We start from the raw sequence: 288,358 nt of genomic DNA, 5'->3' as shown, positions 1-288,358 counted from the left end.
ACCTAGAAGTTTCCCCAAATTATTGACCTATCAACTGATAGAGGATGTAAGATGAATATCTCAAAGGGTCAGTTTAGAAATTTTATATAGTTCTCTCTGCATATCTCAAATATCACCTCTGTGAAGGTTTTGCAAATTTCAAAGCATCCTCAGCACATGGAGAGAGCTCTCTCCCCAGAGCCTCAGTGGAGGCATCTAAACCAATGTTGGTGCATTTAGTTTATAGAATGACAAGTTTAGGATCCACGTCAGTAGCAAACACTGGAAGCCTAAATCCTGGAGGGTAAAAGTTGTGCCGGACCTAACACTTTACAGGCACTAATATAGAAACTGGAAAATGGTAGGTGCTCGAAATACTTTTAAATAAATCAAAGTGTATTAAATTCGTGACTCAGCATTAGATACAATTGCTTACTTTTTTCGTGACACCTGCTAATGATGAAGTTGAAGTTTCAAAATCTTAAACCTAGAAAATTATTCTAATTCATCATTTATTGAATACAATATGGAGAATTTTATAGAGTTTTTTATCAGTGTTCAAGCAGAGGAAAGGTCACATGCCTGAGGAAAATGCCGTTGAGAAGCTTCTCAAAAGCTCTGGATTCCTGAACAACCTCTCCCTTAGACTTCTCAGAATCCTCATGACAACAAAGGCACCCTCCACTAGTATCGTTAGAGTTAATAGAACATTGTGCTGGAATTGATTTGACAAGTACATTCTAAACCCTATGTTTCATTTACATTAGACAAAAAAGTGACTTCACAGAACATTCTGGACTATGGTGTAAAATTCAAAAGATTACTTCACTGAACGAAATGGAAATTACATTGTTGTCACTTTCCCTGAGCTGACCCTCGCTTAGGACACGTTATATATTCATGATGTTGGTATTCATAAGACTGTCAGCTGGTCACTCTTGCATGAGTTGTTTGCGCCAAGTACAATGACAAAAGCATTTTCACTGTCTTTTTGTTAAAAAGCCGATGCCGGGGCGGGCCCGGTGGCGCAAGCAGTTAAGTACACGCGCTCCGCAGCGGCAGCCCGAGGTTCGCTGGTTCGGATCCCGGGCGCACACCGACACACCACTTGTCAGGCCATGCTGTGGTGGTGTCCCATATAAAGTGGAGGAAGATGGGCATGGATGTTAGCCCAGGGCCAGTCTTCCTCAGCAAAAAAGAGAAGGACTGGCAGATGTTAGCTCAGGGCCGATTTTCCTCACAAAAAAAAAAAAAGGCTGGTGCCAAGGCAATAAATCAAGCAAATCACTGCGTCATTACCGTCCGTCCAAATCGTTCATATGTGGATGGAATAAATTCTGTCATTATTCCAAATATTTTACAAATATTTAATTCGGGATGGTTAAAAAAATTGAATATGTTCAAGTTATTCTTATATTCTTATTCTTTCATTCCTACCAGGTTTAGGAAAACAGAAAAACAATTTTCTTATCCTACTTCAAATAATCCCCCAGGGCTTGTTTCTCTAACAAAAACTCCCAAATCACCATTAAACCCATATCTAACGGAAACAAAGACAAAACTAGTCAGAGAAACAATAGCCAAACCTAAGATATAACAAAATTTTCTTTATTCTTAGATACCTCTTTCTTAAGTTAATTGTTCTGTTTGTTAAGTATTGGTCTAGACTCAATCTATTTAGAAACAAGCTTGGGATTTTACCCCAGTGAATGGACCAATTAAATGTTAAGTAATACAATGAAAATTATTATAAGCAGAGCCTCTGGAGACAATAAATATACCTTTGTAAGGATTTCCTACTTTGTAATGGATGCAGGGATGCCAAAGTTGTGAGAAGGAAAAAATTACACTCCATTCTCCGAGCTCCTTTTACCAGCTAAAAATATATACAGGGAGGAATAATAGTGAATAAAAGGAAGGGAGGGCTAAATGAAGGAAGGATTCCTTCACCGTAAAGGATTTGCATAGTCTTCATACAGGGTTAAAACTGTTAAATACGTTGCTTGTTAAGAAAGTAATGTGTAGGGGCCAGCCCAGTGGTGCAGCGGTTAAGTGCCTGCACTCCTCTTGGGTGGCCCGGGGTTTGCAGGTTCGGATCCTGGGCGCGCACCGATGCACTGCTTGTCAAGCCATGCTGTGACAGCATTCCATATAAAGTGGAGGAAGACGAGCATGGATATTAGCCCAGGGCCAATCTTCCTCAGCAAAAAAGAGGAGGATTGGCATTGGATGTTAGCTCAGGGCTAGTCCTCCTCACAAAAGAAAAAAAAAAGTAATGATTAGAATGGAAAAACTTGGGGCCGGCCCGGTGGCACGAGCAGTTAAGTGTGCACACCCCACTGCGGCGGCCCGGGGTTCGCAGGTTCGGATCCCAGGCGCGCACTGACGCACCGCTTGGCAAGCCATGCTGTGGCGGCGTCCCATATAAAGTGGAGGAAGATGGGCATGGATGTTAGCCCAGGGCCAGTCTTCCTCAGCAAAAAGAGGAGGATTGGCAGATGTTAGCTCAGGGCTGATCCTCCTCACACACAAAAAAAAAAGAATGGAAAAACTTGTTCAATTTTAGACTTTTCTATGTATTATTTTAACACATCTAAGAAAAGGTGACTATAAATCCTAATTCAACTGTTAATAAACATGAAATTTACAAGTCACCACTGTGGGAAACATGAGTAGTCACGTCTCCATTAAAGCTCTCTTTGTTTCTTTTATTGCCAAATGGAAGGACAGAATACATGCCAAGACAATCTAGGACAAAAACAAGTTCTCTCTAGGAAACAAAGCTGAAGAGAGAATGGTTTCCAAAGGGGCATCTGATTAAACGAAAGAAGCTAGGGCAGACAGAAGCACAGAGGATAACATAATGGTTATTTTGATCCAGTGAGTTTTGACCACAGGGAGAAAAGGGATTTACATTGTCACACTTACTCCTATCTGACAAAGTCTAAAGTTTTCTAGGTCACCACATACCCAGTTTTATTAAAGCGGCTTTCAGATGTCACATAACTATATAATTTATCTTTTGGCTGAAGTTAATCAAATAGGTCTTTGAGGACCAGGTTGACCGTGACCTGAGTGTATTCATTCTCTATAGCTCGTTCTATGAGGAAACTATTTCAGCCTTAGGCAGTCTTAAAAATAACAGAAGGAACATTTTTACAAGAATCTATACATTAGGTGGAGGGGAAATAATAACCATTTTCAGATGGCTTTTCTTTCCAACACTTGATTACACTCATTATGTCTTGACGTTAGATTTTCAAGCTGGCCAACATTTATAGGGACAAGAAAAGAAGGGCGACAGTGACTGGTCACAAACACTACTGATTGGGAGAGAAGAATAGTATATAAAAATATGGTGAGATCAACACATCTAGATTGGGTATTGAAGATTTCCAACTCCGACCTGGAGGATCACAAGAAAAATTGTCCTGAGTGTCAAGATGTACAGAGAAGCACCTCACCAGACTATAGCAAATGACGACATGCAGGAATGAAAAATCATTCCCTGCATAATCTGACCAAAAAAACAAAATATGGATGACTTAAAAAACAAGTTCTTCCTTTTTCAATGTCATCCATACATTATTAATGATTCACTCAAACTACTGAGTTTAAAATAAACGACACTATAAATCACATGAACTATAATGTATTCGATTTACAATTATCCACTCATTTATCATGGTTTGTGGTTAACCTCCTAAAACCTCACTTAGGTATGATCAGAAATGTTTAATCATTCAGGAATAAATTGTGTATTTTTAATTTTTTTAACTTTTTTTTTTTTTTTTTTTTTTTTTTTTATTAAATTCTTTTCTTTTTTTTTTTTTTTAAAGATTTTTATTTATTTATTTTTTCCCCCCAAAGCCCCAGTAGATAGTTGTATGTCATAGCTGCACATCCTTCTAGTTGCTGTATGTGGGACGCGGCCTCAGCATGGCCGGAGAAGCGGTGCGTCGGTGCGCGCCCAGGATCCGAACCCGGGCCGCCAGCAGCGGAGCGCGCGCACTTAACCACTAAGCCACGGGGCCGGCCCTAATTTTTTTAACTTTTGTCAAAGCTATACATGCACAGGTGTAGTCAAAGAGTTCTACAAAGTTATTCAAACACATATTTTAAGGAGTCAAATATTTCTACATTCTTACCAAGGAAAACATGGCTTCATTATGCCCCTCACCTCCATCTCACCCTCAAGGCATAATTTTAATTTTTTTGGTTGCTTATCTCTGTATAACCTACTTAGACTGCCACTCCCTGAGTTTTCAGTTTTAGGCATAATCTATGGATTTAGCACTGTGGAAGCTAAGGACTTCATTATCTCCACCACTACCTACCCTGTAGACACACTTCTTATTTCGCCATTCACCCAATATTGTACATCACCATTGTGGTTGGTAAAATATTTAGCACCAAGCCGTGTAGTATGCTATGGTGACTTGTGCAACTTATTTTTTTTATAGATGTCATAAAAGTTTATAATATTGTGAGATTCCAGTTGTACATTATTATTTGTCAGTCACCATATAAATGTGCCCCTTCACCCCTTGTGCCCATCCCCCAACTCCCTTCCCCCTGGTAACCACCAAACTGTTCTCTCTGTCCGTGTGTTAGTTTATATTCCACATATGAGAGAGGTCATACAGTGTTTGTCTTTCTCTGCCTGGCTTATTTCACTTAACATAATACCCTCCAGGTCAATCTATGTTGTTGCAAATGGGACAATTTTGTCATTTTTTACAGCTGAGTAGTATTTCACTGAATATATATACCACATCTTCTTTATCCAATCATCTGTTGATGGACACTTGAGTTGCTTCCACGTCTTGGCTATAGTGAATAATGCTGCAATGAACACAGGGGTGCATAAGCCTCTTTGGATTGCAGATTTCAAGTTCTTTGGATAAATACCCAGAAGTGGGATAGCTGAATCATAAGTTATTTCTATTTTTAATTTTTTGAGGAATCTCCATACTGTTTTCCATAGAGGCTGCACCAGTTTGCATTCCCACCAGCAGTGAATGAGGGTTCCCTTTTCTCCATATCCTCTCCAACAATTGTTATTTTTTGTCTTGGTGATTATAACCATTCTCATGGGTGTAAGGTGATATCTTAGTATAGTTTTGATTTGCACTTCCCTGATGATTAGTGATGTTGAATACCTTTTCATATGCCTATTGGCGGTCTGTATATCTTCCTTGGAAAAATGTCTGTTCACATCCTCTGCCCATTTTTTGACCGGGTTATTTGTTTTTTTGTTGTTCAGATGTGTGAGTTCTTTATATATTTGGGAGATTAACCCCTTGTCAGATATAAGGTTTGCAAATATTTTCTCCCAGCTAGTGGGTTGTCTTTTCATTTTGATCCCGGTTTCATTTGCCTTACAGAAGCTCTTTAGTCTGATGAAGTCCCACTTGTTGATTTTTTCTTTTGTTTCTCTTGTCCAAGCAGACATGGAATTTGAGAAGATGCCTTTATGACCAATGACAAATAGTGTACTGCCTACATTTTCTTCCAGGATTTTTGTAGTTTCAGGTCTCACCTTCAGGTCTTTGATCCATTTTGAGTTAGTTTTTGTGTATGGCGAAAGCAGATGTCTACTTTCATTATTTTGCAAGTGGCTGTCCAGTTTTCCCAGCACCATTTATTGAAGAGACTTTCCATTTTCCATTGTATGTTGTTTGCTCTTTTGCCAAAGATTAGCTGCCTGTAGATGTGAGGTTTTATTTCTGCGGTTTCAATTCTGTTCCATTGATCTGTGTGTCTGTTTTTGTACCAGTACCATATTGTTTTGATTACTATCCCTTTGTAGTATGTTTTGAAGTCAGGGATTGTGATGCCTCCAGCTTTGTTCTTTGTTCTTAGAATTGCTTTAGCTATTCAGGGTCTTTTGTTGCCCCATATGAATTTTAGGGTTCTTTGTTCTATTTCCATGAAGAATGTCATTGGGATTCTGATTGGGATTGCATTGAATCTGTAGATTGCTTTAGGTAGTATGGACATTTTAACTATGTTTATTCTTCCAATCTATGTACATGGGATATCTTTCCATTTCTTTATGTCATCATCGATTTCTTTCAATAATGTCTTATAGTTTTCATTCCATAGGTCTTTCATCTCCTTGGTTAAATTTATTCCTAGATATTTTATTCTTTTTGTTGCAATTGTAAATGGGATTGTATTCTTGAGTTCTCTTTCTGTTAGTTCATCATTAGAGTATAGAAATGCAACTGATTTTTGTAAGTTGATTTTGTACCTTGCAACTTTGCTGTAGTTGTTGATTATTTGTAATAGTTTTCTGATGGATTATTTAGGGTTTTCCATATATAAAATCATGTCTTCTGAAAACAGTGAGAGTTTCACTTCTTCATTGCCTATTTGGGTTCCTTTTATTCCTTTTTCTTGCCTAATTGCTCTGGCTAGAACTTCCAACACCATGTTGAATAACAGTGGCAAGAGTGGGCACCCTTGTCTTGTTCCTGTTCTCAGAGGGATGGCTTTCAGTTTTTCCTCATTAAATATGACATTGGCTGTGGGTTTGTCATATATGGCCTTTATTATCTTGAGCTACTTTCCTTCTATACCCATTTTGTTGAGAGTTTTTATCATAAATGGATGTTGGATCTTGTCAACTTCTTTCTCTGCATCTATTGAGATGATCCTGTAGTTTTTATTCCTCATTTTGTTAATGTGGTGTCTCACACTGATTGATTCGTGAATGTTGAACCATCCCTGTGTCCCTGGTATAAATCCCACTTGATCGTGGTGTATGATCTTTCTAATGTATTGCTGAATTCGCTTTGGCAATATTTTGTTGAGGATTTTTGCATCTATGTTCATCAGCGCTGTTGGCCTGTAATTTTCTTTCTTTGTATTGTCCATGTCTGGCTTTGGTATCAGGGTGGTGTTGGCCTTGTAGAATGTGTTAGGATGTGTTCCATCTTTCTCTATTTTTTGGAATAGTTTGAGAAGGATAGGTATTAAATCTTCTTTGAATGTTTGGCACAATTCTCCAGAGAAGCCATCTGGTTCTGGACTTTTATTTTTTGGGTGGGTTTTGATTACAGTTTCAATCTCTTTACTTGTGATTGGTCTATTCAGGTTCTCTATTTCTTCTTGATTCAGTTTTGGGAGGTTGCATGACTCTAAGAATTTATCCATTTCTTCTAGATTGTCCAATTTGTTGGAATATAGTTTTTCATAGTATTCTTTTATAGTCCTTTGTATTTCTGTGGTATCCATTGTGATTTCTCCTCTTTCATTTCTAATTTTATTTATTTGAGCCTTCTCTCTTTTTTTCTTGGTGAGTCTGGCTAAGGGTTTGTCAATTTTGTTTATCTTCTCAAAGAACCAGATTTTGTTTCACTGATCCTTTCTACTGTTTTTTTTTTGTTGTTGTTTTGTTTCAATTTCATTTATTTCTGCTCTAATTTTTATTATTTCCCTCCTTCTGCTGACTCTGGGCTTTGTTTTTTCTTCTTTTTCTAATTCTGTCAGGTGTAGTTTAAGATTGCTTATTTGGGATTTTTCTTATTTGTTAAGGTGGGCCTGTATGGCTATGAATTTCCCTCTCAGGACTGCTTTTGCTAAATCCCATATGAGTTGGTATGGTGTATTTTCATTTTCATTTGTTGCCAAATATTCTTTGATTTCTCCTTTTTAATTTCTTCGATGATCCATTGGTTGTTCGGTAGCATGTTGTTTAGTCGCCACATCTTTGTCAATTTCCCAACTTTTCTTGTAGTTGATTTCTAGTTTCATAGCATTATGAAACTAGAAAAGATCTTCAGAAAAGATGCTTGTTATGATTTCAATCTTCTTAAATTTATAGAGGTTTGCCTTGTTTCCCAACATATGGTCTATCCTTAAGAATGTTCCATGTGTGCTTAAGAAGAATGTGTAATCTGTTCTTTTTGGATGGAGTGCTCTATGTATATCTATTAAGTCCATCTAGTCTAGTTTTTCATTTAATTCCACTATTTCCTTATTGACTTTCTGTCTGGATGATCTATCCATTGATGTAAGTGGGGTGTTAAGGGCTCCTACTATTATTGTGTTGTTGTTGATGTCTCCTTTTAGGTTTGTTAATAGTTGCTTTATGTACTTTGGTGCTCCTGTGTTGGGTGCATATATATTTATAAGTGTTATGTCTTCTTGATGGAGTGTCCCTTTTATCATTACATATTGCCCCTCTTTGTTTCTCATTACCTTTTTAATCTTGAAATCTACTTTGTCTGATATAAGTATGGCAACACCTGCTTCCTTTATTTGCCATTAGCTTGGAGTATTGTCTTCCATCCTTTCACTCTGAGCCTGTGTTTGTCTTGAGAGCTGAGATATGTTTCCTGGAGGCAGCAAATTGTTGGGTCTTGTTTTTTAATTCATCCAGCCACTCTGTGTCTTTTGATTGGGGAATTCAATCCATTTACATTTAGAGTGGTTATTGATTTATGAGGGCTTAATGTTGCCATTTTATCTCTTGTTTTTCAGTTGTTATGTATTTCCCTTGTTTCTCGTCCCAGGTATTTTGGACTGCTAATTCAGTTTGGTGGCTCTTTATGGTGGTTTTCTCAGTTTTCTCTTTATTTATCATTTGTGTCTTTGTTCTGATTTTTTGTTTAGTGGTTACCATGCGGTTTGTGTAAAAGATCTCATAGATGAGACAGTCCATTCCCTGATAGCCTCTTGTTCCCTTAGTCCAAGAAGGTTTGACCCCTGTCCTCTTCCCCTTCTAAATTGTTGTTGTCACAACTTATTCCATTATGTGTTGTGAATTTGTTGTTAAAATGAAGTGATAATATTTATTTTTGATGTTTTCTTTTCCTTTATCTTTAGAGTTATAGTCAAGTGTTTGCTAATGTCTTCTGATAGAGAGTTGCAATTTCTGATTTTGTCTGCCTGTTTTTCTGCTTGCTCAAGGCTTTGTAAACCCTTTCTTTCTTTCTTTTTTCAGGTCTGAGGCCTTACTTGATCAAATCTTGTAGGGAGGGTCTTGTGGCAATGAAATCCCTCAGCTTTTGGTTATCTGGGAAAGTTTTTATTTCTCCATCATATCTGAAGGATATTTTTGCTGGATATAGTATTCTTGGCTGAAACTTTTTGTCTTTCAAAATTTTGAATGTATCATTCCACTCTCTCCTAGCCTGTAAGTTTTCTGCTGGAAAATCCACTGAAAGCCTGATAGGGCTTCCTTTATAGGTTATTCTCTTCTGCCTTGCTGCCCTTAATATTTTTTCTTTATTATTGACTTTTGCCAGCTTTACTAATACATGCCTTAGAGAAGGTCTTTTTACATTGAGGTAATTAGGAGTCCTGTTGGCTTCTTTTACATGTAATTCCAGCTCTGTCTCCAGGTTTGGGAAGTTCTCAGTTATTATTTCTTTGAACAAGCTCTCTGCTCCTTTTTCCCTCTCTTCTCCCTCTGGAATACCTATAAAACTTATGGTTGCATTTCCTAATTGAGTCAGATATTTCTCAGAGAATTTCTTCATTTCTTTTTAGTCTAAATTCTCTCTCCTCCTCCATCTGAAATATTTCTGTATTCCTATCCTCCAGATTGCTAATTCTGTCCCTCATATTATCAGCTCTGTTGTTTAAGGACTCCATACTTTTCTTTATCTCATCCATTGTGTTTTTCATCTCTAACAATTCTGTTTGGTTTTTCTTTATAGTTTCGATCTCTTTCGTGAAGAATTCCCTCTGTTCAGTAATTTGGTTCCTGATTTTATTGAACTGTCTTTCAGAATTCTCTTGTAGCTCATTGAGTTTTCTTATGATGGCTGTCTTGAATACTTTGTCATGTAGATCGTAGATTTCCATGCCTTCAGGATTGGTTTCTGGGTGTTTGTCTTTTTCCTTCTGGTCTGGAGTATTAATAAATTTCTTTATGCCATTTGATGGAGTGGATTTGTGCTGGCGCATAGTGATAGTTTCTGGATGCAGGTTCCACCTGCTGCCACTTGGGGGGGGCAGGAGCTGTGTAATCTGAGCCCACTGCCGTGATCTCTGTCAGCTGTGCCTGTCCAAGCCTGAGTCACTCCTTGGGATTGCAGTGGCCCTACGGGGTCTCCCATCAAATGTGAAAGTAGTCACAGGGGGCTCAGGGCCATTGCCACCTGCTCCCATAGACCCCGGGGTTGTGCTCCCTGCTTCTGGGCCACAGCAGTACTATGGGTGGTCACAGCAGCCGGGAGCTTGTTTGCCTGGACTGGGATCTCAGCTGCCCTCTGCTCCTAGGTCACACCAGCAGTTGTGCTTGGTGGGCGGGAGCTCCCCTCTGGAGCCGAGCCAGCCACTCCCTGGGACCAGGTGGGAGTGTGGATTCTCCCACCAGATGAGAGTGTGGTCACATGGGGGTTCAGGGCTACTGCCACAAGCTCCCACAGTCCCTCCAAGACATGCTTCCCCATTCGGGGCCACAGCAGTACTATGGGTGTTCAAGGCAGCCAGGAGCTTGTTCACCTGAGCAGCAGCTCAGCTGACCTCTGCTCCTAGGTAGCACTGGCCTTTGTGCTTGGTGGGTTGGGCTTCCCCACTGGGTCCAAGCCTGTGCTGCTCTCTGTGGGCTGTGTGGCCCTGAGGGTTCCCCCACTAGATGTGGAAGTGATCACACAGGGGGCTCAGGGCTGCTGTCACGTGTTTCCACAGCCGCGCTAAGGTACACTCCCACCCTTGGGGCCACAGTGGTGCTATGATTGCTCCAGCTGGGAAAGTAGTTGCACACATGTTCTGGGCTACCTGGGGTCCAGAGGGTGCTCAGCTATCTCCACCACCTCCTTGGGGGCGTAGTCTATCCACCTTCAGATATACAACTGCTCGAGTCTCTCAGGCATCCTGGTGTGCTGTGTGGGTATCCTCTGCTGATCAATGAATGTCCTTTTAGTTGTAATTCGAAGGGGGAGAGACACAGGGAGCAGCTCACTCCACCATGTTGCTGATATCACTCTCCCTTGTACAACTTTTTCTGCCCTGGAGTCTTCTATTATTTGTTTGCTTAGTTTACTATGTACTTATAGTTAATTCATCTCCCATATGTCCTTTCTTTGTGTGACTCCTGTCTCATTAAGTTGAAACACAGATATATTATATTAATTTTATCTTTTGGAGACAACTCTCCTGAAGCCTCCTGACCCAGTCCCATATGAACTGCTTGCCCTCTGGGTCTGCTGCTCAGGTCATCATCCTGAGAGTTTTTGGACCATAATCCTGGGGACTCCCTGAATGTCTCCTGTGTATTTCATGTCTCTTTTTCCTCCCCTTTGGATGTCCTCTCATTTTAGTAGAACACATCTTCCAGTAGCTTCCAGAGAAAGCACGCATGGACCTTGATTCATTGTTGTCTTGCTTCAAGGGTTTCTAATGAGAAATTCAGTTTCTTTTTGTCTCTTGATCCTTCTAAGCTAAGTTTTTCTTCTTGGAATTAGTTGGAATCTTCTTATTTGAAACGTTCGGAAATTCCACGATGATATACTTGTGTGGGTCTGTTTCATTTATGTTACAGGGCATCTGTGTGGACATTTTCAATACGGAAACTTAGGTCATTCAGCTCTGGAAAATTTCTTGAACTATTTTTGACAATTTCTCCCTCTTGTTTTCTCTATTCTCTCTTCCTAGTCTTATACTATGTGGATGTTGGTCCTCTGGGACTAATCCTTTAGTTTTCATATCCTTTTGCTCCTAGTTTATATATATGTCTTTTTATCTGACTTGTGGGATATTACCTTATCTTTCAAAATATCTTACTGTTTTTCATTTCTGCTATTATATATTTAATTCCCATGAGCTCATTCTTATTCTCTGACTCCTCTTTGTATAGTACTCCATTCTTGTTTCATGGATACTTTGTCTTTCTTTTTGTTTTTCCAGCATCTTCCATCATTTGTTTTTTTCAAATTGTTTTAGTTTATGTTTTATTTTTGTTGTTGATGTTGGTTTTTGGTCGGTGGTTTTATTTTTGTTTATTTGGTTTTGTCTTTCATATAGGGTTTCTTAAGATGTCTGGTGAGCCTCGGTTATCAGGTCATATATAAAAGTAGAAGAAAAAGAGCTGATTGGGAGTTTTGCACAAGAATGGAGCCTTCACTTGTGGGCTTCACTCTGAGATCTGTGCTGTGGTGGAGGTAAGTCTTGAGGGGAATCAAAAGTCCCTGCAAGACAACAACCTATAGGAAACCATGACAGTCTCTACAGGCAAGGAGACACTAACTTTCTAAGACAGGAGAGAAAGAGATGCTTCTACTGGCAAAAGAAGCTTGGCAGAATTTAGTGTTTGATTTTCTCAGCTTCATCAGAATCTGCTCACATTTTACAATCCCCAAATTTTTTAGGATTCCAATCTTTTACAATCTACTTTAACCAGAGAGGCCCAGTGAGAGTGGGCATTCATTTTGCGTTATTATTCAGCCAAGTGCAGGATTATAGTTTGAGTTTGGCTTCCAGAAATCTTGATCCTCCAGCTGCAAGAGCCAGGGATTTCTTTTAGGGCAGTCATAGAAGCTCTGTCGTTTACTAAGACCTTGATCCTGAACTCAAATTTTCTTTCTTCAAGTTGGTTCCTCTTAGAAACAACCAATAAACCACTGTATCTCTTATGTTCACTAAGATGTTCTATGGCAATAACTACACAGTCAATAAAAACCTTACTTTCTATAAGCATGTGATTATAGATGACTCAAGGTGATAATTGAAGTAACTTTTTTACCACCAAATGACACAAAACCTTGAAAGAAGGATACAAATAGGTTTGGGGGGGAGATGAACTCAATTAATTAGATCTTCTTTCAAGGGTATACTTTAGAAGATAATAGAGAAAGTGGATGGATGGGTCAATATAAGGAGATACCAAAGATTACAGGGCTTTTGGTCCTGGTTAAAATACATATCACATTTATTTTAAAACTCTTAAAAGCATTCATATTTATATGAATATACATGTGAATCTTGCAGTTTTTATATAACTGATAAGGACAATGCTTGAGTTAGCATAAGAAGTGCATTTAAATTCTGAACAAATTTTGTCAAATTTTGATTAACTGCTATGTAGCTTACTCTTTATTTCAAAATACGATTTAAATTTCTTCTAACTAATAATTCAATAACATTATTCTTCTGAAAACCTTCTTTATGCTTGATTTAAACTCTGATTCTTTCCCATTTGCTTCATTATTTCATAATATGTTTTACCTATCATAATCCTGGGATGGACAAATTGGCCTAAAAGTTCTTTCTCTACTACCCATCCCCCTACAGTGTCTCCCAAAAAAGGTTTTGAGGATGGTTAAACTATTTAGTTAAATGCAACTGTAATAAAGCCATTGAGATCTTGTTATGAGTTTGAATCAAATGCTGAAGTTTTGTTTTCTGGCCAAACAAGTATTTGGTGAGATGGAGAAAAGATCTGCATTTATGATCCTTAAATAGTTCAATATTAACATTTTTAATTTTCGTTATTAATTAATTAGTACTAATTAATGTTGTTTAATTTCTTCTTTGAGGAAGTAAAATACAAAATTATCAGACACCAGAACCGTGATACAATTCATTCAGCATCTATTACTATGCGCCCCAAGTTTCCGCTTGAAAGATCATTTAGAAGTCATGATAGATTGCCTTTTTTTTGATAAATTTCTTTTTAACCCATCTGTGATAAAATTAAAACTCAATTAGTTTTCAAGTTACAAGTGACCATTAAACTATTAGTTTACCTCTAGAGAGATTTATTTTGGTTTATTACTATGTACGGCTTCTGTTGTGGTTATTATCCTTGGGAACAGAGACTTCGTTGAACTTGTTTGCTATTGTATACTAAGTGCCTATAGCCATGTCTTCCCCAGATTCATCACTCAGTGACTACTTGTGACAGGAAGGAAGGTATTTCTCTTTAATGCAGATTTTTCTCAGACTATGGTGAGCTCTTGCCAACATTATATTGTGCATTCATAAAGTGCTTTTAAGTTTATCAATGTATTTCTATGTGCACTTTTCAAATATAATTTTTACAATAACTTTTTTTTACAAAATAGAATACTGATTTATTAATTTAGTCCTAAAATATAAGTGTTACATGAGCTGCAATCCTTAGATTCAGTCAGTGCACTCTCCTCTCTATAGGAAAGTTTACATGGGAAAGGGGATTTTAATCAGAAAGTGATTAAATAAACCTGGAAATGTAGCAAAGGGCATGAACTGGATGGTTTTCATTCCTACCGTCAACCAGCTGTGGTAGTAATGCCCCCATCTGCGCTGGAGGGCCTTCCTGGTGGGACTCGTCAAATGGATGCTGATGACTCTTCCTCTTCTGGTCAAGATGGTAAACACTGTCTAATACCAACTTACAGGGCACTGAAGATCTCACACTGTCATTAAAGATATGCTTGAGACAGGAGTCATTAAGCCCACAATCCCCTCTTTCAATAACCCCATTTGTCTGGTACCTAAGCCAGGCACTAAAGAGTGGCACCTAACCATTATCTGTAGAAACCTCAATGCTCAGTTTCCCCTGATTAAGGCTCCAATTCCTAATATTATAGAATTGATTGAGAACATACAACGGGCCCAAGGAGCATCCTTCGTGGTCATCGACCTAGCTAACATGTTCTATTCTGTTCCCATCGCAGAGGAATCCCAGGCCCAATTTGGTTTCCCTTTTGAAGGGGTTCAATATACATTTATGCAGCTCCCAAAGGGATACTTAGCCCTGTAATGGTACATAACCTCTGCTGCCAGGGTTTAAATACCTTACAATTGGGATATTGCCGTTTTGGGCATGATATTGATGACATTATGCTGAAGGGTCCCTCTGAGGAAATGGTATGGGCAGATTTGCACACCCTCGTACACCACTCATATCAATGTGGGTAGGCAACAGCCCCTCACAAGATGCAAGGCCCAGCCTCGTCTGTCAAGTTTCTGGGCATCATCTGGTCCTCTAAAGGCTGAGAGATCCTCCCAGCCATCAAACATCAACTGCTTACTATTAAACCACCCACTACACTCAGACAGGCACAACACATGCTAGGTCTTTTCATCTTCTCTCACTAATTCTCAGCCTTATATATGCAATCACACGGAAGTCGCCACTTCCATTGCGGTAAGGCCCAACAGTGTGCTTTAGAAGCTGCCCAACAGGCAGTCCAACAAGCCTTACCTTTACTCCCACCGGGTTCTACATTTCGAGTTGAGTCCTTGGCCACACCTGACTATGCCTCCTGGAGTCTCTGGACCAAACATGAGTCTACCTGACTTCTTACGGGGTTTTGGACTAACTGCCTACCCCCAGCAGCAGCCCAGTGTATTCCTGAGTGCCAACTTTTGACATCCTATTGGGCTCTTTTAGAAACCAAGGTCCTAACTGGCACCCACCTGGTACTACTCTGTACCCAAGTTCCTATAATACCCTAGATTAGACATGACTTCCAGCAGAAGCTCAGCATGGCCACTGATGCTTCCTTGGTAAAATGGAAATGGTACCTTCAGGAGAGGGCTAAATCTGACATCAAAGACTTTTCCAAATTACAGGAGGATTTCGATTCCCCCATGCCCAGCCCCTTGCCTGAGAGCCTTGCAGAATTAGTAGCAAAGGCCTCCACTTCCTCCTCTTCTGGCTACTTGGGAAGCCCCTTGGGCCCAACTGTCTGAGATGGACAGGGAGTCAGCCCGATGGCAGTGCCACCACTGTAAGCAAAGCAGTTCACTGGAGGGCTGCAGCATTCCACCCGGCCTTGGGCACCTCTCTAGCGGAGAAGGGCACTCTTGGCTCAGCCTTGGTCCAATTAGTGGAACTTGTAGCTATTCACCTAGCCCTTAAGGAGGTCATAAAAAGGGGCCTTTCGTAGATCCACATTTTCACAGACTCCTGGGCTTTTACTAAAGGCCTTGTGGTTTGATCTGGCTGTTGCATCCATTTCCAGAAATGAAATACACCATCCAAAAACAGATGCTAATGACATCTAGGCCATCCATCACTCTACTCTTGAGGGGTATTTTTCAAAATGCTCTGCTGAATCTTACATCCTACCAGAATTCCATGTATCTGTATTACACAACAATAAAATTTGTAAATAACTGAAAAAGAACCACAAAGACTTCTTTATTTGCATCACAGTTAAAATATGTAACTAGAATTCAATGATCTGATACTACGATGCAGCCACATGGGAAATGACAAAATCCAGATATGTGGCTCCAAATGCTATCTTGGGGGTGGATAAGACTGTCTTCAAGATCATCGTGGAAATCATAAGAATAAGCACAACCCCGTTAATGACTATTTTACTCTCTTCAACAGCTGTCCTTGGGAACTAGATGCTTCCTGTTGCCGAGAGACAGCAGGCGCTGGAATGGAGATAAACAATTCCATGTATACATATTTTTCCCAACACACAGAAGCAGGGGAAATGACCTACAAAATTATGAAATTAGCAATTTTCATTATTTAAATGTTAATATAATTATTACTATAGTTTTATTACAAGTTATTCTACAAAATTTAGAAAACAAAAAATATTCAAAAAAATTGTCCCTATTCCCACCAACCACTGACCACCACACTTTCTGTATTTCCTGTGTCTATCCTTATGTGCATAATTCAAATCATTTTTTAAAATGTTTTACTGTGTTTGCACAAGTAATCTGATTCCAGGGAAAAAGCGTGTGTCTTTACACACTTCTTGACATTCTTTGCTACTGTGATAGAAGCAGCATGGCCTTTGGGGAATGGAAGGCTGGAGAAATTCAGTGCTTATCTGAGGCAGCTATAGTCGCTTACACACATTACCAGTGAGATAATTTATCTACATAATTCCTCATTTTCCCTCCTCTGACTTTACAGGAAGGAAAGGTTAATAATGTACATTCTAAACTAATTTTAATGGAAAATATCACAACTTCTTCTTTTCCTCCTTTTATTTTGCCTCTTTTCTAGTGGTTCTCAAATATAGTGCCACAGTGTAGTTTTAAAGGGTAAAGCGAGATCTCGAGTCAAGATGGCGGCGTAGGCAGACTCGGAACTCACCTCCTCCCGCGGACACAGCCAATTTACAACTACTCGTGGAAAAATTACCCCTGAGACAGAACTGAAAACTGCATAAGAGGAACTCCTGCAACAACGGACAATCCTAAATGAGGTGGAAGAGGCAGAGACTCCCTTCTGGAGAGGAAAAACGCCGCCTTCACAAGCCGTCAGCTTCACGGCCGCCGGGAGCAGCGCACAGGTGCGCAGCCTCCCTGGAGGCGCGGGGCCCTGAGCCGGGAGCGCCCCCGCTGGGGGCATTTTGTGGACCCAGCACAATCGACACCAGCGGCATAATATCTGACTGTGCCTGCTACTAAAACATTGGAGAGCACCCCCAGAAAACCCGGTTCACAAAGAAACTAAAACCGGCTCTTAAAGGGCCCACGTGCAAACTCACCCGTTTCAGAAAGCAACTAAAATCACCAGAAAGAAAGGTGCACAGTGCTGTGGTGAAAAGAGACTCACCTAATAGGCCCTGAGTGCATCTCGGTGAGGGGTGAGACCTCTCCAGGGACTGGGACATTGGCGGTGGCCATTGGTGTGGCCTGGGATGGGCGTGCTGATACAGACGCCATTGGAGTTCTCCCTGAGGCCTGCTAGCCCAGGGTCTGCCCCACCCGCTAGAGCACCGATTTAATCCAGCTCAGCCAGGGCAGGCAGCCCACCCTAGAGACTGGCCCCACCCAACACCAAGCCCTCAGGCAACTTGGGGCCTGCATAGATTGGTGACTGGATTCTCTGCAGCCTGGCAACTGAGCCGACTTGAGCAGGGCAGGGTGTGCACAAGGAGCGGGTGGAGAGTGTGGGGCAGTGGCAGAGTGTGTGGGGCTCCCGCCTTGGAGAGACTGGGTCCACTTGGGGAGGTCGGGGCGCGCACACCGGTCAGGACTGTGTTGACTGTGTGGATGGACCTGTGGGCGGCAGGGCTTGTCAGCTGGAGAAGACTGGTGCCTCTCAAAGACCCACACAGGGGGTTTGCCCCACCTTCCAAAGCCTGAAACAATTGGGTGCTCCTGTGCCTGAGGCCAGCCCCACCCAGCTGCAATCCTCAGAGAGCTGACAGACCTAATAGGCTAGAGGCTTATAGCAATCGTAAGGCCCTGAGCCTAACAACCTGCCACGCTGGGGGACTACTCACTTAAAAGAAATACTGCAACACAAATGTGGTATTAGAACTTGCAGCCAACTGTGCTGGGGCTCCCCACACCTGATAAAGAGACTGAAGGGCCCACAACAACTACAAGCAGCTGAGTATTACAACAGCTGGCCAGGAGCGTAACTCGGCCTCCCTGGGCGCCTACAGGGAGAGCAAACAGGCCACAACAGAAGGACACACGTAGCCCACATAGGGGTCACACCTGGAACATTGAGAACTGAGGGAAGCACACTGCAGGCCCCCTAAGAAATCACTTACATAAGGTCACCTATCCAAGAGCAGGAGACGTAGCTGACCTACCTAATACTCAGACACAAGCACAGGGAAAGAGGCAAAATGAGGAGGCAAAAGAATACATTCCAAATAAGGGAACAGGACAAAACCCCAGAAAAGGAACTAAGTGAAACAGAAATGAGCAACCTACCTGACAGAGAGTTCAAACTAAGAGTGTTAAGGATGCTCACTGATCTGGGGAGAAGAATAGATGAACTCAGTGAGAATGTCAACAAAGAAATGGAAGATATAAAAAAGAACCAATCAGAAATGAAGAATACAATACTGGAAATGAAAAATTCATTAGAAGGACTCAAAAGCAGAGTAGAGGATACAGAAGAACGGATCTGTGAGCTGGACGAAAGACTAGAAGAAATTACCCAAGGTGAACAGGTAAAAGAGAAAAGAATTAAAAAGAGAGGACAGTCTAAGGGACCTCTGAGACAACATCAAGCGCACTAACATCTGTGTTATAGGTGTCCCAGAAGGAGTAGAGTGAGACAAGGGGGCAGAGAATCTATTTCAAGAAATAATAGATGAAAACTTCCCTAACCTAAGGAAGGAAACAGACATCCAGGTACAGGAAGCACAGAGAGCCCCAAACAAGATAAACCCAAAGAGGCCCACACCAAGACACATCATCATCAAAATGTCCAGAATTAAAGATAAAGAGAGAATCCTAAAAGCCGCAGGAGAATGTCAAGTTACATACAAAGGAAAGCCCATAAGGCTATCAGCTGACTTCTCAGCAGAAACCTTACAGGCTAGAAGAGAACGGCACGATATATTTAAAGTGCTAAAAGGAAAAAACTTACAGCCAAGAATACTCTACCCAGCAAGGTTATCATTCAAAATGGAAGGAGAGATCGAAATTTTCCCAGACAAGCAAAAATTAAAGGAGTTTGTCACCAAGAAACCAGTGCTATAAGAAATGTTAAAGGGACTGATTTAAGGGGAAAAGAGAAGACCACAAATAGGAAAAATTATCTATTTCCATGATAAGAACGTAATGGATACAAATGCACAAAAGAGAGGTTAGAGATGATATCAAAAACATAAAAGGAGGGAGGAGGGGAGTTAAAGAGTACAGCTTTCAGACAGAGGTCAAACTAAAGTGACCATCAATTCTGTATAGAAGAAGAAAGGAACAGAGAAGGACTACTAAAACACTGAGAAAAAAAAAAAGTTAAAAAATGGCAGTAAGTACATACTTATCAATAGCTACTTTAAACGTCAGTGGACTAAATGCTCCAATTAAAAGGCATAGGGTGGCTGACTGGATAAAAAAACAAGACCCATATATATGCTGCATACAAGAGACACACTTCAGACCTAAAGACACTCACAAACTGAAAGTGAAGGGATGGAAAAAGATACTCCATGCAAATAGCAATGAAAAGAAAGCTGGGGTAGCAGTACTCATATCAGACAAAATAGACTTTAAAACAAAAACTGTAAAAAGAGACAAAGAAGGGCATTACATAATGATCAAGGGAACAATCCAACAAGAGGATATAACACTTGTAAATATCTACGCACCCAATCTAGGTGCACCTAAATATATAAAGCAATTATTAACAGACATAAAAACAGAAATAGTAACACAATAATAGTAGGGGACTTTAACACTCCACTTACACCAATGGATAGATCATCCAAACAGAAGATCAATAAGGAAACATTGGCCTTAAACGACACACTAGAACAGATGGACCTAGTAGATATATACAGAGCATTCCATCCAAAAACCGAAGAATACACGTTCTTTTCAAAGGCACATGGAACATTCTCCAGGATTGATCACATATTAGACCACAAAACAAGTCTCCATAAATTTAAGAAGATTGAAATAATACCAAGCATCTTTTCTGACCACAACGGTATGAAACTAGAAATCAACTATAGGAAGAAAATCAGAAAAGCCACAAATACGTGGAGATTAGACAAAATGCTACTGAACAACGACTGGGTTAACGAAGAAATCAAAGAAGAAATCAAAAAATACCTGGAGACAAATGAAAATGAAAATCCGACATGCCAGAATTTATGGGATACAGCAAAAGCGGTTCTAAGAGGGAAGTTTATAGCAATACAGGCCTATCTCAACAAACAAGAAAAATCTCAAATAAACAATCTAAAAATGCACCTAAAGCAACTGGAAAAAGAAGAACAAACCAAGCCCAAAATCAGTAGAAGAAGGGAAATAATGAAAATCAGAGCAGAAATAAATGAAATAGAGACCAAAAAAACAATAGAAAAATTTAATAAAACCAAGAGCTGGTTCTTGGAAAAGATCAACAAAATTGACAAACCTTTAGCTAGACTCACCAAGAAAAAAAGAGAGAAGGCACAAATAAGTAAAATCAGAAATGAAAGAGGAGAGGTTACAACAGACACCTCAGAAATACAAAAGATTATAAGAGAATACTATGAAAAGCTATATGCCAACAAATTCGACAATCTGGAAGAAATGGATAAATTCCTAGAATCATACAACCTTCCAAAACTGGATCAAGAAGAAGTAGAGAATTTGAACAAACCAATCACCAGTAAGGAGATTGAAACAGTAATCACAAACCTCCCCAAAAATAAAAGTCCAGGACCAGACGGCTTCCCTGGTGAATTCTACCAAACATTCAAAGAAGACTTAATACCTATCCTTCTCAAACTCTTCCAAAAAATTGAGGAGGGGGGGAAGCTCCCTAACTCATTCTACGAAGCTGACATTACCCAGATACCAAAACCAGACAAGGACAACACAAAAAAAAGAAAATTACAGGCCAATATCACTGATGAACATCGATGCAAAAATCCTCAACAAAATGCTAGCAATTCGCATACAACAATACGTTAAAAAGATTATACACCATGATCAAGTGGGATTTATTCCAGGTATGCAGGGATGGTTTCACATTCACAAGTCAATCAACCTAATACACCACATTAATAAAATGAAGAATAAAAATCACATGATCATCTCCATAGATGCAGAGAAAGCATTTGACAAGATACAGCATCCATTTATGATAAAAACTCTGAATAAAATGGGTATAGAAGGAAAGTAACTCAACATAATAAAGACCATATATGACAAACCCACAGCTAATATCATCCTCAATGGTGAAAAACTGAAAGCTATCCCTCTAAGAACAGGAACCAGACAAGGATGCCCACTGTCACCACTCCAATTTAACATAGTACTGGAAGTCCTAGCCAGAACAATCAGGCAAGAGAAAGAAATAAAAGGGATCCAAATTGGAAAGGAAGAAGTGAAACTGTCACTATTTGCAGATGACATGATTTTATATATAGAAAACCCTAAAGAATCCACCAGAAAACTTTTAGAAGTAATAAACAAATATGGTAAAGTTGCAGGATACAAAATCAACATACAAAAATCAGTTGCATTTCTGTACACTAACAACGAAGTAGCAGAAAGAGAAATTAAGAATACCATCCCATTTATAATTGCAACAAAAAGAATAAAATACCTAGGAATAATCTTAACCAAAGAGGTGAAAGATCTGTACACCAAAAACTATAAAACATTGCTGAAAGAAATTGAAGAAGACAGAAAGAAATGGAAAGATATTCCGTGCTCTTGGATTGGAAGAATTAACATAGTTAAGATGTCCATACTTCCTAAAGCCATCTATAGATTCAATGCAATCCCTATCAAAGTTCCAACAACATTTTTCACAGAAATAGAACAAAGAATCCTAAAATTTATATGGAACAACAAAAGACCCCGAATAGCTAAAGGAATCCTGAGAAAAAAGAACAAAGCTGGAGGTATCACACTCCCTGATTTCAAAATATACCACAAACCTACAGTAACCAAAACAGCATGGTACTGGCACAAAAACAGACACACAGATCAATGGAATAGAATCGAAAGCCCAGAAATAAACCCACACATCTATGGACAGCTAATCTTTGACAAAGGAGCCAAGAACATACAATGGGGAAAAGAAAGTCTCTTCAACAAATGGTGTTGGGAAAACTGGATAGCCACATGCAAAAAAATGAAAGTAGACCTTTACCTTACACCATACACAAAAATTAACTCCACATGGATTAAAGACTTGAATGTAAGACCTGAAACTGTGAAAATTCTAGAAGGAAACATAGGCAGTACGCCCTTCAACATCGGTCTTACCAACATATTTTCAAACACCATGTCTGACCGGGCAAGAGAAACAATAGAAAAAATAAACAAATGGGACTACATCAAACTAAAAAGTTTCTGCACAGCAAAGGAAACCATCAACAAAACGAAAAGACAACCTAACAACTGGGAGAAGATATTTGCAAACCATACATCTGATAAGGGCTTAATCTCCAAAATATATAAAGAACTCATGCATCTCAACAACAAAAAAACTAACAACCCAATTAAAAAATGGGCAAAAGACCTGAACAGACATTTCTCCAAAGAAGATATCCAGATGGCCAAGAGACACATGAAAAGATGTTCAAAATCACTAACTATCAGGGAAATGCAAATCAAAACTACAATGAGATATCACCTCACGCCCATCAGAATGGCTATAATTAACAAGACAGGAAACAACATGTGTTGGAGAGGATGTGGAGAGAAGGGAACTCTCATACACTGCTGGTGGGAGTGTAAACTGGTGCAGCCATTATGGAAAACAGTATGGAGATTCCTCAAAAAATCAAGGATAGAACTACCATATGATCCAGCTATTCCACTGCTGGGTATTTATCCAAAGAACTTGAAAACACCAATTTGTAAAGGTACATGCACCCCTGTGTTCATTGCAGCGTTATTCACAATAGCCAAGACTTGGAAGCAACCTAAGTGCCCATCAAGGGACGAATGGATAAAGAAGATGTGGTCTATATACACAATGGAATACTACTCAGCCATAAGAAAAGATGAAATCCAGCCGTTTATGACAACATGGATGGACATTGAGGGTATAATGCAAAGCGAAATAAGTCAGAGGGAGAAGGTCAAATACCATATGATTTCCTTCATTAAGTAGTAGATAATAACAACAATAAACAAACACATAGGGACAGAGAGTGGATTGGTGGTTACCAGAGGGCAAGGGGGGAGGGAGGGGGGTGAAAGGGATAATTCGATACATGTGTGTGGTGATGGGTTGTAATTAGTGTTTTGGTGGTGAACATGATGTAATCTATGCAGAAATAGAAGTATAATGATGTACACCTGAAATTTTTACAATGTCACAAACCAATGTTACTGCAATAAACAAATAAATATAGTACAGTGAAAAAAAGTAAAAAAAAGGGTAAAGCAAGTATGTTGTTGCTATTAACGGTTAAATTATGAGTATGTGTAAATGACTCACATCTTAATAAATTAGAATGGATAAACTATACTTACCATCAACTTAAGTTCTGTTGTGCTTTCTGAACAATAGTGGCAGGAGGGATGGTGTTGAAATGGGATTTGAACATACCCCGGGGCATACCCATGGATGTGCCGTACGTGTGAATGTCCTACATCAAGTGTCATCTCAGAGAAGAGACTGAGACACCTGGTGTATTACACCTTCTCATTTGTCTTTGTTAGGGCAAATACAAACGAAAAATAAAATGTTTAATTCTTCCCATTGAAAATAATGGAAGAGACTTCCCTCTCTCCCTATTCTTTCAGTATTTACTTAGAAAACTTGTCATTGTAAATTCTTTTTCTGTCCCTTTGAGACGTATGTAAATCTTTTTAAAAGGCTAATAAGCCTCTGTCCAGTTTTACAGCCCAGGATGTTTTTCCTAAGGACCTGGGAGCCATCTCTTCAAAATACAGTCATCAAGGAAGACAGAGCTCCTATCTCTCAGTCTCTGCGGGAGGATAGGAGCCTAACTTCCAATGGCGCCTTCCTCCAAGTTGAAAAACTACCTCCTGTTGTAAAGATAAGAGAAATTTATTTTTTCTTTAGATAAAGCAGTTAGCAAACACAGGTGGCCACCTCACCAAGTGAATTTAGGATGAACTCTGTGCCAAATGGTGCTGTTGACTCCTCTCACCTGAAGGCTAGTTATCCTATATCTTAAGAATTTGTATGGAGTGTGTTGTATCTGCCCAACCATATGAAAGGGTAAAATTTCTTCCTGTCTTGCAATCTCTTTAGTGGATTGTGTGTGATGTGCATCACGTTCTGGTTTAATGCTTATTCAATAATAAAACTGCTTTCTTTCTCTTCTATCTTCATGGAGGTAGAGAGGTGCTATTCACTGAATTATTCCCCTAAAATTCATATGTTGAAGTCTCAACCCTCAGATCTTCAGAATGTGACTGTATTTGGAAATAGGGTCTTTAAGTAATTTGTGTGTGTGTGTGTGAGGAAGATCAGCCCTGAGCTAACATCCATGCTAATCCTCCTCTTTTTGCTGACGAAGACCAGCTCTGAGCTAACATCTATTGCCAATCCTCCTCCTTTTTTTCCCCCAAAGCCCCAGTAGATAGCTGTATGTCATAGTTGCACATCCCTCTAGTTGCTGCATGTGGTACGCGGCCTCAGCATGGCCGGAGAAGCGGTGCGTCAGTGCGCGCCCTGGATCCAAACCCGGGCCACCAGTAGCGGAGCTCGCACACTTAACCGCTAAGCCACAGGGCCGGCCTGGAAATAGGGTCTTTAGAATGGTAATTAATTTTAAATGAGGTCATTAGGGTGGGCTCCAATCCAATTTGACTGGTATCCTTATAAGAAAAGGAAATTTGGACACAGACACACACAGAGGGAAGACCACGTGAAGATATAGAGAAAAGATGGCCGTCTACAAGCCAAGGAGAAAAGCCTCAGAAAACACCAACCTTGCTGACACCTTGATCTCAGACTGCCAGCCTCCAAAAACTGTGAGACAATAAATTTCTGTTATTTAAGCTCCCCAGTCTGTGGTATTTTGTTACAGCAGCCCTACCAAACTAATACAGCAGAAGATTTCGCTTTTAATTCAATTTCCCCAACACCTTCCATTCTTACTTCCTTCTCTCATTAATTCTTGCCTCCACAAATATTTACTGAACATGTAGTATTAGTATACATCATGTTCTGGGATAGGTTCTAGAGATGCAAAGTTGAATAAAACATAGCCTTTCTCTCACAGAACTGAAGACTGCAGTGTAGTCTTCAAGACCTACACCACTCATTGGTGGCCATGCTGTGGTGGTGACCCACACACAAAATAGAGGAAGATGAGCACAGATGTTAGCTCAGGGCAAATCTTCCTCAGCAAAAAAAAAAAAAAAGAAAAAATTTAAATAACAACATGTAAGAAAAGATGAGCAATGCAAGCACTCTAAGACAGTGGAAACTCTGAGATGGAAACTCTAAGAAACTCTAAGAACATTTATTGCCTTTTTATTTTGCTTTAGTTTGATATTATATAAAAGGAGAACAAAAACTATTTACTTTATAGGATTAGTATTTGTAAAGTTCTGATACTGTATCTCATGTCTTATACTTATCTCATGGTTAAGTCCTCAAAAAATAACAGCTATTATTATTATTACAAAATTTATAGCTCTTCTGGATACCACCAATGTGTAATGCAAAATGTTCCATTTATTATAACAATAATAATACATAAAATACACAAATATAATCTAACAAGATATATAGGGCTGCTAAATGAAGGAAAATACAAAATTGTATTGAGATCTTTTGTTTAGCAACTTCAATAAATAGAAAGAGATCTACTATGATTATGGATTGGAAGATTTAGAAGATGTCCCTTCTTTCAGCTGTTTAATTTGTATAATTATTGAAATCTTAATATTTCAATGGACTGATATGGAACTTGACAAATGATTATAAAAATTTATCTGGAATAAGTAGCAAGAAATAGTTTCGAAATGTTGGGACTGAAAAACAAGAGTTCTAGAAGAATGCTTAAAAGTTACAATAATTAAATTCTAAACACATAAATGGATGTATCAGTGGCACTGAATAGATAATCTTAGATAATAAAATAAAGTAATTTGTAATTTATCCTTCTGTTTCAGCACTGATTTTACTGGCTTCTTTTATCATGTAATATGTTAACATTAAATATTACAAACCAAAAAAGAAAATGCCATTGGGATTTGAACTATAATTATATTCTGTTTATATCTATATATTAATTGTGATAAATTGATGTTTTAAAATATGGTATGTGTCTCTCCAGATACTTAAGCGTTCTTTAATATCCTTGGAATAGTTTTATAGTTTTCTTCAAATAAGTTCTATAATTTAACAAAGGATTCTCTAATAAAATTTTAAAATATTGTTTCATTCTACAAATTATATATAGATATAGATATAAATATAGATCGATTAATATAAAGGGATTATCCATATATAGACATGTCTACTTATCTATATTATATCTCTATATACATATGGAGAGAATCATATTTATTTGCATCTATTTACATTTTACTTGTATTGATTAAATTTGTCTTTTTTGCTTAAAATAATTTTTCACAATTTGACTTGTACCTCTATTTATAAGTTTTACTTTGCTATTTCTGTATGCATGATATCTTTTAGGGGGCTTTTAATTTTATTCTGTCTTCTTTTTCCTTTTTTAAACAACAGCTATTATTTTCTGCTAGCACCTCTCTCACTTTCTGAACACAGATTGCTCCCACGCATATTTTATGGAAGATTCTTCTTCCTTCATTCTATTTAATTTTTCATTCAAAGGGGAGGTGGTACATTGCTGCAGAACTCATACTTCAGACAATAGTTGATGGACCCAGGGTTATTGAAGAGACATCTGCAAAAATTTCAGTTCTTGGCTTGCATTCCTCTGACAACAGTGTCAGTGAATTACGCAACATTTCTTCAGAATTACATGCATATCAAATAAAAGTTATGGTTCTTTAAGAACATCAGAAAATGTAAAGGGTATTTCTATGGCTATATATAGCCAGCAATACATAGTAAATTGGTTCATTTTGAGTTTATTTGAAAGATAAAAGGTATTAACTAATCTTCAAAGCTGCTTCTACAAGATTCACAAACAGTTACGGCAGTAAATTTTTTAATCAATGAAATACTTTGAATCTCTGAAAACTTCCGTGGAAAAGGAAATTTTCACATCCATACACTCTGATCATGTTCTATGCTAAAGTAATAATATATCATAAGATTTAAAAGCATACTATGGCTTCTAACATGAGAAAGAATCATCAATTTAAAATAAAGGAAGGGGATTCAATATTCCCTTCCACCTTCTGGCATTATTCCTTGCAGCATGAAATGAGTTTGCAATAGATTTCTAGTTTTTGTATTAGGCATGTGTTGTGTGAATAATAAATTCTAAGTATGTGCATGGAATTTCCAAAACAAGTTTTACAAACAAAGCATAGTTCTATATCTTTTTAATATGGAAATACAAACTATCATAGAACCAATTATTCTAACAGTAAGGAAAGCCATTCGAAAGCAATAAGTATTCAGAAATGTAGAATAAAGGACTTCTAACTCTGTTATACAAGAAGTCAAGGGCTAACTGCTAATTGAAAATTTAAAAATTCAGACTGTGGGGCTAGCCCTGGTGGCCTAGTGGTTGGGTTCGGCATGCTCTGCTTCGGCAGCCCACGTTCGGTTCCCGGGCACGGGCCTACACCACTTGTCTGTTAGTGGCCATGCTTGTGCCGTGGCTCACATACAAGAAGGAAAGAAAGAAGAAGATTGGCAACAGGTGTTAACTCAGGGCAAATCTTCCACACCAAAAAAAAAAAAAAAAAAAAAAAAACTTCAGACTGTGGAATACTTCCACTTCCAACCATAATGTAGTCATAAAGGATGGATTTATTCTTATATGTTAAACAAATAGAAGATTAGACAAAGTATATGACACAACTGTTTTCAAACATTGGTCAACAGGCAACGCAGGACTCTGATCCCTAAGAGATGAGGAACAATTGAGGTGAGTCCTACGACCATCTAGGATTCTTACCTAGAGGTCGATTATTGATTGCAGAACCCTCCCAGATTATGGTGGTCTAGCTGAGTCGATCAGACAGAAGCCAGAATTTAGGTAGTCTAAGGTAGCAGAATTTGAAGGGGAGAATTCTGGCTAGGCAGGAGGTACACAGAAAAAGAACCACAGAAATATTCCTAAAGAGCTGATGAGCGTGTGAATTCACAAGGTGAAACTCCATGAGATCAGGCAAAGAATGACGAAGACACCATGAGCTTTACAATGAACAAAGAGATTACAGGGATGGGAATCATTCAAGTTTCCACCAACCAGAGTGGACAGTCGTTGTTGAATATTTGAATCATTCAATAGAGAACTTGCAAGTCCACAGCTTACTGGTGGGGAAACAATAAATATTTGGTTAATTTTTTTTTAATTTTCTTGAGGTGATTATCTAGCTCATTATTTTTCAGCTTGCCTCTTTTTCTAGTAGAAACTGTTAAGGCTAAATATTTCCTCTTGAAAATTGCATTAGCTGATATATGGTGTCTTTGTTATCAATCAGATGAAAATATTGTCTAATTTCCCATGGACTCTTTACAAGTGTGTTTCTTAATTTTGAAACAAATGGGTTTTTCTAGTTATCATTTTGTTATGGATGTCTAAATTAATGGGACTTTGGCAAAAGAACACAATCTGTGCAATTTCAAACTTTTTAAATTTGTTGAAATGTGCCTTGTGGACCAACAGTTTTGTAAATATGTCATGTGGACTTGAAAATAACCTGTATATTCTGCAGTTTTTAGGTGTAGTGTCCATTGGGTCAACTTTGCTAATCATTCTAATTTCCTTTATCCTTATTTTTTTTTCTAGGTTTGTTCAGTCAATTACTTAGAAATATGTTAAATTTCCCATTATAAATATGGATTTTGCTAATTTTCCTTGCAATTTTGTCAATGTTTGCTATATAAAGTCTGAAGTTACATTACTAGAGGCATTAGAACTTAAAATAATTGTGTCTTCCTAGCAAATTGAATCTTCTAGCATTATGATAAATTATTATATGACTCTCATTATCTGAAGTAATTTTTTGCCTTAAAGTTTATTTTGGCTGATTTTAATAAAGCTATATCAGGTTTTTGTTTTGGATAGAATGTGCCTTGGAATTTTTAATTATTTTGAACACCTGAAACTCTTGTATGCACAGTCTTGAATATGTGTTTCAGTGAATTGGTTTCAGATTATTTCTAATACAGACATCTTTTCTTCCCAACTCGATTATACCTACCTTGAATGAGGGACTATAACTTTGCTACATAAAGCCCTCAACAACTTTTCAAAAAAATTGACATAATTTCTTGTAAAATTATTATTATATTTTGAATTTGAATGCTTTCATTTATTAAAAGATGAAAAATTGCATTTACTAAATGAAAAATAATATCAAGATATTACCAGATTTGTCACAATTATCAATACTTTGAAAAGACAAATCATTCATCATAGCATTAAAAGAATGTAACGGTAGAACTCAGAAACTGAATTTTTCAAGTACTTAGTGTGTTCAATATTGAGAGTCAAAGACTAAAATAAGTTACTAAGAATATTCAAATTAAGACCATTACATAGAAAAGTAAAGATCTAGACTAGCTTATCTATAAAAGTTTACTTGATAAATGTTCGTAATCATAATAAAACCATTCAACACTCATTTAATGTTTGCTCCAAAATTTTTATGGAAAATTACTCCTCGAAGTTTTGTAAAATTTGTTTAAACTATTTTGATCCAAAATTATTAAATAATGCACACATTGAATATGGTTTGAAGATCAAATATAAAACATACATGCAAATTCTCTTAAAACAGCAAAAGAAAGTTTAGTTATTACTACTGCTTAACCAGACCAGACAGCATTAAATTACAAGTCACAATTTCTTATCAAATGGCTTTATGGATATGGGAGGAAAGTAAAGAACCTCAGTAGAGGAAGTTAAATCAAATGGCAGGCTACCACCTCCTTGTGTATTTCCATAGTCACAAACAGATTTCGTGGGTCTCTGACTATTCAAATGTTTAATTTAATTACTTGAGTTTAAGTGATTCATAAGATGCATCAAGCAGAGTTTCAGCCAACTTGTACATCATGAGATCTAGATTAGTTGTTAAAAAGCTCTGTGGAATATATCTTCCTCTATGCCATTTTAAATTCTTAGCCTTAGATTATTAAATTATCCTTCTTGCTTCTCAAATCATAAGAACAAATCTTAGACTTTTATTGAAATAAGTAGCATAAATAGTGAAAAAAATAAATAAGATCAGAAATAAGACTGTGAATTTCCGAACAAAAACAAGAAATATTCCAGTTTTAAAATACTTTTTTCTTTAGATAAATAAGTATAACTCAATTTGACCATGTATAATTTATAAACGATAGTTTATTTCATTTTAATTAATATTTAATATCATCCATTACATTATATTTTCCAAAATTTTCTGTCAGTGCCCTCAGGATTACATTCCCATAAGCAGCATGGTGTAAAGGAAAGCAGGTGGGCTTTGATATCAAACCACCTAGGTTTGAATCCCTCCCACTTATAAGCTTGGTGATGTTAAGCAAGTTACTTAATCTCTTTGAGCCTAAGTAGGTTCATATAGAAAATGTCAATAACAATGGAACCTATTTGATAAAGTTGTTTTTCAAGATTTAAAAAAAGACAATGTCTGTTAAGTGCCTATGACACATGATAATACATTTAGTTATTATTTCACCTTACTTTTTAGAAGGGGCCAAGCCAACAAATGGGAGGAAATATCATGCTTAAGATTATGCTGCACATATTGTTTTTTCTATTATTAATACTTTAAATTTGAAGCTATGCAATTATGTGCAAAGGTTATATTTGTTTTTTATTTTAATACATTCCATTTTTAAACTGTAGGAATGTTATAAGAAAAATAGAAAAATATTGAACACAATCTAAAGACTAGGTTTTCGAGAAATAGCTTGAAATTCATTTAATTTTTTTTGGAGTTCAATTATACAATAATAATTACACTTATAAATGAGCGTGTAAACCTAGCAATATGTGATTATTTTTCTAATCCAAACTTCTTCGGAAACCTTTATGAATCATAAAATATCCATTTGGTTAGCATCATTATATAAGAGAAAAAAAATAGTTGACATGGTATTTAGCACCTAGATGAACGTGAAAGAAATCATTCACTTCATCAGGATTTAAGAACCTTGCAGTAGTTTTATTCAAGCTTATCTGAGACAAAAGATACAGTAAAAAGAGGAATTAGCCTGCAAAAAACTTGAATTATTTAGGCTAGAGAAAACACGACGGAGTAGTAATTCAATATCTGCTTCCATATATTATGTTATGATCTCAAGGTGAATTACCATATATCTAAGGAAGACAGGAAACAGGAAAGGCATTTCAACAGAAGTTTTTGAAAATTATGGAAGATATTTTAGTTATTGCTACTTCTTAAGCAATGGAAAGATCACTGAGATTGGTTCTTTGTAATAAAAAATAATAATAGTTCGTTGTTTTATAAATGACCCAAAGATGTATGTATTGGCCCCTAGGATGTTTATTTTTTCACTACAGACTGAGACCTGTTAGTTCAAAAGCACAAGAACACCAAACTCAAATTTTTACACATCCGTTTATTTTTAAAATGGCACAAAAAGCAGATTTTGAGCTATTTAGAGCCTTCCTACTTTGTATACCCTGCAAAACCTCACCCAGCGTCTACTGGCTATTGAGAAGATTGAGCCGTGTGGTTATAAGACCCCAAGGTGCTATGGCCCTTCTGACTCAGGGACTCCCCACGGCGCTGCTGAGCGACATCATCTACATGCATAAGTCCCTTCTCTGATCCCCTCTCCCCTTGGAGTCCCCTTGCCCTCCTCCCTTCTGGATGGTGGCCTTCTGCTCTGAGGCACTTGCCTCTCATGCAACCTTGTCCAAGCACCATTCAACAAAGCTTGTTGTATGGGCATATCTTTTTCCTTGATCAGCCCCCATATCTCTTAAACTCTGACACTCATTATCAGTCTAGAGCTGTCAAAAGCTGATGTGCAAGGAACCTAATTTCTACTTTTAATGCTCTGCCTTCTAAACTGGTGGAGAATTTGAGGAGCCTCTGAAGAAGGAAATGCTGATGCTAACAGCAAAATGACTGCCAGATATTTACAAAAAGACAGTATAAATAGTATGTGCCACAGCTGGAGGCGGAAGCCCATGGTGTATGACCAGCAGTAGTCTGCCCAGTTGGGATATGGAATATGCTTTTTACTTGTCTATAACATCTAGGTTAGACTCTCACATCAAATCAGATAGCCCAAAAAACTCTCAGCCTGACCATACCTCTTTATTTCCTACAGGAACATCTTCATGGAGGTACAATATAGAGTTGTCTTATCAGCTATTGCCAATTATTAATGTAAGAAAAATACACTATTAAAAAATTCTGTATATTTGTATAACTACGTGAAGTTGTGCCAATTTTGCTTTTCATTGCACTCATATAAAGACAATCATGATGTATTTAGTGCCATAATAATAAAATAATTCTCCTGAGAAAGTATTATGATTTCCCTTATTAGATGAGAGCTCAATTATAGTCGTTCTTTTCCCAGTCCGGGTTTTCTGCCTCCACCCAATGCAGGACTCTTGTTCTTTCATCAGAATTGCAATGATTTTGTGGTCTTATTGCATTTGTGCTTTCTTATTGCATTAGAGCACTTTTCTCAGATCACCAGTGTAGTACTGACTGCATGTATTATAGGTAATTGCTACCCTCTGCTAGGCAGTGAACTTCTTGGGTGCAGAGAACACACCACATCCATTTTGGTATCCCCATCACATAGCGCTGTGCCAAGCACACTGAAGATACCAACACATTTTCATTGATTTGCTTCATTGAATTATTTTGTAACCTACCTCAAATTCTTTTTGGTAGCAGCCAAAGTAAAATATAAATAGTCATTTTTTATCAGATATAGAAAGAGTGTCAGTACGTCTTGACATGGGAATAGAATAAATATTTTACTGTCGTTCTTCTAGGAAAAGATCATTTTCTCTGCTATTTTTATACATGATAATTTCATAAAAAATACTAAAACATTATCAATACAGATGCAGTTTCTCAGCCAAATGTGCTGAACATCTACTCTGTGTTTTTATAAATAAGACTTTCATAAAGAAAACTAAATGTCATCAGTACACATTCATTCAACAAAATATGCTGTACATCTACTATGTGTAAATCACTAATTAAGCATTGGGGGGAAATGGTGAATATGACAGAAACTTAAAAAATAGTGAGAAGGATAGAATTTATCAGACCAGAATTCTATTAATTAGCCCCAACTTTCCTGTAATTCTTAGGAGTATAATAACTTAGAAGAATTGTAGTGAATGTGGTCATCTCCTTAGTCTGTCCCTTAATAGGATATCTTTAAAAACCAAAAGGAGGCCTTGAAATGTGACATTTAGGTAAATATAAGTGGAGATAGAGTAGAAACACAGATCTGTTTCCTATAATATTCCTTTAAAAGAAACTCATTTTGACAGTAAGAGGCCCAAGGAACTAAAGCCAGAGTTATTATGGATCCTTAAGTGCTGGGTTTTGTAGAAAGCTTTAATTCAGGCACCAGGTTTGACTTACTCCAGAAAGTTGTAGAAAGGTAGTAGGGAATTCAGGATTCCAAAGTCCTAGTCTCTACAGTCCCTCTGTGACCTCAAGAGAGTCACCTTTTCTTAGTATTTTATATGACACTCTAGGTAGAGTGTAAGTGATATAATAACACTAATATTGACTAACCTTCTTCTTTTTCTACATTACTAAATATTAAACAATTATTTCCCATCTATACTTCCCTATATAGGAAGTACATATGGACTCTACAACATTAAGCTTAAGCTAGTAAATAAATTTACACAGAAAATAGAAAAAATACAGTAATTTTAATGAATTTAATGGTTAGTTTTATTCATAAGGGTAAATTTGATGCCAAAATAATATTTTTTCTTATTTTAAAGTAGTAGATGGGGAATAGATGGGGAATGCTGTCTTGGAATGGTATTTAGATGGCAAGTGATTTACATAGGCTCCTAAGATAGCCGGGTTCTTGTGGTCTGTTCAGACACAAACTTTCTTTGATAGACTAAGACTCACATTGGTTTTGGCTGTTAAATTTAGTTGGGAAACTAAAGTGCTTTTATGCCCAAATTTAGAATGAGTCCTTTTCTATGGAAGAAAACACTTTTAAAAAACAACACTTGGGTTACTACTGTCAAATCATAGGGGTGAAGCAGACTGAAAAACCTACCTATCCTAGTTCTCTTGTCATTTACAACCACCCAGTAGCTTCCTACTGGACTTGGAATAAAATCCAAACTCCTAACCGTAGCCTACAAAGCTTGCAGAGACTCAGCCTCAACCCTCTCCTCTTAACTGCTCTCTCCATTCTCACCTATTCTCTGGGCACTCGGGCCTTCTTGTCTTCCAGGAGTATCCTGAGTTCAGGCTCAATTTAGGGTCTTTGCACTTGCTAAGTACCCTGCCTCTGATGCTCTTCTCCTAGACTTCTCATGGCTGTTTCCTTCTCGTCACTCAATTTTCAACATCGATGTTGCCACCTCAAAAGAAACTTCCCTAACTCACCAATTTGTAGTATAAATCCCCAACTTGGCCATTCTCTTTTCTATTGCTTTATTTTGTTTTCTGCATAGCACTTCTTAATATCTGAAATTCTTATTGTATTTCTTTACTTATTGTCTATTTCGCCAATATAATGTCAGATCTAAGAGACCAGGGATCTTATCTATCTTGTACATTAGTTGCTGTTCAGTAAATACTTGTTGAGCAAATGAATGAATGAATGAAGATGGTTTCATCCTACTTTAAAATACCTCCAAGGAAATGCAGCATTTAACTGTCTAATTGAACTAATTGTCAGAAAGATTTTTTCCTGATACATACTCAAAAAAACCTTATCTTTTAGCTAGTACTTTTTTCCTTTTTCTGTTCTGTTCTTGGAAAAGATATCATATATTTGAAATTTTTTCCCAGATCAAATAATGTTAATTCCTTAATCTCCTTTCTTGGGTTTTATGCCTCAATATTCTAACAATGTGGATGTCTGGTTCTCCCCTGAAACCTATTCAAGTTTTCTATCTTGCTCTGAATTTGAGAAGCTTGGGAAAGTAGCCATTATATGAATAATGTTCTGACCAGTGTTGAATCCATGTGAGTCATCGTTTAATACACAAAAGGGGTAGATTGATGGCTAATAGCAATTTGCCTCCTTTATCTCCTCCTAATGAAAATTAGAATTTTATTACTACAGTACACATGCATGTGGAGATATTAAATTAAAGTTATATTCTTTATAGTCATAATTTCCTATTTCGATCCTTTTTGAAAAGAAATAAAGATGACTTAATGTTTCCAGACTTTTAAAATGTAGCTAAAAAGCCTTTAAAACTGTAACTATAAACAAATGTTTTCTTTAGATCCTAATTGACTATTAATCCCTTTTTGTCCTTCCTTCTTTGTCATGAGTTTCAACAATATTGCATTCAATTGTTGAGTGGCCTCTGACATCTGGGATGCACAAATCCAGTCAATGGGATTTAACATTACAGAGTTGCTCACGGCATGCCAGACTCCATGTCACCTTTGAAGCATGTCTCTTAAAGAATCCAAAGGAGATCAGGTCCATTTCATGAATATGGTTAGAAAGTTATTTGCTCTGCATGTGGAAAGAATATCATCATGTAGTAATAAGACCTCAGATATTAGCTATATTCTCTCTGATATTAAATGGTTGTATAGAAAAGAGTGAAAGTGGTTCTGAGAACAGTAGCTAATTTGTTCCACTTTTTCAAAAATGAAAATGTGTCCTGCTTTTCATCCTTTCGTCAAAGTCTTTACCATGTAACACTTTTTCAGTGAGCAGAATCTGAAGATTTATGGATATAAAATGTATAAGGGGGGTTGGCCTGGTGGCACAGAGGTTTAAGTTCCCGAATTCAGCTTCGGTGGCCCTGGCAGGGTTCACCAGTTGGGATCCTGGGCGTGGACCTGCTCACTGCTCACCAAGCCATGTTGAGGCAGCGTCCCACATAGAAGAACCAGAAGGACCTACAACTGGGATATACAACTATGTACTGGAGGCTTTGGGGAGAGGAAAAAAGAAAAAGAAAAGAAGAGGAAGATGGGCACAGATGTTAGCTCAGGGCCAATCTTCCTCAAAAAAAAAAAAATGTGTAAGGTAGCTAGTCCCTTTGCCAAGACAGAAAAAAATATCTTTTCAGTATGCAAAAATGGGAGGTCACTGAGGTATCTTAATATCTGCTTATTGTTTAATGATTTCTTACTGGTTTCTTTGCTCTTTTCCTTTCTTTACATGGAGAGTATGTACACAGATTTTCTGAGTAGATTCAACTGAGAAAAGAGAATGGCTTCCAAAACCAATCTCTCTGGTTCTTCGTTTGGACCACCACTGCATGATTCACCTTCCTTGCATACAGCCATCAACATCAATCTGTCCCACACACCCTCTGTGGCTACCTAACCATTAGCTGGGTTTCCAGATTCTTTCATAATTTGAGCTTATACTACTCGACTTAATTTTGTAATAAGTTCTCAATACATATCCTCCAGTAGTGTGCTATGCCCTAAGGTTGACATTCCTTTGAACAAACCTTACTCCATCTTGCTCCCTTGCTCTCATTCATAATCTTCCCTCTCTTGCCTAGACAACGTTCCCTTTCCTCATCCATCACAGTGTCGATTCTTCAAATTTAGACCAAATTACATCTCTTCCCACAAAATCTTCCCTAATCGCCATCCTTCTCACTCCTGATAATCCAATACCCTCTACCCAGAGCAAGTCCCCATTGGTTTTCTTCTTCTTGGAATCTTAGAATAGTTCAAAATTTAGCATTTAAACACGTGTGTGCTGTTTGTTATTTCATACATATTATTTGTATACTTGAAATTTGACTACAATCTCCCAAAAATCAAAACACTGTGTCTTAAACTTTTTTCTCTCCCAAAGCACATAATGCAGTTATGGCTCTTGACCCGGAGTACGCAGGGGGGGATTCCAAGCATCTCTCAGATCCATTAGCACTACACACAGAAGTCGTGGTAAATAAATGCATCTATTGATTGATTGATTTGTTAAGGTAAATTTTAAATTTCTATGTTCTAAGGGATGAAAAGTAGTGGCGAATAACGATATGGACAGAAAGGAAGCAGTATTTTTGAAAAGGACGTGGCAAATATAGAAGCCCACAGAAGCCATTTTTGGACCTTAATAATTTTGGAAGTATTTGCAAGGCTAATGCACTCTATTATTCATTCAGCAACACTTAATAATGGTATAAGTCAGCTCCACAAGCCAACTATAAACCTGTTAATAAAGGGTACATGGTTTGCCTGGCCATCACAGATGAAATGCCAGATGTCAGTTCTCACCAGAGGGATTGTGCTTTTCCCACTAGCATCCCCTGAACACAGCACAGTGCCTGGCACATAGTAATTTGCAATAAGTACTTGTTGACTGAATTAATCCACTAAAGAATTTCTAAATATTTAAACTATGAGCATTGACACAAATTGGTACTAGCTATTTAAGCTTAATTTAATTTTCTTACTAAAACAAGTTGTTTATAATTTTAAAACCTTAGCAACTGTGAAATTACAAAAATAACTATTTCAAGCTCTATTAAATAAAATGTTTAAATTTTAAAAGTGCTTGAAGCTAAGCCAAAACAAACAAAAATTTCAACTAGCAGAAAAAAACAGTAAAGTTATCATTTAACATTAGTGAATAACTTGAGCCTATGACGCCATTACTCCAGAGCAGACACATCAATCCATAAGCCTGGAGGGCAGAAACAAAATTGAGAGATGTGTTCCAGGGGCTGGCCCGGTAGTGTAGTGGTTGGGTTCATGAGCTCCACTTCAGCCGCCTGGAGTTCACAGGTTCAGATCCTGGGTGCAGACCTACACACCACTCATCAAGCCATGCTGTGGCAGGCGTCCCACATATAAAATGGAGGAATATGAGCATGGATGTCAGCCCAGGGCCAACCTTCCTCAGCAAAAAGAGGAAGATTGGCAACAGATGTTAGCTCAGGGCTAATCTTCCTCACCAAAAAAAAAAAAAAAAGAGAGAGAGAGGTGTTCGAGGACAAAAGACCAGTTAAAACCATAAGTGATGTGAGCCAAGATCTGAGGAAAAGTAATAGCATTTGATAAATATTAGCTTGTATTATAATTGCTATCATAGCCAATCATCATCAACATCATCATTATCATCATTGTTATCATCTTAGTGTCTATCTAAGTGGTATGGGAGAGATTACTGCCGGAAAGCCAAGGCATTGGGAAGGCTGGGGTTGTTGGGTCAGGTTCAAGGTCTAATCATTCAAGTGCAAACCAGGAAATCCCTTCAATATGACTTATTTATGGTTCTTGGTACCATACTGAGCAAGACATACTGAGCCAGAGTTACTGACACCAAGGTCTTCATTGTCTGGCACTAGAATTACTCTGGGAACATGTGGCAAGGTTGACCCTGTGGGAAGGAGGAAATGCAGGCATGGAGTTGGAGGTCAAATGGGCTCAGTGGCTAAGGATTTTAGGACTGTGAAGGATGGCAAATTGGGCAGGCCATTGCAATAAACAAAGTTGTACACCTGACTTAAAAATTTTTTTAATTATAAACATCTTGATTCATAATGTACAAATTCCATGAGGGCAGACACCATATTTATCTTGTTCACTGTGTATCCAGTGCCCAGAACAATGTCAGGTACAGAGAAGACTTAAATATTTGTTAAGGGAGTAAATAATTGTCGCCAACTACTAATAATCACTGACTAATCCAACTACAGTTTTCTTTGTTCTCAAAGGCATTGGGTGCCAAAAAAGCTGTAAGTTTAACATACAGTTACAGGTTACACACACTTATAGTTGTTTTTCTAAAACCTATTCTAACTTTTCAAGTAAAAAAAAGAGCTTAATCTAATTTCTAATCATCCAAAAGACATAAGCTGTTGGTATTTTTTCTTCTTGGAAGAGAAATATTTTTTTTTTTGTCTATTCTTTTGCCTTCTTTTTATCCTAATTTTCACAACAGAAAAGATAATTGAATCCATTCTACATAAACAGTCAATACAATCTACCAAAAGAGCAAATCTGCCCATATCCTTTTCCTAGTTAAATCCTTCTGTTAAAGGTCCCCATTGGCATTTGAACGTGCTCTATATTCAGCTCATCAGAGCTGCCAGGAACTTGAGAATGGATGTCGGGCCTTACCTCCCACCACTCTTAATTCCTCTTACCACCATGCTCTTTCGTTCCTCTGGGCCTTTGAACATACTCTGCCTGCCTAGAACACTTTTCCTCTCTCTTTTTTATCTACCTAACTTCAATACACTCTTCAGTCTCAACCAAAGGGAAGGCCTTTCTTGACTCTCTCCTACACTAGGTTAGGTCTCTGTCTTAGTCATTTAGGGCTGCTATAACAAAAATATCACAGACTGGGTGGCTTATAAATAATAGAAATTTATTTCTCACCATTCTTAAGGTTGGGAAGTCCAAGATCAAGGCACTGGCAGATTTGATGTCTGATGGGATCCCCCTTCCTGGTTCATAGATGGTCCTCCTCTCATTGTGTCCTCACATGATGGAAGGGACAAGGAATCTCTCTGCGGCCTCTTAGATAACAGCACTAATCTTATTCAGGAAGGCTCTGATGACCTAATCACCTCCCAAAGGCCCTATCTCCAAATACCATCACATTGGGGATTAGATTCCAATCTATGAATTTTGGGGGGACACAAATATTCAGTCTATAGCGGTCTCCCTAATATATCAAGTTATGGTAGGGTATGGTAGGGATATGAGGATCTATAAAATCCATCACACTTGCTTGTTATTGTTTAATTCTCTGTTTTCCCTACTAGACTTGGTGCTGTAGGTACTGGAGAGCAAGGTGAGTACCTGCCTTCTTCACAGATGAATCCCGTTAGTCTAACAGAATCTGGCACCCTGTATAAGATACAGGGTGAATGAATGAATGAATGATTAACGTGTAATATCACTGGGACTGCATTTTTCCAATCTCCATTCTGCCACTATTTCCAAAGCCCTCTGTATTTTGAAAGCTAAATATTTTGTGTGGGCTAATTTGCATCAAGTTGATAATCATTCTGATAACCATCTTACCAGTACTCTCTGATGCTTATAAATAAAGGAAGGCCTTTTATGGTCTTTATCATTTAAACTCATTTTAGTATTATAAGAACACTTTTAAACAGAAATATATAGTAGCTTCTAATAATTGGAAATGTATACTTTAAAAATAAATGTATACTCAAAGTTCAGAAAGAAAGAAAGAACATATTTTGGCAGATTATTAGTATTCCGATCTGTTTTGCATAATGCCTGCAGATAATATTAGGTCTATTTACCTATTTGTTATTTTTCAATTCTTGTTTTTGTTATTAATTATGGGATCCTAGTGAACACATTAAAATAATAAATAAATGATTTAATTAATGTATTTTGATATTACATTATAATCATAAGACAAAAATCAGGCTAATTAAGAGTATCCTAGGATTTAAAAATAATTTTATTTCTCTTTTAACTCTGATGATAACTGAGGTCTGAATTATTCAAAGCTATATTATCTCATAATAATTTACACAGATCTCATTCAGGCTTGCCTCTTTCCATCTGCCTGAATAAATCTGTCACTTTTAATAATATGCTCAATTTTTCAGCATCATCAATTATTTCCACCTAGTAGTGTTTTGTCCTGTAAAAGATATCAAACCAATAATGTCACACAGCAAAAGATTATACTAAACACATTTTGAGTGAATTTAAAGAACAATTGGTAAAGCACTTAAATTATAAGATAAACTTGGTATAAAATGAAAACTACAGAAAAAATTAAAAATAGACATTACTTCTCCTTAACTGACACAGTGCGTATGTGCAAATAGGCAAAGGAGAATTACCAAATTGAAGCCAGTTACATGATGCTAAATCACATTTAAAATATCACTTTATCTGTCTGACGTCTATTTCTCTTATAATCCTGTTAAAAAGCTGTCATAAAAAATGTCTGAAGTATGTTGAAAATGTATTTTGAAAAAGCAATAAAAGTAATAATTCTGTCTACACCCTGTATTTGATGAGAGGTAGATTATCCTAAATATAATTGTCATCCGGGAATAGATACATCATCATTTTCCTCCTCTGATTCACTTTTACGTCATTTGTAGCTTTAGTTCTTTTTTTTCTTTTTTCATCTGAGATGGCAGTCATAGCTCCAGGAGTGGAGAGCAAAGAAACCAATCGTCCCTATAAAGGTCAGTCTTAGTCATAGATAAGGAGATGGACATCTGTGCGGTATGATTTCAGAGGCATTAAGAAAGGCTCCTGTTCTCAAAACATCTTCTCACCAATTCCAAAATTTATTCCACAGGATGTATTATTTTACTTCAGTTAGGGATGAGAATAAAAATAAGAGTTCTTCAAAGACATGACACTTTGACTTAAATTTACAGTGATGTTTACTATCAAAGTAAACCCTTCTAGATAGAAGGGTTTTATAGATAGAAAGGCAGAAAAGAGAAGGAGTAAGATACAAAGATCCAGAGAACCCAACGTGGGTGAAGCTGGTGGGAAGGCATTGCACGTTCAAACCTAAGGGCGCAGTCTCAAGAGTCAGATACACCTGGGCTTAAGGTACCTAGCCTCCGTGAGTCTCAAGATAAACATTTGTAAAATCAGGGTCCAAAAAGCACCAATTTGGTGGTGGTGGGGGGGGCAGATTTGGAGGGGAGGAGGGGATAAATGGGTCGAATGAGTTTATACCATGCAAAATGCTTAGCTTAGTGTGAACACATAGAAGGCACTCAACGATGTTAGTTAGTTGCCATAATTGTCCTCATTTCTGTAAGTAGAATAGAAAAGTTCTCATGGCGGATAAATCAGGTATAACATGGCTGCATGCCTGGAAGGATCATGAAGGAAAGTTAATCAGGCTCGAGTCCGTTAGATTGCATCCTGCCGTGAGACTCTGGTCCTATGATGGTTTATTCAACTAGTTATTCACCTACTGATGCTGCTGTTCACAGAGCCACTCTTCAACTATTCTGAGGAGAGAGGGAAAGGCATTTTGCTCTGACACCTCATGCAAACCTGCAGAAGGTTTTGCTGTCAGGGCAATTCAATTCAATAAAAGTTATATGTTTGACCCATGGTATAGAATACCAGGCAGAAAATGCTGAATTTTGACAGAGGGATAGCTTTCATTAATGAGTCCATAAGAATATCTTTTAATTAAATAAATCATAAATTATGGTCAGGATATGAGGGAATAAATCCTCAAACGACATATGTAAAGAGGCTACTGAAAGACGGAAAATATTATTCTCTCTTAGAGAGGCTAGTACCTGTTTAATTGATGTGACAGAAGCTTCACAGAGACCCTATGGAGGGTAATAACCATGAAGTAAATTGATATATAACAAGTCAGTTAGCTCAGGAAATAGGTTACATGAATTATAGGAAAATGCCCAAACAAAGATTTGGACAGTTAGGTATTTTCAGCCAAGTCCATTAAAAAGGAGCCCTACTTCCCAATAGTGGAAAAGTGTGAATGATGCTCTCTCAGCTTAATACCAAACTTAAAATAATCACAAGCACCCTTTGATAATAATTTTGTTTCTCTGGAGGGTTTTCTTGCCTGGGAGGAGTGTAGTGGCTAAGGAGAAAGAGTATTTTGTTCAGTTAGTTTATTTTTAAGTGAATTGAAAATATTCACACCCAACTCGCCTCAAGAAAACAGATATATATGAAAGAAAAGCAAACCACAATTTGTCTTTAGTTGAGTCGTGAGTCCCCAAATCCAGTAGAAACATGTATTAAGTTAACTTAGACCAACTGGAAAGTGCCATATGGCTATATGCAGAAAGTCTATGTAACTTGACACCAGAACAGACGGAAAACCCTGTTCTGTCTGTCACGCCTTTCTTCTTCCCAAATTCCAAACCCAGTTCTTGGAATTACCCCTTGCCTGCACTAAATAAACAGCAGGAAAAGAGTAAGAGAAAGCTGTTGCTGAGAAAGAATTGCAATTTATATAGAATTTTTGATTAACTCTAATGTAAGGAAGGTAATGGTATTCATTTGAGAACCAACTTTTTGTTATATTCCTCCTGGGTATAACTTAATTTGATCATATGATACAGTGGATTGTAGTAACATCTGAAATACTTCTTTTCATTGGATTTCATTGGGTTCTTGGATATCAGACTCCAAAATCAGGCATTTCAGTCTCTCTCCATTGTCCTTATCCCCCAGCCTTTTCTGAGTTTCTGTTGGTCAAGCTCCCTCTAATTGTGTCTTGTACTTATCCAAAATTAAGGGAAGATATTTTAAGAACAATATGGGAGAGATTTACTTTAGAAGAGGAATCTTTCCAAAGAATTGCCATTAGAACTATATACCTTAACTATACTGGAAATATATATTGGAACTAAATTAGAAATATATATACACACATATATACGCACAAGATTTCTATTTACAGAATTTCATACTTATTAGTAACAATTTTCTCCTTTTCTTGAAGTGAGATATATTTTTTAAAATGTTTTACGGGCCTTATGTAAGTATAAAGAGATCATCAACTATTGAAGTTTTCTTTTTCACCCCAAGTAAGTGTAGCAAACAAAAGAATTGGTCCACTATTTGAGGATTAGAAATATGTACTTTTATTTTATTTATTTATTTATTTTTATTTATTTTTGTGAGAAGGACCAGCCCTGAGCTAACATCCAATGCCAATCCTCCTCTTTTTTTGCTGAGGAAGACTGGCCCTGGGCTAACATCCATGCCCACCTTCCTCTACTTTATATGGGATGCTGCCACAGCATGGCTTAACAAGCAGTGCGACAGTGCGCGCCCAGAATCCGAACCGGCGAACCCCAGGCCACCACAGCGGAGCGCAGGCACTTAACCACTTGCGCCACCGGGCCGGCCCTGAGAAACATCTACTTTTAAATAAATCTCAATATGTGGGTTTTATCCCTGCACATACAGAATTTTCTAGTGTTTAAATATAACTAAGTATCAAGATAATGCAACTTTCATATTGGGAGCAAACATATTTTGTCCTTTTCGGTTATGAAAGGGCTTCAAGGCAGAGTGAATACCTAGATATTCATGGTTTGATTCCAGTAGTATCTACTGATTCCAGAAGAGGCTACTGAAAGGTTGAAAAGCTGATCAGAGATTTCCACAAACTTAAAGGGGTAAGGTCAACAGTTGGTGTTCAGGATCTGCCAAAAAAGTTTGAGACTCTTGGAGTTTGGGGACCTACATCACAGGTGTAAGGATAAGTCAGAAATAGACTTGAACTGTGAGCATCTAAAACCCTGCTTCTCATCATGTCAATAACTAGGTAGTAAAAATAGAAACAATAGACAATAAAAAGAGATTCACAATAAATATCCATGAGTTATAAAATTGGACTACATACTAGTCCCCAAAGCAAATCTCAGAAAATCAATATCACATATACCACCTTCTTACTGTATTTTTTACAGTAAAATAAAATTAAAAATCAAGAGCAAAAAGGTAGACTTGAAATTCTATTCATTTAGAAATTTTAACGTATTTATTCATAATTTGTGGGTCTAAAAATAAATAGTAATTGGAATAATAAAACATTTAGAATGAAATGACAGTGAAAATAATACATATTAGAAGTTTTAGCCTACAGCTGCAACGGTATTGAGAAGGAAATGTATTGCCCTAATTGCATATGTTAATAAAGGCAAGATTGAAAATTATGGATTTATTTAACTTGAGAAAATAGAACTAGAACAGTGGCAGGAATGCAAAGACATAAGAGGAAGGAAATTGTAAGGACAGGAGTAGAAATTAATAACAGAAAATAAAGGAAAAGCGCCCAAAAAGTTAAAAGCTGATTATTTGAAAATGGTGATAATTTTTTTTTGACAGGATTCATAAAGATGATGGAAATTTTCAAATAAATTATACTGGGACTGAAAAAAGGAAAAGAACTGTAAATAAAACTTAAATGAATTAAAAGAGCACATTATGACTTCCTTTATGACAATAAATTTCAAAACAAATGAAATACATCTTAGAAAAATTGGCTCAAAGGAAATAAACTATAACAAATATATAAACACTATTCAAATCAAATCTAAGCGCAAATATTTATCTGCCACAAGTAATGGCAAACTGCTGATTTATATATGTTCTCCCACTGAAAAGAATTAGAAAAGGTGTAGAAAATACTTTTTAATCTGCTTAAAGAAATAACAAGGCAGAGTTGTCCCTTTGGACTTTACTTACAAAAAGTAAGTTCAAAGGTAAAGTTATTAAGGATTTCAAGAGAGTGACAGCAGAGCATTCAGCCATTCTGGACCTCCTGAGTGCAGAGCCTGGTGTGACTACACAGCTCAACACTCACGAAGCTGGCCCAACTACAGAGTCACTCCCAAGTCTATCAGTGAATTGAAACTTCCTTGAGGATGGGGCCACTTTTTTCTAAAACTTTTGTTCCTCGGGAGCGTCTAGCACATAATCTGATTTACTTTTTATAAATATCACTCTTACACTGGGTGGAAATTTGATGGGAGTAGAAGCAGGGAGGCAAGTTTAGAAGCTCTTGAAGTGGTCTTGCTGTTTGTGAAAGTATTCATTCTAGTCTTCTATTGATTTGAGCATCATGAAAACTTTGTCACTAGAAATCCCTTGAAAATGCTTTGCTTATCAGTCCTCAGAGATCAAATTCTCATGGAACATATTTGACAAAAAACGTCAGTGTATGCCTTTCTTTATATTTGGTGTTCCCTTTCCTTACAGACATTGAATCACTAGGTTAAGACCTTGACTATGGAGTCCATAATACATCAAAGCATTTTCAACTAAAATAAAACAGGAATCTGTTCAAGTATAACAGAAATTTTGCTTCATAAACACTTTTCTGTTGTTAAAGACCTAAACTATTGCTATTAGGGAAATTCTTCAATTTGACTACATTACCAAATAGCTTCAATAATCACTAAAACACTGCCAAAGCTCCCTTTTGGTTTCTGTGGACTCATCATCTATAATAGTACACAAGAGGAGGAGGGAAAGAGCAAGAGAGCACAGCTGTCTTCACAAACAAGTGCAGAACTATTTTCAGCGGGATAAAATCCTGCTTTATGTGAGAAAATATAAAATAGAAAGTTCGGTCGCAGTATTTTTCAGGTGAACACATCACAGCAGCCGATGGTGCCATTTTGTTTCATTTCCTTTTCTTTTGGTACAAGAGAAAGCGTCCTCAAATGAGCAACAAGCTAACGAATGCTGCTGTTTTATTCAATTAGATTTTGAAGTCAGGACAAAACACCAGAGCTATAAAATCTACAATTCTGTGCAAATTCGGAGGTTTAAAGAGAAAGAAACACTACCATTTTGATTTTGAACTCAGGGTAATTTCAGAGATAATCTAATCAAAACATTCTGTATTCCAGATGAGTGAATTTCAAGTCAGAGAAGCACAAGGAACTTACCCAAGGATGGGAATCAAATTCATATTTTAAAAAGAAAGAGTTCACTTTTGCAGATGAAAAATATATGTGTAGATAATTTAAGGAAAGTAACTTTGTAAATCATTGCTTTATTATTATTATTATTATTACTATTCCTAGTTTATTAACAATTATTCATAGTACTGGACCATACAGATATGGTTGAATACTAAAAAAAAAAAATCTACCAAGATGTTCCAATGTTATTTTTTTAAAAAAAATACTCTGTTATAATTTTTTAAAAAGTATTTACAAAGACAAATATCTGTTTGTTTGCTGCTGAGGAAGATTCACCCTGAGCTAACATCTGTTGCCAATCTTTCTCTTTCTGCTTCAGGAAGATTCACCCCGAGCTAACATCTATGCCAATCTTCCTCTATTTTGTACGTGGGTCACCGCCACAGCATGGCCACTGCAGAGTGGTGTAGGTCTGCCCCAGGGAACGAACCCAGGCCACCGAAGTGGAGCACACCGAACTTAACCACTAGGCCATGGGGCTGGCCCCAATAAACATCTGTTTTTGCTATAATGAATTATTACATTATGTGCCAACAAACTTTTGAAAAGATATGAGAAGATATTAATATCTATAAATGTATATATGTATAATATATATACATATGTGTGTATATGTGTATAGTCTATATAGTATAATAGGCAGAGATGTTTTTACAATATATTTCCATGTAACTGAAATATATATATATATATCATTGCAGATTTCTTTGCCTTTTCATAGACAGAAAGGTTTTATAACCTAACATGAGACATCTGTCAAGAGAATGACAGTCTCATAAATTTTAGCTTGGCTATCCACCACTACCTTGGATTTAAGAAACACATTTTGATGATTCATACATATAGCCTAAGGGTGACATTGACCATAAAATGACTTCAGACTATACAAACCCATAAATTAAAAAAAAAAAATCAAACCTTTCATACAAGTAATCCATGCAAAAAATCATTTTGTAAAACTGGAGAGGCCCGTCCTAAATTGGCATGATGGGTGCAAGTCCCTAAAAAGAAAAAACAAAAGTTTGTAGTTTCCATTTTTTAACACATTCACACAGAGTTCCCCTTCCCTGCCTCAAAAAAATATTTTGGAGTTTTACAGTGCCTAGCATGAATTTTCTTCCTGTTCCTTGCTTTTTGAAACATGCTCAATAAGAAGTGATTAATTAATTAGTTAATGGGAATCAATCTTTTTTTCCACAATTAACCTTCTTAGCTAGAGCAGTGCCTCTCAAACCTTAATGTGCATACAAATCACCTGAGGATCTTATTAAACTGTTGATTCTGATTCGGAACATCTGGGCAGAGACTCTGCATTCCTAACAAGTGTCCAGGTGATGCTGATGCTGCTGGCAAGCAGACCACACACGATATATACCAAGGGACTAGAAAACTTAGCCATAGTTGTTTCCATTCCCTCTCACACACAGGCATTCAACAAACACATATTAAGCATGAATTGTCAATCAGCCATTGTGCCCTCTAAAAAGTAACTTTATATGTAAGCAGACTTTTTTTGTGTGTGTTCTGAGGAAGATTCACCCTGAGCTAATATCTGTGCCAATCTTCCTCTATTCTATATGTGGGTCACCACCACAACACGACTGACAAGTGGTGTAGGTCTGTTCCTGGGATCCAAACACGCAAACCTGGGCTGCCAAAGCAGAGTGCACTGAACTTAACCACTACACCATGGGGCTGGCCCCGTAAGCAGACTTTTGAAGTTCTTTTTCCTTTCTATTTTGCTTATTCTATTTCAGTTTTGGAAAATAAGTGGCAAAATGCCTTAGGAAAAACGTGAGTTAGGAATATTTGCTAGACTTGCTTAAAAGTAATTAAGTAATTCCTTTGTTAAGTTAATTTTTTGCTAAGCACCATCTAAATCCTGAGAGAAACAGTCCTCATAAAGTGTTACTAAAAGAAATATCGCAAATTCTCCCTGCCAACAGTATGAAAACACAGCCTGGCAGTTCAGTTATGAAAGTCCACCAAGAGTTCATTTTCTTCAACCCTTCAACCCTCTTAACCTTGCTTCAAGGTAAGACAATCCCATTGAAAGAAGATAGGTTTTGGATAGGATTTGGGTTTAGATAAAATATATTACACTTGTGTGATCCTAGGCAACTTACATCAACTCCCTGAGCCTCCGTTTTCTTACCTGTAAACACGGGTTAATAAAAGTTATCTTACATTCATTTAAAACCTATCTACTGAACACTTCCAATGTACCAGGCATTATTCTAGTACTGGGATGAATAGATGAACAAATGGAAATAGACTTCTCCCTCATAGGTCTGTTGGGTGGAAATATGCATATAAGTAGGACCTGGCACACACCTGACACTCAAAAATGGTGGTAATTAGCTTTACTTAGTAGTTTTCAACTCTTTGGTGCTTTCCAGATAACTCCTAGCAAGTAGAACTGCCATTTTCATAAGCTTCCACAGCAGCTCTCTTACATAGTGCTTACTATAAACCAGGCACGGTTCTAAGTGCTTTACATATGTGTCTCTAGTTATTTAATCCTTAACGACAAGCCTGTGAGGTGCGTTGGTATTCTCATTTTACAAGGATGAGAACACTGATACTTAGCGAAGAAATTAAAGGATTTCCCAAGGCCGCAGAGCTGGGATCTGAACTCAGATAGTGAGTCTTCAGAAACCCTACTCTTAACCACAAAGCCTTGGAGTAACAAAATGAGAACCATTCTAAACAAGTCCAAAAAGTTTCACTTCGTGTATTAAAAATGTCCGTGCCAAACCATGTATTTGCTAGGTTTATCATGCCCTCTGGTGGAAAACCAAAAAAGGGGCAGAAAAGGAATGTTAGGAGCCACAGGAAGAGAAGGCGGCAAGTTTACTGATATTCTGGGCTCTTGAAAAGTTTGCAAGCACATGAAAGTGGCTGGAAAATCTTCCAGGAGCAAGACAGGAGAATACCGAGTAAGACTCTAAATGATCCACATGACGTAGATCCCTCGCATGCTGGCTACACAGCAAAGGCTCCAGGGTGACAACCGTGCGAAGGAATCTTGAGGTAAAATCTCATAGAATAAGTTTCAGAATTGCAATTTTTACTAGAAATAATTTTAATTTAAAAAGGATTTGTCAGTATGTCAAAAAACATGATCACGAAGCTGCGGTACACTGTCTTCTCGGGAATGAATTGCTAACAGCAAATGCGGCATTCTCTTCATCGCAGTGCTCGAGTTTTCAGGATTCGTGAATTCCTGGGACAGGCGCTCCTAAGACGCTAAGTGCTGCTTCTACTCTCCCTACCCCCCATCCCCCAAGCAAATGCCCCTGTAGAAGAAGACCTTGTTTCTTTGCTTATCAGGCTATACACTCAAGTAGTTGAAGCCACTAAGCCTTAAAAATGTGAGCTGACTGGTGCAACTTGTGGGCTGCACAGCAGTTTATAAGAAGTCACCAACTCTGATACTTTTCCTGTGCTCAGGCAGCAGAGGACAGACGGGAAGTGTTGCTCTCTTGTGCTTCTCTCCTCTCTCCCCCTCAGTCCCAGCATGATAAGCACCTTGTTCCCTGGAGGCTAGCAGGCTCTCGGAAAGACTATTATTCCAGGTATTCCCTGGAGTGGTGAGAAACTGTCACCTTCATCTATGTCCTTTGGCTAAGGATTTTTCTCTCTGCTCTTCATTGGGTCTCTCGGGAAGATGGCGATGGCAGTAGACATTGCTTGTGCATCCGTCTTCTGAGAATCTGGGACGTTATGTAGTGAGAGAGAACATGATCTACTTTGCCCTGGGACGAAAAAATTGATCCTTCAGTAGGCTGATCCACTGGCATTACTGTATCTTCCTGCAACCCATCATCCATTCATTTTAGTGCTTCTAATTCATCCTCTGGGATGAGGAAATTAGTCCTTAAAATATTGAAGTATTGTTACTTAAAATAAAAAAATAAAATTACTTACAAAAATTAGGACTGGTCCTTAAAAATAAATTACTACCTAACTGTGTTCGGAAGTTAGGTCGATAAGGCACATGTTCCTTCGGGTTGGCACAATTTCTAGCGTCACGTCACAGTTTCATCTTCCGCCACCCTATTCTGAAGTCTTTAAAAAACAATTTTCAATGGACTTTTCCTAACTCTTGGCATGAAATAGATACTGTTTTTTCTATTATGGGAAGAAAATAAGTGATGAGAATTACTTTTCTTTGCAATAGTAAAGGAACTTCTGAGGACGCGAGCATTCCCACTCTGAATTCACACAGTAATTTGCTAGTGTACCTCTCTTATAGCACTTACCACTGCTCCAGAAACCACACAAGATCCTTTACCAATTCATCTCCAAGTCAATCACAGTTCACAGTAGAATATTTTGCACATTTGAAAAAGAGGAAACGGGGGGGGGGGGGGGAGCAAGAGAAGAGGTCATTCTTATCATCATTCAAGATGCTTTTCAACATTTCTTTTGTTCTGCTCCTCTTGTTAGAAGTAATTTTGGGGGGCCGGCCTGGTGATGTAGTGTTTAAGTTTGCACACTCTGCTCCAGTGGCCCAGGGTTCACTGGTTCGAATCCCGGGTGCAGACCGACACACTGCCCATCAAGCCATGTTGTGGCCACATCCGACATACAAAATAGAGAAAGATGGGCACAGATGTTAGCTCAGGGCCAATCTTCTTCAGCAAAAAGAAGATTGGCAACAGATGTTAGCTCAGGGCCAGTCTTCCTCACCAAAAAAAAAAAAAAGAAGTAATCTTTCCTTCCATTCCATATCATATTTTGTTTACATTCTATTTATTTCATTTTTCTTTCTATTATAGGTAATTTAGTATTTCTTTTTCTCTTTCTCCCTACCCCCTAGACTTTCTCAACTGAAATTTTTATCTGAGCCACAGAATACAGAAAATTGAGTGATTATTTTCTTAATTTATTCAAGGAAGGTACTTAACTGATGCTATTCTAGATGCCTAAAAGAAATGTTAATTCATTACATACAATAGATGCCTTAGGTTATTAAAGCACAAGTCTCTCCTGGAACCCTGGTTGAGAAAGGCTCTGCATTTGACATCACCTAGCATACTGCATTGCACATAGAAAGTACTCAATATGTGTTTTTTAATAAACAGATAGAGTAACTGTAACCTTTTAAGTGTGAGCTTTGAAATCATTTGAAGTTTTGTTCAGTCCATGCTTTACCAAAATTATTTTATAGTAATAAGTTGACTTTTTCTGTTCATCTACTGAGGACAAAAAAGCTTTTAAATTCTCAAGAGCAGAGAACATAGATGATGGAAAATTTAATAGGAAATTATTCTAGCCTTAGCAAAATTATAGAATTATTTAGAAAGGGTTTTCTTTATAGACTATCATACACACTCAGATATTTGTGAGCATTAACATTTTGGCCATCATAAAAAATTACAACGGCTACATTTGTTTATTATGTGTCAGATATTGCATTAGCACTTTACCTGTATTTTCGAATCTAATCATTATGTTAATAACGTCAGGTAGGTGTTATTACCTTCTCTTTATAAATATGAAAGCTGAACTTCAAAGATGTTAAAAACTTGCCCAATGTTAACAGTAAGTGGAAAAGTCAGGATTCGAAACCAGAAATGTCTGACGGTAAAGTCATCACTCTTTCCATTGTGGGACACTACTATCCCACAGGTGTTTTGGACAAATAAAAGTTCAGGTTTATGTAACATATAACTATGTAGCTTCTTCTGTCTATGGGTAGAGTTATCTTTTGCACATTGGCAACATAGAAATAATATTAACAAAATGCAGTGGATGTTTAACCGCCAGTGCTTAAAAGGAGGAAGGGAATGGTTTCCTTGCTCTTCACTTTCATCCTAATGGTCAGCCACTGCTTTTCACTGACTTTATCTCTTCCATAACCCTTTTGAAACCAAACGACAAAGTGCAGTTGGACTCTTGTACTCTTCTTTTCGTTCTCATCTATGTCCAATATGGAAAGGGATATTTGGTTTTTATGGCCAAACATAAGCCCTAACAACCAAAACAAAAAAGGCATTAACCAAATAGTATTTTACAAACCTCAAATTATGGTTCTGTATGGACCTCAAAGCTCAGGAAGAAAGGAAACGCTTATTCCTGAGGAAAGTGAGTAGAAAAGGGTTTGAAAAGGGTCACAGCAGGTTCTGATGTGGAGGCAGTGCCCAAGTTCAATGGTGCTCCATTGGCTCTTGGAGAAGAAGTCAGCCTGAATCCATGCGCTTGTTCTTTCATTCTTTCGTTCTACAGATATTTATTAAGTATTTTCTGGGTGATGGGGATACAAGGACCTGATCTGCATTGGTAAGAGAGTTACCTGTCAGTTTGGGAGCGAGGATGGGGCAGAGGTCAGATGAGGAGTGAGTTACTGCAAACCATGAATGGCGGGAGTTCTGAAGAAAAGTATCCAAATCAATTTAGAAGACCTCTAGTCCTTCATTTTCTAGCAAATGCCCTCTCATCTCCACATCTAGAACTTGACTTATTTGTAGAAAGTATGGGAGACGTGGGTATTAGGGTACTATAGTGTGATATATTTAAGTTATGGGGCCAGGAAAGACTCCTCTGGTACTTATTTTTTTTGTGATCTTAGACAAATGCTGTCCAATAGAAACATAATGTAAGCCACATATGAAATTTAAATTTTCTAGTTGCCATACTTAAAAAAAAAAACAAGTAAAATTAGTTTTCATAGAATTTTACTTAACCCAGTATATCATTATTTCAACAAGTAGTCCAGATAAAAATTATTAACGTGATTTTGCTTTTTGTTATACCAAGTCTTTGATATCTGGTGTGTATTTTACATTTACAGCAAATCTCAGTTTGGATTTAGAAGAGCCCCGTTTCAAGTCTTCAGTAATCACATGTTGCTACTGCACTGGACAGTGCAGATCTAGACTTTGAATATAAACAATGGATAAAAATGTTGAAGATAAGCAAGACTTGTGTTCTTGATACCTGAGACCAAAAAGTAAATAGTTTATATTTACCTATCCTGGCTTAACACTATGCTGTGAGCTTAATTTTATACTCTGACAACACAAATTGAATAGAAAAGCAGTAATATTGTTTCATCTATTTTTATATTAAACTTCACGTGAACGAACAAACTCAAAAGTATGGTGTTATAAGAGCACCATCTTGTGGCATTGTGTTTACATCGTTGAAGGGGAATTGAGAGGAAAGGGAATGGTGCCAAACAATCTGGCTAAGACTATGAGTTTAAAGATTAGTAGAGGAACTATTACTGTTTTCTCTTTTATGTAGTCTTTTTGGCAGGTCCCTAAGTTGTGTAAACCAGATGTGACAAACTTCCCAGCCAGAGGACATGGAAATGCTCAATTTTGGGTGCCAGATGACACTCCAATGTGAACTTTGGCTACAGGCAAGCTAGGCTTCAGTGCCAGTATGCTAATACAGTATTTGTTTCAGTGAAATGTGTGAGGCTGACACTAAGAACACCCACAAAAGACCAAGGTGTATGAACACATTGAGATTTTAGCAGAAACACTGAAATATAATTCCCAGCATCCATATGTGAGAGCAGAACTACTACAGGGCTGGCAAACCTGCACTTTCTTCACTAGAATAAAGGCCTCAATGAAGCAGCATTTGCTATTAAATGGTCACTCCAACTGATCAGAAATAAGAGTTGGTCCCAGCACTATCTTAGGGTGGCCTGGAATCACATGTGAGGGTACAGATTGTTCACTGGATTTACCAGAGAAGTCATGTAAATGAAGTTATTTTGGAGACTAGCTCCCAGGTCAGACCACATTTGACCAGGGTTATGAAGGGCCCTTCTGAATGTGGTCATGTATTCTTGCTGCAACATGATCTAAGGAATCTTTCGGATAAATTTTATCTAAATTCATTCCATAAAATATAGAGGGTTTCCCTGGATGGCGGAATACAAAGAAAGATGTTTTAGTAAGCTCTAAGCCAGTATTGTGACTTTCTAAAAATCATGAATAATTTTTAAAAATACCATATATATGGGGCTGGCCCCGTGGCTTAGAGGTTAAGTGCGCACGTTCCGCTACTGACGGTCCGGGTTCAGATTGTGGGCGCGCATTGACGCACTGCTTCTCCGGCCATGCTGAGGCCACGTCCCACATACAGCAACTAGAAGGATGTGCAACTATGACATACAACTATCTACTGGGGCTTTGGGGAAGAAAAAAAAGGAGGAGGATTGACAATAGATGTTTGCTCAGAGCTGGTCTTCCTCAGCAAAAAGAGGAGGATTAGCATGGATGTTAGCTCAGGGCTGATCTCCCTCACCAAAAAAAAAAAAAAAAAAAAAAAAATACCATATATATCACAGTAACCAGGAAAATACTAACATCTATAAGTTTTTGATTCTCTCTTATGTAGCAGACCTAAAATAGTCCAGTTTGGTGATCATACCAGTTCCAAACCTATTTTGGCCTGGGAGTGTGAGTTCCTTATTTAGGGAACATTCTACATAGCTGCAAGGTGGCTTATTGTCCTGTATCTATGTAAGCATTGATTCCGGGTCAAGTAATTATACATCTCAGAGTCCTGGGGAAGAATCTCCTTAATGTTAATTTGTGTAGCTAATTGAAGGGCGTGAGGAAAGACTTCTGCTCATCTTTCTCTTGCATATGTTCCTAGAAGGATGTGCCCACTTTGTGTTAGTTATCCATTACTATATAACAAGTCATCCTTAAAACAAAAACATTTATTATCTCACAGTCTTGGGGGTGTCGGGAGTTTGGGAGCAGTTTAGCTGGGTGACTCAGGTTGCACTCAGGATGTGGCCAGGGACTAAAGTCATCTGAAGGCTTGACTGGAGCTGGAAGACCTGCTTCCAAGAAGACTCACAGTCTTAGCAATTAGAAGGAAGCCTCAATTCTTCTCCACTTGGGACTTTCCCAAGACCTCAATTTCTCACATGGTGGGCCTCTCTGGAGGCTGCTCACAACTGGCCTTCCTCTAGTGAGTGACCTGAAAGAGAAAAAGAGGGTTAGGCATCACAATCTCTTTCTAACCTGGTCTCAGAAGTGACATGCCATCACTTCGGCTGTATTCTATAATTTACACAGACCAAACTGCGGGAAGGCAGTACACAAAGTTGTAAATACCAAGAGGTTGGGACTATTGGGGGACATTTTAGAGGCTGGATAACACAGTCTGCCCTCTGGCCACCAATAATTCACATCCCTCTCAAGAAAAATACACTTATTCTATCCACGAACTCTCAAAGGTCTCATTCCATTGCAGCTTCAGCTCAAAATCTAGAATCTCATCAGTTAAATCAGGTTCTGGTGTAGATGGGGCTCCTTAGCTATGTTCCTGAAATACAATTCCTCAAGTATGGCTCCTTTCAATCTAAGGACCTGTGAACTAATGGGACAATTTATCTATTCTTCAAACAATATACAATATACAATGGTGGCACAGACAGAGGAGTGCCCTAAGATCAGGAACAAGTCAAGGGGTCCCACTCTTGTCATTTCTATTCAACATGGTACTGGAGGTTTTAGGCAAAGCAATTAGATAAGAAAAATAAATAAAAGTCAACCAGATTATAAAGGAAGAATTGGAACCCTCATTCATTGCTAGTGAGAATGGAAAATAATACAGCTGCTGTGAAAAACAGTTTGGCAGTTCCTCAAAAAAATTAAACACAGAATTACCATATGATCCAGCAATTCCACTGCTAGGTAAACCCAAGATAATCAAAACATATATTCAGACAAAAACTTGTATATGAATTTTCATAGAAGCGTTATTCATAATCGCCAAAAAGTGGAAACAACCTGAATGTCTATCAAGTGGTGAATGGATAAACAAAATGTGATATACCCTTATAGTGGAATATAATTCAGCTAGAAAAAGGAATAAAATATTTGCACATGCTACAACATGGATGAACCTTGAAAATACTACATTAAGTGAAAGAAGCTAGACACAGAAGGCCACCTATTTTACGATTCCATTAACAAGATACTTCTAGAATAGGGAAATCTGTAGAGACAGAAAGTAGATTAGTGAATGCCAGGAGCTGCGGGTAGTTGGGAATGGGATGACACAGTTTCTTTTTTGGGGTAATGAAAATTCTGTGGAATTAGATAATGGTTAGTGATAGTTGCAAAATTTTGTGAATATACTAAAAAAAACCCCGGCATTTTATATTTAAAAATTATAAATTTCATGATATACGAATTGTATCTCAAAAAAAAGACATACCATTTGACACATAATAAATTCTCTATACTAAAATTAAAAATGGAAACTAAAGATATTTTCAGGCACACAAAGGCTGAATGAATTAAAGACAAGCAGATCTGTATTATAAGAAAAATTAAAAAAAGTTTTTATATCAGATGGATATATATTTCTACACAAAAGAATGAAGAGACCAGAAATGGCAACTCAGCAGGTAAGTAAATGTATATGATAACTTTCTAATTATGTAAATATCTTAGATGATAAACAAACAAAAATAATGTAGTACAGGTGTGATATTTATGCAGTAGTAAATGTATGATAATAGCACAAAGACTGGGAGGGAAGGAATAGTAGGTTTTATACTATATGTAGAAGGGTATAATGTCATTTGGAGCTAGACAAATAAGTGAAAGAGAAATACTATAAATCCCAAAGCAACAACTAGAATAACAAAATAGAATTATAGCTAATTAGCTAACAAATTAGATTAAAATATTCCATTCAAAAGAAAGCAGAAAAGGAGGAAAATGAGAATAAAGAACAAATGAGACAAATAGAAAACAAATATCATGATGGTACAATCTAACCATATCAATAATCACATTAGATGAAAATGGTCTAATCATCCTAATTAAAAGGCAGAGATTATTGAATTGTAAAAAAAACAATACTTGACTATATTCTGCCTAGAAGGAACACAGTTCAAATACAAAGAGAAAAAATAAGTTAAAAGTAAATGGGTGGAAAAGATATACTATGCCAACATTAATTAAAAAAAAAAAGGCTAGAGTTCCTATTTTAATATTAGGCAATATAGATTCCATAGTAAAGACATTACCAAGGATTAAAAAGGTCATTTAAAAATGATAAAGAGGTCATTTTACCAAAAGGACATCATAGTACTAAATGTTCATGCAGCTAATAACAGAATTCCAAAATACATAAAGCAAAAACTGATAGATTTGCAAAAAGAAACAGAGAAATTCACAATTATATTTGGAGATTTCAATACCCATCTTTCAATAATAATACAAGTAGAGAGAAATATGTAAGGATAGAGAAGATATGAAAAACACTGTTAACCAAATTGACCTAATTGACATTTACAAGGCATTACACCAAAGACCAGCAAAATTTACAATCTTTTTAAGCAGACATGAAATATTTACCTAGATAGATTCTGGGCTATAAAATAAATGTCAATAAATTCCTAAAGATTCAAGTCAAATAAAGTATCTTCTCTGAGCACAATGAAAAAAATTAGAAATCAGTAACAGAAAGGTATCTGGAAAATTGTAAAATATTGGGAAACTAAATAACACACTTCTACATAACCCATGGAGCAAAGAAAAAATAAAGGAAAATTATAAAGCATTTATAAATGAATGAAAATAAAAACACACAACATACAGAATTTGAGGTAGGCTGCTAAAACAGAACTTGGAGGGAAACTTACAGCACTAAACACCTATACTAGAAAAGGTCATATTAATGACCTCAGCTTCCTCCTTGAGAATCTAGAAAAACAAGAGCCAATTAAATCCAAAGTAACAGAATAAAATAAACAATAAAAAAACAATGATACGGAAAAAACAGAAAAAAAATCTATGAGATCAAAAACGGATTATTTGAAAAGATCAATCTTAAATCTCTCCTCGGACTGATCAGTAAAAGGAATGAGAAGAAACAATTTTCCAATATCAGGAATGAGAGAAAAGGCATCACTACAGATTCTATAAATGTTAAAAGGATAACATGGTAATATTGTGGCCAATTTATTCCAATAACTTAAGTAAATTAGATTAGTGAGAAAATTCCTTGAAAGACAAACTAAAGTTCACTCAAGAAGAAATGGATAACCTCAATAGCCCTATATCTATTGGAAAAAATTGTATACACACAAGAAAACTCCAGACCCAGACGGCTTCTTTGGAGAATTCTAGCAAACAATAAAGGAAGAAATAATATCAATAAGATACAAACATCCAGAAAATTGAAAAAGAGAATTATGTCCTAAAGACATTATAAGAAAACTACAGATCAGTATCCCTCATGAATATAAATGCAAAAAATCTTAACAAATATGTAGCAAATTGATTCCAACAATATATAAAAACGATAATACACCATGACCAAATGGCGTTAACTCCAGGAATGTAAGGTTGCTTTAACGTTTGAAAATCAATTAATGAAATTCATCATATTACAAGCAAAACTCAAAAAGAATAACTGTATGATCATAGCAATAGATGGAGAAAATTTTTTGACAAAATCCAACATTTATTCCTGATAAAAACTTCCAACGAACCAGGAACAGAAAGGAATTTCCTCAGCTTAATAGAGGGGATCTATGAAAAACCTACAACTAACATCATTCTGAATGCTTTTCCCCTAACATCTGGAACAAGGCAAGGATGTCTCCTTTCAACATTTCTACTGAACATTTTACTGGAGGTATTAGCCAGTTTCATATGACGAGAAAAAGAGATAATACGTATATTGACCATCATGGCAAAAATAAAACTGTATTTTCAGAAGACAAGATCATCTACATAGAGAATAGATAGACTCTCCATTATAACTGAGTTTAGCAAGGTAGTAGGATACAAGATCAATCGATTGTATTTCAGTATATTAATAAACAATTGACAATTGAAATTAAAAATACCATTTACAGGGGCCGGCTGGTGGCACAAGTGGTTAAGTGCGTGCGCTCCGCTGCTGGTGGCCGGGGGTTTGCCGGTTTGGATGCTGGGCCGCACCGACGCACCGCTTGGCAAGCCATGCTGTGGCGGTGTCCCATATGAAGTGGAGGAAGATGGGCACGGATGTTAGCCCAGGGCCAATCTTCTTCAGCAAAAAGAGGATTGGCAGCAGATGTTAGTTCAGGGCTAACTGTGAAATTGAAAACAGTAAAACTTCTAGAAGAAAACAGAAAGATCTGTATGCCCTTAGGCTAGGCAGATTTCTTGGATACAACACCAAATGCATGATCCATACAAGACAAAAAATTGATAATTTGGACTTCATCAAAAATAAAAACTGTTCTGAAGACAATGCTAAGAAAATGAAAGACAGAATACACTCGATAAAGCACTTGTATCCAGAATATATACTCTAAAATATAAATAATAAGAAAACAATTTTAAAAATCTAATTATTTGACTAGACAATTCACCAAAAAAAATGTCTTGATGGTAAATATCATGAAGATGCTAAATATCATTATTAGGGAGATGTAAATTAAAACTATAATGATATCACTATACACTTATTAGAATGGCTAAAATTAAAAAGACTGACTACACCAAGTGTTGGTAAGAATGTGAAGTAAATGGAATTCCCATATATTGCTGGTGAGAATGTAAAATGGTATAGCTACTTTGGAAAACATTTCAGTATTTTCTTCAAAAGTTAAACACATACTTCCCATATAATCCAACCATTCCACTACTAGATATTTACCCCAGAGAAAGGAAAGCATACCACTTACAAAGACTTGCATACTAATGTTTTCAGTACCTTTATTTCTAAAAACTAGGAAAAAAAGCCAAACGTTCATCAACAGGTGAATGTATAAACAAACTTGTATATCTAAAAGGATACTGCTTAGTAAGAAAAAGGAATGAACTACTGTTGCACACAAAATGGAAGAATCTCAAAATAATGTTCAGTGCAAGTAGTCAGGCAGACTACATACTTTATGATTCCCTTTATATAAAATTCTAGAACAGGCCCGGCCCCGTGGCTTAGCGGTTAAGTGCGCGTGCCCTGCTACTGGCAGCCTGGGTTCGGATCCCGGGCGCGCACCGACGCACTGCTTCTCCGGCCATGCTGAGGCCGCGTCCCACATACAGCAACTAGAAGGACGTGCAGCTATAACACACAACTATCTACTGGGGCTTTGGGGGAAAAATAAATTAAAAAAAAAAAAAATTAAAATTCTAGTACAAGCAAATTTATCCAGTGACAGAAAGATCAGGGATTACCTGGGAACTAATGGAAGGGATTACAAATGGGCATGAAAAAATTGGGAGATGATGGTTATATTTATTACCTTAATGGAGTGATGGCTTCATGCGTGTATACATGTCAAAACATCAAATTATGCACATTAAATGTTGTCTATTTTACCTCAAAAAAGCTGCTTAAAAAAGTCTGTTCATTTCATTGGAAGTTTTACTCCATTACACAAAAGACACACCCACAAATCCATTTGAGATAAATCCTCTATTTTAGGTGTCTGAGAGCTTAAAAGCCCTTAAGCTTCTTTCAAGGCCTAGTGAGAGGATCTGTAATACCCACCCTTAAACCTTTAGAAGTCCTTTAGTCTGAACTCAAACTCTTATAGTTTCTCCATATTCATAATTGAAACCAAAACATATTCAACTTTAGAATTAGAATTAAAAAAAATGTCCTTGTCCTGAGCTGTTAGTAGCACAAATGCTCCAATTAGTCAAAGGTAATTTTATTCTTATTTTTAATCTTTCTAGTATGATTTTTACCTTTTTGTGGCTGTTTAGTCAATACAGTTTAACTCCTGTACTGATGGATGACTTAACACTTCGATATTTTTCAAAGTGTGTTTTACCGTCTTCTTGTAGCGAGTCATCTTGAGATGCTTATTTCAAGACAACTCCACAACTGCTAAGATATTGGGAGTGAGGAAAAAACTGGGATCAGAGTGGAGCCTGGGAATCTCACAAGCTCCCCAGATGAGTAGACACATTGATAAACTCAATGCCTTCACACATACAAATGCAATCCTAATTTAGCTGTTTCTAGGATTAAGATGTTTCTCAAAATGAAAGATTCACATTATTTATTAAGCTTGTAACAATTTTATTCATAACAAGAACATTTACCTTTACATGTATATACAAAAAAGACTTATTTTCTTATTTTGACACAAAAAATACAGACATACTTACATATGTACAAAAATATTAAAACACACAGACTTTACAAATAAAGATAACAAGATTTCACAAAGGATACTTTTTTGGAAACACACATACTGAGAAAGAGGTTTAAGAAAGGTGACAAAACATTTAAATTAACAGACTCCAGAAGGTGGTATTTCAGTTGGTATGAATTTGGTAAGGCAAATAAAATGTCTCAAATGCTAACAGATGGTAAACAAGATTTATAGTTAAGATTGTCTAGGTAAAATTACATGGCCTTTCTTTACCATACAACTGAATCAATTTTATTTTACCTCTGAATCACAAATATCAGATAATTAACCAGTTTTCCTTTTTCCTTAAAATATTTAAATTTTGTGATTTATACTGAGAAATTTTAAACTTTTTCACATGAAATTGTAAAATATTTTAAGAGGTCGTGTATCCTCATTATTCACTGGGGGGAAAAATCCCATGTACTATATTGATTACAACATAAAATTAAAAATCACAATACATTTATTTTTATTTATTTTTTAAATTAAAACCTAACACCTTCTAACTAACCTTCATGATCAGATACAATTGATTTAATAAGAGATCACAATCGTCGTAAATTCTTCTTGCTTTTCTTAGTACCAGGCAGAGGACCCATTTTATAACCGGTTTTTGGGGGTTTGCCATTTGAACAGTCTTTGGTGGTATGATAATTACACAGACACCTTGTACAATAATCAAATCCACAGCCTTCTCGTTTGCAGGTTGCCCGTTCTAAATAGCAATCATATTTTGCAGGGGAATTACAGCGAACACAGGCTTTGAGGCTTTCGTTATTTTTCAAAGTCTTGGCAACCTAGAAAGAAGAAAATCCATAAACAAATTTTAGTAATGACTGAATGTAACTTAGTAAAAACAAGAAAGGTACCTCTGCATCTTCCCCAGTACATGTATAAAGCATCAGTGTCATACATAAGGCAACTCCTACCCTTCAAAGGATGAGAAATAACATCACTTGATAACTGGTCCAGTGGCTATTTTCTTTCTTTTTTTTTTGTGAGGAAGATCAGCCCCGAGCTAACATCCACGCCAATACTCCTCTTTTTGTTGAGGAGGACTGGCCCTGAGCTAACATCCATGCTGATCTTCCTCCACTTTATGTGGGACGGCACCACAGCATGGCCTGACAAGCAGTGCGTCGGTGCGTGCCCGAAATCCGAAGCCGGGCCTCCAGCAGCCGAGTGAGGGCACTTAAGTGCTACGCAATGGGGCCAGCCCCACCAGTAGCTATTTTCTCCTGGTACTTCTAAATATGCTCTTTTACTTCATGAATGCTACTCACACATCAATGCCTAACTTAGATGTTACCTTTCCTGTGAAGTCGTACTAGTGTCACTCAGGAGTAGGTTGCCTTTTTACCTCTAGCTCTATCTCTTTAAAAAGCACCTACCACATTTACGGCATATATTTCTCTGGAGCCATCTTCCACTCTAGATTGTAAGGCTCTCAAGGTTACCATGTTTTCTTATCTATGCAGTACCTGATAGATGGCAGATGCTCAATAAATGGCTTTTGAATAAATTTACGTGTTGTACTAGTCATTACGTCACGAACATTTAAGACAGAAAATTTCATTATACATATTTATTGACCAACATGAGACAGTCAACATTTTATTTCAATCTTAGATAAGATTATAGTTTTAAAAATTAAGCTTGCAAAACTCCCCTATGTGAGTAGAACTTGTAATACGCATTACTCAATAATTTGAAGGTATAATAGGAGGCCTTCGATTTCTGAAAGCTGGCCTTTTCCTGCTTAGCTCTTTTCTTCAGATATTAAAGGCAGCAATTGTGAAATGTAGTAACGAACAGTTTTATAAGAAAATTTAAAATCAGGAAGGCTTTTCATTTTTCTTCGTGTTTTAAATTAGATCTCAACATCACTGAACTTTCATAAACAATGCCAAATGGTATCTATTATTTTTGGCATAGAAAGACATTTCTGTGTACTTTTCTATTTTGTTTAGAGTTATAAATGGTTTAACGGCTTCCAACATTTTTGAGTAGGATACAGGGGACAGAAGATAAAATCTCCATTAATAATTCTCTAATAGTTCTAATTATGCTGTAATTAAATTTAAAGTTTTTCTCCATTTCTTATGCTAAATCCTTTTAAATAATAAACGTCCCATACGTTTCTAATTTATCGATAAACAACAAAAATTACCTCAGAGAACTCGTTGTGCCGACTGTATGTAGAATCTTTCTGATCACCTGGATCAGATAACTTGGTTCGAGCACCTTTTTTGGGAGGAGCCTGGGCTGCTGATTTTTGAACAGAAGCTAATGCGGTTCTGATCATAACATATTCTCTGGTTGAAGCTTGTGGTGAAAACTTACTGTTCTTTTCCTAATAAAAAAAGTTTTGACAGGAGTTAAAAACACTTTCCTATATTTTCCAAAATCAAGCAATTATTATGATTGTTCATGTAAGAAAGGGCAAAGGAGAATATAAAGGATTTAGCCCTACATCCAATTTACCTGCACATGCTTACACACAGCCACACACAACTATTCATAAACATTTAAAACCTAATAATTACTGACAGAAATTGTGAGAGAGCACTTTACATGCTTAGTCTATACAACATTAAATACATGATTTATAAAGTACTACTGCCAGAACAAAAGGTCATTCTTCTCACCACTAGTAGATGGCAATAGCCATGTTTAAGTGTCACTTCAGTGTCACGAATGAATTCAAAAACCTCTTCGATTAGAAAACTTTCCATTAACGCCAGCTTACTGATAAAGAAACTGAACTTGGAGAATTTAAGCAACACCCATCTAAAGTTACATAGCTGGTAAGCAGGAGCACCAAAATTTGGACCTAAGTCTGCCCAACTCTTAGGCCTAAACTTTTAATCATGTATTGATCTTGATTCTCAGAAACATCTCCAGAGATAGCAAGTATTTTGGAAAGTAAATGAATTCCCTCTACATTAAGAATCTTCAATATGTTGATAATTTACTGTTTATCTGGTAACTGAAAAAACACACACAAAAGACAACCAAGATTACCTATATGGTCAACTCACTATCTGAGAACTGAGTAATTTTCCCTTTGTTACTTTTGGACATTCTATTTCTAGGGAGAATCCAAGAAATAAATGACTTTTAATGAAAGGCTGAAACGCTCTGTCAACATAAAGGATTTCCAAATTACCTGTTATCTTTCCTAGTTCTCCCTCCTATTTCTTTCTTTCTTTTTTTTTTTTTAAAGATTTTATTTATTTATTCCCCCCCCCCCAAAGCCCCAGTAGATAGTTGTATGTCATAGCTGCACATCCTTCTAGTTGCTGTATGCTGGACACGGCCTCAGCAGGGCTGGAGAAGCGGTGCATCGGTGCGCACCCGGGATCCGAACCCAGGCCGCCAGCAGCGGAGCGCACGCACTCAACCACTAAGCCACGGGGCCAGCCCGCTCCCTCCTATTTCTAAAGGGAAAGAACACTAGCAGCTATATTTTAAAATAAAAACATCAAATGCAGAGACTTACAGAAACTCTTTGTATTGCTTTATTATACAACTGCATTGCCCCCTTATCATCTTCTAGAATCTTCTTCCAAGTTGTGCTCACTTTAGACACACTGGAAAAGTAAATGATTATAAAGGAAACAATTAAAGCATCACAAAGAGCTAAGATGAGTATTACAGAAACATTAGCAATGCAAAAATTTCTATTAGCAGTGCTTCTCAAACCTGGTTATACATTAGAATTGTTTGGGGGCATTTAAGATTGAAAGATGCCCGATGCCTACTCATTTGGGTTTAATTGGTCTAAAATGGGGGCTGGGGTTCTGTACTTTTTTTAAAAGCTCCCCATCAAGTAATTCTAAGTGCATCTAGGCTTAGAACCACTGCTCTGTACTTCATTTTTCCACAGTATCTGCAAACAATAAGTAGCCACCACCATATATATAGTACCACATTAGTTATTTGGTAAAAGTTGTAGACAAATTTCAACAGACTCCAGGACACACTGTTATTAGTAGACACTAATTTTAAAAATCCATTGTTAATAGAAAAAATAGAACCCATGATGTCGATTATTCCTCACGAGTCTAGCCAACAATAAAAGTCAATACTTACTTCTATCTGTTTTACTTTAGCTATATTTCATAAAGACCAGTGTAAAGTAACACTTGCAAAGAGTACCTCTAAAAACATTTTTTCCAAAAGCCAAAAACCCAGTTGAGATGAATCCAATCTAATCCAATAGTCTGTATAATCTTCTTAACTCTCATAGTTACCTCCTTCTAACAGATTTTCTTTGGTGGAATGAGGAAGAAAGGGTCCTTAGTATAAGGTTTCTAAGAAATAGTCAGAAGCAGATCCATTTGTGGGTCTCCATATTTTCATCACTGTCAAACCTAAGAGAGCCCTACGTTGAAAATGGCCTAAGAACAGAAATTATTTCACACTTTCAGATGTGACAAAAGTTGTAATGCTCATTGGCCCTGCAGACTAGAACTAGGCGGTTGTTTTACAAATATATCTTTGCACAAGCTGGTGATGCTGAGCATCTAACAAAAATGTTCAGTGGATTATATCAATACACTCAAAGCAGCAATACTTACTTGATTAAGTCCATATCATTGAGCTGTGTTAAAATATTTGCTAAGACGTGTCTGAGATCCCTTCGAAAGAGTTCACTGAGAATATCTACATATTCTAGTCCCATTTTCCTGCCAATTATATTCTGTAGTCTAAAATCACTGGATATAAATTCCTTCAGCTTCTCCCGATCTATTTTAGGATTTCGTTTGGCATTCTTTTTCAATGTTGAACAAACCAGTTTTGCAAAATGAAGAGCTGGCAGAAAGTTTTTGTTGGGATATTGGTCTGGGCTTTGCATCTGTAGCAGGTAAGATTGTGGACTGTCACTGAAATTTTCTTCCAGGTGAAGGCTACCCTCTTCATGTTCATTGAGGCCACCTGGTTGGGAAAATGATGAATAGCCACTGTCTTCATAAGGTCCATTAGTCTCTAGTTCTTCTATTTCATTTGAACTACTAAGTGTTTGTTGCACATGTTGATTTTCCTTGTTATGCAAGGGCTTGCTTTCAGTTTGTTCAAGTTCTACAGTTCTGGGGCTCACAATTGGTGACCCAAGATATGATAACTTTTCATAGTCTTTAATGCAGTCTTTACAAGAACCTTCCAAATATGCAGGAGTGTAGGAAACTACTCTTCCATTGTCATCAGGTTTTACCAGTTTAAGTCCAGAATGAACACCGTTATAGTTAAAATCACACTTCATTCTGCCAGAAAGTGTGGAACTTTCTTCTTTATAACCTATGAAAAGAACATAACATATTTACTTCTTAATAGCAAAATTTTCACACATCCCCACTTCTTAAACTGGGATATACAGATTTAATTACTTTGCATTCTTTCAGCACTATGTCTTGCCTATGTAGCTGTGAGATTATCCAAGTTTAATTATTGAGATGTAACAATAATATGAGGAAATATTACTTAAATCTTATAAGTATATACATCTTATTCTTGAAAGGGTACTTCAGAAGATACTGCTTTTAGGTCTGTATAACATTTGATTTTTACAGTCTACATCTTACTGAGTAAAAAATAGTGGAAAAAGGGACTATTTAATAAATATCTGTGCTTATGGAAGAAATAAATGGGATGCATCTAGAGTACGTCTGAGGTCAAAGATATGTCACAAATGCTTCTAGAATCAAGTGTTCACACCCTGGACTTGAAATGGCGTTACGGTTAGCTCTGCCTTAAGAATAACCAAAACCACTGACAGTAAAAATGGTTAAGACCAGTGGGGGAGGGGAATGTGTAAGGGTCAAAATAGTTTTTGATAAAAGAAACAAATAAAAAACTTGTATATCATTTAAACATTAGCAATTATTATAAGCCTTATGATAATTAACCAAGAAATCTATAGGTAGCTTGGAGAAAGGACTGAAAAGGCAATAAATTTATATACTCATAAGTTAAAGTCTACTTGAACTCCCACCACTTTCATCTCTAAGTTTTATTCTGACTGATGCTCTGGGTGACAATCTGATGTATTTAAGGTGTTTGTCTACCCTACAGAATAGTGAACTGAAGGGCAGGGACGTCTCCCTATATCTCGCCTCGTATGTGCCAGAAGCTCTATCTTTAATTGCTGAACAAAGATTTCTCACAAATAATTAACCAAAGAACCAGAAGAATTATCAGTTCAGCTACCAATCATAAATAAAATTTGGTAAATAAGAATGAGACTCTAATCAGTATAAGACCAGATGTAAGAATGTGAGGGTGATAGGGCAGTGGGTGTGAATTACTGTTCAGTTGTTTTAAATAACTAGAGAAGATAATGTACTTGCTACTTATGATAAGCAGCATAAAAAGGGAAAAACAAGTTATGATACTATTAACAAATGATGCAATTATTTCTGGATATTATTCATAGTTACTGATTCAAATTTAAGTTTCAAAAAAGCCCAAGACCTGTTTTTAGAGTTGTATCATCACCTCCACTCAGGGCCTAAGAAATCAATTAAGATATAATGGAGCAGGCAGCATTTAAAGATATCTTTAAAGCAGGGTTTCTCAATTCTTGCACTGACATTTTGAACTGGGTAATTCTTTGTTGTTGGGGGCTGTCCTGTGCATTGTAGGATGTTCAGCAGCCTTTACCCATTTGATGCCATTAGCAGCCCCTACTCCCTGGGCAGGACAACAAAAAATGTCTCGAGTCACCAGTTATTGCCAAATGTTTGGGACTGGGGGAAAGGCAGTGGCAGCAAAATCTCCGCCACTCCTCAGATGAGAACCACTGCTTTAAAGGCTCATTAGGACACTGTCAGTCAGTACAGGGTGGGAAGTGCATTCACTGAAGGATAACTGGAGCAAAGGCACAATTCTGGGAAGGAATATAGCAAATGGGTTCAGGAAAACTGCTCAGCATTATTGAAGGCAGAGTATATGAAGAGGGGAACAGCGGGCACATGAGGTAAGGAAAACCTCAGCAAGTTTCAAATGCCAGGATAAGTGTGGACTTCACAGGCTTCAAATGTACGCCTCATCTACTACCTACCTATGATTGGCTTGTGCGGTGGGGGGGTAACAATCTTATAAGTAAATGTATGTAACAGTCAGTAGGTTTAGTTTGTACTAAATATTGGTAATCTGTCCATATTAACCGTACCATTTTTCTTAGAGCAAAACTTTTCAGGTCAAAGTATGAAAAGACACCTCGATAGAAAGTAACCTTGTAGGTAGAGACTCTTTAAATTCCCAATGTCTAACACAGTGGAAGACACATAGTATGTGCTCCAGAACCCCAGTAAACCTTGCACTAACCCTAAAAACTAGGTTTAAATTAAGACTTCAGGGGCATAAAAAGTAAATAAAGACTATACAAACTCTAACCCCCAAATTAACCCTAACTCTAGAGCAAATTATTCTGAGTGGTTCTCTTCCACTCAGAAGAGTAAAAAATTCTGAGAGATTGTTTTTACTTTTGCCTCAAGTAAAGAATTAGCTATGATTTATATATGACCACATTTTATCTGAGAGAATAAAAAAGTAGAAGCCATCTACAACGACAAACCTTTTACTTTGTTTAGCTGCCTAAAAAGAAGCTTGAAACTGTACTTCAGAAACTCTTAATTTTTTTCAAAGGCATTCTCCTTCTGCTCAGTCTTTAGAACCCAGTTACTGGGAGACTATCCTACAGGACCTCTTTCATTCAACACTATTCTTTGAATATGGACAGTTCTTTACTTTATAAATGTTTAGAAGTTTCCAAACACTTGGTCTTTACAAACTTTCGAGGTAGGATGGAGAGGTATTATTACCCTATTTTTACAAATGAGGACACTGAAGCTTAGCTAAGTAGCTTGCCCAAGATTTGACAGGTAGTGAAGCGACAGGTCACTCTTCTTGACTGTAAATTCAGTGCTCTTTCCGCTATCTCACCTGGGAAGTGAGATAAACGTATAAAAAAAGAGTATAGACTCATGGACTTTGGGTATAATCCAATATAACATTATATATGTTGTTGCTCAAATTGTTTCAGCCTTTGCCATTGTAAAATTGTAAATTTGTGTCCATTTGACATCCTTCCATTATTTTGTTTTTGGATCATTCCTTACTTGCTAGCATGAGATGCTCCAGTCTCGTCTTGTATGTTCCCTGTTCCAGCCATAGAACCAGTCTTTGCTCCAGGGAACTCTGCTTCTTTTTATTGATTTCAAAATCTGGAAGCTAGGTATAGATTTTGGTGTAAAATGTATGTAATGAACTTTTTTATCTCCATAATAATACTGCAAAATAAAATGAGTAAGTACTACCTTTTACACAAAAAGAAGCTGAAGCAGACTGTACAAGGCTAATTCCATGTTTTTTAACCAGTTCATAGTTCAGTGCTTTCCAATAACCAAGCCAAAATGTACCTAAACAATTTGGAAAATGTTTTTATATAATTGATCTGATATTACCGAGAGAGGGAGAAAATATTACATGCTTGCATGACCTCTTGAATCAGATAGATGAGAATTAAGAGTCTAATTCTGGCACTTCATTCATTTAATGCCTGCTTAGTGACGAGGTGTGGAGAAGGGAAGAAATTAGTCAGGGATGATCTTTTGGAGGTGACATTCTGAGACCTGAAAGCCTTCTGAAAATCTGGTGGGAGAGTTCCAGACAGAGGGAAGCACAGGAAGCAAGGACAAGTGCTGAATATTCAAGGAAGAGAAAGGCCTTTAGCGCTGCAACTTAGTGAGCCAGGGGGAGAATGGTGAAAAATAGGTTGGAGAGGTAGAATAGTCCACAGGATTTTTAGGGTAAGCTGGATTTTACTCATTGTGCAATATAGAGCCTTCAAGGGGTTCTAAGTAGAGAGACATTTGTTTTACATTTTAAAAAGATCACTGGCAGCTGTGGAGAATGGATTGTAGGAAGGTACAAGTGGAAGCAGGGAGGCTAGTCAGAAGTGTATACTACAGGAGTCCAGAGAGTTGGGTACCTAGGACTAGGATGACTGCAGTGAAAACGAAGATAATTGGATAGATCTGAGATTTATTTAGGAGGATAAAGTCAACAGAGCTTGCTGATGCACTGGATGTGGATTAAGCAGAGTAAAAAATACCCTGGGGCTTGAGTCTTGGGCATCTAAGGTATAAAGTGTCATTTGCTGAGCTGGGGAAAACGGAGGAAGTTAACTTTTAAAGTCTGTTTCCTCATTTATAAAATGGGAGTAAGAAAATAAAACTGGACTAAATGCATGGCAGAGTCCTTGTCACATACAGTCTAATCAATAGAATCTATTTTCATCACATTGCTTGTAAGCCAAATCCCTTCATATTCCTTACATTGAACATCATGAACATTTAAAAAGTAGCAGAAAACATACTTCCACACAGAAGTATGCATTTCTGCATATTACATATTTTTCCTAGGAATTAGATCCAAGTTCAAATGAAAATCCCTGCTCAACCTTTTGACTAGCTTTGTGACCTAGAACACTCAATTAATCTCTTTCATTTTCTCTAAAATGGAGATACTAATTTCTACCTCCTAAAGTTGGTAAGGATTCAACACACTGCTTTTTTTAAACCTCTCGCTTACCAACTCTCAGTCCACTCATGACAAGGTGATATTACAGTTAAGCGTACAAAGTTTAACCTCTCATCTAGCTTTCCAATATAAATCTGACAATTCATAGTAAAATAGCATAGTTAAGTAGACTACAGTGCTTAAAAAACCTTTACAGCTCTTCCAGTGCTCAATAATTAAGCTCTGTAACCTCCAATACCCATAAGGTAACCACCATGTGCCCAACATCACATTCCTTTACTTAAAAATATGAGAGCCCCAGGGCACGCTGCCATAAACTGCAAACCAGCCATAATCCCTAAGAGAAAAGTTTAGAAGAGCCCACTTACAAAAATATTTGGATACAATTATATTTTTTATTTCATTTCCTCAAATTTCCTAACCAGGGAAAAAAATTCAAGGGGACAGCAAATATATTCTCTTGAGGAGCAAGGTAGTAAAGACAACTGGAATTAATCAAAAAACCCCTTCCTAAAGCCATCAAGCTGCAGAGTTTCACAGGGAGACTTAGGATCCAGGATCTTCTAGAAACAGACTTAACCTGTTAAAAGGAAGTCTTTTCTCCCTCCTGAGTCTTCTAACTTCCTTTTCTAAAGAAAAAGGCATTTTTCAGTGATTACCAAACATTACACTATCGAATTGATAATTTAAAAAACTTCTGGTCATTTCTGAGGTACAATCCATGCTTTTGGATCTCTTGTGGAGATGGCAACAAAGGGGATAAAAATAAGCGTTTATTTGAGTGCCTTCCATTCTGCCCAAGTTTTGGCATAAAAGACGCTCTAGTTCTCCGGGAGCACAGGGAAAAAGAGAAGGAATTCTTCCATTCTCACAAAATCAGCGAAACGTAGACAAATTCACGGTTTTGTATCAAAAAGTACTTGTCTCCCCTCTCTCTCCTTGCGACGCCAGGCCTTGAGGCTGAGTGAGCGACAGGGCAAAGGGAAAAAAGGGGAGACGGAACGTTTTTGTTCGGAGGTCCCAGCAGAGCCGGGTCGGATGAGGGGGGTCCCTCCATTTGGCGGGAGACCCTGGCGCTGCCGAGGGGTCGAGGGGGTGGCCCTCAGGGCGCGGGCCCGGCGCAGGAGGCGGGAGATAAGGGCGAGCACGATCTCCCGCGCCCGCCAGCAAGACCGAGGCGGCCGAGCCCGGGGAGCTGACTCGGGGCCCAGGTGCGGGGCAGGCCGGGGAGGGGCGCGGGGAGCGGGCTAGGGCCGGCCCGGCCCTGGGGCCCCGGCTGCGGGCCCTGTCAGCGCCGGGCCCGGGGGAGGGGGAGGGGAGGGGGCATTTGGCGCCCATTCAAGCCGGGTGGGGACAGGCAGGGCCTGGGGAGGCCTCACCTGCGCCCCCGGAGCCGGCATCCAGGGTCGGCGTGGAAGCCGGGCCCCGGGCCCGCCATCCCGCCCCGGCACGTCTGACTCCCCCTCCCCGAACCCCAGCCTTCTCTCTCCCCGTCCCAGGAACCGCCGCCGCCGCCGCCGCCGCCGCCGCCGCCGCCGCCCGCCCGAGGCCCAGCGTGGGGCCGCGCGCCCGGGCTCGGGCTTGGGCCGCAGGCCCCCCACATCCCTCACCGCGCCCCGCTCCGGGAACCCGCGCCCCCCTCGCGCCCTCTCCCCTCACTCACTGTCCGAGGGCCGAGGGCGCCCGGCGGCTGTCAGGGCGCTGGAGCTGCAGCGGCACGAGCTGGAGGGGGGCCGTGGGGAGCAGCTGCAGCGGCTCCGGCTCATGCCAGGCGGAGTGGGGTCCTCCTCAGGTGAGGGAGCGGCTACCGCGGCAGAGCAGCTGACCACCCCCTGCACAGAGATCTCTAGCTTCTAAAAGGCGCCAGCTGGTACTTTTAAAATCTTTGAATTTGGTGCTCAAATCCGCAGGGGCCAATGGGACGCGTCGCTCGCAAGCGCGCTCCAATGGGAAGGCGGAGGGAGGGAGCGCCCTCGCCCACGCCCAATTGGAGGCTGCGGAGGCGGGGCCTAGAAGCGAGGCCCCACCTCCTTCCTTCTGGCCTGCGCGGCGCGTCCGGAAAGATGCTGAGGCCGGGGGCGGGGCCTCGGAGCGCGGGGAGGCCGCGACTCAGCCGCACGTGGAGCCAGCATACCACGCATGCGCGCCCCCGCCAAGCTTCCATCTGCCGTGCTGGAAACCGGCCTCCGGCAAGTCCTGACTGCATCCTGAAGGCAGCTCCGGCTTCTGTCTGAAGATCTCCGATGGGTACAAAGGGTAGCCGAGTGTCTCCGGTCATCTCTCAAGTGGTAGTTCGGTGAGCGGCGACTCTGGTCGTCCGGGAATCCAGATTTTCCGGAAGACGAACCCTCCCCCCAGCTCTACTTAGCCCGCCTCTCTAGGATTTAGGCGCGCTCTTCTCTCCCTCCGAGTGGCGCCCCTCCCCCTGCTGAGTGCTTTTGCGCAGGCGCCCGTAGCGGGTGGTGGTGGCGAGTTGGCGGGTTGGCGCTTGCGCGCTGAGCTCCCCCGCGTGTCTCGGAGGGAGGGGAGAGGAGCCGGCTGGTCCGGCGCGCGTTGCGGGTCCCGCCGCTGACGTGGCGCGAGACCTGAGGGCGCGTCGCCCTGGTCCCCTTGGGCGGGGGTGAGGGTGGGACAGAGTCACTTCTTTTTTTAAGCGTATGTATTTGTATTTTCAACCACAGTTCTGCAGCCACCGTTGCTTTGTACGGTCGTTAAGCTTATTAAATTTATGTCTACTCTCTCCTGGGTTTTTTTGTTTCTTTCTTTCAAGGGTCAAGCGCCAGAGAGGGTCGTCCTCCTCCAAAAGAAGTAAATACATTTATAAAAAGTACTGGCGTGGGGGTTCCGGTCCCCACCCGTTGGAGCTGGAGGCCCCGGGCCAAGGGCGTGATTTTCTAGCGGTGGCAGGAATGGGTGGACGTGTCGAGTCTTCGATGCCATATTATTAGTCGTGCTGAACTTTTCACTCCTTGTGCACTTAAGTGGTGCACTTAAGAAGGAAGTCCAGAGCCCACTGAGCAAGGAAGACATAGGAGATGCGGTCGGAGAGCTGGAAGCCGGATCCTGTAGGACTTTGTAGGTTTACGAGTGGAGTTGAGAGTTTCTTCTGACTGCAGTGGGTAGCTGTTGGAGGCATTTTAGCAAGGGAGTGGTGTGTTGAGTGACTGTTAAAACCACAGTAGCTTTTGATCTGCTAGGCACTTTGTTAATCTTTAATTCTCACAATAACCTTAGCATTATTTTCATTTTATGATTGTGCTTAAATGTGAAAGTTAATTCCCGCGGAGCCACACAGCTAGTAAGCCAAGATTCCATCCCGAGCCTGTGGGGTAAGTGCAGGTACTTTCCTCTGTGCTATGCTAAGGAATAGTAGTATTTGCTGGAGGCCTGATTGTTTATAGTACATTTTCACATCACTTCCCCCTTTGACCTTAGAGATCATCTTTATTCATCTTTTATTTTCAGATGCAGACAAATATATGAAATTTGAGGGGAGGTGAGGTCCTTATTAAATTAGTTGAGCACCTGAACTATAACCTTTGGATATTAACCACAGCTTAAAAGGTATTCTCAAACATTTATTTACTTACTTATTTTCAGGAAAAGGCTAAGGTATATTATTGGAAAAGTAAAAATTACTGTCATAATATAAGATAACAGAAAGCTGAGCATGTTTTATTTAACACTGGAGTAGTTGGTCAGAGTCTTTTTCAGTTTATTAGGTTATTTACTATTAATTTTAAATGTTTGAGCTTTGGTGGATTATAGTGAAATATTATTCTTAACTGACAATTAACTTGTTCAGTAGGTTCATGAGCACCTGTTAATTTCATCTTTAGTGAGAAACTTAGAAAATGTCATTCTGAATTTTACTAAATGTCAACAGATGTATATACTTCCTTCTTCCTGCAAATCAGTATCAGTCGGAATTATTGAGTTTTTAGGTGCAAAATGAAGTGCAGAGAGAATTGCCCTCATTCTTTCAGCAAATTCTTATTGCAGACCTGTAACATGCAAGACATCGTAAAGTATCTGGAAATAATTGGGACATGGTATCTGCTCTGTGCTTATCATCTGGTTGGGCGTGCCACCTAATAGATATGGCAGATCTCAGTAAGTAATCTTTGGATAAAAGCATCATGGGGTGCAGAGAGGAGATAAGTATAAAATATAGCTATAATGAAGACTAGATGAGGCAAATGCACCTAGTTACAGTGGGAACTTTTATAGAACAGAGGAGCTACTTCTGTATGCCAGGATAAGGCAATAATCTGTAGGACAGAGTTTCTCAACTTCAGCACTATTGACATTTTGGGTCAGATAATTCTTTGTTATAAGGGCTGCCCTGCGCATTGTAGGGTGTTTAGCAGCATCCTTACCTCCAACTCCCCCGCTCGCAGTTGTGATAACTGTCTCCAAATATTGACAAATATCCCCTGGGGGGAAAAATTGCCTCTGGATGAGAACCACTGCAGTAGGGGATGTCTTTTGAGGGAAGGGAGAAGAGGGAGGCCTTCCACAGCATAAGGAACAAAATGGGGAAAAAATGCAAGTGCATTTATCAGGAAAAATTTGATGTGACATAAGGGGGGGTGGTGTGTAAAATGGGCTAACATGAAATGATGCTGGATACGGATGTGGATGTATTGTATGCCCACTTACGAGTTGGAGTTTTATTTAGGAAGCAACAGGAAGCTATTAAGTTGTTGAGCAGAGGAGTGACAAAATCAGTCTTTCTTCTTAGGAAGATGAATCTGGTGGTTATGTGTATGTAGCCTGAATTAGCAGATAGAGAGGATGCAGGAAGAAGTCAGGGGACTATTCAAGTCATCCAGGAGAGGAGTAATTCTGGACAAGAGTAGTGATAATAGGGTTGGAGAGGATTAGTGTTTAGTAGGAGAGTAGGATTTAGCAATAAACTGCATGTAAGGAGGAAGAATCAAAGATGACTACATTTTAAATTTGAGAGAGAGGGAGAATGGTAGTACCGTGAAAGAAATTGAGATTGCACAATGAGAAACAAGTTTCAGGGGAACATGACAAGTTTTATTTTACACGTAGTGATTATGTTTATACATCTTCAAAATTGCCGTTCTAGCTATACGAGTGTTGATTAAGTGGTGTTGTAGGCCATTTTGAAATTAAGTTGTTTTTTTTTCTGAACAAGACACCAGATTTCTAGACAAATACTTCAGCTGTAACTGCCTTTTACACATCTATTTAGTGCCAGTTATAGCATGATGTTAGGTCTTGAAGAGACAAGAATGAAGGAACACAGTTTTGTCCATTAATGAGATATGACAGGTCTAGTGATATGTTTTTATTACATTACCCCCTTTACCATTTCCTTATTAAGCACTCAATCCTGAGAGGAGGAAGCCAGTGGGTTTATTACCTTGCCATAAATTTTCAGGTATGGTAAAGTACAATGGAATACCCAAGAAGAGCAGTTAATTCTGCCTAGGGGCTAAGGTGACCTTTAGGTTGGACCTTGAAATCTGTGTGCAGAGGTAAATGGAGTGTGTTTTCTAGGCACAGAGGGCAGCATAAGCAAAGGCAGGTAGGAGTGACAATGCATGATTTGTAAATAGCTGTGTAGATGCATTGTTTGTGTAAACAGCTACAAAATTCCAAGGCCCTTAAAATTTCAGACTTAGGGTTCCAGTAGGCTTCATGCCAAAATTATGTTGCTCTACCCTTACCCTCTCCTGAGTTCCAAAAATTTCATTTGATCATCTAGGAATCACTAATTTAGTGAGTGAAGTAGGAGCAAGTGTCAGTTCACAGACCAGAATTTGTCAGTTACCCTGTATGTGTTTACAATACACCTGATACATATCTTAAATTTATATTTTTAAAATTACCTAGGTATTATGATGATGATTTTCTAACTATGATGTTCTAATGGACAGAAGTTTGAAAATTGATCCAAAGTTCTTTTCCACCCTCATTAGTACAGCATGCACACCTCCTTTTCCCGTGGGGCAGAGTGAGGGAGTGGAGAGGATGGGGGAGAACAAGTAAACTCCCTTGTGTACAGAACGGAATCCAATGTTCAAGACCCTTCACAATCTCAATCCAACTTTTCTAATTATTACCCTTTACAAGAGATAAAGAGAAGTAATATTACACTGTAATATTTAACAACCTGTAAATATGTCCCTTTCATTCAAAAAGGAACTGAAAGACCCAAGAGGAAAGTGATCCAAGTGTGGGAGACACAGGCTTGCATTGGGCCTTATGCCGATCATGGTGGAATGAACATGTCTTGCTGTATTGTTGAATTGCATAGGTCACTGAAAGCTGCATTCATCGACTGTTCTTATGAAGGCAGAATGCCTTTCATGAGCAGAATATTATAGGGGAGAGGGATTCTCTTCAAACTAAAATTCTCTGATGTATTTGATAACCTTTGGCCAGCTTTAAATTCTAACCTGTCTAATGTTTTTTCTGCGCCTCCCTTTTAAAGCAATAAGGTGAGAAAATGAATTATCAATCTAAAATTACTCTGCAAATTAGTGTAAGATGGGACTCTAAAGCAAATTTGGCTAATAAAGGTTGACTTAAGAAAGAGGAAACACATCGGACAATACTATAGTTTTGAATTTATGCAGTACATATGCTCATAAGAATTTAGATATGGAAAAGGTGTGACAGTTTTGAGAGTTAACTAAATGTCTCCTAATTTTTTAAAATTTTAATCATATAACGTTAGTAGTGAAAGCATTGTGTCTCTGGAAATCCTACCTTATTGTAACTACTACAAATTCACCTTTATTTTCTACTAGGTAGAGCTTTTCTCTAATTGTAGTCCTTAGTTTACCTCATGTTTTCAGAAAATTCTTGAGCCAACATTTCCAGCTTCTCTCACTTCTTTATCAGATAACTGACATGTCTTATGGTTCTTTCTTTTCTATTTTTTTTGCAGTTAAACAGGTTGAATTTATTACTGCTCCTTGCTGTGAGGGAGCACACACACCATGAGAGAACCATGGTCTCCAATTTCTTTATCAAGCAGACTTCCTCATTCTCTGTTGCTCTCAACACCAAGGTCTTCTACAGCTATAGAGCCTCAAGCAAACATTCCTGGGCTTTCCTTCCCTCTCCGGCCCCAATTCTTTGGAGTCAGTCTTCTTAGGAAAGAGCTATTCATAACCAGGATTCTCATGGAAAAAGGAACAACTTATTTCTTTTAAATCTTATGAGAGAAAAACATTGATAAAGATTATACTGACTTAGCTTTAAGCTCACTTTCAACAAAAAATTCTCAGTTCACAAGGGTGAATTTATTTGGTTCTCCTGTCATTTTTTAGAGACTAATACATCTCAGTACATCAGAGCATTCACAGCTGGCTAATATAAGTAAATATTTTAATGACAAAAATGCCAAGTCATGGGAAAGGGAGGGAGAATGCAAAAGTAGCTGAGTCTTAAGCTGTAGCTTCTGGTTTGTAGGAAATATTGTGACTTGAGGAACAAGTTAAATGACACCATAATAGCCTGATCTTCTCAAATGAAAGTTCAGTGCAGTGTCATGAAAAAACGGATGGTGGTTGGCAGGGCTGTTCTAGGTTAAGGGAGACTTAAGCAATATAACCATCAATTTCCATGTGATTCCTTATTGGATCCTGGTTTGAAGAAACCGATTAAAACATTATGGGAGAACTGGGGAAATTTGAATTGGGTATTTGAAGATATTAGGGTATTATTGTGAATTCTGTTAGGTGTGATGGATAGCAAATGATTAGAACAACGTCCTTATTTTTTAAAATGCAAGGTGAAATATCTCAGGGTGAAGTGTAACAATATTTGTAACTTCTCACACTAAACAAATATGAAAACATATCAATTATTGAAACTAGGTAATGAGTATGGGTGTTTGTCAGTTAGCAATCTATTCCCCTCAGCAACAAATTCTACCTTTCATTGCCCTACTTGGTGATACTGAAGCTGGACCTGTAAACATTTCTCCTTTGGCTGCTGGTACCATGTTAAACTTTGGCAGTAGGCGGTGGTGGAGAGAGTGTGGGAGGAAGGGGTCTCTCTTCTTGTTTCTAATGTGCTTCCTCCTCCTGCTTCTATGGCACAGCTGCCAGGGGTGCTGTCTTGGACACTGTGATGGTTAATTTTTAGTGTCAAGTTGGCTGGGCCACAGGGTGCCTAGATATTCAGTCAACATTACTCTGGGTGTTTCTGTCAGTGTTTTTGGCTGAGATTAACACTTAAATCAGTGAACTTTGAGTAAAGCAGAATGCCCTCCATAATGTGCCTGAAAAGAGCAAAAAAGACTGGCCTCGCCTGAGCAAGAGAGAATTTGCCAGCAGACTGCTTTTGGATTAGAACTAGAGCATTGCGTCTCCTGGCTCTCTAGCCTGCTGGCCCACACTGCTGATTTTGGACTTAGCCTCCATAATCACATGAGCCAATTCCTCATAATAAATCTGTTTCTATATACACATCCTATTGGTTCTGTTTCTCTGGAGAGCTCTGACTGATGCAGACACCCACTGATGCTTACCCTGTAAGTTTTGCTGACACCCTGGTAGGAGGCTTCTTGCTTACCAGTCCCTGAGAGTAAGGTTCTCTGTTTGCAAGGCCTGATCCACCACCTGCAGACCAGCTCTGGCCCAGGGCAACCCAAGGAACTTGTCATCAGGTGGGCCAGAGCCACACCCTCTCCAATAGGCCTGACTCTCTACCTTGGAGGAAAGGAAGCCCCTTCCAAGGGTGTTCTTTCCTTGGGTACTCACGCTCAGTCCTCTAAGTATATTAAAGTTCTCTTTTATCCTCTAATAGCCAATCCCATTTTCACTTAAAAATTATTTATATCAAAATTATCCCTGTTCAAATTAATGGTATGGTTTCTGTCTCCTGACTAGACCTTGATTAATAGAGTATTTACTGTTGTATTTCTATTTTATGTTTGCAGGAATAGTTAAACCAAATTTTTGATCATTCATTAAATATTCTACATAAAACAAAGGACTAGTTTTCTGTTTCTACTTCTTGTAAGGAAGAGTCCAAAATATACAACCAGTCATGGTTATAATGTATGTTTTTTATTAATACATTAAGAGAAGATTTATATAAATTATCTATGACTTAAAAGTATGCTTACTTTCAACTGTTAACTGATGTTTTTCAAGAATACTGGTATTTACACACGATGCAATTTACAGTAGTAGAATTTTCATAAGCTATAAAAGTCTTTAATAACCAATCAACTTAAACTTTTTTGGAAATAATTTCTACTAAAGATTCATAATCAGCGTAGTCCTTCAATGACTGTACAACTTCATCCAGTAGATACCCTCCTTGCATAAAAGTTTCAAGATCATGAAGTGACTTGTTTATTCTGTGATCTGTGACCCGGTTCTGTGGAAAATTATACGTTCTTATTTTCTCTGACCTTCCTTTAGTTCCAATCTATACATATATATAAAAAGATATGAGATACAGTTAGAGTCAGGGCAACTAAACCTACAAATTTAACCTACCTGGAGATTAAGCTCTTGATTTATAATTTGAAACACATTATAAGAACTAAGTTTTAAACATTGTGAATCCTCAGATAACATGGGATCCTCATGACAGAGAAAAAAGAATATGGGCTTTAAGGTCCGACAGATTAGTATGTGAATTCTCTCTCTGCCATTTCAATGCTCTATGACTTCAGGCGATTTATTTCAACTCTGAACTTTAGTTTCCCCATCTGTAAATATAGACAAATAATACCTACTACATAGTGATGATGTACCCATACAGCCTAGCAAATAGTTGATATTCAGATGGTAGCTAAATATATATATTTTTATGAATTAATGTGGTCATCTTCAGTGACGACGAAGTGATGAATTTCTCATAATAAAGAATTAATAAAAGGGTTCTGTTGTTATAAAACTAAATACCAAACAGGAATAAAGTTAAGTTCAGGTTGCTTTCCAACTTTCTTCCATAATTTTCAAAGGATTCAAAAATGAATAGGGACTCTGTATATCTTTTAAGTAATGACTAAGTCTGAGAAATATACCCTTGAATACAGAAAACAGGCAGAGTATAAGATTACTATATAAAACAAGTATAGCCCTTGGTTGAGCTACTTGAATTGTTTTCTTATTTTGACAAATACATTAAAACAATTATACCATATAAAAACTGGGCTATCTAAAAATATTTTTATCCTTTAGAAGCATTTTTAAAATTCAGTTTTACCTGAATTTTTCTAGCATTGTATCTTTTACTTGTTTCTTCTTCTACATGCATGCTGTATAGTTTTGCACGTAACTTTTTCATAGCCATCTCTCTATTTTTCAGTTGCGATCTCTCTTGTTGGCATTCGGAAACAACACCTGAATAGTGTTATGAGAATTAAAGAGTTTTAATAGAAAAATCTTCTTCATTTATTATCAAGGAATACTCCTTTTCCTTCTCATCCTTTTTCTTCTTCCTTTATGAGGAGAAAAAATAGGACTCTTATAAAACTGAAAATTTAAGTTTGAGCTATAGGGTAAAGTATTTCCATATTAAAGGCATACGTACTAAACAATAAGCATTAATCGTTTAATATGGATTATCTTCCTAAACCCTCAACTATTTTTTTAAGTAAAACCACTCACAGAAATTAAAATATAAAAGTTAATCCTATTACCAGAGATAATCACTAATAATATTTTTGAGGATTTCCATCCATTTTTTTATCCAACCATTTTTTTAAGTAAAACTACTCACAGAAATTAAAATATAAAAGTTAATCCTATTACCAGAGATAATCACTAATAATATTTTTGAGGATTTCCATCCATTTTTTTATCTTCCTGTTAACATACTATGTATTATATAAGACATCATCTTAAAGTTTAACATGAAGATTTCCTCATATTTAAAACAAAAACATATCAATCACTCCCATCAACCACTAATGATCAATGGGAATTATGCCTATTTCAGGTAGGTCATAGTAAGAGATTCTTGTATTTTTCTTAGATAACTGAGATTTGCTATCCATATGCTCTTTATCACCTGTAAATCACTGCAATAACACTTATAAAACACATTTAGTTTTATCTAGTAGTATACTGAAGGCTTAAGAAACATTTAGATATAGCTCCATTGCCTATCTAGAATCAGAACCCCTGGAGGTCCGTGGAGGGACTTAATGGAAAGCCCCTGAAATTTATATGTAAAACTTTGCATATAAGTATGTTTCTGGGTAGGAGGTCCAAGCTTTCATTTTCTCAAAGGAGTCCATGTCCTCCTCCCTTCAAAAAAAAAAAAAGGCTAAGAACTAGTGATTTAGAGCATTTTTTGATAAAGAAGAACCCATGACAATGACTTTACTGTGAGGATTTTTTTAATAGCGATATCTATTAAGTATAAACTTGAGAAAGCTACCTGGAAGGACTATCCACACCTTCTCTTCATAGTGACTAATAACGGAAATTCCCTGGGCTTGGATGCCTCCATCTTCCTGGCTTTGCAATTATCCTGCAGAGTTTCAGCTAAGAATTTTAAATAAATCAAGTATTTAATAACAATCCTTAATACTATATATTCCTCTGGTAAGTGACGATCTATTTCAGTGGAAAATCAGACAAGTCATTCAGAATTTGATTTCTTTCTTCAATGTTTCCTGTTGAAATAGGTGCATACCTGTAGGAAGATGAACTATCCGGACAGCACTGTCTGTGGTATTTACGTGCTGCCCCCCAGCTCCACTGGCTCGCTTAGTATCAATTCTCAAATCTTTAGGATTAATCACCAGATTAATCTATATACAAGAGGAAAAGTTGGGATTTAAAGATATTAGATGTATGAACTGTTCAAAGGCAAGAACTATCCATTTATAAATATAAATACATGTTATGTATAGAGTTTATATAAGATTTAGAAGGTTTAATTTTATAAATAGAAAGCAGTTAGAAGGATACCATTTTTTTATGTGTGTGTGAGGAAGATCAGCCCTGAGCTAACATCTGATGCCAATCCTCCTCTTTTTTGCTGAGGAAGATTGGCCCTGGGCCAATCTTCCTCTCAGCCTTTTACATGGGACACCGCCCATCTTCCTCCACCTTTTACATGGGACACCGCCACAGCATGGCTTGACAAGCGGTGCATCGGTGTGCACCTGGGATCCGAACCTGCGAACCCCGGGCCGCTGAAGCAGAGCGCGCGCACTTAACCGCCGCGCCAGTGGGCCGGCCCCAGAAGGATACCGTTTTCTAAACTTTTCTTTTTGGAAGAGTAGTGGATCAAAATATAATACAAAATAAAAACAAACACTCCCTAATCCTCAAAAACTGGGCTTTCTCTGTAAATTACCCTCTTCTTATTACATAAACTGTAGAACTTAGCTATTATTAGAAACATAAATATAAGAGCTAAAATGAGATTTTTGTGGAATATTTCTGAGTTCAAAAAGACTTGAGCAGAGGAAAAAAACAATGCTAGCTTAAGAACTATGACAAGGGCTTATTTTGTTTAATTTTAAATAAAGGAGGACTTAAACATATTTGGAGGCAGAGACAAATGGAAATGGCAAAGCGAAGAAGTCAAAGGTATAGACCCAATTCATAGATACACTGGGATCTGATGTCAGGATAATGCTCTGTCCTGGGAGTCACCATCAAAAGCACTAGATCTAAAAAGCTCTGGCTCATGAACAACTATGGACCACCCTGTGACATGTCCACAACCCTGGCAGTAGGAAATCTACCACTCACAGGCCCTCTCTGTCTCCCTATATGGCTCCTTTTTACAGTTGCTATAAGAATTAAATGAGATGATACATGGATCTCAGTCTCCAATCTTTTCCTGAAAACTCCTTCCATCTCTAAGATGCTTAAACCAACATGACTATATCTAGGTATGGCTTCTGCCATTTATTCTACTTCACTTTCTGCCTTAACTGTGCTGTTCCTCATCTAGGCTTCATACAAAAATTAGATAAAAAGAAAGGAACTCCATTAACTCAGAGAGTCAAATAGCACTTTCCCCCAAAATGAATGAACAGAAACTCGCAATTAAACTTCCTTCGCAAATCATTCATACTTCATCCTGAGAAACATGTCAAATATTTCCTATCACTTTTCAGCAGAAGGGATATAAGCAACAGAACTTCTCAACTGAGTTATTTTACAATATTATATAGACTGAAAATCTGCTTTGTGAGAATAAAGTATACTCATTATGAACACTAAATTTCCATTTTAATGTGATTGCGTTATGAAGCAGCAATTCTCTTAAGTAGTTACCCTTGTTAAAACAGCATTCTTGCTATTAATACTCTGGGAACCAGTCACAGAAAGCAAAAGTCATTATAAAGGTAGTTCTTACACCTTATTTAAAAAAGGTTAATATTGTTTTTCCTATAGAGTTGGTCTCAAAATAACAACTTTAAGCTTAGTGGTGGTGAAAAATTAGTAAATAGACAATGCCAGACTAGATCATTTATACATTGTAAGATCATCCTTTTTGGACTGAGATAATAGATTCTTAAAAACAACTCAATATGTGATGAAGGTCAAATGATAAGAAAAGGAGATACTCAATTCAGTAAAGTGAGTGTTACTCCAGGGACAAGGCACTGTGCTAGGCCCAGGATTCCAAGGAGAGGGGATAGCCTCACCTCAGTAGGTTGGGGTAATATGGCTACAGTCATGGTGCTAGTGTGGATGCGGCCTTGCTTCTCTGTCTTCGGCACTCTTTGTACCCTGTGCACACCTCCTTCAAATTTCATGTGCTTATAGGCTTCTGAACCCCCAATGCTGGCAGATGCATGTCTAAGGCCACCTTGAAAATATTGGGAACACAGAATTCTTTTATTATTCCTACCATTTATGAACAATTGACCATCACTTCTATTATCTTGAAATATATTTAAAAGAGCTACAATATAGGCATATAGATTGTAAAACATATTGAAAAACTTAAGTAAATCTATGATATTCATTGTTTTAATACTTAATATCTTTATTGTTTATAATTCTTAAACATAAAGCATTTATGGTGTTAATGAACTGGTTCAATAACACATCTAAAAGACCAACTTTAAAAGACTATTAGTCATTCAATGGTCAGTAGTGAATAACTAACATTTTATAGGCCATTTCAAAATTGGTGTATTTGCATTCAAAATTATTAAGTAAATGATACATAAAACTACATAAGCAGCCTTACAAATCAATTCTAAAGCTTAGTTATGGTCTTTCCAACCCTCTTCCTAGGACACATGTAGATAAATTAAATCTACACTTTTCCCAAAACAAATTAAACAGTTTACTGACCTATTTCACTTGGAAAATATTCCAGGGTTTCAAAATGCCATCTTTTAAATGCAGCATATTTCTGATACATATCAAATATCTCTGAAGTAAACAACATTGCCTCCTGACCCCCAACTCCTGCAGTTACCTCCAGGATCAAATCATTTTCATCTGTTTCTTCTGAGGGAACCAAAAGTAAGATAATCTGTAAACAGAAAAACATCCCCTTTCCTATAATTAAGAATTATTTAAAACTTAAAAAAAAAAAGCTAAATGATTAGATGCAGAATTTTAAATATTTACTTAAAGTTTCTCTAAGGAAATACTTTGTTGATTACTGTTCAACCATCTTGCCAATTAGAACCGTATAATGCATAACTTCTAAAAAATATTAATGTTACATCTTATTATAAATGCTATAAGGTCCAGCTAAAACTCAAAGGTTTGTTTTTATTACTTTTTGTTCTTCATGTATACTTTACTTCAGTTCTCTCTTCAGTTAATAATTAAGTGCTTGCTGTGATAAGGACACTCTATTGTATGTAGAATGCAAAAGAAGATTCTAACTCCTTTTGAAATTTACAGCCTAGTATGGCAGGGAAAAAAAAGCATTCAAATTGCATTTGTATTTTTTTTAAGCTTCTTCAATATGGAAAATAAACTTGCAATTTTGGAACTGAAAAGGCCCTTAGAGATGATCTGGTCCAATTCCCCCATTTTACATGTAAAGGAAAATAAGGTTAACAGAGGTTAAAATGACTTGTTAAAGGGCAAAGTATTAGTTATTGGCAGAGCAGGCATAAGAACGCAAATCCTTCTGCCTAGCATCAGTCTTCCTTCTATTACAATAATATGTTTCACACTTCAGTATGTACTAATTAAGGGGCTACAGAATAAAAGCTTCTTAGATTAGGTGAATTAAATAAGAAAAGCCACCAATATTTATTGGTTCTTTAGTACATGACAGGCACTCTGCTAAACACTTTACATACTTTAATTCTTAAAATAATCTTGGGTGGGTACTATGAACAGCTCCCCTTAAGATGTGAAAAACAAATTTAAGTTTAGTTGAGTGATCTAGTTGCCCAATATCATACAGCTAGAAAGGGAAGAGCTAGAATAGGAACCCAAGTCTACCTGAATTCTGAAATATCACACTTGACAACATGATCATTCAAATCCTGAAGTAACAAATGATAGAATTTACATGTCTGTCAATTACTAGCCAGTGAACAGAAACCTTTAATATATTTATGTCCATTTCACAAAAAAATTAGAAAATTGGTAGAAAGCAAGTTACACAAGACTTTTCTCTCTATAGTGGAACTTTCCTTCTAGCACAGGTGATGGGGACATGAATTTTTGATGAGTTCCACGTTTGGCTAGAGAAGAGCTGGAACCTCTAAGTTAGCACCCCCTTTCCAGCCTCCTTCCTCACCTTACCATGTTCTTTCACTTATATCCCCAGAGATAACTGCTGTAAACCTTTAAGCTCTGCTTTACAAAATTAGCAAAGTGGTTCTAATTTCATATACTGTAATGATTACTCTTCATCTAACTCCTGTATGTTCTCCTGCAATTCTCCTAGATATAAAACCGAAGCAAAACAATTCAGTTCTAGAAGTCCTGAGGGCCTAATCTGGGTCTGGCACTCTATTAGTGCCAGAGACACAAAGATAAAGAGATAGTCCTGCTCCCAGGGAGCTCACAATCCATGGTCATTCCATGACCTCTTTTACTCATCATCTACACCCATCCTCACCTCTCTTAAAAAACCAAGAGGGCAAATATAACACCAATATTTCATTGCCTTTCCAGCAAATCTTATTAATGTGACATTGATCTTTCTTTCAGAGCTCTATAATCCTCTTAGTATGACAGAAATAGGATCACACAGAGTATGCTTTTTCTTGCTTTAAAAAACAGTTTATAATTCTAAATACTAACAAGCTGGTTAGTTCTTGAATTGTTTTTATAAACTTTTAATAAAATTCATTAGAAGTAGTAGCACAAATGTTTACTCCTTGCACAAATACCATACCTGATGCTTCAACTGAGTTATTTCTTTTTGACACAAAGTTATTTCATTCTCTGCAAGTTTCCTTAAGTCTTCATTTTCATCTAAGAAAAAAAGGCAGTAGGTTGTTTTCCTTAATTAGTGTTAAAATGCCAAAAGAAGTCAAGGTAATAGTTTTATTGTTATTGTAGCTGAAGGGAAAAATAAAATGTCTTTATTGTACTTTTAAGAACTGTCATTAATTGAAAGTAGCATTTTATGCATTAGTTTTCATAAGCATGTAGCTTTAAAAAAAAAGAAAAACCTTTTTTCCTGATGACAGAAGAAAGTATAAGTAAAATTAAAAAAGAAAAAAAGTTTATAGAAAAATATAAAGAAACTAGTAAACTTTTCTATAATTCTACCTCCATGAAATATTCATATTAACAAATATATTTTTAGTTTTCCAACTTACTGTACAATAATAATAAAAGCATGGAGCTAGTCAGAAAGACCAGATGGGGAATAGAAGCTTTCATCAGTTAAACCACACTGAATCAAAAACTGGAAAGTTATTATCTTATGTTTCATTAATATAAGTATCCACCCAAACATTTAAACTCTGCCTAATGTTTACAGAATTGTTTACATGAAGTACGCGTCTCTCTCAGGCTTAACCTACTTCTTATTTCATCTTTGAGTTTTCATTTTTATCTTACAAATTGTACTTTCTCATTCCTCTATCCTATGGACAATATGCAGCCTATAGAAAGGAGCGAAGGGGAAATTTTTTTTAGCTATTACAAATTGCTCTCTGTTGAAAGATCAAACTTTACAAAGTATCAGTTTGTATGCCATTTATTAAGAACCAACTATGCTGGGAACTGGGGATAATAATAAAGGCAGGATTTTAGATAATTTTAGTTTCCTTATGTTTTTCTAGGGGAGAAAAAGTCACAAAGAATAACAACGTAAATCACTATGTGATTAAATATTAAAATAGTAGCACAGTGAAGGATTTTTGTGTGTTTATTTCTGGGATGGACTGAAAAAGGAATGAAGGATTAACTCAAGGAGAGAATGACAACAACAAAATTGAGATTAGCAGTACAGCAAGTATTGGTGGAAAGGCAGGAAATTATTTTGGCAAGAATTTGGTATGGAAGAAATTTGGTGAAATGGAAAATGTGTTGAATTAGGAAAAGGAAAAATGAATTCTAGCCATAGTTCAACCACTCAAGTTCTCTAAGGGGAACACACGCAACTTCTCTGAGTCTCAGTTACCTCAAGAGTAAAATGAAAGGTCTGACCTGGATGATCTCTAAGATGCCTTTCAGTTCTGAAATGCAGTGTTCTGTAAGGCTAAGGAGATTGGAACTAAAGTCTAGAAGTAATTTAATTTTTATACTACATCTTATTTAACCCAGTATACCCAAAACATCATCATTTCAATGTGTAATCAAAGAATATTAAATTTTTATATATTAAGTCTTTGAAATCTGGTATGTTTTTTACACTTACAGCACATCTCCATTCAGACTAGCCACACTGCAGGTGCTCAATAACCACACGTGGCTAATGGCTACTACACCGGACAGTGAAGCTCTAGAGGATTTAGACTGAGGAGTTATTCCTAGGCAATGGAAATATACTAGTTCTTTAACTTCTCCTTCAATATTATTAATTAACATATATTTACTGGGCACCTACCACACGCCTGCCTTCTCCTTCTGCTCTGCTTAAAATGTTTTTGTTTTCCCCATGTTATAAGAGTCCTTTTCTCTTCAACCCTTCAAACCACTTATTGTCACCCCCCTCTTTCCCCACCCAAACTCCTGGAGATTAAATGCCATGTTTATTCTTTCTCTTTTGTTAATTCTCATTTACTTCTCAAGTTGTTACATTGGATTCCATAATCATATTAATCCCTTACTTGAAATTTTCTTTAATTGGTTTCTACAGCTTCATTTATCTTGTTCAAGGTGTCAAAGCTCTGCCTGTTCTTTCTTGATCTTTTATAGCTTCCTCCTCTGCCTGTTCCTCAAATCCTATGTATTTCTGGCTTTTTTGATGTCTTGTTTCTATCTGTACAAATTCTTCCTGAGTATTCTTACCTACTTCCAAGGTTTACTTTATCAAGTATATGCTGCGAGTTCTCATATGATTACTCTGGCTCAATTCTTCTCCTGTGCCAGTAGTTTTTTTCCCCCTAGATCGTATCTTTATCTGAATATCCTTATCTGAATGTCCTTATAGGTACTTCTAGCTTGATATGGCTGTTCAGCACAAAACTCATCTTTTTCCTAAATTTGATCCAACTTTTATATCCTCATCTTAATTAACAGTACATTCATGCTCTGAAGCCAGAAGCCTAAGACTTTTCTTAGAATTCTGCCTCTCCTTCAGCCTTCTCAGGACATAAGCCACCAAATCCTGACTGCTGTTACTCAGAATGTCTTGTGAGTCAGGCCCGTGCCTACCACCACCTCTGCCTTGGTCTGTTTCCTCACTGGCCTTTCAGCCACCAGGGTGCCTGGAGAATACTCCAATTCATCCTCAACACTGACGCCAACATTAATCTTTCTTTAAAAAGATGTCACGGGGCCAGCCCAGTGGCGCTAAGTGTGCATGTTCTGCTTCAGCAGCCCAGGGTTCGCAGGTTCGGATCGCGGGCGCATACCAACGCACCACTTGTCAAGCCATGCTGTGGCAGCGTCCCATATAAAATAGAGGAAGATAGGCAGGGATATTAGCCCAGGGCCAATGTTCCTCAAAAAGAGAAGGACTGGCATCTGATGTTAGCTCAGGGCTGATCTTCCACACATACGCACACACACAAAAAAGTCACTTCTCTGCTTAAAAACATGTGCTAACTTCTCAAGGTTTATAGGAACAAATCCAGATTCTTTGTCATGCAAGGCTCTTAACTGTCTTTCTGATTTCAAGTTTCTATTACATTATCAACTCCCACACCTACTCTATGCTCCTGCCATATTATATCTCCCACTTTGGTACTCTATCCTTGCTGGTCACCTCTGCCTTCAGTTCCCTTCTCTTGCACTATCTGGCAACCTCCTGCTTACCCTTCAAGATCTATTTATATTCCAGCCTTTGCTTTTTATGACACCCTGCTATTAAAACAAAATAAACACTCATCCATTTATTTTTTTTACTTAACTTCTTAAACATCTCTCTTCTTCACTAGGCTGTAAGCTCCTAAAAAGTAGTTCCATACTTTTTCAGTAATTAGTGGTATCTAACATAGTAAGAACTCAGGAGTTACTGAATGATATTTTCTGCTGTTTTTAAGCTGAGTTGCATTCTGCCAGCAACAATTTTCTAACATTCTGTTTACTTCTGTATGGTTTGATTTTCAAAATATTTAACCCCAGAGCCGGCCCCGTGGCATAGTGGTTAAGTTCTCGTGCTCTGCTTCGGTGGCCTGGAGTTCACAGGTTCGGATCTTGGGCACGAACCTATGCACTGCTTATCAAGCCATGCTGTGGCAGGCGTCCCACATATAAAGTAGAGGAAGATGGGCACAGCTGTTAGCCCAGGGCCAATCTTCCTCAGCAAAAAGAGAAGGATTGGCAACAGATGTTAGCTCAGGGCTAATCTTCCTCGCAAAAACAGACAAAAAATATTTAACCCCTAAATCCACTTGGAGTTTAAGCTTGGCTCAAACTCTAAAACCAACTTAATTTTTCCCCGAAAGATATTTTTCCCACTACCCTTAATTAATCCTTTTTTTACACTCTGGGCATCTGCCTTTTCTCTTAAGTCATTTAATTTAGATTCTCCTTAACTTTCACCTAGACTACTGCATTAACTTTCTGTTTTCCACGGCATCTTCAATCTCATTCCAGGTTGACTGCTAAACTACCACGAATCAAGCTTCCTAAGCAACAAAGCTATTTGTATCATCCACTCCCCAATCTAAAAGCTTCTGCTGGCTCCCTTTGGCCAAGAGAATAAAATCAACCTTTTTAGATTAGTATTTGACACCCCCCCCAAATGTTTCATCTTGCCATTCTCCATAACTTCTTCTCTCCCTTGGTTAACAAAGAGTACAGGGATTAAGGGCAGGGGATTTGGAGTCAGTCCAATTCAAACTCCATTCTTTAAAAGCTGTAACCTGAGCCAAGTTATTTTACCTCTCTGCCTCAGGTTCCTTTTCTGGTGCGTGAGGCTAACAGTACCTACCTCACAGTTTGTTATATGAACTGGATGACTTAATACACAAAGAAAGCTCAACAAAACCTGGAGTATGATAAAGGATCAATAAAAGTTAAACTATTAATATATCCTCTAAGGGTGGGCCTTTATCCCTGCACAAGGCCTTCCCAATAAGTTCTTGCTCTCCTAGGTCGTTATGTAGATATCTGTTCTTACTCTTCAGCTGTATTATAACTAATTCTTTCTCCCCACGAATAGACTATGACCTTCTCTAGAGCCTTGTTACCCCAAGTGTGGTCCATGGACTAGCAGCTCGGCATCTCTGAGAGCTGGTACAAATGCAGAAACTTAGACCTCACCCAGATCTGAATACACACTAATCTTGTTAAAATCTTGTTAAATCTTGTGAAACTAATCTTGTTAAAAATGCACACGTGTTAAAAACGTATGTGTCTAGGTCTCAGATTCTGAGTCACAAGCCTGCTTTTAGCACGCCCCTCTCCTGACGCTATTGCAGGTGGTCCCTTTCCCACACTTTGAGAAACACCGCTCTGGAGTCCCCAACAGGGATAGTGCCTTATTTGTCCTTGGTGAGCTGATGCTCTTCTGCCCGAATACACAACCAATGAACTTCCACTGAAGTTGTGTAAAAGGGGGCGGAGCACTGCGTCCAGGGAGCACGAGGGCTCAAACAGGCGAGGATGGGATCAGAGCGCACATGATGCCTTGCTCTCGGCTTCAAACCAAAATGGGCTGCAGTTGAGTACAGAGCCTCCAACCCCGGGAGCGCGTGGACACCTGACCAGCGGCTTAGTGGACAAGGCGAACGAAGACTGTGCTCCGAGTCCCGGTCCCCGGGCCCGGCGCTTACCATGCAGCAAGTGCTCGGTCTCCCGCAGTTCCTGCTCCTTCTCGCTCAGCAGTTTGGCCGCCGCCGCCAGCTCAGGCCCCCCGGCCTGCAACGGGGCTTCAGCCCCCGCCTGGCGCTCGAGGAAGGCGCGCAAGGGCCCGCCGCGGGCGAACAGCTCCTCCAGCGGCGGGCTGCCGCAGCTTACGTGCCGGCGGGCCGGGCCAGCAGCGCGGCGGGCCCAGAGCCACCGAGCAGCACTCCACAGAAGCCGGGACCGCATCGCCGAGCCGCCGCCTCCGAGGCGCAGCACAGCCGCAAGTTTCGGAAAGGGCGAGTCTCGCGACACCGCGCGGTGCTTGGAAATACGGGCGAGAGTTGACCAGGCCCCGCCCAGCGCACGCGCCGCTTTTAAAGGGCCTCCCGGAAGCCTCGGCGGGAACTTCCGGCCAGGCATTTAAACGTGGCGTTATCCGCGGAGGCCGGAAGTTGAGGGGGCGGAGCGGAAAGCGATGGGGGCGGCGGCTCCGGGCACCCGGTCAGAACGCTTGGTCGGGAACGCTTCCTCGGATGTGCTGGGCCGTGGGGTGGGAAGTCCTCTCCAGACCCAGCCTGGCCCCTCGTCTGCAAGAGCCAATTGCAGGACGGGCAGCAGTGTGCGTGTCTACTCTTCGTCCCTGTTTCCTGCTTTTCGACGGTGGGCAAGGCTCGCGGTAATGAGGACGTGACAGGTGTCCTCGAAGGCAACCACGGACTGATTTCGCAAAATCTGCTTTCCTGCCCTTGATCTGCCACGTAACTTACCTGCTTTCAGACGAGTCTCCTGCCCGTCCATTCTCACTTACTCCTTGTTATGCTCGGTTGATTTTTCAAGAGGTTGAGTGGTTCCGTGTTCCAGCAGACCACAGCGCAGCAGAGCCTCCAGAGCCCCGCCTCCGGGAGCCCCACCCCCGGCCCTCCCCAGAAAACTTCAGATCGCCGATGGTGCCAGGGATGCAGAAGTTTATTGGTCTAATGCTTTGCATTTTTCAAAAGCCCGCCAGAGGAATGGATATGAGGGAATAAATACAACCAAGAGAAGCCTGGGCATGCAAGCGTTCAACGCCCAGTCTGGGAACTCCCACTGCTAACCGGTTTGAGCAGGAACTGCTAAGGGGTGTTTTCACTGTTGACAAAACTGGAGTACTGAAAAAACTTGTAATTTATTCTTTAAAAAAAAAATCAGATGGTAAAATACGGGAGCCATTGACAAGGTTAAGTCCTCCTTAAGTCAGCTAATCAAAACTATTAAGTATACAATTCTTAGAAAATGAGCTTGCATTGCCTCTCTATTCATTCCTTAGCTCTACATACAAATGCGAAGTAAAGTGGAAGAATGAGATGACTCTCCAAATAATAAAAAGCAAAAATAGGTTTTGCCACTTAAAAGCTCCAACTCATTACCTCAATTCTTCGTTTCAGTTAGAATGTGCATTCAAGCCACACTACTTTATAAAATTGTTTTCAGATAGTAGTTGAAACCCATTTTATTTTAATTCTGATCTGAGTGTAGAACGGGATTGATCAGGTTATTTTAATCTTTATTAGGAACAGTTATTTCCCAAGTCTAAACCCAACTTTGAATTTTCTTTTAACCGTAGAAGTGGTGGGAGTCATTTGAACTCAACATGATAAATCTCTCAGCTGAATTCTCAAAACAAGTCATTTCCAGAATATACTTTATTATTTATAAAAGATGCAAAAATGTAATAAGCAATGAACTTATAGAACAATGTAAAGAATCCAGCCAGAAATTATTTCCCCTCAGATGTATAAGCAATTTAATATCAAGTGTACCTATTACTCCTATAGTGTTACACCAATGAGGAAACAGTAACTTGTCTAAGGATACATTGGTGAATTCTTTATTATTTCAAAACATTTTTAAAAAGTCAATGTAATGCATGTGCATTTTACAATAATATCCATAGGTTTCCACAATATAGTCAAATGAAAACAGCTGTAGTTTGATTTACTTTGAAAACTCAAAGAAATACACCTAAAGACTTCTGAATTTTCTTACATCGTCATGTTCAAATTCTATTACATGTTGAAAATTCTAGCATTTTCAGGAAGTCTATTGTACATAGGTAAAATGATAAAAATAGATTCAAGAAACGGGGAACAAAAACCCAAAACAACTTAAATTGGAGGAAAAATAATCTGGATTATCCATTCAATTTATAAGTACCTAGAGTTATTCTGGCATTTCAAAATAACCAAGCATGGTGTCCTCTAAATTGTATTCATGCATTCAAAACTTCTTTATTGTCCACTAATAAATATTGTTGGAGTTCAAAATATGGATATAGGTTATTAACTACAATGAACACGGTAGTAAAAAATTACACACATTCGCTATAATAAATTTTACATAACCAAACATTGAAATTATTTTTAATATTTAGCAAACATACTAAAATCATATACAAGAAACATTGTATTTATGACATAGGTTAAAGGAAGGGGGAAAAATCAAGTCTTTTACATTATTCAATATTCAGTGTTCACTGTTCAGTGGAGAGCAATATAGAAAAGTACTCAGCAAAATGATTATCAGTTTAAGTTACCTCTTATGACAGTTCATAAGACTAAAATCTTTACTACCCAAGGGATGTATATTAAGGTAATTATACGGTAGTTCAAAAGGGAAAAGTTCACTTTCACCTCCATTAAGTGAATATTCAAGCTAACACTGTTTTGAGTTTTATTTTCCCATTTCCCTTTCCAGTTCATTGTATTTTCTTCATAGTATTTGTTAGCAGTCATTTCATGGAACCTAATAGCAGTACTGAGGAATCTGAGAATTTTTTTTTCCTTCAGAAGTACTGAGAATCTTTTTAGCTCAGTGTAAATATCCAGTAAATTTACCTCCAATATAATCGCTTAAAAAATGAATTACTTTATAGTGGAGAAACTAAACAAACACTACCTCAGCCAGGTGATCAAGGTCAACATCAACAATGATAGGTCATGGTAATGGTATGTACCTTTGATACCATGTGATTTAATGGCACTTTACTTCTCTGGTCTTCCTTCCAAAAACTGATAACACCTGTCTAATAATGGGAAAGACATCAGACAAGTTCCAATTGAGAGACATTTTACAAAATACCAGACCAGTACTCAATACTGTCAAGATCATTAAAAAAAGTTTGAGAAACTGTCACAGCTAAGAGGAGCCTAAGGAGACATGATGACTAAATGTAATGTGATATCTTGAATGGGATCCTAGAACAGAAAACGGACATTAGGTAAAAGCTAAGGGAATCTGAATAAAGTGTGGACTCCATACAACCAATCAATATTGGTTCATTAATTTTGACGTCTCATGGGTATGTGGTATATGGAACCTCACTGTACTATCTTTGCAATTTTTCTGTAAATCTAAAACTATTCTAAAATAAAGTATAATGAAAAATTTTGTGAACACACAACCACCTTTTACTTTATTATCATAGCAAAATTATACCACCCTAATATTAAAAAGAGTGCTTTTTACTCCATGCCAATATTAACGTTTACTAATGGCCAATCTCTTATAACTTAGTTTTAGCTCTACCCCACACATACAGTCATATGCTGCATAACAACGTTTTGGTCATCAATGGACCACATATGTGACGGTGGTCCTATAAGATTAGTACCATATACTCTAGGTGTATAGTAGGCTATACCATCTAGGTTTGTGTATGCACAATGTGATGTTTGTACAATGACAAAATTGCCTAATGATGAATTTCTCAGAACTTATCCATGTCATTAAGTGACGCATGATTGTATTTATTTGGCAAATTGATATTTATATTTTTCCTATCCTTGGGAATGTTGTTTTATTTCCTTTGGAAATAAAATTTTCAAATGATTTCTCTTATTTAAACTTTGATTTAAACCTACAATATTACACACACACATGCACACACACATCTCTATATATCTGTGTGTGTGTGCGTGTGTGTGTGAATGTTATTGAAAGAACCATATTGCTTGACTGTAGATTCATTGTGATGTTGGTGAGCTGAAAACAGTGATTTTGAATCACATTAAACAAAGCAATAAGATGTTCATTTAGTCCTACATCTTAAAACAAGCTTGGTTGTATTTTTTTTGGATGAATAACTAAATCAGATTTTTAAAGTATGGTTTGAAAAAAATAGGGGGAAAGTGCATTAAAATGGCATTTAATACACACATTCCTGAAAAATGGGAATTATTATTGAGCTGGGGAACTTTGATAAAATAATAATATTATATGTAACACTTTACTCTTTCCATGTTTATTTCATTTAATTCTCATGGCCATCCTGTAAATTAAGCATTATATTCCTCATTTGAAGATGATGATGTTAAGAGAGGATAAATGATTTTCTCAAAGTCACATGAGACAGAAATGTAACTTGAAATCAAATTTACAATAAAAGCATAGTATTTGGAAACAATACTTATCAATCTGTACACTGTTGTGTGTTGCAAGGATACTATTAAGAGTGTTGCAGGGAAGATGTGAAGTAAGTTTTTTGTATCAGTTTTATTGATAAATATTTGCAGTTGTAGCAAGTGAGAAATATCTAAAATTTTTACAGATTGAATACTGTTTTCTCAGGAGAACAAACATTTTATATTGGTCAGAAATTTAAAAAGAACTGAAAACAGCACACAAATATGTGTCTGCAAAATATACTTTGAAAATTAGGGTCATAAACTGTCAGTATACATACATAGGCAAGAAGATTTTTCTGGAAATATCTTTACCATCATTCAAAACAATTTGCCAATGTATCCAGCACAAAATTTTCAAAATTCATGCTCGATGGGGTTCTATCTACAGGCATTTTAGATCTAAGAAATTTTAGGTGGCTTTCAAAAGAGTTCTTATTTTCCTATTTTCTGATTGTATTTGATATTTCTTCCTTGTATATTTCTTCCTCAAAGCATCTAATATATTGTATTTTTTGCAAATGTAATTTGTTATAATTACAATATGACATTTTTTCAATATAAGTTAAAATTGTATAGAAAAAATAGATAAATTCAAAACTAAGAATCAGGTATTATTTTAAATCAGCTTAATGGGGTGAAAATGTATTTTTGCCCCTAATAAATAAACATTATTTACCTATTTCTATAGTCCTTTTGCAAAGCTGAACTATCAGGTAAATATATTATACACATTTCATTCTGTAAGTAAGAACCTAGGCAGCATTAAAGGAAACTAATAAACACCCCATGCACCATGACCAAATATCAGAACTGGTCATCCTATGTACATATTTTAAGATTTTTTTAAAAAAGAGACCACGTTACGGTCTTGATTTTTTGCACTTCATAATGTTGATATCAAAATTATGTTTTGCTATTGTTGTTCATACCTACTGTGCGTAGAGCTGCCCTGTAACACTGTCAGGACATCTATATTACCTTTGGGTAACATAGTAACAATTATCCAGAGTGAAGAAGCAGTGTCAACCATCCATTATTAGTGTGATCTATGTACCAGATCCATTGCCGAAGAACTCTGGCTCTCCAATTTATTTATATATATTTATATATCATCTATATCCTCTACTTTTCTTTCCATTATAGACACATCTGAAGTTAGGCACTATAGAAAGCATTTGCCTCTTTCTGTGTGCATTAGTTTCTAAGGATATACAAAGATATCTTGGCAATCTAAAAGGCAAAATATACCTTTTAAAGTGCTAACTTTTCCCCAGGGAGGAATTTACTCACTAGGAGAAATCAAATTCTACTAAAACAAATATTGTGCTCTTGGAATGGTAGTATAGACACCATTGAGGGCTTTTTTGTTTGTTTATTATAGCTCTGTAATTAAAACAGAAGAAATTATATCATACTTTAAAAATTGGTAGAGTTGCAAATATACAGACATACTCTTAGATAGAAACTTTAAACATTTTGAAATTAAATGAGAAACCCACCCCTCCCCGAAAAATAGGAATTTAGCACAGAAATGCTCACATAGCATTTTTACCAACATCTGATGTGTAAATCTGCTCTAGAATCATTCTCAACACAACTTCCTAATCAGGTTTCAAAACGATATACTAACTTCAAAATCCGTACTCTACAAATGCCCAGGTTAGAGATGAGGACTCTTTATAAAGGCCCTTATCTTTTACATTTGGTAAATATTAAAGGTATTGTCAAACAGACAATTCATCTAATAGTCCAAAGTATCTTATAAAGATAACTTATGACTAGGTCACCATCATATATAGTAACAACAAGAATATAAAGTCTACATTTAAAAAGATTGATGCATGCGGTGTATCATAGTATATTACATATTTTCTAGTTACGTGCACCAATTTATTGTGCCTCAAACACAGCAAGTATGATATTACAACATACATGTGTATACATCATAGTAGCATAATAAACTCAATTCCAATCAAGAAAAAAATTAAATAATTCAGGTACAATATAATTTCACAATAGAAATGATGATTCTTTTATGTTTTTCTTCACTCTTTAGGAAAAAATATGACTTTTTGTAAATATCTTCATAGCTATCTTTTTTCAACGCATTACTGAAAACTATTATTCAAATAGTAAATATCTAATTGACGTGAATAAAATAAATCTTAACACACTAACACTTTCAGACAAAAACAGGCATTTGTTAAAAGAAATGATTATTATAAATATTTTCTATTTTGTATTTTAACTACATTTTCATAAATAAGGTATTTAAAAGTGCTGAATATGATAGGATAGTCAGCGACACCAGTGTAAACAGAACATTTTGTTTTCTACTCTGCAAACTTTTTTTTAAAATCCCATTTTGTCAAACACTGCAACAGTTAAAATATTTGCATAGGGAATAGATAATAGCCCTTTTAATCATAACTCCTGAATTCTATATAAATTAGAAAATCAAATTCACTTAAAAAAACAATTCTTGAAATGTTTTAAGTTTATGGAAAAAGAAACTTATGGTGCCAACCTTTCAAGTAAAATAAATTTTAAAAAGAAAACCCCAAACTTGTTTTTTTCTTAAAAATGTTTAATAAATTAAAAAATGAGAGGTAGTTAAAAAATGACAAAGAAAACCTATAATTTTAATATCATCCTTAATATAAGGCTAGTATTCTCAGTGGATATAAATATTTTTAAAACTTTCATTTTAGGTTACTCAACATTATATTTATTGAGTTTAATATTAAAAATACAGCCTCCAGGGGATATTAATATTTAAATGTATCACCTTGATATAAATATGACACTGACTTTTTTGTGTGTGTGTGCACAATAGATACTGTTTTCTTGAATGTCAAAAGTACATGCCAATGTCAGGCAAGTATTTTGTCTTAAAGATTTAATGATACGTATAAAAAAATAATATGGCAGCTAGAAGATTTGAGCACTGTACTGCTTTTCAATTATGGATGAAAATTAATAGTTTGGTTTCAACATTTTTAAAATAAATCATTCTTAAGATACTATGTGAAAACAGTTAAGGTCTGAAGTAGAGAATTATCTTCTTCACAACCCTTATAAAACTTTTCTTTGTTAAAAACTTAGCTTTTCATTGGATTTCACTTACAAGGAAAATATGCCACAGGAGAGATGCTATTCATCAAAATGTCTTATGATGCTACATGTAGGCATTCCTTTATTAAGTCCTTTCTTTATATTCCAAAACTAAGTTATCAAGCTTATTATTTTTTTTCTTACTAAAGTACATACTTTACACAACTGTTTTAGAACTGGAGAGCCAGTCTTTAATAAATTAATTACAGTATTGGACATCTGATATATACATAGATTCATTTTCTTCTAGTACAATTAAAAACAATATCACTCTTTGATTTGTCATTGAGATAGAATATCTTCAAATTGTTTTGTGCTTTTTTTTCTCTTTTCTTCTTCTTCTTTTTTACATAGCAAACTCTTCTGTAATGAAAATGCCACAGTTTTGGCAGTGAACAACCAGTGGAATCCCCCGTTAGGATCTTCCAACAAACAGAGATAAATAGCTCTTTTGTCAGGTACAGAAATATTGGCTTCAAAATTAGTGTACTGAACACAGTATATAGCATGAATACCATTGTTACAATGTAAAAATTGGCTTTTTCTGTCTTAGATTATATTTAAAAATGCAAACCACAGCCAACTTTTTGGCAATTATTTCTATAAGACCATATTGCACAAAAGTCCTTAAATACAGATATAAGTTATGCCATTGGATTAAATATTACAACAATTATGTGGCAAATGAAGCAGTTTTAATTCGCACATGCAGTCTCTGGAGAGACACTAGGAGACTGTTCACACGACTACAAATACAGTTTGCTTGCAAGTAGAATGAGTGCTGAATAAAACAAACTTAATTTGGCAATTCATTGTTTTATGTGGTATTTTCTCCAAACTTAACCATGGATCAACTTGATAAAAATGGAGACAAAGACCATATGGTTGTATTTTCACAGTAGCCTGAGGAATGCTTAACTGTAGTTCTCCAGGAACTCAGTTTCTGGTGTTATTTAACTACTTTTATTTCCCATCCCAGCCCTCCAAAACGATTTTTTTTTTAAATTAAAATTAAGATTCAGAAGTAGAGCTGGCAGTACTTTCAAGAAATGACTTATAGATTTGAGAGTTCAAAAACCTTGGAAAAGAATCTCTGTGCATTAAGGTGTATATCTGAAGTTGAGCATCTTCATACATGTGAGGATTAGGATCCAAGAGATTTCTATTGATCACCTCTCTAACTCGAGAATCGAGACTGACCTAAAAAGAAATAAGAGCATATACATTAAATAATATTTTTTCAAAAGATCTCCATTAAGTAACTGTAGGTTTGTGACATTTCAGAGAAACCTCAGAGTAAATCCAACTACCTAAAATCTTGAAGTTATCTTTTCAAAGGCTATATAACCTTGCATACTTTTCTCCTTCAAAAGTTGAATTAAACAAACCAACAAAAAACAACTAGTCTTTCAAACCAGAAATTTAGTTCACAGATATCTGGGGTTAACTCGGATTTATCTTTTCTATGCATTCCTCAGGAGTTATTGACAATTTCTATTCATTGTTGTGGTACCAGAGAGTGCCCTAGGCAGAATACAAATTTACCTCCTCCTATTATGTGACTGCTGGGGTGACTCTCTTGATGGAATAAGGTAAAAATCTGGCAGAGAGGAGTTCTCTGGCAAAAATTAACATGTTTATCAAATGCTGATTCCTGATAGTTTCATATCCCAACAAGTCCTACTGTGTTGAAAGTAGGAAACCAGGAATGTGGAAGGGCCTCGTAGAGCAGACCCACAGTGGGCATTCTTCATGTCTTATGTCTACCTGGCCAAGTACCTATATGGTACTTATATAGGAATGTATCCAAAGATCTCTGTACTAAAGATTAAGCAGAACAATTGGTTGAAGCGGAATCTTTGAAAGGAGAAATGTAAGTAGGGATTCAGAATACCCATTAAAGTAATCAATACAGTGTTATCTGAAAAGTGTACAGAAATTAATTCTGCCAATGATTCAGCTATTTTTTTCCCCTCACTAAATGCTAATCCTGTTGGAACTGGTAGGGCATGTTGGAAAGGGAAGTGAGGAAAAATAAATACCAGTAAGGGCATGCTTGAGGAAAGGAACTAAGCTCTGCCCTGAAATGATATGTTAGCAAAACCCTCTAAGAGGCAAACCATCACTGAATCTTGACTGGTTTCCTCATTCCCCACTGTTGAACAAGGACTAGGGCATTGTGATCCATAGTTATCTGTCTCAGGGTGTACTCAAGTCTATACAAACCTTTCATATTTCTATGCAAACGTTTTGTCATAAGTAATTTTGCAAAATCCTTTTTGGTTCTGGCTTCTTTTCTTACCCACTCTTTGGACTGAGCCTGGGGTCTGACACAGTCCCAATGACTGAAGCCACTCACATTCCATCTGGTGGCCCCAGATTCCTGAGCGTAATGGAACACGTGGAATTGGGTTGATTGATATGTCCCAGGAATGACTACTATGGGAGGATTTGTCAGGCAATGGTGATCCAGACTAAATCTCTATGGTTTAGCTAGACCAACTTATAAATAGAAAAAAAGAAAAGATATTCTGGAAATGGATCATTTAGGTTTTATTCTCTATGTTATTGCCATATGAAGTTATCAGCAAGTACAAAGTAATAAAAAGTACAGAATTTTTTTTAAGCTTTTTATTTAAAAATATTGTTTGTGTTTCTCCTCAACAGGAAAATGTTGACACTGGAGTTTAAACTGATTGATCTTATTCTGAAATGTGGTGTTAGGGTAAGATGAAGTCTTACCAAACATTCCACTGTTTTTGTAAATGGTGCTCTTACTTTCAACCTTGAGAACTTTTTGTTTCAGTGGAGAAGGAAATGCTAGGTTAGTGATAAAGAAGGTCATTTATTTCTTATATAATAGCACAATTAAATATAACAGTAGCTGGAATCATATTAATTATCTCAAGACAGAGAATAAAATAACTTGAATTATTAAATGTCTTGAGTTCTCATTGTATAATTTTTCAATTTTTTCTTGCAAATTAAAAACAGTAGTGAAATATCTACTAGTAAAGAAAGCAGTATCATTCAACATTTAGTAATCTGTAACAAAAACGCATTTGCTATTTCCATTTAAAAAATAAAATATTTACCTTAATATCTGGTTGTTTGTTTGAAAAGGCTGTCGGTCAGTCAAAAGAAGTGTAGAGAGATCAAAGAACAAAGATAAACCCCATGGGTATAATAACCTATTGTTTCATCTTGTGGCATCTTTGTGCTTCAGATTGTGGAACATCTATAATACAAGTTAGTGGAGGTGGACCCCAGCATGGGCCTGAGCTATAGTCACCCTGGGATTCAGGCACGACCGGGTGGCTTATAAGGCCATCTTATCTGGGGTCCAATGCATGAGGGACTGAGGAGGTTCCTGTAAAGAACTCATCCTAAGGGGAGAGAAAGTGGAGTAGCACAAGACAAGAGCTATCCTTGGGCAATGGAAATTCTTTCTTTACTCAGTCCTCACAGACTCACATCTAGGTGAGGGGAGGAGAGGGATGCAGTGCAGCAGTGAGTTAAAAAAAAAAAAAAGAACAACTGTGGGACAGGACAGGGCACAAGACAATACTGATAGATTTGGTGGCCTTTAACTGGCAGTTTTAGCAGCGCTGGAAACATTGGCAGTGTTGACAGGTGGCAACTGAAGTTTTAAAAAGGCATACATGACTTTGTGATAGACTTCTGTGAAGTTGGAAGCATTTATTCCCACAGGGGGTAGGAGACAGGGAAGAAGAAAAGCAAACGGCTTGCAAACATAAAAATATCCACCGGCAACTCCACAAACTTGTTGGGAGGAAACTGTAATGCGAGCTAAAGGTTCAACAAGAGCGTGGGGGTAAGCTGGGGAGAACAGAAATCTTGCTGTTGTGGCTTGGGAAAACCTGGGTCAAACTGAGTTCTATATATCATGCTTATTCTTACTAGATTTCCTACCCAATGGCAGAGAACATTAAGATAGGTGAACATTGCTGAAAGGGAACATACCAAGTTTTGACCCTGCATTTCTGTTCTAGCCATCAAGATGCAACAGGAATTTTGACTCTGTGGACATTTCTGGCAGAATTATACTGAAAATGATGAATTTCCACTAAAAGTCTTTTTCCCTCATCTAGACCCTCCCTGAAGTCAATTAAGTTAATTCCTTTAACAATTTTTTTCCTTCTTTTTTTGGTGAGGAAAATTGGCCCTGAGCTAACATCTGTGCCAATCTTCCTCTATTTTTTGTATGTGGGATGCTGCCACAGCATGGCTTGATGAGCAGTGCGCAGGTCCACACCTGGGATCCGAACCCATGTACCCCGGGCCACCGAAGCAGAGTGCGTGAACCCAAACACTACACCACCGGGCTGGCCCCCCTTGAAAAATTTTTTACACATCACGATTATGTTTTTTTCTTATGTTTTACTAAAGTTGCTTTATTTAGGATTCTTTTCTAAGTAAAATTCTGATTGTTTTTTCTTTTTCCTTTGTAAGTCCATATTAAATTATATCTTCTGCCACTGGAGATGATCTTTTTAATTTTAACTAAATTTGGTTTTCTCATGTCAAATTTTATAGATCTAAAGAATATCCGATTCTCCTATCACTTTTAATAAATTTTTACCATGTGTACTTTTAGTCGTATTACTTTGTGTTAATTATTTAGTTAAATTATTTTAGTTAGTTAAAAGTTGCAAATAAGACTGTTGGAAATTATTTCTTAGAGCTAAGATCATTGGTGGGATAGAGTGGAGTAATCAGAGTCTTGGTAGGGTCCAAGGGCTGAGAAAGTTTATCATGCTTATCTGAGGGTGAGTTCAGACATGCCGTTAAGGTTGCTATATCTCATTTTGTCTCAAGTTCTAAAGCTGCGTTCATAGAAATCTATAGTAGTGTCATGAAGAAAATACTAGACAATGGAATAACTAATCAGCATATTATAGTGGGAAGAGCTCTACATTTGGCACCAGAAGACAGTGGGCTTGTATTCTCTCTCTACCAGATATATTTCTAATGACCTTGAATGGTCATTTTACCTGAGAATCAATTTCCTTTGCTGTAAAATGGTACCATCTGTCCTAGCGGCTAAAGGATTGTTGTGAGACTCCTATTGTAATAATATAGGTAAGACCATTTTGCCAACAACAAAGTTGAAGCTCAATGTAATCATAGTAATAATAATAATTGATCATAAATATGATGACACCTTTTTGATCAAACCCAATGTCTTTATTCTTTGTATCAACTTGAATTTTCCCTACTTAGAGTGACCTTACCTGACTACCTCTACTCTAAACTACATCATTCGACCTCCACCCCCATTTTAACGTTTATCACAATTTTTAGTTACTTGTTTTTGACATGATTTGTCTGTCTTCCTAAAATGCAAGGTTTATAAGGGATAAGCCAATGTTTTTCTTGTTCACCATCATATCCCCAACATCTACCCCAGTACCTGGCTCATAGGAAATACTCAATAAATATTTTTTGAATGATAATCTGCATGCACAAAGAAATGAATCTAGGAAAATCCAGTTAAATGAGCCCTGTTTAGAAAAACTGATTTAAATCATTGAAAGTACTAAATGCATGTAATTTTGCTCGAAGAGGCATATACATGCACGCACAGAATCCACATGTCTATCACATATGCATTATTTTTAGATAATTCTGGGTTTAAATGGGTTTATTGCTTTTTTCTCCCAGAGAGCAATGGGAAGTTCAGGGTGAAATCAGAAGAAACAAACAATTCCTACTACTGTGAAAATCACCATGCAGCCGACTCCAAAAGTCACAGATTTAGTGGGTTTTAGAGCTTTTTCCATGCCACTATTCTACAAAACAAGGAAGCTGAGTCTGTAAAGCACTGAAATGAGTTACTTGGTGTCATATGGATGGTAAGGCAGCACTGAATTACAGCCCTGGTTAAGGACAATGCCATCACTAAGCAGATTTATAGGTAACTGAACACGTATAGTTTTCTTCAATTCAAATAAAAGTCTTACATTTGCTGGAGGATTTATAATTATTTCTTCATTCGATAGCCCGATGCTATTTATAGTTGGTAATAACTTTTAAATAGACTTTTTATTAAAGTTCTTTATTTTGCTGGGTTTGTCTTTTCAATACTTAATAAATATAAGCCGCCACCAGCATCTGCAATGTGCAGCAAGGCTACTATTCATCATAAATTCCACATTGTTACCTTCATTTGTTTTCTGTTTGAGGACATCTCATAAAAAGAAAATTTACTTTTTTGAAAGAAATGCTATTTTTTATTTGTGTGTAGATTTTTTTAAACTTAAAATTTGGCCCTTTCCCCTCTTGAAATGTGTAGGCCCTTTCTTCCTAAGGAACGAAAGTTCTATTGCCTCCTGATTGAAACACCTATTTTATAACATAATGCTGAAATTATTAAAAATGCATAAAACGTGCTCTTAAAACAATGAAATGCAATTTTCAGCACACTGGCTTTGTGAAGGAAATAAGTTATGTATATATAAATAATTTTAAGAATGTAGACTTTCTCCACCTTTAACAAAGAGGAACACGATAACACGAGCAAATTAAGGGAAAATGAAAGTCTAGTGAGGAAAAATGAGGTTCTGGTTAAGAATAAAATCTGGACAATTTTTTGCTATTTAGTCATTACCATTTTGTAAATTATTCAAACATTTACGTTCTTTAAAAATATTCCAAGTAGAAACAGTTATAGAATTTCAGAGGTAGAAAGGCCAGATTATCTGGCCCCCAAATGGGAAATAGATCCCAACTCCAACTGGATTGTAGTGGCTGCTTTGAGTACCGTGTTGGGAGAGATTCTGAGGTTGAATCTGGGTACAGCAGTAAGGAGGACCACGTCATTTGGTGGGGAGGATGAAGCAGGAGCATAAGACCCTTACAGCTGCCGTTCTGGATTTGGTTTACTATGCCCTGTGCCCCTTTTTATTCTTATTTTTGTAAGCAAATCAACTGAATACTGAGGCCCAGAGAAGAGAACTAATTTATCCCAGGCCATACAATGGGGTTGAAGCATAGCTAGGACAAGCATCCTATGCACCTGAATATTATTAGTTCAGTGATCTTACTACTATATAGTCAAGGCTGTCCTGATGTGACATGTGCCATCCCAGTGTTGGAAAACAAAATTCGAAGGGTGATAACTCAGTATCATCAAACAGTTAGTAATGTAGTGTGGCTGATTAGAAATCGACAAGTTTTTGCATAGAAAGGTCAGTGAGATAATAGTCCCAAAGGGGCTCTGAGATGCTGGAAAGCGCCATAATGTGAGTGTATCATTTGACATGGTTCAAGAGTACATATATCTATACCATGGCTTAAAATATAACTTTTTAACAATTCTTTTATAATTGCAAATACCTACTTTTGGTTTATTTGTTTTTGCTGCTAAATGATAGTCAAATATAAGTACTATATTGACAGGAAAGCAATCAGTTGGCTAAACAAAGGCACTTCATACAGTCCAATAATTTAGATTCTATGTCAAGAGTTATTTACAAGTCAGCACACAAGTAGAAAAATGATAAAAATTTGAATTTCACCTCTGTCCCTCTCTCTCTTTGTAGTATTTTGCAAAGATTAAAGAGTGGATAAAGAAGAGAATACCTATGGTTATTACACTAAATATTAGTCTATTTAATTTCAGAAAGGTTGTGTTATTGATCATAAAACAGTATTTTAATGAGTTTTTGGTTGAAACTCATGTTCAAAGTAAAGAAATTAGGCTAAAACAAAACTCTGTTACTTTCAAAAAAAGAATGAAAATCCAATAGTTTATACTTCCATAATCAATAACTATGATAGCTCTAAACTATGGCCGAAAAAAGTACTTTTGTGAAAATTAAGTATTTTACAAAGCTCCACAAATGAGTGACACCTGAAAATCAGGAGCTGTGAGGACAATGGGAGAGTGTTTCCCACAAAAACTAAAAATTAGACAATGCAGTCTGCAAATTACAGACTCAAAGACTCTGTAATTATGTGTCATTACAGGCAAGAGAAGCACACTTTCGGGCACATTCGGATCATTTGATATATTTGCCATATAATGCATTATTAGAATAAAAATGAGAATGAAATTAATATGCTAATAAAATTCAAGTAGAATTAGTTAGACGCTGAGGTTCTAGACAGACCAGGAACTTGAAGAATGTATTTTTAGGATGTAGAATTATAAATGGTGTTAGAAATACAAAGTGGCGTCAATAATAAAGGTATTGAGGCTACAGAAAATATTCTCCCCCCCTTATTTCTATGAATACTTTTTCTATGTTAATGCAGGAAATAAAAAATAAAACAATCTTTTGTGTATCCAATTCAAGGTTTCTCATTTTGTAGAGACAATACTACTGGAGTTCTCTGGAATACCAATGGCATTTATAACCTAACTAATAAAAATTTTTTTAATTACTCAAGTATACTTCATTAGAAGTGAAATAGTTTATATAGTATTCCAGACATAGAGATTGATAAAGTAGATACTAATTCATTGCATAGATTTTAAGGTATGCAGTGTAAAGTTGGGGCCACATCAGGTGTTGGATGAGGCACAGGTGAGCACAGCCTATTTCGAGGAGACTTTATAAATGTCCTCGTGCACAGGAGAGGGGTGTGGAGGCTAAATTCTGGGAGCAGAAAGGACCAGGTTAGGACATTTAAATGCGCAGGTAAAAATCACAGTGGTTTAGGAGAAACAGAAAAGATAAAAAGAGGGGGGGCGGCGTGGAGAAGAGAAGGCATCTAGGAACCTCTAAGTTCAAATGCTTCAAAGCACCCTGGGACTCTGTCCCTCAGTGCACCAGAGGCCTGGGCACACTACGAACCCCTGCCTCACCAAATGCTTCTAATGCTGGTAGCTGGAACATTCCTCAGGAGCAAGTTAATTTTTAAAAAGTTAATGGAAAAGTGTTCATTTGGTTGCTTGAAATGTTCTTTATTTATTAGGTACATTCTCGCAATGGGAAAAATAGCGTCTTGCACTTTCAATAACAGGAAAACTAGAATAAAGAAAATAATTGCCATTACCCATCTCTCCCCTAAAAATATTCATAAAGACCCATTCTTCAGTTCAGCAAAAATTTATCATAAGCATCAACAAACATGGCAGGTTTTTTTTTTGGAACCCCTATACTAGAGATTTTCCAACTAGTATGTATGTGGAAAGCTTGTTAAAAGTGCAGATTCCTGGGGTCTATTTCCAAAAATTCAGATTCAGAAGTCCTGGGTAGGCCTCAAGAATTTGCTTCTCAAACAGATGCTCCAAATGATTCTCATACAGGTGATCTGGCGATCACACTTTGAGAAACACTGCCCCAAAGTAAATTCTTCTTTTCCACTTTAGTTTAAGTCACAGCAAATTGTATTTAACAGGCTTCCTAATGTTAGTTCTGAAAAGCAAGTAGACTACCACACGATTCAGCCAGAGAAAAACGATCCAAGCATAGTGGGGAAACTAGCCTTCAAATACGCGTTGAGGAAGATTCACAGAATGGAATCTAAATTATCTACCCAGAGAAGCCTTCTAGCCTGTCAACACCGCATGCACTACCCAATTTGGACCGAGTTCCCTTTAGGTTCATCCTTGGTCTTAGGAAGCCCACATCAATATTTTTCAGATTTTTACCTCTTTTGGTGATAGGATAGAAATGTAATCGTCATATATCATTCTGGCCTTTTCTTCAATTACTTTTTTGTTCTGTTCTTTCTTTAAGTCTTCACAGGCAAGCCAGAAAAGTAGGTTCTCTTCACTGTATTCTGTGCGGAGGAACTCTCTGAAAAGGTTCCTTCCTGCTGGGGCCTTCATCATCTTGTCAAAATTTTGAGACCAGGACAAGACTTCATCTGTAGTGGGGTGTTGGCTGCAGAGACAGGATGGGGTTATTATCAAAGGCGACTTGGACCTCTGAACACTAGCCCAGGTAGAGAGAGGAGCAGATAGAAATGCTATTCAATTGCTGCCATCTAGTGGTCATTGTCACTCAGTCTGGCTAATATCTGCTGAGAGTAGGTTAATTATTTCTGGGTCTTGACAAAAATTCGTGTAGGCACAAGCTGCGTGTTAGGGAGCCAGGAGTTCAAATAACAAGAGGCTATACACGCTACGCACATGCTCATCATAAATTCCAAATGAAGGGTGGAAATGTTCAAACCTTAACAATATATCGCCAGTTGATAGAAATAGTCCATACATTATTTTGAAGGGCAAAATGAACTTTTTTGTTTGCATCTTATGTAGATTTTAATTTTCAAGCCATAAGATACAGTTTCTCTTTTAATCTCTGGTAGCTATTTTTTCATTTGTCACTGGATCTAAAATAAGAATACAATATGTGCATTTGTCACATATTTTCCTAAACTTTTAATAATTATTCTATTGAATATTATGAATGGTTACCCATGATGGAGTTATCACAGTTAAAAAGCACAGGGCCTTTATAATGACACTGGGGACATTTTAGATACTATATTCAGGTTTTCAGTGACTACTTTTCTGCAGAAACCATCAGTTATTACTCCCTTTGCTTATACATCAAAGAAGAGGAAGAGAGAAGCTTGGAGATTCTTATGGTTAAATTGATCCTGATCTTGCTTTCCCATTCACTGGTCTATTTAATAATTTTCCCACCAAAAATACATTTGGTCAAAGAAGTACTTAATATTTTACTTTTTCTTACCTTTTTGACCAAATATTTTAAATAGATTTGTCACTATTCTGAAATGTCTGAACTTCCCTACTCATTTAAAAAATGTTAAAAGGCAGAAAAATTACTATGAAGCATCAACATCAAAACCTCATAAGAGGCGGAAGAAGAAAGCACCTATAAGTATACAAATAACCTACTTGTATTTTAATTTTATTCTGTAGATACTGCATTTCAACTTCTCATTTTGGAGAAAATACTTGGTTAGAGTCTGTTTTGATGGAAATGGGACCAGGGACTAACTGGGTGCCCTTTCTGACCGATGTAGGTAATTCTATAATTTTCTGTGTTTTAGACTCTTCTGCTATAAAGATAGCAACTTAAAAAAATATTCTTAGAAAAGGGAAGTAAAGACTTAGGGCAATTTGAGGGGCTAATTCATGTAACAATCAGTATTTTTTGAAAGAGAAAGATAAACTCAGGCAATGTTTTAGCTGATAGCTTAACATAGCTAATAGAAAAATTGATGAAAAGCAATTTCAATCACAAAATAAGATCTCCCAGATTGAGGATGCATTCATTTCACAAAACCATTTTTAGGAGTACCAGGAAGCATGAGACAATACTTAAGCACTGAGTAGATGTAAACACTATATAAATACAGGACACAATTATAATGTGAATCACACTCACCATTCCTCTAGGACCTGGATACTCTCCATTTTTGTGGTATGTGTGGGTCTTCCTGCATTTTCCCCTCTTTCTTCGTTCCTAACAGTGAGGCTGTAATATAGTATAATACTTTATTTTGTCCAGGGAAAACCAATTGTTTAAAGAAAAGAAAAAAATTGCAGGAAAATATTTCACGGAAGAATTCTATTTTCAACCATGTGAGAATATTTAAAGTAAAAAAAGAGCAATACCATTTTTAAATGATGGGTAAGCCCGTGTCAACTAAAGGAAAGAGAATCATTATTTAATAAAATAATACAGTAAATCACAATCTCAAAAACAGATAGTATCATACATTCTGACTTCATCCTCACATAATTTGAATCACTTAAAATCTCTGAGATACTTACATGATTATCTGCTTTAATATTTGACATATATCATTATGTTACTCTTTGGTGTAACATCATTTTGACTTTTGGTTAGTTCTATTCATAGTTTGTTTTCCATTTATTTCCCCCCACTGATAGCTAAAAAGATCAAATGTGTCAGAATCTAAAACAGAATTTGCTAAATCACATCATCTTTCTATGCAGACCAGGTTTTCTGTCACCAATACCATCATTCTTCCATTCACTCAAGTTCGAACTAATGAATTTATATTTGACTTTGTCTTTGCCCTTTATCCCATTTAGTCAATCTCCAATGTCTCCAGAGGAACACCCAGTCACTCTGAGGGTTTGGATAGGAGATCCTTGGGTGAGAGGAGTCTCTGTGTCTCTAGGACATAAATTTGGGACTTCTACAGGATTACAGGAGCTGGGATAATCCCATGGGCTTTAGTGACCCAGAACAAAAGAATGAGAATTGTCCGATTCAGGTAAACAGTATCTGATCAGCGCCTTAGGGTGGAACATCCGAGGTTTTAGGTGTAGACGAGATGTAATGGGGGAGGTTATGGGCAGATACTAAGAAGCAGGGTGAGGAGGATGACTCGATGGCCTTGGAAAAGTCAAGCTACTGAATTAGCAAATTTATCCCTCTGTCTGGAAGCCAAGGAGCTTCATGAGAGCAAAAGAAGTTCAGATAACATCTCTTTCATTTGTTTACTCTTTTATTCAACAAGGGGAAATGGAAACTACTATTTTCTCGTGCCTATTAGGTGCAGGGCACTGTCATTTCACCTATAATTTTATTATCCCCATTTTATAGATGAGCAAAGTGAGGCACAGAGCTGTCTGGCAGACTGGCACAAAGTCTGACACCAAATATGTGGTATGGGTAGAACTGGAAACCAATTCTGTGGAACAATCCTGTAATATTTATTGAGTGTAATTTTTACTGAGAAAGGAGAAGGCTTCCAACAAGTAGTTATCCTTAATCTGGAAAGTTTGGTAAAGGAAGCTGAGACAATGTCTCATTAATTCAGTCTTTCACTCTCAGGAGCAAGGGTGAGGGTGGAGAGGATGTGGCAAAGGGAAGAATTTAAGGAAGACGGGCCAATCTACAGCTGAAAGTGAGACTAGATAGGAAAACTTAGTTTGGAGAAAAGAGAACCCAATAGAAACTGGGAAAGATTCTTTAGTCACAAAAAGTACACTTGAAGGAAAAATATAAGATTTAATAGCGAAATAAAGTAAGTTCTCTTCTACCAATTTCTAGGGAGAGTGGCAGATTTATTGGTGTAGAACTATGGAGAGAAAAGAGTAAACCTCTCGCTAAAGTGGTGTGGCCCAAAGAATTCTGGGAAGCAGAAACTACAGCTGATTGTTACTCAAACATCCAGCAAACTGATTGCTCTACAGGGAGGCAGCAATTTCAGAGTTAGAGCCCTCAATGCCTTCAATGCAGGGTAGCCCAGGGAAAACAGTGACGGGGGATTCAGAGAGAGCAGCACAATTGTTTAGGTCTCTGCTTCTGGGTACTGTGAACGTGTCTGCAGCGTGAGGAAGCCTAGGAAACCTAAGTTCTCCATCTCGCTACCCACTTAGGTCAGGCACGTGTTTGAGAGGAGATTCATTAACTTCTCAAAGTGTCTTTGAGTAGGAGTGCTACCCTGGAATTTGATGTATTTCCAGTAATTATGGGAAAGTGGGTGGGAGGAGGGAGGAATATACCATTGACAATATTCTGCGAAATTTCCTGGGAGAAATTAATGATGCCAAATGTACAAAATATGCAAGATTTTTGTTAATTCTAGAAAGATCATATTTAAATAGGAAATTGCCGAGCTTTACTGAGCTTATATGTGTGTGCACACACATAGTAAGGAACCATAAAAAGACTAGAAAAAGAGCTCCCTCTCACTGATTAAATAATAAACTTCTTGAGAATTTGTTACATTTCCACACAGTGTCCCTCAGAGTGTGCCACACAAATGCAGGTATACTTTATTTATGCAACATCTTTGAAAAATTTTATTCTCCATTGTGCTTTGCTGTAGAGCAACAAATCTGGAATCCAGACGCATGATTCACAAGTTTCTGAACACGAATTCTGGCTCTTATATCTGTTTCTGTGATATTTACAAACATCCCAAATGCCACCATATTAGAGCGATCATTATGAAATATTGGGTTGTGTTTATATCTTTCATTTCTACAGATGGTAAAATATGGACACACATTTGTTCTAAAACTATTTATAATAGACATTCAATAAATGCTTAACCGTTCACACTTTGCTCCATTTCTTGATCTCTTATTCGACACAACACGGCCCTGTTGAAAGAAATTGACCTTGAGCAATTGACGTGTCCTTTTAATCAACTATCCTTTAGTACCGTTCTTAAAAAACTGGTTTCAAAGTTTCCATGATCAGAGTTCACTGATGCCATTTTAAGATGACAAGAAATGGAGAAAATAATAGGAGAGTTGGTCCTGGACTGTTCGCCATGTGTGTCTTAGGAATGACTAATGTCCGTCTCCAATTTCACTTGGTCCTACTCAAGTAATATAGTGTTTTTTGTTTTGTTTCGTTTTTGGTGAGGAAGATTGGTTCTGAGCTAACACCTGTTGCCAATCTTCCTCTTTTTGCTTGAGGAACAGTGGCCCTGAGCTAACATCTGTGCCCATCTTCCTCTATTTTTGGCATGTGGGATGCCGCCACAGCATGGCTTGATGAATGATGTAGGTCCACACCCGGGATCTAAATCCGTGAACCTGGGCCGCCAAAGCAGAGTGTGCCGAACTTAACCACTACGCCACTGGGCTGGCCCCCTGGTGGGTTTTTTTTTTTTAAGGTAATAAAGTACCGGAAATATTTGCTCTAGATCCACATATACATATCATATGTGCTTGAGAAAAGCTGTAAAAGGAAAACACCAAACTTAACAGTAGTGAGAGGTCACGTGGAGACATGATTTTTTTCACTTACAATGTTTATAACATTTTTAACTAGCATCTCTACTTTTTAAATAACTAAAGCCATAAAGAGAACAGAGTGCATAGACAATGTTCACTGTGGGAATCTTGATCAAAGCTTAAATATTCTATGGAAGAAAATGCCAATAACCTAGGCTAAGTATACTAAAATGAGCATTTAAAATTCCACCAGAAATTTTCTAGAATGGTAATTTTGAGAAGGGAGAAACACATTTGGGACATTTCAGAAAATAAATACGCCTTCTTTGTGTGTGGGTGGATTTTTGTTTGTTTATTTACAGGGGAGTTTGGATAGTGAGGTGGGGAAGACGTTACCTGCTGCCCATTATAGGGTTTACCTACTGATTTGTCATCACGGATATGTGTGTGTTTGGGGCCTATTTTGGAAGACAGTCTAGTCTTGTAAGAAAAACAATTGGTTCTTAGAGAGAATCCTTGAAATGATTGCGAATAAGATGAAAACTTTGCAGCAGCCATGGTAACTCTGGTAGAAAGGCCAATCACAAAACCACATATATTTACACAAAAACTCGACTAAGGAATCAATAAGATGCTTAAATTTAATACAGTAGGACATCAGGCTCAAGAAAGAACCATTGTCATTGGTAAAGGCAGGTATTTTTTCAATATTTTAATAATCTTACATTGTGAAATCACTTTTATCCTTTTTATTTAACAGCTTCTACCTCAAAATTCCCCAGTGCAAAAATGGAACTAACATCCTTCAGCTTCTGAGAAAGAATTGGTAGGTTATTCTCTAAATGTTTCATTTCGCTCAGTCAAAATATCATGGTAAAGTAATACTACAGCTTTATTTAGGAGTCAATAACAATTTGTGCAAATACATGTGAGACACCTGGTTTATGCAACGTTGTCTGGGTTGGAAATTCAAGATGAATAAGACAGAAGCTCTGAAATCGAGGCACTCTGACAGGTAAATAAGCATCACACAGCATTGCAATGAGAGCCAAAATAGAGGAATTCACGTGGTGTTTCTTAGACACAGGTACAGCATCCATACTTTTGCACGAGAAAAGTTTTACAGAGGAGGTAATGATTAAACCAGGCTGAACAATGAGCAGGTGTTTGCCAGATGGAGACCTGGAGAAGGAGAATGCCAAGCAGAGGGAGACAAAATCATGTGTAGAGGTTGGGAGTTGTAAAAAGTCATGATATAAATGTAGAACAAAATGGACAGATCAGATGTTTCAGGGTGGGAACAATAAATTAGACTATACAGTGATGTGTGATTATGTAATGGGCCAAGAAAACAGTGAGATGGACTCTGAATCTAGAATATACCTCCTTTAAGATGATTTTGGCTTTCCATGATTTATTTTCCTCCTTCATAATGTGATTATGGTAGTGACCTACTACACAAGGTTGTAAAGCAAAGACTAAAAACTTGTGACAAAAAGGCAAATTATTATACATGCTTAATTAAATGTAAGGGCAAATTGGTCGCATATTAAAATGATGGTTCCAAGTTTACCAAAGAGCTTTTCATTCCAACCTGAGGCAATAAAGACTTACACTTAGCCATTATTATAAAACACTTCCTCATACGTTACCTGACTACTTCTTCCTCACAACAGTCCTGTAAGGTAAGCAGGGCATTTGTCATTAATCATTCCCATTTTATTTAAGACGAAACAGTCATGGAGGTTGACTTATACCAGACCCACAACTAACACATATCAGGGTTAGTCCTGGAACTCATGTCTTCTGACTTCTTGTCTCATGCTCATTTTCACTATGCAATGCTGCTTCTCTTTGTATAAATTAATTTAACAATTAATTCTGGTATTTTACCTTTTCAGTTATTTACAAAAATTGATTGCTCTTAAATGTTTGGAAACAGTCAACCTCCTCTCACCAACCAAAGTACTGAGTGCAAATGCCCCTCTATCGGGGCATTATCCCACAGATATCAGTCTCTATGAGTTATTGACCAAAGGATTGAGTATATAACAGATATCGGTGAGAGGCAAGTTCTTCCTAATTCCCTGGAACTTGAGATTACCAGAAAGGAGTTGTTACAGAAGGTTTTGACTGTAAAGCCTGAAAGAGGAAGAGAGGAAGTGATACCACGCATGACTAGAGAACAAGTGTTGCTCCTGCAAAGGGCCTCGCTGGGAAGTACAACTTGCTCCCATCAGCAAAGATAACTTTGGGGAGAAGGCAATGAGGAAAGGAAAATAGCACCAATGCACTGCTTAGAAAAGACCACAAAAGGAAGAAAAAAGGCACAGAGGGTGAAACAGTAACCATAGACCATCAATAATTTCAGACCTACAAACTCATTTATAGTAAAACCAATGACTTGAACCTCATCTCTGTCATTTCTACATTTTGGTAAATAAAACAACTTGGTTTTGAAAGGGATGTGTGGATATGGGCACGGTGGTTAGAAATTTGTGTCTGGAAATGTTATACAACACTTATCTAAAAAGAAACATTGCCCCTGTAAATACTCCTTCTACTTTTTATAATCACGTATCATATGTCATAAAACAAGCATTTCATTTGGCTTAAGCTTTTATTTCATAAACTCAAAACTCTTTCAAGTAACATAATCCGCTATTAAAAATCTGTCCACTAGATGGCCGTGTTGCCTTTGTAAATATAATATTTTCACCAAATCAGAATAAAAGAAAACAGAAAAGTTTCTGGGAGTAATTACCCTTATTTGGAAAAAAAATCTATTCTTGTATGTGTGGAGTTTCGATAATTATATCTTTCTAAGGAATTTGAAAAGAGTCATTCAATTTTTCTGTGAGCAAAATAATCAAACTTGAAGGTGCTAAATTTAATCTTGGGAAGTGAGCATAATTGTACCCACTTTTTCCTTTTTGGTATTTAGAAAATGTTCTGGATACTCCCTGGCCCCAAGTCATTTGATTTATGAATACTTCAGTCTTAAAAAAAAAAAGGCAGACATAATCCCATTAACACTGTAGTTATCTTTTCCAATAAAAAGTTGTTCTAACTCTAATGTCTCTTGTTGGCGTAATATGGAACTTAGGTTCTTAGAACAAATTAATTAGAAAAGGTTTTTAACTACAAACAGGCAGGAAATATTTTTTATTTAAAATGTTCCAAGGGGCCGGCCCCATGGCATAGTGGTTAGGTTTGCGCGCTCTGCTTTGGCAGCCTGGGGTTCTCAGGTTCAGATCCTGGGCACGGACCTACACCATTCATCAAGCCATGCTGTGGCATCGTCCCATATACAAAAAAGTAGAGGAAGATTGGTACAGATGTTAGCTCAGGGGCCATCTTCCTCAAGTAAAAAGAGGAAGATTAAAACAGATGTTAGTTCAGGGCCAATTTTCCTCAGTAAAAAAAGAAAATGTTCCAAAAGAGCCATTGTGAGAGTGGATTCTCCAAACTATTTCCATTCCAGTTTGAGTTCTACGTAAATGTTAATTTCTTCTTGTGATGCATGGAAACTGAAGACAAATCTCTTCATCGTCTCATATTCTTTCTCTTGGCTACCAGTTTCCCTACATACACGCTTCTGTTTGGGAAGATGGGTTTCAAAAATTCCCTGTTTCTCTTGGTATTAAATTTTTATTTCAAACTCTAAGCCATGTAGTTCAGGGTTATCGACACATTAATTTGATTTAGAATGCCAACTGCATTTAACTAGTTATTACAAGGTTAAAATCTAGATCCACTACGTAAGCTTACGTTCAGTTAAATAACCAAAACTTCCTATTTCGCATCAACAGGGTTTCTTTTTTTTCCCTTAAAATTAAGAGAATTACAGGACTGAATATTTAGATGTACTTTATATAATACTCGCCAATCATCGGAATCTTCTACTTCAGTTCTCAGATTGATTGAAATCCTATTTTAAGCTCTTCCTTCAACCCACTGTAATTTTTCCTGTAAGTCATAATTAAGTTAGTGGATGCTTTCATGGGAAAGCAAATATCTTGGATGTGAAAAGCCCTAATGGACTTCTATTTAGTTAGTAGACACTATTATTAAAATGGCACGTAATCATCCAAGTCTTTAAATGCATCAGTTAAGTTAAAGCTTCTTGTTTTAGTTAACTTATGTCCCTATCAGAAAAAGCAAAACGAAAAAGCTAGAATTCTAGCAGTTAATACTCAGAACAACATCTTATAGCTGGCAGGATCACTTATCCATCCACCCATTCATTTCTACCCTGGTATTTTCCAGTTACTGTGTGTGGGAATATGTATGGGATGAGGCGAGCAGCATCCTTGAGAACAATTATGATTGAAGGCAATAATCCTGATCTGTGGGGAAACTTAACCCCGTATAGCATGAACTTACAACACTCTGGGAATCCTATGGCTGTGCAGTGCATGCTCCAGGAAAGCTCAGCTATACCTGTGCTAGTTAATGTGAGAGTTGGGAAGAAAAGGCTGGGAATATAGAATGCAGAACCGGATTCTGTTACATTAACAGACAACACGTAAATAGAACATGCTAAGCATACAGTGGTCAAATCCTACAAAGTCTGGTCATTTCTTTGCAGCCTGAGACTTGCGAGGGGATCAGAATTAATACCTATAAATAAAGGCTTATTCAGGGACTCTCTGGAATGTACTGAACCCTAAATTATCTGACTTATATATGTTATTAATCTCACCTTACAGATGAAGAAACTGAGGCTCAGAGAGATTAAGTAATTTGCCAAGTTTCACAGTTGTATGCTATGAAAGTGGGACACATCCAGGTCTGTCTAAGTCCTGTGGCATTGTTTCTTCTCTGCCCCATGCTGCCTCTTGAAAGTAGGCTTTATATGAAGAAGACATGTTATCAGAATTTGTGTGTAATCTTCAAATATGGCAGGACTATATCTATTTAGAATGAAGCTCATGGAGTTATTATTCCACTATTACTTATAGAATTGGTCCTTTAAAATGGTTCTGTACTTTTAAGTAATCTATGTTGCTTTACATAAAAAGTAGCAATGGCAGAAATTTGCTTTCTATTTAGGAACCATGCTCCCAGGCATGAGATGTACATTAATACATAGTATAATGATAGCTGAAACAAAGATATGAATTTTATAGCATTGGAAATTACAATATTTATAAGACCCAATTAAGCAGATTACTATACAATCAACTTCATATTATATACTTCAAAAAAGTAGATTTTTTTTTGTGTTATCTGACAAAGAATAAGTAATTCTTCAGTGATGTCCTAAAATGGCAGGCAGATTTTAATAGGTCTAACATGTCTAGATCATGAAAAAAAGTAGGCTAGGTCTAAAAGAAATAACGAAGACTTTTAATGAGAGGGACAAAAATAAAGAATTAATACATATTTCAATCAGACGTAGCACAACTACGACATTTTATAGATAGGGTAGGGGTAGCAAAAATAACCTCATTTTTTTTTGTATTATTATTGATTCTGAGAGGCTAGGGGCAAGTTCATAAATATTATCCAGATAGCTAATAAATTTGGCCTGGATTTGGAAGGGCTGAATTTCATACTGTTTTAGAAATTGAATAATTTGCTTTGATTAAGTCAAGACGGGAGCCCCAGCTTCCCTCAAATTGAACGTTCAAAAAGAACGTTCCGAAAGATTGGGGTGTCTCAGAACCTCTAAAGAGGGGCTCACTCATTTTTTTCATCAGCCTCTTTTCTCTCTCTAAATTCTTCCTCCTTGTGTACCTAGGGAGAAACTTGATTCTCACAGAATTCACTGATAACCTCCCGGTTGTCCAGATGACAAGATTCTTACTTTTTTTTTTACGATTTTTACGTTTTACGATTCTTATCACATTGGACCTCCCTGGGGTATTTGCCACATCGATCATTCTCTCCTGTGTGAAACTCTCGACTCTCTTGGCTTCTGTGCCAGCCCAATGCTGATGCTGTGTTTTGCATGTCACCTCTGAGACCGTCTCTTCCCTGCTTTCTGTTTAAATGTTGGTATTTCCTGAGGTTTCAGTCTTTAGCTCACAGCTCTTCACAGTGGGAGACCATTCTTATCTCCTCTGTACTGTAAACTGATGACTCCAGACTGTTCTGTCTAACTGAGACCTACTCTGTGAGCTTCACATTCATTTCCACACCTACCTCGTGGGTCCCTCCAACAGAGCAAGTCCAGTTCAGCATCTTATCCTGGCCTAAACAACCTCCTCATTCCAGTGTTCTCTCAACTGATGGGATCACCATCAACCCGGCCACTTGAGCAAGCAAGATGGAGTTATCTTTCTCTCCTCTTTCTCATCCATTGCAAAAGGTTGACAGTACAGCCTAAGACTTTCTTGAATTTGTAATCTCTCCATTCCTTTCATCATCTCTTTATTTTGGGCCCCTGACATCTCTCACTGAGGCTATTACAAAAGTCTCCTAATATTCTCTTTGTTTTTTGTCTTGTCTTTCCACATACTTTCCATTTCCTCCAGAGGGATATACTTAAAACCTATAGTGGACTTTGTCCCCTCCTTACCTAATAGTCTTCAATCATGTCTCATATCCAAAAAAGTGTAAAATCCTAACTCCTTAATATGGCATAAAAGACACTGTATTACTTGTCATTGCATCTCTCTAGTCTTCTATTTTGTCCTTCTTGACTTTTTATCCCAGTAATACTAAACAGATTTTACGTCTCCCTCCAAGAATCCTTGCCCCTCTCTACTACTAATTACTACTAGTACTCGCGCTACTAATAATATACACACACACACACACAGGAGAATGAAGGAAACTGATGCATAAGAAGAAATCTGTTGGTGCCCTAATAAGCATTACCTGCTGCATAATTCTACGAAGGCCCGGGAGAATGTGCCCGTAATTTTTGAAAAGAATTTTTGTGACACAAATTTCCTTATTTTATAAAGTAGACTCAAATCGAAAATCCAAATCCAATCATCCATTCAACACCTTAGTATTAATTAAATACCTACTGTGTGCCAAATATGTTATAAGCCAAAATTTATTTTTGGCTATTTTAAAGCATGAAACTTTAGTATATGTTTATGAAAATGCTCAATGCCATTTGACCAATGTGAACTTTTGTGAACTTAAATATAAAATCCTCATAATATAATTTTACTGAAGGTATTAACCTAAAAAACCAAAATATGTCAAACAGAAGGAGAGTCACTAGTATGAAAACCATTCCAGTAAACTGGGAGTCAAACTGGGCCTCCACGTGTTTAGCCTTGTCCAGGGCAGAGGGAGCCGTGGCCATGGGGATGAACAACACTGGCCCATTGCCAAGGTCATCCCAGATGTTCTGCCACATCCTGGCCCCATCCAGACCCAGATGGCCCTCACCACATGGCCACATATAGCGAGTCAGCTCAGATTCGAGAGATCCTCCCGGGGTCTGACTCTGAAATGACTTGAAGCCAACTGGGGTATCTGGGGTCAGTGGACCCCACTCACATCTCTGTGCAGAGCCCTGTCCCCAAGTGCACCACCCAACCTCTTCACCTACAGTCTCTTTCCTCCTGTCAGCTTAGGACTCTGGGCTTCTACACCAGAAGGCTCCTCCTACCACCCACTCTCTCCCCACTAAGGACACTCCTTTATTTTCTTTGGAACTCCCTTTCCAGGTCAAACACACTCTCCTACATTCTCAATCTTTTGTGGCTCACTTCCCCTCTCTGGCCCAGCTCTCTGAAGATAATGCCTCTCTCAGAGGCAGCTCCTCCCACACTCACCACAGGGCAAGGTGGGGTTGGCATTCCTCTTCTGCATCCTCTGAGGCTTCTGCCATCTTACTTTCCCCTCCTCCACCTCTCCTTATTCTCTTACTGCTCTGTGATCCCTCACACTGCGGACTCTTCCCTGTCCTTCTTACCCTCCCCCTCAGGGGAATCATGCCACAGGTGGCCCCACAGATGTCCCCAAGGCATCCAGCAGGATGCTTCCTTCATTCCTTGCTGAACTAGCTTTCACTGGCTGTGAGCTGCCTCACCTCCTAAGCTGCCTCTTGCCTTCTTCTAGCCTGAATTAATTTAATTCCCTTTCTCCAGCCCTTTTTTGGTTCATTCTTTCTACTTTGCTAAATAAGATGGGGTATAATATTTTTATCTATTATTTTGTTTTCTTCACATCCATCCTTCCGTTGATGAGCTAAACACTGCAATGTGACACTTAGAAAAATACGCATTTACAGTAAACACAGAGTCAAAAACAGTACCAATGGTATGCCTTCAATGGAAAAGGGTCAAGAAGTTCTAATTCTGGCAGCTTTCCACTAGAGAGGACTCTGGTCATAGCTAACAGACTTGGCAGAGGCAGCTTGAATACTAAGCTCTTCTAGAGGGTGACTCGAGGTGTAATAACAAATATTCATCTCTAGATTCAACTGTTTATTGATAATTTGTTCCCTGTCAACATAGAGGCGGGGAGAATCTGGTGAGAGCTACTGAAGTACAACAGTGCCAGGCAATAATAGGCATTCAATAAATTGTAAATGAGTGAATTAACAAATGCATGACATATGGAAGGTCCATAGTCCTAATCTCCACTTTTTGGTTTTGTCTATGTGGCCTGGGAAACCTGGGTTCATTTTGGTAGATGTCTTTTGACTGTGTGAGTTTCAAGTTTATGTAAGTTATAAAAACTATTGAGGACATTTACCTATGCCATGGCAAGATGGAGTTTCAAAACTATAGAATTGTTTGTAAGTGAAATTTATGATGATCTGGTTACAAGTATTTGAAAGTCCTATGCAGATAACTTATGCTCCCATGTGAGATGAATTAGGTCTCCGAAGGCGACAGGTATAGAAGAGACTATTTATTCACTGGTGCCTCAGATGAAATGATTCACCTTGCATGTATGAGCAGATTTATTTCTAGGGAGTGGTTTCTTTACCACGGAGCAAACATGGCTTTTGTTTTTCCATAAAAAAAAAAAAATATGCTTTGGCTTTTAAAGCATGCCTCTTAATATTTCCATTGGCAGAGAGCTAAAGCGTGACAGCGTCAGAGGATAAAACAGGACATTATTTTTGCACTGTTTGGAATTAGACACTGTTTTGAATTATAGAGGCTGTGGTACTTGTTAAAGATGGAAGGAGGGGCAACCTAAAGCACATTTTTGAAGTACATAATGTTTATGCAGTCAGATCTATCCCATGGTCTGGGAACTCTGGGAACTAATGTGTCCAGAAGGGAGACAATTTTAGCTTTCACAGGGCTAATTTACTAAATTCAGTCTATGACCAATTTCTTCTGAGAAGAATGAAGACATATCTGGTGTGGTGGGCCAAATCTTGTAGGCAATGCCCAGTAGCACATGAGATTGTGAATTCGATTTGAAAAGTTGTATTTGATATAATTCTTGAAGAGCTCGTAAAGTAAGAAGCTTTGGAAATCGTTCATATCAAACCTGGAAATGAAAAGTTTGGAAGTGTCATCCTCAAAGTGGACAAAACAATAGACTGAATATTAAGAGACTTGCCCTTCTGTCACTCATGAGCTTAGTGACAGTAGGCAAGTCTTCAGTTTCTTTATCTGTAGAATCAGACACAGCATTTTCCAAGCTAGTTTTTTAGTGAGGGCATTTTTTTTTTATGACATTGAATTTGGCAATGATTTTTTTTTTGCAGGGAAAGATTCGCCCTGAGCTAACATCTGTTGCCAATCTTCCTCTTTTTTTTTTCCTCCCCCAAACCCCAGTGCATGGTTGTATATCCTAGTTGTAAGTCATTCTAGTTCATCTATGTCAGCCACTGCCACAGCATGGCAACTGACAGACGAGTGGTGTGGTTCCACGACCAGGAAACGAACCCAGCCACTGCAGCGGAAGGTGCCAAACTTGAAGCACTAGGCCATCAGGGCTGGCTTGCAAGGGCATTTTTTCTTTCAAACAAAAGCTTATACCTAAGTCTAATGTGTAAAATAGCTGCACATGGGAAGCCCGGGACTGTGGCCAGCAATACTTCAGTCCCCCACTCCCCTAGAACCATCCCCTGGCCCACCAAGGGTGGTGTCAATGGGAACGTTTTGGAGAAATTATAGCTGAAATCTCCTGAGTTCTAATTTCTTATGACTAAACGTGGAAATCTGTCTTGCTTGATAGGACACCACCAGGAGCAAGGAGGAATTAAAACAAGGATGGATTAGCACCTGAAGATTTTATTTGAAAACAACAAAAATCTGGGTTATTTTACTATAACCTCTGATGTTAGGAGAGTGTTCGTGAGACAATTTGAAAATTAGCTTGAAATAAATTTTGGAAGCTCTACCTTTCTATCTCGTTTTTGAGGCACTTCATTTCTGTGAGCACACAGCACTTTCTAGTTGCCAACGAATGTACTTTCACACATGTTGTCTCGTGTGAGCATCTGAAAGACCTCACTGATTCATGCTGTCTCAGAGACAGCAGTTTCATGAGGAGCCCACATCTTGCAAAGGTTTCCTTCTCATAAAGAAAAGGGAAGAGAGTTAACTACCTGAGGAGGCAGGTCATTCTGTTTGAATCCTGATGTAATAGGAACGTTAAGTTGGCTGTTGGCAACTCTGAACCTCTAGACAAGTGGTCTTGACAAAACTCTCTCTTCTCCTCGTCAGGAACAGCCTAGTCCCACATATAGAAGGATTTGCGTGTTTACAGACTGTCCATTTTACGGCCCAGACTCAGGCATCCATGACTCATTTACGTAAGACAGTTTAAATGGTCTAAACCTCATTCCCTTGTTTTCTCGTCTTGAAGAGGAGGGCTGTGGGGAGAAAAGGGAGATAGAGAGAGACTGATCTGGGGAAGGAAGTGGTTCCTTGACAGGAACAGAGAACAGATCTGCTTAATAAGTCACTGTGAAGTAAATCCTAACTGTTCAGATTTTTGAAGGAAACTGTGGAAACATTCAGCAGCTATGTACTTACTCTCTATATCATCCCCCTGAATAAATCATAGTAGTACTTCTATAAAGACAAGAATAAATTTAAAAATGAGGGGAGAGCTGACAACAAAATGCAAATAAGAAATGCAAATCTGAGGGAAATACTATATTGTTTAAAAAAACCCATAACATGTGAGGCTAGGGTGATGTATTTATATTTATTGTTAGATACAGAAATGTATTTTCCTAACACTCTATTTCCTTAAAAGGAGGTAAAATCAACTACTTGACAACAGCTCCTATTCACGAATGACAGGTCATATTTTGACTTCTAACTTTTTTTTTAGTCCCTAAATTGCATTTTTTAGTGTTTCTTTTTGTTCTGCTCCTTTGACCTAGCCTGGAAAATCTGAAGAACACTTCTTTCTTTCTTTTTTTTTTTTGTTTTCACTCTTATAAGCCTTTATAACTCTTTTCCTAAGCTCAAAGAACAAAAATAATGATATTTTAAAATGGCACATGGAAAGGACATTTTCATTTGCAATGAGATAACATAGTCACAATTAAAATCCACACTTCAAGACAATCTAACTTTCATTTTTTTCATCAAGTTGTTTACATGAGAAATTACCTATCATTTGTCATTTACAGAAGACTTGTAAATTTATAGACTGTGCATTTTATGGCCTAGACTCAGGTATCCATGACTCATTGCTAACAAACACAGTTCTTGACAAGGATACTCCAGTCTAGAACTAATAGAGCACTCATCCATTGCACCACGTGTCTGGGGTCCAAATATGTGTCACCCTAGAGGTGTGGAGAGTTAATGCAGCTTCCAAAAGCTGTTTTATTCTTGATCCATAGTCTGTGTTCTGTGACAATCTGATGCTCAGGAGCTCACATTGAATGCTTTGTTATTTACTGTGCACTTTAAGAATTAATAAAAGCAAGTCTCACTAAATATCTGTATGACAGATAAAAGCAAATTCCACTAAATTCTATTTGACAGCAAATATCTATTTGAAGTGCAACAGAACTTCAGCACTCTCTCTCTTTTACTGTTTTAATCCTGAAGCAAATCAGAAACAAGTTTTGGCAGGTAAATAAAATCATATACTGATTACTGGAACCTGGCAGAGTGCAAATGAGAAATAGAAGTATAATCTTCAACACTATGTAACAATGCATATGCAACGTTTTATATGGAATTTAAAATAAAATATCTTTTCTTCCCAAGGTAATTTTTTGTATTATATCCACATGCTGATCATTTTTTTTTTAATGTACATCATTTCAAGCCAACTCGTCTTTAGAGAGATCTTATTTTTCCAATATGAAGTGTTCCATATCCCAGTGAGCTAACTTTTATTAAATGCACACTATGTGTCAGACATTGTTCTCAGCTCATATGTGTTTTATTTCACTTAATGTTTACAACAACCTTATGAGGTAGGGATTCTTATTACTGTCATTTGACAGATGAGGAACCTGAGGACACTAAGTAACTTGTTGAAGGTCAAACAGATAGTGAGGGATGGGGACAAGACTTGAACCCAGGCAGACTGACTTCAGAACTACCATATTAAGTCACTACACTGTATTTCACGGATTAAGACCAGAGCTAGATGATCTCTTTAGGAAAAAAGATACAGAAAAAATAATTACACAATTTTATTAAAATATTTCCCTCCTCCAGAACTCTATTTCCTCCACCTGAAATAGTTAAGGCTTAAGAATGAAAGAAAAGGAATCATATATGACTTTCCCTAACAAAGAATCATCATCTGTGAAGCAATTTTTTTTTTTTTTTTTTCATGACCATTGTCCTTTATTCTACTAAGATGGTGCATTCCATTAACTGACTTCCAGGTTTTAAATCAACCTTGCATTTCTAGGACAAATACCACTTCATCATGGATAGTTTTTTCTATGTTGTTGGATAGTTTTTCTAGTATTTTATGTAGCATTTTTGTGTTTTTATCCATAAGTGCTGTTAATATATAGTTTTCATTCCTTGTGATCTCCTTATCTGGTTTTAGTACTAGAGTAATAGTGGCCTCATAGAATCAGGTTGCAAGTATTCTTTCCTCTTCCATTTTTGGGAAGAACTTGTGAATAATTGGCATTAATTCTTCTTTAAATATTTGATGGAATTCACCAGCGAAGCCATCTGTATTTGGACCTTTCTTTGTGGGTAGTATTTTTTTTATTTTTTTTTATTTTTTATTTTTTATGTTTGTCCATCACCCCATATATGACTCCCTTGTGAAGCAATTTTGGTACTGATAGAAACCACTATAAACCTTCCAAATTACAATAATATCTGAGGGTTTTCTGGAAATAAAGTTTTCTAGGGGAGTCAGTGCTTCTTCAACACCAAGGCTACCACTGTAGCATAACACATTTCATCTTCTACTTTGGCCACAACGATAGAACACTATGCCACCATATCATAACAATAACCTCAACAGATGCTGGAAAATAATAGAGATCATGCACAAGAAGATTACTCAAGCTTTTGAGACCTTCTTGAGGATATAGAAATAGGTCAGGGAGATCCAGAAGACCACGGCTAATCTGGAAGATCCGCTTGTGAACTGGATCTTAAAAGACCTCGAAACTTACAGTTCTATGGAAAGTTCCCTTGAGTCTAGCATTCCCCTGAGGAATCTCATCTGCATAAATCTTAGGACCCTAGGTCTTACGGATTTTCTTAGTTGAAGGCACTTTGGGAATTTGGAACTAGAACAGGTTTTCATGGACATTTAGCGTTAGATGGGACCTTGGAAATCAACTTGCTTAACTCTTCCTCATTTTGCCAATAAGAAAACCACAAAACAGAGATTACAACTTTGTATGATGTCACAGAGCCTGTCAGTGATAAAATCGTAATGGAAAGCAGATTCTCTGGCTCTAAGTTCAGAGTTTTTAACTAACTGACTTGACCTTCATATCCATCGTTGCCCCTGGCCTTTTAGATCTGTGGACATGAGTCTGTGGTACTTCTTTCTCTGTCCTTTGTCAGGAGTCTGTGGCTGAGGTTGCCCCCCCTGACTCACAGTTTTCTGGCTCTGTGAGTGAATGATCAACACCCTATGAAACAGCACATAACTGAAACACTTTCACCAGATACTACATACAGTACTTAACGTTCTTGCACCTTCTATAACGTTGGAGAATATTGTGTATTGTTAACTAAATATATAACCATAATGTTATTTTTACCCATATATTTAAGAAGCATGGATGAAGAAAAACATGATATAAAATAATTTTTCATTCTTCATCTTACTATGAATTTAAATGTAGATTCTGAGGACATATTATATTTAGCTTATGGAAATGGTTGCATGAAACCAATGATGGTCTCCAATAATTCCTACTTGTAAAGGAAAAAGAAAAAAGACAGAATGAGAAGTTTCTGTGATCCCAAGAACTGACATGCACGCTCAGTCCAGTTATTACCTAGCTCAGGTGTGGTATCGTAAAGATAACAGGACATACCAGGAGCAGCTGCAACAACAGCACCAACAGAAGCAACATGTGTTGTTGGGCCTCTGGTTTCCAGGCGCCTGAGACACAGCAGGTGTTCCCTCATTTTGTGACTGCTGCCTTTTTCGCATTTCAGCTACTTCAGTACCCAACTGGCTGAGAGAAGAGAGAAAACATAAGGTATGAAAAAATTACAATCGAGATAAGTTGCCTATGTTGAAGGAAGCATAATTTAATTAAAGGAGGGCGGGGAAGATAATTTAAGAAAAGATAAAAACAAATAAGCTTTAGCAGTCAAATTAAAAATTCTCTAGAAAATTTTTTAGGAGAAATCCTAAAAACTTGGGGGACAAACTTTCACCGTTCTCTGCTGCATGAAATTATAGTGACAATGTTGCCATGTAATCAAAACCGGTTGGTAAGGCAAATATGATAAGGTTTGGAAATTTATTTTTAACTTCCTTCTTTACTTAAGGATGATTTCATCTGCTCTCCTTAGTGAACACCTTTAAATGATTCTAACAGGTGTATACGACTCGCTTCTCCGCTGTTGTTTACAGTAAGGTTAATTGAGCTTTACAAATCATATTGCAAGGTTTCTAACTATACATAACACGGTGAGGAAGATCAAGTTTGCTTTTGGTGTTCTCTCACCTCCGTTTAAAACACTCAATCTCCTTATTGGCACTTCTGAGTCACCGTCCAGGGGCCTAATCTTGACAATATTGGCAAAGCGCCTTATTCTCTGTTAGGTCTCAATGTTGCAAAGGCACCACCTCCCTTTCCTCCACACCCCAAATTTATTTTCATTTAGTAGATAATTGTGGAAAGATAAAAAGTCATCAAATCCAGGGAAATTTGATGGAATTTATATATCATGGCAGATTAGAAAAATATTGGGGTACAGGATGCCCCAACTGTGACCTTACAAATCAGGCCAAATGATTTGTCACCTATTTACAAGACCAATCTTGATCTAGGACTTTGTTGAGGATAAAAAATAAAGTTTTGTTTTAGTAGAATAATATCAACTTTAGCATCACTTCTTAGAAAAAGGAATGAATTCTACTGAATGATGTTTTTTGTAAATAGGTGATGTATGTAAATCATATACATACTGTCATATGTGTGACTGAGAGCAATACTTATTAAAAATATAAAATATTTTGGGTTATTTTGGTATTGTGAGCTCATGCTTTAAAAATTATATTTTCAAGCTCTGATTTTTTTTAAACTTTTTTGTTTAATAATTTTATTTATTTATTTTTTTCCCCCAAAGCCCCAGTAGATAGTTGTATGCCATAGCTGCACATCCTTCCAGTCGCTGTATGTGGGAGGCGGCCACAGCATGGCCGTAGAAGCGGCGCGTCGGTGTGTGCCCAGGATCCGAACCTGGGCCGCCAGTAGTGGAGTGCGCGCACTTAACTGCTAAGCCACGGGGCCGGTCCTGATTTTTTTTTAAATTGGAGAATAAAACATGTGTTAAAATTTTTTTCCTGGGCCAGCCCTGTGGCTTAGTGATTGGGTGCGCGCGCTTCACTGCTGGCGGTCCGGGTTTGGATCCCGGGCGTGCACTGATGCACCGCTTCTCCTGCCATGCTGAGGCTGCGTCCCACATACAGCAACTGGAAGGATGTGCAGCTATGACATACAACTGTCTACTGGGGCTTTGGGGGAAAAATAAATAAATAAATAATTATTAAAAAAAAAAGTTCATATAATTTAAAAAAACAAAAAATTTTTTTCCTGTGTTCATGTAAGGAAAGCAGTTTAAAAATTTTCAGAGGCTATTTCTTATATACTCTTGCAACATTTCCAGTTAAGAGGTTATCAGGTATATAGTTATGTTCTTAACTGAATGTCAGATGGTCTTAAGTCGCAGGGTGCAGGTGGCCCTTGGACTGTAAGCATTATCCATCCAGGGATCATTGTCTAAATATGTTAGTATTGTGTTTTATCTTGCTTTCAATTTTTAATTTGCAAATTGAAAGTGTTCCCTCTTTGGGGTAAATTCTTATAAAAATTTTTATTATAAAGTAATATATTTTGTCTACAGTGGAATTATGCACTTCCCAATTGGGATTTCACATCAGGATTTTTAGTCATTCTAAAAAATATCTAATTAATAAATCACAATATTTACAGAGTGCCTACTGTATGCATGAGTTACTTATGAGGTATATTTGGAATGACAGCATATTGTAAGAAAAAGGGTGACTAAAACAATACTAGATTATAAAAAAATTATATTTTCAGTTCTGAATACAATGATAGATACTTTAAAAAACACACTGTATTCTTGAAAACAAGATAAACATCTCTTTAGACCAGAAATGGACCAGAAAACCACAATGGTTGGTAAATGGGGGCTCAAACCATAGCCATTTTGTAATTCAGGGAAGGGAACCGAAAAGTACAAAGGCCTCATACTTCAGGGACGTATAAAATGCTCCACTATGGTAGTGGGAGACCAGATTCCAGGCTATCTGCATAAAATCAGGGGCTGTGGTTCCACCATGCATAACAGGATGCTTAAAAAGCCATGTGTACCATTCAATGATACCTAGCTGCAGGAGACAGAGGATGCAGAGAAAGCCATCCAGACCGAGGTAGGCCAAGGAGCCCACAGGGGCTGGGTTTGGTGACTGGGTCATGGACATGTCCAAAATTATTGGTGGATGGGAGGGAATCCTGAGATGCTGATGAAAGAGCTACTTTGGGACTGAGGGTCTTGAGGGACTAGTGGAGACAAATGAAAAACATTCCATTGTGAAAAGTAAGTGAGAGTGAAGAGTACACCTCTCACTCAGAGCACTGCCTGAAAGCAAAAAATCCAAATTAACACTAAAAAACAGACAGCTGACTCAACAATCAGGAGATGCATATACTCCTGATCAAATGAAAATAACAGAATCACCTACAATTAGTTTAATAAGCATATGCTTAAGATAAAAAATGTGATAAAGGAAAGAAAACTATTCATATAAGAGAACAAGAAATTATAAAAACAATCTAGGCAAATATAAAACAAGAATAGACAGAATGAAGAATGGAAATGTAAAAACAAAACACATAGACATTAAAAAGATTCAGAAAGAATAACCTCTTCCACAAGCAACCCCAAAGAGAGTAAGTGATAGCGCCAAAGAATGGACCCAGAATTCAGCAAAAAGAGATAAAAAGATAAAAGGGAGGAGGAAAATTAAGACAAGGACAACAGTAACATAGACAGGCTCCAATATGTGTCCAACAAGATTTTCATCATAAAGAGAGAATTAACAGATTGTCAGGGAAGTTGGCTGGGAACTTTCCAGAACTGGAAGAAAACAAAACAGTACAAAGCCTCACATTGAAAGAGTACACCACATGCTGAGCAGGATTAATAAAATAGAAACAAAAGTAAATCCATGCTTATGCACAGTATAATAAAACCACAGAAGTCCAAGATAAAGAAAAAAGTTGAATTACCTACAGAGGAGTAACATGTACTGACAGTAGACTTTGCATTAGCAAGATCATATGCCAGAAGACAAAGGACAATGAATAATGTTTTTCAAGTGCTGAGGGAGAAAACTATCTCCCTACAATTTTATATTTAGCTAAACAAAAATTCAAGAGTGAAGATTATTTCTGACATAAAAACTCAAACTCTTACTGGAATCTACTTCAGACAGAAGAAAACAAAATCAGAGGGAAGGAGTGGAATATAAAAAGCAATTAAATTGATACTGAAATTAAATTAAATTAAAGATAATAAAATTAAAATTACTGAAATTAAATTAAATTATTGAAATTGATAAAATATGATGCTGAACTTAATGACTGGCCAAAATAAAACCCCATGTTTCTTTGTTTAGAAACAGTCTAGAAGTAAATTTTTGTCGTTAGTGCCATAGAGTCGATTGCAACTCCTAGAGACCCTGTGTCCAGCAGAGTGGAACCTTGCCTGGTCTTTTTGCGCCAACCTCTCACCTTCTGGCACAGTATCAGACAATGCTCCACTGCTATTGACAGGGTTTTCATGGTCAGTTTTTTCAGAAGTGGGTGGCCAGGTCCTTCTTCCTAGTCTGTCTTAGTCTGGAAGCTCTGCTGAAACCTGCCCACCATGGGTGACCCTGCTGGTATTTGAAATCCTGGTGGCAGAGCTTTCAGCATCACAGCAACACGCAGCTGCCACAGTGTGACAACCGACAGACAGGTGGTGGGGTTCCCTGACCGGGAAATGAACCCAGGCCTTGGTGGTGAGAGCACTGAATCTTAATCTCTAGACCACCAGGGCTGGCAGAAATAAATGGAGGACTACATAAATTAGGAAAATGGGACAGTTGCCCTACTCCTCTACTAACATTTTTTTTTTTTTTGGTAAACATTACAATGTCCCCATATTGTTCAATCTAAGAATCATTTTATCCTAATCTTCTGGGCCCATCAGCAGCATCTGACACAGTGATCACTCCATCCTCTTTGAAACACATTCTTCTCTTGCCTTCCTGGCACCACACTCACCGGTTTGCTTTCTATCTTACTGGTCACTTCTTCTCAGTCTATTTTGTTATTTCCTTTTTATCTCCCTCATGTCCAAATTTTGGATGGCCATGGTGCTCTATCCTTAGAAATCCGTCATTTCGGGGCCGGCCCCGTGGCGTAGCGGTTAAGTGCATGCTCTCCTCTCTGGCAGCCTGGGTTCGGATCCCGGGCATGCACTGACACATCGCTTGTCAAGCCATGCTGTGGCGGCATCTCACATAAAGTGGAGGAGGATGGGCACGGATGTTAGCTCAAGGCCAGTCTTCCTCAGCAAAAAAGAGGAGGATTGGCATGGATGTGAGCTCAGGGCTGATCTTCCTCACACACACACACACACAAAAAGAAATCCGTTATTTCTTTGATGAGCCCATTGAGACTTTTATTGGACCAACCAGTTTTCTGTTCAAGATCCCCAAATATACATGTCCAGTAAAGATGATTTCCCTGAATTCACGACTCATCTGTCCAACCACCTACTTGGCATCTCCACTCGGTTTTCTCAACTTGGCACTCAAACATAATATGTTCTAATCTGACCTTCTTATCTTCCCCCCAAAACCTGTTCCTTCCACAGTTTTCCCACTTGCAGTAAATGAAAAGTCTCATCTTTCTAATTGTTCCGACCAAAAAAACTTTGGAGTCATCTTCAACTCCTCTATTTCATTCAGACGCACATCAGCAGATCAGCAAATGTGAGTCCCCTCAACTGGTCTCCTCCACTGCCCTCCGTTTCTTCCACTTCTTATGGCTTCCTGTTCCTATTCTATTCCATTCTATTCTCAGCACAATAGCCAAACTGAGTCTTTTAAAACATAAGTCAGATGATTTCAGCAGAGAATCTTCCACCCAAATCCACTCAAAATCTTCCAGTGGCTTCCCACTTTTACTGAAAGTAAAAGCCAACGTTTTTCAAACTGGTCCTTCACCACTTCTCTGAATGCATCTCCCTTCCTCTCCTCCCCACTCACGCTGTTTAACCACAGTGGCCTCCTTGCTGCTCCTCAACTACGCCTGGTACAATCATGTTGTCAGGGCCTTTGCACTTGCTGTTGCACACTTAGGCTTCAACTCCTTCAAGTCTTTACTCACATGTTACAATCTCAGTGAAACCTCCCCTGCTACCTTATTAAATCACAACTCCCTCACTCTACTCCCGCATGACCTCTCACCCTTTCCTATTTAATTTGTCTCTGTACTACGTAACATCATGGGTCATACTACAGGTTTTATGCATTTGTCTGTCTAACTAACTAGAAAACAAGTTCCATGAAGGTGGAGATTTTTGTCTGTTTTGTTCATTGTTGTAACAATGCCTAGCACAAAGTAGGTACACAAAAATATTTGCTGAATGGTGAATTTTACAAGCAATCTCATTAATGACAAGAAAAAGACAATGAAGTCTATCACACCCAATGTTCAAAATTATTAATTTCCTAGACAATGTAATAAAATAAGAAAAAGTAAATAAATATTGGAAAAGAAAACACAAATTTTACTATTTACATGTGATATGATTGTCTACAAAGAAAGACCAAGAGATTCAACAACATTATTACAGACGGTTCAAGAAGGATACCAAGTCAAGCTTCAAAAACCCACATATTTTGGGGGCCGGCCCAGTGGCATGGCTGTTAAGAGTGTGCACTCCACTTTGGCGACCCAGGGTTCGCAGGTTCTGATCCCAGGCGTGCACCTACGCACCACTTGTCAAGCCATGCTGTGGTGGCATCCCATATAAAGTAAAGGAAGATGGGCAGGGATGTTAGCCCAGGGCCAATCTTCCTCGGCAAAACAAGGAGGATTGGCATTGGATGTTAGCTCAGGGTTGATCTTCCTCACAAAAAAACAAAAACAAGCAACCTATATATTTCTAGTAGACTATCAATAACTAATTGGAATCTATCAAAGAAAGAAAGGCATAATTCTTAAAACACACACAAAAATAAACTCCAGATGAATTAAAGACTGGTGTTACAAACGAATCATAAAACTATGAGAAGAAATTATAGAAGCATGTTTTTATGGCTTCAGGGCAGGAAAAGGCTTTTTTACAAGACCAAGCCAAAAAGGAAAAGATTATTTTCGATATAGTCTAATTTATCAAAAACCTTTGAACAAATAAGGAGAACATAAATAAAAATGAGCACCAGACTGGAAGATACAAGGGCTCATTATCTATAATATATAGGTAAAACATCACAGTTTAAAAATACAAACTACCTAACAGAAAAATGGGCAAAGGAATGTGCAGGTAGTTTATAGAAGAGGAAAATATAAATGCCCCAAATTAGATGAATAGATGCTCAAAACTAGTAATCAGGGAAATTCCAAATAAAAAAATTATTCCACATCTAAATGTCTCACAGTTAAAGGGTTACACAACACCAATTTTGGGAGAGGACTTGGGTAAACAAAAATCTCTCAAACAATCATTTTGAAGAACAATACCGACTACATAACTGGTGGTGTAGTGGTTAAGTTCACGCGCTCTGCTTCACAGGCCCGGGGTTCGCCGGCCCAGATCCTGGGCTCAGACCTACACACCACTCATCAAGCCATGCTATGGCAGCATCCCACATACAAAAAATAGAGGAAGATGGGCACAGATGTTAGCTCAGGGCCAATCTTCCTCAGCAAACAGAGGAAGATTGGCAACAGATGTGAGCTCAGGGCCAAATCTTCCTCACCAAAAAAATAAAAAAAAATGTAGTTAACAATATACATAACCTATGACAAATTCCATTTTCATATTTATTCATTGGAGAAACTTTCTCATATGCATATGAAGACATCAATTACAGCATTTTTAATATCTTAAACTGGAAACAATCCATATTTTCTTCTTTTCAGGAATGAATAAAAATGGTGATATTACATGATGACATATAAAACAGCACTTAAAATGAATAACTTAGATTTACATGAATCAACTTGGGCAGATCGCAAAACAATGTTGAATGGAAAAAACAGCTGCAAAATATTAAATATAGCCTCTACTACTAATATAATTTTCATAAGTATACAAAACAATGTCACTTTTTTTCTGGATAATATATACAGCAAAGTTATAAAAGCATGAGCTAGATCCATGACTTTGGATGTTACTGGGGGATAATGATAGGAATGTGATTAGAGAAGAAAGGATTTTAACTTTTTCTGATCATTTCTTTAAAAAAGGTCTGAAGCCAAAACAAAATATTAATATTTGTTTAATTGGGGTATTGAGCACAGGAGTATTTGTTTTATTATATTTTGTACTTATCTATATATAATTTTTTTCTTCAGAAACACACACGCACACAAACATAAATACCATAGAGCTTTATACCCAACAGAGGTCCTTATCTATATCCCCAAAATTTGCAGAAAGATTCAATAACTTTCTTGAGAATTGAATCCGTTAATTTTCTCACTGTCAAACGTTCAATTTTGAAAAATTCAGAGGGAAATGCCATCTCGGCTGTGCATTTATTCAGACAACCTCTAGAAACGTTGTGGTTTAAAATCAGCATAAAAAAGTTCTAATATTATTTGTTCCATTTTTAGGCTCTTTCACTGTTTTCTAAGCTTTTTGGCTATCTAGGAAAAAAATCACAGGTGAATGCCTTCTTTGTGCTTTTCTGAGGTAATTGTGTGTGTTGTGCAATAAACATTTTCCTTCTGGAAAAAAATTACTACTTACTGATTTCTTTTGTGTAGATTCCCACACCATTTGGAGCAGGTCGCTTCTATTTTTCTGACTGATCTATATATGTCCCAGAACACTAGTAGTCAGCATCTCAACTGTTTGGAGTCTAAACTTTTCCTGGGCTGCCTGGCATACAACTATGTATAAAGAAAAACAATCTGCTATCACATTTTACTACATAGCTGCACTGTCCAAAGAATTAGACACACAGAGCTGGAGCAAGAAAAACTATCTGAGAAGGCTACTTGGCGACAGTGCCTAGGAAGCACTTTCCTAAATCTGTCGGTGGGGGAATAAGCATGGCGCACGGGTGGCATGCCCTTGGGTATTGGATGGTCACATCCTGGAAGCCTTATTTGCATCTACTTCTTGTTTGCCACTGTAAAAACAGTGGTGCTAAAGGGAATTTCCTGGGGTTTATCTGTAAATACAGAAGGGAAAATCTGCATAACTGTTCTATTTTTCTTTTCTAGAGTTTGCCAATCCTAGTTTTAAGCAAAACAAATTTTCTTAATGTCATAAATGAAAGAAGAAAAAAAAGTTTTGCAAAATGATGCATAACCAGGGACTGACATTCTCAAACACTTTTGAATATACAGAGGCCAATTCTTTTTTCCTCCTCTCTAACTCCCTAGGGAGAAAGACTGTCAAGAAACCATTTAATTCCAGGGGGTAGAGGAGAATGAGGCTGGGGAAATTGGTTTCTCCTTTGCAAAGAAGTACCTACCTGTGTACCAAATTGAGTCCTCAGACTTTTCTGAGCTGTGCAGCCCCAGAAGGGCCCATGAGCCGGGGGGGAGCAGGGCTGGGATCATGTGCAGTGGCATCCCAGACTGCCCTGCTCACACTGGCCCCCCTTGAAAACACTTCATTTAATTCTTATAGTGAGGTGCTGGGAAAGCCGTTATGGAATAAAGATAAATCTTCCAGCATCATCATTTTCTCTTCAAAGCTTAGGCAAATTTATTAACAAAGAAAACCCATAAATCTGAGATCGTGATCAGAGAGAGCTTTCCTCTGTTGTTCATTACTTGTATATTCCAAGAAATGAGGAGAAAATTCTGATCTCTCCTCCTGCGGTACACAGTTTTACTCCACGTTGCTTCTTCCCCTTTTCCAGGATCAGATGCAATGATCAAAACCATCTTTATACAACAAAAGCAAACATCAACAAGTGGGACTACATCCAACCAAAAAGCTTCTGCACAGCAAAAGAAACAATCAGCAAAATGAAAAGCCAACCTACAGAAAAAGAGAAAATATTTGCAAACTATATATCTGAAAAAGGGTTAATTTCCAAAACATATAAAGAACTAATACAACTCAATAACAAAAAACAACAATCCGATTAAAGAATGGGCAGAGGAACTGAATAGACAGTTTTCCAAAGAAGACGTTCAAATGGCCAAGAGGTACATGGAAAGATGCTCCACAACAGTCAGCATCATGGAAATGCAAATCAAAACCACAATGAGATATCGCCTCACACCTGTTAGAAAGGCTATTAACAAAAAGAAATAACAAGTATTGTTGAGGAGGTGGAGAAAAGAGAACACTGTGCACTGTTGGTGGGGATGTAAATTGGTTCAGCCACTATGGAAAACAGTATGGAAGTTCCTCAAAAAAATAAAAAAAGGAACTACCATATGATCTAGCAATCCCACTTCTGGGCATATGTCCAAAGGAAATGAAAACAGGTATAGAAAAGATACCTGCACTCCCATGTTTATTGTAGCATTATTCACAATACCTAAGATACGGAAACCACCTAAGTGTCTGTCAATGGATGAATGGATAAAGAAGATGTCGTGTATGTATACAATGGAATATTATTCAGTCATGAGAAAGAAGGAAATCCTGTCATTTGCGATAACATAGATGGACCTTGAGGGCATTATGCTAAGTGAGATAAGTCAGACAGAAAAAGACAAATACTGTATGATCTCACTTATATGTGGAATCTAAAAAAGCTGAACTCATAGAAACAGGGAGTATAATGGTGGTTACCAGGTGCTGAGGGGTGGGGGAAATGGGGAGATGTTGGTCAAAGGGTACAAACTTCCAGTTAGAAGATAAATAAGTTCTGGGGATCTAATGCACAGCATTGTGATTATAGTTAACAATAATGTATTATATACTTCAAAGTTGCTAAGAGACTAGAGCTTAAATATTCTCACCACAAAAAAGAAATGATAATTATGTGATGTGATGGAGTTGTTGGCTAACACTACAGTGGTAATCGTATTGCAATATATAGACATATCAAACCAACCCATTGTACATCTTAAACTTATACAGTGTTATATGTCAATTATATGTCAATTAAAAAAAACCCATCTATACAGTTTGAGCAATGAACAAAATAAAACAAGATAAAACTTAAAAGGATAAATATAAGGAAATGAATTTGGACCTAAAAAAACTGCATAAAACTAGGATGGGGAAAACATAGCCTAACAGTAGGGTATGAAAAATTCTAGGCAATCTACTAGACAATAAATTCAGTATTAATCAACAGTACAATGTAAACAAAATAGTTAATGGAAATTTAGAATGCATTACTAGAAGCATGTTTTCTAAAACAGGCTGATGAAAGATCTTCTCTGGGCTGGTTGAACAGTTACATTCAATTCTGGTCACCACAATTTAAGAAAGAAATTGAAATATGTTCAGAAGACTAGAAGGAGGAGAGTTAATAAAAAACCTCAAAGATATCTCATAAGAATACTACTTTTAGAACAAAAGTTTTTGCTCTAAAGAAGAGAAGACTCAGATAATCAGAATCATAGTTTTCTAATATTTGCAGTGATGCCATGTAGAAGAGAATATATAGATCGGCTTTGTAAGATCCCAAATGTTACAAGATGATTGATGAATAGAAGCAGTTGAGAGACTCTTGCTTCCATATGTGGAAAGTCTGTCTGACACTCAGATGAGACCTTAATTTACCTGGTTAGCATCAAGCCAACAATTCTTGAGCGTTCAAGCCAAGGCTGAACAACTCTTTATAAAAGGTGATTTACAGTGGCTTCAAGTTTACATGGATGGTTTAGACTGAGAAAATCCTAGTTCTCTTAGTTCTAAGGTTATTGTTCTTGAAATGGGCTGCCCAAGCTAACTACTCTCTTCAAAATTCATTTGAGGGGCCGGCCTGGTGGCGCAAGTGGTTAAGTGCGCACGCTCCGCTGTGGCGGCCCGGGGTCCACAGTTTCGGATCCCGGGCGCGCACCGACGCACCGCTTGGCAAGCCATGCTGTGGCAACGTCCCATATAAAGTGGAGGAAGATGGGCATGGATGTTAGCCCAGGGCCAGTCTTCCTCAACAAAAAACAGAGGAGGATTGGCAGATGTTAGCACAGGGCTGATCTTCCTCACCAAAAAAAAAAAGAAAAAAAAGAAAAAAAAGAAAAAAATTCATTTGGGAGGGAGATGAGGAATTCCTGTTTTGATCAATTTCTACACTCTTGTAGATCATATTGTCAATCCTTGAGCATTGACTAATAGTGGTCTTCATCTTTTTTGTTTATATATTGTTTCCCAGTAGGACTGTAAAACTCTTAAGGGAAGTAGAGAGAAAAAAAGTATATCTCATAGATGTTGATTTTCCTGAAATCTAGCAATGTTTTCTGTCAATAGTAGATGCACAATAAATATTGAGTATCGATGATGGTAAATGTGAAAGATTCCTCTGATTATTAAAAATAGCTATTTTCCACAGGCAGAGATTGGATCTTTTTACATACAATTCTTAGAGCTCTAAGGCACACTGTCAAGTTTGAACAGTGCTCCTCATCCTTTCCCAACGTATCCCTCATGGAGGATGGCGGTACACTCATATCCAAGAAGCCCAGAGAATTGGAGGCTGAATGGCCTGCTGCAATGCTTCCTTGTCCGCTCATATTTTATCTTAAAAATCCACACAAAAATTGCTTGGCATTCTGATATATTCAAGTATAAATATAAGAACAGTTGTTTTGTATTTCCTAACTTTGGAAAAAAAAAAGAATGTTCCTACATTTTTCTTAATGGTCAAGATGTTGCTGTCGTGAGCTAATCAATTTTGGAAAATTAGGCTGAATTGGAAAAGAACTGACTCTGCACACCAAAATTAGTGTTTTTTCACCTAACTCTTGCTGTAAGAATATTTTTAGAACTCAAACTCACAAATATACAAATGGCACTATCCTCCATCCCCACCCCCAAGTGGCAGTACAGTATGGTGACTAAACAAGCTCTGGAGTCAGGCTGTCTGTGTCCAAATATTGCCTCTGCCATCAATTGGATGACCTTTGATTAGTCATTTAACCTCTTTGTGTCCCCGTTTCCTCACCTGCAGATAATTGTTGATAATAATAGAACACATCAGTACATCATTACTACTGTAAAGATTAAATGGATTGAACAGGTAAGATACTTGGAACAATTCTTTGTACATACAGTAAGCACTCCTTAAGTGACAGCTCTCTCAAGGTTCATAATGTTCATAATGTTGTCAAAAAGTTGGTGTGGTACAATGTTTTCAGGCTACAGATGCCGAAGATTTCCATCAGTATCTTCTTGCTGAGAGAACATTTCATGTCTTATAGGGTGGCTTGCAAAGTTTTTGTATCCATTGGGTAGAATCTTCTCATCTCAGGGATCTACACAAAGGCTTACTCAGTGAAGAAAGAAGACTAATGGCTTGGTTTTTCATTTCACCACTAACACTGTAATTTTTATCACATGTAAAGGAACTGAGTCTCAAGTGACTCATAGCACCCACAATCAACTCCTTATCCAACAATCAAACTTCATCATAATTGCAGCCATCTTGTCACGTTTAGTGAAAGCATTCAGTTTTGCCACATAGTTGTTGATTCAGTGTTTAGCCCCAAAAAGGTATTTGCTAAATAAGCCAAAGTTGTGAGGCCCTCTTTAGCACTGGGGTGGACAAGGAAGCAATTCACCACACACAGATATTTATTCCTAGTTGTGATGTATCTTCCCTGTGAAGGAATACAACTCACTACTCAATTTAAAATTTCTGATAACCACTCTGCTTCAGCTAAGCCAGCGTATATCTACGTAACGGAGCAAGCTTTCAATGTCACTTCCTGTCTCATGACATGTTTACCTAAAAAAAGTTGTATCCAAACCAGTTTTTGCTTTTTTTGGGGGGCGGTATTTTCTAGTGTACTTTTTTCGAAATCACCATTTTATGATTACATTAGAACTATGAGAAATTCAAGAAGTAAACTCATCGTGCATTCAGAGTGAATAATCCTAAGAATATGACTCTGGTCCACACTTTGGGTGCTTAGATCTGTAACTCCCTCAGTGACTATATCCATGCAAGTCCTTTTCCTAGGTGATATACAAAGCTTGCTAAAATGTCATGATGTTGAGTCATCACTTCTCTCTTCACGTTCATAATATTGTCACACATATTTATAAATATATAAACATATATCATAAATATATATAAACATATAAAAGACTGAAAAGTAATTACTGCTGTGCCTTCCTCTCTCTTCAAAGTACAGAATCAGATCAGTGTCAGTCCCTCTCCTTGTTTTGGTTCACAAGCATCTACTGGACACATTTAAAAGCATTATTTGACAGGGCTATTTGATAAGGGCACCTTGTGCAGCTTCTGCTGTGAATTTTCGTCCCTAGGAGATTCAGCCATTTCTATTCCACAGAACATCACAATTTCTACTCTTATGATTCTGCACTTCTATCAACTTTCTATTTTCTTCTTTTGACTATGTTTTTTTTTTAGAGTATAGTGGCTTTAAAGTAAGAAAGATCCGGACTGGGATCACAAATGTCTCCCTTGTACTGGCTATGCGGCATTGAGTAAGTTACTTAACCTCTGCCTTTGTAAGACAGGGAAGCGATATTTACTTCACCCAGTAGTTGTAAGGAATAGAAGAAAACATATTCATTGCTGTTATTACTGCTAACCTAGTAGCATGACAGGTGAGCAGCACTCAATAATCTGTAATCACAATAATAATAATTGCTGTTCTTCTTATTACCCCTAGACAAACTTTGTCTTCATATTTACAAAAAATGGTGATTTTTCTTTAAATTTTATGATGGATTTTTAAATATAACTACAAGGGTGATAGACTTACTTGGTAATTGCCAAGGTTTTCACACGAAGAGTTAAAACTTGGGCCTTTGCTATTTAAAGTGTGGTCCACGGACCATCAGCATCACATCTCCTGGGAGATTATTAGGAATGACAATCTGAAGCCACACCTCAGACTTACTGCATCTGATTTTGAATTTTAACAAGATCCCCAGGTAATCTGTGTACACTTTAAGGCCTCAGGTCACACTAAGTTGCAAACTTGAGGTATTGTGATTGGTGTGTAGAGGAGATATATTCACAAGAGTCGGAAAGAAATGGTGTGTTCTAGGGAAAAATCTACGAGAGGAAAGATCACAAAGGCCTTGTTGAACTACTACCCTTTCAATGCTCATCTCCCTTATCATCCCCTCTCTGTCTTCTTTCTTTTCATTTGGGCAGAAAGAGGTGCTTCCCTCAGTGTCCACACAGTATTGTACACCTACCACTTTGAGTTGTAATCTGTGCACAAGCCTGCTTAAATTACTGGGCTCTGACACCCTAGAGAGTCTCTCCCTTCTGGGTATCACCAGCATCTGGTGGAGGCGCTTCCTCCTAGCAATCTTTGCAGACCATCCCAGCCTGTGGGAAGGTACCTGGCACTGCTTGACCTTCTCTGATCTGTAATTCCATATTGTTTTATAGCTTTGCCATTTGTGAGTTTTTCCTACAAGACTATGAGTTCTTTGAGGGCAGAGGCTGGGCTGTTCATCTTAGTACTCTTGGTACAAATGAAAAGATTAATTGTGCGTTTCAATTAAACTCCCACCAAGAACTGACATTTTCGTAAGCTAGAGCAAGTATTCCACTCCACATAGAACCATCCCTCATTTTACTCAGAGGAAAAAAGTTAATTTAATAAGGAGAAATGTCTCTCATAAAGTTTATTCTCTTTTTTCTTCTTAAAATGTTGGTAGCTATTAATGTTTATGTATTTGGGGATCTAATATAAGCCAGTATCTAATTTTACACATAAAATTTAAAATTAGTTATTTTGATGTTAATATCATCAAAAAGATATATGGTAAAAAGCACCATATTTTCCAGGAACTTCATCACATGAATAAGCTTGAGAACCAGTGAGCTCAGTCAATGTGTGTTAAATCAGTGAAACAAGAGAAAAAGGAGGCTTCTTTCTAGCATAGGTGAGTAGGCAGGTTCTCTAACAGAGGCCAGATTTGCACAGTTAAGATGAAGAAGAAGGTCATTCAATTATTCAGCTATTTCAGAAAGTCTAGAAGACCAATACGGATAAAGCAGAGCTTTGAAAAACTCGATTTTTACCTGACTCATTCGGGCTTTGCTTTAGTTTAGAACAGTAGCATTAGCTTAGGGTGAATGTTTTAGAAATGGGACCAAAAATACATCACAGTAAGAGCGATATTTGTCATAAACACTGCATGGTGACAATGAGAATCCTTAGCATGGCCCTATTACTTTCATTATGCCATTCTAGAAAATACTAGTGATTAATATAGAGTCATAATGTGTTTACTTAGGAAAGTACTGACAGCACTTTCATCTATATGACATATTCATTTTAAGATTCATCAAACTGCTTTTCAGAGAGCAGACATGCTTATTATTTCAAATCACATAAAGAAGATAAGCAAGTTAACATAAAGAAAGAAGTAAAAAGACTTAAAATGTGACAAGAAAAAAAACTCAGTAGAGAAAACAAAACCACAACATTTGAAAAAGGGTGTGCCAGAGACTGTTTCTCCTAATCGTAATTATTCATATAATTATTTGATAGTTACACAAACAGGGATAATTGCTATGGAAATTCAATATAGAGCAATGTTTATATAAACATGTTAAACAGGACTAAAGAGACTAATACTGTGTGAAAGGATCCCCAGAAGGAGCTAAAACACACAAAATGGATCCCATTTATGCTTGTGTTTAATGTAATATCTCTATGTGCTATTCAAATATTTTTCTACAACTAAGTCAATGTAGGTTTCCTCTGATTCTCTCTTGCACTTCATAATAATTTCTATATTGAAGAACAGCTTCACTTTGCTGTCTCTGCAGATGTATTCAGTATATGTATTGAGCATACTAGGCAGTATATTACCTATTCTTTCCAAAGTGACATTCTGTATATTTTCTCTTACAATAATATACATCTAAAAAAAAACATTTAAAGATACAGTCAAGTAACCAGTAAACTTTCAAAAGCTTGTGTTCTACTCAAGGTAAAAATTCATCAAAGAAGATTTATGGTTATCTCTCCTTACAGTACATTATTTTGTCTATTTAATCAAAAATAATTACTTCCTTTCACTCTGCCTTTAACATAAGTATTTTCAGCAAACTGGTCCTGTTATAAAGTTCAGAGGTCAATCTTTTTTATTTCTTTAAGAAACACACCAACCTCCAGAAAAGACACAAGTGATGGAATCAATTCAATTTAATCAGCAGTCTTCACTCACACAGCAAAACATTTTTACTCATTCTAGGAAGAGGGGGCAGCAGTTATTAGATAGCCTATGCATCTGATAGCCTTTCTAAAACAAGAAAAGGACACTACTAGAAAAGAAAACTACAGGCCAATACCCCTGATGAACATAGATGCAAAAATTCTCAATAAAATACTAGCAAACAGAATTCAGCAGCACAGTAAAAGAATCATTCACCATGATCAAGTGGGATTTATCCCTGGGATGCAAGGATGGTTCAACATATGCAAATCAATCAATGTGATATATCACAGTTATAGAATGATAGAAAAGAATCATATCATAATCTCAATAGATGCAGAAAAAGCATTTGACAAAATTCAACATCTATTCATGATAAAAATTCTTAACAAATTAAGCATAGAAGGAACACATATCAACATAATAAAGGCCATATATGACAACCCCACAGCTAACACCATGCTCAACAGTGAAAAGTTGAAAGCCTTTCCTCTAAGATCAGGAATAAGATACGGGTATCCACTCTCACCAGTCTTATTCAACATAGTACTAGAAGTCCTAGCTAGAGCAATCAGACAAGAAAAGGAAATAAAAGGTCTCAGAATTGGAAAGAAAGAAGTTAAATTGTCTCTATTTGCAGATGACATGATTTTATATATAGAAAATCCTAAAGCCTCAACCAAAAAACTGTTAGATCTAATCAATGAATTCATGAAACTTGCAGGATACAAAATTAACATACAAAAATCAGTAGCATTTCTATACAATAATGAATTTTCTGAAAAAGAAATAAAAAATAAATCCCATTTCCAATAGCATCAAAAACAATAATATACTTACGAATAAATTTAACTAAGGACGTGCAAGATCTCTACTCCGAAAATTATAAGACATTGATGACAGAAATTGAAGAAGACACAAATAAATGGAAAGGTATCCCATGTTCATGGATTGGAAGAATTAATATTGTTAAAATGTCAATACTACCAAAAGCCATTTATAGATTCAATGCAATCCCTATCAAGATTCCAATGCCATTTTTTATAGAAGTAGAAAAAAACACTCCTAAAATTTATACGGAGCCACAAAAGACCCTGAATAGCCAAAGAAATCCAGAGAAAGAACAAAGCAGGAGGCATCGCACTTCCTGATTTCAATCTATACTATAAAGCTACAGTCATCAAAACAGTATGGTACTGGCATAAAAACAGAAAAATCGACCAATGAAACAGAACTAAGTGCCCATAAATAAACCAAAGTATATATGGTCAACTAATATTTGACAAGGGAGCCAAGAAAACTCAATGGAGAAAAGATAGTCTGTTCAATAAATGGTGCTGAGATAACTGGATATTCACATGTAAAAGAATGAAACTGGACCCAAATCTTACACCACTCACAGAAATTAACTCAAAATGGATTAAAGACTTAAATGGAAGAACTGAAACGAAGAAACTCCTAGAAGAAAACACAGGGATAAAGCCCCTTGACATGTGCTTTGGTAGTGATTTTTTGTATATGACACCTAAAGTATAAGTAACAAAATCGAAAATAAACAAGTGAGACTACATCAAAATAAAAGCTTCTGCACAGCAAAGGAAACCATCAACAAAGTGAAAAGACAACTAATGGAATGGGAAAAAATATTTGCAAACCATATATATGATAAGGGGTTAATATCCAAAATATATAAAGAATTCAATAGCAAAAAAATAAATAACTCAATTTAAAAAATGGGCAAAAGACCTGAATAGACATTTCTCCAAAGAAGATATATGAAAGGCCAACAGGTACATGAAAAGATGCTGAACATCACTAGTTATTAGGGAAAGGCAAATCAAAACCATGATGAAATATCACCTCATACCTGTTAGAGTGGCTATCATCAAAAAGACAAGAGATAATAAATGCTGGCATGGATGTGGAGAAAAGGAAACTCTTGTGCACTGTTGGTAGAATTGTAAATTAGTACAGCCACTATGGAAAACAGTATGGAGGATCCTCAAAAAATTAAAAATAGAGTTACCATATGATCCAGCAATTCCACTTCTGGGAATATATCTGACAGAAACAAAAACACTAATTCTAAAAGATATCTGCACCCTCATGTCCATGGCAGCATTATTTACAAATAGCCAAGACATGGAAACAACCTAACTGTCCACTGATGGATGAATGGATACAGAAGTTGTAGTACATATTATATATATATATGTACTACATATATTATTATATATATATAATGGAATATATTATAGTATACATATACTACATATATTATTATATATATATAATGGAATATTATTTAGCCATAAAAAAGAAGGAACCTTACCATTTGCAACAACATGGATGGATCTTGAAGGCATTAGGCTAAGTGAAATAAGTTAGACAAAGAAAGACAAATCCTGTATGATCTTACTTATATGTGGAATCTAAAAAAAAAAAAATCCAAAAATCGAACTCATAGAAAAAGAGATCAGACTTGTGGTTACCAGAGGTGGAGGGCAGGGGAGGAGGAATGGAAGGAAGGTGGTCAAGAGATACAGACTCTAAGTTATAAGACAAATAAGTACTAGGGATGTAATGTACACCATGATGACTATAGCTAACTCTGCTGTATATGATATATAGAGAAGTTGTTAGAGTAAATCTTAAGGGTTCTCATCACACAGAGAAAATTTTTTGCCTTTTCTTTTTTCTTTTGGTTGTATCTATATGAGAAGATGGCAGCTGAATCTATTGTGGTAATCATTTCACAATATATGTAAATCAAACCATCATGCTGTATGCCTTAAACTTATACAGTGATGTATGTCAATTATTTCTTAATAAAACTGGAAAAAAAAAAGAAAGAAAGCATTTCTGAATATATATTCAAAGGAACTGAAATCTGGATCTCAAAAAAATATCTGCACTCACATGTTCACTGCAGCATCATTCACAATAGCCAAGGTATGGAACAACTCTAATATCCATCCACGGAGAAGCGGATAAAGAAAAAATGGTATATACATACAATGGGACATTATTTAGCCTTAAAGAAGAAGGAAATCTTGCTATTTGTGACAACATGGATGGACCTGGGGGACAGTATGCTAAGTGAAATAAGCCAGACACAGAAAAACAGATATTGCATGATTTCACTTATTTGTGGAATCTAAAATAGTCAAACACATAGAAGCAGAGAGTAGAATGGTGGTTGCTAGAGACCGGGGAGTGGAGGAAATGGAGAAGTGCTGGTCAAAGGGTACAAAGCTTCAGTTATGCAAAATATATACTGTCTGCAGAGCTACTGTACAAAATAGGGCCTATGATTAACAATACGGTCATGTGCGACATAATGACGTTTCGGTCAATGATGGACCACATATATGACATTGGTCCCACAAGATTAGCATCATATAGCCTAGGTGTGTAGTAGGCTGTACCATCTAGCTTTGTGTAAGTGCACTCTATGATGTTTGCACAATGATGGAATCACCTAACAACTCATTCTCAGAATGTATCCTTATCTTTAAGCGATACATGACTGTACTATATTGTATACTTAAAAATTTGCTAAGGGAGTAGCTCTTACATTAAGTGCTTTCATAACAAAAGGAAAAAAATAAAAAAAAGCAAAAGTGGCCAGAGGAAACTTCTGGAGGTGATGGTAAATTGATATTTATGATGGTTTCATGGGTGTATACTTACCTCCAAACACATCAAGTTTTGAATACATTAAATGTCTACAGCTTTTTTTATGTCAATAATACCTCAATAAAGTAGTTATAAAAAGAAGAAAAAAAGGCTATGCATGACGATAAAGGAATAAAGGCTCCACCCAGAAGCCTCTGACACAGCTATTCCTAACCTCCCACTAAATACCTTCTGAAATATAGAAGAGAGATAAAAAGTAAAAGGACAGGTTTTGTTTGGAGGCGGGTAGGGGAGCATAATTATTCTCCATCATCACGTATTTGTAGAAGAGCACTGGTAATGACAGGAGCCTTGTTGGTTTGGTTTTTAACAAAGAGCAACTCTGGGGGGAGAAATGGATCTTGGCAGTAATATCCAGAACATAATCAGGCAAAACAGACGATAAATATCTACTTCAAAGTTCCAGGGCTATTGTGAAGATATTAAATGCTAACTCTTTCTATACACAGGTATATATTATATGTGTGTGTGTGTGTGTGTGTATGGTACTCTTTCTATATATGGCATATATATATACATATATATGGTATATACGCATGTTTATATATATATGTAGAGAGAGAAACTCAGCACATAATGGGCACACAGTACATACTCAATTATCATTAGCTATTCACAATGTCATCATAATTCCTACTTCATCTATGACACTTTCCTATCTCACTAATCCTCTGGATTAAAAGATTGACTCTCACACTATTGCTGGTGAAGGATCAGGGTGTTTTTTTGTTTTTAAATTTCCAATCAGCCACGGGAGCAATGCTTCAGTCAAATACAACAAAAATGAATAATAAAATTTAAAAAATGCAATCTATAAGCCCCAATTAGTTTTTACTGTCAGATTTAATAGACATAAAAGCAATCTGTCAAATTGCTGTAAACATTTCTAAACGCTTACTCTCAATTTCATTACTTTGTTGTGGACCAATAACAAATGTTTTGCAAATCAGCACATGGATCTCATGTGGACACACATTGAATAGCAACGTTCTAACTCTTATTCTCTCTACCAAATGTTAGAACTAGCATTGTCAGGGAGAATGTTCTCTACTGTGGTAGCTGAGAATTCAAATTATAACTCTAACTCTTACCCTTTGGGCAAGTTACCTAACCATTTTGAGCCCTAGGTCATGAAATTATAAAATCAAGTTAATAATATTACCTAATTCACCAGGATGTGTGAGGATTAAATGAAAAGACCCCTGTAATGATCACAGTGCTAGGCACATGGTGAGCGCTCAATTTATGAAAATTACAGTTATTTTTATGCTTTTGTCTTTTCTATACAAGATTTTGGACTAATTATTTATCTTCAGCATCTAAGGCAGTGCCCTACTGTCAGTAGCTGCTCAGTTAATGCTGCTGATAATAATTTGTCATGTAGGAACAGAAATATTAATATACTTAGGAGTGTGAAAAAGTATAAGCAATTCACATCCTGCTGGAAAAAATGCCATTGCATTGCTCTATTCCACGTAATTCATAAGCCATTAAAATATTAAAAAAATAAAACAATGCAATTATCATAGGTCTTAGCAAAAGTCAGCCTCATGAAACAAGGGCTTCTGACACTGTTACTGAGTTAGGGAGAAATGGATTATATAATGAAATATGAGTGGGATGCAGACAATTTTTTTAAGACTTCTTAAATTTTTATTTATTTATTTATTTAGTGAGGAGAACTAGCCCCGAGCTAACATCTGATGCTAATCCTCCCCTTCTTTTTCTTGAGGAAGAGTGGCCCTGAGCTAACATCCGTGCCCATCTTCCTCTATTTTATATGGGATGGGACGCTGCCCCAGCGTAGCTTACCAAGTGGTGCGTCGGTGCGCACCCAGGATCCGAACCTGTGAACCCCGGGTAACCACAGCAGAGCGCGCGCACTTAACCGCTTGCGCCACCGGGCCAGCTCCTCAAAGACTCTTTTAAAGAGCAGTTTTAGGTTTACAACAGAATTGAGAGGGAGGTACAGAGATTTCCGTATACCCCCTGCCCCCACACATACATAGCCTCCCCCATTATCAATGTCATTCACCAGAACAGTACATTTTCACTAAGGATGAATCTACATTGACACATCATAATTAACCCGAAGTCCACAGTTTGCCTATGAGTTCACTCTTGGTGGTGTACACTCTATGATTTGGACAAATGTGTAACGACACATGCATCATTATAATGTCAGAAGAGTATTTCCACTGCCCTAAAAGTCCTCTGTGCTCTGCCTATTCATCTGTCCCCTTGCTCCCCAATCCTGGCAATCACTAATCTTTTTATTGTATTCATAGTCTTGCCTTTTCCAGAATGTCTTATAGTTTGAATCATACAGTATGTAACCATTTCAGATTGGCTTCTTTCACTTAGTAATATGCATTTAAGGTTCCTCCATGTTTTTTTCATGACTTGATAGCTCATTTCTTTTTAAAGCTGAATAATATTCCATTGTCTGGATGTACCACAGTTTATTTATCCATTTCTTCAAGCAACATCTTGGTTGCTTCCAAGTTTTGGCAATTCTGAACAAAGCTACTATAAACATCATGTGCAGGTTTTTGTGTGGGGATAAGTTTTCAGCTCCTTTGGGTAAATACCAAGGAGTGTGACTGCTGGACATGGTAAGAATATGTTTAGTTTTGTTAGAAGATGCCAAACTGTCTTCCAAAGTGGCTGTGCCATTTTACATTCAACCAGATTATCTTTTTTTTACTGATCAGTTTTTACATGTATTCTCATGCAACCCTCAGAAGAAACCTATGAGGTAGATTCTTGCCATTTTATATATTGCAAAACTGAAACCAGGGAGATTAGTCACTGGATATCCAGTCAATGCCCGGTACACATTTAAACTTAAGACCGCCTATCTCCAGAGTCTATGATCCTTCTTTCTCTGCAAATAATTCCTAGGCAATGTGGTCTAGCACAGATTTCTAGGGCAAAGCCCTGATAGGACCCAGGACGCTGAAGTAATAGCCCTCATGCAAATTTCTCTGCTAGGCAATGGGCATATCCCAGATGCTCCAGAAAGGCTGGATGGCTGAGTCCATCCATGATATATGATTTTGTCAACCTCTCTTGATGGTCTAGGCTTCTATATCTTTCTACAGGAACTTGGACTCATCAGAGTTAAATTGTTTTATTCAGCAAGGAAGCATAAAGAAGAGTCACCATTTATTTAAATACCTGCTGGTGGTTCATTACACAAACAAATTTACAGTACTTGGTTTACATTTCACATGAGCTGTGAAATATTCGATCTAAAATTAAAAGTATATAGATTGTAGTTTATAATTGAAGGTTTACAAACCCAGAAAATCAATGAACATGGATATATTAAGTTCCTACTATGTATAGCTCCTATCAGGCCAAAGATAGTGTCTTCTTCTTCATCTTAATGACCTATCAGTTTTCATTAAGTTGGTTTGCCATGAAAGTGCCTAGGTTGATTTGCCATAAAAGGACATCCCCTTGGTTGCAAATACACCTCCCAACGGGCTTCTAAAATATTTCAGCAAACAGTGTAAATGTTATTTCCCTAGAATTACCGTAAGGAAATGTATCACTCGTCTCCTGTGCAACCATCCCCTTCTGTTCCATCCTCTCCTCCAGTCCCTCCTCCATCCCAAGCCCAGGAGATGCAGCTACCATCTTTTCACCCAAACAGGCTTTGCTCCACTTGAGAAAGTCTTATTAGCGTCTGCTTCTTTTCCAGGTGCAGCTTGAGGTGTCACAGGCATGCCTTTGATGGCCTGAGGATATTCTGTGAAATTTTCCAAGAGGCTTTAGCAATCAGGGTCCAAGGAGGTAACCGATAGCACAGTCAAATTTAAAGAGTGTTTATTAATGGGTTGTTTATTAAAGGTGTGGAAAAAATAGGGAGACCTCAAGGGAAAAGGAGGTATCGTGGAGTTAGGTCATAGGTAATAGGTATAGGTAACAGAGAAGCGATGTTACCACTCCTAGGTGTGCAGGCACAAGGAGAAAAAGCAGTTATCACAACCTGTGGACAGAGGGCTGTGTGGGGAGAGGCCTTCTGACCAAAGCTGTAACCTGAGGTAGGTCAAGACAAGGAGTCAGCTCAGGTGACTGCAGGAGTTAAGTATCCCTTCCACTCCCACTGCCCATCCTTTGATCTGCTGCTGGTGTTAATATTGGCCAAACCCATCAATGGAGCCCATACAAATCAGTCTCCTACTACAGAGGAGGGTAGAGAAGAGAGGAGAATATTCTGGAGGGACAAATGGTGACTCATCCAGCAGTGGGGGCTGCTCTGTCGGCCCATTTTCATGTGTCTTCTGTGTACTGATGGGTTGGTGACAAAATGTATTGAAAGGGGCTCAATTATCCTTACTGAATGATAAGTATTCTATCTAAGTATGATATCTAGACTGAAAATAACATGGAAATGAAACTCAGATCTGCCTCAAGAGGTGTGTTTGAATTCGGATGTATTTTAGGACTATTAAGATGAGTGTTTCATGTCACTCTTGAAAAAAAAAAGAAGGAATTTTTTTCAGCATTTAAAAAATTCTTGAGAAGGAAATGAACCCCACTATCCTCAAGAAAAGAGCTTCCCCTACTCGTGAGACAAATTTACACAATTTCTTACATTTCCAAAGCTATAGTGTTTTCTGTGGCTTGTTGTATAACCATGTACTTCTGGCTGCTCAATTGTACACAACACAGCCAGAAGTCAGCAGTGTTCTGTTGATTCCAAACCAGTGTTTCTGAGTTTTAACAGGCAGACAAAATCAATTCAACATGAGTAGTATTTCTTCTAATAATACATCCCCTTCATTTTGTTTGGCTCTGCATCCCTTGTTTTAACTAGTCACGAAAATATGTTATCAAGAACACTTCATTCTCAACAGCTTCCTCACCACAAAACTCTGTCAAAGTAGAATGGACGTCAGAAATACTTGGAATTCTCTAGTCACTATATTGAAACAACTGCGGAGTAAGATGAAAAAAAAAATGGTTTCTTAATTCTGTAATTGGCAGGAAAAAGGCTGCCTTCCCAGTTGCCAGGTATATAGATGTTATAAACAGGATAGAGTTTATTAGAATTTCCTCCTTAACCTTAGTAAATTGGATGTTGTCAGCAATCTTTAGTCTCATCATTAACTGGTTTGGTAATATTTCAAAAAGGATTTTTGTATATACAGCAGTCCATGGTTAGTATCAAAGACAGACTGTTTATTGGTTGGTTGATTGTTTGCCTTTCATATGGAAAACTCAGTTTGGGAAAGGAGCTAAAATCCATTCTTTGAGCTTTCCTTTTGAAGTACACTATTAAGAGAGAAGAAGCTTGGTGAGGCAGGGGCCATCATCTCCTCTCTTGTTAGTGCAATTCAGCATGAAACCACGAGCTGCCCTGCCCTGGATGCTGATCAGAATAGAGAGCAAAACTGGGCTGATTATTTCAACTAGATGAATTTACAAAATGATGAGTACGTAACAATACAAATAAATGAGTTCATACATTTTATTCTGTGCTGTATTTAAAAATTACTTATATAGATCAAATTAGGTAACCTGGCTTCAAATAAACTGAAAATAATTTGATTTATAATTTTGTAAAATTCCATTCTTACTTGTCATTCACAGGTAAACCCAGTTCAATATTGATAACATTTACAGAGAAAAAAGTGGAAACCAGTATAGAATAAAAGTGAAAAGGACTCTTTTACCTAGTTCTAGAAGAAATGAATAGCCATTTGGAAAGAGATAAAATTAATTGCATCTTTCAACCAAATACCAGAATGTACTCTATATATATTCCAGACATAGATGTGAAAATTGAAAATATACAAGTATTACAAGAAAACATTGGTGAATTCCTTTATAACCCGGGAGAAGGGCAAGTCTTGCAAACCATGATCAAATTCTAGAAAAAATAAAAGACTTTGCATGGCAAAAAGCAAAACAAAACAAAAACAACACCACCATAAACATAATCAATAGATAAATGACAAACTGGAAGAAAATATTTTTAATTTATCGCTTAAAGGGTTAATTTCTAGATAAATAAAGAGCCCTTTTAAAAAGAAGAAAAGACCAAAAACCTAATAAAAATGAACAGAAGATGTATATAGATGATTCACTAAAAAGAATTATGTAATTACAGAGCCAGCCCCATGGCGTAGTGGTTAAGTTTGGTGCACTCTGTTTTGGTGGCCCAGGTTCATGGGTTCAGATCCCAGGTGCAAGCCTACACCATCTGTCAGCCATGCTGTCGTGGCAACCCACATACAAAATAGAGGAAGACCGGCACAGATGTTAGCTCAGGGCTAATCTTCCTCAAGCAAAAAAAAAAAAAAAAAGAGGAAGATTGGCAACATAGTTAGCTCAAGGTGAATCTTCCTCACACACACACAAAACAAATTATATAATTGCACTTAAACATAAGAAAACAAAGTTTAACCCTATGTGTAACAAAATTAATACAAATTATATTACATTGATATATACCACTTCTCAAATATCAGATTTTTGAATCAAAAGCTTGACAATGTATCCTGTCAGAAAAGCTGTGGAGAAAGAGCTACTTGCCATATACTACAGGAGGGGAAACAAAATTGTTTAACCCTTATGGAGGGGAATTTGGCAATATCTAACAAAAGTACACATGCATTTATCCTTTGAACTAGCCAATCTCACTTCCAAGAATGTACAGTGAAGATTCATCTCTATAAATATGAACCAGCACATGCATGTGTTTATACATTACAACATAATTTATAGTAATAAAAGACTGGAAACAACCAAAATGTTCATGAATATGGGGGCTGGTTGAATAAACTATGATATGTTTTGTGGGTAAAGTGGTAGCCAAACCCTTTTCCCTTCTGCATGAGGATTTAACTTTTGGCTAACTGTCTAACACTGTATTCCTGACAACTTGATAAAAGTAGAATATCAACCACATCCCACCAATATTGCCTCTGATAAAAAAGACCCCTGACTGGTAAATTACATCTGGACTGGGGGGAATTGTAAATAAATTATAAATACCTTTACTGAGGGTGGTGACTTTCGTAACTAGGCTAATGCCTTGTGGAGACCCTGAAAACTATGCCTACGAACTGTTACAAGAGATCCTGGCTCCTGTGAGAGCTAGAGTGCCTCCCCTCCCCCCCAATCCCTACTCCCACCCTGTCTGCTATGGATCTCATCTCCTTGCACCTGAGATGTGTCACCTAGGGAGAAGAGCCCCTGAAGTGCCTTGTGGGCTGTCACCAACATGGACTGTCACATGGCTTCCTGCTGAGAGCAACACTGATGCTGCCCTTGGGGTGTCTGTCTTTTATCCTTCTAAGTAAACTGATAGTCTCCTGAGTCTGAATGGCTAGGAGAACCTAAGAAAACTCCCTCGAGGGCACAACTATAAAATGGAGAACTATGCACCTGTAAAAATTGAGAAATATGTCTATGACTGATATGGAATAATTTCCAGCACATTTAACAGATGTGTGAAATGAGGAAATAAAAAGACAGAATAATGGGTTTTGTATGTCTATAAAAATAAAAGAAAGGAAATAGAATATGTACGAGTGTATGTGTGTGTCACATATACACATACACACATATACATATTAGTTTACTTTTACCAAAGAAAATGACACAAAAAGGATAAACCAGATGATGATAGTAGTTACATTAGTGGGTGGGTAGGAAATGAGTAGAGGAAATAGGGACAATTAGAAAATTTCTCAGAGTATAACTTTTTACGTAGTTTTGACTTTTGAACCATGTTTTTCATGTTCAAGAAATAAAATTTAAAAAATTCTGAAATTGAACCTAAACATAAGCAAATAAACCTAATAGCACAGTAAATTAATAATATAACCATAGACCAAAGAATTCACTCAAGTAATTTTTAAACACCACACTCTGACTATATACATCCTTGGTGAGATATAAGCAAAGAAATCTGAAACTTCACTCAGTAGGCTTTCTGTTAGCAGTAATATTAGTATGGTCATTATGAAACTATTATACACACATATAAGATAACACAAATATATAAACAAATAAATAAACGTAAAATAATAGTATTATTAAAAACAAAAACATTCAATCTAAGAGAAAAGGAGTAGAGATATAAGTTAAGAAAAATTATAATATTGCAACTGAATTGGAATTAGTCACATGACTTCATGATTTTTAAAATATATTTCCTTGCTCTTTCCACTGAAAAGCCTCAGAAGCAATGACACCCCAGTAGCAATAAACATACATAGCATCCAGATCCTGGGTTACAAACATTATGCCCTACAAAAAGGAACCAGAATTCTGTGGAGAAATGGTGATTCCAGGTCTGATGTAGGAAAATCCTAAGATAATCCTAAGGAAATGCTTCAGGAGCAACGAGTTCACATAAAAAGCAAGAGGGGTCACTTTGAAAAGGCTCCCATTGGCCAAAGTTAGATTAATTTAAACGTCTGAAAAATAATGCATGCATTTTATTTTAACAAACAATAAATAAAAATTCATGTCCATAGTAATACTAAAAAGGGGGCATGAAGCTCCTTTTTACAGAAGAATGCCAGCTAACAAATGTACTAGGAATGATAGAATTAGAAAATCATTGTGTTTCCCCAATTATGCAGCCACTATGGAAAACAGTACGGAGATTCCTCAAAAAATTAAGGATTGAACTAGCATACGATCCAGCTATTCCTCTGCTGGGTATTTATGCAAAGAACTTGAAAACACCAACGCATAAAGATACATGCACCCCTGTGTTCATTGCAGCGTTATTCACAATGGCCAAGACTTGGAAGCAACCTAAGTGCCCATCAAGGGACGAATGGATAAAGAAGATGTGGTATATATACACAGTGGAATACTACTCAGCCATAAGAAACAATGAAATCCAGCCATTTGTGACAATATGGATGGACATTGAGGGTATTATGCAAAGTGAAATAAGTCAGAGGGAGAAGGTCAAATATCATATGATCTCACTCATAAGTAGAAGATAAAAGCAACAACAAACAGTCATATAGGGACAGAGATTGGATTGGTGGTTACCAGAGGGGAAGGGGGGAGGGAGGAGAGCGAAAGGGATAATTCGGCACATGTGTGTGGTGATGGGTTGTAATTAGTATTTGAGTGGTGAACATGATGTAATCTATGCAGAAATAGAAGTATAATGATGTATACCTGAAATTTATACAATGTTATAAACCAATGTTACCGCAATAAACAAATAAATTAAAAAAAAAGAAAAAAAAAGGAATTGATTTAGTCAATAATAGCCAATGAACCCTGAAACCATAACATAAAAACCTGGGAACAAAACCTTTGTATGGGGCTGAAATATCACCGAATCTTTACTACTACTGCAAAAAAATGTACTTGCTTAGTGAAGAGATGTTTCAGTAACCACTTTCAGCAAGCATCACGAATGGGGGACCACCTGACATCGTGTACTTGTAATTGATGCAGCATGAAGTACAACATGGAATACTCAGTCATCTACTACTCTTCCCAGGAAGTATTTCACTTGAATATCAAGTCTCTAGACCCAACTTTCAGGTTACAGAAATAAAGAAGACAGAGCAACAAGTTAAATGACACCAAGAAGAAACAATAAGTCAAATCCAAAATACAGGAAGTTCTAAAATACAACTCTCCTGAGCTCCTTGCAAAATCATTACTATGGGGGAAAATGTAGGGGGATTGTTCTAGATTAAAAGGGATTAGAGAAATAGTACTAAATGTGAGGCACAAGTTTGGATTAAATCCGGTTGGGGAAAAGAAATGGCTGTAAATAATTCTTGGGACAATTGGGGAAACTTCAGTAGACTCTGGATATTAGATGATATTATAGAATTATTGTTAATTTGACTGCGTGTGATAATGGTATTGTGAGTAAGTAGGAGACCATGCTTATTCTTTGGTGATATACGCTGAAATAACTTAGACATAAGGTTCCATGACATCTGCAGCCTTTCAAATGCTACATCTTTCTGCATGTTTTAAAATTTCATAATTAAAAAGCTGCAGCGAAAATTAAAGAGAAGAAAATTATCCCTAACAACAAAAACTAAATTGTAGCTATTTACAAGTAAAATTATTCCTTAGATGAGTAATAGGGACAAGAGGTGGGGAGTTTTCCTGCCAAGTTAGGTCAAAGTACCACTTGGGAAGAGAGAAGAAAATATTTGATGGAGTTGTTTTGGGGCGATCTGTACATTTTCCATTACCTAAAATAACCATTAATGGACATCATAAAGGGTATTAACTAATGTATTCAGTGTTCAGAATTTTAAAATATTTTTATTATAATTTTATATAAAATAGTTTGGTAACAAGGAAGGTGAAGCTCATGAGAAAAATATTCAACCATACTTTTAGAACCTTTTTCAATCGACCACTGGAGAAATATTGTGTATATCACTTGTATAGTTTAGTAAGCACCACTAGCATCTGCATTGCTTAGTAAGTGCTCAGTAAATAAGATTATGTACTGTTTAAGGAGCAGAGTGTGGGGTAAAACATAATCACCACTACTACTTTATAAAAATTTACCGTTTTTTTAAAAATATCAAGTTTTCTATATCTTTCCTAATTCTCTATTTGTTCTACCAATTACTCACAAGGGAATTTTGAGATCTCCAACTATTATTGTCAATTTTTTCTATTTCTTCTGCCAGTTCTATTAGTTTCCGTTTGGGGTATTTTGCAGCCCTCTTATTGTGTGAATACATATTTATCATTGTCATTTCTTCTTGATGAAACGTCCGTTTTTATTCCTGGTTATACTCTTTATTCTGAAGTCTAGGTCTTTGATACTAACATAGCTCCTCCAGATTTTTTATGATTCTTGATTTGACAGTATATCCTTGTTTATCCTTTTCCTCTTTACCTATTTGCACCTTTATATTTAAAGTGAGATTTTTTATAGGTAATATATATAGTCGGGTCTTACTTTGTTATGCAGTCTGAGGATATCTGCCTTTTAAGTGGAACGTTTAGGCCATTTATATTTAAAGTGGTTATTGACACGGTTAGTGTTAAGTCTACCATATTCCTCTGTTTTCTATTTGTCTCATCTCTTCTTTCTCCTTTCTTCTCCCTTGAGTATACTTCCATTACACATGCCTTAGTTCTTTGTATTATTATTGTTATACACTTTTTTACATAGGTTATAAACCCCATGATACATTGTTATTATTTTTTCTTGAACCAATCAATAAATATTGAAAGAAAATGAAAAACAAGAAAAGAAATATTTCATATTTACCCACATATTTACCATGTCTGGCCGACTTCACTTCTTCGTGCAGTTCTGTTTCCACATGGTATCATTTTCTTTCTGGATGAATAACTTCCTCTAATATTTCATGTAGTACAGTTCTGTTTGGCACAAATATTCTCAGTTATTGGTGACCAGATAAAATTTTTATTTAGATGTTTATCTTGGAAGATAGATGGGGGGGTGTAAAAATTCTAGGGTGACTGTTTCAGCACCCTAGAATTCAGCACCCTAGCATTCAATGAATTTAAAATGTCACTCCATTATCTTCTGGCTTGAATAGTGTTTAAGAGAAGTTTGTAGTCATATTTACCATTATTTGTCTGTACCTTGTGTGTCTGTGTGTTCTGGCTGCTGTTAGGTTTCTATTTATTACTGTTTTTTATATTATCATAATGTTTATTGGTGTGGTTTATCTTGCTTGAGCTTCATCAAACTTGTTGGAACTGTGAGTTTACAGAATTCATCAACTTTGGAAAACTGTTAGCTATTATTTCTTCAAATATTTTTTGTGCACTGTCTCCTCCCAAACTCTGGAACTCCAGTTACATACATATTACATAGCTTGACACTCAGGCTCTGTTCATATCATCATGATCATCATCAGCAGCAGCAGCATCAGCATCACCATCAGGGACTGAAGAATACCCTAAGCAGATTTCTGCAATTCTTTATCCGAAAAGTTACCTCCTTCACGGAACTCTCTCGTATCTCTAATTAAATATTTATCTGAATTCCAATGGTGAGAAAACATTTGTGTCTCATTTACAAAGAATATCTTATGAGAGTAAGAAAGCTAGTTTTCTTCAATAGTTTTTAGGGGATAGATTAAAAAATAGTTATTATAGCTGCCATCAGAGATTTGTAAAAAAATTCTCTTTGGGAAAATGCTGAAACAGATTAAGGTCTATGCCATAGCCTGACTTATGGGAGACAAACATTTTTAATTTCTTTTAAATTTTTAACTAATGGATCATTTCCTACAGGCAAGCTTGCAGAAGGAAAAGCTGGCAGAGTGATGAGTCTGTTTTTATGGAAATAAGGTCATTAGTACTCATCTTTGATGGAAACAATTCATTTACTCTTGGACAATACTGATGAGAGAAGAGGGAAGGAGAAACAAACAAGAAACAGAATGAGTAAATATCACTTCATGGCTTAGATCTTGGAACTGAAATGTAAGAACTGTTATAACATGAATTAAATTGAAACCAAAAGAGCTGTATTTTAACAAGGAAAAATTTGAGATTATAAGCTAAAATTGCTTGAATTTGTTGATGCTGCAAACTATAAAATCGTATGCTAATCTTGAGGAGACAATGTTAGTTTTACCATATTAAAAACTTTAATATAGCTTTCCAGATAAAGGGTTTATTTTTGAAGACACATACACACATGCATGCACAAATACTGAAAATATCACTATAAACCTCATTATCATGAAATAGGAATGTTGGCAGTATTGATACATAATATTCAGGCATGATGTGTGATCTTGGGTTGTGAGAATGTAGTGATGAATAACTCCCTGGAATTTGAATGAATGACTAGTTCATTCAATTAGCAGAGGGAGGAGATGGCCACATTGGAGAGAATAGGTCTTCTGGCATACAGGGTGGTAGAAGGGTTTGGCTACTCAAGGATGGGAATAGCAGAGCTTCCATCACCCAGTCTGGAGCTTTATCAATGCTAGACAGAAGTAGCAGTGGTGTTTTCTCTACAGCTGCCCCACTGGGCCTTGCTCCTGAATGCTTAGCAACAGAGCCAGTCCCCTGACCGTCTTAGAAATCTGTGAGCTACTTAAAAGCCCTTAACAAATCTGTTTCCTGTTTTATTCTAGAGTGTATTCTATATCTCATTGACATAGAAATCAAGAAAATGTATTGGAGTTAACTACACAGGAATCAGTGACAACCAGAGGATGGGCTGTTTTAACATAGTCATAGGACATTAGATTGATTGGGGGAGTGAGACACAAAGGAGAGGTAGGGAAAGGAAGCCAGCTAGCTTAAACAACTCTTTCAAAAAGTTTTGGAGGTAGTGACGTCAGCATAATGGTGAAGTGAGTTGTTCTCTTAGTCTCTCCTCTTTAAGTTACAACTAAATGGACATTCATTAACCAGCAGATAACTCCCTGCACAGCAGAATAGTATGTCTGAGAGATCCATGCAGCTATATATCTGAAGGTGGGAGGACTGGATCTCTGGGAGGCAGTGGAACTAGGTGAGCGAACCCCTCCCCGGTGGCAGTGAGCCAGGTTGCGGATCCTCACACAGTGGCCAGCACGACTGTAACAGGAGGTGGAGACAGCTCAGCCTGTGTGAATGCTCTCAGAGCTGCAGCCTGGCCTATGGGAGTGCCCACTCATGGGAGCAACCACTGTTCTGTGACAGACCCACTGGTGGGAATGCTCTACTCCAAGTGGTGGTAGCTCAGCCCCCATGAAGGCATGCTTCTACTGAGCAGAGCACAGGCAAGAAGGTGCCGTCCCTGCTCAGAAGGTGCCTCCATCCGCAGAGCACAGCAACCTGTGGGACCCGCCAACTGGTGGCTCAACCCTTGTGTGGGCGCCCCTCCCTCCTAGTGCAATGCAGGTGAGAAAGTGCCCTGGCTGCTCAAAAGGCACCCCACCCACAGAGGACAGCAGTGCACAGGATCCACTGAGTGGCAGCATAGCCCTCGCATACGTGCCCCTCCTGCCTAGCACACAGCAGCTCCGCCAGTCCCCTGCTGAGCACAGAGGCCCCGCCCACAGTGCCCAACGCACTCGCCCAGCACAGAGGCTCTGCCCGGGTGAGCACAACCTTCAGAGAGGCTGCGGTCAGCCCAGGTAAACACAGAATAGCCTGAACCTGCACAACTTCCAGTAGAGGGAGTGGGATCAGAAAACACAGCTCCTGCTCTTGCCAAGCAGTGGCGGATGGAATCTGCAATTTGATACTACCAAAAATGCACAAGCAAAGGATCAATTCATCAAACAACATGAAGAACTACAGTAACACTTCAGAGCAGAAGGAAAATGACAAGTCTCTAGAAACCAACCTTGAAGTCACAGAAATTTACAATCTAAATGACAGAGAATTCAAAATAGTAGTCATAAAGAAACTCGATGAGTTACAAAAAAACTCAGAAAGACAGTTCAAGGAGCTCCGGAATAAAATTAACAAGCAGAAGGAATTCTTCACCAAAGAGACTGAAATTCTAAAAAAAAAAAAAATCCAAACAGAAATTCTAGATATGAAGAACACAATTAATGAGATAAAAAATAATCCAGAAATCATAAAAAATAGAGCTCATGTTATACAGGACAGAATTGGTGAATTAGAGGACAAAAATACAGAAATGCTTCAAGTAGAGGAGGAAAGAGAACTAAGGTTTTTAAAAAATGAAGAAATTCTTTGAGAAACATCTAACTCAATTAGAAAAAGCAACATAAGTATTCCAGAGGAAGAAGAGCGGGAGAAAGCAGAGAGCTTGTTCAAAGAAATAATAGCTGAGAACTTCCCAAACTTGGGGAAGGAACTGGACTTAAAAGTACATGAAGCCAATAGAACTCTAATTACATCAACACAAAAAGATGTTACTATTAAATCCAAGGCATTTAATAGTAAAACTGGCAAAAGTCAATGACAAAGAAAAAAATATTAATAGTAAAACTGGCAAAAGTCAATGACAAAGAAAAAAATACTAAGTGTAGCAAGGCAGAAGAAAATAACCTATCAAGGAACCCCTATCAGGCTTTCAGCAGATTTCTCAGCAGAAACCTTACAGGCTAGGAGAGAATGGAATGATATATTCAAAACACTGAAAGACAAAAACTTTCAGCCAAGAATACTCTCTCCAGTGAAACTATACATCAGATATGATGGAAAAATAAAAGCTTTCACAGACAGACAAAAGCTGAGGGAGTTCATTGCCACTAAACTTCCCTTACAAGACACGATGAAGAAAGGCCCCCTACCTGAAGGAGGAAAAAGGCAAAGGTTTACAAAGCTTTGAGCAAGGATATAAATAGACAGATAAAATTAAAAAACTGCAGCTCTCTATCAGAACAGGTTAGCAAACATTTAATTACAACATAAAAGATAAAGGGAAGGAAAGCATCAAAAATAACTATAAAAACTTCAATTTAGTCACAAACTCACAACACAAAAAAGAAGAATTTGTCACAAGAATAACTCAGAAGGGGAAGAGGAAAGGGATGGAATTGCTTAGGCTAATAGAGATAAGAGGCTATCAGAAAATGGACTATCTCATCTATCAGATCTTTTATACAAAGCTCATGGTAACCACTAAACAAAGAATCACAATAGAGCGAAAAATCATAACTAAAGAGAAAACCATCACAGAAAACCACCAAACTGAAACGGCAATCAGAAATACAAGGGAAGAGAAACAATGGAAATATAGAACAACCCGAAAACAAGAGATAAAATGGCAGTATTAAGCCCTCATATATAAATAATCACTCTAAATGTAAATGGATTGAATTCTCCAATTAAAAGACACAGAGTGGCTGGCTGGATTAAAAAATAAGACCCCACAATACGCTGCCTCCAGGAAACACATCTCAGCTGTAAAGACAAGGATAGGCTCAGAGCAAAGGGATGGAAGGGGATACTCCAAGCAAATAGCAAGCAAAAGAAAGCAGGCATTGCCATATTTTTATCAGACAAAGCAGACTTCAAGATAAAAAAGACAAGGAGAGACAAAGAGAGGCAGTATATAATGATAAAAAGGACATTCCACCAAGAAGACATAACACTTATGAATATATATGCACCTAACAGAGAAGCACCTAGGTATATAAAGCAACTAATAACAGACCAAAAGGGAGAAATTAATAGCAACACAATAATAGTAGGGGACCTCAACACCCCACTTACATCAATGGATAGATCATCCAGACAGAAAGTCAACAAGGAAACAGTGGCCTTAAATGAAACACTAGACCAGATGGACTTAATAGATATATATAGAACATTCCATCCAATGACAGCAGAATACACCTTCTTCTCAAGTACACATGGAACATCCTCAAAGATGGACCATATGTTGGGAAACAATGCAAGCTTCAATAAATTTAAGAAGACTGAAATCATATCAAGCATCTTTTCTGACCACAATGCTATGAAACTAGAAATCAACTACAAGAAAAAAGCTAGGAAAGCCACAAATATGTGGAGACTAAACAACATGCTACTGAACAACCATTGGATCAATGAAGAAATCAAAGGAGAAATAAAAACATACCAGGAGACAAATTAAAATGAAAATACAACATATAAACTCTTATGGGATGCACAAAAGTGGTTCTAAGAGGGAAATTTATAGCAATACACGCTTACCTCAACAAACAAGAAAAATCTCAAATAAGTAATCTTAAATTACACCTAACAGAACTAGAAAAAGAAGAGTGAACAAAGCCTAAAATCAGCAGAAGGAGGGAAATAATAAAAATTAGGGCAGAAATAAATGAAATAGAGCCTAAAAAAAAACAGTAGAAAGAATCAATGAAACTAAGAGCTGGTTCTTTGAGAAGATAAACAAAATTGACAAACCATTAGCCAGACTCACTAAGAAAAAAAGAGAGAAGGCTCAAATAAATAAAATTAAAAACAAAGAGGAGAAATTACAATATATACCACAGAAATACAAAGGATTATAAGAGAATACTATGAAAAACTACACGCCAACAAATTGGATAACCTAGAAGAAATGGATAAATTGTTACAATCATACAACCTCCCAAAACTGAATCAAGAAGAAATAGGGGATCTGAATAGACCAATCACAAGTAAAGAAATTTAAACAGTAATCAAAAACCTCCCCCCAAAAAAAGTCCAGAACCAAATGGCTTCTTTGGAGAATTCTGCCAAACATTCAAAGAAGATTTAATACCTATCCTTCTAAAACTATTCCAAAAAATTGTAGAAGATGGAATGCTTCCTAACTCTTTCTATGAGGCCAACATTACCCTGATACCAAACAGAGAAGGACAATACAAAGAAGGAAAATTACAGGCCAATAGCGCTGATGAAAATAGATGCAAAATTCCTCAACAAAATATTGCCAAACCGAATACAGCAATACATTAAAAGGATCATACACCATGATCAAGTGGACTTTACACCAGGGACACATGGATGGTTCATCATCTGCAAACCAATCAATGTGATACACCACATTAACAAAATGAGGAATAAAAACCACAGGATCATCTCAATGGATGCAGAGAAAGCATTTGACAAGATCCAACATACATTTATGATAAAAACTCTCAATAAAATGGGTATAAAAGGAAAGTACCTCAGCTTAATAAAGGCCATATATGACAAACCCACAGCCAACGTCATACTTAACAGTGAAAAACTGAAAGCCATCCCTCTGAGAATAGGAACAAGACAAGGGGGCCCACTCTCACTACTCCTATTCAACATAGTACTGCAGGTTTTGGCCACAGCAATTAGGCAAGTAAAAGAAATAAAAGGTATCAAAATTGGAAAGGAAGAAATGAAAACTCTTGCTGTTTGTAGACAATATGATTCTATATATAGAATACCTTAAAGAATCCACCAGACAACTATTAGAAATAATCAACAAGTACAACAAAGTTGCAGGGTACAAAATCAACTTACAAAAATCAGTTGCATTTCTATACACTAATAATGAACTAGCAGAAACAGAAGTCAGGAATAACATCTCATTTACAATTGCAACAAAAAGAATAAAATATCTAGGAATAAACTTAACCAAGGATTTGAAAGACCTATACACTGAAAAGTATAAGACATTATTGAAAGAAATTGAAGAAGACATAAAGAAATGGAAAGATATTCCATGGTTATGGATTGGAAGAATAAACATAGTTAAAATGTCCATATTACCTAAAGCAATCTACAGATTCAATGCAATCCCAGTCAGAATCCCAATGACATTCTTCATGGAAATAGAAAAAAGAATCCTAAAATTTATATGGAAAACAAAAGACACCAAATAGCCAAAGCAATCCTACCAACAAAGAACAAAGCTGGAGGATCACAGTCCCTGACTTCAAAATATACTACAAAGCTATAGTAATCAAAACAGCATGGTACTGGCACAGAAACAGACACACAGATCAATGGAACAGAAGTGAAAGCCCAGAAATAAAACTTCTCATCTATGGCCAGCTAATTGTTAACAAAGGAGCCAAGAATATACAATGGAGAAAGGAAAGTCTCTTAAATTAATGGTGTTGGGAAAACTGGACAGCCACATGCAAAAGAATAAAAGTAGACCATTATCTTACACCATACACAAAAATTAACTCAAGATAGATTAAAGACTTGAATGTAAGACCCGAAACCATAAAAATCCTAGAAGGAAATATAGGTCGTACACTCTGACATCAGTCTTGGCAGCATGTTTTTGAATACCATGTCTACTCAGGTAAGGGAAACAAAAGAAAAAAATAAACAAATGGGATTACAGCAAACTAAAAAGCTTCTGCAAGGCAAAAGAAACCACAAACAAAACAAAAAGACGACCCACCAACTGGGAGAAAATATTTGCAAATCATATATCTGACAATGGGTACATTTCCAAAATAGATAAAGAACTCATTCAACTCAACAATGAAAAAAACAAACAACCCAATCAAAAATGGGCAGAGGATATGAACAGACGTTTTTCCAAAGAAGATATACAGATGGCCAACAGGCACATAAAAAGGTGTTCAACATCACTAATTATTAGGGAAATACAAATCAAAACTACAATGAGATATCACCTTACACCTGTCAGAATGGCTATAATTACCAAGACAAAAAATAACAAACGTTGGAGAGCATGCAGAGATAAGGGACCCCCCATACACAGTTGGTGGGAATGCAAACTGGTGCAGCCACTATGGAAAACAGTAGAGAGATTTATCAAAAAATTAAAAATAGAAATATTATATGATCCAGCTATCTCACTACTAGGTATTTATCCAAAGAACAGGAAATCAACAATTCAAAGAGATCTATGCACCCCTATGTTCATTGCAGCACTATTCACAATGGCCAAGACATGGAAGCAACCCGTGTCCATCAACTGATGAATCAATAAAGAAGATGTGGTATATATATACAATGTAATACTACTTGGCTATAAAAAAAGACAAAATCATCCCATTTGCAACAACATAGATGGACCTTGAGGGTATTATGTTAAGTGAAATAAGCCAGAGAAAGTCAAACACCACATGATTTCATTCACATATGGAAGATAAACAAACACATGGATAAAGAGAACAGATTAGCGGTTACCAGAAGGGAATGGGATGGGGGGGGTGGGCGAAAGGGGTAAAGGGGCACATATATGGTGATGGATAAAAATTAGACCATTGATGGTGAGCGCAATGCAGTCTATACAGAAACTCATATATAATAATGTACACCTGAGATTGCACAATGTTATAAACCAATATGACCTCAATAAAATAATTGAAAAAAAAATTTGGTTGTGAAGGGGAGAGTAATGGTAGAGAAAGCTGAAAAAGAATGCAGAGTCAACAGAGGAAATTTTTATTTTTAAAGATGGAAGTGACTTAAAGTTTCTGAGAAGATTAGAATTTAATATAAAAGAGAGGTGGAGGCTACCTTAGCTAAGAGGAGCTGGGCCTCCTCTGATGTCATAGAAGGTTATGTAGGTACTGTCCAATGGACAGCTTCTTTGACTCCAGAGTGGCTGGAAGTATACAAATATTTGCTTTAGAAGAGCTTTAACTGGTGCATGAAGAAGGAACTGAGAAATGGCATAGGAAATTCCAAATGGTGAAAATAGGGCAGTTACATTCATAAAGGTATAGAAAAAAAGACTCAAAATCATAGGTGTATTATGTTTAATTTAATGCATTTGTTCGTGGCATTTATATTTCTTGTATTGTATTTATTCATTTATATTTCTGAACAATATAACCATATTATAAAAATTTAGATAACAGAGAAAGAAAAAAGTCAATGCACAGGACTCATAGTTGCATAATGCTTTTTTTTGTGTGTGAGGAAGATCAGCCCTGAGCTAACATCCGTTGCCAATCCTCTTCTTTTTCGCTGTGGAAGATTGGCCCTGGGCTAACATCCGTGCCCATCTTCCTCTACTTTATGTGGGACACCGCCACAGCACGCCTTGACAAGTGGTGCATCGGTGCGCGCCCAGGATCCGAACCTGCAAATCCCGGGCGGCCGAAGCGTAGCGCGAGAACTTTACCACTATGCCACCAGGCCGGCCCCTTCACAATGCTTTTAAAATAGTGTTTTTAAAAATTTATGCTCAGTCTTTCTGTATATGTGTTTTTATGTAGTAGTAATAGGGTATATATGCAAATAGTATAGGGCATACTGTTTGTTTTGCTTATCATAATAATGTTTCTATCTTATATAGTATTCACAGTTATTTTAATAAAATAATATTTAATTGCTGTAATTTACTTAGCCTTTTCTCTATTGCTAGCCATGGCTATACCTAACTTAATCACCGCACAAATTTGAAGTATCTCTCTGAAAACTTCAGGGATTATCAGGTGCCACATCCTTTTCATACAGAGGAGAAGACCAAGATACAAAACGACTAAGTGAATGCCATCAGGATCCTACAGCACATAAGCAGCAGTGAAGACCAGAGCCCTACGCCATAAGGTGGGCAAGGGGCAGGCTAGCAGAGTGGATTGGATCTACAGTACTCTAGCTCAGTGCTTCCCAAAGTTCTCATCTGTAAAATGTTTATTACTGGTCCACATTGAGATAAGGGGCTTGCAAAAGAGTAAGGGAAGCAGTGCATTGATTTATATTCTGTGACTGATCAGGAACTATTGGCTCACAAACCAGCATTAGTCCACAGATTATGCTCTGAGTAGGACAGCTCCAATTGAAAGAAAAGTTACTCACAAAATGTCCGGTTCTCTGTACCTATGAATGGCATTAGTCAATATTATGTTGGAGTTTCACAGACACATTTACTTCATTCCTCTTACATTTTTTTTTCCTTAACAAAATCAAATAAGTGCCCAAGACAATGACCTTTCAAAAACAAAGCACATAAACCCTCTCTGCAAGTACAAGTGTCGTATGCTTCCGTGCACGTTTACCTGACTTTATTTAGAGGGATTCACACATCAAAATGGAGTGTAGACGAGGTAGGCTGTCCTCTAACCTGATCAATTTTATTGCTTGATAATTCAGCAGAGTTTTTGGGATCCATGTTTTCCTGTGTTTGTCTGAGAGAAACATACCCTTGAAGGATAATTACATCCCCACAAACTCATGGGTTTCAGTTATTCCACACCACTACTAAAATAATTGTTCCAAGAATTCTTCTATGGATTTAATCACCAAATGCACCATGGTAATTGCATTCTGTTTTTTTTTTTTTTCCAAACTGGAGAAAATGACAATACTAAAAAGATAATGATAATCATACAGGATGGCATGATGCTATGACTCATCATACTCAATGTGAATTGACTTTCAGAACTAATGACAAATTTGGACATAGTGCTTTAAAAAATATATTCTATAACTCACAGGCCATCTGAAAGTTAATTCTAAGCATGAGAAAAATTACTGTTGAATCACCTAAAACAGTACACCAGTGGTCACTGATTTCATTTCTCACTTTATAAATCACCCTGCACGTCAATTATGCTGAAAAGAAACTATGAATCCTGTTTTTAAAGATCTCTAGAGGAAGAAGCAATGCCACAATCACTGTGATGGATAACATATTTACAGCTACCCTGAAGGAAACCTGAACTCCTACAATGTCCCTTCAGAATAGGTTGCCTTTATTCAGTTCAGAATGCTTAAGCATTATTATTACTACCGTTAATGGCAATAGGCAATATTCTAAGCACACTAAATATACAAATCATTTAATTCTCACAAACACCCTGAGAGGTAGGCACTACTATTTAACTCCATCATATAAAGGAGGAAACTAAATTACTAAATCTATAACTTGCTCTAGACTAACCATACAGATGTCAGATGTGAACCCAGGAATCTGGCCTGAGAGCCTGTGCTCTTAATCACGAGAGAAATGTTTCTCGATGCTTTAGGATGAGTTAATTTGTGACATTACCTGGAGGCGTGATTGAGCCATTCTATGATTCTTTCAATCTTAATAGTCCTCTGAGCTGTCCAATATGGTAGCCACAAGCCACATGGGGCTACTTAAATTAAAATTAATTAAAATAAAATACTATTAAAAATTGAGCTCCTCAGTCACACTAGCCACATTTCAAGCAGCTCATGGTTAGTGCATTGGACAGTGCAACATTTCCATCACAAAGAGCTCCATTGGACAGCACTGGTCTAAAGTAACACTAAAATTCTCAGTAATCAACCATCCATTTTGCTTTTACACGCTCTTTCTTTTTGTAATGCACTCTGCAAATAAAGATAGTAGGTAACAGTGGCAAGGTTTATAGAGGAAGAAAAGTCCACTAATGTTTAAGTGACTAAATCTTTAAAAAGAAATTTAGGAAGTGCAACCAAAATATTTTTAGTTGGTTCACAAGAGTCAACAATAAAGAAACTCAATTTTACTCTGAGAATAAAATTAGCGAGAATTCAAATGTAAAGGTACCCATCTATATTTGCAAGAAAGACCCTCCAATTTTTTTGTAAATATGGGGATAAAGTGGTTTAGGAAACATGATACAAATGCAATTATATTTTAAAGGACTGAAATCTAAGCTACTGACATGTATTCTATGAGGAAAATTGTGATAACTGAGGGAAGATGGTCTCTTTACGCTGAAAAAGTAGATTTAAAAGGCAAAACTAGCCCAGCTCAAGTAAATGTATGGCTTGACAAACTGACTCAACATAATCAATCACTCTACAGTAGAAACATTTATCAACTTATAGTGTGAGGACACTAGTCACTTATTTTATCTCTTGCTCTGAGTCAATGTTCACCAAGCAACCTTCTCATTTTGACTTAGTTTTCACATAATTATTATTACAGTGAAAGAATGCTAGCAGTAATATATCTTAATATGAATCAATAAATTGGCAATGTGACATACATTTTGTGTCTTCTGATCTGGTATTGTAAATCAGCTCATTAGATTATCTTTGGGTATTTAGATCAAGTGTATTTTCCTCCATTGTTAAAAAAGGGTTTTTTTGGTGTGTTACAAAAGCTGAAAATGTTTATTGCAGAAAATTTAGAAAACACAGATATTCACATCGATGAAAATATTCCATAACCTAGAAACAACTTTTAACACACACACACACACACACACACACACCTCCTCTGGTCTTCTATAAATGCAAATGTTTGCACCTACTACTCAGCTGCAAACACATGCTACCTTTCAAAAGAAAGGAAATATGACTCAGGCAGAGCTGAGAGCCATGGAGAATTAATCCTAGGCCTTGAGACCTAATCAAGAGTTTCCAACATTTTCCCAGCTGGATTCCAGAATTACCATGGAGCAGAGACTTTTTTGAGTTTCCAATTTCCACCCCATTTGAAGAGAAATGTCTGTGGCGGTTATCCTTTGCCTGTCCCACCGTGGTATGTTGGGTGTACGGGAGACAGGTAACCTGTCTCTTCAGTCTACAGATGGAAAGAAAGGTACTCAGTGAGCTCTAATTAAGGAACTATGCCTAAGCAGCACCACACCTGGATCTGAGTTAGAGAAGGAGATTCTGGGATTCGAGCTGATGATGTAATGGCAGGAGACTTTTGAGAACCTTGAGATGGCCCCCATTGATCCCTGCCTCCCCATATTCACACAAGTGTGTAATCCTCTCCTCTTGATATGGGTTGGACTTACTGACTCACCATTAAGGAACAGAATATGGCAAAGTGATGGGATGTCATTTCTGAGATTAGGTTATAAAAAGAGTGTGGCTTGTCTTGGCCTCTCTCCCTCCCTCTCCCTCTCTGTCATCCTCACTGCCATTTTGCAGCAGATCCCATGTGGCAAGGAACAGATGTCTCCAGCCAACAGCCAGAGATACTACTAAAAGGCTCCTCCCAACACCCACGTGAGTGAGTTTGGAAGTGGGTTTTTCCCCAGTTTAGCCCCAAGGTGACTGAAGCCCCAGCTGACACACTGACTGCAGCCTTGTGAGAGACTTTAAGCCAGAAGCACTCAGATAAATGGTACCCAGATTCCCGACCCACAGAAACCGAGAGATAATATCTGTCAGTTTCAGTACTAAGTTTTGGGGTAATCTGTTATGTAACAATAAATAACTAATACAGATGCTGAGTATGATATAAAACTAAACCCATGTTTTATTACTCTGATTAAACATTTCATATGCATTAAGCCTGACCTATTATTCTTAAGTTTACAAATAAATGCATAAACCTAAATTAATAAACTACATTGTTCTTCTTTAAATGCTTTTTATTTCCAATATGTCTAATTGTTTCTTTTTCATGTTTATTTTTATTTTACAAATGAGGTATTTTATATCTTATACAAACTCTCAAGAAGTCATCATTCTTATTTTAAAGTTTTTATTTTGTTATCTCAGGTGTCAGTTTTTTTAATTGGTTGGCATTATTGCATTTCTTTCATGATGTTCTTTTTTCTTGGTCTTGCTTGGCGGTCTACTCATCTTGGTGTGTGAGTCTCCCTGTTTGCCTCTGCAGATGATTCTGGTGACTGTGGGGTAAAGAGTGTGGCATGCTGGGAGTAAGGTGTGCAGGCAGCTTATTTTTGGAGTATGTGGTTTATCCATTTATATTTCAGATTACAAGCCATCTGGGATAGTACCAGGTCTTTTAAAGCCATATTTGGTACTTGAGCCTGGGGTAAACACTGCAGCTGCCCACAGATTATTATAAGGGGAAAAAGAATGAGTAACAACGCGACTATTCCAAATGCGGTTCCAATTGCTCACCTAATGGTTTTCCCAGAAACACATCCCACCCTGCGTATTTTGTGACTATATGTTTGCAGAATCTCTAGAACTGTTCCCACCTACAAAAGAATTTTCTCAAACACTGTTCGGACCGTGGTTCCCTCTTGTCTTGTTTCTTTCAGGAATGCTTCAAAATCTCTGATTGGCCAATGGTACTCTCTTTTCCTCCTTCATAAATGTTAAAGATGTATCATAAACACATATTTAAAAATGTAGTTTATGCATTTATTTGTAAACAATGAGAATAATAGGTCAGGTTTAATGCATATGAAATGTTTAACCAGAGTAATAAAACATGTGTTCAATTTTATATCAGATTCAACATCTGTTGTTACATAACAGATTACCCCAAACACACACACACGCGCGCGTGCACGCACACACACACATATTTATTTATTAAGGGGGCTGGGTAGGCAGAAATAGATTTATGTGCTCATTTTGCCTATTGACTCCAATTAGCAAAATACATTTATATTCTTGAAATTAGAGTTCTAAATAAGACCTTACCTAGAAACAAAGTCCATTTTTAATAAAACTGAAAACCATGAATCTAAATTAACTGTAATATTGGTGATAAAGTAGTTGAAAGAAACAGTTAGGAAGTGGTCCAGTCATTTGGTAAACGTTGCTTCTGTCATCCACACATTAAGGAGGCATGGTACTTTGCGTGTTATAAAGTGATATTTAGAAAATCTGGGTAGATGTATACAAAAAGTGTGGTTTTGAAATTGATACACATGATTACACAATCTTTTCAAGGGCAATTAACCACATTAACAATCTATTTGGACTTGTTTTTTCTTCCACTATCCACTCATTTTATAGTCTGCTCACGAAAAAATCTCTTAATATTTTAGTTGATGAGTAGGGCAAAGAGAAAGATGATTCTTTCAGGTTTTTGTTTTATAACATACATATATATTATACATATAATTTAAAACTTCATTCTATAATTTTTATAGCATGCTTGTTAATGTGTCTAGGCTGACGTGTTATGAAACCTTTTTCCCAGGTAAAATATAAAGTGTTAATAATCCCTCTCCAGATATTAATATATAGTCCACATAATCTTTAACAGATGATCTCTTGGTAGCACCACATTATTTTTGACCTACTTCTCTTTGATTAACTTAAGGATTGAACAGTACAGGAAGCTTTCAGAATAATCACTTATTATTCCCAGTTTAAATTTTCCTTTTCATAAATGTTATTTGTTCTATAGTGTCAGAGAAACAAATCAATTTAGGTAAAAGAAAAATTATTATCAGTTTATGAAAAAGGAAAAATCAGGATGCTGATAACTTCATTATTAAGGGTGTTCACTTCTACAATAGGTCGATGTAAAAATACACATTTCACCCCCTTGTTGCTAATGCCTACACTAAGACCATTTATCAATTAATAAAATAATAAATCAATGATTTAGGCAAGGATGAAGGTATTTATAAAGACTAAATAATTTAAACAGTTTTAAATATTTTAAAGAAAATTTTAGTATTTATATTTACCTAATTCTATAGGTCAGAAAGTTACGAGGAAAAAAGAGATGATTATTATTATTATTTTTTTTTGTGAGGAAGATCAGCCCTGAGCTAACATCTGTGCTAATCCTCCTCTTTTTGATGAGGAAGACCAGCTCTGAGCTAACATCTATTGCCAATCCTCCTCCTTTTTTTTCCCCAAAGCCCCAGTAGATAGTTGTATGTCATAGTTGCATATCCTTCTAGTTGCTGTATATGGGACGCGGCCTCAGCATGGCCAGAGAAGCGGTGCATGGGTGCACGCCCAGGATCCTAACCGGGGCCGCCAGTAGGGGAGCGCCCTCACTTAACCGCTAAGCCACGGGGCAGGTCCGAAAAAAAGAGTTTAATTTAGAAACAGCACGAATCTGGGATAGATTCCTACTAATTAATAACACTGTAAAATGATATTCACATGTTGCTGCTGCCTAGGAATGCAATCATCTAAAAGCACAACTGATTCTAAAATGTGTTCCACTGATGCATTGAGATACTGAATTCCACTCTTGAACATGAAAAAAAAATGGCTAGCTTGAAGAACTGTCTCACATAATTTTGTTAAGTGTAAATCTATGAATATTTTTAAGGAAATATCTTCATTAATGGTTGTTGAGCCAATATTCCCATAATTATATATTATGTAAAGATATAACACTTAAAATCCATAATTTAAATATAAAGGTTCTAATACAAATACTTGGCTTCAAAATACTGTTTCCATTGAATAATATCCTGTAAATTTTAGGAAATTAAAAAATAAATATCAATTTACAATCAGTATTTGACAGGACACATTTTTAGATCAAGCCATGAGCTTCTTAAATGAAAAAGAAGGAATGCATTAGGGAAATTGGTGGAAATATGATGTCCAAATTCAGCTGGAAATATCCTAAGACTGATATATACCACTACATGAAAATCTTTATTTAAGCCAATCATTAAAAATTTTTCAAAAGATTACTGGACTTAACTTTTTCATTTTTTTCTTTTAAAAATCTAGACATAATTTATCTTTTAACCCACCTAGGTCAGTGCTGAGCTGGAATTTAACAAGGTATATGATTATCCACTTTGGATAATTCTTCTTTGCCTGAAGAAAATGTTTTGTTGATATATCTAAATACTAAGGTGTAATTTTAACTTCATGATTTTGATGGTGGCAGTTGAAGACTTAGGTAACATTTCTTTAGGACAGTCAAAAGTGTTCTTGATCTTTGGCTTTTTACACTGAAACTTTTATCAATATTTGTTTTATTAAGAGCTAAGATACTACAGTATTTTGGTATCAGTATTCTAAAGTAACACTCCATTAATTTGGTTGTTTTGTCATAGAGTGCTTCTTGTCTTCACCCCACCTCCAACCCCACCGTTGCTCATTCTGCCTTTTGAATAGAGAATATACAATTATACATAGCTTAGAGCAGAATGAGCTTGGGATATCACAAAATTAAAGTGACACAGTCCACTTAAAAAAAATACCTCTAAGCTACAAAGTCGAGTGAGACTTGGAAATGCTAGAGGTCAGAACATTGCTCACAAATTATCCCAGTACAATTTAGCTTATGAATGTTTTGGAATTATACAAACAGCGTCTGATGACTCATATAACTTGTACCTTAAATGCGTTTTGCTTTTGTGCATTCCTTTTAGTCCAAGTACCCCCTGAGGAACAAAGTATTATGGAGGCAGTGTGGTTTCAATTTCCCTCTATGATTTGCTTTCATTTGAAAACCAGTAAAAGGGGGAAAAATGGACTAACCCTTGACATTATCAACGCTTCAGAGTTCTAAATTTTCACTCTCCTGTATTGGGGAGGGAGTCCTACCAATGACTACAAATAACTTGAGGAAACCAAGAAATATGAAGATGTTACTTAGGAAATGTTATCATCAACAGTAATTAATTAGTCTTACAACCAGGTACTATGTATTTGAAACATTTTTAAAAAAATTTTTCAAAATATTGCACATGTAGTGTCTTATTTGATTTCAGATTTGGGGTTGGTATTGTTCAACAATGGATATTTTTATGGTACGTTCAAGCTATCTACAGAGAGATGAACTGCATTTTAGATTATCAGGGTAATCTGACCTGATTCTTTGTGTATCTCTGAAACTCACCATTCTCAAGGGATGTCTTCTCACTGGTACCCAGTATGGTGATCTTTTTGCTAAGTCAATGAAGCATGTGTGACTCTAGTATCAGTTTGGTTCACCTTTATTTTCTCTACTAGGAGAAAGCTCACTTTATCTTCTACAGACTCCTTACCTACCAGGCAAGAGACCCAACTCCTGATCATTCCTTTCTCCAGGGATGAGGAGTAAACAGGGGACAAGTGGTGGGGATACTGGAACACACTGGAGAAGGTAATTAAAGGGTAGGGTCAATACTTTACAGAGTCGACAGAGATAGGGAGAACAGAGAGGACCCAGAAGGGCACCTACTCAACACAGACTTGACTTAGTAGATAAAGGGACAAATATACAACGAATTTCCACTTAGCTTTCTGGAGACTCAAAGTGATCTAGTGAAAACATCATTGGTCTTGGAGCCATAAGACTTGGGCTTCAGCCCTACCTATACTAAATCACTGGGTAACATTTGACAAGTCACTTAAATTTGGTGAGCCTTGGTTTCTCCATCTGTGACACAGGGATAAAATCCTCTAGTACCTACAGGGTTGTTCTCAGGCCCAAATGTTGCAATGTGTAGGAAAGTGCAATATAGAAATGTGATTATGTTAGATCTGGTATCATCAAGGGATGAGGTTTTCGGTATGTACTCTTTCACAATACGTTACACACATCCAAGACTTAAAGGAAGTATATTGAACTAACTAAATGATATGAATTTAAAGTTGATGACTAGACAAAAAAAATCCCCCTTGTATTAAGAACAACTTCCAGACCTCTGCTTTTCTCTACTTAATTTCCATGTTTTCATCATGATACATTTTGAAAATCAAACATAGAAAATTCAGAACACTGAACACTTTTTTTTTTTTCCAGAAAGTCTGGTTCTGTGTTACCAGGGAATAGATAAGCTTCAACTTAATACTTTTAATTTTTTGTCAGATTTTTTTTCTTGTAGCTCTTCAAGATGTTTTCAATATATTGATAACTTGAAAATTACATAAGCAATCAATGGGAGAAGGACACAAGTCTCAAAATAATTTTCCAGCCCTCTTTCTTTCTTTTCCCCTCCTCATCTATACACAGGCATATATTCTCAGTGGCAGGGTTTCATATCTTCTCCCAAATATAATATGTAGTTTTGTTATCAATGAAATCAATGCTCTATTAGACATTTTTTAATTAGGTCATTCAATTTTTAATCTTTTTTATAATTACCAAATTCACCGATGAGTTTTGTGGTTAACACAATCTTCATAAATAAACATTTACCTCACCCAAATAACAATTTTAATAATAATGCAAAATCTCAGATGTGTCCATTAAGAATTTAATATTGTTCGGTATGTTTTTGTGGGAATTTCTGAAAGATTCATCATATTCTTTTAGAATATGTATACATTTTTATTAATCCATCATGAATATGCTATTTATTTTTGTGTATAGAAATCAATGAGGTAAATAGCATGTTTTTTTAATTAAACTATCATCCAAGATCTAAGCAGAAAGCTGGACATACAGTGGGCATTCAATAAACAGATGGAGTTAATGATGACAGTGTTGAAATTACAGCACCATGCTCTTCAATTGTTTTCAGTAGAGTTCTGACAAAATGTTGGTGAAATATCATTGAACAACTCTTATTACATCTTAGCACTTTTTTCCAGGGTGAACAGACTTAGAGGTGACTATTTTAATCTTATTTTTTTCCAACTATTCTTTGTGGGAAAATACACAAACATAAAAGTTACCATCTTAACCATTTTTAAGTGTATAGCTCAGTGATATTAAATACGTTCATAATGTTTTACTCTCACCACCATCCATCTCCAGAACTCTTTTCATCTTGTAAAACCGTAACTCTGTGCTCATTAAACTACTCCCCATTCTCCCCTCCCCCATGCCACCGGCAACCACCATTATACTTTCCACTTCTATAATTCTGACTACCAGTAATCATCATATTTTTTAGAAAAATAATTAAAATAATTTGGGGAAAATAGAAATTTAAGTAACTTATTCTCTGAGGGCAGACAATATTTATGAAATTCAGTTTTGTTCAGTCACTGGCAAATTATTTAAAGATCCTGAGTAGTACAGAGAGAAAGTCATTATGTTTCATAATGAAATACTTTTTGATACTAAAGAGAGTCCATTAAAAGGAATTTAAGGGAGTATATCTTGGCCACCATGTGATATTTAAATAAAAAACAGAAGCAGCAAAAAGCAGACAACATGAATAAAGCAGGAGAGACATTTCTGAAATAGTATTGTTATGTTCACAGTTTTAAATATTTCTACTTTGTGTTCTGAAAAAACGTTGTAGTTTAATAAATGATTTTGAAATTGAATACCAGATGTATTTCCTCTAGGAAAATCTATCCACTTAATAATTGAATCTGTAGTACAGTAGGCTTTCAAATTATATACACTATTCTATAGAGATACAGAATTGAATTTCTAAAAGTACTCCAAATGATTCTCTGAAATAAGCATTTTAAGAGGAAGAGTCTCAAACTAGTTACCAGAATACCATTTCTCCAATTTTATTGGCAGACTCATGAAAAAATGATCTAATTATATATTATCCATATTTACTGACTTGTAAAATGGATGCATAACTCTCCATATGGGAAGGCACTTGATTATTTAGAGTCTACAAGAAATATTTATAGCTTGGTTTGCAAATAACTACAAATAATACTTAGGATCCAAACTGTTTTCAACCCTGAAAATGTGAATATATCAGCTTCATTTCTCTAAAACACATAGTTTGTCTTATAGTCATGCAACTAATACTTGTTAGGCATCTTCTATGTTCTAGATCAATGTTAAGTCTAAGAAATGTAAAAGAAAATAAGACAGAGTCTTCAAGGAGCTAACACTCTTGTGGGGAGAAAGGTACATAAATAGATAATTCATAACGCTACAAGATAAGGGCTTTGATAGAGGTATGCACAAAGTGTTACTGGAATCCAGGGGAGAGGGCTGGAGTGATGTTTCAGTTGACTGTTAAGGATGAGGGAAGAGGGCTAACCAGCCTGCCAGGTAAAAGAAACATCACATGCAAAGGCACAGGGTTAGGAAAGGGCATAAAGTGTTGCAGAAAAGTGAGTTAAATGAGGCTGAGTCGGGCCCTGTCCTTCCTTGCTGTGTAATACAGAAATATTATTTAGCCTCTCTGGGCTGTTTCCCCATTTGAAAAAAAATAGAGATGATAAGATTTACCTCACTACCTTATTGTGACGGTTTTGTGACGCATGTGAAATGCTTGGCAAAGTGTCTGCTCCCCACTTACACGCTCAATAAGCATTAGCAGCTGCAAACTGGAGATCCTGGGTGTCAACTTGGGTTCATTTCCTTATCACATTAAGTCAGACATTTAATCCCATTGGGTTTCCTCTTCCTTTTCTATAACAGAAGGATCAAGCTAGATGATGATCTCCAGTCTCTTCCAGCTCACAGATTTTTATAGCTATATGGCCATTGCCACATAAATATTAGTTCATAGTAACCTCTAAAACTCAGGAATATTTGTTCTATAAGGAAAATGTCCCATTATAAAATTTTGACGTGTCAAATTTGATGGAAAAAGGGTCATAGAACTGGCTTTCACGTGTTCAGGTGGAACGATTCATTTAAAACTGAAAACCTCTGACTTTCATGTTTATTTCAAATAAATTAACTTTTCTTGAAGGATTTCAGAAAGCATCTCAAAAACATGGCCAAGGGTAGAGACTGCCTCTTTTTTATAACAGGGCCTCTTCCTCTAAATATAACATTGGCAATAGGAGAACCATTTAGAACTTGTTTGTTTTGTGGCTGTTTCAACTCAGTATCTTTTGGATTGTAACTTAAGAATGAAATGTAACAGCTTAACCGTCACTTTGACTTATTTGTTTCTTGACAAATCATGGAAAAAGCAGTGAACTAGTCAGCTGTTATTTGTGGCTTTTGATATACTATGTATCGTCACTGCATGAGAGAATGGTCCGTTATTTCTTAAGAGCAAAAGCAAGAAAAAATGACCTGTGGGTTTAGTTCATTACATATATTTCTTTAATTAACAGACGTATATTGAACTATTATGTGCCTAGCGGGGTTGAGGCAATAGAATTCCAGAGATGAATTTTTAAAAAGTTTCAGCACTTAGGAGTAAGAAGATATCAGGGGATGGAGGACAGTGAATTAATGGAGTCAAAGGATTGCTGAAGTCTGGGAGAAGGATGAGCTAGTAATATGGGCACTGGGGTCAGAGAACGGGATGCCCAATATTGTGATAATGGAGGAGTTGCAGAATTTTGTCATGTGTCAGTTTAAGGAGGCATGACATGGGAGTGGGGGTCTAGCATAGGATGGAGGACAAGATCACCGGGAAAGGGGAGGACAAGGAACTCTAGGATGGATCTCTAAAATTATTAAGATTAGGAGTAAGGTTTTGAGAGTGACAGTACGCCAAGAGCGAAACTTGGTGAGAAATGAGGGAGAGTGACACAGGAGTTAAGCAGATGATAGCAACAATGAGTGGAGTAAGGTGATAGACTCTGATTACGTGAGGTTCAAATTTGGAGATTTTTAGGGAGGAGAGAGAGAGATTGGTCCAGAAGAGGCAATGGTGTGCAAGAAGGATTACATAGGCATAATGTCCCTAGGAATAATTAAAAGGAGATGAAAGAGAAGGAAGGACCAAAAATACCAGACTGGAAGATTCTTGGAGTCACTGTTAGATGACCATTCATCCTGATTTGTGTGGTCTTGTTCATATTCACATATCTTGGCTCAAGGTGACTGTCTCCAGTGCCCCCTTTCACTTTCTGAAGTGAAACTGACTTGGATAGTAAATTACGTGATCACTCTAGACATAGTGAATTTTGGGATGCAAATGAACACGCTAGTAAGATACACGTACAAACATACACCTGGCGTTTAGCTGAAATATAAGTTTAATCCCTTGTCACACCTTTTACATGAAGCCATGACTTTCATACCTTTCCTTCTCTTTCTCTTCTAGCAGAGTTTAGTGAAAGTGACTTTATCTCTTTATTTTTAATATTTAATATTTATTGATTTACATTTAGGTACTTTCAGAACTTTTAATTAATCTTTTTTTTTAAAAGATTTAGTGGAAGAGGTTTGGACTAAATTTTGAATACCTCTTGGGGGAAAAAAATGAAGTTAAAATAACCCTGATTTAATTTGAATTATTTTTCCACTCTGCTATTATTAGAGAAGCATAACTATGAGAAAAAGTCTTTTCTAAAATTCATTCATAAAAAAGCAGAGCTGTAGGTGTCCTTAGAGGAAGCATGCATTCGGCCCACACTAAGTTGCCCTCTTGCTGGAATACAAGTGTCTTTGTATTTTATGAGTGGCTTTGTGAATAATAAAAAAGAGCTTGGGTGGAAAAAAGAGGGTAGGCTTTTGAACCAGAAGTTTTGGATTCAAATGCTGGTTGCACCACTCGTTACTTCAATAACTGTAAGCATTTACCTAAATTCTCTACACTTCACTTTCCTTATCTGTACAATTATTACTCCACAAAGGGAATAATACTTCTTAGAGTGGGATATTTTTAATAATGTTATTTTCAAGATGCTACAATTCCCAAGTCAAAGACTATATTCAGGGCATTTTTTCATGATGGGGCATAAAAGTAAATTAATACATTTTCAATTTGACAGGAATTTTCCCCAAGAAAGTAAAGAAGGGTTGTTAAGCCTTAATTAACCTGGCAGATTATTTATCTAGAGACTCTAGTCTCCTGAGTGTTCTCATTAACCAAAATTTTATGGGGTGGCCTGGTGGTGTGGTGGTTAAGTTCGGCATGCTCTGCTTTGGCGGCCTGGGTTCACGGGTTCGGATCCTGGGCGTGGACCTACACCACTCATCAAGCCTTGCTGTGGTGGTGTCCCACATACAAAATAGAGGAAGATGGGCACAGATGTTAGCTCAGATGTTAGCTCACGGCTGATCTTCCTCACCAAAAATAAAAATAAATAAATAAATAAATAAATTTTATGTGAGGGTAATATCAGACAATTTATTTATTTATTTATTTATTTATTTATTTATTTATTTATTTATTTATTTATTTTGTGAGGAAGATCAGCCCTGAGCTAACATCCATGCTAATCCTCCTCTTTTTGCTGAGGAAGACCGGCCCTGAGCTAACATCTGTTGCCAATCCTCTTCCTTTTTTTTTTTCCCTTTTTCTCCCCAAAGCCCCAGCAGACAGCTGTAGGTCATAGTTGCACATCCTTCTAGTTGCTGTATGTGGGATGCCGCCTCAGTATGGCCGGACAAGCAGAGTGTCAGTGCGCGCCTGGGATCCGAACCTGGGCCGCCAGTAGCAGAGCGCACGCACTTAACCGCTAAGCCACGGGGCCGGGCCCCAGTTTATGTATTTAAATACAAAATACTTTCATTTATGTGCCACATACTGCCACATTTTTCTTGTATACATTGTATATTTTTTTGTGTAAGAGGCAATAACAAGCTCCTATTTGTCACAGTTTATGTATTCTTTCTTCCAGAAACTTGTTATTTATCCTAGATACTTATTTATATTCTGATGTAATTCTCTGTATCAACCTTTCACTAGAATCAAATGGTATAACTGGAATTACAATTCAGATAGCAAAAGGAATGGAAATAATAGTTTAAGTACTAATGCACTGGACATTACTGCTAGATGTTTTAATTTATCTAATTTATTCCTTATAATTCTATCAAGTAAATATTCTCTCTACTTTACAAATGAAAACTTGAGCTTCAAAAAATTTAAGCAATTTGCCCATGTTCTAAGCACTGGAATTAAGATTTGAACCCAGTCTTATAGACTTCAAAGTTCATGTCCATTCTACTATATATTCTATTAGTGACCATATTGTATGCTACTGATGTAGAAGTAATGGCAGTTGTCATTCCTATCTACAGCAGAATTCCTTCATAAAATGCAAATGGAGACTCGTAGGACTGACCTTAGCAGTTAACAATATATGTCATCCTTGAGTTTATGTGAGGTGGTTATGATGTGGTACCCACCAGCGAGAGATCAAATTCATTGTCTGGCATTCCATCAATGTAGCGACCTGCCTCTGTACTTTGAAGGCATTTTGCTCCCTCACAGCTTTCTATTAAGGGAAGTGATAAGCCTTATCACCTAACTCCTTCAATAAGTGCCAACAGCAGACCCCAGATGATGCTATGAGAGTCTGATGGGACACCAGTAGAGAGGACAGGAAATGTAACATGCCAGAGACACACTTTATCTCTGATTTTCTCAGGGATAAAACTGGCAAAATTCACACATCTTCCAAGTTAAGTAAAATTACAAATACGACGTGTGTGTATGTACACAAATATATATGAACACACAAAAATACTAGTTCTAGAGTTGTTAAGTCCTAGAGATGTGATTTGGGCTGTGAAGGAGTAGAATAATTGACCACACTGGAACTTTTTATTTGATATAAGGCTTTAGTCTTTCCTAGTCAAAGAAAAAAAATATTTTTCAGTTTCATAAGGAAGTCACATCCACATCACTCTGTAACCTCTTTCCATTTTTATTTTGGATTGAAGCATGCCCAAATGGAAGCTAACATTCTCATTTTTTAACGTTCAGATCAAAGGGGAAAAAAGAATCAAAGAATTAGTTGGCATGGGCTCATGAGTTAGAAGAGTTTCCTATATGTTAATCTGGTTAATCAATTCTTCAGAGAAGGGAAAAATGAGGGTAGCTGAATTATACAGGCCTTCAAACTAGATAAACTGAATCATATGTCCTCAGTCCAAGAAATGCAGATATAAAATGTAATAAATGTATACTTGAATCATAGCCTTTGTCCAGAACCAAGCACATAATGAAAACTGGTAGGACAGATGACTATCTAAGTTTCCTTAAAATTATCCAGAGATAGTTCATTGACCTTCTTTAACCTATCTCACTCCTGTGGCTGCAACACAGACAATGTCCCAGAAAGCAGTGGTCCTTTAGAGTTCTTCCAGGCCCTCTATGCACGTAGAAGAATTTAATCACAGTTGCCAACCAAGGGCTGGCCTATGTACATGGATCCAAAAATATTTATTTTTCTGAATATTACTTTCTTTCAAATGCTAATAAGGGCCAACCTCAAAACATTTCATTGCCCTCCTCAAATAAAAGTACAACGCAAACATTAGGCATTCTATTTTCATTTTGTGTGTGTCTTGTTTTATGCATTCTATCTTAAAATATTTAATTTTAGTCACAGCCCAGACACTCAGTGGCTGGCACTTGGTAGAATCTCAACCATAATTACTGAATGAATAAAATGAGTTGTGCAATTGAGCTTTCTCTACAGAAAAGCATTATGGAAGTATAGTACATCTCAGAATTTTTATAGTTCAGTGAACAAAGAACATGGCTAATGTGTGTAGAATTTCTTGCAATAACCCATATAGCACTCTTCAGTTATTCTTTTCCAATTCTATTAACTGAAAACCAGGACACTACAACAAACCACAAGATACAGAGGAGGATAGAACATTTGAGGAATGACCTGCTGCTAGATTATAACGCCGCATTAGTAGTTTCAGTTTAATAGAAAGTGTTTAAGGGATAATGGGCTGAAATGTTACATTTCTTTATGATGGCATCTTTAGTAGTAATTTTTTTATTCCCCTTGTGTTTATATTTTATTTAAAATAGGCCATAAAATATTACCACTCATTTTACGGCATGGGTGGTTTGATAGGATAGTTATATTTCCATGCCCTTCCGCAGAAGGTGGGGTGGAGAATGCTGCTTTGAGCTGTTGGTTTTTGCCACAGCCCACTGTCTCCTCCAGGATGGCAGAGCCACGTGTCCTCTCAAGAGTAGCTACTACCTTTTTCTCCTAGCAACCGTGTTATGTTAAAGGGCAGTTGCTGAGGTTGCCAGGATATTCTTCTATTCTTGTCATCCATGATCAAACCAACGGGAAGAGAAAGTGTAAACCAAACTGGAGGTGAAGATACAGGGAAAGGCACCCAGAAAAACAAAGAGCTACATGGTTAATACTTTACTGGTAATTTCTTTTCTTTGTGGTAAAATCAGAAAAAAAAAAAAACAAACCCAAGTTTTAAAGACAACCTGCAAAGTATGGCTATTAAACACTTTAAGAGAAAACTCACCATTTATCATTATTCATTGAAAGCCACTTTTTCCCAAGAGAGGAAGAGAGGAAAAGGTCTTAAAATTGTCAGAGCGACCTGAAAGATTCTGAACTATAATTACTATCCTGTTTCACATATAAAATTTTGAAGTATATGTCACATTTCATTGAACTGAAGACTTGACTGTAAAGTGCATAATGATTTCTGAAATGTTAAAATGTGAAAAAAAATGTGCATCTTAGAATTGTTGATACATGGTATATGACCTCATTCAGTATTTCAATCAATTCTAAGATAAAATATCTTACTTATTTATAGAAAAGGGGGAAAAGTAAGTTTCTCAGAGCCATACAGCTAATAAGCGATTGAGACCAAACTTAAATGCATATCTGTTTGACTATTATGTTCAAATTCTTCATTGTGTGACGTTGCCTTTTCAGTTTGTCACACAGATAATAAATAAAAATAGTTACCAACCAACCATCTTGCTTATAGAACTTTACAGTTATTGAAGTATTTGTCTTACTCCTAGTAATTCACTGGGTATCATAGCCCTGTTTTACAAATGAGAAAAACTGGACCGAGAAAGATGGAATGACTTGCTCAAGGTCACATAATTAGAAAGCGGCAGAGCCAGGAGTGAAACCCAAGATAAATGACTCTTAATCCAAAACATGTGTGACTAAGGTCAGACATTGACCAACTACCAGGCTTGAAATTAGATCATGGACATAAAGATTATTCAAAGAGAAATATATTTGTTCGATGCATAAGAAGAGCTGTTGCACATGTCAGATGGATTCATTGATTTATTCAACAAATACTTATTGAATGGCTACTTTGAGCCAGGCTCCCTTTTAGTACCTGAGATACAGTGGTGAATAAAAGACATAAAAATCACACAGAACTTCTTAAGTGCTATAGAGAGAAACAAGGTGGGAAGGGGTGAGCAGGGAGGGGAGCTTGCCATTTTAAATAGTGCTCAAGGAAGGTGTCCCTGAAAAGGTTACATTTGAGCAAAGATAAAGGAAATAGGAAGTGAATCACATGGATACCTGTGGGAAGAACATTCCTGGCAGGAGTAACAAAAGGCCTGAGTTGGGGATGTTCCGGGCCATTGCATGAACAGCTAGGAGGCTGTACGGCTGAGGCAGAGTAGCAAGGCAGGGGGAGGGGAAGTTGATGAGTTCAGAGACATGTGGGGGTGAGGGGCTGGGGAGTGGGTTGTGGACAGATCACATAGGGCCTTGGGGGCCAAGGTAAGGACTCTAGGATTTACCCAGAGCAAAGTGATAGCCTTAGGCAGAGTAGCCTCATGGAATTTAAAATCTGGTCAACTTTAATGAATCTGTCCTAGGCATTCCAAGTTTGCCCACTTCAACAGTCCAGTGTAATCTGGGGCTACCTGACAAATAGTTACTCTGTGTCTACCTTGTTATCGTATTATAAAGCATAGTCTATTCTAGAAAGCACTAACCTTACAGCTTCAGGGACAGCTAATAATTTATTACACCTATTATCTGTGCTGGATAGTTGAAGAAAAGCTCCTCTCTCGCCCCCCGCAAAAAAGACTTTGTCTCTACTCTCGATAAGCTTATAACTTAGCTGTGTGACCATAAAAGTCTGTACCAAGTGTTCACTTGTGGAGAAAACAGCACACAATTATGCCAGGGCAGCCAGAGACAGTTATTGAAAGCAATATGTAAGGTGAGGTTTTCCAAGTGGAACAAGGTAGTAAAACATTCCATCTAGAGGTAACAGCATTAGCAAAAACAGAAGGCTTGTGATAGTATAGCCTATTTTTTTTTTTTTTGCTGAGGAAGATTTCCCCTGAGCTAACATCTGTGCCAATCTTCCTCTGTGCTGTATGCAGGTCACCGCCACAGCATGGCCACTGACAAATGGTGTAGGTCTGCGCCCAGGAACCAAACCCAGGCCACTGAAGTGGAGCACACCGAACTTAACCACTAGGCCATGGAGCTGGCCCCTGTATAGCCTATTTTTAAAAGATATATTCATTCATTCATTCATTCCTTGTGACTGGGCCTAAAGTGCCTAAGAAGTAACAGCCACTGGGGGCAGACAGTCAGGGAGGAATCAGGGAGAGAGCCATGCACAGTATTTGGATTTTATCCACAGGTGATGGGGAGACACTGCATGCTTTCAGGGTGTAGAGTGGCTTTAGGAGTCACATGTTTGGTCATTCTGGCACCAGTGTGGAGGACAGGTGGAGCTGAGTGAAAGTAGAGGAAAGGAGGCTGTTGCAATAGTCCAGGCAAGATGATGGTGGTGAATTGGGATAGCAGAAATGGAGAAATGAGCTAGAGGTAAGAAGTACCCAGGAGGTGACTAAGACTAGATCAGGGATAGATTACAAGTGAGCAGGGAGTGAGTGGGGTGGGGGTCAAGGTTGACTGCTGGTGTTCCAGCACGGGTGACGGTGTAGATGCCACTCTCTGATAAGAATATGGGCCGGCAAAGGGTTTGCCCATGGAGCAGACAAGAATACAACTGTCATCGTTATGATGCAGGCGGTTTCAGTGGAGGGAGAGGTCACTATGCGATGGCCAGACAAGGATTCATGAAAGTCTTAGGACTTGAGCTCCGACCTTCAAAGATGCTCAGGATTTAGAAAGTGAAGGAAAACATGTACAGCATTCCAGGCAGAACGCAGTCTGAGCAAAGGCACAGAAGTGGCAGAGTAGAAACCATTTTCTGGAGGCAAGCATATTGGTCTTGGCACATAGGAGAGTGGTGGAAGGAAGGAGGTGATGAGGTTGATCCTCAAATGATACAGACTCTGCATCTGAAATCTCCCTTTCAGGGAGACAGAATGCACTACTCGTAAGGCATCCCAGTCCACGGTTAATCTGCCATTCTAGATGACCCGTGGTAGCCACCGTAACGTCCTGACAATATTGATAGGGATCTCATGCGGAAATTACAATTCTTTGTCACGCTAGGACTCATGAGCTCGCTGTGCAGCTTTATAGCTAGAACTAGAACTCAGTTCTCCCGAATCCCATCTCAAGATTAAACAGACATCGTAGTAGTTTAGTATTCATGACCGCTGGCGCCATGTTTTCTCCAAACACCTAATATTATACTTATATTTGAAGTGTCAGAAAACAAGTTTAGGGGCTGGCTCAGTGGCTAGCAGGTTAAGTTCGTGTGCTCTGCTTCAGCGGCCCGCGTTGGCAGGTTCGGATCCCGGGCGCGCACAGACGCACTGCTTGTCAGGCCATGCTGTGGTGGTGTCCCATATAAAGTGGAGGAAGAGGGGCACGGATGTTAGCCCAGGGCCAGTCTTCCTCAGCTAAAAAAGAGGAGGATTGGCATCGGATGTTAGTTCAGGGCTAATCTTCCTCCCCCCGAAAAAAGTTTAACACTTTTTTAAAATTGATTTCATTTTGCCATGAAGCCTTTAATCGTTCTTTGAAATTAAACCAAATAATTTTCTAATGAATTTTTCGTACTGTTTGTATAAAACAATTAGAAGTACAAAAGAAACTTCTTAAAGTCTATACTGTATTTTCTATCATAACAAGCACTATGATAATCAAATTTTAATTCCATCCAAATAACACATAACTCCAAAAATTAATATTTAAAAATCTCAGCTATAAAAATATCACTTGCTCTGTTTAGCCTTAAATTATTCCAAGTGGTGGCTGAGTGTGTGTAATATCTTCTCAAGTCCATCATTGCAAAACAAATAAAATACCAGCCAGAGCATTAGCCACAGTTACTTATTTTCCTGGAATACATTCAGATTTCTTTCCTTCATTTCCCCTTGGCAACAATCAAATCCCTAACAGCTCCTGATAATGCATCATTTCTTGCTTCAGTGCCATCTCTGAAAACAAAGCCATCCTGTGATTCTGTACATGTCATTATGAACCAAGGCAAATCATAGGTGAAAGGAGAGAGCAGACTGCTTTAAATGTGTTCTTTCAGGAAATACTGCTTCTTCTATAATATAATTGGAAACTTTGAGTACATGTCAGTTATAGGGCAATCTGCTAAACACCTGTCGGAAAAAAAAAAAAAAAGAACCACATTGCTCCTTGTAATTTTAAGGTGCCTCTGCCTCTTCTCTTTTACAGCGTTATTCATTTCACTCCCACTCTGGCTTTGCATATTATACAGCTTCCATACATAATTTTGCCAAGAGCTTAGACACAATAAAACTACATTCCTATCTTGTTGCCTTAAGATGCATTTCAGGAATACATTCCTTTTGGTTTTCCACCTCTGTTAAATATGATCTAAATTTTCTGATGTACCTCAGAATTCTTCTACTTCACTTAATTATGCTCTGAATTCTCTGAAATGTACCTCAGAGCCTAGAACACTAGGAAGCAAGTTTGGCAGGCGAACGCAAGAAACAGCTAAGGGAGGAAGATAAAACAGGCAGCTTATTCCTGGGAAATTCCTGGAGGGAAGTCAGATTTCCAGCCTAAGAAAAATGAGCTCACTTCTCCCCCTTGTGCCCAGAACTTTGGATGCCATCAGCCATCTATTTCCTTGAATGAGAGAAGGCAGGAGAATGGAATCTCTCCTTCCTCTAACCTCTCATTCCAATACATTCTGAACTGCAATGAATACATTTGTAGTAATGCAATATATTGGTTTGAAATAGGCTGATATTAAATCATGTCAATTTTTTTTTTTTTGCTGAGGAAGATTCGCCCTGAGCTAACATCTGTGCCAATCTTCCTCTGTTGTATATGTGGGGTGCCGCCACAGCACGGCTGACAAGTGGTGTAGGTGTGCACCTGGGATACGAACCCACGAACCCAGGCTGCCGAAGAGGAGCACGCGGAACTTTAACCACTAGGCCACGGGGCTGGTCCCAAGTCCTGTCAATTTTTAAAGAAATTAAGATATAGAAAATTCCCATTACATTCCAATCTGATCTGTCACCATGCCTTTGGTATACCCTCACTTAGCCTCATTTATTTGCACCTAATGTAGGAAGGAAAGGTGAAAGTGTATATATATATTTGATAGACCTGCTCTACAAAGGATTCCATCTGTGAGCCAATTAAAAAAATCAAAGATCAAACAACTACATGTCTCATAGAAGCATAGTAGGAGCTCAATAAGTTTTTGTTAAAAGAGAAACTTCACTGGATGAACCATACACAAAAATACTGTCTCTCAGTCATTTAGCATGAATCCCCTTTACTTACAACTTTTTTCCCAAATCACTTATTCTTCATTCCCAGATTATTCCTATAAAAGCCAAATGCAAGGGAACATTAGAAACAAACAACACAACACTATAGATTATGAATTTAGCTTCTGCTTTGTGGTTTGAAAGATCTGCAGTTAAACACTGATTTCTTCCTTTCATTTTTATTCTCTGAACTTCAATTTCCTGTTTATCGCCCTACTTTTGAATGACAGTGCACTGTTCTGCTTGCAAATAAGAGAATGAACTTACATAAAAATCTACCTTATTTCATATTGCACTTAAAAGACTGCTTTCCCAGTGAGTTTGTGAGGTGATTATTTTTCCTTGTAATGTTCATTTTCATTTTTTAAGCTTGCTTTCTTACCTGATCAAAAACATGGTAATTTACTTTTTCTCATCAGAGAAAGGCAACACTTCTAAGATCGGACGTCCCCTTGTGGAACAATTTAACAAATTATAATTAGGAAAGTCTTTATATACTTGTTTGTTTCAACAGCCAAACATTTAGTCAACTGACTAAGTAATACAGTGAATATTAGGATCAAAACTCCTCTTTTGGCATACAAGGAAAACTAGACTGAGTATTTTTTATCCTATCTTCCGCTAAGCTGAAAACACTTTTTCTTATTTTGGATGCTTCCAGTAAAGCCATTAGAGAAAAACCAATTTGTAATATTTATCCCATGACATCTTTCTCCTGGTTATGAGCTAAAATATTAGTGAGGAAGATATGAGGGAAACGGAACCCATTATTTTTTCGGACTCAGTTTCAAGGTGCCTTTTGAGCTTATTATGCTCCGTGATTCTAAAATCCCTTGCCTGTCCATAGCCTTGGGGAAATTCCACTATCTCTGAACTGCTAACTTCCCCCTAGACTATGGAGGCAAACCCCAAAGCAGGGCCTAAATAATCTAAATTTCTTCCAAGCACCAGGTTTAACCTTAAATGAATGAATGAATAAGTAAATAATAAATATCATACACCATTCTCTAATATTTGTTTTTATTTTGACAGAGAAACATTTTAAATTTCTCAAGCATGAATAAAATTGGTGCTCCAGAAAGTTCCATGGCATTTTCCCTGAAACTTCTCCACTGATAATTTGGCTTCTCATTGTCCACAAACTTAAGTCCTCTCTAAACCTAAAAGAAATGTTTAAAAGAAGTTTTCCTTGGTTCTGCTACTTGTCTGAGGCTGCTGCTACCTCTCTTCTATTTCCTCCTCTCCTCTCTGTATTTCTTTCCAACCACTAGCCTACATTCAGTGTTCTCTGACTCACCTCCTATGCTGACTCCAGCCTCACATCAGCTGGTTCCAGCTTCCTCTCTAATACTAAGGGTTTTCTCTCAACGGGCATTTAACGCTTTTCTGTTAGTATGTCAGCGACTTGATTTACGTTTTAGGCAATTCCGATGCATTACTTACCACCAACACACACACACACGAACACACACAGACACACTCGTGCACATGCACACTCACACACGTGCACACACACGCACTCTCGCACACACATTTTAACACAATAGGGGTTTTACTGTTGGCTGCTAGGAGGGATCAGAAAAGGAATTGTACCTAAGAGCTAATTACTCTTAGAAAGAGTCCTGCAACATTAATTATGCTAAAAAAGCCTAAGATATTTTTGAAAGATATTCTCCAAAATTTAAGTGGGTAACATTAAACAACCTTATCCAAAGGGAGAGAAAAGGGAATTCGCCACAATGTAGGGCCCTTTGCACTCTTCTCACTTATGCCTCACCCCATAGAAACATGATCAATGAATAGTCATGAACTTGCCATTCATATTAGTACCCTGGCTCTTCGTGAGTGGAAAGGAAAATGTACAGAGAATCTGCGCTCTTCTTCCAAAGCTCAGTGTTCTTAAAATTCCCAGTACAAAATTTGTCATTATCATAATCACCATCCTCTTCGCAGCACTACCATCCATTTGGTTATCACATCAGTACTGAGCTGAGTTCTTCCCCATTCACAAAACATGCATTCCTTCAACATAGTGAGCCTACTCTGTTCCCGGCATTGTCCAGTGAACTAGTTTACATTCTACCTTGTGGGAGGAGGGAGACTGATTATAAATACAATAATTTAACAGAGCAGTAAATTCTATGAATTAAATAAAATAGATCACTGTTAGAGAGTGAGAGATGAGGGGAGGGATGAAGAAGGGACAACATTAGGCAGAGAGTCCAGAAAAGGTCTCTCTGAAGAGGTGACATTTGAACAGGAACTTGAAACATGAGAAAGATCAGGGGACAGTTTTTTAGGCGAAGAGAGTGGCAAGTGCAAAGGACCTGAGGTTGCAAGGCATCTGGTGCCCTCTCTCCCCCACGTTCTTGGAACAACCCTGGTGTCTCCTGTCTACGATGTCCTCCTCTCTCGTGCTGTCCTGTATGCTGATTTTTCAGACTCAGGAGTGTTCAGATGACCAACTGAAATTACCTCTGACTTACTGGCTTTTATAGACTTCATCTTAATATTACATACTTGATCTGCAAGGGCTTAAAAAAGAAACAGCCATTCAAAGCCAACCTGCATCTTCAGCAGAACTCTTGTTGACCCCGTTGTCTAATATGTCACTGTTGCTTATCTGAGAATCCATGGGATAGACCCTTCATAGAATTTAGTGCAAGGAATAAAAATTCCGGAAAACTGTTTTCTTTCGCTAACCAATGAGTTATAGGTAACCTGTCCTGTAAGCCTTTTATTTTGGCTGCTGGAACCTCAGAGCTGAAATGTAGGGCTCCTGTTACAACAACAATCCTATCCATGCTCTGCGGCACATTCACCCCCTCCCCTCATTTATTTCTCGCCGTGGCGTCTTATCTTTAGTTTCATTTTCATTGCCCTGTGTGAAACTGCTATTATTTAAGCTGCCTCAAACCTTTTGGAAATAGATGATGTATAAATCATTAATCACAAGTGTTTTCTAGACAATCACAAGTAACTTCCTCATTGCAAAATCTAACATGTTGCCTTGTTCCAGATCTTACCCTCTCCGCCACATGACAGAACTCAGCTGCTCTTTTTAAATCTGTCTCCCGTTTCCAATCTTTTGCAAAGATTACTATAAATATGAACAAAATTGGTTAAAAACAGCTCCACTTGCTTGGTTTCATGGCATACTACAGTGCCTTCATTTTCTTTTTAGCACTTTTTTTTTCATTCTGACCATCTTATGTATGAATGTATGTATGTATTTTAGTTTCCTTCTCTTCCCACATGCCCATTCAATGCAGATATACTCCAGGATTCTATTCTAAGCTCACACCACTCTCTACACGTTTTCCTTTGGCAATCATCTACTACTGTCACCTCTAAATAGAAGATTTTCAAATTTTATTTCTAGCCCCAGCCTCTCTCCTGAGTTCGCATTCCAAATTCCCTGCAACCATTTGATCTTCAGAGTTAGAATGAAGATCTTTTACACTCCCAATCCTTGAATTTCCTCCATAACACCTCTGCCAAGGGTTTGTCCACCAACCAATTGACAGCAAACTTACCACCTTTCAGGGCAGCCCATCTAACTAGCAGGGTTTGACTGTTAAAAACTTATTTCCAATTGGATGGCAAAATCTATCTCTAGGATGTGTGCCCACTGGTTCTAATGCTATTCTAAAGAGTAACAATAAGAGTGAGACACACCAAATGCCAAATGTATGTCAGGGGCATTGTGACTATTATCTCCTTATGACTCTGCCATGTGGTTTTATTATTCCCCTTATATCACTGGGGCAACTTAAAATTAGTCTAATTATTTCACATGGCTCTTCTCCAAATGGTGAAGCATGCCTATTCTCTATGGGAACCACTCTGCTCTAGGATAAGAAAGTATAAATTCCTCCAATCACTTCTCACATGAATTACTGGTTTTTGTTCATTTCACCATCTGTATTGCAAACCTCTAACCGTGGTGTCCGGAAGGAAAGAAATTCAAAATAACATTCCAGTTGTGGTTTGAATGTGTAGAACAGAACAGAACTGTCACCAACTTCATTCTAGATATTGTATACCTCTATTGACACAGCCTAAGATCATTCCTGTTGCTGAATCAACTAGGCTTTTCATCAGCAGCCTGCTAGACATCTGATGGATATGTCAAACTATTTCCCAAACTGCACTCAGCTTATTTCCTCCCTAACCTCTCCATCAGTTTGGCTTCCCCAGGTCTTAACGGCATCTGTGTTACGCAGACACACAAGCTGCAATCCTCCATGTGGGCTTTAAGTCTCCTTCTACATCTTCTAAATCTCATTGGCGACCAAGTCACGAAGGCTCTGAATCAAACACGTTTTCATAATGTCATCTTTGCACCGCGTTAGGTTGGGCCCTTTGCCCTTTCCCAGCTCAGGTTGCGTGTTCTCTCAGCCGGACAGCTGAAATCCTGCTCCCGCTTCCCCCCTTCTCTTCACTGCACAGACCTGACCAAGCGGCCCTCGGTGCTCTGCGCCTATCAAGGACAATTCTAGCTTTTCAACTTGCTATTAACACCCTCCAGTATCTTGTCTCCTTTCCGGCCTTATCATCCTGTGATTTCCTGCCCGTACCATATAGTTCCGGAAAACTGTGCCACAAAGTATATTTCAATTTTCCTAGTTCTGCACCTTTATAAAATTTATGTTGTCTTTGAGCCTGGAAGGGCTTTCTTTGCCTGTCAAAATTCTGTCTTTCAATAATTTGAGAAAATGCCACAATCTCTGTGAAACTTTTGCCAGATCCTGGTCTGGCCATCTAAAATTAATCTAAGCTTCCTGATTTCTCCCAGCATTTTATTTCTCTCCTAGAATATAACAGTAACAGCAACTTACATACATATTTTCTGTCTTCAACTAGTCTTTAAGCTCCTTAAGCCTTGACTATCGCTTATTTAATTTTATTGTTCCCAGTTACAGAGTACAGCTCCAGTTAGTTGCACTAATTATGAACAAGGAGGCAGGAAACAAAAAAGGTGAAATTGATGACTAGCTGAACCCGAAGAAAAGTTGGAAATCTAATGCAAACACTTGGAAACTCAGACCCACAGAGGCCATATTCACAGATGCACCAAAAGACCATTCTATCTTTCCATTATTTCTGCCTCCCTTAATTGAAGTTTTTAGATTGTGAGCTCTACTCTCAAGCACACAACCTCCTTCTTCTCTGAGATCTAACCAGACTGGGAGTCTCCCAGGGCCAGTGGTCAGAGGCTAGCACACTAAGTGCCAACATTCATTTGGGTTGTAATCAACAGCTTCACTGAGAAACTACTTTCGGTGCTCCTACTAAGCCATAAATCCGCATTCCCTTAAAAATAATTTCAATGACAATGGCAGACAAGCTGCTCCAAGTGCACTTGTTACTCCCCCAAAGTCTTAATAAATAATTTAGACATTAAGTCCTTGCACTGCCCCATTGCTCAGTAAAACAAAGCTTAGCATGGGCATTTATTCATTCCTGGTATTTTAAAGCAAGTGTAAAGGTCTCTTTACATCACAAAAATAAAATTGATTTTATACAGGATGGACTTAGGAGTCGTTACATTGAAAAAGAAAAATTTGAAGCAGAAATTTTTTGTCAATGTGATTGAATTCTGGTATCACCCACAAGAATTTTTAACTATTCTACATAACCTACGTCAGGTCAAGGAAAGTGCTTCACATTTTTTCCTTCCTGGAATTAACATTTATTTAATGAAATTCTACCTCACGAAACACCACTTGCATTACTCAGAGGTTCGGTCAATGAAATTATTGAATTAATGGAAAAAAAATTACCTTCTTAAGATTAGGTCACGTGAATTCACGAAACTGGAAGTGGTTACATAATACAGCAGAGTTATGTAATAATGTATTGCATGATATTATACTTTAAGATATAATGTGTTTTTAGCTAATAGTCTTGTTTTCTGAGCCCAGCCTTCTTGCTTTTTACTTGACTTTTCTTTTTATCGCCTTGGTACCTCCCTCTGTATTCTAGAGTATGTGTCTTTTCCTCCCAAACACTTGGCTATGGTTACACAGGCATCTGGTCAGTTGTTGCATATCAGCTCAGCAGTAAAAAGGCGAAACACACACACACTCAGACACTGACACATAAAATCATCTTTTCAAAATATTAAACTTTGGAGACAATTCCAGTGTACGAGGATTTCTCTATCTCTTGGTTTTCAACATTAAAAATGATATATAAATACATCCCTCAACTAAATCCATCATTTATATAAATATAGTTGGGTCATCCAGACACTGGATTTACTAAAGGTAATTTAGTCTAAACTGTTTCTTCAACAGCAAAAATTCATATTACTGCACATGAGCAGATGAGGAAAACATGGGCTCCAATAGCTTGAATCAAAATTGCCAACATGATTGGGGCCGGCCCGGTGGCGCAAGCGGTTAAGTGCGCGCGCTCCGCTGCGGCGGCCCGGGGTTCGCTGGCCCGGATCCCGGGCGCGCACCGACGCACTGCTTGGTAAGCCATGCTGTGGCGGCGTCCCATATAAAGTGGAGGAGGATTGGCACGGATGTTAGCCCAGGGCCGTCTTCCTCAGCAAAAAAAAGAGGAGGATTGGCGGATGTTAGCTCAGGGCTGATCTCCTCACAAAAAAAAAAAAAAAAAAATTGCCAACATGATTTACTCATAAATTAACAGAGATATGCCAATCAGGCCAGTTTATCCCTGACTACGAGAAGAGAATAAAGCAGCAAGGATTTTTTTTTTTCCTGACAGATTTAACATTTGAGTTCTTGATATGTTTTAAATTTCAGGCAAAAAATTATGTAACTATCCTAAAAATTATGTAAAATAACATAAACACCTATTTTTCTGTTCCGAGTTAGACGTACAAAAAGAATTGATACTCCTTCCTCTCCAAGTTATCTACTTAGAAATAATACTTATACTACTAATACCACTAATAGTAATAATAAAAAGAGAGAAATGGGAAAGTCAAATGTTAAGCTTCATGCAAACAGTAGGTAGGGAAAAATTAATACTCTAGTTCACAATGGAATATTTAATACTCCAATTTACATTAGAGTATTTAATACTCCAAATCAAAATACAACATTCAGTTAGTCATGACAGTTTGTAAACTATATAGGTCATTGTATTGCTTTATAGCATGTCTAGGCATTAGTGCCCTCATAAAAGATATTCTTTTTTCCTTTGCTTTTATCCAGTGAGCCTTGATCATACTAAACTCACAGGTCACAGGTAAAATGCTGTATGGTAGTGCTGAGAAGAAATAAATTGAGAAAGAAATAGGGTCAAACCTTAAATTAGCACATATGGTTACTTATTAACAGCCCAGTTAAAGGTTTAATGACAAGCAAGTTAAATATAGTGGCTGCAAGGAGGGTTTAGCTTCATTCAAGTTAATTCATTCATAATGTCAATGCCTTTCATTACGTATTTAGGCAAGTTAACTGTCTATTCACTTCACAACATTTTGCTAGAAAGGACTTGAAGTCTTTATCTTGATTTTATAAATGATATCAAATCTTCCTAGATCAGGATAAATCTAGTTGCTAGACTTAGAGATCACCCTACTGACTTCAACAAGTGGGTGTTGAAGATGGTTTTCTTTCTCCAAAATCAAATGTAATTTTTTTTTTTATCTGAAAAGAGTATTCCGGATTTCTGGTCAATTTACTATATTACAAAAAGATTATTATCAAAGAAGGAATTGCAATAATATCAGGAGAAAAATCTACACTATTTTTTTTTGCTGAGGAAGATTCACCCTGAGCTAACATCCCTTGCCAATCCTCCTCTTTTTTAGCTTGAGGAAGATTAGCACTGAGCTAACATCTATGTCAATTTTCCCCTACTTTGTAGGTGGGACACTGCCACTGCATGGCTGGTGAGTGGAGTAGGTCCGCTCCCGGGATCCAAACCCACGAACACAAGCCCAGAAGCAGAGTGTGTAGAACTTGAACTACTCGGCCACGGGGCTGGGCCCTCTATACCATTTTCATTGCATGGGAAATGTGGATGCTAAGGAAGGGTGGGGGTATCACTCTCGCTGTCTCCCTTTGCTCACCCCAACGTTTTAATATACCTTGAATTATATTATGATGAGCCTTTAAGTGAGGGGAAAAAAGGCCCAGTGCACGTGTATGTTGACACTTTCTTTATTTTAATGAGGGAGAGTTGGGAGTTGGAGTGGGTTCACAAAGAGGGTTAAGCCTCTTTTGTTGTCTTTTGTTTTTCGGACATGGTGGTGGTTGTTAAATCATCTACCAGAGACCCACTTTCTGCTTTCCCTTCCCCCTATCTGAGTCTCTGCTAAGCAGCTTTCATAAGGGGTAGAGACCTCTACTATGCTTTGAGGTCAATTAGCCTAAAATTGCTAAATCCTAAGGAGAACCTTGCTCGTTCCTTCCACGTTGTATTTAGTCATGACTTCTAAACTTAGAATGGCCAGTGCTCACCAGATAAAAGCAAAATAAATAATACGTTGAAGAAGCTTATACTTGTGGAAAAGGGCCATGTTTAATTAATTTTTGCATCCCGAAATCATATCACAGAGCCTGGCACATAGTAGGTGCTCAACAATGTTTATGAATGAATGAATGTTCATTTAACTGGTTGGTTGAAGATGCTGGTGGGGAAACACATGGAGAGCCACTTCAACATTAATGAGGACCCATTCGTTAAGACAACTACTGGCAAGAAATGAAAATCTCTTCAAGCACTTATCATCTGCACAATGTTTCTTGGATTTATTTTAATTATTTATCTCTAGTAGAGTATCTAACACTTGCATAGTGATTGCCAATATATGAGGCATTTTTATGGACAAAATTTCATTTAATCCTTCAACATTTTTGAGGTATGTATAGTCAGTCTTCAACTTCACAGATAATGATACCAAGGCTCAACAAGTTTAAGGCCAAATCTCTGGTTATCTGAATCCAAAAACTGGGCTCTTTCTAAAGAATTAATTCTCTGCTTTTAAAGTCTCTTTCTTCCAAGAGCAATTTTACATATGCATTGTCACATCCTCTAAATTAAATCATATAGATTGCCACTTTTCATACAGCAGACTTTCAAATAGTTGTTGATTTTGATTAATCGAAGCCTGAAAAAATGGAAATATTGAGAGAAACAGGGTAGAGACATGGGTCGGTCTTCCTAGGACCAAAATTGACTCATAAAATCTCTAGATTAGATAGCCTTTCATAATACACCAAACAAGCCCCTACGTTTCATTAAGACTAGAAATAAATAGAGAAAGTGTTACCACCTTTCACAAAAGAGTTTTCACTGGATTTAACTCACTATGCCATTGGGAAGAACCGAGATAATTGAAGAAATGAAATAAATGCTTACCTGCTCATTTCATTTACGTTGTAATTTCCCTTGGGTTGTGTCTGTTTTATTGTAATGCCACGGCTCTTGAATTATAACCTTTGTATTTCAACAGCCAATCAGCAGTACTGTGAAAAGCCTATGACCTAACATAAGGAAGTAAATATTTGCTTTGTGAACTACATTCATTGTCTATAATAAAATTATATTTATTGACATAGAGATTTAAAAAAAATCTCAAATACAAAGTTTAAGAAATTTAGAGAGATTTTAGATGTTTATTATTCAGGCTAGAATTTCAAGTATGAAGCATTTATATAATTTAATGAAAACACCTGCACATCTAGTAAATAGTAGAGCAAGAATTCAAATCCAGTTCTGTTTGAAATGAGATTTGATATTCCACCACAGCTCATTGTTTCTCCTATACGGGCCCCGCATTCATTATAAATTCCAGGTTCATTATTCTGAATTACTGAAGTTTTACTATATTTGATAAACTGGAACCAAAAATAATTATAAAATTTTACACTTTTTAGGTAGTTTAATATCTAAAAACTTTAAAGATTTTCCAAGCTAAATATTTAAGCTTTGGAAACCACATTTGTCAAATAGAATTTGTCACACAGAATTTAAAAAGTCAAAATCAGGTGCTTACAAGAGCACTGAATCACGTGAAACACTACAGATACAGAACTCATTAAGGTACCAGATTAGATTCTCACCTTTTAAATATTTAAATTTCACCTACAGCTTAAAATTTGGGATAAGATATGATTCTAATCTGACATGGATTTATAATGAAATTTATTTGACTTCATTCTGATGAGAAATTTCAATTAATGCCTTGTAGGACCTCCATCTACTCCCATCTTTCCTTTCAATCTCATTTATCTCAGAAAAACGAAAGTTTTCTCCTACAACATCAGCAACTGGCAGAAACAATCTGTGAATATCTGGGAACTCTTCACGTACATGTAAGATGGGAGTGTGTGTGCACAGTGGCCAAAGAGAAAAAGGACAGATCCCAACTATTAAGTGATTCTGGGCTTCTAAAAGGAACCGTGAACTTTGGAAAGTCCAGACCTGGTGGCAGGTGGCAGTATGTTACAGACACCGTGGCAGCCCTAATCCTGTGGCTGATCCATCTCCAGCCTTTGGCGATGTTTGCCAATGCCAGTTCAGCCACAATGATCTCTGTGGTCTTTGCCACGTCTTCTTTGTCACTAGGTATTTCCTCTCTTTGTTTGCTTTTGCCTGTTTTATAAAACTAACATTAGCATTCAAATAAATAAGAAAAATGTACTAGAATATCAATGGAAAATGGGCAAAAGACTTGAACAAGCCATCCTCAAAGACAAAAAAAAAAAATGGCTTATAATCATATTAAAAAAGGAATCAGCATTATTAGTAACCAAAGAAATAAAAGTTTCAAAAACATCATTTTCAGCTATCAAGTTAGCAAAGATTTTTCAAAAGATGATATTATGTTGGTGAGAAGTAAATGTTCTAAGCCTCAAGCCTAAAGGAAAAAATGCCATTCAGATATGCAGAAAAAACCTAGGCATAAGGAGGTACAGCGGTTAAAACAGTAAAATATTGGAAATAACATAAAAATCCAAAAATAAAAGAATGGCTAAATAAATGAAGACATCCATAAGATGAATTCTTTTGCAGTCACTAAATTGTATTAAAAAATACCAATTTTAATTTCTTGGGAAACATCAACAAAGTAACGTTAAATTTTTAAAAAGCAAGTATGAAGTTCTACTACTTTAAATTGGTCCATTTAAAAATTCTTTAAAAAATGGTCCATTTATGCATAGGAAATGAACCGGCGGGAAACTGACCAGTATTTTCAATAGCGGTTCTTTAGGCATTGGGATAATTATGAGTACTCAGTATATGCTAGGCACGTGTTCAGCACTTTATATACAGTGAATTATATTCATGCTTGCAAACATCTTAGAAGGTGGGTCTTTATCCCTGTTGTATACCAGAGGAAACTGAGGCTCAGAGCAGGTAACTAACTTGACCATGGTGACAAAGCTATTAAATGAAGGAGCCAAGACACAAGTTAACATCAGCTGCCCCCAAAGCTCATGTTCATCATGTCCATGAGGGCCCACAGGTAATCTAAATGTTCTGTTTTATTCATTTTTTTCTGCATTCTAGGGGACCTAAAAATAAGCATATATTGCTTTTATAATCTGGAAACAAATCATAATATAAATGTTATAGTAAAAACATGCATATTCGCAAAGTGACAGTTCTAAAAATTGCTTCCTTCAAAGATGCAGGACCATGAATGTGATCTTTAGATCTTAGACGAGTGTATTGTAATGAGCATGAGCGCTCTTTTAAAAATGTAATCCCAAATCTCGGAAGACTTTTGTGAGTCCCGTCAATTCTGCAATATTTTTTCATTCAAGAAATACTTATTTAACATCCGCCTTTTGCCAGATATTGTGCTAGGTGTTTGCACAATAGCAGGAATAACAGTCTAAATGACTTTCTTTGGATATTGGGAAAGTCTTTAGGGGATAAGGGAAGACAGGACGAGATAGGGAAGGTGAGAGTATCCATCAATCTACATTGAGTCCTGGCTACCTACATCTAAGGATTATTTTATTTTTTTAAGCTTTCCATAAAAACTTACAATATTTTTGAGGATCCAGAACACCTTCCTGGAAATGTCATGCAATTTTAAGCCTCTACAATGCATTTATGCTTATACGCTAACTGTAGTAATCAGATGAAATAAAATGCTTTTTAACATCACACAGCGTTACTGTCATCCACTGAGTGTACAGTGGTCCTTGCATTTGCCCTTCTATGCAGTGCTGTATCTTCATTGTTAAGTAAGCAGAGCTGGATATTCAGAAAAAAGAATCTCAGCAGAAATGCAACTGGATGGATTCCTATCCCTCTTGGTTCCACATCTCATCGTTCATGCCCGTCTTTCATTTTTCAGAAAAGCCCATGTCTTTCAGCAAATGGACTTTTAATATGAAGGCCATTATCTCTAGAACACAGGTAAACGCTTTCTTACTTTTTAGTCTATGAGTCAACCAGAATTTTTATCAATTTAGATTTAGATTTGGCTGTTATAATAAGGTCAAATGGGTAAGAATGTGTATATTTCTCCTTTTCTACAAAGCCCCTGGCCCTCATAGTAGGAAATATTAAGAAATGTTTTATTATTATTATTATTATTATTATTATGCAAAAGTGTAAGAAGTCCATAGGAATGATAATGACTTAGACTTTCAACATGATGAGTTCAAATAAATTAGGACCCTGTAGGAAGATCCCTAAAAGCAAAGAGATAGCTATTTGAGAAGGAAAAGCTGGATTCCTTAGAATTGGACAGCAAAGTAACTCCTTGTTAATTCCCTTCTATGGGAATTAAACACCAAGGAGTAATTGAGGAACCAGAGAAAAAAGGGTAGAAATCGGCACAGACACCTTATGTTATTTGCTCTGTAAATTAGGTGGTTTTCTTAACCTCTCAGACTATAAATTCAGGACAAAGGATGAGTGCCCAGGGCTCTGAGATCAGATGTCACTGTCATGGAGATTCATCTTATTTAATGTGATACCATCCAATCCTTTTGTAATAATAAACACTTGTTTTCTCATCTCCAAAAACTGTTAATAAACTACTTTCTCATGGTTTCTCTAAATATAGTTTTTAAGATTTTTAAAATAGTGAATAAATCTACTCTTCCATGAGTGTGTTAATTACTGTTTTAGTTCATGCTAACAGAAGAAGCAGCTTAATAATAGTGACTTAACTGGAGGTGATCAAAATGCTCATTCATTTGAATTAATGAGTCCGAATCACCTTTTCATTAGATATTAGTGCTATAATGTATATTTCACTGATACCTGCTATTACTACAAAAGACTTTAGAAACAAATACAATTGACTTAAAGTGTCACAGTTTTCAAAATTATTTAATACACATAGTGTCTAGCAGCTATGAAACCAGGAGAAAAACATTATTTTCCATTACAAGGGTAAAAACTGTTTCTCCTTTCTCCAATTAAATGATTTTCAGAAGGGTTCATCACCCGGAAAAACAGTATGTATGAAATCCGGAAATGCAGATGATAGATATCCAGTCTTATAAATGCTTATTATAAACGGGAACCAAACTCTAAGATTTCTCTCTATTACTTGTGATAGCCATCCCATGATGGAAGTAATCTCGCTGTAAAACAACTGAAAAAAGAAAAAGAAACTATGGGAAGATTGCAAAGTTCTCTAGACAAACCTTCCAGTGACTCGCTTAAAGAAGGAAGCATTTATCAAAGGGTCAGAGAGGTTAGGAAAACTATGCCAGGAGCCAGGGTCAGTCTTGCCAGAGCGACTGAGATTGTCCCAGGTGAGCCGGTGTCCTGGGCTCTGGATGGAGGCGGAGGGCGCAGGGCGGGTCCCGCACGGCGCGCATCCTTTTGGCCAGGAGACCCCTGCTCTGTCCCCGGGAGCCCGGCGATTCCCGAGGCTGGCGCGGGCTGCCCGGGACGCACTGCCAGCAGCCTCCAGCTCGCGAGGAGCATCTCCCCATCCGCGGCTTCCGAGGCCAGCTCTGTCCCTCCGCCATCCTGAAGTCCTCCGACATTTTTCACCGAGACAGGAAGGTAGGGAGAAGAGGAAACGGCCGAGCGTCTGCACCCAGCCTCTGCCGCAGCACATGAGGAGGAGAGGAGGAGGGAGGCTATTAAACTGTGATTCTATCGATAATAAAAAGAATCATCACCCACAGCAGGGGAGTCTCGGATACACCCACCTGGGCAGCGGCTAGGGAATTGGTGGGCGTTCCTCCTCCTCGCCCCCTCGGTGGCTGTGAAATCTACCCCAAGCCAAGCACACAAGAACTCCCTTTCCTTCGACTAAGGAGAGGGCAAAGAACAAAAGAGACCCCCACCCCCTACACACACACACACACCTCAGACATTTCACCGATGCTCAAGGTATGCATTTCTGCAATCCCTTTGGCTTACACCTTCCCCACCTGAATAGTGCGTTTTCCCAAAGGTAAAGAAAGAAAAAATACCATGCCAAGGTGATCGGTCGACTGGACACTGTCAATTCACATTCGGTTTTCCAACAAACCCCCACAAAAATCCCGCAGGACCTCGCGCCCCCGCGGGGTCTCCGCCGCCCTGGGCCCTCTGCCGGTTCCCCGAAGGCGCCCAGCTCTCCGCGGGGGACCCGACCGAGGGCTCCCCGGGCGGGCAGGACACTCGCCCAGCCCGTCCGCCGCAGCTGGAGGGCGGCGAGCGGACCGCGCCGAGGCAGCAACGCCGGACGCAACTTCCCAAACCCGCGGCGCGGCCCCCGCTCGCACCCGCGGCGCGGCAGCAGCGCCGAGCCCCCCGCGCCCGCAGCCTCCCCCGCCAGGGCGCTGGCAGTTGCACTCTCCGCCCCCTCTTTCCTTCACTTCCCCCCCCCCCCAACCACCACCTTTAAAAAATTCATCCCTCGGTGCAAAGCAGACATTTTGATGTCATTTACTTAGCCCCGCTCGGGTTCGGAGCCAGCATCTTACCCAGCCGCCTGGAGGTGTGGGCAGCGCACCGATGGGTCCGGGGGCGCGAGGCTGGGCTGCTCGGTCCTCTAGCGGAGCCGGTTTGCTGCCATCCGCCCAACTTCAGCACCCAGCGGGCGAGGAGAGAGGGAGAGAGGCGAGGATGGAGGGGAGGGGAGAGGGGGCGGAGGGAGGGGTGGGCGGGGAGGGAGCTGGAGCCGCTCGGCAGCGCGCATGCGCCCCGCGGGCGGGCGCAGCCCCTCGCCCGGCGCGGCCGGAGGTGCCGCTTCTTCCCCGGGCGCGCGGCCGCGTGAGTCACCGCCCCGCCCGGCCCCCGCGCGCTGCCCGCGGCTCGGCGCCCGCGGTGCGGAGGGTCTCGGCCGGAGCTCCCGGCGCGGGTGCAGGGCTTCGCGGGAGCCTTGGAGACCTGGGAGCCTTCCTTGATTAGAGAGGCTCTCGCGCCCAGGCTCCAACTTCACGTTCACCCGCAGCCCTCGTCTGTTTCATCCTGTGCTTGAGGAGAGTTGCTTGACACCAGAAGCATGTCTTTAAGGAACAAAACAGCGCCGCAGCAGCGGGGTCCCAGTGGAAGCAGTCCCTGTGTGGGGGTTCAAGAAAGTGTGAAGTTAAGCAAGTTTTGCTTACCCAAGGACTCGACTTTGGGAAGAGTTCTTTAGTTTATTGACGTCCTCACCCGGGAATCTGACCCTTTGCCCTAAGAATTATTTCAGATGCTCTCTGGTCTGGGGCATATGTTCTGTCTCAGGAGTCTGGACCACTAGAACCAGAGTTTTGATTGAGAGAAGCCGATGACAAGGCAGGAGTCGTGAATTATTAACAGAGGTGTTGATGCTTGGGGCCTGGAGCATCCTTCAGGGACAGCTCAGTAGCTATCAGGTCTGATAATTGTTCTAGTCACAAGCGGAGCCCCGCTTGGTAGTGAAGGAGCTTTGGCTACTTAATGCAGCCTGAGCGCTAGATTGCATCTCCGATGATTAGATTGAAGTGTTTGTGAGGGTGAATTAGGGAAGCGGGTGTCTTTCTCTTCAGATGTGACATCTGTGGGAAGAGGAGTGAGTTCCTGGCAGGAATGATTAGGCTTTTTTCTTATACCTATTGCAAACTAATTACTTGTAAGTATATATGATTTCCCATTGTTTGTGTGCTCATGTATTCAAACAGTGCTGTTATTTCAGTCTCCTTTATGGAACGTGCTCTGGCCTCCCACCTCTCCACCTCTACTTGAGTTAAGTGTGTCTCAGAGTTTGCTCCAGGGCCTCCTTCTCGCTACATCATGGCTTTGAAGACTAGTGCTCTTCCAAATGTATTGCCTGGACTGGTGTTGGTCTGCAAATTGTTCCTTATCGGTCTGTAAGGAGAGAGAAGTACAGAAATTGAAAGTAAGATGTAGAAACTTTTATAGCACTTTGACATTGCCTTGACATCCAAGCACATTCATCAGCTGTACTTTCTGTTTTTTGATTTGTAAAGTAATTCATTTTTGTTGGATTTTACAAAAGTATTGGTCCACGACGCGTTGAAAATAAAAAATAGAAGTCCTTCACCAAAAATGATTTGAGGGGCACTGAATTCTATGTAACTCCCAGATTTATATCTTCAGTCCTCACCTCTCACAGAGCTCTTTTATGCCCTCAACTACCTTTACAACTCCATTTGAAGAATGATTATAATAGTTAATATTTATGGAGCAATTACGGTGTGCTGGGTACTGATCTACATGTTTTGCATATGTTTCTTATTTTCTCTACAAGGTAGATACTATTATTATGTTTAACTGACAACTCAGGAGCAGAACTCCAGATACCCGCCCCCTCCAAACCTGTTCCTCTTTAGACTGTTCCACCCGGTTACTCACGTCAAAAATTTAGAAGTCATCCTTGTTTTGTCTCTTCCTTTCACGCCAGCATCCAATTAATTAGCTAGCCATGTTGTCTCCACCTCCAAAATATAGCCCCAATTCCTCCACTTCTCTCCCTCTCCATTGCTATAACGATGGTTCAAACCTCTATCGTCTCTCACCTGAGCTACTACAAAAGCCGCCAGTGGGGTCTCCTCCACAACCCCAAACAACACATTCTCCAAACAACAGCTGAGTGATCTTTTAAAAACGTAACCAGATCATGTCATGCTTCCGCTTAAAACTTTCCAGTGAGTTTTCATTGCACTTTAAATACAACCCCTGATCCTTACCACAGCCTAGAAGGTTCTGTATAATCTTGTCCCAGCCCAGTTCTCTTACGCCATGTTCCCATAGACCATACCTATGTGTGCTATAGCCACATCGGCCTATTTCTGTTACTCTCTTGAGTAAGTCTAGCTTACAGTACTTGCTGTTCTTTCTGTTTGGAATCCTCTGCTCCTAGATCTTTACATAGTAGGCTCCTTCATATCCTACAGGTCTCTGCTCAAGTATCACCTCCTCAGGCTTTATCTAACCACCTGATCTAATTGGCCCCAGGGTTCTTCTCTGTTAGATCTCCTTGCTTTGATTTCTTCCAGATACTTTTCACTATCTGAATCAGCTTGCATTTGTTTACTTGTTTATTATCTCCTCATCCTCCTCTAGAATAAAGGATCTCAAGAGCTTTGCCTGCACTTTTATCTCTGGTGCCCAGAACAAGATTTGGCACGTATTGTTTACTCACTAAGTATTTAGTGAATGAATGCATGATTGAATGAATAAATAACACACTTAAAAAAAGTATTTTATTATTTTTTCTGATGCTTCTTCTTCTTGGATCCTCATTGCTGCCTGTCACAATTTGTTTGTTTCCCAGCAGTACACAGAGAGACAACATTGTTTCCTCTGTCCACCCTGTCAGAGATGGCTCCATGTAATGGCACACATTTAAACTAGACGCCAGAGTCGTGTTCCTAGAACCAACTTGAAAACAAGCATACTCAATAAAAAAATGATCCTTACTTCCATGAGCTTCCCTAAATTGTAATAATGGCTACTTGGGCAATTTTTTGCACCTAGGACAACTTGGCTATTCTGCCAATAATTTACTTGCTAAAGTCAAATGTAACCTCTTGGTGACTTTCTTTCATGCCTATGGTTTGTTGTGTAATCCTTTATGTGTTAGCCAGAATCTTCAGTGATAGTGTTCTAGGAACTGGACGTGTCGCCTATGATCTTAATGTTGAACAAATGGCATTAATGACCTTCACCTCATAGAGTTTGGTCACTTGCAATCTGTGTGTATATCTGGGTCTTAGGAAATATCTGCAACACCAGTGACATCAGATGATGACTAGGTCAATAATTCAATTCAATAAACTTTATTGATCAATAAAATTTATTGATGTCTACTATATGCGGGGAATTATGTCTTCAAGTTTTTTTGCAAAAATTGTAAATGTTATATAAAATTATTATATATGACTCAGAAATGGATTTCAGTTCATTTCAGCCATGGGAATGTCTTCTCTTTACACAGAATTTTGGAGCTCATTGAGCTTATCATCATTAAACAGCTGTGTGGTAACTACAGAAAGCAGCATTTGATCCTGATCATTTCCATACTGTTATGGATGTGTTTTTCAAGTGCAGAGAATCTGGATACAGCAGCAGGATTTTTGGCATAATGACTTCATAGTAAGGCAGACAGGAGATTTGCAGGCAAGATATTTGCAGACAGAAGGTATTGGAAAAGGACAGAGCATAAAAATATTTACAGTACATTTACTCATAATTAGGGGTATTTGTCATCGTTAGGAGACCTGGATTCTACCTCAGTGAGTTTGATACCCTTGGAAGGTTTTTTCAGGAAGAAATTATGTAGCATCTTTACATTTCATTCTCTTTTCCCACATGCTCATTTATTTAAAAGCAACTGTTTTACCTTCGAAAAGCAGAGAGAAAAGGAAGAAATTTGCTTGAATCTAAAAAACCCTGACTGCTCCATCCAGGCATACTTCTCCAGAGTGGAGCACGGAAAGATAGTTAGAATATGACTGCTTAAAATCACTTTTTCTTTACTTTTAGTAAACGGGCTTATCCTGTTTCTTGAACTGGTTTTAATCAAGCCTTAGAGACATGCTCTTCTCAGGGAACTTATTTAGATAGAAAATACTTGTGTTTCTTCATCAATATTTGAAGGAGATGAGAAAAAGAAAACACAAGATAGTCTTTCTCCCAAATATATAAAATGAGGTATAATTAGAGTTTTACATTTTATATGCACTTTAGTTTTTATAAATTATTAGTTATTAATGTTTCCTTAATATTTAACTTATCAGCCTTGAACTCAAAAGACACAATATTATTCTTTCAGAATAGCATTAGTGCATTTATATCTCAATGTAATTGGATGATTCCATGGAAGTAGAAATAAATACCTTTGTATGATTTTTATCATTTATGCCCAATTTTGTATAACTAAGTTCCCACAATGGCTTAACAAGATAGAGTTGGTTTTGAGTCACCCTAAATACTTTATAAAAGTACTCATTAGATGAATCCTGGATATTCACATTCTTTTTGGTTTAACAGATCTACCGTATAATGTTGGACAACATTATATGATAGCAAATATGGAAAAATAGCAAAATGTTCATCTCACCTGGAGAACATGATGACATTCAGTTATTACAGTCAGATTCTTTGTGGATGGAGAAAAAATTCCAGAACTTAATGGTCCATATTATATTATCTTGAGATTTTTGAAGGTTTCTAGATGATAGTAGCTGGATTGTAGAATAGGCTTCTGCTTTGTCAGACCTACCTCCAGGGTCTGAAGGAAGGAAGGGTAGAGAGAGGCAGTGGTTTGATTTCACAGTAGTATCTCACATCTCTGCTATGTTTTGTTTCATGGCAGAGCAAGTTCAGAGACATGTGAGGTTAATACAGATCTTTGTGTATCTGTGTGTGGAGAAGGATAGTTTGCTAAAGATGTCTAGTATCTAGAAGGGTCCAGGTGATTAATTTTTGAGTTCTATATTGAAATATGCTTAAGTTGCAAATCAGAAGAACTATATTCACATTGCAAAATTTTGTTAAAGGCTCTCTGGTTTCTTGATTTTCTGTGAACTAGTTTCATAGTATGAATGTTAAAGTAGTGTATGAAAGTCATTTATAGTCTCACCTAAGTCTTCCCATTCGAATATTAGTAGAATTTACCTAATATAGTATGATTGCCTATTCGAGTTTCATCCATCCATCCATCCATCCATCCATCCATCCATCCATCCATCCTTCCATCCATTCACCCATTCACTTAAGAAGCTCTTAGAGAGTGTCTGTCCTGGCATTGCAGGGAATAGGAGCACAGTGGTAAATATTGTTCTTATCCTTGAGGATTTATAATCCAAGTGAGATAGGTTTTACATCCATGAAGTAAACAGAAGATATCAATGAGAACACTTGAGATAATGTGGTATTCTCTTTTCTTTCCAGGAGGTAGGCCAGAGAGTGATGAAAAAGGAAATTGTGTATTTTATAATCAGAACTCTCAACTGCACAGCAAAGAAATTACAAATGATCAAAGTGGTCTGTTGAAGTACACACTGAGAACTTCCTTTGTATTACATGGAACTAGTTTTGAATGGCTTTCCAGATTTGTAATAGGAATTCGAGGAAGGAGAGATTTAGAATATAACAAGAAGTTACTTGTTATACTGTTAGTTGACAGCCCACTTTGAAAGTATTAAGCACCTTCAATACACAAGGCGTTGTACAGGGCTCTGTGAAGTTTGCATAGATGAATCAAAACATAAAGAATAAAGTGGTGAGTGGCATACAGTCTAGAGAGATCACTCTCGGCTCAGTGGTTATAGATGACTGTGGTCCTTTGAGTCTGCAAAGAATGGAGACCTTTGCATATATATGCTGAGAAGAGTGGAAGAACATTTGGGTTGGAAATCATAAGATGGTATCATGATTGTTTGTTGGTTCAGTGAGAGTTACACGATATGCATAGGAAAATTTGATTGGTATGGCTTAGTTATATAAAGTTATATTGAGGCTACATTATGATGGGGGGGTTAAAATCTCGGGTGTGGCAAATTTGTTTCATCTCCATACTGACTCTAATCAACTGCTACTAGTAGTTTGTTGAATAGGATTCTGAGGCCAAATCTGAGATTAAGCAAGAAAGATTATTGTGATTATTAGCAATGTCTGATAGGCTGTTGGTGTGTTTGTCTAGTGTTTGAAATCTCTGGTCTAGTCAATTGGGAGTCAAATGATTTTGAAAACTGGGAGTCTTACATAGTCAGGACAATAGTTCTTGAAGAACTGTCAAATTGTTATTTTCCCTCAAAACTGGTATTCTAAGAACAATGAAATTATTATTATTATTATTATTATTATTAAATTATTATTATTATTTCTCACTTGAGAAATAAGCTGGGATAATGAAAATTGATCTCACAATTTCTTTCTTGGGATTTCATAAATAAATTAGCATATTAAAGGCTTTGAAAAGCTCCAGGATTTAAAAAAGTGCCAAAATGGCTACTAAATCTATGAGAAGATTCTCTCTTTCTCTTTCACACACACACACAGACACAAACACACACTATTTACATATACACACACGTGGTATCAAGGATCTCAATTTTATTGATTCTGTAATATAAAATTAAAATAAAATTAGTTTTAGTTTTAGTTAGTCATAAAGTCATAATCAGGATCTTCTCCACACATAAAAGTACCTAATGTCTATTTTTCTTAATTCATTTGGCTGATGTATATTGAACATCTATTATGTGTCTCTGTGGCAGGCACTGTTCCAGGCGCTGGAGATATAGCAAGGAACAAAACAAACAAAAATACCCACCTATATGGGGCTTATAGTCTAGTGATGGAGACAGACAAAAATCAAGGTAAATAAATAAAATATACAGGAAGTTAGATAATTATAAATGCTAAGGGGAAAAAGTAAACCAGGAAAACGGGATAGTAGGTGGGCATGTGAGTTGGAAGGGGTTCTGAGACTATACATAGGGTAGCAAAGAAGGCCTCTCTGAGAAGATAATATTTATGCCAAGATCTGAAGGAAGCAAGAGATTGAGTTAGCGGCTATCTGGAGAAAGGATATTCCAGCAGAGGGAACAGCCAGTGCAAGGGCCCCTAGGTGAGAGTATGTCAGTCATAGTCACAGAACAGCAATGAAGAAATGAGGGAAGTGGTGAGAGATGGGGTTACAGAGAGAAAGAGGAGGTAATCGCGTACTGCCTTGTAGCTCAGGATGGGGGTTTCTACTCCGAGTTAACTGGAGAGCCACTGGTGGGTTTTGAACGGACTGCCATGAAAGACAAGCCTTCAAGAAGATTATTTGCAATGTGTCTATAACACAGCTTGATAAAGAACTGCTCAATATCAATAAGGAAAAGACAACAACCAAACAGAAAATGGGGCAAAAGGAAAATAGGATCATTCTGGCTACTGTGCTGAGGATAGACTGAAGGGGGTGAGAGCAGAAGCCAGGAGTGTGGTTAGGAGGCTATTGCAGTTAACTCGGTGAGGGATGATGGTGGCGTGGACCAGACCTGTGGAAGCAGTAAAGAGTAGTCAGATGCTTGCTGCACTTTCACACATCCGCTACTGGATATGTGGTACAAAAGAATTTGAAGAATCAAGGATGGCTCCACTGGTTTTGAACTGATCATGGAAACTTCCCTTTAATAATGATGTGCTTGACTTCCTGCTTCCAGAGCCTGCCTATCCCCACAGCTGAGACCAATAAATTACTATAAACAGGTTTAACCAACAGTCCTTGCAGGGCCTCTTGATCTAAAGAGCAAGAGAGATTCCAGAAAGAGGCAATACCGAGAAACCTGTATGCACAGCCTGTTGGCTCTGAGTCTCATGCTTGTGCAGCTCTGACCTTGAATCCCACTCCTTCTGCCTCTGAATGCTTACTTTTGTGGTCTTGGATAAGAGTGCCATTCTACATCAGTCAAGTACTTAATTGGGATGAGGTCCTGCTTTAGTGCTGAACTACCTGCTACCTGCTTCCAAAATCCTTGATGTCAACCACCTGCCCTCCTGGTTTCCCATCTCCTTCCTATTGCCAAATCTGTTGACACAGAAATCTGCCTGGCTGCCAGGACATCTGCCTGTTGCCTACAGTTGGACCTCTCTGATGCTGACAATTTGCCATCCTGGCCTGGACCTTTGCCTGTTACCTGCTGTCACCATCCCCTAAAACCCTGTGGCTTTTCCCATGTGTTCAGTTCTTTCTAGTTCTTAAGATAATCCATTCATTTAAGGATTCATTCATTCATATCTGCATTCATGCATTCAAATGAACGTTTACTGAGTGCTAACTTTGAGTCATCTCTCTGTTAGAGACTGTAGATAAAAGGTGAATAATATGTAGGCTCTATTCTCCATGTCCTGGAGAGTCTTCTGGAGTCTAGAAAGACATGTAAACAATATTTACAGTGAATTGTGATAAATGCCCTCAATTTATAATCATCTTTTAAAAATGTAGACATTTTGCTGCTGTGCAAAGAGCGTGGTGCAGTGTTTTGCAACCTGGGATTGGCGTTCATCTGATCGGGGCTGGAGTTTTGGCTATCCCACTCACTAGCTGGGTGACATTGGCAAGTTAATTTACCTCCGTTACGTTAGTTTCTTCATCTCTGAAATGGGAATAATAGCTAGTTGTCTTATAGGGCTGTTGTGAGGATTACATAAGATATTCACGTAAAGTGCTTTATCATTGTTTCTGACACATACTAGAGTACAATAAGTTTTAGTACATCTTCATTTTCGCCTCTTCCTTCCTCTCCTAGCAGTGTAAGTGGGTGTGATAGGAACACAGGAAAATCCTTGGCATGAGGGAAAAATTCTCTGATGCCAGGGGCCTGGGTTAGGAGTTCAGGGCTCTCAAAACACCTTGTACTGGTCTGAGTCATAACGTGGTTTAATAATTGCCTATTTATTTGACCATCTCATAAGACTTTTGCCTCTTGTGGTTCAGGACTTTGCTGGCTCACATTTGTAGCCTCAGCATCTTGCACAATGCCATGTATGAAGAAGTACCCAATAAATATTTATTGAATAAAAAAAAAAGAATGACAGGCTTCCCATCGGTGGTGCCAATTAAATTCAATTTGAAAGAAGGAATTCATCATGTGAATGAGGAGCAGGACTGTTTCAAGCATTAAGGAGAGCGTGAGCAGAGTGACAGGCTGTGAGACCTTCAATGTATTGAAGGAATCTCAGGTCCTGCTGGAGTCATCTAACTGTCATCTAAATGTCTATTCAAAAGTATGAGCTTTTGGACTTTAAAAGGCGAGCAGGAGCCAGATCAAAAGGACCTTGTATGTATAATAACTAAAGGGTTTGGACCTTTTCCTGGGATGCAGAGCATGGAAGGATATGAAATAGGGCACCTGAAGCTTTTCATGGTCTAGTACTTATCTCCCTTTTTCAGACTTTTTTCCTTAACAATTTATGCTCCGCCATCCCCAATGGTGTACAAAATGTTTATACATCATTGTGATGTTTGAGGGGTGGGCACACTCAAACATCGCAATGCTTCTGTTTTTTGCTTTGTTTCTTTGCTTATGCTGTTCCCACCGCCTGGAGTGTCCTCATCCTCTCTTATCACCAACACCCACCCCCTCACCCCCCCGCCACTGGGCCCCTGTCTCCAGGCTAACTATTATTCATCCTGTAGCCCAAGAGTCACCACCTCCAGAAAGTCTTCCCGAGTTCTGTAACTCTCAGCTAGTCATTGAAGTCCATATTCAATGAGTGCTCCCTATGTGTCAAATACCCTGGTGTTTACTTTGTATCTATTCTTTTTTTTTTTTCTGAGGAGGACTAGCCCTGAGCTAACATCCGATGCCAATCCTCCTCTTTTTCCCTTCAGGAAGATTGTCCCTGGGCTAAATCCGTGCCCATCCTCCTCTACTTTATATGGGACGCCGCCACAGCATGGCTTAGCAAGCGGTGAGTTGGTGCACGCCCGGGATCAGAACCTGCGAACCCTGGGCCGCTGCAGTGCAGCACACGCACTTAACGTCTGTGCCACCGGGCCGGCCCTTACTTTGTGTCTACAATTTGATTTAATCCTTACAACCCTTATGAAATTGGTACCATTATTCTCCTTTTTTAAATTGAGCAAACTGATGTATGTATATTTTCTAGATTTATTTTATATTGTGTAGATGATTATATTGTGAGATGATTGTGTAAATCTTAGATAAATTATCTAGGGTTAAAGAGTGGCTGAGCTATGGCACTTGATGTAGGGGCAACAATCCCCACCATCTTTGATCTTGAACATTCCACTTCACCTCTTAGGGTCATATGACCTTTCCATATCTATGTAGCTTTTTTTTTTTTTAGCAGTATCAATTTGGTAAGATATTAAGTTGTCACCGTTTTCTTTTTTGCAGTTACAGCCTTAAACCTTTCTGTGCCATTCCTTTTCCCATTCCTTGATGGTGTCTTGGGCAGATCCCATAATGATCTGGTCACTTTCCGTTACTAAACTCACTCCAGCCCAGCTTAAAATTTTAATTTACTTTTTTCAAAACATTTTCTTTCCATTGCAGGACAGGCTTTTGGCACAAGGTACTTGGAATGAAGATTGGGCACAGTATGCTCTGTCATTCCCTCCCACACCTGCCCTAACTAGGACCCAGCTCCACTGTGTCGGAGGGAGTCAGGGAGGAGAGATGTAGAGAAAAGGGCAGACATCTCTTTATTTAACTGGTTTTGGCCACGGTTCTTTCCTTGTTGGCTGTTTGTGTTTTGGAGACAGTCACTAATGGGCTGGCATTTTCATTTGTATGGCACGTGTCCAGATGCTGGCTGGCTATGAACACGTGCGTGGGTTCTTAGGAGGGCCATGCAGGGACTCCCACTGTCCTGTTCCCTTATATTTGAGATCCAGCTGCTGCTCTAGCACTTCCACAGCCACTCTTACATCAGCTCCTGCCGCTGGCGGTCTCCCCACAGACTCTTGTTGCTTGAGTCTCATCACCGAGTGGGCAGCCCTCTTGACTGGGACTCCAGCAAGTTGGCTCATACACAGATAAGTTTCATGATGTCTACACAGTCATGAGAAATTCACACAACCTTGCTACCTCCAAGGGTAGAGAGTGCAGGAACCTATCCCCCCCATGCCTTCTGCCCTGCCATCCATCTAGTCATGGGGTTGATGAGCAAATCCACAAACTAAGCAGATGCCTTTTCAGGCTAGTGAAGGTGATGCTCCTCTTGTAGCAAGCACCCCTAATCTATTGCTTTTGTCTTTTAAAATATTTTTATATGGAAAATATTCATAATAAAGAGTGCATAAACTTTTATGCATAGTTTAATGAACACATAAAAAAATAACAACGTGTATTTAAAATTTTGAGAATTAAAACATTTCCCAGTACATCAGAAATCCCTGAGTATATTCTCTGATTCTGGATTTTAATTCATTCTTATACATTACAAAAATAATTTTAGTGCATGTTTATTATATTCATTTTCTATTGCTGTCACAATAAATTACCACAAACTTCTGGCTTGAAACAGTACAAGTGTAACATCCTACAATTTTGTAGTTTTGGAGTCTGACACAGATCTCACTGGGCTATAAAATCAAGGCCTCGACCGGGCTGCGTTCCATCTCGAGGCTCTAGGTGAGAGTCCATTTCCTTGCCTTTTTCAGTTTCCAGAGGCCACCCACATTCCTCGGCTCTTTAAGGCCTCCTTCAGTCTTTAAAGCCAGTGATGTTGCAACTCACTGACCCTTCTTTAGTCACACTTAGTCATTTGGTCTCCCTCTGGCCATGGCTGGAAGAGATTCTCTGCCTTTATAGAGCCATGTAATTAGGTTAGACCCACCTGGGTAATCTCCCCATCTCAAGGTCCTTAGCTTAATCACATCTTCAAAGTCTCTTTTGCCAGGTAAGGTAATATATTCACAGGTTCTGAGGAGTAGAACGTAGACATCTTTGTTGGGGGCATTATTTTACCTACCACATGTATCTAGTGCTGAAAAGGACTTTGTATAGTTTTGCCTGTTTTCATACTTGATATAAGCCGAATTAACGGTATGTATTCTTTAGTGATTTGCTTTTTCCATGGTGGTCCATGAGCTGTAGAGTATTTATTTTCATCACTACATAATATTCCATTGTATGGATATACTATACCATAATATAATGAATGTAATATACCATCTATGTATCTGTTTTACTGATAATAAACATTTCAGTAGTTTCAAGTTTTGGGCTGTTAATAACATTGCTGTATAAATATCCTTATAAATACCCCCTGACTCATGTGAGCACAAATTTCATTAGGTTTACATTTAGGTGTGAAATTGTAGATATTTCATATATTTCAGCTTCCATATTTGCTCCTGAGAAGTCAATCGTAAATCCATGAATCATTTTTCTTTTATGTTATCTATCTTTTCTCTCCAGGTTCTTTTAAGACCTTCTTTTTTTCTTTATTCTTCTGCAGTTTCACTATAGTCTTTTTGTAGATTTGTTTTCATTTACCTGTTTGGAATTTGTTGGATTCTTGGAGCTGAGAAAGACTGAAAACAAATACGTTAATTATCTCTTCCAAAAAGTTAGGGAAAAAAACAGCAAAATAATCTGAAGAAAAGCAGAGGAAGAAATTACTAAAGATATAAGCAGAAATAATTGAGCCAGAATAAATATAAAAGTAAAATAAACAAATCAAAAAAGCTGAAAAATCAATAAAGAAATCATCAGTAAAATTAATGCTTAAACATAGATGAAGAGCAAATACTCAAAATAAGGAACAACAAGGAGGAAATAATCATCAAAACAGAAGGAAGTACTACAAATCACAAAAGATTAACTTCTATTATTATTTGTTTAATTCTTTTTTTCCCCACTATCCTGAAAACTCAATTTTATGTATGTAAAATTAATGAACATCACTCACATTTTCTATTCAGTTTCTTTGATCCTCTTATTTTCTCTACTGTTATTTTGGATAATTTATGTCAGCCAACCTGTCTTCAAGTTCACTACTATTTTTTTCTGCAGTGTTCATTAGGCTGTTAAGCCTATCTAATGTATTTTTTATCTCAGATATTATATTTTTCAGCTCCAGAATTTCTATTGTATCTTTTCTGTAGTACCCATTTATTTGCTGAGATTTACCACCTTTATCCATTCTTTATTCTTTTATTACAATTTATATGTATTAGTACTTTCAAGGCCCTTGTCTGCTAGATACAGTATCTTTTTATGGGTTCTTTTTTCTTGCTTCTTTGTAACTCTCATAATATTTGATTTCATTTCAGAAGTATATAAAATAATAGTGGAGATTAAGTTACACTTTTTTGATATTATTTTTCCAGTGAAAGCTCTTTCCTATGTCTGGCAACTGAAGTGAGGGGGTAACCAACTTTAATAACATTGGGATTATCTCCTGTTAGCCCAACTCCCAGCCCCCACCAAGGGGCTAATCTCCCTGATCTTGCCCAGAGCCGGTTGGGTTATGCTTCTGTCTATGCTGCAGTGCTCAGGGTTCTAGGCATTGTGAGAATGTCCAAAGTTGAATGTGTTCTTTCTGCAACTTAGTCCTAGCTTCTCTTCCCTTTTCTCCACAAAATTAGTAGTTACCGTCAGGAAGAATTGTCAGGCCAAGAAAATTATTAAGAAAAGAAAAATAATGTAAAATCAATGGAATAAGCTTCTACCTTAAAAAGCTAGAAAAAGAAGAATAAAATAAATCAACAGTAAGAAGGGAAGAAAAAATAAAGTTTAAAGAGGAAATCTAGGAAAGAGAAAGGAAATAGGGAAGACCCACAAAGGCAAGAATAAGTATTTTGAATTCACCAATAATATTGATAAACCTTTGCTATCAAGTCTTATTAATGAAATATGAGAGGGAACACAATTACAAAAATTAAGAGAGAAAACAAGGATAGCATTTCAGATCCTACAGCAATGAAAAGGATAATGAAGGGATATCGTGAATGATTTTTTCAGTAAATTAGAAAGCTTAGATGAAATGGACAAAATCTTTGAAAGACACAAAATGTCTAATCATACATGAGAAGAAATAGAAAATCTGAATCTTCCTATATTATATTCAGAAATTTAATTTTCAATTAACCTTTTTCCCACAAGAAACATCTTTGTTCGGATGGCTTCACTGGTGACTTTTATAAATATTTAAGATAGAAATAATTCCAAACTTGTATCAGTGCTATCAGAAAAAAGAGGAAGATAGAACATTTCCCAACTAATCTTGCAGGCTAGAATAACCCTGCTTTTGACCCAAAAGGACAATTATAGTTAAAGAAAAGAATTATATGCCAATAGCACACATTTAATTATAAACAAAAAATTCTTAATGTTATTGATATATCTAATTAATCAATAAAGACAGGAAATGCAGACATCATAAATATTGGGCTTATCACAGGAATTCAAGTTTGATTTAACATTAGAAAATCAATCAGTATAATTAAGCATATTATCAGAATAAAGAAGAATAAAATAATCATCCGAATAAGTTGGGAAAAAGCATTTGACAAAATATAACACATGTTCACGATAAAAAAAACTCTTAGCAAACAAGAAAAAATAAAGAACTTCCTCAATTTGATAAGGAGATTCTATGACAAACTTATTTGTTTATATAAATATAAACAAATATAAATATATTTGTAAAATATGCAAATATATTTAATGGCGAAATAGTAAATGCTTTCTCCCTAAGATCAGGAACAAAGCAAGGAAATTCACTCCTACCAGTTCTATTCAATACTGTACTGGAGATCTGTCTTAGCGCAATGTGATTTAAAAAAAGAAATAAAAGGCAAGAGGATTCAAAACAAAAACCAATACCACATTTATTCGCAGATGACATGATTATGTACATAGTAAATTTTAAGGAAAATAAAAACCTACTAGAATTAACAAGTGTATTTGGCAAGGTATGAGGATACAAAGCCAATTTTGGAAAAGTAATTGTGTTTTATTTCTAGTGCAATTTTTATAAACTTCGTATGAAAATACAAAGGACTTAGAATGGACAAACCAATCTTGAAAAAGAAGCAAGAGTTCAAGGATTTATAATGCCTGATTTAAAACTTACTATAAAGGTACGATAATCAAGACATTGTGATATTTGCTTAAGAATAGACAATAGTCAATGACACAGAACGGAGAATCCAGAAAAAGATCCACACTTTTACAGTCAAATTTTAATGGGGTTGCCAATGCAATTCAATGAGGGAAAGAGTATTTTTTGACATATGGTGCCAGATATTCATATTGGATAAAAATGAACCTTGACCACCACTTCACTCCATATTTTAAAAAATTATTTGAAATAGATTATAATTCTAAAACCTAAAATTATACAGTTGCTAGAGTTTTATGAATCTACAAAACTTCTTAATAGTCCTTTGCATGAAAAAAGAAATGATAAATTGAATGTCATCAAAATTTTTTATCAAAAGTTACAGTTCAAAAAATGAAAATTCAAGCAAGCCATATTTGGGAAGAAAATATTCACAATGCATGTATCTGATGTAGATTTCTATCTGGAATCTGTTAAAAACTCCTGAAAATCTATAATAAAAAAGAAAACACAATTAAAATTGGCAAAATATCTGAACAGAATCTTCACAAAGAAATATTACAAATAGCCAATAGACATGTGAAAGTGTACTCAATGTCGTTAGTGAGCTGGGAAATGCAAATTGCAACCACTAGACAAGGTAAAATTAATAAGTCTGAAATTATCAAATTTTGAAGAGGATTTTGAGTAATAGGGCTCTCATATGTTGCTGGTGTATAAAATAGTACAACCAGTTTGGAAAACTGACAGTCTTTAAAAAGTTAAACATACTCATTCCCTATGACCCAACAATCCCATACTGCATATTTACCCAAGGGAAATAAAAATATGTTCACAAGAAGGTTCATGAATGCTATAGCAGAATTATTCATAATGATCCCAAGTTGGAAAAAAATTCCCTCAATAGAAGAGTGGATAAACAAATTATAGTATATTCTTAGAGTAGAACACTACTCAGTAATAAAATGGATAGATCTGAAAACAGTATATTGAGTGCAAGAAGCAGACTTGATTGTATTACTTAGTAATTGATATTTTTGGTCTCAGTTTGCTATATTGTTTTATAACAATTTTCTGTATGGCTCAATATTTCTAATTAAACTATTCCAATTATGTGCCCTTTTTTGATCTTTTATGTTGATATTTCTTCTGGTATTTAGGAAGTTTTGACTTTTAGATTTAGTAGTTTTATTTATACTAATTGTTTTATATTCCTCTTAATCATCTCTTTCTTTAGATAGTGTTTGTTGGTTTCCTACCACAAACAAGACTAAAATTAGTTCCTTTCTTTTGCCTTCACCTTCCAAGTTTAATATTTAGCATTCTTTTAGTGTTCATCTTTACATCATAAATTTCTTAAGCTTCTGCTACCTCATTTATTAGTCAAAATATATTATTAAGTCTTTGAGTGGTAAACATGATGTAGTCTACACAGAAATCAAAATATAATGAAAGTACACATGAAATTTATGTAATGTTATAAACCAATGTTACCTCAATAAAAATATATGTATACTGTTAAGTCTTAGATATACTTCAAGTCTTAAATATACTTAAGCTTCTACTATTTCTTTTATTACCTTCAAGTAATATCATTTTACTTCTAACTAATTCATATGTGGTAATCTGCAAGCTTATTTTATCCAGTATTCTTACTTTGCATTTCCTGTTAATGTCTGAACATATAAAAACTACATATTATTTTTTCACTCTTTTTTTTTTTATGTTTATTTATTTATTTTTTTTCCCCCAAAGCCCCAGTAGATAGTTGTATGTCATAGCTGCACATCCTTCTAGTTGCTGTATGTGGGACGCGGCCTCAGCATGGCCAGAGAAGCCGTGCATCGGTGCGCGCCCGGGATCCCAACCCGGGCCGCCAGAAGCGGAGCGCGCGCACTTAACCACTAAGCCACGGGCCGGCCCTATTTTTTCACTCTTATTCCTATATTTTAAACTTAGTTCCGCTAAGTTAAATATATGTTAAAACTTCTACAAACATTGTATGTTTAAAGCTCGTTCTTGGGTAGATTTGTCACAAAGTGATTATGAGAATGATATTCCTTGAGGTCTTCCATATTTATAGCTGTTTGTGGCTTTTATTTTGAAGAAAAATTTGGTTGGACATAAAATTCTTCTCTCATGTTTTCTTTCCTTTAAAATTATTTTTAAAAAGTTGCTACCTTCTTTTTCTAATGTAAATATTGCTTTGGAGAATTCTCGTGTCTATCTGATAGTTATTTCCTTATAAGTGGTTTTGACTTCTTGTCTGGATACTAAAGAGATTTCCCCCCATCATTTTAAAAATATAGTAATTTTGGCTTAGGATATGGCTCAATGTTGATCATTTCTGGTCAATTTTCCCAAGTACGCAGGGTGGTCTTCTCTTTAACATTTTATTTCAGGAAATATTTTTCAATCATGGTTTTAAAAATTTGTCTTTTCCATTATTTTGGTTTTCTTCTTTGAAGACTTCAATTATGTGTATGTTGGCTTTTTTATTTTCTATCTTCTTATAAACAATCATGCTGTATTAGTTTCCTATTACTGACAAATTACCACAAAATTAGTGGGTTAAAACAACACAAATTTACTATCTTACAGTTCTGGAGGTCAGAAGGTGGGATTGGCTGGGCTGTGTTCCTTCTGGAAGCTAGGGGAGAATCCACTTCCATGCCTTTTCTAGGCTCTAGGGGCTGCCTGCATTCCGTGGCTCATGGCCCCACATCACTGAGACCTCTGCTTCTGTTGTCACCTATCCTCTGAATCTGACCCTGCTGCCTGACTCTTATAAATACCCGTGTGATTATATTGTACCCACTTGAGTAATCCAGAATCCTCTCCCCATCTCAACACCCTTAACTTGATCAACATCCTTGAGCACACCTTCAGAGTCCTTTTGCCATGCAAGGCAAGATTTTGCAACATTTTCACAGGTTCCTTGGATTAGGATCTGAACATCTTTGGTGGGCTGCATTATTCTGCCTTCCTTTGTTGTTGTTGTTAGTGCCATCCAGTTGATTCTAACTGCTCGTGCCCCTGTGGACAGGCGAGCAGAACCCTGCCTGGTCCTTCTGCACCATGCTCTTTCCTTGCCCTACATCAGACAAAACTCCACTGCTATTCATAGGGTTTTCATCGCCAATGTTCCAGAAGCGGGTGGTCAGCGCCTTCTTAGTCTTTCTAGTCTGCAAGCTCTGCTGAAACCTGTCCACCATGGGTGACCCTGCTGAAATTTGAAATACTGGCAGCGTAGCTTTCAGCATCACAGCAACACACAGCTGCCACAATATGACTACCAACAGACGGCTGGTGTGGTTCCCTGACTGGGAACAAACCTGGGCAGTGGTGATGAGCCCTGAATCTTAACCACTAGACCACCAGGGCTGACTTATTATTCTCCCCACTACACACATACTTCTCAAATCCTTTTTAAAATCATTTTCTTTATTTCTGTTTGATTTCTCCTCAATTTTCTTCTTTCTTGTTCCTCTTTCCCTTATTGTGCCTTTTATGGTGACTCTTTGCTCTTGTGTTTTTCTAATTTAGTGTAATTTTATGAAATTTTTTTCTAATTCTTTACTGATATCTATTAATTTCTTCTGAGCTTTTCTCTTTCATTTTTGTGCTGTTTTTGTCAAAGCTTTAGTTGTTCTCTAATATTGAAATATTACTTTGCAGTTTTCATCTGCTCTGTGACCTCATTTTTCTGATAAATTCTCACTGTCTTAATGTTATTAAGGCCTCATTTATATTTTTATGGCAATAATTTCGTATGGTGTTAGAAAGGTTTTTGTTGTTGTTCCCCACTCAAACGTGGGGAACAAAATAATATGGGATTTCCTGGGATATTAGGAGAAGTACAAGCTGTCTTCAGGGTAGTACTTCAGGGTAGCTTTCTCTGAATCACAGTTTAAGAATTTCTTTCCGTGTTTTTACCAGTAAAGATTCAAAATATGCCCTTTCTCTGTTAGTCACTTACTTGTTTCTTGAAGCTATGTCTGGCTGAGAAAGGTTCTCTGCCTCTTGTCCCTGAGGCCCACAAGCCTTGCCTTCCAGAGTGCTTCATACTTCCTAGGGTTTCCTTTCTCTGAGCCCCTCGAAAATTCTCTCTTTTTATCTTTCATTCACACGGTTATTTTCTTGCTCAATTTCGTTGTTTTCAGTAGGATGAGGCACTGTCCTTCTGGAGGAGGGAAGTACTTTCCAGATATTTGTGTGATTTTATTGAAGGCTAGAACCCTCACATCTATTTTAGTTTCCCCCTATTTCTGTGTGGTTTGGGGCACTTATCTGCGACTCTGAGACTGTGAGGATTTCTCTTAATTTCACTAATTGTTCTCAGCTTTTTCTTCACACTTTTCCTCTCAGGGTAAGTTCTTTCCTTTTTGGGTATTTATTGGTGACTTTTAAGCTATTTAGTTCACTTAGTGATTTCTTTCACTTCTTGTTCCCTTGTCACACAGCTGTTGATCTTCTGAATATTCTGCTGCTGTTGGTGGTTTGTCATCAGCATCTACCCATATTCTGGGTAGATCTCTTATCCGTGTTGTCTTTAGCTATAGTGGTTTTTCTATTTGGTTTTCAGGAGACGTTCGGGAGTTTTAAAACAACCACACTGCTGACATCACCATGTTACAGAAACTCTGGTGTACATTTCAAGAGAATCACTATAGTTGCTGTGTTGGGATTGGACTATTAGAGAATGAGGAAGGAACAGGGAGAGCAGGATTCCCTAAACATGCTCCTCCTTGTCTCCAACCATACATCAGCACTCCTACGTCCCCTTGGTAGCAAGAATCACTTACCTGAGGCAACACAACATGTTGCTTGATGTTCTTCCCACTTGGAGGAGTTCCCAATCCCATTGTGTTACAGGACCACTCTAAAAGGAGTATGTAGAGCCATAGTGACCCAATTTTGTGTGATGTCAGGATATCAGGAAGAACCATCTGTAAACCAGGCTTGAGGTTGTTTCCTTCTCAGGCAACTAGTCAGAGGGAATTCTGAATGAAGCCCAAGTGTTTGCTGATAGCTAAGTGATGGGCAGCAGGGATAGGCATCCTGGGAATGTGAACACCCCACCCATGTTACTAACTGTGTATTCAGGACCTGCCTAAGCCTGATAAAGTATATACCGTGTCCACTTGGATATGGAAGTCAGTTGGGCATGGCTTTCTTTAGTTGGTGGATCAGATAACACCCACTTGATGAAGTGTTGTTCAGGGCACTCGATTACTTGGTGTCCCATAGTCACGCGTTCAGTGTCTGTCAGAACTTAGCAGCAAGCCAAAAACTGTTTCTCAAAAAGAGAACGGTTACTTGTTAAGGAGGACATGACTTTGTCTGCAGCTTCTAGTGTGATTTTATATTTAATGCCTACCATAGGATTGTTACACTTTGTTCAATCACAGATAATTTGAGCACTGTTGGTTCCATTGATTGTCGTAGGTTAAAGATGGCTGTGTATTCTTTACTACACTCATTGAGAAGTATTCTAATGAATCCGGGACAGCTTATTAACTTGCTTGATTGATAAAATATGGCAGAAATGATACATAGCCAACTTTGAGCCTCACCTCTTAAAGGACTAGCAGATTCTATTTTTTCTGCTTGGAACCCTGACCAGCCATGTAAGAAATTCAATCACCCCAAAGCTGCCACACTGTGAGGAAGCTCCAGCTACACGGAATGACCATATGAACAGGCCGTGCAGAGAGATTACCTGGCCAGGTTCAGTTGTTTCAGCTCCCTAGCCATTTGCGTTACTTCAGCTGAGGCCCCAACATTGTAGAAGAGAGATGAGTTATCTTCACTGAGCCCTGTCCAAATTTTACATTTGTGAGCTAAGTAAGTGATTGTTGCGGTTTTAAGTAATTATGACTTGGGGTGGTTTGTTATGCCATAATAGGTTAATGGACAATGGCTCAGAAAGCCCAGTTAGCGTAGCTCCTTACACTGAAGTCTGACCCAGCTGAATCCAGTTCTAGGAATTTCACTCCCACTGACCCACTCAAAACTGTCAGCTTTTTGGGTTTCTTGGTACATATCAGAGCAGGGCATCCAAATGCAGTACATTTTGCTTCCAATGTCCAAAGAGGCCATCAAATGAGGCTCTCTCTCTATTAGGGATATACAAGAAAAAGTAACAATTTTGGACCTGAAAGAAATATTGCAAACATTGGATACCTAGAAACTTGTTGTGGTGGCAGGTCCCTGAATTTTCCTGGACTTGATCATCCATCCTCTGGCATGTGTATTTCTTCCCCAAGGTATTGAGGGTATATGTTACTTCCTCCTCACCGGGTCCGTCAGCATGATGTCATAAATATAGTGAACCATGGTGGTTTTCATAGGCGTTATGTTGTTGTTGTTTAATGTTCATTCAACTTTGAATAAGGACAGAGGTCTAGGACAATTCCCTTTTCTGACCTAAATCCAGGGGGAAGGCTGAGGCAGCATAACTTTTAATTCAATTTTGAATGGTTATTTTGCACTTTTTAAAAAAGTGTTCCCAGGGCCATTCTTCTCTGAGTTTTGGGATCACTGACTTTACTAGAGAACCAGATTAATCAAGTTTTGTTAAACAACCTTATTTTAACTGTGCATTGAAGAATTAAGAGAGCTGTTTATGCTCTGTTGAGATGCAAGAGTCTGGAAAAAGTTACTTTGAAACAGCTGGTGAAGAATTGAGAAACCTGGAGCTGTGATTAAGCACCCATCTTTAGGTGAAAACTGACCACAAAGACAAACATGAGATATTTCTTTTGAGTCCCAGTAACGTTGTGGATTCCTAGTGAGTCAAATTTGCTGTCTCAATGTGAAGAAAGAATCAACACATTTTTATTTATATATTAAAGGGGAGATATGTATAATATATAAATATATATAATAATATAGAAATATAAAAATAACATATAAATATATTATTTATATGTTAAAGCTTTCCTGGAAGCTGGAGAAGATGGTTGAAAATAAATCATTGAATATTAGATCCAGGGATATTTAGATAAATTATCAAATAATAAAATTAAATAAGATATCATAAAAGATATAGTTTAGCGCATTCATTACCATACGTGTTGTTGTATCTAAAAAAACTCAGAAATATATTTAGGTACATTCCTGTTCAAGATATCTATCCCAATTTATCAAGAGGCGATAGAAGTATTTGTGTGTGATTGATGCTTAGAAACACCATTTTTTAATTTTATTTATGGCAAACGAGAGCTCCAGGTGATGTGCTATGATTGATCAAAACGTCCAAGCACTTCTCTTTGCTAGAGAATGGTTAGATAGTTAGCAGTGAGCTGACTCCTTATTGTAGCCACTTTCTCTCAGAAATGCTTTTGAAGGATGTGGACGTGTATGTATCCACATATTCCTTAGGATTTTTCAGATACCCACCACACTTAGCTGAGAGCAGAACCCCTTTATCACTTAGATGCCTTCCTTTTTTGCAACTAAGAGGCAGTAAATTAGTGCTGCGCTCTTGCTCGCGAGTCTCCTGCTTTATTCCGTAGGGCTTGTGGTCATGCTTAAAAGAAAGAATTGAGATGGAGCTTCCTGAGTGATGACACACTTTCCGGAGTGCTGGGGATCAGTTAGGTGTTGCAGTTCTCCTGAGCATGGTTAGGTGCACTTTACCCAGTATTTCATGCACTCAGATCTTAAAAGAACTCTAAGGAGTAGTTGTAGGGCGGTATTGTGTTCCATCGTCTCATTTTGTGGGTTAAGTTCCTCAGATTCAAACACAGCTTAACCATTTCTTTTGGGATCAAAGGCAAACATTACTCTAAGTTTATGTTATTGTTGCTGTTTATTTTTATTATTGTTAAATAAGACTCCACATGCTATCCAGGAACTCAAAAGTTTACATACTATCAAGATATATTTTCTTCTCATTGGTAGAAGCAAGTCTAGTTGAAACAAGAGTATAATGCTTGCCAGTACTTTATTTTTAAGCCAGCTATTTCTGTCTATTTTCTGTCTTTTTGGAAGATGTTCTGTCAAGGATTCCCCACTATGACTTGAAAAATTGTTAGTAAAGTGTATTTTTAGGGTCTTCTGGGCAACGGATGTTCACAACCTACCAATAATCATGTATGTTTATTAACTTTTTAATAAACAAGTAAATATTTAATAACATTTCTGTTTATTAAACAATTATCTAAGCAATTAAAAATCACTCTCTCCTTTTTCAAAGTTAGAGCTGCTTAGGAATCCTCCTCCATTACTAGGATGACTTATGTGTGAGTGTATGTTTTGGGAAAGGAGATTTTCTCCGTGTATTTTTCAGGGTTAGTATCAGTTTAACCCTCCAGAAGGAGAAGGAAGTGAAGCAACCCACTCCTGTTTTCATATCACAGGCATATATCCTTTTCACATTTTCAACATGCCTATTTCAATGCTTTTGAGTGGGAGAGGTTTGTTGGTGAGCACGGCTGTTGGAAACAGATAAGAGAAAAAATTAAAGATAAATTGGCAATCTTCTTCCTAAGTGACTCTCATTTTAAACAGAGAAAGCAGAAAAGCTCCCATTCCTCCTTATTTTAGAACTTTTCATGAAATGCTATTAAGAAATGAGAAGTAGTTGCTTATTAGTCATTGGACTATTGAATATAATTTAGTCATAGTACATTTATTCATTACTCATTTTTCTCTCTATACTAGTATGAATTAGGAAATTAGGAAAGGAAATACCAAATTAATATATACTTTTATGGAGAATAAATTATGAAAATAAAAAAACTTTAGAAGGAGCTTTATCTTAATATTAGGAACAGGTAATCTGCGTGTCTACACAAAGTACAGAATTTGATGCTTTAAAACCGCTGGGCGTCTAAATTATAGGTTAGTTATCAAGTGATACATATAAACATATTTTTAGAATCACTTTGCTTATGTTTAAAGTATGATAATTAATTCTTGTGTTGTCATGTCCAACAGCTATTAAAAAATAAATTCCAATTTTTATTCTTTGAGAAAAATAAAATAAGAATATGAAAACAGGCATGAATTGGAAAGAGGCCTAAGTATGAAGACAAGCAAATATTTTCATTTGTATCTTACAAAGTCATGTGGATCAGAAGACATTCTTAAGGTATTTTAAAACAAAGTTACATTTTTAATAAGCAGACATGTACTTTGATCAAGAAGGTAATAAAGTATTTTATATAATCTTTTAAAGAGTCTTAGAACTAGAACAGTGTATTTAAATCAGGTGAATAAGAAGCTTTTATTAAAGAGTTTAACAATATCTGAAAATTGAAAGTGTTCTCTACAGCTATCAGTTTTGTTTGAAATGCTCTACAAATGTTGGTACTTTAAAATAAATTAAAACCATATTTTTCATCAAAACATTGCTGAATTTGGCTCCAGAAGATGGTACAAATGGAAAAAAATCCCAAGTTTATTCTTTCCTTTAAAACACATTATAAAATATTGATCTAAGGACAAAGATTTAGAGACTACTTTAGAAAATAAAGGACCGGAAATGAACATTTAGAAACATAAATATTAATTATTTTACTAAATGTGGCTTTTATAAATAAATGGGCATTAGTCAATAGGAAAATGCAAATCAAAATCACAATGACATATCACATCACACCTACTAGGATGGCTATAATAACAAAAAAGAGAAAAATAACAAATGTTGATGAGAATATAAAGAAATTGGAACCCTCATACATTGCTGGTGGGAGTGTAAAATAATGCAGCCATTGTGGAAAAATTTGATGATTTCTCAAAAAGTTAAACATAGAATTATAGCGTTTCCTATACTTTTCTTACATGTAGCACAGAAGATCCTTTGAGGTGTTTAACTGGATTCTATCTGAATATAGTCTGCACATGAACTAAAGTGTGTATCGCTAAAGCTGTGCTCACGGTGTTCTTGATCCCTGCCCCTTCCAAATTATTCCACAACATAGAGATGAAATTACAGTGAGAACTTACATCAACGAAGTCTAGTTTTGGTAATTTTAAAAATCAAGAGTAGAATATTTATGCGGTAATGAAATCCTACATGTTCACTACTTTGTGAGTACTTGAAAATTAATGAAATATAAAAAAATAGAAAGAGTTGAAAGAAAAGGTTATTTTATGTCAAATTATCTGCATAATTGGAGTAGGTAAAAGAAAAGATCACCTTAAATGGATGATAATACAGAAATCAATTATCTTTGATATTAGTTGTATTTTTCAATTTCCTTTTGAATATGAGTGGGTCTGGTGGTCTGTGATTGCTCAACCTTTCAATAAAATGGTGGAGCCACGTATGGGGCTGGCCCAGTGGTGTAGTGGTTAAGTTTGTGTGCTCTGCTTCAGCAGCCCAGGGGTCGCAGGTTCGGATCCTGGGCATGGACCTACGCATCGCTTAGCAAGCCATGCTGTGACAAGCATCTCACATATAAAGTAGAGGAAGATGGGCATGGATGTTAGCCCAGGGCCAAGCTTCCCTAGCCAAAAGAAAAGAGGAGGATTGCCAACAGATGTTAGTTCAGGGCTAATCTTCCTCACCAAAAGAAAAAATAATAGTAGTAATGGAGCCAAGTAGAAGTATGGTTCCCAGCTTTCCCATCCCATACCTGTGTGCAGAATCATCTTATGCTTAGTTTTGCAGTGAACAATACATCAGTTACTCAAATTTGCAATGATTTGCAAGGATTCTTTCAGCCCACATCACTGCTTGCCTGTACTATTGCTTTCCAAGTTCTCTTCTTTCCTATCTTCTCTCTTTTGTTTTTTTAGCTGAGGAAGATTGGCCCTGAGCTAACAAATGTTGCCAATCTCCCTCTTTTCGCTTGAGGAAGATTCGCCTTGAGCTAACATCTGTGCCAGTCTTCTTCTATTTTGTATGTGGGTCGCCGCCACAGCATAGCTGCCAACGAGTGGTATAGGTCCACTCCTGAGAACCAAACTCAGGCCACCGAAGCAGAGCACGCCAAACTTAACCACTAGGCCATGGGGCTGGCCCTTCCAATCTTCTCTTCTTGAGAGCTTCTCCACCAATAGCTGAAGTCAGGATATTCTCTTGACCCTAATAAAAAGTGCTCACTGCTAAGGTCCAGAGCTTCAGTTCTCCAACCTTTTCATCTAAAATATTGCTTTGGGCTGGTCTTCCCTCTGCCCACCACCTTACCTTGTTCATGAGTTTTGACTCTAACCGGTCACTTTGGATGATTACCTCAGCTGCACTGATTATTTGCTTGGCTTTCATTTCAGCTTTTACTAAGAGTGGTGGAAGAGAAAGGAGTGGTGGTGGGTTAGGGCACAAATGGACAGCTGGACCACCAATCTTAGGCTCCTATTTGTTTGCATTCACTGAAATAGCCTTTTAATTGAATTTGTGCTCTTTACTCTTGAAGCCACTCTCAATATTGCCCCCCACAAAGGATTTTTCAAAATGCAGGTATGATAATGCCCTTTCTTTAAAAATATTTTTATGAATCTCTATAATAGCATATTTTCTTCATACATTTTATTTAATATAATAGGAAAATAATGGAGGGATAGGAATTACTATCCATGATGTGTCTACCATTCTATACAAAGCCACTTTCTTTCCACAGTTAAACTTCCTAGTTCTAAGGGGTTATATTGAAAAATCAGGTAGACATGCACGTTACTATAAATCCACTACTAGTATCAACTGTACTAAACATACCTTGATTTCTGTCTTATACAGTCTCTACTTATTGGACCATCCATGCAAATAGAGAAGAACAAGAAAGAGGAAGGTCTTGAATTTCAGGAGGGCTTCATGTTATGACTCTGAAGACTCAATTTTAACAAAAATCAGTCAATTACACACCCCTGTACACCTTCTACAGGAGAGTCTTTAATAAGACTACTGAAATTTTTACTGGTCTTCTTGCAATGTAGTGATTTCTGAGATGATCCACTTGGTTTTCGATGTCTGTTGTTTTTTATTTTCTCCTTCCAGAGTTTCAACATGTCTCTTCACTAATTGTGAAATCTGTAGAGAAATTGACTAGGGCTTGGCTTTTTCCAGTGTACTTTTGGGAAAGAGGCAGCCCGTTTTGGTTGTAACAGTCCTTCAAAAAATATGTGGCCAACATTGCCTAATATTTCATATTTCCATAATTATACAGCACTGACTGTATTCTCTGTTTTTAAACTGGAGACCCCCCCAAAAAAGACTCTGTTGGCTTAGTTTATGTTCTTTGCACACTACCGTAAAGAAAGGGGATTGATCTCTGTTCTCAAGCAGTATTTTAATTATAGTATTTGTATTTATAAGAGTATCTATGACTTATGTAGCTATGGATTGTAATTTTTGGATTATTTTTCAAATTACTCCAACTGTCTCTTGGCTTCGTTGAGTAGAACACACTGCTAAATAGTGAAAAAGTGCTCATGATCACGACCCCATCCTTGAACAGGTTGCCTTAAACAGGAAACCACGCAACCTAATGTGAAAAGAATGTGTTGTCGTATGTCCATACTCTAAGCATACAGCCCAGTTGGAAAATCACTTTTGCTTCCTGTCCTGTGAAGTGAAGGGCAGCAAAATCTGTGTGGCACTAAATGGATTGAGAATAGTGGTAAAATGACCCTAGAAATTGTCCTATTTAAGCTGCTGGTGACTTAGAATCCTTGCTGAGCTGCTGGAAGTCAGAGAGGGAGAGTCTTTAGTCACTAGTGCTGAAAAATATTGATGCTTTCAATCATTTTGTGGAGCAAATCTGTACATTTATGGGAGGTGGTTTACAAATTATACTTATTTGATACATTACTGATTTTTATAAACATTATAAATTAATATAAATATCTTGTGCTATATGTTTGTTTTGCTGAAATGCACTTGTTGAAAATTAAGTGCTTAGTCACGGAAACATCTGGGCAAGAATGTGGATGACTCAGGACAAACTCATCACCATTATTGAAATTTGAAGAGTGTGGCTTCCTGACAATGACTCAGGAGCATCATATTCTTACACAAAGGGCGGAGGTCTCAACCACATCTCTACTCCCCTCACTCACTTCTGCATCCCAGCCCTCCCCATGTTATTTGGATCAATTTGCAGGCTACACTTCTAGAAAGAGAACATGTCATTTTTATCATGATTTTTTGCGCTTGCATTAATGTTTAATGACTTTATACAGTAGTAACCACAGAAACATACTTTTCTTTTTACAAATGATGCCAATAAAGTCATGAAATAGGAGAATCATGAATGATAACATGGGATAGTCATTTTGGATTATTGCTTGCCCAAGAAATTCAACAAAAAAACTGAGAAGCAATCAGCCATTTTCATTTAAATTAAATCCTAATTATTAATCTTGCTAGTCTCAAAAATTAATGAAAAACTATCACTACCATATCTAAGCCATAGTTACCATGACGATGGTTAATACTTAAAATAAGATTACATGCACTCTTTCTGGAATAGTAAGATAGAGGACTGCAGAAATATGTCTTTTAGAAACTCTTACCTTAAATATGTTCTTAATTATATGCTGCTCCTGCGTCTACAGTGTTCAGACCACATGTTTAAATCACAGAGTTTCTAGCAAAGGATTAGAGCCTTTATATTCCAAAGAGTGCTGGCTTTTTTTCTTTCTTTTCTTTTTAAAGCTTGTCGCTCTTTGGCACAGACTGAACCTTTGATGTACATATAAGGTTTGGTTTTTACTTTAATGTTTTAGTTTATGATCTATGTTGTAGATTGAGGATGGCATTCCACCAGTGAAAAAATGGTGAAATACTTTCTAGAAAGAAAAAAATTCCCCAGCATGGAATAACCTTTTGGAGATTATTTAATCACTCCGAGAATAACCTTAAAAACATTAGGTTGTTTTTCAAATGGTATTCCCGGAAGTGAGCAGCCAATTTCACACTAAGAATAAGCTCATGTAAGACTGACATTGCTTCGGCATCAGAAACTCAAAGTACTAGTGAGACATAACAGTTTCTATTAACCAATGATTTTGGAGAAGTAATTTTCCATGTATTGTCTGGTGCGGGAAAGGTTGGCTGCTGTATGTCTGTAAGAGTCAACTCTCCCTGGATTGAAATATAAAATGAATTAAGCCAACTGAATATTCTCTGGGAATTCTGATAAAATAATGTGCTGTTAATTTCTTAAAAATGTAAGAAAAATAGAAATAAAAATGTAAGAAAAGTTGGACCTTGTGACAAGTCTGCTATTAAACACGTAAAAAAATTAGCTTGGTCAGAATTTTAAAAATAGCAACACATTTAAAAAATTAAACATGAAAGAAATTGCAGTTGAACTTTGCACGTGATCACACCTTATTGGCAAACAAAAATGTTATACGTTTATAATAACTATACTAATTCTCTAGCTCTTACTGCGGACTTACAATATACTTACTGTTGTAGTGCTTTTTCTGGTATAATTTCCCTTCCATTTAGTACTGGGGGGTAGATCCTGATACTAGGTCTGCATATTATTGTCTTCTGTTCTTTACTTTTGTTTCATAGTGGATTTATCCAAGTACTCCCTGGTTCTAACCTGAGGATGCTCAGGGAGTAGCATTTCTGTGACCTGGAACATGTGGATGATAAGCTTGAAACTTGATATCTCATTTGCATCTTGGTTTTCAGCATCAGCTTTTCAAGTTGTTATGGCCTTTGACGGACTGACCAAAATATTGGTGATCAGTGGCATATTCAATAACATCAATCCGGATTAACTAAGAGAAAAGCTGCTGATGAACTCCAGGATTTTAAATTTAGTAGCTATTATTTTTATGATCATAACATAAGAATTTTATAATTCATTTGTTCATCAAACATTGACTTATTTTAGACTATGTGTTTAACAGTGCGTTAGACAGTGGGGATACAAAAATGAGCATTAACAGACATGGTTTCTGCTGCCACAGAACATAATGTTGGGGGGTGGGGGGGGGTGGGGAGGGTGGAGAGCACAGAGAGAGATATAATTCAAATAACCACACAAATAAATATAAAAGTGCACCTCTGGGGGCCGGCCTGGTGGCGTAATGGTGAAGTTCATGCGCTCTGCTTCAGTGGCCCAGGGATCACAAGTTCAATCCTGGGTGCAGACAGACGCACCGCTTGTCAAGCCATGCTGTGGCGACCTCCCATATAAAGTAGAGGAAGATGGGCACGCATGTTAGCGCAGGGCCAATCTTCCTGAGCACAAAAAGAGGAGGATTAGCAATAGATGTTAGCTCAGGGCTAGTCTTCTTCACAAGAAAAAAAATGTGCGCCTCTGGCAAATACCAGAAGGAATTATCCACAGTACTATGAAAGTTTTAATCATGGGATGTAACCTAGCTAGCAGGAATAGGAAAGGTTGCTTTGAGGAAATGATGTTTGAGCTGAGATCTGAAGGAAGATTAGGAGTTAAATGGGCAAACTGGGACAAATCCAGGGAGAAGAACATGTGCAAAGGTCCTGTGGCATGAGGGAACATAGTGTACGAGGAATTGAAAGCAGGGTAGAGTAAATAGCTACAGAAGAGAGCTTGGAACAACATGATGCTGAGATTTTAGATGGGATCCAGATATTGCAGGTCTTCATAGTTCAAGTTAAAGCATTTTGTTTTGGTCTTAAAAATAATGGGTGTTAATATGGAAGGGTTTTTAAAAGACATGCGAGGGTGACATGGTTAGATATGATTTCTTTTACAAGATCACATTTGGGGGAGGCCAGAGTGGATGCTGGTAGACCTGTCAGTGATTTAGTATAGTGGTCTAGTTGAAAGATGTTGGTAGCTTTTACATCTAGTTTATTAAAAGGTCTATGCTTCATTAAGCATAAATATGAAATATAACAGTTTTGTTTTCTCCTCTTCCTTCCTTCAGACATACCCTGTCAGATCTTGTTTTTCCATTCTTAGTGACATCTAAACAGACCCTTATCTACTGGACACTCACAGTCATTTGGTTCAGTTCATGTTGGGCCCATTTAAAACTTCAATTTCAAGTTGCTTTCGGACTCTCCTCCTCCCTTTCTCTCAGCATCATCCAGGCATTGGCTTGAAGAACTTTCAGTAATGACAGAATGCTTCCTGTTCTTTCACATCTTCTCCCCTTTCTGTTAAGCTCCTTTCTTTGGTATGTTGAGAATCTGGAGACGAGACTAAGAGAAAAGGGATCAAATGCCTTTTCTTTTATCTGATGATGGTGCCATCCTCTTTGACCATTATTGTTTCTCTGGTGAATTCCAATGGGCTGATGACATTCCCTTTGGGGCAGACTTCTAAATGCCACTGTCTTTGCTGGAACACATGTGTGAGTTCTTTACATTGGAGGGCTTCCCTGTTGCTTTACACTTCTTACTCCCACCCCTCACGTCTCACCCATACCTTCTTGCTGCTGGCTTTTCCTTGCTCAGCATCCGGTCCTCTTGCATAAGGTGTTGGCTAGATGACTCACACTCAAGTAACTTCCATGGCATTTACCAGACCCATAGGACCCATGGGACACTTACTCATCCTTACACAAACAAATGTGAAAATTCAATACAAAAGTGGCTGCACGTCCCAATTGACATCTTTTTCCAGTTCTTTTTTCTCTTTGCTCAGATAGTCACAAGTAACATACAAACAAATCTAGCAGAAGAAAGAGAAGCCATCCTCCACTCTCTTCACCTGACTTTCTGGGGGTAGTGATGGTGTTGGTGGGGTGTTCGGTGGTTGGCAAAACTACAGAACTCTCCTCTAATCAAAACTTCTACTATTATGAATCTTCTTCCTCCTCATAGCCATCTGCTTTATAGACTGGAAGGAAACAGTAGGATCATGGCTGGAGGGTCCAGCAGATTTTGATGCTCCTTAATAAACCCAGAGGATGTATCTGGACCACACGTGTTTTCTGGAGTCTTTAGAATGTGGGGTAATCTTTACTTTTGAGCCCTAACTTTAGCTCCTACTTTGTTCTATTGCAATGGGTAACATCTTTTTTGGACTCCTATATGGCTTGGACTATAATAGTGTTAAAGGAGATGGAGATGATGTGCTAGGCCGGGAAGATACACGATACAATACACAGTACTTGGTGATAGATTAGATAGTGAGGGTGAAGGAGAAGGAAGGGAAAACGGTGACTCAGATTTCTATTTTATACTGCTCAATGGATGGTGGTGCAAAAGTAAACACTTGAAAAGGACCTTAATCCCACCAGGGGAAGAGGAAGCAAGATGATGAAATGATATGTGTTCAGCTTGATGTCAAATAGACAGGGCTAGAGCTCAGAGGTGATGTGTGGGCTGGAGATGTGCACCCATGAGTCACCTTTTTTTTTTTTTTTTTGTGAGGAAGATCAACCCTGAGCTAACATCCATGCTAATCCTCCTCTTTTTGCTGAGGAAGACCAGCTCTGAGCTAACATCTATTGCCAATCCTCCTCCTTTTTTTCCCCAAAGCCCCAGTAGATAGTTGTATGTCATAGCTGCACATCCTTCTAGTTGCTGTATGTGGGACGTGGCCTCAGCATGGCCGGACAAGAGGTGCATCGGTGCGCGCCCCGGATCCGAACCCGGGCGGCCAGTAGCAGAGCGCACGCATTTAACCGCTGAGCCATGGGCCCGGCCCCCATGAGTCACTTTTATAGGTGATAATGGAAGCCAGGAGTATGGATGGTATTGCCAGAGAGAATTTATCATGAGAAGAGTACAGTACAGTACACATGTATATGTATATATGTCTTATACACATATACACACACACATACACAGAGGAGGTGTGTGAACATAGACATCTACAGAAACACACAGAAGTTAGAATGAGTTTTAATGAAGTTTGTAAATTGCTGTCATTATGTCATAGTCACATATACTATCACCTTCTCTATCTCTCTATCTCTATCAAATGTGATATGGTTTGTCTCATAAACTCAACTAACTTGTTGAAGGCCTACTTGGTTCCTGTAGAACCAAGCAGTGTCTAACTTCATTTGGCAACAAACAACTTCACCTAGATTACTTTCTTTTGAACACAGTGTTCAAGATTAGAAGGGGAGTGGGGAATAGAACTAATTGCCTTAGAAAATATGGCTGGATCATAAATCTAGCTTTTTTAGGCTGTTAAGCTACATACATTGGGGAGGAGGCATTCACACCCAGCTCAGGACAGAAACCCTGGTAGGAGCAGCACTGTGCGTGGTTCAGGTGTGGATGGGAATATTAAGGCCCAATGGTCTCTCCAGGAGGGAGAAGTCCCATGGCAGAGAGGGTGGGGTGGGGAGGCAGAGGCTGTGGCTGCAGCAGGTGAGATTTTGAACAAGATTGGGGACACTGCTGGTGGGCTTGGGGCAGAAGATTCAGGGATTTTGATAGAGGTGGTCCAGAACGGGGAATATTCTGAGAACTGAGAATTGTTTGCCATTGCTGGTACACCTGTTCCTCCTAAAATAATAATTTTTTTTCGGGGTGGAATCAGAGAAAACACCGACTAAAGGTGTAAGATTGAATGATGGCAATGCACAAAATTAATATTGTTTATTTACATCTCTCATACTAAATGTAAGTTTCCCCATCTTGGCACATACCGGTGGAGGATGAATCGCCCTCTCAGATGCCCCACAGATGGCTGTGCTGGCTGGGTGGTGTTCCACTGGGAATCACCCATGATGGCGGGTGAGTGACTCCGGACGACCTCTGCAGAGCAGCCACACCTGTGATCTGTTGGGAGGCTGGAAGTTGCTCATGCGCTGAAATGTTAATCCAAAGTGCTCCAAGCAGAGCCACGTAATGGGAACTTTATCTTAAAAACGTGGACTATCCAGAGAATGTTTCCTCATGCATTGTTAAGAATCCTCTCTTACTTTGGGAAAGACATGTCTGACTTTAATTTAATCAGGACTGTGCTCGAGTCATTTGAGGCTCTAATAAAGCAGTGCGTTTTGCTTAGGAGCACATTTGTACTTTAATTTGCATGTTTAAGTGATTTTAGGACTCCCAGGACACGGCTGGCTTCATATTATAGATCTCTCTTCCCTCTCCTTTAGTGTTAAAAAGCACTCAAGATTAGAAAACAGTTACTTACCTCAATGGTTTTCAGACTGTTTTTCATGAAGACAACCTTCTGAAATAGGTCAATTAAATGTTTTGCAAAAATATCCAAACTGATGGAAGAGATTTATTTTTTAAGCCATCAGACTTTTTTTTTGTCTTTATAATATATTATGTTGTTATAAAATGATTTGATTTTGGCACACAATAGTCTCATTAAGAGCAGTTTATCATCTTAGAATGTATGGCTTAATTTTCCTGGCCTCCACTTTATTCCACCATGGGGAGGGCTCCGCCGTATAAAGATCCTTTAAACGTCCAGCATGGAGAAGTGGGCAGGATCTTGCCAGAGTCTCAGTGGGATTAGGTTCTCAAGTGTGACAGTTTTCCAGGAAGCTTTGGCTGCCCAGGTGACCAAAGGAAGGTGTGAATTGTCAACAATCCTCCATTGCTACCCTCATTGTTCAGATTATGGAACCTGGGACAGAAATGGAGTTCTTCTGGCTCTATGCCTTCAGCATGGTTGTTGGGTCACAAAGCGTTAAAAATTCTTCTAGAGAATACACATATTCCCAATCACCCAAAATAAGTGGGGACAAATTATTCTGTTTTTGAGTGGTGTAGAATGAGTTTCCAAACAGATACCACTGTGAGGAAGATTTTTCTCATTCACTCCTCCCCCCAAAAATAATAATAATGGTGATAACAATAACTGCAATAGATACCCTTTAGTCAGCACTTAGTGTCTACAAGACTCTGTGGTAGATGCTTGACCTGTGTTATCTCCACTCTTTACAACAACCTTGGAAGGTAGGTAATATAACTATTACTACTATTATTGTTTTCCTTATTCCATTTCACATAAGAGGAATCTGAGACTCAAAGGGGTTGAGCGATTTATATTAAAATTGCACAATAGGTGTGTATAGAACTGGTATTCAGAAACAATTCCATGTGACTTGAAAGTTCGTATTCTTTCTTTGGTGCTATAGCTTGCTGTTAGGGGTACAGGTGGATGTGAACAAGACCCCAGCCTTACTTTCACTGTGCTTACTGGGTGGCCGCCAAGTGAATAGATCATTATGCGATGGAATAAATAGTGACATGAGAGGGGGTGACGAGGGGAGCTGACAAGGAAAGGAACCTACAGCAGTTCTAGGGAGTCAGAACAATGACTTTTTTTTTTCTTTTTTTTTGGTGAGGAAGATTTTCCCTGAGCTAACATCTGTGGCAATCTTCCTCTATTTTATGTGGGACACCGCCACAGCATGGCTTGATGAGTGGTGTAGGTCTGTGCCCAGGATATGAACCTGCAAACCCCGGGCCACTAAAGTGGAACATGCCGGACTTAATCACTATGCCACCGGGCCAGCCCCAGAACAATGACTTTTTGCTGAAAGGTGATTGCTGACTAGGTAAAGGGTTGGGAGAAAGGAGGGAAGGGCATTTTAGGTTGAGTGAATACCATATGCAAAGGCCAGAGGTACAGAAAGTATGGCACACTTGGGGAAGTAAAAATACATTACAGTGGGATGTAGTGGTAAGAAGAGGAAGAGAAGACTATTTTATGCAACTCGACATTTCCCACACTGCCTTCTATGAAAGAGTGTCCCTCCACATGAGTGACAATGTCTCACAGGAGGCAGAGAGAGACCTTCAACAACAGAGATCAACACCCCAACGCATAAGCAGGAAAGAAGCGGCTCTTTTGTGACCTCTGTGTTAGTAGTTTAGGCCTATTACGTAACATAATTAAAAAACACTATTTGCATGAATTTGAAGGTCTGTGCAAATGAGATAAGTAGATTTGAATTTGGTTAGTGATATTTTGGTGATTTTTTTCAAAAGGAGGAATAGAATATTTTATTAAAACATAATCTCAAATATTAATTGTGGCCGTCTGAGAACATTCTCTACGGCAGACGAGGCAGTGCTCATCCCTCATACTGATGTGCTGTGAGTGGGTGACAGGTGTCCTCAGGTACCCATTTCTTCTCTTTTCAGGAGAGGCAGGTGCGGCCTGGGGCAGCTCCAGCTGCAAACGTCCTGGTCTGTTTCACAGTCGTGCTGAAGAAATATTATCATTTTTTCTGAATGTCATGATGGAGAATGGGTGGGAACTAGGCTAAGGTGCTCATCTTGATTTTATTGTCAACGTGTTTCTTCATTGTCTGTGCAATTTTGGTCTTCAGACACCAATGTGTCTTCCCCCAAAGACTGTACCCACTCATTACAGGAACCCAGCCTGTACTTCTAAAACATAAGTATTTTAGCAAACCATTATAAAATATTTCGTTATTAGTGATCCCTGTTTCATAAAGACTTGAGGGGAATTATCACACAATCACATAATTATCGTGTAATTACTGAGCATATGCTATGTTCCAAGCACCCTGATAATCTGTGGGGTTGGTATATTAATCACCACAGAAGTCACACAAATCAGTGTAAACAGCAGGTCTGAATTCTAGTACTACCACTCCAGCTGTGTGACCTTTGACAAGTTACTTAACATCTCTGTGCCTCAGTTTCCTAATCTGTGAAATGGGGAATAATTATTGTAGGTACCTCATTAGTTAGAAGATAGTTAAAATAGTTAAATGAGAAAAAAGAACACTCCATGGGGTTGTTGTGAGGATTAAATGAGCTATTATGTCCGTAAGGTTGGGAATAGTACCAGTCATGAAGTGCTATAAAAATATTAGCTATTGGGCCAGGCCCAATGGCCCTAGTGGTTAAGTTTGGTGCTCTCCCAGCACAGACCTACATCACTTGTCAGTGGCCACGCTGTGGCGGTGGCCCACATGCAAAATAAAGGAAGATTGGCAATAGATGTTAGCTCAGAGTGAATCTTCCCCAGCAAAAAAAAAAAAAAAATATATATATATATATATACACACACACACATATATGTGTATATGTATATATATATATATTAGCTATTATTTTTGTTTTCAGGAATTGCCAAGGGGGGTGGAGGGCAGGGTTGATCACATATTCTTGCTTAGGTGGGAATTCAAAGATGCAGGGGGTTTGTCTGAAATGATGCCCTGCATCTGAGATGTTTGTGGTCCAAGTCCCAGTGATGTCTTACGCAGAATATTCCTGCACATCATTTCACTTCCCCTAATTTCTGATCATTTCATGAGCCAACAATAGGGCTACTCTTCAGGCTCTGAGCAACCCAACATCCTTCGAAGACATTCTTTTTCTAAGTTAGTCCCTGTGGTTTGTAAACAAAAACCCTGACTAATGCATCCTCACGTGGATGTTTAGGGAAAAGCTTGAGAAGGATTACGAATCTTGTTCAAGTTCTTGACGCTAGTAAATAGTAGAGAAAGAATTCAACATGTATTATCCCCACTCTAAGACTTTGTTAAGTCTTCTATTAAATGATCAACACATTCATTTAAACAATGGTTATATGGGGTTTTTCTTGGTATTCCAAAGGAAGGTTTTAAAATTTTTTAGACAGTATAAGACAATTATCAGTTGAATACTAAGGTATTTAACGACTCTTTATTTTTTGGCACTCTCGTTGGTAAATGCTATGCCTAATATCGTTATGATCTTGATGTCTGTTGTTGTTCTTCAGGAATACCTGCTGTTGTGCAAAGCTCAATGTAAAACAAATAAATTTCAAACTACATTATAATGTGTGCAATTAGGATTAAGTGGTGAAGTGTAAATTATAGTATTTTGCAATATTGATTTAGTTAACTGATAAAAATAAATTATGATTTAAATATTTAGCAGTAAGTTCTAGAGAAAATTATTTATAGAATATAGTATGAACAGAGGCAAACTCTTGAAACACCCTTCAGAGAAGGATGAATGCTATGAACTTAATTGCTCAGGTTCCTGGCTATGTGATAGTTCCTTAACCTGAATTACCAAAGTTATTGTGTCAATTCATGAACCTCAAGGAGTACCATGATAATTTCTTTAGGATTGTATGGTGTCTGATAGAAACGATTTGGTCAATGCCAGTTTCATGCTGTGGTATATAGGCTTTGCTGATGATGATGGGGTCATCAAAGCAATTTGGGTCCAAAAATGCCAAATCAAACCATAAATCCAGAGAATAAGTAGGAATTAGAATTGAGATGTTAAGGCAAAGATGGATCTTGAGACAAGCCACAGTGGAGTGTGAAGTTAGGAATGAAGGAGCCCGCAGTCTTATGTCAAGAAGAAATGAAAAATGTGGAAGGTCAAAGCCAATAGTAGAGGCAGTGAGGTGTGTGTATGGGCTTTCTCAATGCCTGGGTACCCAAGGTGATGATTCTCGGCCTTGGGTCACATATTAACTACTCTGCGACGATACCTGTGGGATTTGGACAGGGAGTCTCTAGGTAGATGGATCTGACCTTTTCATCTGCTTAAGGACCAGTTAGTCAACCCAATGACACTTGCACTGAGACACTAATTCAGTAAGTTATGGCATGTGACATCTAAAGAATGGAGATCTAGCCACAAATCAGAGAAATATAGTAAATATTACTCTGAGCTCTGTGTATGGAAAAGGGCTTATCAACCGCCCTATCAACTTGAGGATGAGAGGGAAAGAGGCTAGTTTTCAGAGTGGGGTTCCCAACGTGCCAGAATGGGAAGGGTTTTTTCCTGGAGTTCCAGAAGCCATCCCATCAGCCCTATATTTCCATAGTAGTTTGGTAAATTTATTTGGAATTTTCAGGTGTTTGCTAGGGTAAAACTTGGGCTGCCTTGGGAGTAGAGTATGAAGGAAATGACAGGCTTAAGATATTAGTTCTTCATAGAAACAGAGAGTAGAAAAGTGGTTGCCAGGGGCAGGAGGGTGGGAGAAATAGGGAGAAGTTGGTAGAAGGGTACAAACTTTCAGCTATAAGATGAATAGGTTCTGAGGATCTAATGTATAACATAGTGACTATTGTCGATAGCACTGTATTGTATAATTGAAATTTTCTAAAAGAGGAGAACTAAAATGTTCTCACCAGCAAAAAGAGAAAGAAAGAAAAAAAGGTAAGGATGTGAGATGATGGAGGTGTTAATTAATTCAATGGGGTGAATCCTTTCACAATGTCTATGTATATCAAGTCGTCACATTGAATGCTTTAAATATCTTATTTTATTTGTCAATTATATCAATAAAATTGAAAAAAAAGACATTCATTCCGAAGGTATTTCCATATCATAGTCCTTTCTGTGTCTTTTCCTCCTTGGTAGTTGCCCACCTGATTCTGGAACTTCTCTGGAATCCGGCTTGAAATATAAACTCTTTCCTTTGCTGTCATCCTCCTCTGCATATTTTGCACTGCTGTTTTCAATCTGTCAACAGGTTTCCGCTCAGTTTCTGTCTTTCAGAAATTTGTTAAAAATCTTTTATATTTGTATGGACCATTTTCACTGATGTAATGGGTTTATTTATGTAATATCGTTTCATTAGGGATATCGGAAGGGATGGAAATAAACACTGGCTCTAAGTCTGCATTCTTGAATCAGAAAACCAACAATAACTTTTGACACCTCTTTGGGAAGAGCTCACAAACTCCCCTCGAATTAAAAATAAAAGAAATTAGGTTGGTATATTTATAATGCTTTGAAATATGCATGAAGCTACTTACATTTTTAATATTATTCATCAAGGACATAGAGCAAGTTCTAATCTGACGTAATTGAGGCATCAATTTTCTCTGTCAAGAGAATCCCTGAAAGTTTCCTAGAAGATCAGAGTAAAAAAGATATTTAAATCCTACAGTAAATTCTGATATTTCCCATGAGGCAAATCTGAGGTTGTTTTGTTTGCTTGATAGTTTTTGTCTATGGGGGGAAAGTAATTGCGAAAACCTCAAGGAAAATTTCAAAACGTCAGAGAAAACCTCAAAGAAAAGATTTCACTGGAAATCTTTAAGACAGCTTCGTCTGTTTCCCTGCTGGCAGGTTTTGAGATTTCAACACGCCTCACAAAGGAGTCATGTGATCATGAATTGAGAATAGAGATAAGGCTACCATTTCAGTTTACCTGGTGAGAGAGAGGGAGCCAGGAAGATGGGCTTCAACAGCAAAAGGTTTAAAATAATCATGAGATCAAAAATTTCTAACAAATGGAAATTAGGGAAGGACTCAGGTGCAACAAAGACAGAGGTTCAGGAATGTAGGCATTACTAAATAATCTAGCTACAGATTTCACGTTTCTAGTAATGTGGAGGATTGGGTCAAAAGCTGAAAATCATACCTTGAGAGTTGATTTGTGAATTTACTTAATCATACATTTATTCATTTCACAAATATTTATTGAACAAGTATTAAGCTGCTTACTGTGAGAATTCGGAGCATCCAGTGGGGAAATTCACACTTGGTTTCTGCTCATAGAGAGATTAAGATCTAATGTGGGTCCTGACAGCTGAAGAGGCAATAATCCTTCCCAAGACTTAGCTAGAGCCAAAGCACATCAGGGTAAGTCAACAGATTTTGCCATGAGTAATGTGTTCTTCCACGCCAATTATAGTTAAGTAATTTATAAGATTTTTCAAATACAAATATTGGCATTAATAAAATAAATACATTAACGAAAGTATGGGCACTCAGTTGAAAATTTCCACTGTAACATACTATTTTCAGCAATATTCAGGTACAAGCAATGTGGGTTTCCCAAATTTTGCAAACTGAAGCTATAGTTAATTTTCTGAGGCCTTAAAGGCACCAGGGAGTTTTGATGGGGCTCATACATTTGATTCCATTTCCAGCTGAGAAAATAGAAATGTGGCAACTGATTTACTCCAGTCAGATTCCAGAATCAATGTGTTGGATTTTGATTACCGCATGCAGTCCCCTTCTCCATCCTGATCGTTACCTGAATGTCTATCTGCAATTATGGGATTTGATAAAGCGAGGAGAAGAGTTAGAGTCTAAAAATACTGTCTACCTTTAGAAATCGACCTGAGAAAAAGTTTGATGGAAAGGAATGAACTGAATATGCATTTAACAAGCTAAAGCTACATCAAAGGGACAGAAAGAAACCACTTGATAATAAAAACGTTGCTTTGATTGAAACTGGGCAAAAAGCCAAAGGTACTGGAAGGAGACTCTTAAATACACTGAATTGTTTCTGGATCAAACACTCCATAAATCTCAGGTAAAATGTGAAATTTTTCTAGTAAATTGTGAGGCTACAACAAAATGAGTGTCTTGCTGAGGTCCAGAGTTGAGTCCATTGTTCATGAATTTTCTTTCTTTCTAATTAAAGAATAGATATGGATGACTGTATTCGTGTAATATGGATTTATCTAATATCAACCATGTACAAGAATTTCTCGTTAGGAAGTCTGAAGAAAAGTTCTAGGTTTGTTCCTTCACATATTTTTTTGATGATAAAGAAGTCATTTCACAGATTTCACTGAAATGCTTATTAAAGCAACTAAGCATTCTTAGGGTGTAACAATATCTATATTTGGTAAAGCAACTTCATTTTGATACAGTGAAACTAATAACCTACTGTGTTGTATCTCAGGTTATTGCATTCATGGCTTTGTCAATGTTAAGGATTAATTGTTCAAGATCCGTTTCCCCTATTACACTGTCGAATGCTGAGACAGGAACTATGATTGTTTTGTTCAGGACTGGCACATAAATGATCAGGAAAATTTTATCAAATGAAGCTGTCAAACATCGGGATTATATTGAGAAAACTAGTTTGTATGATTCGATATTATTCCTATATATAATCATGATTTGGGTCCAAGTGGGAGAGAATTTATATGATTTGATTTGGAGAATTTTTGTATGACTCTATAATCTCAAAAGCAGACATATTAGAGATAAATGATGAAAATCCAAGTCAAAATGCAGATTTGGATACATAGTTGGTGTCCTAGAGATATGACAGCACATAGGACAGGACAGCTTTCTCCTGGGGATGCTGAGTGTCATGTAGCCAGACACTTCTCCATTGGAGAACCATGATAACCCTGGCACCCATAGCCACGCCATCTTAGTAGCTCCAAAGAGCAGGGAGTAAGGAGGGCAGGGCCAGATAAAAATTAGTTTTACCTACAAATGTGTCTGATCTCTGCAGTCCAAGCGATGATTTCCTAGGAAATAGAGAAAATAAAATTCTAGTGTGGTTGATGCCAATTTAAAGGGAACAGAGTGAAACAAATTGCTTCTGTGAGAGTTTCTGAAAAAAATTTATCTTTGGTCTCAGATGGATGCTAGGGCCAGTTAATGAAAAGAACAATAGATAACATGTTTTGAGGGCTTACTATTTTCAAATATTGCATGCATTCACTATTTCAATCCTCACAAATTCTATAGGATATGCACTGTCACGTGATCCATTTTACAGAGAAGGACGCTGCAAATAAGACAAGTCAAGTGCGCCAGGAAATGTCAGAGTGAGGACTCAGACTCAGGCTACCTGGCTCTAAATCTCATGCTATTGACCTCTGTGTCACAGTGCCTCATATCTGAGAAGTCTGAGCAGGTATAAAGGAGATAGAACAGAATCACACCTTGGTGAATTTGTCATGCCGGAACCGTACAGTGGGAGCCAGAGCAGGGAGCTTTCTGGGAAAAGCCAGTAAACCAGTGAATAAGATTCATTAAGAACAGAAATTTATCTAGGTGGACTGTAGCTTGATGCTTTTGTGGATACTTAGTACTCTATTCTCTTCTAGGCATAAGGTAGCAGACAAAGGCAATTCTGCTGGTGAGGAAAACGGTACTGTTGTAAATATCAGATCCTTTATTCATTGTCCCAGGACAATGGTAATCTACTGGTGTGCCCAGAACACTGGTGTACCTGTTACCCTTCAGTATATGCCACCAAATTAAATCTTTTAAAAAAATTGTATAAGTATGCCACAAACAACACAGAGGAGGAGGAGGAGGTGGAGCTGAGGATAGTTGTAATTGTTCAAAGATTTTCAGCTTATTAATGGATTTAATAAATATTTATTCGGCACTATTGTTTCCAGACACTGATCTAGGAGCTTGAGATCGATAGGAACAAATAGACATATATTCTACATACTTGGGTCTTGTCTTCTGATAGAGACAGACAGTAAATAACAATTCATAAATTATATAGAATATTAGAAGGTGCTGTGAAAAGAATTAATCAGGGTAAGGGTAAGTTTAGGGTTGGGAAGCACATCGTAATTATAAAAAGCTTGGTTAGGCTAGAACTCATAGAAAAAGTGATTTGAAGGAGGGGAGTAAGTTAGCCATGAAGATGTCTTGGAGAAGAGTGTATTAGCAGTGGGATTTGCCAATGCAAAGGTCTTGAATGTTCTATGTCTGTTCCATACATGTGCCGTATATGTTTATGAGTAAAAGTGGTAGTGAGTGTCTGTGGATATTCTTTTCTGATTGCTTATATTTTCTCAGTGAAATAAGAAGCAGGGTCATCAGCTGAGAATGAGAATATGGGAGAGGAGAAGGAGGCTTGAAAAATAAGGAGAGTGAGTGAGATAGTCATCTATCAGCGTGGGAGAGTAAAAGGATGTATAAATTTGCTAAGGCTGCCATAACAAAGTACCATAGACTGGGAGTTTCAACAGCAGAAATTTTTTGCCTCACAGTTCTGGAGTCTAGAAGTCCGAGATTATGCTGTTGACAGTGTTGGTTTCTTCTGAGGCCTCTCTCCTTGGCTTGTAGATTAGCTCCCTTCTCCCTGTGTTTCCACCTGATCTCTCTACATCTGTCTGTGTGTAATTTCCTCTTCTTATAAAGACTCCAGTCATATTGGAGTCTTAATCACCTCCTTTTAACTTAATTATCTCTTTAAAAACTCTATCTCCAAAATAGTCACATTCTGAGATACTGGGGATTAGGACTTCAACATATGAATTTTGGGGGCACATGATTTAGCCCATAACAATGAACTAGAGAAATACAGCACGATATACTGCTAGAAGAGTCAGGGGTTAAGTATTAAATGGAAGAAACTCACTAGGTGTAAGAGTTTGGAGGTTTATATTTAAGTTTTAAATGACCTCTACTCAGCAGTTCCAAATTTAGCATCTCTCAATTTCTTACCAATATCCAAGAAGACACAGACAAATGTGAAAACTGAAACAGCAACATAAAGAAGTAACCTAACAATCAATAAGATGAAGAGGAGAAAAGAAGACATAAAAGGAACCTGGAAGCACCGGGCAACAATGGATTCTGAGTGTGGAATTTTTCAAGTCAGAGAAACTAGACAATGGCTGTCTTCCATGAATCAACCACAGTGAAACAAAACTGCACCAGATAAATACCACTGGACACTAGACATTGGCCTTGGGATTCTGCCTAGTAATCTACTCTGGAGGTATAAACCTGAGAAAGTAGTTGAACCACGATCTGCATAAACTAGCAGTATCATGGGCAAATCCCACAAAGGGTCTGTTGGGCAGCACCACATCTCTATTTGTTCTATCTCATTCAAGGATGAGAAGAGAAATGAAATGATATAGAAAACAGAGAAGGACAAGGGAAAGGAACATCATCATGAAAACAGGGAGAAGATAAATCTGAAAATTATCCCTAAATCAGAGAGATTGAAAAAAAAGTTTACAGGGCCGGCCTGGTGGTGCAGTGGTTAAATTTGGCACGCTCCCCTCCAGCCGCCTGGGGTTGACAGTTTTGGATCCCGGGCGTGGACCTACACCACTCATCAAGCCATGCTGTGGTGGCATCCCATATACAAAATAGAGGAAGATAGGCAGAGGTGTTAGCTCAGGGCCACTCTTCCTCAAGCAAAAAGAGGAAGACTGGCAAGGGGTGTTAGCTCAGTGCCAATCTTCCTCACCAAAAATAAAAAAAAAAAGTAAGAATCTACTAAAATGTCTGATGCAATCCTAAGTGCCAAAGATATAGAGTACATTTTGCAAAATTTTAATTTGATCTAATAATTATATAATCAGTTGATTTGTCTTTGCTTGCAAAGGGAGATAAAAATATTTTCAAATACAGAAATGGTTCATAAAAAATGACACTTATATGATATTCTAAAAGAAAATCACTTGATAACACACCAGTTGACAGGGGTGAAATAAATCAGAGGCTGAATGACAGGTTGAGAAGATGAAAAAGGATAAAAATAAATAAACTGTAATATTAAGTGGAATGACGAGGAATGTAGAAAAGGAATAAAGAAAAAATATTTTCTATACAAAAATGAAAAAGAGGGTATTTAAAATATGTAATATTAAAAATAATATAACAACAATTATTGTATAATACCTCAGATTATATTAATAAAGATGAGTACATGAATGAGAAAAATTTGAAAAATTTAAAGGTTAGCGCTACTAGAATAGAATACATTCCTTCTAAAACACTGTATATTATATAAGGAAAATAAAATTTTTTTAAAAGTCCACATAGTAAAAAATACAAAACAAAGGAAACAGCAAGAACATAAAACAAGATAACAGAAATCAGGCCAAACAGGGGCTTTCAGTGAGCTCAGAAAAAAGATGTGTATGTGCTGCTTGAGAGGAATCAGTCAGTATAAACATCAGTAAAATGACACCCACTCTAGATATTTTGTTGCAATTTTTAAAATCACAAAGATAAAGAAAAAAATCTGAAAATCATATAAAAGTAATTCAGAAAGGCTGTTTTAATTTAAAGGTGGAGCTCTTGGGTGAGGTAAAACGAAAATAAAATTTATTAAAAGAGTGTCATATAAAAAAGTGCAAAAGTTTTCAAATTAACAGGTGATTTTATCAGGCAAATGGAGGGTTTATAATATTAGTATCAGATATGTAGAGTTTCAGATGAAAAGCATTAAATGGCTGGAAAGCAGTAAGTGGGGCAAAAAAATTTAAAGATTTAATGTAAAAATAAAAGTGTAAAGTACTAAAATAAATTTTTCCGTCAATTATTATGTAATCTTGCAGTGGGCCAGGACCTCTCTAAGCTTGTCACAAAGACAAAAACCATAAAGGGAAAAACAGATTGATCTTGAAGTTTCAAAATTTCAGCCTTCTACATGTCTAAAAAAATACACAAATCAACAACACAATTAAAAGGAATCAGTAAATCTAGGGTAATATTAACAATATTTGTGGCAGACAAATGAATAAAGTTTTTAATATTAAAAACTCTTAAAAATAATAAAAATAATTGTGCAACTCAAAAGAAAAATAAGTAAATCATAAAAAATGGCAAAAATAAGACACATGGAAGCAACAAATAAACATGAAAAAGTGTAACCCAATTAGAGATCAAAAGAAAATGACAGTGTGTTTCATCAGCTAAATTGACAAAAGTGGTCTTTTTTTTTTTTTGTCATTTTGTTTTTAAAATAATAATGACATCTTTGAATTTGCAAGTAATTGAAAATTCTCGTACATTGTTGACAGGCATATAAATTAGCAATCTTTCTTGAGGGCAATTTGGTGACTTGTATCAAAAGCCTTAAACTATTCATTTTCTTTGATTCAGTAATTTCACTTCTGGGAATTTATTCTAGGGGAAAAAAGCATTTATTCACACAACAATGTGTTAAAACAGAGTTTAGCACAGATATATTTATGCTAGAAAAAACTTTTTTCTATTGTATTTTACTAAAGAGAAATCTTAAAGTGGAATACTTTGCAGCCATTAAAATTTATGTTTCTGAAATATATAAATGATGGAAAATTCCCATGGTATAATATTAAATGAAAAAGAGCAAGTTAATAAATTTTCAGTACTCAGATTCTATTTTTAAAGGGTATTTATGAAAATAAAAAAGAATAAAAGGAAATATAAGAAATAACAATGCTATTGCGAGATGTTAGAATTATGAGTGATTTTCATTTTATTGTTTTATATATTTCCAAAATTTACTGTCATCATAAACCAATTTTAAAATAAAATGCAATTTAAACATACCCACTTCTTTTGTATACCCACTTCTTTTGTATTAGGTTACAAAATAATTTGGGATTTTTCTCTTAGCTTGAATTATTTGAATATTTTTCTAATTCTGTTATTTCTCATTCCCCAGGTAGAATTTTCTATCCTTCTGTTCTGTCACTCACTAAAGAAATATGTTGTTATTTTTTTTAATTTGTTAATATATTTGTCTCTATCTGTTGGACTATAAGCCCCTGATGGTGCTCAGGGCAAGCTGCCCCAGGAAGCACCACTCTGGTACGCGGATTATTTCGAGCTGAAGACAATAAGGATTCAGAGAGCTCAGGAAAAATATTTGAGTTTCCCCTCCCAAACTGCCTAAAAAATTTAAAACCAAAAAATCTGTTTTAGGAAGGGGTTATTATCATGGCTGCTATAAAAGATAATTTAGGATAGAGGTTACAATAGAAAAGGCACCAACAAGCCCATCTTATCCGGAGTCCTGTCTCTGGCCACATTCTTTGGATGGCCCTGCGAGGAGTTGTCAGGCAATCATTTACAAGGGAAGTCTCCATTTGTAAAGGTATCTCCCTCTCTGTATTGAGAAAAAGGGGGGGTGAGCTCATTTCTAGTAACTTATCAATGTGGAAGATGAGGACTTGGGGCTGTATAATAAACCTTACTCTTGTTTACTGTGCTTTAGTGGTAATCTCCTGTAACTGACTCCCCCCACCCCCAAAATCCTCCTTTGTCATTGGCTGAAAATGATATTTAAGACGAGAATTTCTGCTATTGTGTTGAGAAATGCAGTGTCCCTGCTTTCTCCCATGTATACATGTTATTAAACTTGGTATTATTTTCTCCTGCTAACCTGTCTTGTTGATTGTTTGGCCAGCCAGGAGAACCTTAAGAGAAAGGGCAGAGGGAGATTCTCCCTCTTCCCCCCCGACAGTTTTGGCATAGTCGCCAGGAGCCACACTGGCTGGCAAGTTGCCTTCTCTGGCTGGAAGACCTGCCTTCTCCCTGGACTACTGCAGATGATGAGATACGGGAACGCCTGACGAAAGCCGGCACAAGGTAAGACTTCTTACCACGTCAGCCTCCCGGAATCTCTATCTGCGGGGTCCGGCGGAAGGAAATGGTGAGAATTTTTTCTCTTTCTAAATTTAGATTGGCAGGAGAAAATATTTGGGAAACTAGTTTCTTGGGCTTTTAGTGACTCTTGGTTTAAATTTGGTAGAGTACTCTTGGTTTTGATCTTGATCCCTTTTCCTCCCAGAGGTAGTCTCTGTTTTTCTCTTTTGTCTGTGTCTTTTGTCATAAGAAGGAAAGACCATAGGGTAGGACGCAGGCATAGGCCCTATAAGCCTGCTGTCCGGGCCGGCCCCACAGACTGGTGAGTTTGCGGGTCTCACCAGACCGGCGTCTACAAACTTTGCTGTGGGTTATTATACACATGAAGTGAAGGTCATTGCCAAGGGCATCTTGGAAGCCAAAAAGGCCGCAAATTTGGTGGGCGCGGGTCGAGCAGTTAAGAGCCATTAGGGCGCTCGCCACTTTCAGAAGACTCCCGTGTCAGGATAAGTTGGGTCACGGAACGGGGTAGATGACACAGGTCCCCCGCCAACTGCAAGAAAATGTCCATGCAATGACGAGGTACTCTGTAAAGCACACAGTCCCCAACCCCGCGGCACCTCCCCCGCTAGGTATTATTCTGGCTCCAAGAGACCTAAGGCTTGGCTAAAGCTGTCATTGTGCACATAAGAAAAAAAAAAAAAAAAAACCGGATGAGGTTTTTCCTTCTGTCTTGTTCTGTGTCCTGAGAAAACTTGGCTTTGTGACCAGTGAGAATATTCTCCTTGGTCTCCACCATACGGATGGTGCATTTACTGGGGTGCACCTTGGTGGTCAGTCGAGTAGACTGGGGTTCCGAACTGTCTCTGTCCGGCTGTGCCAAGCTCTCAGGGGAGTCTGAATATCTTTGGGAGTGAATTCTGTGGATCATGGGGGCTACATCATCTGCGCCCTCACCAGGGACGCCTCTTGCGTCCATGGAAAAGATTTATTTTAAGCGTGGAAAGTTACCTCCGGGTCTTTCCTTAAAAAGGCTTATTGGTTCGAGTCACTATTGGAATAAATATACAAATGAAGATCCTACTCGTCAATGGCCAGACGACGGATCCTTTGAATTGGAAAAACTTCTAAATTGGGGGAAAAAATGTTTTGAGAGCTCTCACATAATTATATATTTGGTACCTAAGAAAAGGCCAGAAAAAAAGAAGGGAAAAATTTGACTAGTCTTAAGACCTTGACTCAGGTTACAATTAAATTGAGAACATGTAAAAGTGTAAGTGTTGATAAGATTATAAAGGTTGGAATGTTTGAGCTAATTTTATACAAAGAGGTTACATCAACTTTGCCTGAGTATGTTTTAAAATGTCTGACTGGGAATGCTTCTCTTGTCCAAAATTAGAAGATCAAGACCTATTGATAAAAATCTTAATGATAATTATGTTTAAAGGTATAAGAGGTGACGAAATTTACATGAAATTTTGTAAAAAAAAAAACCTGATGTTATTTCTATTACAGAACTGGTTAACAAAAATAGTAGTTTAAATGATGGCTAATTTTATCTGAAGTCTTATGAAGTCTTGTAGGCAATCTAAATAATTATTGGGAACAAGTAACTAAATAGTTGTGAAAAAGATGAATGTTGGATGAACTTTAAACAATAATTATGTGTTATGGTGGTTACAGCTTCCAAACTCTTTTTGGTGACTTAAAACTTGAGAGTTTTGCTAAGTTTTATGATAAAAATTCTCTGAGTATCATCATTTCCAAATAAGATAAGATATTAGACATTGATTGCTAAATGTACATTTGTCTACTTTTGGCTTTTCATTACAGGAAAACTAAAAGGTGTTTTGGCTCTATTGGTAAACATGTGTTTTATTAAAAGATTGTACTATAAAGTAACATATTTCTAGAAGTTATGAAGTGTTTATAAATTTTCCAAGCCACAAGATACTAATGTAAAAGAAAGTTTATAATGGTTTACTTAGTTTTTACTCACAAATTAAGGTTTCTAAAGGTTAAAATTTCTAATTAGTATATGTGATTGAAAATTAAGAAAAATATGTCTGTGTACAAGGAAAGTAAGATGTATAAAGGTACAAAGAATGGAAATATTTTGTTTGGTTAAGAAAGATAAATTTGTCCTCAAGTACTAGGAGGGAAAAAAAAAGACATGGGACAAATTCTGAATGTAAAAAGAAAGTTATAGAAGGTTTGTGGAAGAAGAATTCTGGAAAAGGAGTTTTATGCATGGTCAAGTTGGCTAAGATTGAAATGAATTTAATTAAGTAAATGAGTTTTAATAGCAGAAATAAGCTGGTGCAAAATTAAAATTTGGTCTTCTGTCTCTTAAAAGGATAATTTGCTTAAACTTGATAAAGAGGTTACAAAAGATTTTTCTTTACCTTTGAGTAAGTCTACCTAAAAGACCGAAAAAAAAAAAACCTGTTAAAATAATTTCCTACATTCAAAAGACTGAGGTCTCTCTATTAAGGCTTTTGGACTGTTAATGCTCTGTTTGCTTTGATTGTTTATATTTTTGACAAGCTCCACCAAAATTCATATCTTAAATAAAGTCTTTTTTTTACTTTTTTCTTTGAGAATTTTCAAAGGGCCCTGGAACTTCTCAAAGAAATTTGCTCTCTTCCTATAAGGGGAAAGATACTAAACTTATTAGGCTTATTCAATATGTTAAATTACATGGAAAGCATTGTCAGACAAGTGGTGATAAGCCTGCTTAGGTGCTATTATGGGGGCAAATGTTATTGATATAGGTGTTTTAAAATTGTATAACATTACTGAAATTCTGATCTGTCCTGGTTATCAGTCATAATTCTGGTTATTATCATTTTAAAGTGTTTTATGTCACAAAATTAACCAAATTTCCTTGTCAATTGCCATTTTGAGGTCTTGTTGTTTACAGACTTATTTCTTTGCTCTAATGCTTTTGCAAAATGTTTCGACTTCAGAAAAATTCATGGAAAGGACTCTGACATTTACACTGGAGTACAGGTTTCTGACAAACTTTCTGATCATAAAACTGAACTGGGTAAAAAATTATAGAAATCTGATGGAGAGACTGATAACTTCATGAAGCTGCTAACAAAAAGAGTGGGATCAAGAATGGATTACACAGGACTGAATAAACTGATAAGGATGATTATAATTTTTATGATTTTTCGTTTGAAGTATTGCTGAATTTTTTATGTTTTTTCAGATTTAAGAAAAACTTTTTCTCTTTTCTCCTGAGCTGGCTATGACATAACAATTTGATAAATGATACTTTTGTAAGCAAAATTGAAATATTTACCTTTTTCTCTCTACCTGATCCCTCGAATTTAAAAACTCTTAGTAAGTGAGTATTGTTGTTTTCATGGCAATATAGTTATTTGCATAAGTTCAATAAGAATCTGTTCTCCTTATAACAGGACACAATTAGAAACACTGGTTCTATTACCAAGGTTGTGACTGGAACATCATATTTACAATATAACCATACAGCCTTTGAGGAATGAAGATTGGACTTTATGGAATAAAGCCACATGGAAATATTAGCCTGGTACCTTATGTTCCAAGCAGCACTTACCAGGATAAGTAAAGAATGTCACTTATCTGGCAGGTACAAGGAACCTTGAAATATTTTGGGGAAACCTCGGAATAGAAGAATTCACCCAAATCTATAGGTATTGCAGGCAAAGTCTGATGACAAAATCCTTGGCTTGGCTTTCCTGGCCTCGAGAGACCTTTAAAGTTCAATGTGAGATTCCTTATAAAAAGTTCCAGCAAAGCAGATTTAAAAGAGCCTATGTGATCAACTGCTATTCTTGCTGTACTTATGTAAATAATTGGGCCAACTCTATTGGAACTAGACTTATTTTGCAAACTAGTTTTAATTTTGCTATCTTAATAAAAATGAGGGTGATTTTAGAGAGAAAAATTATATTTCAGTAAAAACTATTTCAGTATAAGTTTGCAGATATTAGATCCTAGTTTTGTTGTCTTTTGAGGTTTTTGTTTTATATCTGTTGACTGGACTGGATCCTGATTTCTTCTAGTCTCCTGAAATATCTGGCTACAGATGTCCAAACTAACGTTTTTGATTTTTTCCATCATTTTCATTTGAAATCACTGAGAACTGAACCTGCCCTTTTTCCTGAAGCCTTACAAACTGAAGCTGATGAACTTGATATAAACTTAAGAGATGACCTGACGACACCATCAGAGACATTTTAAACTGCAAAAGATACTTTGACGCTGACATCTAAAATTCTTCTTCACTGGCTGTCCTCTGAACTCAAAAACTGGTTTACAATTTGCTCTAACCATTAACCTTGTTTTTCTTTCGTTTACACAAATATGCTTTTAGAGTCTGCCATGCTGTTGGCACAATTTGGAAATCCTGTGGATTCTTAACTTCTGCAAGAACTCCTATTGCTAATGGACACTTAATTACAGCCTTATTACAAGCTATTCACCTTCCTTCAAAAATTGCCATTGTTCATTGTTCAGCCCATACTAAGGAGACTGATGTCATATCTTTAGGGAATGACAAGGCTGACAGAGCTGCTAAACATGCAGCTCACTATAGACCCCCTTATCCGTTTTCCACCCAATTTTTAAATCTGCCTTTATCCCTGACTGATGTTATTAACTATTAGGCAAATGCCCCACAATCTGAAAAAGACAATTGGATACAAAAGGGTGCCAAACAATTATCAGATGGATTATACATTGGACCAAATGGACTTCCAGTAGCTCCTTTTCTTTTGACTTTTTGGCTTGCACTTATCTCCCACCAAATGGGACATATGTGCAAACGGGGGATAGTTAAGGAACTAAAAGACAATTGGTTTTGCCCTGGCATCCATAAAATTTCTGACCAAATCACCTCCCAGTGCACAACTTGCAAATCTTACCAAGTCTCTGGGAGAAATCAGTGTGATCCAGGAAGTCCTCCCAGGCCCACGCTGCCTTTTGTGGCACTCCAAATAGATTTTATAGACTTCCCTTCAGCTTTAGGTTACTCTCACTGTTTGGTTATTGTCTGCATGTTTAGTGGATGGACTGAATGCTATCCGACCAGACATGCAGATGCCACAACAGTGGTAAAGAAATTAATAACTGAAGTTATTCCTCGCTTTGGCATTCCTTTATGGATTGAATCAGACCAAGGATCTCATTTTACAGCAGAGATAAACCACTTGCTTGCAAAAACTCTGGGGTATTCATTAAAATTTCATACCCCATATCACCCTCAGTCATCAGGGCAAGTGGAACGTAAAAATCTAGATATAAAAAGAACTCTAGGAAAAGTCTGTCAAGAAACTGGACTTAAATGGCCAGAGGCTCTGCCCTTGGCCCTTATGAAGATTCAAAATACTCCAAATAGAAGGCATGGACTGTCTCCTTTTGAAATAGTTTTTGGACGTCCGATGCCTACTGGCGTCTCTAAACCTTCAATTCCTGGATTAAATGAATATTATGGGAACTTAAGTGAACAATTTGATGCTATGACTTGTTATATACAAAAATTAACTAGTATACTTGAAGCATATCGTCAACAGGTAAAAGAGGCATGGCCACCACCTTCTGACAAGCCTTGCCATCCCTTTCGACCAGGAGACTGGGTGTACATCAAGGTCTTTAGAAAAAAAACACGCACTGTCACCTCGCTGGGAAGGACCTTATGAAGTCTTACTGACGACCTGCACTGCCATCAAAATAAAAGAAAAATCTTCCTGGATCCATGCGAGCCACGCCAAAATAGACCCAGAACATCGCTCTCAAGACAACTGGGAGATAATCCCCACAGGAGACCTTAAACTAAGGATTTCGAGGGCCAAAACCCAGGCCCCAGAAGCAGCCGACATCACGAAGTAGACAGCTTTTCCCAAGATCACGGATCAATAAAACCTACTTTGACCCATTTCCTCCCCCTTGCTTCAAAACTCCCTATATATATACACACTCACACACACAAACTATTAGTGGATATATATATATATATATTTTTAATCATTTATTAGAAAGCTGACTGGAGAGTGCTGGTCTCAATTGTAGATATCCTATTTTATTAATATTAGAAACCCAAAATGCCTATGTGGTAATGTGTTTTTCACATATTGATAATGCTTATCAAATATTTGTTGAGTTGAATGAATTTATTCCAGTTCAATTTCAGGAGATGGAAACTTATACAAAGAGTAAGCGGTTTATAAAATTATCCAATAATGTAAAACACTTTGAATGTGTTTTGATTTGTATCTTTTTAATTTGATAACTTGAATATATCATGTTTTCAAGAAATTTGGTCTGATTTTGTTTTTTCTTTTATGTTTCATAGTCATTGATGTATTTCTAAATAACCTACAGAAAACTTTTTTTGTATACACATTTGTAATAAATACAAGATATGGAATAAATGTATAACACTTTAAATATACTGTGGTTACAAATTTAAAAAGCCACTATGCTTGAATTGAGGGCTGTTCAGATAGAAACTGTAATGAGTTTCCACAAATTAAAATGTTTAGAGTCAGTACATTTTCCTAATTTTCATATATATTGTATTTCTCCTTTACAAAGAGAGGTGATATTAATTTTTCCTATCTTTGGAATTCTAAAAGCAGGAAAATAATGGGATGGTGTATATTATAGAAACTAGTTAAATAACATTGTGATATCTTTTCTGACACAGGGGTACATATAACAGGTATGCCTGGGGAAGAGTGTAACAAACATGGACTGGATTAAAACTACCTGAATGGATTTTGCAGCTATAATTAGTGAATCCTCTCTATGAGGAAGCATATACTTATCATTTTACAGCCGTCAATCAAGTGATTTTTTTTTTTAAAGGCCTCTTTGGTACTGCATTGTCATACCTGGAAGCTTAAGATCTACTTGAGCAGAGTAAGCAGAAAAAATATGATACGAATGACTGAATGTATTATGACCATAGGGTTCATGCCTGTTTTCCTGGAGTAATTATTAGCAGCATTTCTTTTCATTCTCCTAGTGTTGGAGATAATTTTTATCATCACCCTAACTGTAGGGTACATTAAAAATGTCAAATGAGTGGTAGATGCGTGTGAGAGAAACTGAAGGACTTAAAACCTGAGAGTTTCCCCCTGTGGCCTTCATATGCACTTGTCCCTGGCAGCTGTTCTACCCACTCTTGCACGTGACATAGCCCTGAACTATTCCTCTTCATCTTTAGATAAAGTCCAGGCTGCCTGAACAATGGCTGCTAATCCACGTGGAACATTCCTCTCTTCCCATTTCCGGAACTAGCTACATTTTGCCCCACCTCCTTCCTCCTGCTAAAGCCCCATAAAACATTCCACCCCCTTCCCCGATTTAGAATGCTCCTTCACTCCTTCAGAGCCTTCTCGTGCTAGGCATTTTCAAATAAAGTCTTATCTGAATGGTGCTCTGGTTGATTTTCTTCCCCAAGTAGAAAATACTCTAGGAACTCAGAGGTCAGATGAGAGAGAGTATTTCTACCTTTGTGGTCAATGGATATTAATGGAGTGGGGAAATATTTGAGCTGAATTTAAATAGGTGAATTGTTCAAAGGTTTAAAAATAAATTTTATATACTTGAAACATTATCAGATATCAGTTTTCACCTCGGTAAGTCCTACATATATTAAGCATTAGAGATATTGTAAGACAAAATTAGAAGACGGAGAATTCCTTGTGAAGGTAAATATGAGTGTATGTACCAATTAAAGTGTAAATGAAGCCTGCTGGTGTGGGAACTCTCATTCCAGAGGGGACTTTAGTTTGCTCCAAAGCTTTTTGAGTGTTAATATAGATTCCTAACACCTGCATACATTCTAATCCATGTAGTCACAAAAATCTCACTTCTAAAAGAGCCTTTAAACTAAAATCCATTTTCTTTGTACAGCAGAGGAGCCAAAGATTTCAGAGAAAAATTTTAAGAACCATTCCACTTATTATAATGTGACAAGGACATTATCACAAATGAATATAAATGTTCGCTTTAAGGTGTAAATGCAGAAACAATATAATCGTCAAAGGACTCATGTTGAGTTCTGAGCTACTCTTGGCAATCAAGTTGAACCGGTTCATTGTGGTTGCAAATTTCATTTGACCCCTAAATGTATCCTTTTGCTCTCTTCAGAGTCAATATGTATTCTAGTCCTAAGAGTACAGTTCTTTTCAGATATGGGAGAAGTAAACTTGTGTCTATTTCTCTCTCTTTCAGTTCTTGGATTTGAGTGCAGTACTGAGTATTGAACCTTCCTGGTCTACGCTTTGGGTGATATCTTAGATTAAGGGACCAAAACCTCACTATGGACCAATGGTGTGCTGGTAAACGTTTAACAACAGACTCTTTGGGAAAAAGGGTGGAGAGGTTGATTTGTAGTGTTTGCCAATTTCTATGTTATAAGTTCTACCACCATGGCCATTTCTAGTGGCCAATGTGATGTTCCTGAAGGCAGAGTTGAAACAGAGATGTGCGACAGGACACCATTATATAGTATTTTTATCATATAGACATAATAGATGTGAATGACCTTAAAGAGCATGGATAAAAATAAAATGTAGGAAACTAACCAGGAAGTGATGAATTTTAAACATATATTTCCTTTGTTTTAATGTAATTTAATTGAACTTTTACAAAATTTAACTTTTAATAATGGCTATGTTAGCTGGCTTGCAAAATTCCTGAAAACGTAGCAATAGGCTCCCGTGAGCTGTAAGAACAGGCTCCAGCACAGTGCGTGTTTCGTGTATTTGCTCCTTTGGTTTTAAAACATGGTCCCACAGATTGGCACTCCATCAACACCACCTTGGGACATGTTAGAAATACAGTCGCAAGTCCCACCCCACATCTACCAAGTTAGAGTCTTCATTTTAACAAGACCTTTGGGTAATTTCCTCTTGAATTAAAGTTTAAGAAGTACTAGAAATTTTACTCTTAAGTCCAGGCCAGTCTCAGGGTTGGGGAGGTTCTTGATTAACGAGGATTGTATCGCTGACACAAGTATTAAAGTTTGGGGAACACCTTTTTAAAAGATATGAGTGGAAAACACAATTACATTATAAATTTTGAAAGCTAGGGAGAAAGTGGAATTGGGATAAAAATAAAAATAGTGGTATATGTATATAATCCACATAACTTTAGATATAACACAGTTAAGAAGAAACCTACTTAACAGTTACGGGCACAGGAAACGCCTAATAACATAACAAAGAGTGTGTCATGGCATTTCTGTTTTTTTCACAATGGAGAAATCTAATTTTAAGTTGGACATTACCAATAAAATTATTCTTTATACAAAGAACTATTTAAAATTCTCCTCCATTCACACACAGCAAACAGATCTATACACAGAAAATAGAAATACTTGAAATGATAGAAGTGCACAAAGATGGGCCAAAAGTACTGCTGAACGTAGCATTCTAGAGTTGAAGTAAAGTGCAAATCCTGAATTTTGCAGAGAATTTTAACAAAAGCTGTCCTTCTTAATAATCTCAATAATAAGATGGACAAAATGACAGTTAGGTGGATATCAGTCAGCCTCTTCCCCAACCCCCTCAGTGCTTGTTCAACGGCCCAGGAACAAAGTGACCATGATGGCAGGGATGGTGATTCTCTATGAGCTCAACAACTTGGGCTTTCCTTTTAATAAAGATAGTCTGGCTACTGCTTATTGCTGAGTACTCAACCTCTCAACAACAGAGAGCCACACTGAGCCCTCAATGTGGCACTAATGCTTGGGGGGACCAGCCAGTGTCGTGTGGCTGATTGATTACATTGAACTATTTCCATTATGGTGGGGCAGAGAGTCATCTCCACTTGATAAAACATGTTTTCTGGATATGAATTTGCCTTCCCTGCCTGTGATGCGTCTGCCATCACCACCAGCCATGGACTCACCAAATTCTTTATCTATGGTCACGATATCCCACACAGCATTGCATCTGGGGAAGTGACTCATTTTGCAGCAAAAGAAGTACAGCTGTTGGCTCGTGCCCAAGGAAGTAACTGGTCTGGTGACAAAACCTATTACCTAGAAGTGGCTGGTCTACTTGAAAGATGGAATGGCTCATTGAAGTCTCAGTTACAGTGTTACTTAGAAGACTACACCTTGAAGGAAGGAGCTTTCATCTTAAGGATGCAGTATATGCTTTGAATCAGAGCATTATGTGATGTTTTCTCCCCCATAGTCAGAATACATGGGTCCAGGAACTAAGAAGTAGAAAAGGAGTGGCTAACAAACAGAATATGAATATATATATTACATTGAATAATATATGAATTAATATATAAATTACATATTGTCTTAGTCTGTTCAGGCTAAGGTAAAGACAATAGACTGTGACTTAAACAACAAACATTTATTTCTCACAGTCCTGGGGCTGAGAAGTCCGAGATCAAGGATCCCGCAGATTCGGTGTCTGGTGAGAGCCTATTTCCTGGTTCATAGATGGCCATCTTCTCACTGTGTCCTCATTTTGTGTAAAGAGTGAGAGAACTGTCTGGGGTCTTTTTTGGAGGGTACTAATCCCATTTATGAGGGCTCCACTCTCATGACCTAATCACTTCCCAAAGGCCCCACCTCCTAATATCATCACATTGGGGATTAGGTTTCAACGTATAAATTTTGGGGGGACACAAACATTCAGTCTATAGCACACGTATTGAGGATATATAATCTTACATATCTTATAATCTTACATATTTTAAAATCATATATTCATATTTATAGTAATGTTCTTCTAGGTGACACAACAATGGTTTAATTGAATTGGAAGACAAGATTGCCGCCATCCTGGGCTCCTCACTTCACTGAAGCAACCGGCAAATAGGGCGGTACTCTAATAGCCAGACTGATTGATTCCAATTACCAAGTGAAAATTAGGTTTCTGCTATACAGTAGAGGCAAGCACAATGATATCCGGAGCCCAAGGAATTTTCTGGATTCCCTCTGAGTTCCTGCCCTTTAATAAAGTCAAAGGAAAATAACAGCGACCAAACAAGAAAGGATGATGAATGACTCAGACTCTTCAGGAATTAAAGTTTTGGTTACTTCTTCAGGCAAGGAACCTAGAGCAGCTTAGGACTGACTAAGGGCAAATGAAAGACGGAACGGGTAATGAAATAAGGAAGTTATAGCTATCAACTGCTGCCTTGGGAACAATTACACAAAGAAACAGTCTAGTAACTTTGTGTATTTTCTCCTTGCTTGTTATGTGTATGTATGTATATATATTATCTATTTTTTTCTTCTCTGTCTCCTTCTTCCTGTTATTATTTTAGAGAAGTTTGTTGGAAGTTAACTTTACAATTTAGTCTTTAGGTTATAGAATATTCAATGAGGCTGTAACTGAATTTATGGAATGATGAATACAGCCAGGGATGGGTGGAATGACTGCTGAGATTGTGTATCTCTCCCTTTTGAGGATATGGGGAGAGCTTCTTTACTAGTATGAAAGAAATTTCCATCTTGTTAGGTGGAAATAGAGTTGTGTTGCTGTAGGAGGATTAGATGTATGTAGAAGTATGTGTATAGTTACTGCGTAGCCAAAGGGGTGGACTACGACAGTTATTAATTTATTGCTTCTCAGCTCCAAACTCACCCTTGTTTGCCCTGCTTTGTGATGATGGAATTAGACTCTAAAGTTTACATGTACCCTTTGCCAGCTGGCTTGATATTAAGCTCTCCTGAGAAGACACTGGAGGGGCACTGGAGGGCAGGAAGAGCAGGAGGGATGTTTCTGCTTCCACGTTCTGTGTTCCATGGGGCGCTGAGAAGATTGGTGTGAAGTGGACACAACAGCATATACCACAGCTCAATGCCCTTTGCCTTTTAATGAAGACACCTCCTAGCAAGTTTTTCATCACCATGAACTGCTTTTGAAGTTCAGTGGCAGCATCCTCCAGCAAGCTTCTTGGTCACCACAATGACAGGATATTCTTGTGGCTTCTTGGTTTCACAATGAGTGCTTCCATCAAGCTTCTTCCTCCTCATAGTGGTGGGCAGCATGTAGCAACCACACCACCTGCTCTGAGGTCTGAATCTCAGCCTTGCAGCTCCCTTTGAGTTTCTGAGTTTCTTCTTTACTCACTTTTCCCTCAACCCTAGGCAGTGTAACCATCCTACAGCTGCTACCCTTGTACACCTTAGTAATGACGTTTTAACTAGTTAGAAATTCTATTTTTGCTGTTCAAATTCCTGATGAGGTTTCTCTCTCCTGAGTGGACCCTGACTGATACATACAACTTTTTAATTTTTTAAAAAAATTTTCCCTTGAATAAGAACTTTGCTCAATAGCCTATGTAGTTTATTATAATATTTATTAAGTTAAATTTAGGACTAAATGGAGTTCTCATGCTACTCTGTGAGTTTACACATTTTCAACTAACCCTTTTGTTGAGTTGAAGAACTACTGTGTATATTGTTACATATACACATCTATTTTGTGGTACTTTTTACTATTGTCACTGTTTTAAACTTTTACCTGTAGTACTCAAGTTTTCTGGGATTGTTTAACAATTTACCACAACCAGGTGGCTTAAAACAACAGGAATTTATTCTCTCACAGTCCTGAAGGCTACAAGTCTGAAAATGAGGTGTTGGCAGGTCCATGCTCTATGACAAACCTGTGGGGGAATCCTTTCTTGCCTCTTCCCAGCTTCTGGTGGTTTGTCAGCATTCTTGGGCATTCCTTGACTTATAATAGCATCACTCTAATCTATGCCTTTGTCATCACATGATGTTCTTCCTGTGTGTCTCTGTTGTCACATGCCATCTTCTTCTAAAGACACCAGTCATATCAGATTAGAGGCCCACCCTACTCCAATATGACCTCATCTTAACCAATTACATCTGCAACAACTGTATTTCCAAATAAGATCACATTTGGAGGTAACGTGGGTCAAAACTTCAACATATCTTTTTGGGGGGATACAATTCAATTCACAATACATTCATATCATGAACTATTAGCCATTAAATTTTTTGACATGTATGTTTCTGATATATTCCTCAACAAGAAATTAGGTTGCCAAATGTGAATAATCCCATTTTTCTAAAAGAAAATATATGTATTTTTGTAAATAGATAAATACCTATTAAGATATGCCCTAACATGATAACAGTAGTTATCTCTGGGTAGAAGTATGTTAGGATTGTTTTTAAAGTTTTTTGCCTATCTGTATTTTCTGATTTTTCTATGGTGAATTTAGGTTACTTCCGTGATAAAATATTTTTTATTTAAAATAATTAAAAATCTTGTAATTAGTAATGCATTTGTAGAAAAGCCTATTTTCCAGCTTTTAACAACATTTTGCATTTTTTTCATCCAATATTTTAGACAATGTATTGGGAGCAATCAGTAGCTGTAGAAGAGGAAAGGAAATACAGTACTGACTTGGTTGTAGAGCTGTGCATTCAATTCAGTCCCTAGAACACTTATTGGGCTGTAAGGATAAACAATAGTTCAGGTTCTCGGTGGGAGTTGAGGCGTCTGGGGGGGGATTGATGATCTGTTTTCTAGTGCTACACGACTCAGAAATAATGTTTTGACACTAATATATAAATATGGGTGTGGCAAATTTGCTATTGTCTGTGCCAAAATTATGTTACAGGTTGACTGCATTAGACTGAGACAGTTAGACATGAGGGGATATCTGCAACCCAAGTTTCTTGTAAGTGATTTTTTTTTTCCTGAGGAAGATTTTCCCTGAGCTAACATCCGCTGCCAATCTTCCTCTTTTTTTGCTTGAGGAAGATTAGCTCTGAGCTAACACCTGTGCCAGTCTAGCTCTATTTTGTATGTGGGTCACCACCACAGTGGTGTAGGTCTGTGCCCAGGATCTGAACCTGCAAACCCAGGCCACTGAAGCAGAGCTGAACTTAACTACCATGTCACGAAGCTGGCACCCGAGTAAGTGATTTTTAACCATAAAAAAGTCTATGCATTTATGTCTCTATCTTGCAATATTTCAAGAAAAAAATTATCTGTGGAGTTGTTGCAAAATGTTGTGAGAGTCATGGTCAACATATTTACTTTTCAATTTTTGTGTTCTTTATTTATACAGCTTCTGACTTGCGTAGCACACCAGATTTCAATAAGCCTAGTTCACCTCCACTAAGACATCTTATTAGACTAAATCCTTGTTGGGGAAGAATTTCTGTCCTTCTATATGATTCCCTCTGAATAACAGAAGCATTGGCAGAGAGTCACTTGGCTGTAAAGTAGGATAGAATACTACAACTCTAAGCATGACATTGTGTGAATAGCATTAATCCACATATCTGGGGTATTTGGCAAGAGTGCATTGAGAGTTAACATAGGTAGTTTTCAGACATTAAACAAAGGTCTTTTAGATGATTATTCAGCCCTTCAGCATAAGGAAAGTTTGGTTACGGAGTTTAACTAAAGAAGACTAAAATAAATTGGACAATTAAATATTTAGAACACACCTCTATATGATGGTTAGTTTGTTTGGCGTGGTCCATAAAGCTTCTTGATGGTTTCTAGGGAAACATTAGGGGACGTTGTTTTTGATATTCTTTCATGAAGAGTTGAAGCTTAATGTTGGAGGAGGTCATTGAGAGGACATGACTGCAGATTGACTCATGAGCTGGACCCTGACAATCAGAGGCTCCTTACCATCTCCCCTGTCCTTCGAATGATGTCCCGCCCACTGTTCCTGCACTAGGAGCCATTTCAAGGATGCAGCCTTGAGAGAGTAATGTATTGTTGAGACCATCTGGACTGTATACATGACTGAACCCCATTAAGGCCTTTTCATAAACTTTGAGATTCTGATAGATGGGTGCGGAGATCTACTCATCTTGTGTCTGCCCAAGACAAGTTTCTGTATGTAAGTTCCCCTGTTTATTAAAACTGCACCTACCAATCTGGAGTGATCTGCCTCTTTCTTCAGTCTCTCCTTGCCCTCCACCTCTGGGCGCCAATTTTGAATTTCACCCGGGGAACTGCCAAGTTTGCAAACCAACAAACATGTCAGAAAATAAAGTAGTAAATTAAAGTTGGTGCATTTGGATAATATCTACCCAGTTCATTTCTCTCTGAGGACTCACGTCTCTCACCCACCCACAAGGTCACAAGTTTATTATGTAGAAGCCCAGTGCGGGGGCCAGCCTGGTGGCACAAGCGGTTAACTGCATGTGTTCTGCTGCAGAGGCCTGGGGTTTGCCAATTCAGATCCCAGGAGCACACTGATGCACTGCTTGTTGAGCCATGCTGTGGCGGCGTCCCATATAAAGTAGAGGAAGATGGGCACGGATGTTAGCTCAGGACCAATGTTCCTCAGCAAAAAAAAGAGGAGGATTCGCATCAGATATTAGCTTAGGGCTTGTCTTCCTCACCAAAAAAAAAAAAAAAAAAAAAGCCCAGTGTGATGATATATCACCGTGATCCCCTGGCCGTGATCGATTGAACTGAGGTTGAATACTTGATTCAAACTGGGCAGCGTCTATTCAGCAGAAATCTAGATTGCTCGATAAATGATGCTAGTCTTTGCTGGTCTCTAGCTATAAAACCTTGAGAACACTTTAGTTATTAGAAACAAATAATAATGAAATGTTTTCTGCCATATAATAGTGTTACAGGGAGCAAAATTCCGTGAAATCAATTCAAACATAATCAATTCACTTTTAAATGTATTTCTTCAGGGAATTAAGTATATAGAAAGTTACTAGGGATTTTATGTATTTTCTCAGCACCTTTTATACAAAATATGGTAAGCCAAATCTTATATTAAATACTTATTGTACTATTTACACATAGACACTGAAACTTTCGGGGCAAATATTCTCCTCATCTGTAGCCACTGATTCAAATTTTTTTCCTGTGCTGGAATGAGAGACATAGAGAGTGAACTTGTCCTATATTTAGACCTTTGTCTTTTAAGGACTTCCCAAATCTTGTGCATTTAAGCTTCAGTCAAGTTGAAAAATCATTTCTCCTCTTGACTGTGCTTTACCTAAACTCCAGTACAGGCCAGAGTGGCTGTGGTCCTCTGTATCCATCATCCACCTGAGGTGTGATACTGAAACCTCCCCCACTGCGCCATCTCAGAATTGAATTCTTTTTGCTGATGTTTCCCATCCTTCATTAAGCAAATGTGCATTGAGTGCTTGCTCTGTGCCGGATGCTGTGTGTAGAACTGAGAATATGGTAGTGACAAGACAGACACTGCCCTGCTCTTATTGAACGCATAGCTTGGCATAGAAATATTAATCAAATATTTACATCGGTTTATTTAACAAATTCAATAAATAGTTCTGGAATATTTACTGTGTGTGGCAATGATAAGGCAGTGAAAGAAAAAAATGATAAAATTGCTGTCTTTAAGGAGATTGCCTTCCAGTTGATATAAAATTATACACAGTAGAAGAGAAATTATCAAGGCCAATGACAACATATGTCAGGGAGACATAAGGTAAGGTAGCAGTTCAAGATCTCCTAAATTGTGATGTCTAAGCTGAGACCTGAGGGATAAGAAGTTAACTAGGCAAAGAGGATGAGACAAAGAAAACATTTTATGTAAAGAAAACACATTTTAAGGACCTGGCTGGTTACCATACAATTGTGCGAAAAAGTCCTGAAATATGAAAATTCAAAAGTGATTAAAAGTCCTAGCAATTAATTCTAAATCCCTGACCAATTAAAATTAATTAAGTGACCACAGAGCTAATTTCTCTTGGGACTTTTTCCAACATTCAAGTTAAGCTAAAAAACAATTGCTGTATTCAAAAATGAATATTCATTAGAGAATTCTGATCAAGATTAGGAAAATGGAGAGAATAATATTTAAGATAAACTCAGTGCTAACAAATACTATATATGCAGTCATAATTATACAATATTTTTTAAAAATCAAAATATAATGTAACATTTTGAATTTGAGTACAAAAGGAAAAGAACATTTTCATTATTAGTAGGTGTAAAGAGCTAAAAAAGAATTTTTATTATTATTATTTTTTCTAATGCTACTAAAATAAATGTTCATTGTGTAAAATATGAAAAGTTGACAAAATTATAAAAAAGAAAATGGAGATTAGCAATTATTCACCAGCCAAGGTTTATATCAATTTATTATTTTTATTTTTATGTTTCATTTTTAAAAATGATCACGTTTTTATATATAAATATGCTAAAATTGGATTGCTCAGACACAGACATAAATTAAGCTAATAAACTACATAGTTTTGAAGTTAGTGTATTTAGGATATTTATATATGCACTATATATATATTTACATAAGAAAATAGCAGCATTGGTAGGCTTCTTGTTTCTATCATTGTTGGGCTTAAATGATGATCGAATTTTAGAAAATCAGAAAATTATATCCTAAGTCTGTAACTTTATTTTGTTGAAAACAAAACAAACAAATAAATATTCATATGAGTTTTCATGGTGTAAATGGTTATGCAGTAAAATGAATTTTCTAGTATTCTGATTATTCTCGAGGATAATATAAAATATAATGTTAGTCTAATATAAAATATAGATAATACATTGCCCATATGGGACTTAATAGAATTAGCTGAGTAATGAGAACATTAATAATTGTTAGATTAAAAAATGTTTGCTTATTCTCTCTGTTTATTATATTCTAACTGAATTTTTCATGTTAGTTTCACTATAGTAGGTTTTTCTCCCTAATTACATTTGTTCATTTTTTCCCCTAAACATACCCAATGGCCTAGGAGATGAAGAGGAATACGTAAAATGCAGGTACAACAATTTATAGAGTGGCAATTAAAATATTTCCTCAAGAGGGTAACGCAGAGGATCACTTATTCAATTAACAATCTTTCATAATGCACTAATGCACCTGTCCACAGGTGGGTTTGTGACTTGGGTCTAGCCAATCATAGTTTCCCACCCCCTTGTCCACAGTGACTGATCTAGGTCATCAGTGTGCAATTCAAACAAGGTAAAATACTGTTACTACCTATATATACATAAAGTCAGAAAGAGTGTCTTTTCTTTTTTCTCCGTGGTTGTAAGATCGAAGCCCAGAGCTTCTGTTGGCCATCTTTTCTACCACGTGAAGTAAGTCGGCCTAAGAATAAAGCAATCACAAGAGAAAGCAGGGCTGAGGAGTGAAGAATGGTGTAGAGGCTGCAAGACATTTCAGTACCTGAAGCCAACAGGGTCTGAAACCAATACGTAACCATGGACTTGTCAGTTCTACAAGCCAACACTGTTTGTTTGTTATTTATGTTTAATCTAGTTTATACTGGATTTCTGATCATTAAAACCAAACTGAAAAGATTTGACAGGTGAGATCCACCAAATTTTAGAGGAATAGATAATTTCTATATTATTTAAACTCTTCGGGGCATATAAATCTTCCCAATTCAATTTAATACCAATACTTCTGTAGTTTTCCTGAAACATACACCATATTACAGACAAATTCCACTTATGAATATAGACAAAAGTATTAAATGTTAGTAAATCAAGCCAAACACTATAAGAATAATTCAGCACCTTGAATAGATTTTTTTTCAGCAATTCCACACTAGGAAGCTTATTAACATAGTCAATCACATTCGTATCCAAGGGAAAAACATTTTGATCATCTTGACAAATAATAAATTATATCAAATGTAACTGCATTCTGGCTTAGCAAAAAACTTTATTAAATAGAATGATAAATTTTCCACATTATAAGAAATAACTCTCAAATTAATAGGTAGTCTTCAAGTTAATGTTGAAAAATTAGGGGCATTTACATTCAATTCTGGAAAAGAAATTGTTTTATAAGTTATAGCACATTGAATTAGACAAGGAAACAAAACAAGAAGTAATCGAAAAGATGAGAATGAGTATTATTATTTTCAGACAAAATAATTACATAGACGGAAAGTAAAAAATAGCCAAACCAAAAAATTGTTTTGATTGAAAAAGAGATATATAAATGAAAATAGTGAACATTAAATAGTTAAAAAGTAGGATGAAAAAAGAGATAGCAGTCACAATAAAACCTACTTTATAGGGCCAACCCCAGTGGCCTAGTGGTTATGTTTGGCACACTCCGCTTCCGTGGCTGGGGTTCAGTTCCCGGGCATGGACCTACATCACTCGTCCGTTAGTGGCCATGCTGTGCGGGTGCCTTACATACAAAAAAAAGAGGAAGATTGGCGACAGATGTTAGCTCAGGGCCAATCTTCCTCAGCCAAAAAAAAAAAAAATCTACTTTATAAATTTCTCAGGAATGAGATTAAAAAATGTTTGTACTAGGTTGAATTTTGTCTACCTTATATTAATAACTACTTTACAGAACTTCTGTCACTGAACACAGATTATGGTAGACTGATTTCATTAACTGCTCCTATTAATGGCCTCCCTGTAGCCACATTGTATTTTGCACCATAATTTAGGCCTCCCCTTCCTCCCTGATTCTTGGCTCAGCCATGTGTCTTGCTTTGGCTAATAGGAGGTTAGCCAATGTGATACAAGCACAGACTTGAGAGGTTCTTAGACATTAGAACTTGGCCTCTTGAATCCTGCTCTTGCTCTCTCTTTCTTGTCTGTGGTTACCATGGACTCCTGCTTGGGCTGGTGGAGTGATATGAGAGACACATGCATCTGAGAGACAATTGGAAGAGACCTCAATGGTCCCAACCAAGGCCATGCTAGACCATTCTAGAGCCACCTGATCCCAAATACATGAGAGTGCCTAGCCACCATTCCAGAGTCTTCTACCCACTCTGAAGCTAAGTGTAGATGCATGATTGAGCTCAGCCACGATCAGAAAGCAACCTAGCTGACCTGAAGATTCGTAAGCAACAGTAAATTCTTAGTGTTACAGGTCACTAAATTTTGGGGTGTTTTCTTGTACATCAAGGGCTACTTTACACATGGATAAATAGATTAGAAAAGAAATAACTTTAGATCTTTGGGGAAAAGAGTGATTATTTAGTATGTGATAATTGGCTAATGATGTTGAAAATAAACAGGCAAGCCAATCAGTCAAGTAAGAAACACATCTCACATCTTAAACCATATTTCATTTGAGGTGAACTAAAGATGTTGGAAGCATGAGAACATTCTTTGTAAGCGTGACCTTACAAAAGTAAATTGTACAGTAGTATAACGAAAAATATTATATTTGATTAAATAATGAAATGAAAAATTTTTTACTCCACAAAATTCTTCTTAGGACAAAACTTATCCTTATTTTGGAGGATACTCTGAAGCACCTTCTCCACAGAGCACGAACACTGAGACCAGCAAACAACCTCCTGAGGATGGAGGAAAGTGCATTGCATTAGTATATGTAGCCTGAAAGACTATACAAATGTTCACTGATTATATCTGGATGGTGGGATTAAGAGTTTCTTTTTCTTTACATCTCTCTGCATTTATGAAATGTTTTACAAGGGCCATGTTTTACTTTTTGCTGCTATATTCTCTAGTTTTTGACACCACTTTCGTTGTTGTTCGGTTCTAAATATTTTGTACTATATATTATTATTTTCTCTTTAACCCACACATTATTTAGGAGTGAATTTTTTAGTTTGTGGTGTTTTGGGGAGAGGCACTGGCTTGTTGTTGACTTCTAATTTTCCTAGAATGGGTCAGAGAACAATCTATATGGTAATAATTATTAGGTCTCATTGAGACATTATTAGTAGCTTTGCATATAGATGATTTGAAGTACTTTTTTTGGGGGGTGATGGTATAGGAAGTTTTCTATATCTGTTAGATCAATACTTATTAATTATTAATTGTTTTGCTAAAATATTCCTTACTTTCACTACTTTTGTCTGTTTGTTCTATCAGTTTCTGAGGGTGGTGCGCCAATACCTCCTGATAATGATTGTGGAGTTGTCAAACTATCGTTGAAATTCTATTAGTTTTAGCTGCGCTTCTAGGTACATATATATGGATAATTGTTATATAGTCAGCTTTCTCAGAAACTGTGCAACACTTTCCTTAATACTTCGATACTACTTCTTCATTCTCAGCTGATATTTTACTGAGAAAATAGAGACAACCAGAAGAGAATTTCCACATTCTTTCTCCACCAAATCTGCCAAACAACCTGCTATGGTACCTACCTTCCTTCTTGTCACAGTGAGTGATTGCCCATCTCTCCAAAAGCTGATTGTCATTCCTCTACAGAACACACAGACTTGCCCCTGCAATTGTCTCTTTCCCTCATCATTCATTTTTTCCTGTCTACTGGGTCATTCCCATCAACATATGAACATGCTATATTTCTCCTAAATTAAAAAGTCCTCCCTTAATCCTAGACTCTCCTAATTAAATATTGTATTTCTGTTACCCTTCACAGCAAACGCCACAAAAAAATATGTTAATTGTCAGAGTTTTGAAGCTTGGACTGGGATCTAAGACCACTCAAAGCATATGGTGGCTGCCAATGGAAAAGGCATGTGATGAGGCAGGTAATCAATCAACAGTGCCCAATAAACTCATCAATATCCATTCAGTCCTCTCTTAACAAACTTAATAGAAGTTCTATTCAGACTCAAGCACTTCAAGAGTCCTTAAATACATAGGTAACTTCTCTTTTCCCTAGGGCTCTTCTCTACTGAAGGGGGTTTAATAGCCATAGTTTAACCTCCAAAGGACTGAGTGCTTGAAGACTCTCCCTTTTTGACCTGTTTCTCAGGTAAAAACCAAACTCCAAGCTGAAACTCACATAGACTCTGGATGGGGTGAAGTTGAGATCCGTAGAAACTGAGATGCCTTATGCTCAAAATACTCCAAGTTTTATTTTCTTCATAACCTCCAGTGTCCTCTTATTCCTAACGTGAATTATCTTCTTCGAACAGAAATCAGTATGGCAGGCCTCCTCTTTCTCTACCATCTTGGGCTAGATATAATGGGGTCTTCCTATGCTTAGTCTTTTGCTGATTCTGGGGCCTGGGGTAGCTTGAGTTCCATTCTCTTGGAAAGGGAGGAGAGGTGTAAACCTGTAGATACTTCCTTTGTCATTTGGTTTTTCCCTTTTAGATATTTTTTGGTAGTGTTTCTTCCTAAAATTCATAAAGGCAGCACACTTTGCTACACACAAGAATTAATTTTCTTTCAAAGACTCCTAGATCTGGTTTATATGAGGGATGCATATTCTTTCTCCTAATATAACTTTCTTGCAAAGATGATAAAGCTGACCTTACTATGTAAATACACATTTTTTTTCCTGGCTTGATTTTCATTAAAAAGGCTTATTACCTTAATCAATGAAGGCATTACTGCAATGAAGGAAAATTTCCTTCTGGGACACACATTTCTTTCCTAATAGAAAGGGTGCTATATGTAGAAGTGGGATGGGGGTCCAGGTAAAGAAAAAGAGTTGGGGAATTTTCATCTTATTTTGTCCTAACAGTAGGTGCAAATCTGTCCATCTCTGAAACATTCAAGCTGTTTTCACAGTCTCATAAAAAATTGTTTCTCATCTCATTGATTTTGAAGATCATGGCCATTGCTGATTTCTCTGTTCTTATTGATGGCAAAGAAATAGAAGAACCACCAATCTGATGAACTTTTCAGAGCTCATCTAGTTATCCTAAGGATCTTGGTGAGGTGTAATGATGGAACGTAGCTTTTGGACTCATGCTAAATGGTTCAAAATGTGATTTCTTCACTTACTATCTGTATTTGAGCAAAGTTATTTAATCGCTGTTTGTAGAAACAGGCAAATCTCATAGACTGTGGCAGAATTATACCTTATAGGGTTTTTGTAAGGGTTTCCATAAAATAACAGATATAAAGTACCTAGCACAGAGCTCATCATATCATAAGTACTACATATACATTATTTTACTTTTCTCCTGCTGCGTATTTGCAGAGGCAAGTGCTGGACTCCCACAGGATTATGGTGAGACCTCATTCAGAAGAATGGAAAATTTTCCCAGCTTTTTCTCTTTTTATTGCCGTCTTTGATTGTCATGTCCCCTCTCACAAGTGATACAGTCAAGTTACATCTGGGAGGAGCTAGAATTTTGCACTGTACACGTAAAGTCTACAACCTTATCCCATTCCTTAAGCTGGTGGCGTAGTAAATACATTTGACACCTCAGCCAGCACTAGGGGATCTCTTTAAGACCCTCACTTGGGGAGAACAATTTTCAAGATTGCACTAAGGGAGGAAACTCTGCATTTTCCTCAAGTGGACTCTGTCATGACATCATTTGCAGAATGTTCTATATCCGAATTGTCACAGAGTACTTTTCCAAGAAATGTGAATTTTCTTTTCTTTCCCTTTAGGCAGGTTCATTTATCCCAAATGACTTAGTAAACACTTGACAACTCACAAACCTAGAGAGACACCTGCATATTGTCCTTGCCTGTTATCAGTCCAGAGCTGGGAGAGCCTCTCCTGCACAGCTGCTTCCTCTGTCACAGCCAACCCAGCTGGCCCCAGAACAGCATAGCTCTGTCCTCCACCAATTCGGGACTGGGGCTGTCTTTCTTATGTGCTTGCCCTAGACAGGATTGCTTGTCTGCAAACCAGAGATGAAAGGTAAAGTGGCTTCACTCAATCTTAAAGAAAGGATTTTACAGTGATGATGAGGACAGTCAATATCCTTCAATCTTGCTTTGGAAGTAGTTGCTATTTCCAGTAGTTACTCTAGAGGGAATATCTTAATGATATTGTTGGGACTGCTACTGCTTTTTTAGAGCAGAGGTGTAGGATGATTTCTAGTTTTAAGAGCTAGCAATCTACCTATCTGACAATATCTATAGGTACTAATCAAAAAGAGATTCCAATTAGTTATGGTGCGCTCATGTTCTTATCTTTGGACTTTCAGCATGTGATAAAATGTAATTTTATGCCTGTTTGAAAAATAAGGATTTTTTTCTTTTAGAAACTAACCTTCTTAAATTACACACAAATATATATATATATTTTATTTTGCAGGGAAGGATTCGCTCTGAGCTAACATCTATTGCCAATCTCCTCCTCCTCCTCTGCCACCTCCACCTCCACCTCCTCCTTCTGCTTTTTATCCCCAAAGCCCCAGTGCGTGGTTGTATATCCTAGCTGTCAGTTCTTCTAGTTCTTCTATGTGAGCCACCAACACAGCATGGCAACTGACAGGTGGTGTGGTTCCACGACGAGGAAATGAACCCGGGGCTGCCAAAGCAGTGCGAGTGCCGAACTTGAACCACTGGGCGATCAGGACTGGCTCAAAATACTTTTTAATTATTCTTGGTGTATTGGTTTCTTGTGGCTGTTTTAACAAATTACTGTAGACTTGGTGCTTAAAACAACAGAAATTTATTCTTTCATAATGTTGGAGGCCAGAAATCTGAAACCAAGGTGTCAGCAGCGTCGCGCTCCCTCCAGAGGCTCTGGCGGAGGACCTTTCCTTGTCTCTTCAAGCTTCTGGTGGCTGCTGGTACTTCTTAGCTTGTGGTTGCATCATCCAATCTCTGTTTCATTTCTTCACATAGACTTCGTGTGTGTGTGTGTGTGTGTGTGTGTGTGTGTGTGTGTGTGTGATCTCCCTGTGCTTCTTTTATAAGGATGTGTGATGGCATTTAGCACCCATCTGGATAATCCAAGATAACTTCCCCATCTCAACATCCACAACTTAATTACATCTGCTGAGTCCCTCTTTCCAAATATGGTACCATCATTTACAGGTTCCAGGGATCAGATGCAGATATATTTGGGGCCACTGTTCAGCCCTTAGTAAGTAGTCTTGTTAAATAACGGTAAATATAACACTTATGATTTTAAAAATAGCGTATATGACAAAAATAATTAAATTTAAAATCTGTCCTAAAGTAAATAACAAAAATATGTATAAGGCCAAAGGAAAAATAGGTTTGTGAATGAGGTCGTGAGGGATGGCAAGGGAGGCAGAGAGAAGAGATAGAAGCCAAGAAATTAGCTTCCGAAAGCATTGAAATCATCCCCATTGCTAAGAAAACCACTTCACAATTTCCTGTCTCTATCTCAGCTTTACTTATAATTTGGCTTCACTGAAGGACTTTCATTGCTAGGTGAGGAAAAGCCAAAGTGACAAAGTTAAAGTGGAAAGAAAAATTATCGTAATGCAAAATCACATAAAAACAAATTATTGAAGATAATTGGTAAAGCTGGTGTTTTTAAAATGGAGTTTATTAGTCCTCTCCTTCTCTCTAAAGGTGCCCTAATAATGGTGGCAAAGTTATTCAAAGTGATTGCTTAAAACTAGTGCTTTTAAGTTTTCTCGGGATGAAAAAAATTAATTGAGCAATAATGTTAATTCATTTTCCTCAGCCAGAAATGTCAAATGGACATTTTTTTAACCTTCTTTTCCATCTGTTATGTTTTTTACTAAAAGAAGCCAAAATAAATGTATTGCTGAGCACTCTCAAGCACCTCTCTGAATGAATGGGAGGAAATGACCAAAGTATGCCAGTAGCTAGAATTTTGCTGGTTCTCTGGCAATGTAGTTTTATCTTGGGCTTTGTCACAGAGAGTTCCATCAGAAGAATCATCTCCTCCTCTACCTTTTCATTTTCTTCTTTGCTTGAATAACAGGAGGATTACCTGAGTTCAGTAGCTTACCTCCTCCTTTACTGGCTCCAACACTACTGGTGAAGTTTTAGCCTCTCTTTTCTATCCTTTGTTTCCAGCCAAAATATTAATTTTGTTCCTTTTAAAAAAAATTCTACACAGTACGGGGTAGTTATAAAAATTAATGATTGCAAGCTATTTAAAGCTCTTCTTGCGCATATAAAACACTAGACAAAAAACTAGAATTCCTCTGTCTCTTATTGAGTGGAAACTCATGACCCTCTGGAGGAAACAACCACCCAGTAATACTTTCAGTAGTGACCTTAAAATATGTCTAGATCTGCAGCATCCAATATAAATTTCTGCAGTGATGGAAATGTTCACTTATGGTACTGCCCAATATGACAGCTACTAGCCATTAGTTGCTAGTAAGCACTTGAAATTTGGCTGGTGTGACTGAAAAACTGAATTTTAAATTTAAAATTTTAATATTTTAAAACTATTATTTTAAATTTTATTTCATTTAAAATAATTTAAATTTAAATAGTCTCATGTAGCTAGTGGCTACTGCATTGGACGGCATGACTGTGATGGACCACACGTATTATTTTATTCATTCTTATTCCACAACATTTCTAGCTGTGTTGCCACTTTTCACTCATTAAGGGTAAGATAGGCAAAAGTATCTTTTCGTATTTTAAAAAAATATTTAAGGCTTGGAAAAAACTCAAAATGCATTGAGAAAGGGATGTAGAGTAATGCTATGCACATACCTGACTTTTGATGGTTATTTAGGTAACAGATAAATGGTGGGAAAGTAGTTGCAACAATATAAAAGAGATGATGTTACCAGTTATTTAAATCAATACCTGCTGACTCATATACAACTAATACATCCTGATGGTTACACTTGGCTTTTCAGTTTAAGTTTGTCCTTGTCTCCGTTACCTATATAGACCATAACCCTCAGGAAAAGGACAGATACAGGCTAAGCACATAGTCTAAGTCATGTTCTTGAGTCCAATGTAGAATAGAGCTAGGTGCTAGAACATTTGGGAAATCACCTGCTCTAGAAAAACATGGCTCTCTCCTATCACTTCAAGAGCTTCTGAAATCTCACTCTCATTGCAAAATCTACCCAGATCTGTTGGAAATCCAGGCAGCGAGCATGTCAACTCCACCTGCTCCCTAGTCCTCAATCCCTGCTCCCTCTCTAGATCTCCAGCTGATCATGAATTGTTCCCCTTCACATCACTAAAAACTCTCTATGATATTAATATATTATTGCTCTGCTGGCATCATGTTCTTATTCTGTTGTTTTTTATAAATGGAATTGGATGGTCTGTCATAGATTTCAAACTTCTAGAAGGCAGGGATTATGCCTACCTAACCGTTTAAATTTAATGTCAATTTCCGCATCGCAAAAGTTTAAACCCCCCCCAAAAATCACTTTTTCCTGCTGCTGCAGGATGAGAGAGTGGAGCTCTGAGCTGCAGCAGAAGGAGCATTTCTTCTTTTAAAATTGACATCTGTCAAATTATCATGTCCAACGTTACTTGGAAAAAGTTTAAATATTTTGCAGATTCAGAGTGAGGAAAATAAAGGAAGGAATCTGGTGTTTAGCAATGCGAGCAGCTGCTTCTGCAAACATGCTGAACCTGGAAAAGGGGAGTACTCCAGAGGGAGGGGCGAATATCAGAGAACGTGTGGCTCCTGTCTTTATTCCTTTTCAAATTATTTTCCTGTTAAGCAATCCAAAATCTACTCTTCCTAATCTGAACTCCTGATTTACTGTGATATATTCCTGCTTGGTTCGTTTTCACTGTATGGTATAAAATTGACACCATGTGTTGCTTATTTTAAATAGTGAGTAGGGGTGAAATTATGTGAAATTATGAGCCAAGGGTGAAAAATAAAAACAGAACTAAAGTGTTTTTAAAATAACTCATATCCACTTTTCTATATTTAGTAGATCACTCCATGCCCACTTCCTGCCCCCCCATCGTCTCAGTGTTGGAATCCTCCACTATTTTCCTTTAACAGTCCTGAAATTTGGCGGTGTCTTCCTCAGGTATCAGTGCGCTAAGCTTTGGAAATTAGCTGTTGGTTCCCACTTGTGGATTAATAAAAGAGGTGAAAATGAATGTTAATTGCTACTCCATTTAAGAATTCAGAGGATAATTAATAAAAGTCGTTGCCATAAGAAATACAATGAGATCACCAGTTAATTTTGTGAAAGACCCGAAGAGCCTGTCATACTATTCTTTGATCTGTTTGGTCCAGATAGTGAAGAGTAATTGGCCTTTAAAACTCAACATTTGTGTAAGGAAATAAGCAATGACAATACCCCGAGTTTTATTTAAAAAGTAAAGAACTCTAGCAACCAAGCGAATTTATATAAATATTATAGTAAAGAAAATGTTCATTTCCAATTATCGCTGTAGAGAAAAGCTACAAATTCTATTCAAATCAGCTTTCAATTTTGCATTACTGCATATATACATACATGTATATTCATATATATAAGCACACACACATATACACGTACCTATATACATATAATGTTAGTCTGCTAGGGCTGCCATAGCAAAGTACCACAGACTGGGTGGCTTGAGCAACAGAAATTTACTTTCTCATAGTTCTGGAGGCTAGAAGTCCAAAATCAAGGTGTCAGTTGGTTGGTTTCTTCTGAGGCCTCTTTCCTTGGCTTGTAGATGGGCATCTTCTCCCTGGATCTCACATGGTCTTCCCTCTGTGTGTGTCTGTGTTCTGATCTCTTCCTCTTATAAGAACATCAGTCATATCGGACTAGGGCCCAAACCAATGATCTCATTTTAACTTAATTACCTCTTTTAAGACCCTATCTCCAAATATAGTCACATTCTGAGGTCCTGGGGGTTAGGACTTCAACACATGGATTTTAGGGCCAACGATTCAGCTTATAACATATATTTCCTTAAAATTCACTTAGCTTGATTTTTTTTTTTTACTTCCTTAAGAATTTACTTATTTTTTTAATAATGGGCAGTATAAGTAAATGAGACAAAATTTTAAAGCACTTTGTATCTAGTCTCTCTGTTTCACAGGCAATCATTACTCATCCCCAGAAGCAGTCACTGTTATTAATTGCTTAATTTTCCAGAGAGATATTTTATATATTTATATCTACATATGTATGTGTGTGTGGGTGTGTACATATGTATGTGTGTGCATATGTGTATGCATATGTGTGGTGTATATATGTATATATTGTGATGTGTGTATCATTAAGTGAAAACAAGCAGAATGCATAGCAGCGTGCATAGTATACTTCCACTTGTATTTGAAAAATGGGATGCATATACATATATATGTATGTATAAATTATTTTTCCACAGTTTTATCATTTAAAAAATACTTAAATCTTTGACACATTTGGAATTTATTTCCAGGTTATCTCATTGTTCCAATACTGTTTTTTGAGTTATCTATCTTGCATTCATCATTTGAGACTCCATCTTTATCATTTACTAAATTCCTATACCCATGTGGATCTTTTTATGATCATTCTCTTATGCCCGTTTGTTGAGAGAGGGTTGTCCGCTATCATCCCTGGTAGCTCTCTCTGCATTACCTCACAACAGCCTAGTTAGGACCCGTGGCTTCTCGTCCTCCTGTGAGAAGGGTCAATGTGGTTTCAACCTCTCGCAAGGTCTTCAGGTGTACAGTGTTGGTACTGCAGTCTCCGTTACTATTGCACAACAACTCTGGACAGATGGCCTCTACATTAACCCTGTAACAATACAGAACAACAGAATGGTGGAGTCCCACTGCTGGAGCATATTCCATGATGAAGTCTACCTGTGCCCAGCCTCAGACTGTGTCTCTGTGGGGTTGGATGAGATTGTTAACACATGTGCCCTCTTCCTGTGGGTTCCTGCTTACACTCCGTGATGCTCGTAGGCATTGCCTCAGTCCTTCTCTTGACTCCACTGATAGACAAGATTAGGAATTTTGTATCGTAGCTTTATAATATATTTTAATATGCACTACAGTCGGTCTTGCTTTATTATTCTTTTTTCAGATTTTCCTTCCTATTTTTGCTTATTTTCTTCTAGATTTCCAAGAACATGTTCCAAGTTGCAAGAATGTTGTTATTTTTGAAATCATTTTTGCTTCATAGACAACTTTAGATGTTTATTTTCTCCAGAGGTGAGGCAGCTTAAGGACTTGGGGCTGACTCTTGTTAGGAGAAAAATAAAAATGAGAGGCTGTGGCTGTAGCTGCCTCTGCTTGATAGTGAAGTAAAGAGGCCTGCCTTTGGAGACATTTGCACTTCTGTAGATAACATCATGAAGATATGGGTGTCTGGGGACCAGATGTGGACCCTGTGAAAGGGAGATAGCATGAGGTTATCTTAAAAGGGATCTCACTGAACAGTGCTGCTTGGAGGGGAGACGTGACCATAAGAGAGGGTGGATGGTCGCCAGAGGAAGTGGTCATAAGTTGCCAATCAGAGGTGAGGTACTGCCCTCATCAAGATGCAATGGAGGTTTTCTGTTTCCTCATTCCAAGTCCGTTTTCATCTGCTCAGCCTCAGCTCTATGTGTTCTACTGTTTGCATTGGGAAAACTGGGGTGTGGGGCAAATGGTACAGTCTCCCAGCATTTGTAGAACTGTATTTAGGGATTGGTATCCTCTCAAGTCACTCTTACATGGAATATTCTTGCAAGTTCATAGAACCCCTGGTGGAATCATTTGTTTGATGTTCCCTGCTTTCAGCCAAGAGGCAGATGCCAACCTTACCACTTTTCACGGAGATGTTGAAATACAGATAAGAGGATAAGGAAAGTGGGCAAGTGTCTTTTCATCCACTAGGATGTCACAATCTCAACATTTTTAGGCTTTCTATTGTAAACTTTGAAACACTGGTACTTTTGATGTTCAAATCTTGATCTTTTGAAAGTCGACTGATTTATCAGTTACTAAGAACTGTGTTAAACTGTGGATTTGTCAATGTAGCACTGCATTTTTGTAATACAAATGACCAAATTGGCCACAGAAGATACAAAAAGTATAAAGAATTGGACTATTATGTAAAAATTGTTTTTACAAAGCAGCAATAAAGCTGATTGCAGTGTTTTTTATTTCCAATTTTATTGAGAAATAATTGACATATATCACTGTATAAGTTTAAGGAGTACAGCATGATGGTTTAATTTACATATATTGTGAAACAATTACCACAATAGGTTCAGCTAACATCCACCTTCTCATATAGACACAGTAAAAAGAAAAGAAAGAAGAAAAGCATAAAGGAAAAAAAAAATTCTCCTTGTGACGAGAACTCAGGATTTACTCTTAACAACGTTCCTACACATCATACAGCAGTGTTACTACAGCCATCATGCTTTACATTCATCCCTAGAACTTATTTATCTTATAACTGGAAGTTCGTACTTTTTTATTTCCAATTCCCCCTCCTCACCTCCCTGCCTCCAGTAACCCTAAGTCTGATTTCTTTTTCTGAATTTGTTTTTTTTTTTTTTTTTAGATTCCACATGTAAATGAGATCATACAGTATTTGTCTTTCTCTGTCTGACTTACTTTACTTAGCATAATGTCTTCAAGGTCCATCCATTTGTTGAATATGGTAAGATGTCTTCTTCTTCTTTTTTTTTTTTTGTGAGGAAGATCAGCCCTGTGCTAACATCTGCCAATCCTCCTCATTTTTTGCTGAGGAAGACTGGCCCTGGGCTAACATCTGTGCCCATCTTCCTCCACTTTATATGGGACGCCACCACAGCATGGCTTGCCAAGCTGTGCCTCGGTGCACGCCTGGGATCTGAACCAGGAAACCCCAGGCCGCCGCAGCGGAGCACGCACACCTCACACTTGCGCCACTGGGACGGCCCTAAGATGTCTTCTTTTTTTATGGCTGAATAATATTCCCCAACTTCTTTGTCCATTCATCCATGGGTGGACACTTAGGTTTGTTTCTATATCTTGGCTATTGTAAATAATTTGATTGCTGTGTTTTTAAAATTATTCAGAAAATAAAAAAATAATGAACATTTCAAATCTTTCTATAAAATTATAAAACATTGATACCAAAACCTAAAAAAAGGTAACACAAACAAAAGATAACTATAGTCCAGTTTAATTATAAATATTAATGTACAAATCCTAAATATTTGCAAATATAATGCATCAACATATAGAAAGGATATTATAACGTGAATACACCCATTGTAGAACTGATAAGATAGTGCAAAAACCAGGAAATCAATCAATTTCATATTAATAGATCAAAATAGAAAAGCCAGAAATATAAAAATTAAAATTTATTACAACAGGAACAAATACTTCTTAACATGATAATTCGTACTTAAATTATTTTAAATTGTATATCTATCTATTTGTCATCTATCTAAATTTATGTTTGTTTTGTAGTGTACTGTATGGACTAAACTCGAAGAGATACAAATAGGAAGTGTGTTTCTCTTTTTTCCTTTAAACAAACATGTTTTATCACATCTTTCTCCTTCATCCTTTAATATCTCAGACAGATCCACCCACTTTCAGGCATTAAAGAGTCCAATCAAGTTTCAGTTTAAAAGTTCAATCTCACATCCAATGTAAAATGTCTCCCCCTTTCCAGCTCAGGCCCTACCTATCATTTGTGGGCTAGCGTTGGAGAAGGGTGGGGAGAAAGCCATTTGTTGTTCCATTCTTTCCTGATCTTCACTTCTCCTTTCCCATCACTTTATTGCTTCTGAGTTCCTCTTTCTTTCACAGTTAATATCAGTTCCCAATGTCCAGGGCATGCAAGTTGAGCACTCTTATGAACTTTTACCAACTTGATTTTGGTGCACTGATGTGGGCCTAAACTTTTCAGCACCTCAGTAAGCATCAAGCCAG

General features: G+C 37.5%; 3 protein-coding genes across 7 annotated transcripts; all 3 read right to left on the bottom strand.

The window, feature by feature from the left end:
• Positions 1–62,112: 62,112 nt before the first annotated feature.
• Positions 62,113–73,500, bottom strand: FBXO5 (F-box protein 5). Its single transcript, XM_058534119.1, has 5 exons — positions 73,370–73,500; positions 66,744–67,461; positions 65,663–65,753; positions 64,331–64,513; positions 62,113–62,957 (listed from the first exon to the last, which is right to left on the bottom strand). The coding sequence occupies exons 1-5, from the start codon at positions 73,470–73,472 to the stop codon at positions 62,706–62,708; spliced, it is 1,347 nt and encodes a 448-aa protein (XP_058390102.1). The 5' UTR covers positions 73,473–73,500; the 3' UTR covers positions 62,113–62,705.
• Positions 73,501–80,743: 7,243 nt separating this feature from the next.
• MTRF1L (mitochondrial translation release factor 1 like) lies at positions 80,744–93,452 on the bottom strand. Of its 4 annotated transcripts, none has more exons than XM_058534120.1 (7): positions 93,011–93,410; positions 88,009–88,088; positions 85,989–86,172; positions 85,331–85,494; positions 83,356–83,473; positions 81,919–82,055; positions 80,744–81,132 (listed from the first exon to the last, which is right to left on the bottom strand). In XM_058534120.1, exons 1-7 carry the CDS (start codon positions 93,267–93,269, stop codon positions 80,932–80,934), a joined length of 1,143 nt encoding a protein of 380 aa, XP_058390103.1. In that variant the 5' UTR covers positions 93,270–93,410; the 3' UTR covers positions 80,744–80,931. The 4 variants fall into 4 exon arrangements, with proteins under 4 accessions (XP_058390103.1, XP_058390104.1, XP_058390107.1 ...); XM_058534121.1 differs by lacking the exon at positions 80,744–81,132 and adding an exon at positions 83,098–83,204 and having other exon boundaries at positions 81,967–82,153; positions 93,011–93,451; XM_058534123.1 differs by lacking the exon at positions 80,744–81,132 and adding an exon at positions 83,098–83,204 and having other exon boundaries at positions 81,997–82,055; positions 93,011–93,452.
• A 6,631-nt stretch (positions 93,453–100,083) lies between these two features.
• Positions 100,084–208,156, bottom strand: RGS17 (regulator of G protein signaling 17). 2 transcript variants are annotated; one of them, XM_058534125.1, is made up of 6 exons: positions 208,056–208,156; positions 161,283–161,383; positions 129,577–129,720; positions 111,913–112,002; positions 110,202–110,436; positions 100,084–101,779 (listed from the first exon to the last, which is right to left on the bottom strand). In XM_058534125.1, exons 2-6 carry the CDS (start codon positions 161,333–161,335, stop codon positions 101,591–101,593), a joined length of 711 nt encoding a protein of 236 aa, XP_058390108.1. In that variant the 5' UTR covers positions 161,336–161,383; positions 208,056–208,156; the 3' UTR covers positions 100,084–101,590. The 2 variants fall into 2 exon arrangements, with proteins under 2 accessions (XP_058390108.1, XP_058390109.1); XM_058534126.1 differs by lacking the exon at positions 161,283–161,383.
• Positions 208,157–288,358: the final 80,202 nt, after the last annotated feature.

Source organism: Diceros bicornis, chromosome 39, assembly GCF_020826845.1.
Source record: "Diceros bicornis minor isolate mBicDic1 chromosome 39, mDicBic1.mat.cur, whole genome shotgun sequence".
Classification (NCBI taxonomy): Eukaryota; Metazoa; Chordata; class Mammalia; order Perissodactyla; family Rhinocerotidae; genus Diceros; species Diceros bicornis.
The sequence above is the reverse complement of the archived record's forward strand: the minus strand, read 5'-3'. Positions and strand labels throughout refer to the sequence as shown.

Coding starts and splice junctions, on each gene's coding strand:
- FBXO5 (XM_058534119.1), bottom strand. CDS start 73,472: ATGAGCCGGAGCCGCTGCAGCTGCTCCCCACGGCCCCCCTCCAGCTCG. Junction 65,754..66,743: donor AATGATATGGACTTAATCAA/GTAAGTATTGCT, acceptor TTACTTTTCCAG/TGTGTCTAAAGTGAGCACAA. Junction 64,514..65,662: donor AAGCAATACAAAGAGTTTCT/GTAAGTCTCTGC, acceptor TTTTTTTATTAG/GAAAAGAACAGTAAGTTTTC.
- MTRF1L (XM_058534120.1), bottom strand. CDS start 93,269: ATGCGGTCCCGGCTTCTGTGGAGTGCTGCTCGGTGGCTCTGGGCCCGC. Junction 88,089..93,010: donor GACCGAGCACTTGCTGCATG/GTAAGCGCCGGG, acceptor TTTTTTTCTTAG/ATGAAAATGAAGACTTAAGG. Junction 86,173..88,008: donor TAACTCAGTTGAAGCATCAG/GTATGGTATTTG, acceptor TTCTGTTTACAG/ATTATCTTACTTTTGGTTCC.
- RGS17 (XM_058534125.1), bottom strand. CDS start 161,335: ATGATACCATGTGGAAACAGAACTGCACGAAGAAGTGAAGTCGGCCAG. Junction 112,003..129,576: donor TGTTGTTGCAGCTGCTCCTG/GTATGTCCTGTT, acceptor ACTATATTACAG/CCTCACTGTTAGGAACGAAG. Junction 101,780..110,201: donor CTATCCTATCACCAAAAGAG/GTAAAAATCTGA, acceptor ATTTCTTTTTAG/GTCAGTCTCGATTCTCGAGT.